The sequence below is a fragment of the Tyto alba genome, unplaced genomic scaffold (assembly GCF_018691265.1).
Source record: "Tyto alba isolate M040663 unplaced genomic scaffold, T.alba_DEE_v4.0 Super-Scaffold_26, whole genome shotgun sequence".
NCBI classification, from domain to species: Eukaryota; Metazoa; Chordata; class Aves; order Strigiformes; family Tytonidae; genus Tyto; species Tyto alba.
The window spans coordinates 12396665-12640988 of NW_024881300.1; the positions used below are offsets into that span (position 1 = coordinate 12396665).

Below are 244324 nucleotides of genomic sequence, written 5' to 3' on the forward strand. Positions count from 1 at the left end.
TTTTTTTATTTTGTTTTGTTTTCATTTGCAGAAGATGTGGTAACTTTTTTGCTACTGCTACTGTTGACAGCAACAACTTTTTTAGTCCCGGCTGGCATCATATGACAGCCAGCTATAAAGAATTCTGATTCAGAAGATGACATGGGTTCTTACAGAGTTCTAGAACTGGGGAGATGCCCAGCAAAGTGCAGGCTTCGCCCTGGGATGCTGTCAAGTTGTAGCAGGCAGCCCACTCTCCTCCAGCCCCAGTTACCTTCTCAATGACAACAGGGGTATATACTGAATATCAGGAGGTATAAAGCAGGTATAAACCAGAACAATCCCAGTGACACAGCACTGCTCCTTTAGGACCTAACTTGGTGTGTTGCTTTACTTCCTACTAATTGCATGTTTTAACTGTGCAGCACCCCTTTTGTGACACCACCCTTCCCCTTTTGTGTTGTACAAAGTAGGGGCAGAAAAGCAATACCATTTGCTGCTTTCCCAAGACTGAAAAGAGGTAATTTTCACTTGTTTACAAAGATATAAACAACAGAGAAGAAGAATCCTCTCCAGGCTCAGGTTTCCTTCTGAAATCACATCTTAGGACATTCTGATAGCATCCACCAGCTCATCAGCGGTTCGGGGCTGCGCACAGCTCCATCACTGTATGAGGTTTTCCCAGTTTCACTTTTCTGTGCTAAGTATGGGAAAGCAAATCTCTGAGTCACGCCACAAAGCGGGCCCGATGACAGGCTGACTAATGGTGCTTTGACAACATCCAATAGATTTTACAGAGATTAAGGTCTCATCAGAAATTTGTCAGCAGCAGTTTAGGAAATACTTACTGAAGATTTGCAGAGTTAACAACTCTGTGGGTGTTTGCTGTTTGGCTATCTACATAAAAAAACAGCTGGCACAGCTGGAATAAAATCATCAAAATTGTTGCTAATTTAGATTCTTTGGGCATGTCTCTGCTTCAGGCACAGAAATAACTGCGCTGGAGCACACTGGTACCCCAGCTATTTTTAAACCACCTAGCTTGGTACTGGAGGAAGCCAGCAGCCCAGAGCTCATCATGGATTCAGTTACCCAGCTTTTTGGCTCAAATACTAGTGCCAACAGGATTAGCTAAACCCTTTAAAAATCAGAAAAAGGAGATACAAAGGACTTGAGTCAGCAACAGCCTGATTCAAAGAGAAAACTCACAGTTGCTCACACTAGGAGCTGTGACAGGCTACACAGATGAAGACAAGAAGCTTAAATTTGCTGTAGTGGACAGCAGGGAGGCAGGGAGCCAGTAAACGCAGTGGCTGCTGTGGGGAAGGGTCTGGCCTTCACTGTGAATGCTTTATGTCATTGCAAATGTAAAATGTCACACGGAAAAGAAGAAGACTCCTATTACTAAAGAGTCACTGGGGTAATGTGCAGCAGAAGAGGAGGAGGGATTGTGTCTGGACTTGTTTATCTGCAAAGAGCTTTATGTGCTGCAAGAGCTCTGACTTACTGCTTCTGGAAGACTTTTCTAACCTCAGTGTCAAAGTTCAGGGACCTTTCCCACATCCCCAGCACTAGTTGGCAGAATTACCTCTTTGTTTGTAGCAATTTCTTATCAACAGTGACTTGTTTTATGCATGTCACTCTTGCTCGTTAGAGGCTGGTCAGACAAGCAGGGCAGGCAATTGCCCAAGGCAGTTGAACGCTCACTTCTGGCTAAGAGGAAGGGCATAGTCCCACTTACCTAGTAACCTACTAACCTATCCCTAATCTTAGAATTATTCTTCTCAGTAGCTTGAGAGTCAGTAAGATTAAAAAGTGCAATAAACAAAAATGTAAAATATAAAATTAAAACATCCTGTAAACTTCAAACCTCCACCACAACCCACACTGCTGAGATCGCAATTTGTCAGAACAGGACTTGCTGAGAAAAGCAGTTTCTTGCAAAAGGCTGCCTTCTTGTTCAGAATATTTAGGGCCATGGCTAAGGCATGGATTGGGGCTAGGTCTTCAGAAAACTAAAATGAAGACTAAAGAGCTGTACATTAAGAAGACTCCTAAAGCTATGCCAGCTGAGCCCAAAGGAGACGACAGTAGAAAATGTATCCAACTATTAACTGGAGAGAAGCACAGTCCCTACAGTGCACTGAAGAAAGAGTGAGGAATGTCAATGCTATGGCACTGTGCAAGCTTGCCAGACTCTAATGAGACAGGCTGACTAACAGGGGAAGGATATGGGAGATGTTCAGCAGGAGCAGGCCTTGACCTTGGAACCGAGCCCAAATTCTGTAGCGGAGAGTAATAATGAGAAAGGCAAGATCAAAGGAGACAGTTCTAACAAAGAGGCGAAAGAAATAGGTAAAGACATGCAAGCACTTACCAAGTACTTGGCTTCTCAGTCCTTTTCCTTGGGCTTGACCTTGTGTTCTCCCAACTCTCTCTCTCCCATCATCTTTGTAAGCCTGAGCCCGGTGAGCGGGGACATCCCGTAGCTGAGCTGGTGTGGCACACTGTATACAGTACGCCTGCTTGATACATTCACAGCCATTATGCATGGGTAATTTTTATTACCCAGGGGCATTTCTCTTTTACATATCCCTAGCTACAATTTTACTGAAATCATTTTCTTTTTTATTGGCCTCTTACATTGTTAGAGTGCCCGTGATTTCCCCAAGGTTAGATGATGAATGAGAACACATCATACAAAGACAAAATACAGGCATTTGCCAACTATAAAATGGATTTTTTTTCATTTGATATGTTTCCTTTTCTTGTGCAACAATGGTAAGCAACCTTGATGGGATGAACAGTACAAATAAAAGTTTTACAAGCTCTCTTCTGAATCCAGGATCACACAAAAGATAGATTCAGTAAAGGCAGTAGGTTTATACTAACATGGTGCACCTTCAGAAAATTAATTAACCATTTGTTGTGGTTTAACCCCAACTGGCAACCAAGCACCAGTCAGACACTCACTCCCGCTCCAAAGGGATAGGGGAGAGAATCGGAAGGGTAAAAGTGAGAAAACTCGTGTGTTGAGATAAAGACAGTTGCATAGGGAAAGCAAAAGCCGCGCACACAAGCAAAGCAGCCCAAGGAATTCAATCACCCCTTCCCATGGGCAGGCGGGTGCTCAGCCGTCCCCAGGACAGCCGGGCTCCGTCACGGGTAACGGTCACTTGGGAAGGGAAACGCCATCGCTCCAACATCCCCCCCTTCCTCCTCCTCCCCCAGCTGTACTCGCTGAGCACGACGTCCTGGGGGCTGGGGGATCCCTGGGGTCAGTTGGGGTCGGCTGTCCCGGCTGTGGCCCCTCACAGCTTCTTGTGCACCCCCAGCCCACTCGCCGGTGGGGTGAGGACCAGAAAAGGCCTCGACTCTGTGTAAGTGCTGCTCAGCAATAATGGAAACATCTCTGTATTATCCACAGTTTCCAGCACAAATCTGAAACACAGCCCCATGCTAGCTACCGCGAAGAGAATTAACTCTACCCCAGCCAAAAACAGCACACCATTTTAAAGACAATTTCAAATATAATCAGCTGGATTCAATCCTGCAATTAGTCGTGCCTGGGCAGCCAGCTGTGTCCTTGAGAGGTTCCAGTGACTTCAGCAGAATCAGTGGGAATGTAGAGAGACATAATCTTTAATCTCTACACTATCAAATGCAGGCTCAACTCCTCAGAAGCTCAGGGGTCTCCTTGCCCCCCTTCCTTTTCCCCAGACCTCTCTCGCAGACCCAGCAGCACAGACACCCTGCCAGTCACCCACAAGCAGGCAGCATGCCTCTTTCCCTCCCACCCTCTCCTCCCCTTGTGAGCATTTGATAGCAGCAATAGCTCCCAGCCAACCCCATGCACGAGGCAGCTTTTGTACAGACAGTATTTTCTGTTCAAACAGGCATTCCCAGCTGCTCCTGGGGAACAGAACATGAATATCATCGCTTTTCTGGCTGAAGCTATGTGATCTTAGCCAAGCTTCAATCTGACCAATAGGTCTTTCCTTAAAAAGCCAGGGAAGTAGTAGCAAGCACCGTGTGGGTGTCCACAGGCAGGTACCTGGTGTAACACTGCTGATGTACCTGCCAATGAAAGGGGCTCAGGGACGTTCCACGGAAAGACAGTATTAATCCAAACATTTGAACAGACATCTCCTCTCAAACACATGCAGATTGTATGGGCAGTAGCGATTCAGTCTTAAAAAAAGGAGCTTGAATTCAGACTAGAAAAATACAGCAAAAGAGAGACAACTGACACCATTTTAATATGTTAAATACTTCAGAAAAATCCAATTATCAAAATCTCCAAGTGAATATTGTTATGCCTACTGGCCTGAGGGTGAATATTTTGGTGGCAGAATGGTGGGATATAGGAATATCAAGTGCCTCAAACACTACAGAAATACTTAAATCAAATCCTATACATCTACCTATCCATACTTATAAATCTACCTATCCAGACAACGCCGGAGGGAGGGCAGGTGACCAATTTTATCTTACTTTCTTCAGTCCTGGCTTGTGCCCGGACAGGCATGCCAAGGGTGACGAGCTGCCAACTCAGTTACTTCTATCCCACTTTTTCAAGACTTGATCCAAAATTCAGTGAAGTTCACTGAAAGACTCCAACTGACCCAAGGCTTTTATTGACCCTTGTACCCTGATTTCTTCTATTAGCATGATGGAAAAAAAAGAGATTCCATTGTTAAAAAAAAATCATCAGAAGAGAAAACCCCAGCAGAATATAATTTCAAAGCAACAAAAAGAACTAACGGGGTTTTAAAGAAAAGGACTAAGCAGAAAGCATAAATAACATGTAACCCAAAAAAAGCTTAGAAACAAGTTACGTGCCTGAACTTTTGAACTCAATCTTTCCACTGTACTATCATATATAGAAATGACATGACTGATGGACTTGAAAGCTACATTTCAAATTTTGCAGATGAGATTAAATTAGAGAAAACATCCGAACCATTTCTAATACAATGGAGGTGTTAGATTGATTATACTCTTGGATTAACAGATGGTAATTGCAGATACACAAAGACTTTTAAGTCTTCAAGCAAAGAACCTGCGGAAGAAATAGCTATTATGTGGAAAGGCACTGGAGCAATCTACCTCATAAAATAGATAAAACTTACAGTGTAATATTGTTAAGGTTTTCAGCCAATGTACATATGAAATGAAAAATAGAGAATCAGATTGCTTAAGGAATAATGGAGAGATAAAGGGACCGGCAGCTTTATTGTGTGAGGCATTGGCTAGATGTCACAGAGACTTCAATCACTGAAATGAAAAAATATTTTCACTACACCAGTAGCAAGCAGAGAAAGAGTAATGTAATTAAGGGTGTACTCAGACATGCAGTGTCAAACCTCAGCTATCACTTGGAAGAGCCAACACTAAATCAGGCTACTCCACACAGGGAGCCAAGGCAAAGGTGTACAACTCCCCACGTACAGCCAGCTCACAGAGCACACGCAACCAGCCAGCACAACTCACTCACCGAGGAGTGGTAACGCCAGTGTTTGCAAATGCAGGATTCATGACTATGTGTCTTACCGTATTCGTGCTCTTCATGATGACCATGTGTGGTATCAGGTTAGCACAAAATGCATAGCAAAGTACACAAATACTGTGTAACTCCTTTGCTAAGTTTTTTTAGATAGGTTACAAAAGGGAAACCCCAGCATTTCAGCATTAGGTGGCAAGTGAAAAGTATCCAAATGGAGTAGCTATAAAATCTCATGATTGATCTAATGTTTCTGTGCTTGAAGTGAGCTTTTATATCCAAAGTTCTGCCAATCATATATAATTTACTGACAAAACTATGAAAATCAAAACTAAGGGTTTAAAAATGCAGTTTTTCTTGAGCAACCATAATATTGATAATGGACTGTGTGATACAAATGAACAAGCCTTCCCATACCAGGTGCAAGATTTCTGTTCTCACCTACACGTACATAACCATGGTTGACACTGTCACCCGTGTTCCTTTGATTAAAACTATTTATTTGGGATTTTCTAAAGTCTTCATAAAAACAGTGTATATGCTATGGAGAAGTGAAATGATCAAAGTATTTGCAACAGCTACTACCTTATGTAGTCCTGGAACAATCAATATTGGTCATAGTATGATCCAGTGTTACTGTGACATCCCTATGCTGTGAAAGCTTAAAGAAAAGCAATGTTGGATTGGTTCTCAGAGCCAACAAAAACCAGATGTCACTCACTAGAAGTTTTTAATCCACAAAATAGTGTCCTTTTATTCACATATAGCAATGATTAAGAAGTATTAAATCTTACTTTGTCACAAAAATGCTATGATTTCCAAACCCCTCCCTACTCCTGGCATTTGCAAAAAAGGGAAGTTTCCTGCTATTCAACAGCTTCCACTTAAACTGGGAATCCTCCCGAGAAACTGGTGGCACAGGGGTGCAGAAGCACACACCAAGGGTTCATATAGAAATAAGAGCAGCTTCTCTCCCATATGCAAGCTTTGGGAGTTTGAATTGGAGCATGGCATTTATTTGTTCACATGTGGACAAACCTGGAACCTGATGAGAGAAAACTAACTGGAAAATACCAACCTAAATTAAGATCCTAATCTTACATGCTTCAGACAAACCTCTTGAATGTGGGAGATGTGAATTCAAACCCTTTTTTGGGGTGAAGAAATCCCTTGCCTCCTGACCAACACCACTCCATGAGGAAAAAATTCAAGTGGGCAGTGTTTTCCTGTGGTAGGAGCGGAGAGTCATGCAGACCTCACCTCCTGCCTTGCACTTTGCCTATCCTTACAGTAAGAAACCAGGACCTGTGTTGAAACAATCTGCCTAAATGCCCATGTCTCCTAAAATCACTCCAATCTGCTAAAAATATTTTAGCAGTATCTCAGTTGAAAGTGATTTCTCGTGTAGTTTTCTAAGCACCAAGATGGTACACCTGAGTTAAGGACTCAGGCTGTAGATATTAATCAGGAAAACCTCCTGCCACTGTAACTGTGTCAAGACTTAACACCATGAAGTTCTTCACACTAGCTAACAGAGTGCACACATGTACATGTAGCATTGCTTTATTTATTTCCAGGGTCCAGCAGTTGTACCCTTATGGAACAGTGAGCAGAAGAGAGACCTCCAGATCACTCCTGCAAAGGTCAGAGTGCTGTTGGCCACTGGGTACACACAGCCAGCACGGCAGCAGCCTCCTGGGGAACTCCTGATCCGCCCAGTGCTGGGCGTTCCGCTCAGAACTATGAAAAGAGCAACCAGAAGAACGCCTCCTTCAAATGAACCATCTCAATTCACTCCAGGGCCTAAAACCACTTTGGAGATAGAGTTGAAAAAACAAAGCTTGCTTTAAAAAAAAATGCAAGTTTTTAGTCCTAGCAGATATGCCACCAAGTCTTATAATGAAAACAAACAAACAAAACCAACAACAAAAAATCTTAGATGATTAAAACTGTTGCTTATTTTCAGTGTTGTTTTCCTGCCGAGTTTCTGTTCAAATGTAAGCTTAATACAATCTTCCCTCACAAAACAAACTCAGTCTGTAAAATAGGGAACCTCCTCATCCTGCTTTATTGCTTAGACCCGACCTTCGGGAGACAGTTCTTTCTCTGCAAGAAAAACCATGTTAACAGTGACAAATAAGACTGAGATCAATGTTTTATTAAGGACTGACTCCTGTTACAACCTGCACAGATTATTTTAAATCATGCCTTTGTGTCTAAATTACAATTTTAATTTGAATAGTATTTTTGGATAGAAAAAGAGATTTGTTCTCAGTGTCTGGAATCCCTGTCGGAGTACCAAAAATATAGCAGGAGCTGTTGAGGAAGTATGCATTCTTATATTAAAGCTGTTATTCTGACCAGTGTGTATGCAGCACAGTACATACACCTGTAGGTATCTTTATTTCCATTTAGATATGTTCTATAGCAAAAGCAGCTTTGTCTTTCTAGCCACTGCAGTAGCATTAAAGAACTTTTAAACCAGGAGCAGACATAAAGGATTTAATTATTTCTACCTTGGCTTCACATTCGCACGTTTTTCTCTTGAGAAGACAAAAATTCTGCATACACAGTTGTTTGCAAACTAATGCTTTAGGTACATTTCTGAGTAGAAGTTAATTTGCTTGCACATTTACAGTAAATGTATAGCCAAAACTAAGTTTGGATGTCTCTGAACAAAGAAGCACGTTTGAGACATCTGTATCTGAAACAATACCAAATATTAGGTTATGTGCACTTGTGCCATATCTGAGGGTAAGTTGTGATGGCAGTCTGCTCAGTAGGAAGCCATTTAAGATAACATTGTACTGAAAAGCTGCATAGATTTCAGAGTGTAAAACCAATAGGTATTTACATTTTGATTTATTTATAAAATGCATCTAGATCGAAAATATTAAGCATGGCTAACTGCTCATACAATTGCTAACATCAAGCCTGTGGTCTCCTGCCACAACTGTGTGACGTGCCTGAATGGGATGGCTGAAGGAGACCTGTCTGCAGATCAGCTCATGGTTTATTTTGGAAGATGGACAAAAAACTGGGCTCTGCAAAAAATTCATCATCCTTGGGGACAGACAGTTGACATTGTGTTGTACTGCTGCACAGATACCTAAACAATGGAAAAGGCACAAATACGGGAGACAAAAGGACCTGTGGGGCCTGGAGATGACCGCTTTGAAGTGAAACTGGGGCGGTTGCATGGGGGTGTGTAGGGTCATGAATCCTTCCTCAGCTACAGAAGGACGGCGTTGGAGTTGATGACCAACCTGGAGCATCTCCTGGGCTGAACTCCTCCTTCCACCAGTGATACAAGATTACTTCTGTTCCAAACATGCACAAAATGCTGGGGAGCAAGGCTTTAGGAGGCTGTTTTATCTGTGCATGGATGATATAGCCACATTGTCCTGCTAAATAGCTCAGTGCATGCACAAAAGTTGACTTCAACTTAGAAGTGCCAAAATATCACTTCAGATTTTTTTGACTATAATTTTAAAAACCTGGTTGAGAATTCTATCAGAATATGGAAATTACTTGCATAAACTTAGTTTCTCTGCAGAAGTGACACATGCTCCAAAAGCCTCCTATTGACATGTTTTCTGTGCTGAATTCTCTCTTGAACTTGGAAAAAGTAGAGCTCCCAACTACAAGTCTGACTTCCATTCTGCTATACATACTATATTTGTACAGATTATCATAAAAGAAAATTAACATTTGCATAAAGCAGAAAGATTTTATTAAGGTCATGCAATGGGTATTTACAGTTTTATTACTCTTTAGTCCCTTGTAAATAACTATGGTATAACACCACCAAAAATAATCACATAATGTGACATTCCACACTCCTACTAGTTACAGTGTGGAAAGTGAATAACAACATGGTTAAAAATTTCTCTGTGGAAGCTCTGAAGAGATGCCAGAAGAAGGACAGAGGAGGACGATGAAACATAGATCTGAAAGCACAGCACATCCTGCTGCCTCCCTGCGTGAAGATTAGTGGCCCACCATGCCTCAGTGGAATTGCTTCACAGTTTTGCACTGCACTAGGAGGAAGAGAGCAAAGAACATTAGGAAAGAAAGTGCCATTTGGATTTGTATAGTAGCAAATAATACATCTCAAAAAGTTCATTAATTCAGGCTATAATTCTGCCTTAGATTATGATCATGTGAATAAATAGTTCCTTCTGGTCTCTCATGGATTTAAGATACCTCCAGCCAGACTCTGAGGAATGAGATGCTCGCTGTGGGCAGTGAGGGGGTGTTTCCAGCTCTGCTAGTTATATTCTTCATGAGCTGCTTCTCCTTCCACAGCACCCCCCGCCCCCCATTTTCTGTCCTTCTTTGCATATACACATACAAGACAACAAACTTTTTTCATTCTCCCTCCATGATACCACATTGTTTTGCTACTTATGTGGAAATATGGAGCCAAGAGGCCAAAAGCTTAGCTTCATTCCACAGCACAGAGATGGAGGAAAATGATAAATTTATGGCAAATCACGAAGCGTTATCCTGCAAACTGAAGAAGGTGCAAAGCTGAGCCATCTGGCAGTCTCTCCTTCCTCCCTCTGAAGCGCTGTCACATTTCAAGATGAGCCCGTGTTTTCCATCAAAAATTGGGAACCCATAGGCCACAGGCTGGGAAATATCTATAGAGTAGGTGGAATGGGGGGGAGCAGGAAGCTTGAATCCTTATTTGATACTTTATTTTGTGTTGATTTACTTCCAATTTCCTGCTTCTACTTCTCCTAGGAAAGGGGGAATAGCTGGCAGCCAGTGGGTAGGCAGTCAGTTGGTCCTTTGGCCACAACCATAAGCGCTAGAGTATTCAGGAAGCAGGACTGAACCCTGATATTTCCTGGGGGTCCTTAATTTCTCCAAGATCATGAGACCAATGCACTCAGTCTACTGCAGGAGACCCCTCCTCTGACAATAAAGCATCTTTCCCTGCCCCTCCCACTCAAAAGCTGCAGCTATGTTGACATTTGGCTCCATATTACTGCATTTGAACAAACAAGGTTCTGCAGAGACAAAGAGGAACAGAAGCAAAAATTAAGTCCTTTTGATGAAAAGAGAATTTTTCTCTGTGTAGGTAATGTGATTGTTTTGGTTCTATTTGAACAGAGTTCAGGGATAAGCACAGGTACCCATGACAACGCAGTGTGCACAGGCCTGGATGTGCTGCGTGGGGATAGATGGGTTAGGACATCCACAACGAGGAGCATCTTCCACAGGAGGGATGACAGCAAATCACTTACATCTGTGATGTCAATGAAAACCTTGCCATTTCTTTCTACATACTTGATCTCCTCTAAGTACCTTCCCATTTGTCCTATAAATAAGTAAGTTTCACTTTGAGTTCGCTGTTCTTGCAGGTAAGTAGAAAAGGCTTGTTCCCTTACCAAGCAGGAGAAACGTATTTGCTATAGGAATGACATGGCAACATTTGTCCAGCCCAGCAAACCATGGGAAAGAAAAGAAGATAGAGAGATGTTACTTAGAGTCTACTTAGTTTGCTGTACTTATTCTGTCTGCTCATTTCTGTTACCGAGCCAAAATTCTTGAATCTTTAGGAGTGAAATACTGGCTTAACTAGCAAAGCAAAACTACACTGTAATCACAGTCCTGACCCAATTATTTCACTCTGCTGGGCAATCATTCCCTTCCATAGGTGAGAACTGCAATGTAGAACAGTAGTCTGGAGTGAAAAAACTGCACAAGGACAGGATTATGCCTTTTTTTCCCCTCTCCCTATACATGCAACTGCCAGAAAAACTGTTGTGATACATCCTTTAGACAGGTCCTTGTGAGGATACGGTACATGGAGGCATGTACTTCCACGCATTTGCTTCCGAGTCACAGAGGACTTCCTTTATATCTTAGTTCCATCTCTCTTCCATAGAAGGATGGCTTTTTTTTTTTTTTTTTTTTTAAACACAAGCCCCAAATTCTTGATCCAGGTATTACGCTTAAGTGGGACTTGCTCTCGTGTCAGAGACTGCATAACAATGTAAGAAGACAGAATGTGTCCTTTAAATGCCATACAGATATTTCCCCTTAAAAAGGTGCACAGAATGCCACAGAATTCAGAATACACTTTTGTCTCTTTTACTCATACTGAGATCTTTGAATAGTTCTACTGAGTATTACCATTTATTTGATTGGGGCAGTATTTACTGCAACATATTCATGCTAATTTTCAGGCAACTGCCTCAGTCTGACTTATGATGCAAGTTCTTTCTTTTTCTAAGCTATTCATGCAAGCTTTTCATTAAAGTAGAAGAGGCTCTATAATGGATTCAATATGTAATGCAAAGATTAGCTTTGAAAATAGACTTATTTCTGCCTAAGTCATCAAATATTACATGTACATGAGTAAGTTCTGAGAAGGCCAAGTGAAATAAGAAGCTGCCTCTGAAGATGACACTGTGGGTGCTGGGTATTAGAGAGATTTTCCATTTGTTCAGAGTCTCCTTTCTACTTCTGCATTCAGATCTTCCTTCCAAAATCTGTATATCCTCCCTTTCCATACTCTGTAGCCTCTTTGCCACCTCTGCTCCCTGAGCCTCCATAACATCTCCTCCTTTTGGTGACCTTGTGTCCTCCATCATGCTTGTCTAAGGTGTGGGAGATATGATATATGGCCTTCTCATACTTTCGCAGCCTCAAAACTGGTAACTAGCCAACATCTTCCATCCTCATTCGGCAAAGCTTCCACTGAAGTTAACAGAGTCAATGAATGATTCTGCCTAATTTAGCCTTAAATGCTGTGCATATTAAAATGTAAAGGAAAGCAAGGAGATGCTGTCAGTTAGCATCCCAGTATTCAGGTATAAAATTAAGAATCAAAGTCTTTTCTCAAATTAGAGCAGACGTGAACTCTTAAGAATAGGGCAGAACCTACCAGCAAAACACACAATTGAGTTCTGAAAAGTTACTTATATTAATAATGAGCCATCAGTCCACCTGGACAAGATTTTTAAGTTTTCAGGGACATTTACAGGCTAATAATTAAATTAAATTGGGTAACAAGGAGATGAAGGAACAGAAATCTTCAAGGTATCAGCTGCAGTAAATGGAAGCAAATGGGAAGATATTCACAGAAATGACCTTTCAGCAAATGGTTTGCTATAAAGGATCTGCCCAGGGCCTAAAGTAAAACCAAACACTTCAGGAGTAAGCCCAACAATGACAAACATCTATTTGTATGTCTAGCAACACATAGCCAAAATGAGCAAACAAATTCATGAAGAATCTGAGCAGTTTAATAATTTAGCTTACAGAATTTCAAGGCCAAGACAACATGCACTGGTGAGCCAAGGTAATGCTAATTACGTGTAGTTCTCTGACATACTACTACAGAGAACCAAAAAATTGCTCAATTCCTACTTGACAAATAATTGATCTGACAACTTTTTTGATTTACTTGGAATAAGGTGCATAATGATTCACCTTCCTCTTTCCCATCTTTATTTTCAGCTTAGATCTACATAAATGACTAGTGAATATATTCATCAAATTTTATTGGCTCAATTTTTCAAAAATGCTTACAGACATCAAATGGTTTTTTTTCCTTTTCATTTTCTTGGTCATGTCATGTCATTACACTGAAAGTTACAGATGGCCAGGAGCACAGGAATCAGAGCCTCAGGGAGCCCTCAGCCTTCTTGGTTACAAACAACAGCAGCAAACACCTCTTCGTTAGCAGCTAGGAGAAGACTTACAACACACCGGTGGCAACCCTGATTCCATCCATCAGGACCATTCCCCTTTTACCCTAGGAATACCCAAACCACTGCAATAGGCTTGTGAACAAGGGGAAGTATATTTATATACTGCCAGAGCCTGATATATTCTAGTGACTGAAATTAAGATGCTTAACACTTTGCATATATTTTTAATGTTACGCTGTAAAATCAGAACCGTTAAAAGTCCTTCTGTAAAGATATTTCAGTAAAAGCTTTGCTGGTAAGATGAGAAGATGCCTGTTTAATCCCCCACATCTTTTGCTGTATTTTTCCTGCTGTTCTTGTTGCATTCAGTTCCTTCGCTACTGGCTCAGTAAAGCAGAGCATGATGCTACTAGTTGTTTAAGTACATTTGGGGGGAAACGGCAAACCCCCTACAAAACCCTAGCTAACAGGATTGCTGTAAGCCCCAAGGAGCTGCAGCATTGTCTCCGTGTGTAGGTGGCCTGAGCACATGGCAGACACAGCAAAGCACCAGAAACCTAAATACTACTGCAGAGTTGAGGATCAAACTCAGTTCAAGTGTAAGCAAGCATAACTACATCCAAATCAGTAGCTGCGCCTGCTTTCCCAGGATGGTTTTCTGCCAAATGTGTGTACCAACAGTGCGTCCCCGCAGCCAAGGCTGGCTAGCCTTCCAGAAGGCCCTGCTGGCCAACAAGGAGGGACTGTGCTGGAAAGCTCAGTTAGCCAAAAACTGCCGTTTTACAAACATTGGTGTTTAGCAGTACTGTTATTGCTTCTGTTCGTTGTGGGCTAGAAGATCTGTACTGCTTGGGAAAGGCTCAAAATTATGAATTCCTACACAAGTGACATGTCTGCATGACATGCTTGTGTGTCACCTTTTCTCTGCAGGGAGCAAGGTGAGGACCAGATCAGAAACTGGAACTTCAGCAACAGGCAAGGTCCCCTGAGATTCCCTTCTGAAGCCCTAGCACAGCAGGTACTACATGTAAAAGCTTGCAGGATGCAGAAAATCAAACAGCAGTGCAAACCTCATCAAAGCCCATCTCAAAATCGGTGAGGATTGTGCCATGCTCTTTTTAAAGCCTTCTGTTCTTCATGGTGGACGTTACAGTGACGTTGGGTCAAATCCTGAAGTGGATCAAAGCTCACACTGACTACTCTCATACATAGATCCTACTTCAAATAGAGAAATCAGAGAAGGGGAACAAGTGATAAAACATACTCCAAGTGCCAAAAGTCATCCCCCAGCTACTGCTGAGACAGATGCACAGATTAACTTGCCATGACACGCAGGGAGCAACAGCATCACTAGAACAAGCAATCCAACTTTAGTATTTGATATTGCTTAATCATAATGACAGATGTTTGGCCTGTCTACCATGTGTCCCCCAATCAGAGATTCGTCACACTTTTACAGCAGGCCTACTCATCTTTCTTCCTAAAACAAATAATCTCTCAGTCTCATTGTAAACCACCAGTGATATTTAGCATTCTGATCACTCTGTGCAAGTCCACCTAGTATATAGTGTTTTAAATCCAAGCGCTGTTATGGCTATGCATTTTCACTAGCTTCATGGTACAACACAATAGCTCTATTCAGTAAGAAGTAAATCTAAATTCCAATCCTTGACTGATGAGGTTTATATAGGTTTTCGGGTTTTTTTTAGACTTTTATGCATCTTGAAGCCACATCTGTCAAAACATGTTAACTAAACAATGGGATATTTAAACATTCACTGCAATATCAAAAAGCTTTTTCTTCCTCCTGTTTCATTGGTTACAAACCTTTTTGATCTTAAATAGTGACAAAGGATCATTGAAAAAGTCCCCACTGTCTGGTAATGTCTGGAAAACACTATTTATCCTAGACAGTTTATCAATGTGTCATTTAGCTCAAGAAGATTATAAAAAGGGATGAAACACAGCAGCTCCGGAGGGACTTTCAGAAATCCTGACAACACTCCCACTTGGCTCCTGGCTTGCCAGCCCCCAAATCCCTGCAAAAAAGGATCCTACCAAGATTTTTACTCTGCTGCCCTGTGTATAGAGCTGTGCAACACACCCTTTTGCTTGGCAGTGGATGAAATCCCTGACCCCACTTCCTGGAGCATGAGGTGTGATCCCAGACCAAGAGGGATCAAGAAGCACATGGCACTTCAACAAAGGAAGCAAAATATGGGGTCTGCTCCAAGGACCACTAACATCACCTGGGGTTTCTGCAGGGATCCCGAGTCCCCTGTGAACATTCTTTAAGCTGAAGTAATTGATAAAAGGGGAAGGATAGATGTGGGCCTAGGTCTGCCTAAACTGCCAGGTCTAAATGGCGTATTGATAAAACAATAATAATTTCCTGTAATCCTGGAGGCTGTCCTTACACCTAACTTCTCTCATTTACCATTGTCCTGCTCTCCTGGTTGTAGGTAGTGCTCATACTTCCCCATTAGCCTCTCTAGCAAAGAGCAAACTTTTGTGTCACATAACTCCTTGGTGTGATTTATAAAGCTATCTAACTTGTTTTCTTCCTAGCGTATCTCATGTAACCTATTTGTCTTTTTATCACATCATCTTATCTGCCCTTTATTTGCTGTAGCTATTTATCAAAGAGTTACAATAATATCTATTCCTCGAACATTACTGATGCAGATGCCTCCACAGTCAAAACCTAGGCTTTGTCACAGGCTGGCCACGCTGCTGCGACGCCGACAGCGCATGGGCTGGGGAGCAGCGGCACCCCTGACCAACACGCCCGCGGGGTAACTTCACACACCTCCCACCTCTGCCTTATCAGACTGTATGCATACGGCTCGGGTGAAGCGTCCCCAGTTGGCTCTGTGTCCCACCAAGCACAGGGAGATGCCCCACCGTGCCTGTGTGCCTGGAGGCTGGCAAGCCAACAAGCGTACACTCACCATCAGCTGCTTCCCACAGCTGCTGAGAGCTCGCTTTGACTCACACTCTCTACCTCAGCTTGTCTATTGTAAATGAGTTATACTGGTATTTTGCTGCATGACAGAAGATTTACAAGGCTTAGATCATTCAGTACGTAGAGCCCTCTAGAGATGTGCTTAGTTTTATTACTCTATTGCCAATGCTATTGCTGCGATAGTTGTGGTTATTTCCAGTCAAATACCATGCTGTTCTGCATCAGCCAGCGACAGCTTTTTGTGGTTGGTTTTGGGTCCAATTTGCAAGTTATCATCAGCTTTAAAGAGGTAATAAAAGCAAAATAGTGACAAAAATATTGATGTTTAATAGTCAAAAAAGGTAATAGAAGAAAGTGCTTGTTAGGGTGCACGTATATTTATATACGTGTGCACACATCTGGAAGCAGAGAGGTATTTCAAGGTATGCGGTCAGTAAAGCATCTTCCAGGTATTGGCTCTCCCAAACAGAAGAGCAGTGTGGTGTGCACTGGGAATACAAAGCACAAACTCCTTCAGAGCCTTATTCTGTACATTTAATACTGAAAGTTGTATAAAACTAAAATCCATCTAGCTGAGTACTCTCATTAAGAGTTCTCTTGAAGCTTCTCTGAAATACAGAGATGCCAGTTTTACCATCCTGAAAAAAGCCAGCAGGCACATGCAACCAGGCTGCCTTAAAATGCCCTAAGGCCTTCACCAGCCAGGAGATGCAGGGAGAGTAGCGGGCCCGGGGGCACTGCCTGCTACCACACACTGCCCAGCTATGTATTTCAGAACAAAACTGTCTCCTCTCAGTAGCTGCTTCATGGTCTGAAGCCAAGTGGTTCATTTCTAAATAGACATACACACATTTATTTATATGTATACCTTAGGCATGCGTCTTCCAAATTTGTTCTATTAATTAAATCTTCTGTAATGGTATGAATTCTCATTAGTCATATAAAAGCCTCACTCCTTTTCCTATGAACATCACTATATGTTGATACCCAAAAGTAGTGAGTTCCATGCACTTATGTATTACATTAAAAAAATTACTAGTTTTTTACATTGTCTTTCAATGCAATTTAGTATTTCCATGCCCTTTTTTAAAACAGCAAATAGGAAGAAATTTGACTTCAAATTCTGATTTACACATTAACTCCTACTAGTTTTCTTCAGAACTAGCTAGTCTTGACCTTCTAACATTGTCTTCACACAGAAATTTATCTAATTAATAGCAACCTAATTCTCATTATACCAGCTCTATCAGGTGCAGAAAAATCTTCAAAATGGGCAAGTGACAAGCATGAGAGGAATAATAAGAAAGAAAATGAGGTGGAGGGCTTATGAGTAAAGAAAGATACAACAGAGGTACAGGAGAAAAGCACAGGGTGAGAGTAGCAGTACTTTATTAGTTGTAAAGGTTTTATTAGTTTTTTTCTGGCTCAGGCATCAAGTAGCAGAAAGGAGGCAGTGAAAATAAAATAAAAATCAAGATTTGAGAATGGATCCTGGTCAGAAGAGCTGGGAAGTTCAGAGGAGGAAGAAAACAGTATTTCCTAAAGAGAAGAGATTATATTGTACCCCAGGGAAGACTCCTGTCCAGCTGCAAGGCAGACTAAGGTCCTACCAAGGATACAGCCACTCCAGGCAAGTGCTCCCTGAGAACACTTCCCTTGGCAAGGAAAACAGTCAAACCATCTCCTCTCTCTTCAGCTGACACATCAAGAGTCACTTGTGGCCTAGTGTTGAACCCTGGGTTATCCCATAAAGAGAAGGGCTCCTATAGGATGAATATCACTGGACTTCTATAGGGAATGCATATTGACTAAATGCCTAATGCAGGCAACAAATGCAGGCAGAGCAATTCCAGAGCATTTGACAAGGCCCAGGGACTTTTTGATATATGTAAGAAAAGTAGCACAAATAAAAATCTGAAAATCTCCCCATTACTTCCCACTACATGCCTATAACCCCTCAAGGACCAAAGGATCATTGCAATCTTGGAATACAGAAGGACCAACTCCTGTGGGAATTTGCTGCAGTGCTGAGGATGGCTCAAACACCCTCCAAGCTGAATTTCCCTCAGCATCGTCAGCCAGCTAGGGAAGCTGGGGACTGGGTTGTCGTTAGCACACGTGCCCTCTAGGGAATGCAGTTTCCCCAAGCAGAGGGCAAGAGGGCTCTCACAGCAGATTTGCTGGGAGAAAGATGAATCAGACTGAACTGGGACACTGGAGGAAGGATCCTGCTGCAGCTGTGAGAGGCCAAGGGCTGAAACGAGAAGAGGGGGATGTCAGGACCTGTGAGATTGTCTACTTTAAATCCTTCACAAAGGCTTCTTCATGCACTGGCTGAGCCCACAAAAATTGAGACGTCAGAGAGATGCAGATGGCAGGGTAAGAGGAGAGGTCAGGCCTGAACAAGGGGAAACAAAAGGCACTATTTTATCTGCAGCAGAAAAGCAGTGGGATGCTTCAGGTACTGAGTGACCTGACCGGAGAATACAATAAGCATTATGAAGTCTGCAGTAAGGAAGGAGAATAATTTCTTCTTTTCAAAATTGAATTCAAGTAGAAGCAGCCTTAGCAAAAGCCACTTTATATAAATTAACACAATTCTTCCATATATCACAATGACTGGTTAGGCCAGAGGACTTTCATTGTCTGCAATTTCCTCCCAGCTGCGGTCCTTTGGCTCCGCCATACACAGCCGCGTGCGACAAACGCAATAGAGCGGCTCGGCATGAAGACAAGGGCTGTCTGTGATATTTACCAGTTGCCTTCTGCCTCCTAAATGGTAAAATGAGGGCCAGATCATCTAATTAGTCTACACTGACTTAGCATAGACCCAGGACAAGGGATGGAAGTGACTTTAGGACATGCTTATTTCTGTGTGATTGCTCAGCAACTCTGGGCGAGCAGCAGGGAAGTCGGCAGCAAACCCCTGGTGCGCCCCAACACAGGGTCTACCCTCTGTGCTCCCCACCGGTCTGTGCAACATGGCTTTACAAAGTGCCTGACCCTACCAGGGCAGGCATTAACAAATTGCAAAGTAGGCTGGAACAAGGTCAGTGAAATCACAAAACATGCTATAGTGAAGAAATTCAGTAAGTAACTGAATAGTCAGAGGTTAACCATGAGTGTCATGTTGCTGCTCAGCAGAGGTGAATGCTGATGACTTTGAGGCTTTCTTTTGAGCAATAATCTCCATCAGAAGACCAACACCATGTAGATGGTTAACAATTAAGACCTATAACAGAAGTAGCTATCACCATCTACGTTAAGGGGGAAAAAAACCCAAAAAACAAACAAACAAAAAAAACCCAAAACAAAACAAAAAACAACCCAGACCCAAGGGTGCTTGATTAAGTTAAACCCTTTCAATTGCTTCAGCCAACTAGCTCCTGCAGTAAATAGCCTGTAGATCGTTATGTGGAACCAGTCAGGGACATCATTAGGAGCTCACCTTCAAGACGTCATGGAGGAGGCACAGAACAACTGGAAAATGACAGTGCCGGAGCTGAACATGGGGGAGGATGGCAGAGTGAGGAATGAAAGGGCAGTCAAGAGTGCTAGAACAAATAAACAAGTGATTTGTAAGGCCATGGAAGACATGAAGGAGATGAACAGCACTGTGCATGAATCTGTCATGTAAAAAATAACGTCAAAACAGTATCATTTAATTTTGCAACAAGGTAGCAGACCTTGTGGTGAAGGGAGAAGGGTAAATATCATACTTCACCTAGTAAGTCTCTGACATGGTTTCCCATTATATTTTTATATAAGCTATGGATACACAATGTAGATTAAACTACCACAGGTGGATGCAAGAAAGACAGGGTGGCTTAAGCCAGGGAGGAGTTATTGATTGTTTACTGTCAAAACAGAAAGATGAACAAAACAAAGGTATTCCTTGAGGATTTGTCCTGAGCCAGCTCTGTTCAATGCCATATTATAGTGACCTGGAAGGTAGGATATAGAGTATTCTCAGTACATTTGCAAATGACCCCCAGCCAGAAGGGACTGCAAATGTGTGGGAGGATAGGATCAGAATTGCAAATGGTCCCAACAAGCTGGGGAACTAGCACAAACAATAGGATGCATTTCAATTAGAGCATGCAAAAATACTCCACTGCAGAAATACAGGATGGAGGAGAATTGATTATTTGGAAGTTCTTTAGAAAAGGATCTAGCAATTATAGTAAATTACACTGAGTGGGAATCAAGAATGCCACAATTTTGAAAGAGACAAACATGCATGCATAAATAAGGGGATAGTCTGAAAATTGTGCAGAGTAACAAGGCTTTTATTGGACAAGTTCAGCCAGTGTGAGGCATTGCCCCTCAGGAGAGACCTGGACCACTTGATACGAGTCTGAAGAACAGCAGTGGGAAAGGTCAAAGCCCAGGAAGTGGGCCTACATGGAAACTGAATGAGTATTTTTGTTTAGCCTAATGTTCTAGTGCAAAGACACAAGGAATCAAATGCTTTCTTTGTCCACAGCTGACAGAATAGGAAGCAGTAAGAACCCAGCATCCCCAGCCCCACACAAAGAGAAAAAGCAGCAGAGCTGGTTAACACAAACACTGTGGAGGGGGCCTTTTCTTAGAAGAAAAAAAAAAAAAAACCCAAACCACTCAGATAATCTGAAACCAGTTTAGCAGGTGCTCACACAACTACTTCAGACTTCAAATAATCAATCCTACAATGAGAAAGGCATAGCCAAGATCAGCATACAATGATCAGGGAGTGTTAACCACCGAGTAGTTGAGTTCAAGGTATGCCAGTCAATCAAGGGGAAAAAAAATAATGAAAAACATATCCTACTTCAAGGATAAGAAAAGCCGTGATTTGTATGTTCAGGTGATTGCAATGTTATCAGAGGGTCATCACATTGACTATTCATAGATTGCCGTAGGCAGAGACTTAAAGTGGTCAGAGAAGTCTCTGACTGCCCAGCAATATAATTTTATTTGTTCTTAATCAAATTTTAGGATCAGACAAGCTCATGTAATTGCACTTAAAATGCTCCCTTGCTGGACATCTAGCCCATTCAACCTCACCTCTTACTGTCTGGCCTTGGTTCCTGGGGATTCCTTTTGGTTAGCTGCACAGAGCCTACTCCAAAGCCTATTAGAAGATAGCTTCTTAAAATGAAAGCAGTGGCAAGGAGCCCTTCATCATCATCATCCCAAACCCCTCAAGCCATCAAAATATCAAGCACTTTAAGAGCAGCCACTGGACCTACCTCTAGATCCAGCCAAGTACAGTGTCCTTGGCCACAGCAGCCTGCACAGGTATCGCTGGTCTGGAGCTGCACTGAACCATCTAGACACAACCATAATGAGTCAAACTTGTTTCTAGGAAAAAAAAACCCACAAAGCCTGATTCACAATGACCTTGCTTTTTGCTGCTTATAGCCATAATGATAATATTCACCCTGAGAAATTCCTACATCTTACTCTGACAGTAATACACAGTACTGTAATATTAATGAATTAGCAGTAGGAAAAAGCTACTCATTTGGAAGAAGGCTTTTAGAGCTATATAAAGCTGCAGGAAACCTGCCTGATTTGTCTTTTGGCAGGTTCTGCTACTAGCTTTAAATTAACACTGCAAGTGTTATCAGCTGATTCTCTACAGGAACTATGAGTGAACCTGAGCACACCTGTAATTGCATGTTAAAGCTACATAGACCTCCTTTTTTTTCTCCTAGAACATATTAGGTTTATTTTTAGGTTTTTGTCTCCACCTAAATACACAGCTCCTGCCACAGCACTGTAATGTTAAACCCACAAAGACCAAAATCAGAAGAAAATCATTACGGCAGCTCTTATAAAGTGAAACATGGACTTTACAGAGCTCTGTTGTAATGTTTTCTTCTGCTTCTGTATTCTTTCACACTTCTCTGTGCGAAGAGACTATTTTGACATGGGCATTGTATTCTGTGAGTGCTGGCTAGGAACAACTTCTCCAGCTTACACAAGCTTTTTAGTGTGATCTTCATCCCTCCCATGTCAATTTAGCAGGAAAAGGGAAAGGCTAAGAGGGCTCCTTGGCTTTTCCTTACATCTTCAGTCTAATAATGGGGAACTATTTGTTTTCCAGATTAGGGTGGTTTAAGAAATATTGCAAGTGTTAAGGAAATTTAAAAGTTATTACAGCTTTTGTATTTTTAGTAATATATGGTAAACAGGAAGAAACAAAAATGTGGTAAAAGCTTATGGAAAGCTGAGAACTCTTAAAACTAAAATTAATAACTCGTCCAACACGCCTACTACTGTTGCCAAGAGCAATCTGCAAGTCAGTTAACAAAACTCTCACCCCACATTAACCATGTCTCAGTCACTGTCAAAACCTCTAAAGTATATCAGATCTTCCAGTCAGCTCTAATTAGGAGTATTTTGGAGACACAGATAGAATTTAATTCCTCCTAATCGTAGTAGCACAGAACCTGCGTTTTCTCTCAGCTTTTCATTATGTGTCAAACTTGCTATTTCACCTACCAGCTTTGTGGTCCCCATTCCCAGGCCTTGCTGTCCTTTGTGGTACTCTTCTGGAGACAGGCATTCACCAGAAACATTCAGAGCAACCTTCAGACTGTTTTGACTCCCACTAAGAGACCTACCCAGTACTAAAGAAGCAGAAAATCGGGCAGCCATGTAGCTGGTTTCAGCAGTGTCTCCATTAGTAAGTAATTTGGTTCACCTGGAGTGGGTTCAGGAGACCAAAGCAGCAGGTACTGAGATCCTTCACATCTCCAGCATGTATTGATCTTGGGTTTAATTTGGATTAGATTTAGCTTGATCACCTAGAACAAATCTTCCTCTTGCTCAGGGAAAGTTTTCTGAAGAGAAAAAGTGCCAGTCATGCTCTAAAATAATCTTATAGTCCACGGCACAGTTCAGATCCCAATGTTCTGTTAAACACCATCAGCTGGCTCACCTCAAAGCACGCTGCTGCTCCTACCTAAACCACCATGTTAAAGTCCTCTCTTCCTCACTTCTCCTCTGTCTCAAATTGTTGTAAAGTTTATTAAGGTAACTGGGTTCAACTTGGGAGGAATGTTGCAGATGCCTTGAAAATGCAAATCTATCATGCTAATCTAACAATCTCAGTTATAAAGCTCCTTAATTATGCACCACTGCTTTGTATTACATAGGTCTAATTCACATTTGAAATGCATTCAGCTTCCAGCACAAACATTAGATTCAATTATCATATGATTTTTAAGAAATGGTAACATTGCCAACTAGCAGAAGTCTACCTGAACTATTTCAGCTGGTTTTGATTAAAGCAATAGTGCACGTTTCCCTCTCTATGCATTACAAACTTCATCTGATTTCTCTCAGTTACAGAGTTAAGAACTAAAAAGGCAAACCCCCTGAAGTTTACATAGAAAACCACCTTGACTTATAATTTCAATATATAAGAAGTAAATTTCCCATGTAGTGAGTTACCCACCCAGCTGCAGTTGTTATGTGTTAAAATTCCCTGTGCACCAAGCAGAAAATTTGCCCCTAAGCATTTTTTAAATTATTTTTTTTTCCCATTCTGCAAACTGCCAGAATACTAAACAGATTTTTAGGAAATTGCTCTTAGTAAAAATTCACCATCTGATCTCCAAACAGAATTATAAGCCTGAAACATGGAGGCCAGATACAGCCCTCTGATTAGGAGTAGGTGGAAATTCTCTGGCAAAAGAAGTTTTATCAGAAAATGTCAATTAATCAACTTCCCCCTGCCTCCCCCCAGAAAAATAAGAATTTATGTATTTCATTGAAACATTCCCTGAGAAGAACCTGGGTGCCAGTATGAACAAAGCAGGATCCTTTCCTGCCCAACTCCCAGAAAAAATTGGACCTGAAGGTACCCGGGCACCAGGCTGGGACCATCCTGGCCAGGAGCCCTCTCATTTTTCCATGTGTGCTATTTACTGAATAATTAGCCATTTAGTGACCCCAAGATCCCACAGGGGCAACCCAGCAGTTCTGCCACTCTTGGAGAAGCAGCAAATTAGGTTGTCTCCTCTCCTACCCTAATTATAAACCACTGGGACTGGGTGCTTCATACTGGTGCGCTGGTACGCGGCTCAGTGCCACGGTTCTCAGTGTGAATCACTCAGTGAAATTACTGTAAGTCACCATGAGCACTGGCTAAGTACCGAGGGTAGCTTTGGACTATGGCAAGTTATTTAAGGACAGTAAATAATACGGATTCGTCACTCCTTCTGCAAAATGTGAGAAAGGCTATCTGCCAATCTCTCCCCTGCTCACAGCGCTATCAATATCCCACTCTCTTGACTAGGCTTTGGACAATAGATCACAAACTGATGCTTGCGGTTGAAATTCATTAAGAGATATGTCTGAGTTGCTTCTTCTGCAGGAATGAGATTTTCTTCTGCAAACTGAGAGCTGATAAAAATTCCCTTTGTAAATGCCAAGGTTGCTTGAAATTTTTCTTTTATGAATGCATTGGGGAATTTTTGTGGGGGATGTCCAAGGTGGGGGGTTACAAAACAGGAAATGGCAGATTTTTTTTTTTTTTTTTCCTCCTGAAGATGTCTGCTTTTTATGGGAAAGCTGAAAACATTTTAATTTTCTCCAGTTCTGAACTAAAAATATTTCTTTTTGCAGCTTCTTAAGGCTTCTACAAGAAATCAACATTTTTCTTCCCAAAATAATCATTTTACCAAAGCAGGCCAGTGTCTCCCAAAGGAATGAATAACAGCCTGTTACTCACAGCTGTGCCTCTCAGCCCTGCTCAGCACATTCTGCACATCAGAAAGAGAGAAAGATGTGAATAACTATTGATCACCATTGCTTAAATGCACTAAAATTCTGAATTTAACAAAAGCACAGGCCCGACACTGGAAACTTATGTATGTTCCCAAGGCAAACACATTATAAGCACAGGTTGTGGAGGCTTGCTCACGGTGCCCCAAGTTTAGTTATTTTCCCCAGAAACAAATCTGCCTTGATCCTGTTGCAGGTTATAATCAAGGCCACCCAAACAGGCTGTCAACTAATGTTCAGCTTGGAATATTTTTATCATGTCCATAAAGAATTAGATTGTGGTCACTGCACTAGCATGCTGAATCAAATGAGAATGTTACACAGTCAGAGCAAGCCTGAAATAATGCCTTGCTAGTAACCTAGCCATATTTTTTAAATCCCATAAGAGAAAATCTAAATAAATGAATCATAATTATAAATGTTGTTTATGTAATTGGTAAATGATGCAGAGATAAGTGAACGCTGCTTATTCCTACATGAACACAAATTAAATATGGACACTGCACCAAAGATGTGCCCTCTAGTACTCCTAATTTACCAAGGTTCAAAGGTGAAAATCACATCCCGCTCCTATGATTTGCGTCTCTTTCTGTCATACCAATCCTTCCCATCTAAGCACCCCCATAAACCAAGGGTCCCAAACTGGAATTATGGATCAGGTGTTTTCAAGAAAACATAAGAAGAACATTTTTCACATTCTAAATAAAAACCAGAAAGGGCAAGATAATCCGTCACCAAACTGCCCCCTTATTGGGATCATAGGCAGTCCCATTACTGCTGTGACAACTAGCTCAGCTGCAAGCCAAATGCCTGGAAAAGGCCAGCCAAAAATCCATCAGTAAAAGCTCATTTATCACTGCTGAAGGAAAAACCAGCGCTGCCATCCGAGGCCGGCATCTGCAGAGCCAGCCAACCCCTCTCCACAAAGGCCAGGCTCCAGAGCACGGGTCCGCACCGTGGAGCAAGCCTGCGGGGCTCATCAAGGAGCTGCTCCTGACTGGAAACAGCCAAGCTGCTATTCAAAATATATCAAAACAGAAATAATTAGCACAGGGCATAGCAATTTGCAAAGCTCAGAGGTTAGCGTGCTGTCACTGAGTCACTCTGAGCCTGCTACACAGTGAAGACCTGCAATGAATTGATTTTAATATTTTACCAAACGAACTCCAGAAATTCAGAAGATGGATTATTTGGTGGAGCAAGGAAGCCTATAAATAGTAGCAAGCAAGTAGGGGGTTTGAGCACGTTCTAGCTTTTTTTTTTTCAACTCTGTACTCCAAGAAAGCACAATGCATCCGTACCTTTCTTTAAAAACATCTTTTTTAGGGACTTCAGTGCTGGTGGAGGTGCTGGATTGACAGCTCCGGAGATTAATTCTGCTGTTTACCCACTGAACAGGCATAATGCAGGCAGCACAAACTTCACTGAGCCTGCCCTACCAATGTGCCTTTGTCACTTATTAAAAAATTTAACACCCTCAAATACATTGTATGCATTGCAAAGGAAAGCAGGCTAGAGCACCCAGTGTCTCAGCTGGCAGCCGCGACCCACTTTATGGCAGTGCTAATCACGCACAGACTGACATCGTATGGGCCTCCAACCCCCTGGTGTTTTCACGTGAGCTCAGGGGCAGTGGGAGAGCTGCAGATACACTATTACTCAGTATTGTTAGTGTGTTAGTGTTAATGCACCACCTAGCCCCAAGGAAGGTTTTGCAGTGGTTAGTCGTTTGCATCAGACCAAGAGCACTGCAAGATCCTGTCCACAGACAAGGCTGTGGTGATATTCCTGTCCTGAGGAGAGGCAACAGTATTCCTTCCCCATTTGCTCAGACACCAAGCACCAAAGATGCAGAGGAGAAGCGGTGGGATGTGGCCTCCCAGGGCCAGGGCCATGTCCCTGCCCCTTGTCCCCTTCAGAAGCGCACTGCTGCCCAGACCGCTGTCCTCCTCCCTCGTCACACTGCTCTGCTGTGCTGGGGTTGTGTGTGGCGGGGTTTTGGTAGCAGGGGAGGGGGCTACAGCACTGGCCCCTGTGAGAAGCTTCTTGAAGCTCCCCCAGCTCTAAGTCAGACCCACCTCTGGCCAAGGCCGAGACAATTAGCGGCAGTGGCTGTGCCTCTGAGATAACGTATTTAAGAAGGGGAACCTGGAAGCAGGAGGAGACACCTCTGCAAACACGAACATCAATGGAACAAAGGAGTTGGAGGAGGGGGAAGTGGGCCAGAGCAGAGACTCCCCTGCAGCCCATGGTGAGAGGGCAGGCTGCCCCCCTGCAGCCCATGGAGGTCCATAGTAGAGCAGATGCCCACCCGCAGCCCATAGAGGACCCCATGCTGGATCAGGTGACTGCAGCTGAAGGAGGCTGGGACTCTGAGGGAAGCCCTGGCTGGAGCAGTCTGGTTTTGGGAGGATTGTAACGTGCGGGAGGGACCCACGTTGGAGCACTTTGTGAAGAGCTGCAGCCTGGGGGAAGGACTCATAACAGAGGAAGTTCATGGAGGACTGTCTCCTGTGAGAGGGACCCCACACTGGAACAGGGGAAGAGTGTGAAGAGTCCTCCGCATGAGGAGAAAGGAGCAGTAAAAACAACGTGTGATGAACTGACCGCAGCCCCCATCCCCTGCCCCCTTGTGCCACTGGGCAGGAGGAGGTAGAGAAATCAGGAGAAAAACTGAGCCCAGAAAGAAGGGAGGGATAAGGGGAAGGTGTTTTTAAGATGTATTTCTCACTGTCCTACTATGTTTGATGGTAAATTAGTTGTGGTGGTCAAATTAAACTGACGTTCTTTTTCCTACACATTCGAGTCTGTCTCTTGCCTGTGACCATACATAATTGACGAGTCATCCCTCCCTGTCCTTGTCTTGACTCCTGAGCCTTTTGTTTTATTTTCTCCTCCTCATGCCTGAGAGGGAAGGAGTGAGCAAGTGGCTGCGTGGTCCTCAGTTGCCCTCTGGACTTAAACCGTGACACCAGGCCACTTCCAGGGCTCATTGCAGGGCTGAGCAGGACAGAAGGGAGCAAAAGCCACACAAATTCAGAAGTCTTCATTTTCAGCAAGAACCCACATCTAGCCTCTTAAAACTGGTGCCAAACAATTTGCCTGAGGGACCTCATACACAGCAAATTCTCAAATTCACCATTTCTTATTTCAGCAGAAGACTGGCAGTTATTACAAAAGCAAGACAGTGATGTAGGAGTCAGCAGACAAGACCAGGAGATGGAAGTCTGCTGTTTAAATATCTTCTGTACACGACGTAAGCAGATACAAGCTCAGCTTCCTCAAATTGCTTTACTAACCGCATTAACCTCTGGGACTCCCCTTTGTTTCCTGGGGTGAGTGAGTAATAACTCAGGGATACAACAGTAATGGCTGAGCTCACTTTCCAGTGAGTATCGTATGAGACGACTGATACAGCATGCCCTACATCTGAAGCTCTGGTTTTCAGAAATGATGTATTATTAGCGTTGCATCCGAAATAACCCAGTAATTGCTTAATGTTTTATATTTACATGGGCTGTACATTATGTTTGCTCTGAGAGAGGGAAAGAGAACTAAGCAGGAAAGGAGTTTGCAATAAACCTACAGTAAGCAATAAAGAGCTATAAACGGTAATCTGTCAATAGCATCAGCTTTGCTAAGGGTTTGACTCAGGGAAAGAGGAGCATCCTCAGCTCCCAACAGGTCTAAACCAGCCCAGATTGGATGTGGTACCTAGCAGGATTGAGCCCTTCCTGACGGATGAGCTATTAAATTTAAACATACATAAAATCTTATTTGAAAGATCATATTCATTATTAATAAGATGAAAGATGATCTTTCAGATAAGGCACTGCTGCACTGGGACTCTGCAGTGAGCTCCAGCTCTGCCACAGACTCCTTGCTTCATCTTGAGTGACTTCCTCAAGGTCCCTGTTACTCACATTTTTACCCTCACAATGGGGATAATTCCTCTCCTCCCTCCCCATGGGCTGTGTTGTCTTTCTATGAGCGTGTACAGCTTGCAAGTAAAAGTAGGCTCTCCAGTTCAGCTGTAAAGTAAATAATGATTGGTAGTAATAATTTTTGAGTACTTTTTCTTTCTTCCCATCTCAGTAATTGCTTTCTACAATATCATACATCACAGTAATATTCTGTCACGGTGGATTGGATTTATGCAGTGGGAGAAAGGGGCAAGGACCCATTTTATTTCATTTGTGTAGTAAATGAATAACTCTGCAGAGTTCACCATATTCCCTAAGAAACTGAGACTAAACCAGCTACTTGCTAGGTCATCATTTTGATCACAAAGATGTTTGGTCTCTTCTGAGTTTGCTGGCTACATTTAAACTTCTGTCACTGAGAAAAGGAGAACAAAGGCACGTACACCAACTTGCGGGTGCTCCTCTGTTTCTAAAAACAAAAACTTCTGCAGATTTTAATAACAAAACTTGTCTTTCATGACAAATAAACAACCAAACCCTAGTGAGTAAGAAAGCAAGCACATGTACATGTGTGTGCAGCACAGTGTGAATACAAACTCAAAGCGTCAGTGGGTAACCGAAGTGTGCAATCTACTTGTTTTCCAGGTCTCCAGTCTTCCATTTATGTTGCATTGAATGCAAAATGAAATGTCTCTTAGCTGTATAGACTGAAGAATGCCTCTGAAGTCAGATATAATAGCCAAAAGCTATTAGGTCAGGAATTTTTAAGGCATGTGCAATGTGGAAAAAACCTACCAGAGAGAATACTTTGCGTGAACCAGCAGCTGTGGGGTGGAGGGTGGAAAGGTAGGAAAGATAAGAAGCACAACCCAACCTCCTACCAACTACACACTGACATATGGTATATGGTACCGCATAGAGAAACTGGCAGGTATAAGGATATAGGAAAACTGGGAGCTATAAAAACTGTGAGGATATTATAAAAGGATTAGCATGTTATATATATTGCAGTCTACTGTGGGCAAAAAGAAAAAAAGAGAAAAAAAAAAAGAGAAAGAAAAAAAAATTCCCAACCAAAGCTAATTCCCTCAATTTACATACAGTTGTGTCTTGCAAGTAAAATACAATACTCAGCCACTCCTGGCTTCTTATGATTCCAAGAGAAAAGCGAATTGAGTGGTAAAAAGGTCATGCAGGGGTGAGCAGCAACCAGAGCAGAAGGAGAAGCCTTGATAAAAAGAAGAATCTGGGGTTGGAGGGAGCGAAGGGCACAGATCCAAGTTTATAAAACCCAGGCAGGTTTTGCATTAACATGACAATTGCCTCCTCAAGGGCCTGCTGCCTGTACAGACTGGCTGGGCTCAGTCCCCAGTGCCACTCAGTGCTGGGACGAGAGGGGTCTGTAGCTCACAGCTTCCACGCACCCCTGGGGCTGCTGTGGGCAGCACCCAAAATCCACAAGTGATGAACATGGTGCCAGCAAGCAGCTGAGTAGCCCAAGACAGATTCCTCAGCACTGGCTCACCTACTCAGGGATTATCTCAAGGTACAAGCGTCCATGAAAAATAAATTATAAACTAAAATCACTTTGGTCCTGGTCTTTGCAGGGAATCTTCTCCTGATGTGCTCTCCCTTCCTCTCTGCACCTTGCACCCACCAGAGCTGGCGACCAGGATGGGTGGCAGGAATCTCACACTGCCTCGGTGGTGCCCAAGGCTCCCCATGGGGACAAGCTGACAGTGACACCAGCACACTGGACCACTGCCAGCCCGTCCCTTGTGCACTCAGACAGTCTCTGGGTTGAAATCCAACATGAGATACGCAGAACTTTGGTAGTACAACATAGGAGTCATGGCCCTGACTTCCCTGACATCAGAGATCAAGATAGGGGTGATAGCCTAACTGTGAAGCAGAGCTCTCCCTTCCCAGTGCCATCTCTTCTCTATACCTTTTTAATAATTCACACATACAATGATGTCTACAGAGTAGCCTGGGGAGGTGACAGGACCCCCTTCTATGTGATTATGTGAAAGACTTCCACAGCGACAGCTCTGTACACAGCAGAAGGTAAGAAACCCTGTAGGAGATGCCACCATACCTGGGTACTGAGGGAGCTTTATCAAAATTATGGGAAGAAAGAACTAATTAGCAGTGAGTGGTAGGAGCAGATGAACTCTTTAAAAGGGAAGACCTTACTTTTATGCCCATGGCACCTCAGTAACAAGCAGAGGGGCAAAGAAATATAGAAAGTACGTGAGACTGATGAGAAATTATTTGAAAATTCATAGAGCAGGACTGGGCATTTAGTTACAACTACTGAACAAGAAATGTTTTAGCTGCCTCATCTTAGGAATAGCTGCACAGAGAGAAGCCTCTCGGGCTTCAGCATGGCTTTGCTGGGCCAGGGATTTTCTGCAGGTTTGTAGAAAAGAAAAGGGTCGTTTCAAGGTGTAGCACCCCAGAGAAGGGTGCCTGTGCCTCTCCTTACCAAGTTGACAGTAGCTGCAAATACCATCCAATGCTCAGGAAATGAAAGAGAGATTGTACTCCCCTGACCAATTGATCAAAATTGATCTGAGTCCTAATAAAATGTATCCTGTTATGGACCAACCCAACCCACAGCGAACACAAAGCAAACCTCACTGATGTCAGTGGGAAACAGGCGAGTCCCAGACGGCATCTGCCACAAGCAAATGGAGGCATATTTTCTCTAAACACCTATTAGTGGGACAGTCAACAGGAGCCTGCACACACAACTGAAGGGGAAGCAAATTGGGTCCTTCATGGTGAGACAGAAATGGTGATACTGAAAAGCTGCCTTCCCAGTGGGCTTCGGACCCCTTCACAAGGCTTTCTGACAGTGGTTTGTCCATGGATGGCACTACAAAGATGGAAGAATCTGGCTTAACAAAGAGAAAAATATTTTTCCGAAAAAAATTCAAGACCACCCCACACATAAAAGCTGTGCAACAAGATACTATTAAAATAGCTTGCGGGAAAACATTCCAATTGGTCAGACCAACCTATGGATCTGAGTAGCTTGAAAAGTCTGAATATATTTAATTTATTATTTTCACCATGGAAATGCTCAGCAAAACTGACCTTTTCAGTTTCAATAAAACTGGATTTTCCTGTAGGTCCCCTGTCAGCCGCTGCAATAATAAGTGGAAGTGCTAAAACCTGGAGTTATTAAAAACCGAAAAAGAGTAAAATGGCATCCCAGCCCTGCCGCTCCTGGGCTGGATCCAACCGCACTCGGTCTGCTGGAGATGTGTACTCTCCTTCAGACATTTCAGAAACCCAATTCCATCCGTGATTTTGCTGATACAAATCTGGAGCATCTGCTAACTTCCACAAAGTTAATCCTGGCTTGCTGCATCCCACTCAGAGCAGGATACAGTCATTACATCTCTGCTGACATGCCACAGTTTCTTTCATCTAAGGCATGCAATTTATTGGGTATCTTTGGTACTGCTGACCATTCTGTTGTTGTTATCCCTCCCCATCAGGCTCTTCATTTACCTGTTCCTCTGCAGAGCACTAATGCACAGTTTGCACGCACCAAGAAAGATGGGTCTGTCTTTGCTCTCCGAGATTCTCCTTCCCCCTGGCCGGCCAGGGCAATGATGGGTAAGGGTGCAGGTGGGAGAATGGAGCAGGATGGGGGAGGTGGAGAGGGGCATGGGCAGACATTCATAGAATTATTTCAAACCCCAAAGTTCCTTATATTTTTTACCAAGGAATTTTGGCATGCCCATCCTTCAGACTGTGACCAGTCTCGAGAACAACAGCTATAAAATATGGCTAGAAAAATATTGAAGGTGTTTCTTTAGCACGTGCTTTGTTAAGTATCTGTCATTTGGCAGCAGTTGAACAAAGATATTATTTCTCCCATGTGTTTAGCTTCCTCCAGTGGCTGGCCAGCCTCTCTTTGTTCAGGAAGGTATCTTCAAGCCTGATGAAACTCGGGTGTTCACATCTAAGGCAATGCTCCTGGAACCGAGTAGTTTTTAAGTATCCTAATCTACATTTCACGTGTCACATTTTTAGTGAAATATAGATACGGATAGACAAAACGTAAAACACAGCAGCTTTTAATAACCCTCTCAGATCCCAGGCAAACTGCACTGTTAACAGCAGCTACAACCATCTTCCAGCGTGTCACTCTCCTCCCCCCACTGCACACCGTATTAGCTCAAAAGGCTGTATTTTCTCTCGAGACTCAAAATGAGTTGTTAACATGCCAGGTGTACTTGATTCAGTTATTTCACATGTCAGATACACAACAACATCTGATTCCAAACAGGAGCCACCACACAGGAGCCCGTGAGTGGGGTGTGGCCGTGGGTGGCACGGGGAGCCCCGGGGACACGGCCCTGCTCCGGCTGGTCACGGGCACCACACTGCTGCTCTCCGTGCCTCCCTTCCCCGTCCGTAACACACGTGAGGCTGCATTACATCAGGACTGCGTTTTGCTATGCTTTCAGTAAAATCCTGCCTGGCTATGAATGCAGTACGTTACAGGGACAAGATACGGCAATTACCGAGTATTAGTGATGACATTTCCATTTGAAGTGTACTTTGAAGCAGACTTTCATGCACGTTGCCTGCTTGCCTAGAAGAAAGATGTGGGACTGGACCAAACCTTTTTTCTCAGCAGTTTTACCATCCCTTTGGACTTTCCAAAATACTAGATCATGCAAATATCTGATCTCACATCACTTTCCTTCCTTTTGCTTTTATGACAAAAGTTTTGGCTATCCCCATTCCAGCAGTGGCACTGAATCCTGGTGGTCCAGCCTCAGCTGAACCTTATTCCATATTTATTGGCTGGGGCAGCAAAAGAAGGACATGCTGCTCATTAGCAAGGCCACAGCTTTCGATGGTGCTACCCTGCTCTCCCTTATACAGAGGCATGAAGGGAGAAATACCTTTTGCTCCCAGGTTCCATGGGCTAGCCACTAATGAAGTGCTGCTTTTTTCCAGATTCCTCTTGTCTCTTCCTGCTGCCTCCTGAAGTCCAGGTGTCTCAGCTCTCTTCTGGCTGGGCACCCCAAACTCCTGAACAAAACCTGACTGCAGCAGGGAGACAGTGGAAGTAAGAGCTGCGGCAGGCGCTTGCACATGGGGAACCACACTTTCAGCTCCTGTTCCACCTGAGATGTCTTGAGATTGGCTTCTGCCTCAACAGAATAATTTTTTCCTTGACAGCTTGAGTAGAAATGACTTCTGTTGTTCTGAAGACTATCAAAAGTAAAACCCAACAAAAATACAACCCCTTTTCCTATCTCCCGCTGTCACTTTTGGAAGACATTTACAGCAAAATGGCTAAGGTGGTTAGCATGGGAGTAGCTTTCAGTGATACTATTGCCTGAACGTCATTATCATGCCACTTACTGCAGTTATGTAGTGCACATGCTGCAACAGCTCCTAGAGCCACATGTAGGGCTGGGGCCACTGGACAGGACACGTCACAGCTCCGTGTTATGAGATGGTCCATGCCCTGGAGAACTTACAGTGCAATGCTGTAATGGCACCCTTGGGGCAGCTGGGACATCTTCAGGAGGTTTGCGTTCAGAGAGGCCCGAATAAAAGTAACTTTGAGAGAATTTACTCAGAGTCCACCAGAACGAGCAGCTCTACATTCCGAGCCAAGAGCCCCATCTCTGCCAGCCTTGTCTGTGCTGGAGAGCTGGCAGTGCCTTCAGTGGGGAACTTCTCAGGCTTTGTAATACCGGGCAAATTACAGAGGTAAGGATTTTAATTATTTATTTCATACCCCCCTAAATGTAAAGAATGTTGCTGAAGACCCACAGCAAAGCCAGCTGAAGAAAGAAGGAAATAAAGGGAGCAAGCAAAAAGCTAATGCTGAACCTGGGACAAGGATGAGCCTATCCACGAGCTCCGAGTTGAGAACATTTTACTTCAGACCTTTTATCTGTTGTTTTGCTCTATTTACTGGAGCTTTAGACCTTTGATCCTACAACTGAATTTGCTAAAGGCAGTACGGATGATTGCACCCAACACGTTTCCTCTACCGGTGACATTCAGACGCCTCTCGGCTGTATGACCAGCGCAGCTGCAGAGCAGGATGCTGGATGGGAAGTGCATTAGGAGATTGCTCATCCTCTCGGAATGTCCACCTGGGACATCTGTGTGTTGCTAAAACCCTCATCAGATGGAGAGACCAGGGCATTTTGCACAAATCAGGAATTTGGTTTAACTGTCACAATTCACAGCTTGGGCAGGCAACCCAATGTATGAGGCTGGTGGTTCACACTCTGACAAGAAACATAAGAAAACAACCCGGAGGTTTTTAAAATAGGCATGACACTGCAGGTAAAGTCCATGGCAGAGGGAGGAAATATCCCAGAGCATTTACATCCTAGCCCTGTGCAAGGCTGCACATGCTCCAAGGAAGGTTTTTTTGAACAGCGCTGGCCTCTCTCCCCGGCAGAGACGTTAGCTCTGAACTACCCACCAGCAATCGGGCAAGTGGGTCAGAGCTAATTTTAAGCCAACTGCTTGTGAGATGGGGGTGGGGGAGAGGGGAAACCTCTATGCAGTTTATTCTGCAGAAATGAAAGGTCTGATGCAGTTCTTCATTTCAGCCCCACTTGGTAAACACAGCATCTTCAGGAAGAGGTTTCTTCACATACAGGGCCAAAGGCAGTGCTGGTGCCACACCACTGCCCCTGTGGTACGCAGAAGTGGACTTGGCCCCTCTCCCCCTTAGGAAGTGTGATAACTATTGGCCTCCCAAGATGACTTTATACAAAGCTGGGCTCAGAGGAACTGTGCAAAATCAGACTGCCCAGGGGAAATTAAGCAAGCCCCTTTCTGCACATCATTAAAGCCCAAATTTTAAAGAAATAACCTTGTGCACTTCAGACAGTTTGTTTCGCACTGCTAGTTCTTCAAATGACTTTAAATTACACATGCTCAAATAAAGAAGGATGGCAGTAAATAAGATGCTGTAACTAACCATTGCTCCTTAACAGGTAGCAGATGAGATGCCAGCCATACCATACAACAGCATAACATCTGAACAGATTTCCTAGTATTTCTCCTTCACTTTGATCCAAGAAAAAGAGGGCTCCTATTTGCAATGTGTCATGGAGAGCTCAGAACACTGCTGGGATTTTCCTTTGGGTTCCTTATTATCTATCTAATTTTCTAAGCACATTTCTCAAGAATAATCCATGGACATTTCTAAGTTTTCATATTTTTCTGTTTTTTCTCAGTCCCATTATACCCATAGGAATTAAAGCAACTGAACACATAATCTCACCCTTGTTGATCTGTTCTGTTTTCAGAGAGACACAGCTCTTTGTGCAGATAAAGACGAAGACTCCAGACATTTGCTCTACACCGCAACCCATCCTTCTCACTCCTCTATGTAGTCATTAGCTCTGCTCATCCATTATCTACTCCCTGGGTAAGTTTACCATGCTGCATGGCAGTGCAGATACAAAGAGAGAAAGCGAGGGTTTATGTGATAACACACATTGTTAGCGTAGACAGGGCAGCCTGGTTCACTTGGGCTAAGAGGGGCCCTAGGTGAGGAAGTCCGAGTCCTTGATAAATCAAATTACAGGCACTAACACCTGCTGGTGAAAAGGCCCACACTGGGAGGCCCACCATGAGTATTATACCATATTACATGCTAGTATAACGCCACCTTGCTTGTGCAGGGGCCACGGGAAGAATCTTCCCCAAACCCATCGCCGCCAGGAGAACTGCTAGCAGTGTTTTGGCATCTCAGTGCCAGCTGCTGTCGGGAGCCTGAGCAGCCCCTGCTGCAAGCATGAGCCTTGAAATAGAGATTTCAAAGGCGCCCCAAAATAAATGCTAGTAGCTACTGGGTCTAACTATTTGCTGGCCCAGTGGCCACTGCTACCCTGTGCTGGACACATGAGGCTGTCTTCTGCTGCCTTCTCTGCTTTAGCTCAACTCCTTCATTAAGCATGCTGAGGAAAAGATGTTTCCTTTTATAAATTAGGCTATTAGCTCAGATTCACTTTCTCTCTTCACTTAATGAAAAGCAAGTTTCTACAGCATGTCAAATAAACAGCCCATAAGTACAATATAGTCAAGTTCTTTTAACTTATTTCTTGGAAAACAGGGACTTGTCATGGTAGGTCCAGCCTCACATTTGTATCTGTCACAACCCTCAGCAAAAGCACGACCAGCATCTTTGTACCCTGGTAGAAAGCAGCACCACCTCCCTCTTGTTACCAGGTGCACCTACTTTCAAAAGCACTCTCTTTTTTCCCTTCTATTTCTTTTTAGGCTCTCCTCACTCCTGCCATTGCTCAGCCCATGAGGCAATGCTCTAGCACCATGCTTTGTTTTGGTTCCTGGAGAGTCTCATTCTTTGGAAGGATGAGGTTTCCCAGCATCCTCAAGCCACTTCATGTTTTCCCTTCCTTTTTCTAACACATGCCCTATCCCTTCATTCTTGCTTGCCACTCTTATCCCCTTTACTATTTTTTCCCATTTTTGTATTGATCCATTTTTCTCTTCTCCCTTTTCCCTTCAACCTTCTCTTTTTTCTCCCTGCCCCATCCCACCGAACCATTCTGGCTAGATGTATTACCTGCTGCAGTGAGGGGAAGCAGTACATCTGAATTCAAGTTGCACTATACAAAAAAAGCAATACTATATATACCTACATAAACAGCAATACATAATCTCAGTGTTCTTCCCTCCCCGTGCTAAATTCCCAAATCCAGAAGCCTCCTGTTATTAAAATAAATAAATAAATAAAGCTAAGGAGAGAATTAAATAGAAAATAAATTGGGCATTTAATGTCTGATTCCAGAGCACTCGGCTCCTCTCACTTCAATAGCTGTACCACACACCTTTCATCAGGCTTCGGCGCTGCAGAGGTGTCTCTATGCGCTTGCATGTTCCTCATTCTTCCAAAGATGATACGGACACCCTGTATTGCCAGATAAGCAATATATGTCACTCTTCCTTGCCTAAGACTAAAATGAATATGTTAATTTATTTTCTATTACAGGCTGCAGCACAAATGAGAGAGGGAGAGGGAGCTGGTTCTGCTCTTGGCTTTCTGCTCAGAACCATGCGTCGCCCCACAGACAGACTCTGCCTTCCTGCACACACTCAGCCGACCAGTCCCTCCCATTCATGGCAAACCCTTAGATACTTCTGTGTAAAGTGGGTGTCAGTAAATAACTACTACTCTGAGATTACGTGATTTTGTGCTTTTTACACTTAAAGCAAGTGAATCCTAACCTACCTTCTACCCACACCCTTTTAGGACAGACCCTCCCAGCTGGAGCAGGGGCAGAGCGCATCAGTGACACGCATTCCCCTCATAATCAATACAATATCCATCTGTGAAGTAAAAGTGCTTTAATTGAAAGCTGTGTCAGAAAAATCAGAGTGATGCCAAGAGGTCATTTTTTCAGCTTGACTTTAGATCAGAATAAAAATGTAGAAAGTAGTTGTTCAGAGGGTGGAGGAGCACTAGCTAGAAGGAGATAACACTACAAGTTTATACATTCTGTGTATTTCTTTCCATTTTATAGAGAATCATTTCTAAACTGGCTGTCACCCGTGTGTGAATTATTACATCAGGCTTGGGAGGTTGTAGATACAGAGAGACTAAACACACATATACCGCACCCATACGCTGACACTAACTCTTTCTTGCACTGCTAAATGGATGTAGAGGAAGTAACAAACGTGTGTCTCAAATTAAAAGTCAGAAAAGAAAAGTCTTCTTGTCAATGAAAAACTACAGAATATTTATATATGTGTTCACATACATGCATACACATAGATACACGTATACCTGTACACACAATGTGGGAAGGAAGGCAGGAGAACGAGACACGGCAAAAACCATTAAGATCTTCCTCTTGCCACCAAACCGCCGTAGTCCTGTTAACAGGAAAAGATCCGATCCTTGTATACAAGCAAATCTCCCAGGATGCAGTCTAACGTGCATCTCTTGCTTTCTATTTAGATAGACTCTCAGACTACCGAACTACAGATTTACAATATGCAGAATGAGTGTAGGAAACTGTGGGGAAAAGCACAAATAGGTTCCTCCTGAAGACTCAGTTGAATTACTCCGAAAATATTAATTAAAGTTGAATTCTCTTTTGACACAAAATCTCCTGTTTGCTAGTTCTTGGTACGTCTATTACCTAGTTTCCATTAGCAGATAATATACTCTGTAATGAAATAAACTTTAAGGACCCCGTGGGATCAAACAAAAAGTTTACTGTATTCTGACAGCAGCAGTGAGGTTACAATGCAAGCTGGCACGCTTAATGAAAAAGGATTGACATATTATCACTGAATTCCTATCAGCAATCCCTATCCTTGCTTTTTAAGGTACAGAAGGGCAAATAATTGAGTGTTCTGTTGATTAGAAAATGGCTTGATTTGCAAAGTGACAACCTAGAGTCAGGTCTTCATTCGGTCTCCAAAAATCTGGGGAGAGAGGAGGGGAAGGAGATTTTCTTCAACCCCAAGAACAGCTTCATAACTAGAAGAGGGATTATTTAAAAAGAAAGGCCACCAGCATCTCCAGCATACGGCTGGTTTTGCCCTCAGTATGTGGGGAAGCCATCCAGGGGATCAACCTGTATTAGGGATCAGTGCAAATTAATTAGATACAAGAGCGAGAGCATCTACATTGCAATTGGTGCTTCAGGTCTGCCCGCTATAAAATATTGCTTCATGCTTTACCATATCACACTTGGAGCCTAACGAAATATTTGACATACTAAGAAAACATCCAAATGAACATGAGGGCAGAGTCTGACCCTAGATGATATAAAGGAGAATTTCAATGCAGCATTGAATTAACAATAGCACAAAGAGTCACTGACCACTTTCACTGTACAAGGAAAATCAGTTTGAGAGCACCAGAGCAAACATTATTTCTGTCTTTTATTTCTGCATATTCTCCTTTTCTGGCACTTCCAAAGACAAAATGAAATCCCCAGTGCCATAAGCCTTTGCCCCAGAAGCTGGCACTCACATCAAAAGGGTAAGTGTTTGCGTGTTGGCTGTTTGGGGCACTGTAACAGGGCCCACAGAACAGGTACTCACCACATCCTAAATCTGTGCTTCCAGCTACACAGCCAGCAGCCTTGTAATGGAAAGTTAAAATGTAAACACAAGCTGCTATTTTAGTGCAATCACACAATTGCAGCAGCTTGTGTTCTCTCTTCCTTTATTTCCAGAACGGACAGAATGCTTGAAACAAGCTACAGATACTCCTTTTTATTTTTCCTCCTTTTTTTCTTCTCCCTAAGTGCCTGGTCAATTAAACCTTGCTTACACAAGTAATTCTTACTCGCCTTATTCCTACAATGACAGTTGACAGTGTTCAGACGAAATGATGCCAAAACCTGTTTTTCCCTAGACAGTAAAAATACAAACAGAAATCAAAACCAAGCAGACTAATAAAGGATTATAAGAGCTGACAATCCTTTGTAAATTTTAAAGGTTACAATACTTGGTTCAAAATAAAACTGAAATCCCAGTTCCACCCTGAGCTTTTGCCTCCCCTTTTCACAACAGTTTAAAGGCATTTTTCCCTTTGTCATATGGGTAGTCGTTCACAAAGGAGTTCACTGATATCACCTTGCTCATCTAGTCCAGATGGCCCAAAGTGATGAAAATCCAAAGGTATTCCAGGGAGTGACCTTGGAGATGCTTTTGTGATTCAAAATTCAGGGAAGACTGGAAGCCTGATTCTGGAAGCATCACTGCTTTAACTCTGAAGAAAACCAGCGCACCTAGGCAGCAGCTGATTTTTAAAGGACAACAGCAGGCTTTCCCCAGTTGACAAAACATCTGCTACAGTATTCCACAATCCCCAATTTACAAAGGAAACAAGAGCTAGTTTGCATCACATATGTCAGTAGCCAGGATTTTTGCCTTCTTACCCTTCAGATTCTATTACCTCTAATGAGATGAGATGACGATGCCTGTTCAGAAATAAAAACTGAGAGGGAAGAATCAGGAAAAGATCTACAGGCCAAAGATACTTTACTTATTTTTTTTCTAAACTGATCTGCTAGCTTTCCTCAGAGAAGTTAGCCAAACTAAAAACCACAGGTCTGTGCTGCCCTCACTCTCTGTATGTTAAGATATATAGTACCTCTGCCCAAACCACGCCCGGCTTTGCAAAATAAAAATTAAATCAACAGGGTTTTGCAACACAAAAGCCACCCTCTTACTTTTGCTGAGTACTATTTGAAATAAAGATGGATCATAATGTGAGTCATTTATCTCTCCTCTCTGATGCATTCACACACACGCCTACCACTGCAGGGGGATTGAGAGAAGTGACCTGAATCTCAAGCACCCTTGGGTTTGCAAACAAAACCCAACCAATGAGGTTATGCAAAGCCAGACCTAAATCTACGGCTTCCCCTTTACCCCCTGTTTTTCTCCTCTCAGTATTTCAGCCAGTGAAAGTACAGGAGAAACAAGCAACCGTATCAAATAATGAAACTGTGTATCATATAGCGGTTCCAGAGTAAGACATTCCCATTTCACAGGAGGGATATTCAAGCAAGCAGACTAGGTGAAATCCCAGTTGACTGCAATACTTGTACTTGTTTTAATGGTTTATTGAAAACAGCATGACAGATGCAAAAGAATGATAGAAGGAAGAACAAGAAATATTGGCTTTGTTCACAGGCTCAGCCCCCCTCCTTATGAACCACGCGCAAAATCAATTCTTCACATTATATGGTAAAAAAAAACAAAACCAAACAGTAGAGCTGGTAATAGTAACATGGGAGGGAAGAGACAGCAGCAGCAAAGGAAAAGAGGTGTACGGGAGATTTGGGCAAAGGTGGTTTTGTTTCCACAGTAGGTGTGTGGGACAGACGGTGCAGACATGCTCCCCGGGGTAAAGGAGCAGAAGGCAAGAGAAGCTGAAGAGACAGAAGGTCCCTGACAAGAGAGCAGGAGTCAGGGCTAACCCGGGGCTAGGAAGAGCGTTTTTTGTTACGGTTCTTCTTCAGAAGCTTACTTGCCTGCACTGTGCTCCCTCTCTGCTGAGTCATACCATCAACTTACAAAACACATAAAATCAAGAAAAATGAACGCAAGTGTCAGGAGATCTGCCCCTGTTCCTGGCAGCCTAAAAAGGAACTTGTTTATGTCACCTATGAAAGAGCTGTGACACTTTTCTTCAGTGATGGAGTGATCCCACTAGGATCACTTTTGCGGGCCAATATTATGCATATTTTTTTTCCAATTCATCTTTCCAGTATGATTCATTCCACTCATCCACTTGGAAGAACATGCTCAGGGTCATCCCAGCCACGGCACAGTGAAGTCTGATAGATCAGGGTTCCACTTCTTGCCCAAAGACAGACAATAAGGAGCTGCATATGAGGTGCATACAAATTCTGTCTCTGAACTTTACTGTCTCTGGAAATGACAAAGCAAATCCATCCAGGACAGCCACGTCATTTCTAAAGAGCCCCAAATGCCAGAACTGGATGGGATTTGAATACATCTAGTGAAGGCCCAAAGTTAGAACAGCACATCGTTTCACTCACAACAAATTATGTCATTAAAAACAACATTACCCTACAGAATCAAGCCATTCAGGTTCAGTTCTTCAAAGGGCCATTGGCAATTACTCCATCTCAACCACCTTTCTTTCAGGATGGACAAAACAGGAGCAGTAAAATACTCCAAATCTCTGCACCGTTATGTTATTGTAGGGAATATCTCAACATACATCTTTGTACATCCTGCTGAAAGAATCCCTTCCGGCACCTACCCAGGGTAATGAGGACAAAAGCTACAGCTCCCAGTTACTCCAGGTTATCGATGGAGTTTCCAAAGAGTAGTTCTGAGGGTAATTTTTGGATTCTGAGTCTGGTAGGTCTACTGTTCTCACTTAGACTAAATCAAATGCTTCTCAAGCCTTCCTGTCTAAACCATATTGTTCTTTCTGGGCCTTCTGGCTATATTTTATGAAATAACTGATGTCCTCTGTCTCTAGGGGACGATTTGCTGCTGCTACCAAAGGATAAACCATATGATCTAATACATTTCTTCCAACTCTGTCTTTGGAGGTTTCTATAATTTTTCCGGAGATTTTTATTTTGTTCCTAAAGAACAGTTTGTGTACCCAACAATTTGTCCCATTGATATTTCTCAGTCTCATAAAGATACTGTCTCTCCATACAGATCTTGCCACTCCTACCTTCTAGATACTATCCATGTAGAAGTATTGCTCCAGAGTACACGGACTTATTTAATATTTTCTTACTTTTGGTTAGCTCCCAGAAAATTAACTTTTGTTCTGCTTTCTTCTAGCCCTAGAATTAGCTACCACTGCGCTTTTCCCTCCTCCATGACGCTAGCTGACACTGTTCTGTTCCCCAACCTGCCAAGTTCACCCTCACTAGCTGTCTGCAGTGTAAGCAGTTTTTAGGAAATTAACTTTAGTGGAAAGCCCAGTTTCCACAGTCAGGCATGGCTACTCTAAAGCAGCATCAATAAAATAATATCGGATCCCGGGACTGGTCATAGAAGAAATGTTACTGTAGTCCAAGTGTCTACATAGTTTCAGGCAGTTGTTTGAGCCATAGTTTTACCAAACATCCTGTATGCACCTATTTCAGCTGGGCATCAAAATGAAAGGAGCTTGCAAATGAACTTGCTCCCCCTATGCAGTTTATGTATTCCAGGTGCATTAGCATCCTGTTATGAGCTGCTTTTCAAGGGAAGGATCCAAAGGGAGTGAAGGATTAGAGATCTGGAGACAATCTGGCCTAGATTTGCTTTAGACTTTCCTAAAAGGCTCTTAATTTGCTGCTTTGTTGCACTATTCTGGGTGTACCACTCCAGAAGCTTTATCACAGGGTCTACCTTTGGGTCTTGTGGTATTTCAACCAACACTGGGGGAAGGGGAGGAAGGTAGAAAGAAAAAACGAGTGCTTTGGTTTTCCTGGGCTGAGGGTTTGCCTGATCGCAGGACATTTACCAGGTTGCAGATAAATACACACACACACACACATAAAAAATTTTTTCCCCCATAAACCTCAACTGCTTTTGCTGCTTCTATAGGAGGTTGATTTTGAAATATCCCCTCCAAAGCTGGGACGGATGTTTCCAGTGTTGGGGTTTATTAAGTTCCTATGGCAGGTATTTCCAAGGCTGTTTTGTCATATATTTCTTTGCAAGAGACTTTCAGAATGGCAGAGAGGTTTTGCAGATAAGGATTTGAATTGCAACCTTTACACTAGAAGTGTAATAGGAACATCGGGGAATTAAATAAAATTATATTTTTCCTAGATGTCTGCTTAAAAAGGAAATTCAGGATTTTATGGATGCCCCAGAGACAAACTATTACATTACATTCCTCACAGTTCTTATTTGAGTACTGTCTGTTTGAGCAGCTCAAATAGCACAGAATCATTCATAAAGAATGGGCAAGAGAGACTGTGTCCCATCAATATTTCAAGCTTGGTTATCAAATCAAGAGAAATTCATGAGTTCTGCTCCAGCTCAACATTTGCAGGTTTGATATTATTGTTTGACAGTTTAGGGGTTTTCCCCTCTGCATTCTCATTGGCTTTAATATTTTATATAATCTTCCAGTTGATGCTATTGTAATATTTATTAATTTTTTTTTAACTTGGCTGCACTAACCAGTTTTCTCTTTTCTCTTTCAGCAGGGAGAAATTCACACTCATTTGCTATTTGTGGGGTGATGACATAGTGTGAAGAAGCAGTAATGATGACTGACTGATAGAAGACACCATATGTTCTCTTCATTTTTCTCTGTGCTATTTTCTGAGAGATGAGTAAAGATTCAATATAAGATGAAGTTTCCTATATATATAATAATTTAAAAAATTACTTTTTTTTTTCCTCACATAATTGGCAGGATCAGAGAAATAATCTTTTTTCTACAGCATTCAGATAGTATTGCTATAAATATCAAGCTCCAAATCATTAATATAAATAATTTCTAGTCTTTTCCACCAGAAATATTTAACCTGTGTCTGAGCAACAAAAACTTTACAATTAATTTCACCCTCCCCAAAATATCTTCTAAGCCTTCCATAGCAAACATCCTGAAAATATAAGTTGCATTTGATTATGACTGAACAAAGGTAAACAATTCCTTACAATTTTAAAGGAAGTGAGATTATAGATAGGATTCTAAGTGACAATTTGTTATGTATGATAACCAGCAATCCCGATTATTAGCACAGTACTAGTATCACTAGATCACAACAATTCTAGATTATATGGTGCGATGTTTCTTTACACCCTGAGTGTATGAGTCTATACAACTAATAATACAAAAGAGTCCCTTCAGTAAATAGCGCATTTGTTTTAACATGCTTTAATCTCAAAATAATTAGAAATCTCATTTAATATAAATCTCATTTAATATAAATATGTGAATGAAAATACAGCCTACACATTTACCAAGTATATTATTTTCTCATATAGATATTTTAATTTTTTTTTCCATTCTGTCCTGTTATTTCATTCTACCCTCTCAAAACCAAGGCTTTTTGATTGCTGTTCTTCCTCCTAACTTTGTAATAGCCACTAACTAGCACCAGACTACAGCCAGAGCCATATGCATATCTGTTTATGTTATTAAGCAGTCAGGAGCAGAAACAAAGAAGTAAACAAAAGGGATTCACGTTGCCTTCTGTTCCACTGGAGACAGAGAGGGTAAAAAAATAAAAAACAATCCTCCCAAATACAAAAATAAACTGCAGAAATCACTGTTTTGAGATACCTTATTTTTCAAATTTCCAAGAATGTTTTGCAACTAATGGAGACAGAATTGAAGAAAAACATAATTGTGAGTCCTACAGGGAGGAGGGCAGAGAACTCACTGTAACTAGACCTAGTGCCAGCACTCCTACTTGGGCTTTGTTTTCAAGGTCATTCATTTAAAGCATTTTTCATAACACAACCTGAATAAAGAACACAGAGCCACATTCTGCTGAGCCTCCTCGCAAAAATGGCCAGCATGGATATAGCAGGACAGTTCCCTTGTGCCATGCGAACGGGAGTTGGCCCTCGGAGGACAGTATTCTCCCTGGTCACCTGCCATAGCAGCAGACACTGAGGAATGTTTTACATTTATAGTATGTAACTCAATGCACTTTCCCCAGTTAGACATTTATTTTTGCTGTTAAAGCCTATGCACTCTGCGTCACAAAGAATATGACAGAAGGCGCTCAAGTAAAGCGATGATTGCCGTTTTCATGCAAGGAGCATGTGTTATTCTTCCTTTGAACTCCAAGTGGCATGAATGCATCTCCCTCTGGAAAGCTGTATCATGTGCACTTTTTTTCCTATGACAATAGAATTACATGAAGTCTGATCTCAAAACTCTCAATCAAATATTCCGTTCATCAGCAAAGAGCTGGCTTGCTTAAGGACTACAGGATCGGGTCCCTAATCAATACTTTAATAAATAACACCTACTTAGTCGGAACAATTGATTGTTAGGGAGGAGACTAAGTATAATGTATTTCTGCTAATCTAATCAAAGGATAAATGTCATAGTTTATTTATGAGACACACCTGGAACTATTCAGAGGGTTGTAGATCGGATCCATCTTGACCCGCATTAAACACTACGCGCACAATGTCCTGTTAGGGATGGATGGCGGGTACGTCAACAGAACACGGCTGCCTTTGTTCGTGGGGGAGCCCCGCTGCTGTGGCTGCTCCCTCCGGGCTGCCCAAGCCGAGCTCCCCAGGGCGGGCTCCCCAGCTCCCCGGCTCCAGGGCAGACAGGGTCGCTCTGGGCACCCCGCTGCTCCGGAGGCCGAGGGGTGGGTGCAGAGCGCAGCGTACCGCCCTGACCCGCGGGCTCTCAGGGCACTGTTCCGTCCAGCTCTGGTGTTTCTTGATTTCATCCAGTGGCCACTTCATTACACCTAGCAATAGCCAGGCGTGCCACAGAGGCCATTCTTGGGGATTATAGCTATACCCTGCTTTTGCTCTTATTAGACTGTTTATTCTGCTGCACAGTTGTGCGGGAAAAGCCTCTTGGTATTTTAGGCTGGGAAACAGCCAGCAGAGAGTGCAAGAGGCACCTTGTGCGCAGTTACTCCACAGTTCACATCCCAGGCTCTAGCTAAGGCACCTTGGTCCCCACCATGCCCTGGCTCCGGTGCATTGTTCGAGAGCACCATCACTTCAATTCTCTCCCAATTACTTCTAGTGTTTCTCCCCTTGCGGTCTGTGTTCACAACCGCCTTATTTTGGGAGTAAGCGTGGGCCACCACTCTTCCCAACTAGTCTCAAAATACATACATTTTCCATAACGCTGTTAAATTGCAGACCGGAGGAGGACATGCCCGGCAGCTTGCTTGCATCCACACCGAGGACATGAAAAGAGCCTCCCTGCCCCGCTCCTCCCTACGGACAGCCGGCAGCAGGGAGGCAGAGGCTCCCCCAGCGCCCTGCCTGGGACCTTTCCTCCCTCCCCCGCAACTTCCCATTCGGGGGCTGCAACATTTCGGTCAGAGACGCCCAGGCACCAGCTCCCGATGCAGCTTCCCAGCAGGAGCCGCGTGCGCGCCTGTGCATACACACACAGACACACACACACCACGCACACAGACACACCACACACACACTTCTCTCGGCAGCCCCTCGTTCCGCACGGCGGTAATTTGCCCTTCAGACAATGCATAATTCAGCAGCCTTGAAGGCGGCCGGGGGGGCGGCCGGCGCCGCGGAAACGTGTCAAACTTGAGAAGCGAACGGCACCCCCGGCAAGGCGGCGGCGGCGGCGGCGGCGGCACCGCCCGCGCTCTCCCGGTGCCGCGGCGAGGGATGATGCGCCGAGGGCGCGGCAGGGCCGGGCTGCGCTCCCCGCGGAGGCCGCCGCACCTGCTCCCGGAGGTGCGCAGCGGGGCGCGGCGGGGCGGGGGCCGCGCTGCCGCCGAGCCGGGCGGAGCGGGGCCGGGGCCGGGGCCGGGGCGCGGCGGCGGACGGGGGGGGGGGGGGGGGGGGGGGGGGCGGGAGGCGGGGAGGGGGGCGGCGGCCTCCCGGCTCCGGGCGGGTTGTCCCGCTTCGCTCTCTCCTCCCCGCCGAGGGTCGCCGGCGCGGAGCCGCGGCTGCGGCGCGCAGAGCGGCGGGAGCGGCGCGGAGGATGCGCTGAGCGCGGGGAGGCGGCGCGGCCGCGGCGCAGGTCAGTGGCGAGTTCCCCCTCCCCGGGCTCGGGCCGGGCTGCGCCCCCCCGGCACCCCAACAACCGCCCGGCCGCTCCCTAACTTTTCCCCGCACCACTTCGGGAAAGTGCCCAAACTTGCGGCGGGGCCGCGCTGGGGCCCCTCGTCCCGTGTCGTGTGTGTGTGTGTCCACCCCCCTCCCCCTCACGCCGGCAGCGCGACCCCCTTTCCCCCCCCACCCGGGGCTGCCCTCCCGGCCCGCGGCGGCGGCGCGGAGGGCGGGGCCGTCATTAGCGGCGCCGCTAATTGGGGGGGGGGGGGGCGGAGGGGCAGGTGCAGCGCTCGGGGCCGCGGCGCGTGTGTCCGTGTCCCCCCCGCGGCCAGGCGGGGCCGGCCCAGCCCCGCTCGGGCACGGGGCTTCGCGGGGCGCCGGCACCGGGAACCCAACTTCAGGGGAGGGATGGAGCCGGTGGCTCAGCCGCCTGCCTGCTCGCGGGTGCGGGTCTGGCTTGGGCTTCTGTAGCGAAAATACCGGGATCCAAAGCAAACTAGTTGACAAATGCCAGCATCTCCCGTGACTGGAAATCCAGTTCAGCCGGAGTTCAGCCTGTGCGCAGGCAGAAACGGGTGTGAAGGCACTTTCTCATTTCTGGAGTTGATCTGGGGGGGGAACAGGGGTTTGCTTTGGGCGCTGTTCTGCCCTCGGTGCGTGTCTCGGCAAGTCCCGCATGCCGCGGGCAGCTCGGACCCTGCAATGCCACCGTGCAGCTCACCCAGCGCTTAACGGACATGTTCAAACCGTGGCAAACGTACAGCAAAGAACAATTTTGTGCAAGCATGTTAGCACCTCGCTGCCCTCCGGGACCCCGGCGGTGGCTGGGGAAGTACCAGGAACAGTACGATACCGGGTCGTAGCTCTGTGGTTATTTTTTTAAGCTTTTTGAGAAGTTAGGAAAGCCCCTTATAATTGTATTATAATATCGCTTTCTGGCTGTAGCTGACTTGTTGTGTGTGCAAATTAACATGCTTTTTAAAAAAAAAAAAAAAAACAGAAACAAAAACAAAAAAACAGAGATGCTCATTTTTTTTTACGTTAGACGCTTACCCTGAAATGCTTTTATTTTATTGCAAGATTTAAAAGTTGCAGCTCTTCAGAGAATAGGCTGTATATACAGAACCAGTGAGGGAGGATGAACGGTAAACCCAAATGGTCTCAGAAGTGAAAATCAGAAATGCAGTTGCTAAATCCATTTTGCTTATTAATGATGCTCACCATTTGATGAGAAAGCTATCCCCAGTTTATCCCGAGAAGATTTCATTTTGTCAGACGCCTGGCGTCTCATCAATTCCTTTCATGTCCCTGGGATTTTCTCTTTTCCAGGAGCAGGCCATAGCAGCTTTCTGTGTTGGGGATAACTGTTAAGCTCTCCTTTTGAATTCATGAGCTTCCAAATTAAACTTTTGCTGACACCTGCTACCTAGCCTGGTTGAGCAGAATGACAGCGTCACTCAGGCTACTGGAGCTCTGCCACTGAGCAAAGTAAATCACAAACAGAAATAGGTGTAAAATGCCCAGGCTTGGTTACACCGTGATTTGTGGGAGGCTCTGAGAAACTGTGGCTACTAGAAATCTCATCAAAGTCTGCTTCTAATGAGCAAACTTTCGAACAGCAATCACAGGCAGGAATTAAATCCACAGAGTAGACAGCAACGGAGATTAATAATCATCATCATCAATTAGCTGATGGTATCAAACAGAAAAAAATGAGGGTAAGCAAAAACTTGGCTCCCCCTCCCCCTCAAATCTAGTCCCACCTTTATTTATCTGGTGCCAAGGATCTCTCCTGAGCACTGGTTTCAAGTGCCAAGAAATTTAGCAGGTGTCATAACATAAGGTCAAGACTTAATTATTTATATGGAGACATCAATCATTGTGTGGGAATGACTTATTTATAAATCACCAGAGCTATAAAATGAGACAGTGAATTCTGATTTTCTCCTGCTTGTTCCTGAAGGGGACCAGGAATGTCCGAGCTGTGGCCGAATGACCCTTGGAGCCTGCAGAAGTTTCTGCCTGGCCCCGCGTGGAGGAGGGTTTTTCTACGCCTTTTAAGTCGTGTAACCAAAATGTCACCAGGGAAATCTCATGCATATTTGCTACATCTCAGTAATGAACATTTACCGATTATGGATTATCTGGAGAATTTAGCTTTTTAAACATTATTCAAATTTTTATGTTTATGTAAGCTAATAAGACTGAGGAGATTCAGTAACTACTCTTTGCCTTATGGTATTTGAAAAGTATGTCCGTTGGGCTTAGCTCAGCATCTTCCAGAATCACTTTTAAAATACTAAAATAGAATATTTCTGTCTGAAAAAAAATACCCTATCTGTACTCAATATAATGCTCTTTGCTCACAATTAATGCCAAAAATCAATTTGCTAACATGCTTTTTATGTTTCTGCTGATCACAAACAGGATGGCACAGTAAAAGCTTTTACTGCCATCTGATTAGTCCACAGTGGTGGTAAGTAAATAGCTTGGGCTAGTACAGCTGCAAGACTCCCGTGCTGAATGCGGTAGATAGCAAGAAGAGCACGGAGTGCTGAGCACCAGGCATAATTCTGCTCTCAGAGTCATTCAAATAAATTTTATCAACTGTAGGAGCAGTAGCAGGATCAGGCCCATAGGTTTTCTGACAGCTGGACATAGTAACACACACGTACATGGGATGTTCCTGAACCTCCTCCTCCTCCAGGTTTCTGATCAAGGGTTAATTACAGCCAGGGATTCTCAGATTTGTCCATTTATTTATCTGTTAATAGAAATAGTGCTGCTGATCTTATTTACATGACTGTTTCAGACAGGGAGATGATTAACTTAGGCTGAGTGAAAACTGGTAAGAAAAAAGGCAGAATACAGGGCGAGAGAGATGAAAGTTATGGTGAAAACGAATAGAGCTAGGAGGGAAGATTTCTTTTGCTCTCCTGTCATTATCTCATAAAACTCTGTGTAGCACAAACCCATAAGCTTTACTATTAAAAAGGACCATTTGAAGCATGGGGAGTATCCAGGGCAGCTCACGATCCCTCTGAACTTCATGGCAGGACTCCATTTTGGCAAGAGCAAGTCAATAAGCTCTCCTGCACATCCATTAAACTGTTCCCACTGATCTTAAAAGATGACCATTTATCAATGTATTTCAGTGACAGAAATATTAAAATAGTACTTCACTGGGTTTGTAAAAGGGTATAAATTATGGGTAAAAGGATGGGTGAGCTGGCAATGTCTTCAAAGAACAATTAAGACATTAAGAGTGTGGGAAAACATTTTTAGACTTTAATCAGTGAGAAAATCGGAATTTAGGACCTGATTCAGTTGTGAGATGTTCCTCGAGCACCCTCTGGATCTTGCCCAGAGCATGTGAAAAATGAAAGACTAATAGTATTTCTTGTAGGCAAGACCAGTCAGCTGCTTGTGTATTTTTATGGTATACTGGGTACATTTATAGCATTTAGTAATGCCAGCAATGTTCAATATGAAAAGTAACAGATGAATGTATCGTGGAACAAGGCACTGGCAAGGCAGGTGGGAAACAATTTCCAAAACACTGCAGCAACCAGGCTGGGAGAAATGTAGTAAGATGGTAAATATCATATAATAGACCTAAGCAGCTTTAACCAAAGCCAGGGTTAAAGCCTCAGGCCGAGTCCCGCCGATGCAAGACTGAGCCCTACCCACAGGTCACATGGAAAAAAGCCAGGGCTCACCCCGTGCAAACCCAGCTTCCACGCCACTCCATCCCTGTCACATCAAAAGGCAAAAGTGACGATGAAATCACAGTTGAGTGCAAAGAGGAGAAAGGAGGGGAATGGAACTGTATTGGCTCAACTGCAAGAAACAAATCACAGATTTCCCTAATCGGACAGATGATGCCTAACTAGGGCACAAAGGAAACCACAAAGGAAGGTGGCAGATTTCACAAATTAGTCACGGCAAAAATGGTGAATTTCACAGCTTGAAGCGAATTCATGTTATAGGATGAAACAGCACAAAGTGATTAAGAGCTCTAACTGATAGAAGTAATAAGCATGTGCGCCTTAGTCACCGCACAGCAGCCAACATTTTTCCCTGGCTTCAGCTGAGCCACAGGAGCAACACCTTCAGCCTCCTCCTGTTTCTGATGCTGAGTGGGAGCTGGTGGGGACGAACACAAACGAGATCCCACAGATGTTTCTGGGGGTTTTCTGCCTCCAAGAGGCACAACCACAGCAGCCCAACAGCAGCTGGAGCAGCCGCTCCGCAGGGAGATGTTCTGCAGGCAGAGTCTCTGCTCCCAACGCCACCTCTGAAACCTGGAGCCGTGGCTTCAGCGGTGGGGCACGTGCTGTGAGAAGAGCAAGTCAGGGCATGGCAGGGCCCTGTCTCCGCAGCACGACCCCACCAGTGAGGAACACAGCGGGAGGGTGGCTGAGAAAGGTTGGAACAGGGCAGGGCACGCTCTTGCAGCACACTCCCTGCCATGCTGCGGCCAACTTTCCAGGTCTGGCAATGCCACTTTTGGAGCCATTAGGTGCTGGCACATGCCACCTCATGGTAAGCATGCCACAGCATGCATCCCTAATAGTAAGCAACCATCAAACAGCCCATTCAATGGCTTTCTTCCAAAAGCCACCCAATTTCCCTTCTTTCAGGGGATAAAAACAAACGTCACAAGCCTCTTTCACAGGTGGCGTTACATGGATTTTGCTGGCAAAACATTTCAATAGCTGTTACAGTGCATTTCCAAGGAAAGCTCTGTGATTAGACACTGGAACCCTACCCTACCATTTGTATCCCTGCTTAGACAAAAATAAAAATTCTGGAGAAAAACGTCACCATTATATCTTAATACTTTTGTTTCAACATATGCTCTTCTATCATAGTTATTGAAAATCCATAGACCAAAATGCAAGCAAAGGGAGCTAATACCAACCAGGAAAAGCCTCTTTCAGCAGTGTAAGCCTCCTTCAAACTCTTCCCCCTCACGGCAGACTGTTGGCCAGCCCCTGGCAGTCCCCCAGCAGCGTGCCCCAGAGCAGAGTGGCTTTGCAGGCTTCCAGGAAGGTTAACAAACCCCAGCACTGGCAGACAGAGCTGAAACTACAGCGGAGTCATGAACCCTTCAGAGAGCAGAGCATGCCAGCTTTCCTGTTTATTGAGGGTGTTCCAGCATAGTCGGGTCCACTGAGCGCAGCTGTATTAATATCATGCAGGGAGAGGGGAATCTGTTGAGGTTGCCAGGACCGAAGCCATAGAGGAATGTGATGGGGCAGTGCCAGTTCCTTCAAATCCCACCTGGAAGTTATTAGCCATCCGCTGGAAGCAGCAGAGCACCTGCATCCCCAAATATCAAACATGCATCGTCTGCACAGAGCCCAGCTGAACCTGGGCTGGGCACCGCACGGTCACTTCTCTGCTCCTCCTGACACAGAGCAAGCAGGAGAGGATTTTAAATTGTACATTGAAGTAATACCCTAGAGGAACTGGTCACTCTTAAATGAGGATGGGAAAACAAAGTTTGAAAAGAATTAACAATTCTAAAGCATTTCTGAAGGAATGCCCTTGGACTCAATGGTAAGGAACTAGAAAGGACTTTGAAAAAAGGTGGGGTGGGGAGAAAAGCCCTCTTCTCCTGAATTGATTTCAAAACTTGGCAGATTTAAGAAACCTTTCAGTAACATTTTGCGGATCGATGCTAATTTGATGCATTGGAGCTTAGCACCGTGCCAATTCACTGTCAAACTGTTATTAACTAGGCACTTTTTGAGCATGTTTATAGCTCAAGGTCCATTAAATATGCAGACCTGGCAATTATTGCACCTCCCTTAAAATACTTAATTTGAAACGTGTGTCACAGCATCCATAAACGGTCTTTCACTCTTCATCAGAAAGAAGCCTCGCTCACTCAGAGATGCGAGTCCTTGCAACAAGAGAGGGGGCTGGAGGTTGTGCCTGGGATGAAGACAGAAGGCACGCAGGAGGGCTGATTTCTGTCTTCAGTGCTGCCAAAGAGCAGCACAACCACAATAAAATCTCCTAGGACCTGATCTTCCAACCCCCATTCATACAGTAACCAACCTCCCGAAAGTCAGTTTATGTAAGTAAATGACACTCATTGAGGGAGCAGTAATTACTCAAGTTGGGAAAGGTGGCAGGATCAGTTATATAAACTTTCTGCGTGGTTTTTGAACTTGAATGCCTGCAATCCAACATCCACTTATAGCTAGGAGCTAAATAAAAGTTGCTTTATTTTTAAACTATTTTTGCTAATTTGAGCCAAAGATGCATGAGATCCTGGGTTTTAAACTTGTGTCCCTTTAATACCTGCACAGAAATAGTTTGAGAAATGTTGGTTTCTCATTCTATTTAGTGTGACCCTCAAATGCAAAAACGATCCCCCTTCTGAGTTGGGAGAATCAAAGCAATAGTTAGCTGGTGACATATAAATTTAGATGACAAACTTTAGGCACCTCTCTTTGAATATTTGATTTAACATTCCTTCATTTTTATATTCTGAAACGGGGATACTGCTAAGCTCAAAGAAGATAAATTATTTTTTCTGTTGCTTTTAAGTTCTTTAATGGAAGATGTTACATAAGTAATTATTTAATAAACTTTATCAGCGTTTTTTTGTGTAAGCTGTATGATCTGCTTAAATCATATGAATCAGTATGAGCTGAATTAGTAAAATTAATTCAGAAATCCAAAGAGTGCATCAAAAGTTAGACTAGTGCATAAGGAGAAATAAAAACCACATTGCTCTTTCATTTGGCAAAACCCCCCAAAGGGTGTTGTTCTGTAAAACTTTGGACATCTCATTTCTTAAGGATCACAAAATCCATTTGTGAAAAGATCTATGAAATAAAGGAAGAAATTGTAAAAGTACCATCCCGGTCAATAAGACATATAAATCTGCAGGCACATACACAGAAGGATGCTGTGAATCTCTTCTTTGTGTTGCAGTTCAGAAGAGCAGTTATTTTCTCTATTTTAGCAGATGCCAAAGCTGGGAGAAAGGAATACTTACAGAACGCTGCCCTTCCTTTCTTGCGGCAGAAATCTATTTGCCTGGTTTCTCAAGTAGGAGAAGAGATAATCCTGTCCTAATCTGCAGTGACCAAATCCTGTTCATCTAGAGGTTATCAGAGCACTGGGACATAAGACAGAGCACAACCAAGTATTATTTCATCCTTTCATCTCCCACCCCAGAACTTAAGTCTGTCCAACACAGATTTAACACATCTGTCAGTTCTAGGGAAAGTTCCTTCCCTGCCATCTCTACGATGTTTTATCAATACTTAGATTATTTTTTTTCCAGCTTTCCCCAAAAGTATACCCACATGCAAAAAAACAACTCTCCAACTACAAAAGCTAATTTATTACTTTTCTGGCTTTTCTTCACAACTATTCAGATCAGCCACGCCACGTTGTTAGTGTTTCATGCTAACAGTACCTTCCCTGGTCGCAAAGCCATGTGACACTTTTAAAGAATCACTTACAGGTTTCTAGCAAAATGGTTCTCATCTACTTACTAGTTACGGCTGTACAATCCATCTGAGGAAGCTGCTGTCCAATAAATTACTACTCTCCTCTGCCTTTACGCAGCCCTCCCTGAAGTCTCTAGCATCTCTTCACTGCTTTCCATCACCTAACTTGGTGCCAAGATGGAAGGATGGCAGCTGTCTCAGCACTTAATGCCAGTATTCTTCCTTTGCAGACATGGGGGAAGGGATTTGCTTTCAAGCTGCCCCTTTTCCCACAGAGACCGACAATAATATTATTTCACATCTTTAAATATGGGTCTCGGAGTTTAATGGTGCGACAGTGAGATGGCAGAGGCAGAGGTTTTGCATTTATGATACATAAAATTTACATGGATTGTTTCATTTTTGTATTTTTTCAACATTTAAAACCCAAAGTAACTTTTGCATCCTTAAAATAATTAATTAATCCTTCTCTCATAAAAACTTTAATTTTTTAAAATGCTTTGGAATAGCAATGCTCATATTGTTTTGTGTATGCTGCAACTTCTGGAGGACTCATGTCCCCACAGCATTAGATATTGTGTATTCACACAACACATGGGAGCCACTGCCCAAGGAGGCTATAGCTCACGTAAAGTTGTTCTAATTCTACAACTTACACAGAAGGCTGACAGCACTGATTGCAAGTCTGTAATAGTATCTACAAGCAATAAATCATCGCATTTACCTGCATTTAACTACATTGCTATTAGTCTCCATTGCAGCATTTTTACTTCAAAATACTAGAATCAGCTTGTTCTTTGACCTTTGGTTTACATTGGGAGAAATCTGATCTTAGGTTAATGTCAGGAGTTTATTTGAGGTCTCTTATAATATCAGCATGTCAGTATCACAGAAATTCATCTGGCTTTCATAAATATTTGATAGGGCCCTACCATCATCCTCATCATTATTTTAGGCTGGTTCGAAGGGGATCCCCCCATGCCTGTAACCCGTTTTCAAACTGTCATGAAAAGTCAGTTGGTGATATTTCAATCTTACAACAAATTCCATTCAAATTCTGTCTAAAAAGGAGTTAAGGTTTCATCCTGCTGCTTAGAGAATGATATGCTAAATGCAGCTTCCCATGGGTTTGGCTGCTGTCCAGTGCTTTGTAATTTATAGTTCTCCTTCCTGATTCTGGCTGCGACCTTGGGACCTAACTCTGAAGTTCCCCCTGCCGCCTGTGCTCTTTGTAAGAATGCTGTCCCAGAGTCCTCGACACCTTCCCACCCAGCGTGTCACAGCAGCGGGGCAGCTCTTGGTACATCAAGGGCAGCAGATCACCGGCGCTCCAGCACGCGGGCAGGTGGGGAGCGGGGAGCCAAGGGGAGTGCTCATTTTCTCACTTTGGCTAATAGGAGTGAATCACGGAACATTGTTCTTAAATGACAGAAATTATTAGCTAACTTCAAAGCATGAAATGCATTTACAGAAGAGGTTTAAATTATATTAGCCAAAGGCATTTTCCATAGAGACAGACACAAAACAGCTCTAATTGGAGATCTCCAAACAGCTGTTGTGTCCTATGTATTTATATTGTAAAAATAACTTGAAATATTATGTTAACATGTGATTAAAAATCCCCTATTCTAACATTATTACTGATCTTATTGATAGCATACTGGGAGTGCCGAACATACGTTACTGAGAAATGTGTGTGTCCATGGCCAGAGGAGCTGACAACCCAGATAGTAACATATGCCCTTTTTAACAGAAAAATTGTGTAATTGAGAGAAGTTATTGCCCCTTGAAGATTACATTCATTATAGATTGTAACAGATGTGTCTTTAGAATGACTGTAGTTCCCTTCGGTTAAATAGCTATTCAGAAATACAATCTTTTGAGCTTACGTATGTAACTATGGATTGTTTTAACAAAGTTATTGAAGGAAAGCAATTTTGAGGAAGGTGCAGCACACCTACCAGGTCTTTTGTTCCTTTATTCTTTCCAGATTTTTCAAGGACATACCTCCTGGAAATACTTGTTTGCATATGCCTATCTGGATTCCTTAGAATGGCAAAAACTTTTAAAATAAAAAAAAGTGACTGTTAAAGTAATGATTTTTAAATTCTTTTAGAGTTGTTATTTCACCGGTTATTGTCAGGGATTTTCAGCACAGCAAATGATAGATTTAGCTTTAAAATCAAAGAAGAAAAACTTGTTGTTGCTTTTGGTCTTCAAAGTATTGCATCTGATGGGTTTTGTGATTGGCGTTTACCATAAACAAACCTTCCCCGTAACCCAGTCATACCCCCAGCTTTGTGTAGCACTCTTCTGAAATGCTGCTTCTATTATCTGTTGTGAAGACATCTGAGAATTATTACGTTAAGTAGCTCTTTGTAAACAAGAAACCAGCAAAACCAAGAAAATCCCTCTGCAAGATGCTCATCACTAAGATACCGCTGGCAAAACATTCATCAACTGCATTGGTCTAAAAAGTGGTGACTCTCAGCTGGAGAACTTCAGCATAGATTCTTTAGGCTTTTCTGCTTCAGGAATAACACAACTAAAATGAAACTATTAAAATGGTACGAAATTGTTTCATATACAATGTTGCTACTCCAATGCTGCTTCTGCCCTAGCATTAAAGACCCAGCAGGCTCACATTTAGTATCTCCTCCTTGCTTTAGCCCAATGTGCTGCAGCTCTTGTTCTCCCCCCAGTCCCGCAAACACCGGTGGCAGCTGCCGAGCAGTCATGCAGTGATGCTCTGTAGATACCTCGTTGTAAAGAAAGCACTGAGAGGGGGGTGTCACGCAAAAAAAGGTCTCTTCCCTGGCAAGTGAGGAGCGATGCCCACAAGCGAGCTTTGTGGAAAGGCCCTTAGACAGCAGCAGTGCAGGGTGTGCTGATACCTTTGCCATAGTTCCCCCAGGGAAAGGGCAACAGGCATATTTATGGAAGGTTTCTATACAAGAGGGTTCTGTGCTGTACACCGAGTATTTATTCTGGCAGTAGCTTTGTAATTGTTCTGTAAACCACCCTGGGTACTGGTTGCTGAGTACCCAGGAGTTTGACTAGATGCCAACCAACAGCAAGCTCTGTGATAACTGTGTATCATTTTGCAGTGGGAGACCCGTGCCCGTGGGTAGCAACAGCCTGCCTGCTTCCTCCCACGTTCCTCCGAGCAGCCGAACCCCACCTCCAGGGTATCTTCTGGACAGTGAACTTGCTGTCATTTATTATTAGCACACCTCATGAAGTGTGCTAGGCACGTGTTAGAAACACCTTTCTCTCACATTAGAGAATTATTATCAGCCTGTCTCAGACCCGGCTGACCCATTCCCTTGCATTTCCAGGGCAAAGAGAAGTAGCAGGGAGAGTTTGCACAGTGGGGACCCACCACCAGAGCTCATAGCGTCCTAGTCACTCGTTGCCACCAGGAAAAGCTTTCTCTTCAAAAAGACCTGCTCAGCCCTGGAAATTTTATTCTTTCAATGGAGACCAATCAGACTTGGCTTTTAAGGTGATCTGAGCAGAGGCAGTGGTTTCTTCCAACTTTTCAGTGTTGCAGATAGGGGTTTTTTTATGTGATTATTGGTATTATTCATGCAAACCTCCCGCTCCTCATCCTTAAGTGACTTTGAGATTTCCTTCTATAATCTGTCATATCAGCAGCCCTCTTGGCTGGACTTGCCTTAGTAGCAACTGCTCCTTTTTCCTGCAGTTCTCCTGACACCTCTGTCAGGGGGACAGAAAGCCCCACTCGGTAAGAGGGGATGACAAAGAATTCATCCACGTTTGGGTAGGAAGGAAGGGGTTCATGATGGATAAAGGAAATACGTAAGAGGACACAACAGAAGAAGCAGCTGGGCTAGTTCAAAGAAACAGCTCTGCCTTGTAGTTCCATGTAGCACTACATGACGTTACCCAGAGCATAGCCTGTGAGACCAAGAAGTACTCTTTCAGTCTGATCTGGCTCTTGTGTGTCTGATTAAAGCCTCCCTCATTTTTTTTTTCTAGCGATATGCCGTCTCACTGGTTGCATAAACCTGGCAGTTATGCTACACTGGGCAGTTTCCCTGGTCAGCTATTAAAATGCACCGTTGCTTTCTTTTGTCAGGGCTTCCTTTTCCCCCTAATATCTCACCTAAACTTTTTCTTTCTTAGCCTCAGGCCATTGCTCCCTGGCCTACAATTTTCTGAGACTGTGAATAATTCCCTCCCTTCATTTCTATTGTTACCTTGAAGGTATTTATAGACTGTGATCATGTTCCCCCTGAGCCGTCTCTTTCACTGGACTCTATGAATTTAGCTTTCTCAGCCTCTTCACATGTTATGTTATCTAATCCACCTATCATTGCCCTCCTTTGTTTTCATCATCTTCTTTTGAAGGTTAGTTACTAGAAATAGACAGCATCATGGTTTTACATGGCTGTTATCTATATTGATTTACACACACTTCCCCCAGTTAGCTGTACTTTCTTACCCAGTGGGGCTATTTTTGTTTATATTTGTTTACTTTATGAACTTATCTCTTTTCTCTCTAAATTTAATTTTGCAAATGAAAACATACCAAATAACTCTCCATTTTGCTGCCAAGGTATCAACAGAAGGGAGTAAGGCTAATGAAGGCAACCAATCGTAATGACTCCTAAGGTCAGTTTTTGTTTGCTGCAAAATCCTTGCCTGAGTTGGATACAGCCTTGTGCACAGGGCAGCTGCTCGCGCAGGAGGAAAGATTGTCCTCAGGATTATGCGGGTGCTCTGTGTAAGGACCTCTTGGTCTGCCATTTTGGAAAGTAAAATCATCTATCTGCCCCCAGCCATTCAGTTTCTCCATTCAGCATTGTCTCCTCCACTTTATCACTGAAATATGAATTTCTGTCTTACGGAAAATTCTAATTTTGGTTTCTTTTAAGATTAAAAATCTCAGTTTTAAAATCTGTCATGAAATACTAAACTCTTGGGAAGCATATTCAATTTTGGAAAAGTAGATATGCTCCATCTAGATAGTTTTTATCTAACCTGAGCACTGTGATTTGGCTGATATATCTCCCCATGTAACCTCTCAGCTCAGTGCCCCACAGGAGCTGCAGGTCCCAGTCCACCCTGCTCCAATCTGTCCCCAGCAAACTCCACAGCTCAGCCGGGTGTGCTGGGCTCCACCACACAGCACTGCCTCTTTTCAGCTTGCTACTTTTTCTAAAGTTCATAACGAATCTACAAATGACAAATGTAAAAAGGAAAAAGCCTCAGGAAAAGGTGGTATCACATCATGGAAAAGACGACCATGCCTGGGAGTGAGATCTTTGTAAGGGAAGAGAATTACAGCTCCCTCAGAGCAACAGGAACACCAAGATGAAGTTTGAACCTAAATTTGCAAAATTAGGCCATATTAATATTTCTAACGAAGTCAAAGTACTGGAAGATGGAAAAAACTTCCTACACTGTAGCATGTATGGCTCTGCAGATATGGCCCACGATTAGATTTCTGCACATCTCCCATTCACTCTGATGCCTGTGTAGAACCTGACACTAATGATGTCCCTTGTAAGACAGAATAATCTATCAAACTAACCAGTGCTTCTCCAGCCTCTTCCTTGTACTTCCCCATCACTCTGTACCAGTCCTTTGGTTTCACTTAGTTCTTTATTGTTTGAAACAACTGTCTCTTTTTGTCCTGGGCTTGAACTGGATTTGCAATTAGGATCTCAGTTCTAAAAAGTTATGAGGAGAAAAAATACTTGTAATAATAATAGTGTGTTTAAAATAACTAATTCTTAGTTCTACATTTTTTATTTAAAAACCCCCTCCAATAACAGCAATATGTATGAGGACGGCTGTCATAAAGGACATGACAAACTTACTAAAAGATCTCCTATCTTCATACTGTGCAAGTATTTATTCTTGACAATACTGCCGATTTTACTAGTGCTTCACCTCACTGTTTCAGCAGAGCCATGACAGGCTTCATACAACAATACGAAGTGGACAACTAAAATCTTCAGGGCTTATTCCTGCGAGAAGAACTGAACACTCTGAATAATTTTTCTGTTCAGTGGTTGAACCAAAATTAGTGGGGGGAAGAACTGCTTCAGGTATGTCCAAAAGACAAGTGTTTAATTTTTATCACTGAAAGAGAAATCTTCAAAATTAAAAATTATTTTCAATACAAAGTTGGGGTTTTTTTGCTTACAAGTATCAAAATAAAATACTTGGGATTTTTAAGTTTAGAGTCATTTGTAATGTGTTTAGTCAGCTGCTACTCTCACTTTTAAAAAACATAACAGTTCAATTTACAAACACTTTGTAAATGAAAGATCCCAGAAAGCTTTCACAAAAATTACAAGAAGTTATAATCTCCTGCCTTTCAGAGAACCAGTATTTTTAATGGCTCCCAAAATGCACTCTGGAAATAGGCTGCTGCTTCTGTCTTTTAGTTAATTATTAAATTCAAAGTGTTTGAAATATGCATTGTCAGATGACTTTTAATTTTCCCAGCAGAAACATTGACAGCTCCTGGATGATGCCGCACCGATCTGTCCTCTTTAATGACATTTTCTTTTTAATAATCATTGATCCACACAAATTTGTCAGTTCCTAAATAGGAGCTCATCACTCACATTGCTTGTGAGAGCTCTGTCAAGGGCTGAGCATGGTGCAGAGGATCTCTGGCTATGGAAGTTTGCCGTGTAATCACATGATAAGTTGGATATGATTTGGATTCTAATATTTTGTGGCTGTTCTAAATACAACAGTGTACCAAAACACAATGTCTTGTCCCTGTGCACTGACAGCATTCAGAGAGGAAAGGTAAAATCCTGTGATGAAATATAAGCAAAGCAATCTAATTTGGACTTCAGTATTTCCTGTCTGTCCCCAAGAATAAGAACCTCTTCTCTCCATCTCTACCCTGTTTGGGCCAAAATATGACCTTTTTCTTAATTTCTTGTTTAAAAGATTGGCCAGCCCAGTTTTTCATGCAATAGGAACACAAAGGTCTTTGTCATCCTTCAGCAGGTGACAGGGATGGCTTAGCCTGGGCAAGCCAGAGCAGAAGCACAGACTGGGCCCCCAGTGTGAAACCCGGGGACCAGGCTGTGCTCTTTGCTTGTTGAGCAGAAGGGACAGGAGGGTGAAAGAGGGCAGGGAGAGTCTGAGGAGCATGTGGTCCATAGTAAGACACCGATCCATTAATTGGTTTTGCTTTTCCCGACCTCCCGTCACTGGACATTGCTCTTTGTGTAGTTGGTCCTGTATCCCCTCCCACACACCATGCTGACTGCAAAACATACAAAATAAAACCAGGCAAAGACAACACAACATGCAACTGCTAAAGGCAAGAAAAGAGCTGGGCTGTCCAGAGGCTCTGATGAGGCAATGGGGGAAAAAGCATGCAAGAGAAAGGTGTTAATTTGAAAGCAAGAGCTGAGACTCGAATGTAGGAGTGAGAAGGAGCCAGACAAGCTGAAAGGAGACATGCCATCCATAGCCCAAGGGATTTGTGGAGATCAGGAGGCTGCCTGGCCATGAAAGTCTCCTTTCAAAGAGACCAGGGAGGACCAGGGAACAGTTTGCAGCAATTCCTGGTGGCAGGGACAGGCTATTTGATGAGTCTCCCACAGCCCGGACCTTGGACCAGTCAAAGCATGGCAAAACCTTGCTTTTCCCTCTCACTGCCCTAGGTCTTGTCCTAGAGTCACCTTGAATGTTATGAAAGCAAACACCTGCTGGAAATTAAATCATAACCTGTGGTGTATAAATACACATGAAGGCCAGGAAAACCATTGCTGACATTACAAAATCATGTCTTAGAGGGTCTGGTACTAAGGAGCAACTGTAGCTTCCAGCTGTTGTACAGAGGCTTGTGGGGCATAATCGTCTTTACAACTTTATGAAGAAAAGAGATCAACACTGTAGTGTGACTTCTTTCCCAAGTCCTATAGGGAAAAGAAGTGGGGGGGAAAAAAAGAGGACTCCCAGTCCTTTCCCAGAGAATCCCCTGGATTAGGGGAGGATTGTCCTTTAGAACCCACCTAGAGACCACTAGTGTATTTATTCCTTTTCCAGTGATTCCTGACAATCTTCACAGGTTACCACCCCCTTAGGTCAGTGCTGTTTGCAGACACATAATACTTTGCTTCATCCTGTTCCTTCCCTCAGCATTTCCCCTGAGCTTGTATCCCTGGGCAGGAAGAAGGTTTACAGTTCTTCCTCCCTTTTCATCTTGTAAGCTGTACCCTGATCTCATTCTCTGCTGCTACACAAACAATAAGCCAGGCACCTGAGCATGGTTTATCTTAGTAATATTCCATTTCTCTGTCAGACTTTAGGTCAGGTGGTAATTTTGGGTGAAGTATTGTCTGCAAAAAAAACAAATGCAAAAAACAATCTTTCTCCCAGCCAACGATAAACTAGATAACCCAAGTGATTTTCTCTGTCACTACTATCTATGTTTCTATTATGGAATAAACCACTGGACAAGGAGAAGGATTTAACACTTTGACTGTAGTGATGGATACTACCAAAAAGCTCAACTTAGTTCATCTCCTCACTGCCTTATAAGGGGCAGTATGTGTGCAGAAAAACAGTGGTATTTTTCTTCTGTGCAGAGAAGATCTGTAGAGCATAGCGTATTCCCCCTGAAGGGTATCATGGATTGTAAAAATGCTTGGCTTGGATGACTCAGATGTTGAATATCTGGTTGAACTTAAGAGGCAAATTTTGCCTTTTGTTCCTCATCTTCAGTCTTTGAGACTTATTTCAATCTGGAATGAATTCTTAGGACCTGTGTACTGTCCATACAGCTCTAGAAATGCTAAAGCAGGGCAAGGATATTTCAGGGGAAATGCCTGGGTTACAGTATTTCCCTTCCCTGGAAGCTGGCGGACTATCTTGAGCCTGAAGCACATTCATTGGCTGCCCTTTACCCATCTCAGGACAGGAAGAAGGCTGAACTCCTGATGCCAGCAGAAAACTCCACCAAACAGTCTGTTATTAAGACCCCATTCATTATACGGTAAAGGTCTTACAGGTCAGCCTGTTGTTTTACTTTTCAAATGAGAATACCATCATCCAACTCTTACCAACATCAAGCTACCAGTCCTCAGCCTTGTATATTTGCTTTTCTAGGCAACTGATGAAAAAAAAAAAAAACCTTTCTGAGCAAGTTTAACAAAGGGAACCAAATATAATTACATTTATAGTTTATAAACGTGAAGGTGACTTGCATATGTTTATACTGCCCAGGCTGAGAAACATTGTTTAAAGGGAACAAGAAGTCTCAATCCTACAGCATCCTATTTTTTTCTGTGAAGTAATACTCCATAGTACCAGAGGGTGAGGAGATTTTTCTGCTGTTAGCCCCTCGGTTCTATTAAGAAGTTATTGAATATGAATTTCCCTGCCTATTTCCTCTTTTGTTGTTGTTGGTTTTTTGTTTTGGTTTGGGTTTTTGTTTACCAGATAGAAAAATGCTTCACTTAAAACTCCACTGCAGTCAGTGAGTATCTCTAGCTGATGCTGGATAACACTGTCATTATGATTTAGGGTTTCACTGATCGTGCTTTATTATTTTTGTATTTTGTAGAAGGTTTTAACTCTCGTTTTACGTGTTCATCAAATTGTTTAAAGTGAAGGGGCTCTCAGTCTCCATTGCCATACTAAAAGAAAACAGAGGAGAGCTTGCAGTTATTACCATGCAAGCTAGACAGTCTGAACAGTGTCTTTTAGCCAGATGTAAAGCCACAATTATAAATCACCATGGGAAGGGAAGTGGCAATCACTGCATTTTGATTTATTGCCACAATACTTTTCATATAAACATACTGACCAGAATAAGGAATTTATGTGTATTTTCTTTGTCTTTATTCAGTAAACATATCTCTTCAAAGCACCATTTGTGCTAGAAGTCAAAAGAATCTCTGAATAAGAACTACTCACAGAAGAATAGTGCCAGGCTTATGCGCAGCACAGGGATAAAAAAAAATCTGCTGCATGGTAGAATTGTGTAGGGATATATGATTTCTACAGATTGGGATGGACAGCATGTGTAGTTGTGTTCACATAATGCATAAATAGTTCCCCCTGCTTTAAAGAGAAGGGCTGTCCTGGGAGCTATGGGACAATCAGAGTTTTAGTTCCTACTTTTCCATAGACTTCTGTGGTATTTTCTGCAAGTCATTTCTTTTCATTGCGCCTAAGTTTCTCCATCTGTAAAATAAAGCCTTCAAATACAATTGGATCAGTTTCATACAGCAAATTACATCTGATGCTGAATCATGTTTTTTATCTATCTGTCTGCTTATTTTTATTGTGAGCTCCTCAGGGCAAAGACTATCACTTGAAGTCTCATATAATAAAAGTGTCTTTAGCACCACAGATCCCATTCTCAGGGACTGGAAGCTTACTGTAATAAAAATAAACAAATGTGATCAGCCTCCAGAATTAAAATAAAGCATCCAAACCAAAGAAAATCTATACTTATGACCCTCTCACATGAATATACTGGCCCCCAAAACAGATGAACTGTTTAGGTGCATCCCTGGACAGATGTAAAGCACTGGCTACACTTCAGCCTTTGACCAATTCAAAGCGTTAAGAAAAGCTTTCTTGCCACAGGAAAGCCATTTAGGAATAAAATAACAAAGACCGCGGGCTAGGAAACAGGGTAGTTAGTAGTTCAGTGACCTTAACAAGAGACTGGAAAGGAACATTAATATTCCTGAACCCCTGTTTTCAATTGTAGGAACAGGTCAGCTAGTCTAAATATACCTGAGCTCAAGAAAAATCTAAAAAGGGATTTTTCTGGTGATACAGACACATGAGGTAGTATCTTGAAAAGAGAGATGAAAACACAAACAGGTCTACCAGTTTCTAGAGCCAGGGCTACCAGCCAGGTTTCGTGGCATGCCCACGTGGCATGGGAAGACTCTTTAGAAGAGTGCTTTCTTATAAGACCAAAGCTAAAATCTTGTTCTTACTGAAAATGTCATCACCTGATACAGATGGAGAATAGAGATACAACCTGAACAGAAATATGACAGGGCTTTGGTCTGCTGAGCAGTTTCAGAGCACATTTACCATACCTGACCTGGTCATAAAACTTAAGAATGGCAAAGATGGAAATATTTTTTTTTTAATGCCCATATTTGATAGCTCTGCGCATTAATTACCAATAAATACACAGGAGATGATAGGCTCATTGGGCTATAAAAACACTCTTGAAAATTGCAGGAGAAGGTTCTGGATCATTGAGGTCAGTCCCTTCTGTTTAACCACGAGTTTTCTGTTCAGACAGAACTTGGTGTCTCTCACCAGAGTTCAGCTGAAAGTCTGGAGCCCAGAGTTGTGCCCTAATGATAGGTTCACAATACATTGCTCATTATTTTTCATACATATTAAACTAATTTCGTTCACAGAAGTCTCTGGGGTCAGCAAACGCCTCATGATGCTCATTCCCTTTAATGGCATTAACACCTTACGTGGCAGTCATTTCTGCATTTTTGCTTGCTGTGCGTACACTTTAAAGAACATTATTTTCTTCCAGAAAAACATTTCAGTTCTTGCAATCAGTGCTCATTTTTGTAAATTAAGTAATGAATTGTGCCAAATTGCTCTCCTCTTTTCCTCTCTTCTATGGTTATTTGCAACGTAGCTTATGCTACTATCTGTATATCTACTGTGTGCTTTACAGGAAAATGAAATCATTACACACAACAAAAACTACTAGACCTCTTTCATAATCACACACTCTTAATTGGCACGTAAGCACTAAGATCACCTGTAATACATGCAGTAAAATGTCTCTGACTCATTTTTTTCTCCCAGGTTTAAAGGTCAACAAGAATATTTTTCTTTAATTTGACAGGCACACAAGAAATAATGCAAGACTCATTTATGGTCAGGTAATGCACAAAGAAATCTATAAATCAACCTAAGGGGAATATTAGATCATGCTCATATCTGAACCCATCTGGCTTAGTTCACGAAAGAATCAATATGAGGCAGAGAGCTCAGTATTACTCGTGATTTATGCTCTTGCATCTAAGGGGAGAAACATTTGCAATTTTTAAGTCACTTTGTCTGAAATAAAAGGATATGAAAAAGAAACTACAGTTGGCTATTACAACATATGCATTAGGTACGTAATCTGATGACGGATTATAGCTGCTGTAAGAAGGGATGGTTCTAGGGATTCGTTCCACTTAATGACTCAGCACATTGTTTTAGTATTTTGATCTTCCTCCCCCCAAGGTGTATTAGTATGGAGCTGTTAAGGAACAAAATTAACCAGATTTCCATGTGTTTGATTTTTATAGATGAATTGCAATCGATGGTTCTTAGACATAGTACTATTTGAAAACACAGCATATTGTAACATACAAAACATACCGCTTTTCTTCACTGTCTTCTTTCAAATACTACATTCAGCAATAAACCCCACACCTAAAACATATCGTGGCGAAATATTAATCCTACCCCATAGCATATTACACACATAAGCTTTTGATCCTTTTGTGAACATCCAGGATTTAAGTTAAAGTGTTCTGCCTATACAGTACATCTCTCAACTAAATAAAATCTTCAGTTAGCCTTAAGTTCAGCCTCCCCAAGAGGCAGTATGAAAAGTGTCAGACTGCGTTGCAGTATGCTGTGAGAATGCACAGGGGTGGGAGGCAGAGGAGGAGCGAGAGATTTCACAAAGCAATTAGAGTATGAAAAACAGATATTGAAGAGATGGGTGCCGTAAAAGTATCAGGGGAACTGGGGCAAGTAAAACATGCATTTCAGCTACAGTGATTTGTTTTACATACAGCACTAATATCCTTCATACAAATACCAAAAATGCAGCTTAATTTAAATCTAGAAAGGCATTTAGACTAAAGGGAGAGCCTGACATATTTTTCTCCCAGCTAATGTGTACTAGTAGAATCAATAATTTTCCCAGTATATGTTGATAAATTATTACATCAGACATTATTGATCCAGCCAAAGAAGAAGGAGGTCAAAATAATGGAAATCAGATGGTTGTGATTAGAAATGCTTGGGATATTCATTTGGAAAAAGCTGATAACTAAAATGGTCTACGGGCTTTACACTTATTGATTTAATAAATAGAATAAGCCTTGCTGATCCCAAACAAGGTTACTTGTATAGTTATTTTAGGGGGTTGTGCTACTGAAAGCCAGTCTGTATGTCTTCTGTATGTGTCTGAATTATATTTTAGTTCAGCACACTGAAAGCATTAATTTTAAACATCTGTTCCTTTCAGCCACAATTTTCTACTGCATTTTGCTGCTAAGAACCCTTAGACTTCATTCTGGTAGTAGGCTCAGTACTCTTTCAAGTATTTATTTGAAAGGTTTTCATATGTTTGTGTCATTATTAATAATGAATACATTCATTAATTTACACATGCTTTACTAACACTGGGCAGGATCCAAGAGTATCCCATGTGAGGAGTGGTGTGTTGGGGCTATGCTATTGATTCTTGCTCAGGTATATGCTTTCAGCAGAGAATAATACATCAGTGTTGCACCTTTCAACCCAAAAGATTCCAACGTGTTTTCCAAACCAAAGAGGGCAGTGTGCCTGCCAGCGGAGATCACATCATCCATCCCAGGAAGGCACAACATTTGAGGCATTGTATGGCAATAGCCTGGCAATGCAGAACACTCAAGAGCTGCACAGGCAGGAAGCAAAGACTGCCATATTGCTCACTACACACAATGGAGAGGAAAAAAAGAGGTAGAATGTGATTTACCTGAGTGGGACACAGTCAGGATACAAAATCCACAGCTTTCTCTCCCCTTATCTTCATACCACTGGTGTCTCTTCTGTTATGGGAGTCACACTTGTCGCTTTGTTTCTTCCCTCCCTAGTTTTACTATCCAGGCACTATTCCCCACCCTGGGCTCAGTTTCCCTTTTGCAATCTCAGCCTTCCACTTCCACACTTTTGCTGCTAACACAGTCTCCAGCTGCCTCTTCTCTGTAACTCCTGCATCATACACCCTCTGGCCAGCAGCCCCCCACTTGCACTTCCCACCTCCTCAGTGATGAGCTGGCCCTTTTGCAGTGCCACCCACCATCACCAGGCATGCCCCTTTCCTGCTCTCCACACTGCGGTCCCCACTTATGGCCTCAGCAAGAGAGGCTAGCAACAGAAAGGCTACAGCAAAGACAAGGAAGGAGCTTCACCCTATTCCTTACAAGGGCTTTGAATATGTTTGACAAGAGCAATACCTACCAGCTGGGGCTTGTAAGGACAGAGTGGACCAGAGTCTGTTTCACCTGTTCTCACACAAGCAATGTTTTTCCTGGTACCCATAGGAGCAGGCTGGAGCATTGCCTCTGGGAAGGGTAATGTAACGGAGCATATAATGCAAATATTATTACCACAGCCCTGAATTACAAAAAAGAAGCAGAGCTCCACTACATCTCTGGAAAAGGGTGGAGGTTAGTCACATCTCATCAGTTTCCAAAGTCCTTCTAAAATATTGTGACACAGGAAATGTGTATGTGCAGATATGGCTCATTGAAAGTCAAAAAATTCTTATCCCATTTTCTTTCCACGCTTGGGATTTTTCCAAAGTTTCTCTTGAGCATGAGAAACCAAATATGCTTTCCTTAAGGTCTTTAGAAATTTCTTGCTCTGGTTCTGGTGTAATGAATACCAACCGACTGTTGAGTTGACAGTAGTTACAAAGCCTGGGCCACATGGGACAGCAGTATAGTGTGAAAAATGAAAACATCCATATGTACTTCTCATTTGCTGTGAGTAGAAGGTGATCCTGAAAATGAATTCTATATTTCTTCCCAATCATACTTCACCATGGCCAATGCCTTAAAAGCTGTGTTTTTTCCCTTGCCAGCAGCACATCTAGCAGTCAAACAGTTGCATAGGAGTTATATATTGCAAGGGTGACAAAAGTCATCTTCCAGACAGGTAGAAAATGATACGAGCTTCATAGCACATGACTGGATCTATCATACCTGCTCTGCATTATTTAAAGGTACAACAGCAGAGCATAACAAGTTATATTGGCTAACTCAGTATAGCAGTATCATAACCTCCATACCGGGTCATAGGTATGAATCTCCTTTGGACAGTACAATGAAACCATTTCTTCTGGATGAGATCTATTATATTTTTTACCTGCTCTGCAAGAAGACACCTGGACCATCATTATCTCACACCAATTTTATAGGTTCTTTTGCCTGACCAGATTCTTGCATCTTAAAACTCACCAAAAAGAGCAGCATTAGAATGAGACAGGCTGGGCTGGGGTGAAACAGGAGAGAAACACCAGTTCTCCGTTCCTGTACACGCTGCAAGATGAAGCAGGCTCTTTTGAGTTATAGCAGTGGGATACAGCAAAGCTTTCTGGCCCTTTCTAAACAGCCCAGATTTCACTGATGAGAGACTGGGCTATAAAGTATAAGACATAGGATGCTAAAATGGCCAACGCTAAATATTTCCTTCATTTTCCATGCACTAAATTCAGCTTTAGACATTTACATGCGATAGTAGTTTAGGATTAGATTAAGAAGTACTTCATGCCTGGGATTACACCCAAATTCAGGGAAGTCATTTCAAATCTCTGAGGAGCAGTCATAGCCTAAAGCTAATGCAGTTGTGCATGGTGAGGTGCCGAGCACTGAGCACTTACAAGGCAACAGAGAGTAATTTGGTGTCCCTCAACTGAAATGAGATATGATTTCCCCAGCAGGGAGTCTGGTATTTGTACTATGTTCAGGTGATAGTGTTTACATATCTCTGTTAAAATGGCATATTATTCCCAATGCTGGGATCTTTCCAGCCACAGAGGCTAAACTATTATTTCTTGTTCATATCTTCCCCCCCCCTCGCCCCCCCCCCCCCCCCCCCCCCCCCCCCCCCCCCCCCCGCAAAGCTTCACTTCTTTAATGCTTGTTATTTAGACACTGTGTGTTATGTAAATAAAAGCAGTGACCTTTGCCTTTCCAGGGGCTGGAGCTAAGTTAATGTAGAACAGTGCCAGGAGAGAGTAGGAGCAAACAGGGTTGGAGCACATTTTAAAATGCCATTTTCTTGCTTGTAATTTATTCTTCCTGCCTCTAGCGTTCCTCTGCAGAGATATTTATAAAAATAGGTGTTCCATGCACTGTATATCACAGGTTTATTTAGGACTGTTGTTGAAGATTTACACTGCTCAAAAGAGCAGTCATAGCAGATAATTCCATTTGCAAGCTTCAACAAAATGTTCCAGGGAAAGTGTTGTTATCACTGTGGAGAATTTTAATGATGGCAGAGTTTACAGACAACTTACTTGGCAAACAAGGCTGCAGCAACAGACACCTCAGCAAGTTCTTCTGCCAGTGGTGGTTTTCTGATTGTTGCTGCTGCCTGTTAAACACACTTTACATCTACCTCACAGTGTGCTCCAGAAACTTCCGAACGGCATTTATCCTGCAGTGCTAACCTTGCCTCTCATAAAACACCTATTGGGAACTCATCTAAAAAAGTTGCTGAGCCCCTCACAGACCTGACTGGGGAACTCCGTCACTGCTTGTTCTGTTATAAAACTTCTTGTTATGTAAATTTAAGTTTTGGCTTTGCCATTACAATAAGGAAAATTAATAATAACTTTACTAATAATGTCATACAATGCACGGTGACCACGGGAGAAGCTGGGTTAAGATACTTCCTACTTTCTGGGAGATGCCTCATTAAGTCACATCTTGCTAACCACAGGATTCACTACTGCAATAAATTAATATGGTGCTTTAGTAATCTGTTACCAGCTGTTGGAGGGAGTGAGGAAACTAGGAGCTTGCAAGCTGGTAGCTCCCTTCACCTTACAGTCCTCACTGAACAGAGTGCACATTTAGACCTGCAGGGACACTCCAGAGGGACAGCAGTGATATCCTTGCTATACATTGCACACAATATATAATTATTATGTGCCATATATTGCACATAATATGTGATAAGAATATGTATTGTGCTGATCCAGCTTAGATACCCTTCCCTACAGGCAAACTGCTTTTCTGTGCCACAGCCTTGGCAGCACCTAAGAACCTGCTCACTTGCCCACCTCTCGGGCAGCAGCTGCCTGTGCAGCAGGCTGCACCACTGCTGAAAGACAGGTTACATGCACATGGCCTTCCCTTCACAACTGTTCACTGGTGCCTGGGAAAGGGAATTTGAGCTACTCCTCATATCGTTCCTTTTCAGCAAATACATCAGGTGTTGGTGTTGCCATTCTGACACCCCTTCATTAGCACTAGAAAAGCCCATCAGTGTAATCCTGTATATATTGCACTGGAAACCTTGCAAGACGCCACACTACTCCCCAGTGATTTCTTTCCTTTCTCTCATTGCTTTTATGTTGTCAGCTAGAACAAAAGGAGTTTCAGTTAATTATCCATGTATTTGCTGAAACCACTAACCTACATCCTAGATAGTGCGAAACAGTTGCTTAACTGAAGTCCTTGGCAGATTTACATACCTTCTGGTTGTAAGTTTAAAAAAATCCATTCCTGTTTTCAGATTTGCATATTCAATTTCCTCTTATATAAAAGATAAACATTTTACCTTTTTTCATTATTCTTCAGCAACTAAGGAAAAGGAGGAAGATTCAGTAGCTGGAATATTAACCTGAATTGTGGAAGGTCCAAACTCAGCATCTTCTTGTCCACAGAGCTCCCACTTCTCTAGGCAAGTTGTTCAGGTTTCTCTGCCTCTGCTTCTCATTTGTAAAATGTGAGCAACAACGTTGTTTTCACAACTATAGATTGTGAAAAATCTCAGCTATTAAAGCGACAGGCATGGTGCAGCTGACTAAATACATAAACTGTACTGCAAGAACAGAACATGGAAGGGTTTAATCTGATTTAGTGCTTTGAAAATATATTTATCTCCACAATTATGACTTTCTTTCGGTGCCATTCTTTTTTGATTGACTGTTTCTCAGCTGAATCAGTTTCTTCAGTTCACTTCACTACCCAGCTCAAAGACATTATGCCAATGTAATGCAGCAGGCAGGATGAGATGGCTAGAAGTATTAACTGCTTGAGTTGTACCGCCAACAAACAGCAAATCATGGCCTTTGAGTTTCATGAATCATTTTTTTTGCACAGTAGCACATGACATAGCAGGAACTCAATTAATGTTTCCACTGATTTTGCACAGAGCTGTGACCTTGCATACAATATACAAACAGATCACATGCAAAGTCACAGCCATCTCACTGAAAGATATAAACTGAATGTCACCATCTAGGCACCCACCATGTTGTCCTCACCCTTGATGGTAATTAAATGTGATTTTCCTCCTCCTGGGCAAAAATTAAACATCTGCAAAATGTGGAGATTTTATCATGGGTGTGGAGGGAGAGGGTTCAGATGTCTCTCTTCTTGCAGATAATTACTTAGTTTAATGAGGAAGTTTTGCAGAATTTTTAACCATTGCTTCTGTGCCTTGTTTAATTATTTGCATATGGCATCAAGTTAAAAAGAGTGTGCATATACAGCACTTCTTCTCATTCCTGTATTAGATGTTAATGAAAGGAAGCACGAGGATAAGTTTCTCGCTAATGATGATGGAAAATTAGTTTCAAAACCCCAGAGGTGTCTTGAAAGCTACACCAATGATATATAAAGGTCCAAGGAGAGAAATTCAGCACAAAATATTGCCTAGGACCTTTTGGGCTGTTTCTTTAAGAGATCCTGTTCCCATTTAGTTTTGTAGTTTTGGGGAAAGGCTGGCAAAGAGTAAATACAGAAGCATCTAAGAGACTGCAATACTCCCAGCAAGTAAGGCTGATAAACACAGTGCAGACTAGACAACGAATGCCAGCATGGCATATACAGTAAAGGTTACATGCCTGGAGACCTACAGCTAAAGACAGATTCATGGCTTTTTTTTAAGTCTCAAGCTACTGAAAAGTTGAGTGTCTAGAGAGGAGCAATGCTTTATGCATTAGTCATAACATTTTGAAGGGCAGCAAATCCACAGACAGGAACACAAGGTAGGAGGAAAACAGTTGCTAATTCTCTTCCTCTCTCATTCTGCAAGATGCAGTCTCCAGTTATGCTCAGGCATCTCTGCCAAGCAACAAGAAGCCAGTTCAGACAGGATCATGCTCTACTTACACTCTGTGCTACCGTATGCTTCAGCATCTCATTTGCAATCTTGTGTGATTCTTCTCTGACGAGATTGTTTGAGTTTTATAGTGGTTTTCAGTGTGAAGGGAAGAGATAGTGTTGATTAGGACTTACTGTTTTGGTCAGCGGTAAGCAGTTGGCCATGTTTAACAGTAACGGATCTGTTTGCCCAACTTCACCCTTTCCTGCAGCTACATTGGGAAAAGCTGGAGGAGTGAGGTTCAGGTGATGTTGCTGGCATAGTTCAACCATTTCACCACCTCAGACAGTCTTCAGTTAGAGGGTTTGTATATTTTTCTGATTGATAGACTCATAATTTTTTTCTTAAGAGTGCCTGAATCCCTCTACAGATTAGTAAGTCTATGACATTAAGGCTGTTTATTTAGATACTTTTTAGAACAGTTTAGAAATAGCCCATGTATACTCATCTTGAAAATTCCTCCACAACACAGTTGCTGCTTTCTGCCTACAGTTGCTTTTGTCTGTGTTGTCTCCCAAGTCCCCTGGGTTGTCAGTTTAGTATCTTTGATGTTAAAACTAGGAAGTTACTCATTATACATAGGCAGAATAGGGAAAAAAGGGTGAGGCAAGAAGGAGAAAAAGATAAATGGAGGCGGCACTAATGGTTCAAGCCAAAATAGCTTTTTTTATGTTTGAGCAGGTCTCTAAAACACAAATACATTACAACCATTAGCTATGAGATGCACAGTTTACTTATGTTAGTCTTGATGCTCTCAATTAATTCTGTTATACTGATCCCTAATAATATTTTGAACACAATTATGGTATTGCAGTTACAGTATACTTATGTGGGAAAAAAGCTCTTTAGTGCTTTATTCACATAGTGGGTGCTGGAAGCATGTTTAAACCGGAGCTAATGGTATGAAGAGGTCTTGGATCCTCTCTGTATTGCAATACAACATTTAATAATAGAGTCATGATGCTACTGAAAAGGGACGCAAAATTAATCTGTAAAAACAAATAATAAAAAATATTAACATTTTTTTTAAAAAGTAATGGAGTGGGCTGGCTAGATGCTGGCAAAGTCCAGAATGAAGTCTGAAATGGTGCACTTAACCCCTCTGTTATACCAGGGTGTTTTGGAGATCTAACACTGTGGTCCAGCCACATAGCAAGTTAGTATATGGGCAAAGCTGTAATTTTCACTGTGGTGAATGTACATAAACTCCAGTCATTGTTAGCCCTGACGAGGGCTGCAGAGCTGAAACATTGCTATCTGGAGCCACAGGAATTCCTCTAATGGCTTCTCTAGTTTTTTAGATTAAACTTTTACAGCAACCATGTGACACTCAGAGCAGCACAGCCAAATTTCAGTTCTAAGCACAGCTTATTGCTAGTGATCAGCCCACACACTGCTAATTGCAAGTGGGACAGAAATAATGTGCAGCCTGATTTGACTTATAAAAAATATATTTTCCTCAAATCCTACGCTGTTTTTCCTCTATTGGAGTCACACAACCATGAGCTGTCATCCGATGAGGCAGCAGAACATACAGTAATTACTAAAAGGTAGATTTCAGGCTCTGGGTATTTCCATCTTGCTAGGATGAGTAGAGGCATCAGTCTGGAAGGAAAGGTGCTAAGGAGACAGAAGTTGCTTTCAGTGAACTAGAGTGAGAATTTTGATACCAGCTTAGGGTGTCAGGAAACATCCCCTGGGAGACACCAAGAATGCTAAAATTCATTACCTAGAACCTGGACGATGAAAGGAATTCCTTGAGAAATACAACACAGTAAAGCTAGGATATATTGTTATCAGCAGTACATCCTTCTAGTGTAACAGAGCCCCACCGCCTGTGAGCTTACGTGCTCTCTCCTGTTTAAACAGATGCCCAGTGGGGAATCGCCAGTAGCCGTTAGATTGCGCCTGTTTGCAGGCAACACAGAATTAGCTCTGTCAGCCACAGTTGTTGCGATTGAAAGCCACAAAATCGGTTGTGTATCCAAAATTAATCTAGCTAAAGAGCATGTAGCGACTGGGCAGTATCTAGATCAACCTGAAGAAAAAATAACAGGAAGAACATCCTTCCATCTTAAAAACTGGACTTTTCCGCATTGAGAAGTATTATGACTTGCATTTGCTGTGTTAAACTGATACAGCTCCAGTTTTTTTCCTGGAGGCTGGAGTCCTTAAGAGTATACTCAATATGTAGTCAATATACTACATATCATGCAACATATATGTTTTCTAAAATTATAGTAATATTCACAGTATTAGTTTGGGTAATGCAGGACACAGAACTTAACTTTGTCAAGGAAAGCACCTCATAGATCACGAAATTATGACCAAAGAATACATTTTCTGAAAGGTATTGTTTTGTTAAAAAGCCATTTTGGCAAAGAAAATTGACTTGCTCTAATCAAAACCACAATGCTGTTACAATGTGAAATAACAGAGCGGTGACTATACTTTTATGGGCATCTGAGCATAAAATAGTGAAACAAGATTACATGTGAAATGAAGGAACACAAGGGCACTTGCTGTTTCCTACCTATTACTCTACCCATAGAAGGGAGAAGTCACACTAGAGAGCACCTGTGTCAGGTAAAGAAAAATCATGCGTCATTTCGTTCACGGTTTTACTGATTTCAAGTGTTCAAAATTCTTGAATGACGCTCTCCAAAATAATGAGGTTTAAAAATAGTGAATGTCATAAACGCTTTCTGGATTTTATTTCATAATCAAAATAATTACAACACTATTCAAGGTTAAGTGCCTTAATATTATTAATCATTCATTACATATGATTGAATTAAGGGACAGCAGCATTCAAACCAGTCCTGCAGAAGCCTGCTAGCTGGCTACTACCCCTTTCCTAATATAAGTAGCACAACTCGGCCGTCTCCAGGGACTCTAGCAAAACATTAGCTTTTGTAACATGACTGGAAAGTCACCAAGTTTGGGTTATTTTCAGTTTATGTGGGAGTAAGTTCCAGAAAAAGAGCTGGTTGGGGAATTCTCCAGCAAAAGGATTTTCAGGAAGAAAATGCCCTTTTCACAGAACCAAAGTTTTCTATGTGGAAAAAGAAAGTTTGGAAAAATAACATTTTTCCCTGGGAGAATCAAAATGAAGGCTTGCCCGGCTGCTGCCTGCTATGTGCTCCTCAATTCCACTTCCAGCAAAAAGAGAGTTTAACAGCTGCTTTCCAGGCAGGCTGCTGGAGGTTAACAGTGCTCAGCTCTCTGCCCTCCTGGCATGCTGATGGCTGCGAAGGGAGAGGAAGAGGAAGAAGTGAGGAGGATTTGAGCCCTCTGCGTGCCTAGAAAACCCTTGGCAGTTCACAAGTTTTCTGCACAGCTGTCGAATTGGTTAGCCGCCAAACACAATGAAAATGACACTTAAGGGCCCAATAAATTAAATTTTTCTGAAAATCCATTTCTACAAAAATCTCACTTTGACATTTTGTCCTGATTCAATACACCTCTTTTCCCCAGGGGAAAGGGTATCTGTTTTCTAGACAATTCTGCCCACCTATCACACAGCTCTCGGGAGAGCCCCTTGCCACCCGCTCCCGGGTGTTGTAATGAGGGCACTCCACTGGTGCGACCTTGCTGGCCACGGCCATGGCCGCATCGCCCGGGAAAGGGCCGTCCCTGAGATGAGGCCTCTAGGGAGATGCTGGGGAATCTGAGTAAGCAATTAGCAAACGGGCCTTGAGATTACAGTTGAGATCAGAAGAAAAGCTCAAAATCCTCTACCAACATAGCTATGGAATGTTTGTCCCAGCCACAGCACAGAAACATGGGTTTAACGGCACTTAAATAAATTGGTATCTTACAGCGTTCTAGGACATGAATATATTTGTCTCTTTGCTTAGTCGCAGGAAATTGCAGTGATGGATTGACATCATTTTATAATTGCATGCAATGCACAACCAAAACAGAGGGATCAGGCGGTGAGCTGCATTCTAACTAAATTCTCAGTATTTGTTAATAACAAAAGTTCAGCTAGCATGATAGAAGAACTGCACGTATAGGATGAAATATTAATTTACTATGCTTCAGTTGAGGTTTTTAAGGTAGTCTTATTTTCCTTGAATGCATGAGTTTATCATTATCATCCTGAACACAACTAGCACTCTTCAAGGTTTCTTGCTAAAATGAAATTGAGCGTGCAAATACTCTTTCATCATAATCACACTGGCTGTGCTGGGTAATTCATAAAAGAGCCAGAAATATATTGAAATTCAATATTGTTTTAGTCCAAATCAATATTAATAATTGTTTGCATTTTTAAAGTGCAATTTACAATTGAAAAATGTACAGAGATCAACTCATAGTTGCTAACACATCAAATTTTCCTATTAAACTTAAAGGCACAGTAATTTTATTTAAAAATGTTTCTTATAAAGCAGAAGAAGGCATTGATCTGTGAAAACAGCTATCTATTATTTATATGCACAACATTAGAATGGGTTTTAATTATAAATGAGCTAAAAGGTCAGTAACTATTTTATTTTTAAGGTCTTGATTTTAAATTTGGATAGCTTAATACAAATATTTACGCACTGTAGGCTTAGCAATTTCTTTCAGTGGTGGGACGGCTGACAGCGGAAACTGCACAGAGGGATTAGGCAAAGTTAATTCTCAGGAACTGGAGCAAAGGAGAGCCTCGGAGCTGCAAATGTAAATGTTCCCATCTGCTTCACTGGAGAATACTGTATCTGTGAAATGCTTCCTGAAAGGGTATGAAGTGAAACTGTGAAGCACTAGTGGATAACGCAGGAAATGCAAATAATCAGAATTAAGCTTCAGAGGATTTCGCCAGCACCAGAATTGGGGCTAAGGGGGCATAATCAGTTTTTAAATGGACAGGCCTGTGGTTTTGTAGGAAATTTCTGTGAAAGAAAAAGATTTAGGAAGCTGTCAATCACCAGACCGGGTCTAAGGTGGTTTTCTGGACGTGTGAACATTGATATAAAAACTGAATTGGATGGAATCAGGAGTTAAAACTTTGCCTGTACTGTCCTGGTTTGAATGAAACCATTGTCATCTGCGTGTGGATGGAAAACTAGAGGCCTGCTTGACTCTACGTACTCTTCAGGAGTCCTGGCTCAGGCACACCCAGTTTCTTTATTGTGGAAATAATTACAGAGTGATAAAAGCAAAAAGTAGTATAAAAATTATCTTGTCTTTATAAAGTTATAGAAGGCTGTGGTATATCTGTGCCTGGCTATTTCTGTGTGTAGGTTAGTGAAGCATCTTTTAGCACTGGTTTAAGTACAGTTGATGTAGTTTATCCTGGGGATAGCTTACACTGTGGGCAAACCAGAAAAGCTCAGCCACTCTGGCACTGTTTTCCATGACCTCTTTGTAACTGTTAGCTGCTGCCACCTAAGCTTAATGAAAACTTAAGGAAACCCTAGATCTAAAAGTGTGGATATTTAATTTTCTCCTATCAAACTGTGCATGTAGGATAATAAACTCACCCAGCCGCGGGAGCTCTGGCACCAGAGCTGCAGGACTGCACCTTGTTTGGTTTCTCTAGGCAATCCCAGTGAAGTCATGGAGTACAAACTGGTATGACTGAGCAAGAAAACCATTTAGCAATGTGCTATCATTGGAAAATTAAAGTCCAAAAGGGATATTACAGTGATGTGGCCAAAAAAATCCAAAGCTATGCAGTCAGACTAACTTGAACCATCTCTCTGCCAAACACTGCACAGAAAGGAGAAGAATTAGACGTCCCTTAATTGCTACGAGAGCTGCAGTGCTCTGTGGGTTACAGGTGTAGAACAAGACCTAGAGCATATGGCAATACCTCTGGTCCTTGACTCTAGCCTTGACTTTTTGTCGGTCACCTTTTGCATTACAACAGTATTTGCTTTTTTTCAAACAAGGTTCTTCAAGCTCTATGGAATTGAAAGTATACTAATAGTGACGCTACCTTAGTAATATTTCTAGTAGGAAATACACCCCACACCCCCAGATACACATTTTCCTCCGTATGGGTTTTGTATTCAAAAGACAAATACTTGACCAAGACTTTGGGAAAAAAAGTGTGTAAAAATAGTAGTTTAATTTCATCTATCACTAATGAATTCATGATTAGTCTTTATCTGTGACGAGAGAAAACCAGCATCAGCTATTGCTTTAATAAGAAATATTTCAAATAACTTCATGCAAATCACATAACTCCTCCCTTGTGCAACAGTTCATCTATATGTTAAAAACAAATACGAAATCAATGCAAATATTTCTTTCCTTCAGACAGGTGTTGCAAGGGGAAACACCAAAGATTGTGTGGCACGAATGATTACATTGATGTAAACTACAAAACCAAATAAACAAAAACCCAAGATAAAGTGGTGTTTATTATCAGTGCCAGGACAAATACTGATGCTTCTGTGCAGAATGTGTATGAAATTTGTCTTACAAAGTCTTAGTCAGGCAAGTCATCTTTGCACCTATTAAGTCTTGGCCTTCCTTTACTGCTTGTGTCACACAACATAATATCTACAGCCAAAACCCCATTCTTTTGATACCTTTTACAGAACCATTAAATGCGAGTGACTTCAGAAAACTAACAATAATTCCTCCAAGATTCAGTCAGGTTCTCTGAATGCGAATGCCTCAATTTCAGTAATGAATGCAAATACTTGTGTTTGCAGTAACATCCCCTGAGCCCTCAGCCAGAACTTGGTTGGTGACGACCCACAGGAGAGATGGCGCAGGCACAGGGACGAGATGGTAACACCAGCACCGAGAGCCATGCCCTGGTGTCTGAATAACCCAGCATGGTATAGGGCTCAACACATGAAACAGGAAAAGATCCCTGCTTGATATTATCTTTGCTGTTCAGGTATCCAAGCCTAATTCACCAGTCCCAACATGCCGGTATGTGTCTCAAAAGTAGAGCCACAGGATTGGTGCTGCGGAGAGGAATACTAGAATACCCTTTTTCTTCCCCAGGAGGATTCCTCTGAGTCACAAATACTTGGACAATTGTTCCATCTCCTAAGCAGGCATCATTATGCCTGTCCACGTTACAGCAAAAAGAGGAAGGAAAGGACAGGAGTTTTGAGGCTCTGTCTACCCTCCCCTCATTGAATACAGAAGGGATGGTGTTACAAACTGAGTCTGATGTCAAATGCATCGAGTCAGTAGAGTATATCCATTCCTTCAGAGTATCAATGTAACAACAGAACAGCACACAAGTATGCCTAGCAGCTAGCTGCCGTATCTGTTCTTATTACAAATCTGACAAAAGGTGCTTAAAAATAAGTGAGTAACAGTAAACCAAACAGTTATACTCTCCCACTATACCAGCATTACAAAACTGATTTTAAAGAGAGTTCACGCCTATTCAGGATTCTCATTACAGCTCAATATTGAAAATCGCCTTCTGTTTAAAAGGCTGACTAGTTGCTCTGAAATTCACGTTTCCTCTGACTGCTCTGAAGTTTGGAGTGTCTGAAATTCTGGTGCATAGTAGCATACAGATAAGGAAGGACTGGAAGTCCATCACAAGTAGGTGTCACTGTTCCTTATACAGTGACCATCATACTGGTGTCTCTGCTCCCTTATGTAAGTGGGGACCTATGATCCTTTGCCAGACAACCTTGCACCTCCTTTCACACCGTCTTACAGTTACTGCAACCACCACTGAATGAAACGGCCACATTTCCGAACACAGACTATGTCTGTCTCTTCTGTGGCTCTGTTGGCAGCTATGCACTCCTGTCTTTCAAAGTACAACTGTGCTGAAGCTGCAGGTGATGTTGCACCCCTTCCCCAAAGCTGACTTTGCCAAAATGCAAAACTTGTGGAAGCCAACGAATGCAAGGGTAGGGCAAACGCTCACCACCTCTGTAAGGTATGCTCCAGTATAATACTGATAAACCTACCCTCACTCTCCCTTTAAACAGTCACCATCTACCCCAAACGCTTGGCTTGCTTCCCCAGAAAACTCCTGACCACGTCGCAGCTCTGCCTCTCTGCAACTCCACCAGCTTCCACATGTACTTTGCCTCACTCACCATTACACAGAACCATTTCACTCCTCTTTAAGTGATGGCAAAGCCCCCAGGTATTTCTCCTCCCCAATACACACCTAAGAGACCTCTCAGCTTGCAGATCTTCTTCCCTTTGGTCCCACACAGCATGTGAGCTGGAGGGGCTCCGTCCCTGCTTCAGTCCTGCCAGCCCATCCAGACGGTGGCATGTCACAGCTATGCCTCTGCACAGCAGCCAATTGATCCTTCAGCACCCAGTGCAGCTTCCCTCTATGCGCTGCAGTAACATGATAATTGAATTAAAAATAAAAATTCTATTTCCTTTTGTTTAGAAATTACACTTCAAAATAAAATGCAAATATTTGTTGCAGTTTGCTTTGTAATATATCCTGGGGAAAAATTTTCATCTAGAAAGAAAATGTAAAAAGCATTTTAGAGAAGAAAAAAAAAAAAAGTTTTCCAACTAGATCTACTTCTAGAATATCTCCTTTCAATTAGCTGCTGTGTTTCAACTGCCCAAATCAAGAACAAGAGGAAATAACTTAGCTCTGACATACAGAAATAGTCTAAGTGAGAAGGTACCTTGACTAAGCAGATGGTCATCTTTCACTAGGGAGAAAGCATTTGTAAAATTTCAATAAGAAACAAATTAGTCATCATGGCTAGAAGGATTAAGAGCCAGTATTAGGTGAAAATAGTCAGATGTACACTGTTACAAAAATTGCTCCAGTCGATAAAGGAACCCTCTCCAGTGCCACAGCAAAATGTTCCATTTCAAGGTTACAAGGGCTATTTTCCTCTTTCTGAAGTAACCATAGTAGCATCACAATGAACTAGACACAGTGTGAGCCAGGAGTTTGCTTTCCTTCTGCTATTGCAGAAATTTTGCTGTTTTGTTTCCTCAAGTGCATAATTAAAATCACCCTCACTTCTGAAAAAGGTTTTAATTCCTAGCCTACAGGAACCATTTCACAGTTTTCCTGGTTTTCTTGCTTGCTTACAACTTCCAAAGCATCTCCACTTCAGATACTTTTATCTTTTAGGAAAAAGAAGTAACATTGAGGAATCATGAATCTCCACATCATATTACATGAACTGTATTACATATGGCACAAAATTAGGCCATAATGTTGGAGGACAGGGCCCCACACATATATATACATAAAGCCACTCAAAATTGTTGTTATAAAAACTGTTTAAAATTTCATGATGTCAAGAGATTTGGCATGTGAATAAAACTTTTACCCAATGGCTAGGAACTTACTGTTTAAGTTTATATATATATTTATATATATTTTTATATATATATATATATATATATATGTATGTATGTATGTATGTATGTATAAAAGCAGCTCATAAAATCTTTGTGTTCTGTCATCTTTTGCTCCTTACCACAACACATCTGCACAGAAAAATGAATTTATAAAAGCAAACTCCCATGTACATTTGCTTCATACTGACATAAAGGAGGGAGTATGTCTGGAGTAAGTAGTTATTTGGTAATTCTGGAAGTCCAGCTTACTGCAGGTACCTCGTATCTTCTGAAAGAATGTGTTTTTATTCAGCATAGCCAGGAAACCTATGGAAGAGATGAAGCACCTTCAGGACAACTGAAAAGTATCTCAGGGATGTGCAACCACCACTGTCAAACAGTGGTGCAATCATCTATAAAACCCTTTGAAAATGGGCTACTTTAAATAGAAGAGATATTGAGGCAAGTGGAGGGAGAGGGAAGCATTTCAAACTGGGCTCTAACTAGAATCAAGTGGGCACATGAAGAACTAGGAACCTTTCTGCCATATTTTACAAGAGTTCATTGCTTTCAGCACAGTTTTCTGCATGAAATATTGTAGGTGGAGCAATATCCTTATAAATCCTGCTGCCAGGCAGATCCTGGGAGAGCTGGGCTGCCTATGTGTGAGATCTGCTGTGCAAATTGTGTGCTTCCCACTCTGGTGTGGAAGAAAGCTGGACAAGTTCATTAATGACACTATTTACACTGTCACCGTACAGCTTCTATGAGATGTTAATTTGAAACAAAATAAAGAAAACTTTTTTTCATTTCAAATGCAAACTGCTTTAGAGATTATATTTTAGTTTAGGAATAGTATCATAACCCCTCAAGGATCTTGGAGAGGTGTGTGTATTAACTTGCTAAGGACCCGTTGCAGTACTGAGAAGATTAGTAACACATGACTCCTGCTACAATTTGCACCCAGAAAGATAGGAAAGAAATCTTCTCGACTTTGAAAGGATTATTTTGGTTGTTTACTGAGTGCTGTCCCTTTTGGTCTTAAATTGTAGATGAAAGTGGAAACTAGCAGTGCCTGCTTCCTATTGCAACATGTGATGGAAATGAGAGGAGCAGCTTTAGCAGCTTTGCCATGTGGGTTGGGATGGGAAAAAGTTGTCATATGTTATCACTCTGACTTCAGCCACATAACAATATCATAGCTTTTTGCAGCTATGCCAAAATTCCGGTTTTGGCATGTTATATGGGTTAATATACCTTCAAGCCGTATGCAGGTCCAAAGGACAAAACTGGTATACTAACTAACTGGACTAAACAGAGTAGAACTGGACCTACTGATACCCGACAAAACAAGTTTCCACCAGAGTAAGAGAAAGCCTCTAAACTCCCTTTTCCCCACTCTGCAGTACATGTATTCGTGTATACATGAGCAAAAGAGTATCCTGTAATTTTCAGGATTCTCTTCATGTTGAGAAATCCCCACTTTGCATAATGAGAGGAGATGCTGAAAGCCAAGATGCATAATGGCATCAATGACTAGAGAACAGAGCTGTTAAAAGGCAATAAATTCTGCCTAATTTCCTACAACACTGATGGTGTGCTCTGGGTAGCATGTGACATAGGTGGTCAGCTCAGCATGTTCATTCAGGATTGCTGGGACACAGAAGAGACTAATTAAGCTGCAGGGAAGAAGAGGTGTCAGCTCATGGGGCAGGTCAGTAGGTCAGATTCACCTGAGCATCAATTCCTGCCTCTGCAAGTGGTTCTTAGGAAAACTGGAAGCTCAAATGAGTGTTGCATAAAACCAGACTAGGCAGGTATGCCTCCTTTTCTTGAATTCAAACTGCCAAACTGGCTTGTGCATCTGCCAGTGCTGACAGGCGGCTCAGGAAATACCCTTTGGAGCTACCTGGGGGCAAGGGTTCACCAACATCCTTCTGACATCAGCTGGTGTTACAGAGAGGTGGGAAGGCTGAGCCACCTCTATTTGCTCAAGTATTTCACTTCTGATTTCCAAGCATCTGTCAGAGGAACCTTTAACTTTACTTGTGATTTCATCGAAATAGCTTTAATTCCTCTCCCCATATGAAGGAAAAACATTAATCCAGGTCTTTTCAGGAAAGAATTTTGGGGAGATTTCAGGGGCAGGGCATTTTGAACAAATTCAACTTAAAATATCTTATTTCACCTTCTTCAGAATACTTAAATTTTGTTATTACAAAAAGAAGGACATAATTACGTATGAAGTTGAAGTAAGCCAGACAAAATGTTTTGATGTCCAGTATCATCTGGAAACAATTTTGTCCTTTCCAAATCTCAGTGAAAGCCTAAGTTTTTGTTCTATTGATACATGAGCAAGAATATACTGACAGCACCCAAAGATGAACATTTGGCAAATGGAAGCAACCACAGGATTAATCGTTTCCTACTTCTTTCTATGCTAAAGAAGCTAGAGGATTTGAGGCATAATACTTAGGATTCATTTGCATTTCCTATTTCCAAGAAGTGCTGACAGCTACAGAATAATATGACTTTTAATATCTCTACCTCTAGTAGAGTGCCTGCATTTATAAAACTGCTATAAAAGTTAGTTTTACTGGTGAATATGAATAATGTTTATAAATCCTTTTTTTTCTGTAAATGTCATGACAAGCCTGATCTAGAAGTCAGAGGTAAAGCAGAGAGTGGACACTTGAGTGATGGGAAAACTTAGTGCCCTGTGTTTGAAGGCCTTTTGTCTCTGTAAGTGCTTTGAACCAAGGAAATGCATGCTTGGCTCAGCTTCAGACAAGCAGCCGTTGTTCACATAACTCATAGAAATACAGCTAATGTATCTAGAAGTGATCATTTCAGTAATAATAGCAAGTCTTATATTCTTGAAGTAATAGTTTTCCCGTTTTTTTTCTATTCAGCTAATTGCCCACTGTCACTATTCCAGTCTCTATCTATATTACACAATCTAAGTAAAATTATCTTGATAACACATGAAGTAAGTGCTCCATTACGGCACCCTTTCAGAACACACAAAACCCAGTAGAAGACAAAACCCCATCACAACTCCCTACTGCCAACAACACACAGTTTAACTTCCCCAGATCAGTTACAGGAGTGCTGAAATTTAACATGCAGTCTTTATTTCTATCAGCTAAAGACTGACTTATAAAAATATTTCTGCGTTTATAAACATCTCTTTCTGAACTGGCAATGCTACCGGTCCGTGCGTGTTGTTAACTGGGGACAGTTTATCAAAGGTCAAAGACCACACTGAGGCTGTGCCCGTGCAGTGCTATGTTTCTCTGTACAGAGAGCCCGGACAGCGCGGCACGGACCTGTACCTTCATGGGGAGCTTCAGAGCACCATGGAGGCACCCCAGTTTGCCTCCCAAGAGTGCTGTAACCACAGCAGCCAGAGCCCATGCCCAAGCTAATCTCTGCTGCTTAGTACCTGGTTATTCAACAGCACACAAAGCGCCTGGCGGAAGCACATCAATCCCTGCTTTCAAAAGGCAAAGATACCTGCATACTGCTGCCCTCCTTTGAATAAACGGTGGGCTTTGACTCCGCTCTGAACTGGCAGCCTGCTATCAACTACAGGAGTATCAGCTGAAGCTCACACAGCATGAGAAATTAAATTTACTGTGTACATGTGAACTAGGCATTTACATTCATTCATAGGTGATCTGTAATTGTACAATTTAGCAATCAGTAGATGTTTGCAAAGAACTTGGGTGTTTTGTTGACTTGCTGATGTATATGGTAATGTAAATCTGACGCTAGCATTGGTTTGCATTCCTTGATTCACTGAGAGCTGCATTGGCACCTTGCAGGGAAGACCTGGGAAGGGAGAATATAAAGGTGCCCTGCAGTGGGCAGGAGCCTTACGGGGTCTCTGGCCCACCTTGGTCCTTCCCTCCCCCTGATACCACACTGGAAAAGAGCCCCTTCTGTTCTCATTTTGGCACAGTTCCTTTCATCTTCAGGCTAATTTAGCTGGGCGGGTCACCAACTATTCAGGGGAGTGAAAGCACACAGGCACCCAGCTGCACAGAGCGCCGGGTAGCTTGGGTTCTGCAGGGTCTCTGTGAGCAGCCAACAGAGAGAAATGAGGGGCTGTAGCTGTCTTGTGCCCCCTGTCCCCCCTGTTCTCTGCGAGTGACCAAGCTCTTGGAAAGCAGTTGTTGGTAGTGCTGTGAAAGATGCATACCCTGACATTGTGTTTTCCTAAGACAGCCAGTCTCAGATACGCTACCTACATAAAAAGAAGGTGACCTCAACTAAAGATTGACAGACCTTTTCCTGGAGGCAAGTTATCCTGACGCTTTGTTCTGCAAGGTTTTTTTTTTTACTTTCCTTTGAAGCATCAACATGGCTACTATTAAGGAAAGATCCAGTTCTAAATGGACCAGAGGCAATCCCCTGAGTTTCTACCTAAGAATTACATCCTGCTCTTAGATTATTATCTTATCAATGTCATTCTTCACATAGATTTGTTAGCAGACAAGGGAGAGAATATCACATCTGCAAAACTCATGAATGAACAAAGAGCCACGTGCTATCAGACACAAACCCAAGTGCAGCTTGGCTGACCCATCTCAGATGAGGAATCAAACAACAGAGACATTGGTAGAAAACTGTCCCTTTGTCTTTCTTTGGCTGATCCATTATCATAATGTTAAATTGCTCACGGTAAAAATGTTCAGCCATTAGGCTTCCAGGTGGTGACTGCAAAAAAAGCAGACATACAGAGCACTACTTTCAGTGCCACTCTTATCAAAAGATTTAAATAAATGCTTCCCATCATATTGGTTTGCAGTGTCTTTCAGTACTGCTTGGGAGCAGGGGGGAATCAGTCCTGTTTCTGTGTTCGTAAAAGATTTGGTGCCTGAAAATTTTGCCATAATATCTGAGTATTTTCCACAAACATATTTGGATGTTTTTTACCTAAAACTGCACACGTTTTTTCCTTAAAAGGCTTGCTTTAATGATGCAACATCTATTCTCTTACCCGAAGCTAATACCTCCTCACCTCACAATTCATAGGAGTACTATGGTGATTAATGAATGTCCTTGAACTGGAAAGTGCTATCTGAGTGCTAATTATTATCCACGTATACACATACTTCTGCTGCTTTCAAGGGCAGAGCATTTACATACCATGGTAATGGGAAAGCTTAAAAAACCATATATTGATACCTAGGAGTTTTATCCACCACAGAAATGTATAAAGGAAGAATAAATTAAAAGTTAGATGTTTCAATTCATTATTGGAGGTTCTAGTGAACTGCTCTCCATCTGTTTAATAAGTTCAGGGCAGCTGAAAATGGAGTTTAGATTGGAAGCTGCTTGGAACCTTATCTACTTGCACTCTCAGTAATACTAATAAGAATTATAAAAATATGTTATTGCCCATTGTGAGGAGCACAGTTAAAGTATGTGACTGCAAATCCAAAGTGTAAGTTGAAGACTATGGGATTCATCCAAATCCTGCCTCCCAGATGCTGGAGCTCTGCACGGATCAATCCAAACCTCCCCCACACAACATCCCTCTCCCTCACGTGCCCAAGGAAGTATTGCCTGAAGAAACTGTTAGCTAATGCTCCAGCAGGGTTTTTTGTAGGTTTTTAATCTCATCCATCTTTAAAATGACATGATTTGAGTGTAAACAGTATTTTTAAATGTTTCCTTAATGAGGATACTTCGTTCACATTTATCAGTCAGTGCTAACTGCTTTCAGAGTTCCTCTGCTCCTGTAACTCAAAGACCAGCCTGGGAGGGCTCAGGAAGCACATGCTCAGCATGAATAAAAGAGCCGTTCCCATTCACCAGCTTTGCTCTCCTAGGACATGTTAATTAAAGCCAACTGATTGAAAAAAATAATTACAGGAGAATAGGGAGGAGAAAAGCCTAGACCCATAATTTAAAGATCTCTGAAGTTTGTGTTTTGTTGAGAGGTTATAATTTTGTTGAGAGGAAAGAGGTTCTCTTTTCCCTTCCTGGACTCCCTCTATATTCACTGCTTGCAAAGGCATGTAATGGCAACAGGCAATAAGAAGCAACCTTTCTTTACAGTTAGGCAAGTACTTGTGCCTTTTCTTCTTTCAATATATGCTTTCATCTGACTTCGGTTACTGTTGGTATCCTGAGGTGTCCTGAAGACACTGTAATGCCTGACCTAAAAGGTTACGTGATCCTGAACACAGTTGTCCTATAGGATGTGGAACAATGTAAACATTCTAACTGTTAAAAACTGCTATTATAGCATTTCTTGCACTAATTAAAAACTGGCTACGGATCTTCTTTCTTGATGCTGCCTCTACTTCAAACAAAAACATTTCAACAAATCAAACCCAGGGAAAACAGTTTAGCACTTTAAGCTAATAATAATTGTTTTAGAAATCTGTATTTGCTCAAGGGTATAATTCATTCAAAAAATAACCTTAAAACTCAGTGTTAAGCAAATATAAACACCCTGTTATTTGGGAGTGGATGTTTTTAAGCTGCTCTCTCTCAAATTAACATCTTGTGTTTGTTGCCAGCCCTGTGCCCCACCAGCTGCCAGGGCATTCCCAGCAGAGAAGGGCAGCGCTGCTGCCGCCAGCCCAGGGACTGGGAGACCCTTCAACTCTCTGCTGCATCACAGCCCTTCTGTGTCATCTTGGGCAAGGCACTTGCCTCACGCCTGTCCTGTCAAACTGGGGTAGCAGCATCCTCCTCCCCATGGGCATGAAGAGAGCACAAACAGATTACAGGAAGGGAAATGTTTACATGAGGTAATCAAATACAATTCTTAGAAAGCTGTGACTGGATGGTTTTACAAAATGATGGTGTGATTTTGGTGTTGTACCAGCCTTGCCATAGGTGGATTTGGTTCGAAATATCCGTTTATCCAAATCACTGACTGTGTAGCACAAACAAATTCTGTAGTGAACCAGAGAGAGGGTGGTTCATGTTCCCTAATTATTTGCGTATAACAGCAGTGTTTGGAACTGTAACACAGTTCCTTTGAAGGCTAATCATTCTTCCCTAATCTGACTCCCCTGGGGCTTCAGAGTTATTATTTGACCCTTAAATATATAAATATATATAAATATATGTGCAAAAAGTCCATCCATACTACATACACATGCACACAACAGGCACAGAGGGACCTGCAGAAGTACCCACAAGGATATGGCTTTGCTAGTGCTGAAAAACTGTGACATTTTCTTTTAGTTTTATTTTTAAAGGGGTGAGAAAGGTTTAAGGTGAAAAAATAATAAAAATACACAGTTAATGTCTGCCATAATTTTAACAGGAAATAAGGCTGATTTTGCCTATGTATAGAGAGAACTTAGCGTTCTGCATTCATTTAAGACACAAACATCCACAAATGCTCCTGGCCTGGAGCTCCGGCTGCTTTACACACTGAATAAACATAGTTGCCATTAAATAACCTTATCAATCAGAGTCACAGAAATTAGTTCATCAGGACAGCACAACTAGTGTTCTTCCTCGGTGCATTTTAGAAATTTTGAGTATCAGTACACTGCAGAAAATTAAAAACCTGCTATGGAAACCATGAAAAGCAAACAAGTTGTCCTGACACCAAATATTCCAGGCACATTGAGAACAAATCTCAAAAGATTTTTCCTGGTATAACTACTTTGAATCATCATTTTTCCGCAACCCATCCTCCCTACAAACTAATGTTACAGTCTTTCTGTACTTAAAACCTCTTTTGTAAACAAACACCACCTTCAAAATCCTTCCTCTAGATTAGGTCACATTTACAATTAGAAATATGAGAAAAGCAAAGTGACCACCACCCCTGTGACCTATTGCTGATCTCCAGCCTGAGCTCTTGTGTTCAGTAATTTGCTGATGTGAAATCCAGTTACGTTTTTGGGAATCAGTTCCATTGCTTGTGCTCTAATGCACCTTCCTTTGTTACGGAAAAAAAGCAGGACCAGCATAGTTGTGTGGCAAAAGCATTTGTTTTAATTAATAAAGCCACATGGCACTCCTAATCGTTTTTCTCTCTGGTTCCCATTCTTTCATTTTTTCACTTCTTAGTATCTTACCAGAATGGACACTGGTTCCAGTGGCTTAAAGTGAGGTATTTGCCTTAGGGTTGTGCTCAGCGAGGGGTTTAGAATGACACACAACGTGCCATTTGGGACTAGGACTGCACATAACGACAAGTGTTAGAGCGAGCAGCGAGAATTCACAGAACCGAGCCCAGAAACTGGCTGGGAGCTCCCAGGGGAGGAGAGGCAGCCGTGCCCGTCGCTCCTGCAGACAGCCCACCTGCTGACCACGCTCTCGTTTCTCAAGTTTTCTTCAAGCCAGTAAAAGGAGGTCCAAGCACTGTGACCAGTATTTTCCTCAGAAATCAATACGCCTGCAGAGCTTTTTCAACAGGCAGCATGGTGACCTGCGGTGCACCATTTTAGTTTGACTGCTTTTATAAAGGATGAAGCAGACAGCTGCCAGTTGCTCATCCTTTTCCCCACGTCTAACATGCAAGGTGAAGCTCTTGTGATCGTTTCCCCCGCATTATCTCACTTTATGGTTTTCATATAGCTTAACTCGTGAAAAATAAAAAGAGACACACGCTTCACTTGAAGCAATGAAACTATTAAGTGGGTTTTCTGTGCAAACTGCAGCCATGGCATGACCGTTTTTCCCAAACTACTCTTTTTAACAATATTCTACACTGTCTTTCAACATGTCAAAACCAGTGACATATAATTAAAGACAAACTGATGGGGCAGAAATTGACTGGATGACTGCAATTAACTGTACTGAAGAAATACAAGATAAATCAGTTATTTGGTCTAAACAATGACTTAAATCTACTAATCTGTATTGAAAAAATAAATGCTCTATATGTTAAGTTTTAGGGGTTTGGTTTTTTTACCTCTTGTAGATGTATCACACCAGACTTCCAGATGAGAGGACGAGACTATGAGTGAAGAGTGTTCTGGAGATTGCATGAAGTTCTTTTCCTGGGTCAGAACCAGATTGATCTGAGAACAGTAATTATGAGGCTGACATGTATGTTCTCCTTCATCTTGCTGTTCGGAGCAGCTGGGCTCGTTGTCTTCATTCACCTGCAGGATCCAGAAGAAATAGTTCATCAGCAGACACCAGGTTAGCATTTCTGTTTCTATTTGACTCACTCACTCTTTCATGCTCAACATTTTCTACTTATACCCTGAACACGTTTTACATATTTCACAGAGGTTGCCTCAACAAAGGTATGTAATTTTTTTAATGAAGGCTATTTTGAAATGAATTAACAATTTCTTTAGCAACAACAACAAAAACCAGTTCCAAGACCAATGAACTGATTATGCAGGGATCTTTGCCAAGGTGCACAGGGTCCAGCTGGATGGAGTTAATTTTCTGCTGAAGTTGAGACCAACTTCTTCTGCCAGCTATACCACTATAAGTATGAAAATGAGAAATTTATCCAGAAGTTCAATTCCTACAAATACATGCCTCTGAATCTACCTTTGCCTATATATGGTATTCAATATGTCATGGAGATGCAAAATAAGAGATGTATAAATGACTCATGCAAGAAACTTAAAATACTTTCATATGCTTCATTAAACATTTCATAACTTCATGCATACTCACGCCATCTTCCTGTGCTACTAACTTTAAACTGCAAAGAGCCACAAAGACCATATCAATGTGAGAACTAGAAAACTGTGGGCTGAAATAGTGGTTTCTTTTCAAAGGAGGGTCATACAAGAGGTATGAAAAAGCATGAGATCTCTTCATTTATGCTTTCTCTTTGACTAAGGCTGTAATGAAGGCTGGTTTAGAGCCTAGACAAATGCCAGTGCCATTACTCCTGCTCATAATAATGCCCCTGTGCGCCAAGGTTTGGTGACTATGTTTGCTCCTATATGCACTGAAATTCTCCTTTGACTAAATATGTGCTTCCTAAAAGGTCTATTTGATTGACATCTTCATTGTACAATGAACAAGACTGTGTATATTTTAAAGGATTACTAACATTTTTAAAAGAGCTGAACCCTAACACAGAGAACTCTTAAATAATTACATTAAGTGCTAATTTCTGTGTCCAGGTTTATTAAGTGCTTATTTCCATGTCACTAAACAATCTGTACTTTAATATGTTTATTATTTAGTCCAACTGCACACCAATTTTGAAAGCAGCCACTCAGCTGAAACTACAGAAATAATGAATCATCAGTGTTGTGCAAAGCAGAGAATTAACCAGTCCCTTCAGTGCTTTTGCAATTTATTTTAGTATACTTAGATGCAAAGGAGTTTAGAGATTAAAACTGGCAGTACCAGCCACATTTAACTGAAATTGGCCAGTAGATTGGGGGTGAGAGGAAAGACATATGGACAGCAAATGCAGGCAGTACTCCAACGCATCTGAAAACATGTGACTTTACATTGAAAAGTTCATTCTTTGCTCCTGGAAGAGAAGGTGGTGTCTCAAAACCAGTGCAATTTCTTCTCCATTTTTTCATTACTGGTCTCTCATCTTGACCTGTTGCACCTCTGTTCCCCCTGCCACAAACCTCTTGAAAGCCAACTGCTGATTGTAGTATAGTGTGAAGTGATTTTTGAGAGCGATCTAACTGTAGAAGGGAACACCCAAGCACATTTAAATAAAAGCAAGTTTGAACAGAGCTCCTACACCCAGCAGGGAAACTCACTTCATAACATACTCAACTGCTGTGGGTAGGGTTCTGCATAGCTAAAACATGAACATCCCAATGATGCTGTTACAGCCAAAGATGTGTAATCAATTGCTCGATTCTCACATTCAATTACTATTTATGTTAACAGGAACTAGACTGTACCCTTGAGTAAAAGGTGTTCAATACAATTACTCTTATTTCTGTTTGGCTGATTTTCATGTGTGTTAAGTGCTTTCAGCTCCCAGTGGACTCAGAAACTCCTCATATCCACTGCTTCTTAAAATGATACCAGTTATAACTAAAATATATTAGGTGGCTTAAAGGACATAGGAAAAAACATCCATTCATTTCATTAAAAAGAGAGGTAGGCATATTTCATCTCCAGGCAGACTCCTGAGAAAATCTGTCAACCACAAGTGACATTTTTGGCGTGCTGAGAAGGATCCTTCCCTTCCCCTGTTCAGAGTGTTTCTCCTTAAAAGGGCCTGTTTCTAATGGAGATCAGATATTGTTATAATTTGCTTGTCTGATTGCTCCTTCAATAGAACTGAACAAATGTATGTGTCATTAAGCTACTTAGGACAACAGATTATGCATGGCAAAGTTTTACTGGATTTGCCTTTGCTTTTGTATTTCCCATGTAGTTACTACATAGGAAAACATTATTTGCCAGACTCTGGAATCTCATCGGGAAGGCTCGAGAAAAGTTGGTAATGTTTATTTTCCACTGAAAAGCAGCGCAGGAGAATTTTGCATTGTCCAAAAGGACATTTTTCATTGTTAGTACGTTCAGTCATCTTTAATTTAAGATAGTGCAACTTATGAAACAAGATTAATAAAAATACTTTGGTACTTTAGTTTTATCTGTCTGTTCCGGAAATTGTTCTTGATTGGTTTAGTCCTAGCAAGCACGATGGTGAGACCTTGATGTACTACTTAAACCAGTATAAAATCCACAGTCATAAAACTTTAAGTAATGCTTACATTACTTTCACTGAGCAAAGTACTCCTGACAGTAGCTGTTTGTGTTGATTTGTTACTATTCATTTATTCTTTCCCTGTGCTTCACATTGCTACCTAATTGTGATGCTGTACTGAGAAAGCAATATCAAAGTAATTTTCCACAACATTAGTTACAATTTTCTTCTGATCTTTCGAGTGAAACAATCCCATCCTGTTGGCTTCTGTGAGCATATAAACCTTGATTACATTTATCTGTTGGAAACCAATGCTTACAAAGTATATGTGCCCGGGATAGTGGGTGTAGAGCCTTTTTTGCTGATTGACAAACATGTTGTCTGTGTAGTTTTATTTATATAATGCATATCACTCTGAGCAGATATATTTAAGACAGACAACCATTTAGGGTAGGCAAAACAGATTTCCCAAGCCAATATATTAAATTCAGTAGATATTCCTGTGGTCATTAAAGAGACAATAACTTCACTTATAGTAGTCATTTTCTCAGCATCTATGAAGATTGCTATTACTATGGAGAACGCAGGATAAAGCAGGGATGTGGGTTGAGAAGTGGTATGAATGACAGTCATAGACCATACAGAAACGCAGTGCTCTTCTAATAATTCTTCTTGTATAATTATATAAAACTAGGCTTCTGCAGTAGACATGACATTATTCTTAGACACAGTAAAGGATCTGTTTTGGGGAAGTCAAGCACATTTGCACATGGTGCACAAGAAAAATTTAATACATATATCCCCATCCTAATGCTAATGACTCTTGAATGTCTAAATCTCCTGTCTGTGATAAGATATTAAACATGCAAAAACTTTACAGTAACTAAATGTGCAGTCACTCCACCACTGTGTTTGTCCTGGAACCAGACAAGCAACGGGGAAGGGGCCTGTCCAGCTCTGTGGTTAGCAGGAGGCTTCTTCAGTGTAATGATGTGTGACCTCTCTCTTGGGGTTTACCGTGGAAGAGTTGACAGGGTTAACGAGCACCTTTACAGCCTTGGCCAGGGCCACTGCAGTTTATGAGATTGCTGACAGCACAGAGAACTTGGATTTGTGAGAGCTGCATTTGGGTTGTACAAGAGAGTGCAACTTGGACAAAAAATGTCAGCCAGTGAGAGAAGAGTCTCGAGGATGCGATCCATCCTGACAGCTCTCAGGTGGATTTCAAACACCAGCACAAACTTTTGAGCTGCAGACCAGCCAGCCCATGGACTGGAGACAGGACTGTGGTCATGAATAGTGAGTGGGTGGTGAGGTGAGGTCATGAATACCAGGACCACTGCTTCCGAGTTGCACCAGGGACACAGTATCTATAGCTGTACTTAAGACTATGTGCTTTATGGACGTTAGTCAGAAGGGAAGGGATATGCTAAAATGGTATCTACTTTTCTAATAGGAGAAGTATTAATATTCCTCTACACCTATATTCATGTAGCAAATTTCTCTCTATATGGTGAATAAGTGTGTGGGAAAAAATTACCGGGTTTTTGCCATAAGGCTACTGAATTCACATAACTGTAAAGGTTTTCAGTTAGAACTTTTAAGATGAATATATATGGACATACACTCCTCTGGGAGCTGGTAAAAGGTGGAAAATACATCTCAAAGGATGCATGTTGTGAAAGCTCCAAAAGGGTGAGAACAGGGAGTAGAATGGAAATGGCTTTGCACCCTGACTATATCAGAATTTGAAAGTCAAGTACAAATATAACCAAGCCTGAAACTCATCTGACTCAGATTCTGCAGTGATTGCTGTCCTTACCTCATCTACCAGTTTCTAACATAATACTGTTATCTTCTTTATTTTCTGCTTTACTAAGGATGTGATAGGAAGGAGAGGGAGGAAGGACAAGAAGACAGTCTGAAGGGCTGGCATGCGAATGCTATTGCAAACCTGACGGCACAAGGGAGCCACAGTGCAGAAATCTTACTGTATATTGCAGTAGCCTTAGAGCAAATACCAGTATTACAGCTATACTGAAATTTTCTTAAGTACTTATTCAGAGCACACACACCTTGTTATTCACAAATTACAGTCCTATGCACATCTCCATGTTTGCTGTACATTTCCATAATACTATCCTAGGTGCACAATGTACCACTTGTTTGTCATACTGGAAACTTTTTATAAATACAATTGAGAATGAACTAGCATTGATATATAATTTCAGAAGTAATTTTCCTACAATTTGCAACTTACTTCTCTTTATAAACTGGAAGCTATTTAATGCTTCTTTATGCTGCTTCTCAACAGCATCAGCAGAAATCATGAACAAAAGAATCTGGTGACTATAGCTGAGGTGAATGGGCTCACCAATACTCTTTGCAAGCAGAAGTGGCATGCTGTCGTGTGTTAGGGTAGCTTCCACCAACTCAAAAGTGGATGAACCTTCTGCAGTCGCATCCTCTGAGTTTTCTTTAGCTGAATTTCACCCAGCAAAGAACTTCCCTGTGTGTAGGCTAGTTCCCAGTGGTCTGCAGTTATTGGGACAAAAATAAAAAGATCTGTTTCCTTGTCTGCTGAGGCAAGGCACTTCTAGAGGAAATGTGGTCTTATGAGTATAATATTCCCTTTTCTGTTGATTGAAATGATTGTGGTTTAGACCGACTCTGAATGTGAACCTGGTTATTTTTTACATTGGAAATAACTTAATCAGTCTACTGCTATAGGGGGATCAAATGCTGTCCAGATGGTTACAAAGGAAACCCTACACCACACTGCCAGTGCAAACCTCCTGTTCAAATGAAATGCAGTCTAGTGGTGAAAGTAATCCTGTATAAGCTGTTTTATCACAAGCAACATATAGACATTGTCTCCTACAACGCTTTTCCCTCTGCTTTCATGACTATACCATACCCTTGGCAGTCTTGTGAAAAATGCAGCATTTAATTGTGACATGATACTGAAAGAGTGCCACTTCTTTTTTTCTTTTCTGTTTTTTTACAGTTTCTGTTAACATGCTTTAGCCTAGAGTCCACTAAAGCAAATATCGTTCTTAAATTGTAGCATCACAGGCCAGCATTTATAGGACCAATATTTCCTGTCAACCATCAGCAAGTGTTTCACAGGAGTCAGAACACTTCAGTGTTAGACTGTGGAATTGGGATCCAAAGCTACTGTGGTTTGCTCCTGCCTTACTGCTCATAGATTGTGCTATATTGTGTCAAATCAGGAAATTCACCTGTTAAATGTTTCCATTTCCTATTATAAAGGGGGTTCTCTGCAGAGGATTCAAGGTACCTAAGGACTGTGAGATCCTATAACAAAAATGCAAGACCAAACCTCATTAACTGTGACATTATCACAAAATCCAGTGGATTACTAGCAGCAGTTATAATCCCACCGCAGTGGTGCGCACACACATCAGACTGAACCAGATCCACTGCCCATTTATTTGATGGCATAAAGTCCATGTCACCTAATCCCAAGTGTATTTATTAGCATAAAACCAGGGTGATGTAGTACTAAATCACTCACATAGTGCAGCTTCCACTTCCACAAACTTCCCTATCCTCTCTTCCTCTGTGAGCATTTCTTCTAATATACTGACTGGTTAAAAAAAAAAAAAAAAAAAGGTTTGATATTTCTTTTAAAGCCTACTTTTAAAAACTGTCAGGGGTTGACACTTCTTTGTTGTGTCTGGCAAAATAAAAAGTGACCTGCCATCTTAGAGCTGCATTCATTTATGGTGCTTGGCAACATATCACAGGCAAAACTCAGCCACACTGTGATATGTCAGAAGACTCTCAGAGTGGCAGCTTTATGAAAGTATATTCCTAGGGAACAAGCCTGGATGTTTCTCAGCTTCCCCTGGAAATTTACAGAGACATTACAGAAATATGCAAAAGTTGATCAACAGACTTTCATTTCACCTCAAAATATTTATTCTAAATATAAGGCTATATTGATTTTTTCACAGAAAATGTGTCAGTACTAGAAAGCCTCCTTCCATATGTCAGCTATCGTTCACTTTGCTTGATTTTTAAAACAATACCACATTGAGGAGCTTAGGTAAGTTTAAAATAATTTCTAGATTTCCTAAAGTTTGTACCATTTTAAACATGTTTTATAATATATGTTTCCATTTCTCAAAAGTTATTAACATTCCCCTAAAAGCTTAACCAAAACTTCCTCTCTCCAGCAATATCCTTTTTAATTTAGTAAACATTAATTTTCCTTTCATGATTCTAGTGGAGCTTGAAATTAAAGGTGGCTTTTTTCTCTATTATGGCTTGCTTTCTGTATCAGCATCAAAACTGCCAGTTAACTACTGCTTTAGCACCAGTCAAGAGAGCATAAAAAGCCAAATAATTGATCTTGTATAGGCCCAACACAAGAGCAACTTCTTGTGGGCATCTTTATCATTTCTCCAAATTAATAATCTATTTTTGAAAGTAAGTGACTGGTTTGGATCTGTTACCACTTGATATATGCAAGGCGATTAACTGATTTTAATCTTAGTCTGTACAGGCCCTATCCTACAAGATGCTAGCTCATAGCATCAGTGCAGAAAAAAGCACTTCAGCATCAACTAAGTGGCTTGACTGTTAGCTCTGCTCCGATGCCTTAAGTGCTCTGCTGCCTGAGGGTCAGAATATCCTGCATCTTGTAAAATTAAGTCCCATCTTTGTCCCTTTTTGGTCTCAGCCACTTCAGGAGATCTATGTGGTGACCAAGAGGAAAAAAGCTCCAGTCAGTTCCTTCCTCCACTGCCATGTCTGCAAATCAGGGCCATTCAGACATGCGCTCTCCCTCTTTTTTCAGAATCACTATCTGCGGGCTGTTCATACATACAGAAATGGAGTCTTCCAGGGTTCTGTTCCTGCTCTTTAGTTGGAAACCACACATTTTCTCATAAAACTCTTTGCAGGGATTGGATGTCTGATATTCTGCTCTTTGTAGAGCATTAGCTGAGAGATCCGTGGTTACAGACTTGGGATATCACTAAACGATGAAAGCAAAACATGCTGTGCCACCGAGTATGTATGTGCATACACGAGGAGAGCTACATGGGCTGGGAGGAAATCAGGGGACATGAAGTCCCTTTGTGGAGCAGTGGGAACTGAACAGCCTCAGGAGGGAGTAAAAAACAGGTTGTGAATTAAATTCTTCATCCTTCAAGAAGGCACCAGTGCTCCAGTCCCCTGTTCCTTCTCTATTCTAATTCATTTACTTTTCTCCTTCCATTTGGCATAATGATTGGCAGTGCTGAGCTTTCTGTAATGATGGCACAGATAATGCCTGGGACAAACAAAGATATATTTGGCTTTCAAATTATTTTAGGCTTGAATTCACAGGAGTCTTCAGATGGCCTGCACCTGCCGCAGTCACAGCGGCTGACGTGGAAGCAGAGGAGACACACAAATACTTATTCTTGTGGCCAGGAGGACGGAAAGCACAACCCTAAACAGAGGGAACTGGTCATTTGTCCAGTGGCTATTTGAGAGGGGTGGGAGGGGAGACTCCTTTTCTAAAGCTGTAGGAAGTACACAACAGCCAAGATCCTACCTACCACTTTCTAGCTTGTTGCATTTTTTTTCTTGACTTGACTTTATTTGTTAATAAAGTTCTGCACAGCTTAATGCCCGTAAGTCAAACCACAGGAGAAATTACAGGCAGCAATCACTGCCGCTCTGTGTAAACTGAATGAAGCTTTAATTGGGTCCTCCTAATTGTGCATGCAGCTGCTAGGAAAAACATGATGATGCTTATCTCGTGTAAGAAAACAAATTCCTCTCACTACTCCATTGTAAACAAATGAAAAGGTGTGTATTCAAATAGTCACAAAATGTATACACCTGCAGGTAGATACCATTAATTTGAATGCCAGAGCAAGGCCATTCTGTACTTACTGAGACTTTAACATAGCTCACTGTAATTGTGTAAAACTCATCCTAAAGACTTTTGGTGAGAACTTAAGCACAGCTGGGATACCATTCACATGCCCAAAACAAACACTGGCACCTCAGCCATCGAGTTCACTCAGATGCTGTGAACATACAAGATTAATAGTGAAAACCAATCAGCTGGGTTTTTTATAAGATGTTAAATTGAAACCTGCCCTTCCATTCATTTAACTTAAGAGATGTTACTACCTTGTAAACAGAAGGCATCCTTAAGCCACTACCTAATTAAAATTCCAATTATTCTGTACTTACGAGCTACTCATTCTCATGCTGTTGAAGGGAATTAAGTTACTCAAGAATGTACAAAGTCAGGTATTGTTCAACACGTATGTATTGATGATGTGTTCAGTGCTGCATGCTAAACCAGCCATGTCACTGCCTGTTCCAGTAGCATATTGCACCGATACCTGCAGAATGCTTCTTGACATGATTTATATTGTGTAGGAGAAAAAAAAATGAACAGACCTTAGCAAACCATTATAACAACAGTGTTAGGAAAGAAAAGCCTGTAAATGGGAGACAAACAGAAAAAAAAGATGCGTGCAGCACACGAAGACGACTTGTAGGAAAAGAGGTCTAAGAAACAAAAGTTGAGATAAGTTCCTTTTCTGTTCTTCACATTTGAAATTATTTAATGAAGGAAGCTTTGTGGATTTTTTGTAGAAAGACATCCAGAAAGACTTGTTCTGCTAGATACTTTAAACATTTTTTTAAAGGAAAATTTTAAATTATTATTTAAAAAAAAGTGTTTAATTAAATTAGAATGTAACAGAAAATTTACTGAAGTTTTATCATTCATGATAACAGACAATGGGCCCAGAATCAGTATGACTTAAATTCCCAGGGGTGTTAAAATGAAGGCAAGGGAAGTAGTAAGGAAAATGAGTATTTACTACAGTAAATTTAAGGTAGCTAATGAACTTAGAAAGTACACCTTAAATTTTTAAAAGCACTAAATATTCCTAATGAACAATAACAATCTAATTATATTATATTTCCATATACAGATCTTTGAGACATAGCATGTTCTTCACATCCACACACCATATTTTTCCTCTTTCTTGTTTCCAGAGATCAAATTACATATTCAGTATATTCTGATTGTTCTCTTCCTTTTCCTCTAAAGGCACTGGCTTCACTTCTTAATTGAGACCCAGTGGAGATAAGTTCACCACAACATAATTTAATGAACTATGGAAGAGTTACCTTTTACTGCATGAAGTATCAAGCTGCATGACAGAGAAAGAGTATCTCCTAGGTGATGTTTCAGTAGATAATAATTAACTAAGACATCTCCTAAAATAATACCACCCACACGCAAGTGCAGCCCTCTCCCCTCTGAAATTGGACAACACATAAAGCAAGTTAATAAGCCAAGGACACGGTTCCTAAAAGGAGTTCAGTGACACAATTTCTTTCCTCTACAAAATCACAGATTAGAAATTGGAGACCTACAGTACAGACAAGTGAATTTTACTCTTTTTCCCCTTCAACTTCAAAGGCTGAATTGTACTTGATTTATCCTTCACATTAGTCTTGGATGTGCCATCACCACAGTCCCTTCCAAGTGTGAAGATTGTCCTTTCTGCTCTGAGTGATTTTGAGCAGATCAGCTGTGGTACTCTCACTGCACACAGCTGTTATCTCAGTGCCTCCTGACCCCTTTACTTCGGGGCTTTGGCAAGAAACTTCTGCAGCATCGGCCTCACTATATTTTTCAGTTATTTACTTATATTTTTGGGTAGGGGAAAAAACTCCAACTTTTAAACGTCTCACATGACTCAGCCTGGGGAGCAGGACTAAGCTGCCTGCAGCCTCCCTCTCAGGGACACGGCAGACAACACGCTGCCATCCTCCTTCACCTCCCTCATCCAAGCATGCTGCTTTCAGCCCTGTCCCCACCTTGAGTAGCAAAGGCATCCTTCTGTCCCTTGATCTTTGTCTATTTCTGTGGCAATTTAATGTTAATTAGATTTCAGATTCCTCAAATTAGGGAGTGTGAGTCAAATGCTGGCTCCTACTGAGTTCAGACGGGTGTGTGTATTTATAGGCAGTTTTACAGCATCCAGCCACTTTGATCACAGTCCTCCACACCACCACAAACAGATAGTAATTTGATTATAGTGAAAGATGTTTCACAAAGAACTGCTAAGACAGCATTTCAATAATTCTGAATATTTTAATATTCATTATTTAAATGCTTCTGAGTGTCTGTCCTGTTAGCAACCAACCACTGATGCTGTAAAAACATTCAAGTGAAGGGCAAATTGTTAATATTCCATGAGAAACCCTATTTGCTGTGAACACAGCTCTAATTAGCAAGACAAACCATCTTCTTGTCGTCATTTAGAGGAATCAGAAGCAAGCACAGCAACATTGGTCTTGATAGCAGCAAAATATTCACTATCTCCTGTCTCAATGGAAAAGGTGCCCAGAGTCAGAAGCTTACCTTGGGAAAAGGTAATTCTGTTTCCTGGCTTTGACTTTGTTGCCTAAACAAAGCACTCAGTAGATCTGTTGCATGTAATGACTGCAATTTCTTAGTCTAGTTGCACGAATCAGTCTCTATAGCAAGCTGAAACGTTCTTTGGCAGGAATTTCACAAAACAAAGATCTCTTGAATGCACAGCTGTGTTTGAGTTGCTGCGTCCATCTTCTCCACAGCTATGGCTCAGCTGCAGGGCACGTGCAGAAATGGGAATGGGAACCCAGGTGCGGGTGGCCAGGTGGGTTTTTTAGGCACAGAATGGGACCATCCACAGTTCATTTCTCTGATACAAGGAGGAGAAAATTGGTATAGACTAATAAATACAGACTTCACAGCCAAAGCAAACTCACTGCTAAGCTGCAGACTGCAGTCGTGGGGTAGAAATGACCGTTGACTCCTGTTAGGGCTGCTGCTGCAGACAAAAACAGCATCCCACAGTGAGCTGAAAAGCAATGTGGTCTGTCTGACAGTATCATGGGCAAAAAGTACCATAGCATCCAGTTACTGTAATACAGCATTCAGCACTGCGTTCACACTGCCGTGACGTAAGGCCAGCGAAAGCCTGTCCGGCCGAAGCCAGACCGAACGGCTCGGAGCCAGTGGGGGGATGTGACCACGTCAGGCAGAAAATGGGTGTGCAAAATGTACGGGAACAGGTCTACACTGCATTTTCAAGCTTTGTTATCTCTCCATGATATTTTAAATTATGGAGCTAAAATGTCCCCTCTCCCTTACCAGCAGGCCTAGGTAGTGCCTAATGAGTTCACTGAAGAGAGCTGATTGATTTAGCTGGTTCCTTTTCTCTGCAACAGGTTTAATAATTGCACAATTCTCTGGGCAACATCAGGTCCCAAAGCTGATAGGGGTTTTATCCCTCAGCGTAGAAGTAGTAATAAAAGCAGACGGGAAGTGTCTCCGTCCTCACAGTGGGCCACTGTGGTGTCAGTGTCAAATATAACTTGACAAGACAGCCGATACCAGCAGGATTCTCAGAGGCAGTGGAGGTAATACAAGATGTTTCTTCAAATCAAATCTATCTTCTAAGTTATTTATACTAAGAGAAAAAAAACTTTTCTAGTTTTATTCTTTGCATTTCCTGGACTTAATACATTGCAGGTTTGGTTTGTTTTTTTTTGTTTTTGTTTTTTTTTTTTAATGAATGCTCAAAAGCTATTGAAACGTTTTGCAGTTAGCATGTTACCCAGCAAAGTTGTACCATGACTGCTGTATGTAAATGCCAAACAGCTCATGTCACTGGCTGGCCCTGATAATTAAAAATTTAAAACAAATACCACTCAAGCTTATCTACCGATACTACTGCTTATATTCAATCAAACCCCAGGGCAGTGCCATCTGATGATGTTCTTCATAGTCCAGGGAAAGCTTTGTCACTGTTCCCACCAGCCAGCCAGCGAATGCTTTCTATTCTTCAAATAGGTAATTTGAAAAGTGTGGTTTCAAACAAAAATTATCTTTCTAAGCAAATATATTTGAAATGTAAATTTTGCAAAATTTTATTTCTTGGGGAAAAAAAGTAATAAAGATTAAAATACACTCCAAACCAGAATGAAACATTCTGGATTAAATAAAATGATCCACACTGAAAGGTAAGCAACATTGAAGCATAAAAAAAAAAAAAACAACCAACCAACCAACCCAAAATCCAAACCCCAAAACTTCAATTTATTCTTTTCCCAACTTTTTTTAGTTTAGCTACCAATTCAGAATGTTGACATAGCCTGCTTAAGTGGCATTTCAAAGGAAATCTAATATTTATAAAGTAAACCATCACTCTCCTCTAGACATGTAATTAAATACAACTTGCTCTCCTGCTGTGTTGAGCTCTTGTCTCTGCTTTCCATGATGCACCAGCAATGAATGCCTCTTTTGAAGACCTACCTGATATGAAGTGGTAGATGTAAAAAATGTGACTTATTTTTACTTACAGAATTTTATTAAAGACATACTCCCTTCTTCAAGCATTCTAGTCCTAAACATAATAATTACTGCCAAAGAATGTCTTTTTTTCATAAAGCGTATATACCAAAAACCCCACCCCCAAGCCCAACAACCATAAACTATGTTGCAGGATAACCTACCAACCACTGCACCACTGCTGAGGAAGCACCTTCCCATTAGTGCCTGCGTTCAAAAGCTGAAAGCAAATTGCTGCGTATACACATCTACGAAAACTAATGAACTCCAACATACAACTTCAAAATGTTTATCCAAAGCTTTACAGAGAAACTAGTAGTTTTTTAAGTGCCACACAAATTTACTGAACTGAAAAGAGTATTAACATGATATACTAATGAAATCTGCATTTAGTAAGATATATATCCACTCGAATTCTCTGTACCTTTCTGTTGACACAGCATATTGCAAAAATGAACCATCAAGACCACAGTTTAATCTGATATAAAATCAAATGATCCATGTTAACAAGACAATTAAATAACTGTTGGAAAATAAAGACAAAATTATCAGAAGTTCACCAGATATAAACTGGTTTTGAATAATGTGAAAGAACAATCACACAGTATGCAAACTGAAAGTTGTTACTGTGATTAGAATAATATGGGTAGTAAATTAGATATCAAATTTATTATTAAAAAAAGTCTAGCTCAGGTGCTTCAAAAAAGAAAGAAAAAGTGCAAATTACATGCTGTTTACGGTGGCTGATTTAAAATTACTGGAGAATGCATTAGAAGGAAATTAGCATTTGGAAAGGTTATTTGAAGGCAGTAACATGAAAAATTATGACAGCTGCTTTTCTGATGGACACAGCAAACAAAATGATGCACCATACATGTTCATAGAGGTTTGGTAGATACTATTTCCCACAACAAAGCATTACCATGCAATGGGTACAAGCCACGGGAGTTAAACCTTATGTTTAAAATTCAACAGCTTCTGGCTAGTAATGTTGTATACCTACAGTCTGAAGATGCAATATAGGGATTTCTCCCCAGCCAAATTTTATTCCAGAGGCAATGCATAAACAGCCTTTAACAGGTCCTTCATAGGCACCTTTATCAACTTTACTTTTGCAAAAACAGCCCAGAAGTTGGATGCTTGGAAACACTGCGGAGCTGATCTGTGAGCACAGCTCTGGCATCCCTGTTTCTGCCTCTCCACAATCACTTTAGTGCAGTAGCTGTCAATAAGTCAGTGTGGTCTGTGGAACCCTGGAAGCATGAATTACTTTTAAGGTAACTAAAAGGCCCAAGAAAGAAAAGTAAGAAAAGTAAGCTTACACCTAGAACACCACAATATGAAGAGGTCTATATGTCCTTAGAATAATTTTAAAGGCTCACAGACTTAATGAAGGTTGAAACTACCGCTTTAAGGGTAGAATTACCAGAAATTCACCTAAATCTATGCATTTGGTTTGAACACAAAACAGAAATCATCTCTCCAAAAGAAACTGAATTAAAACACAGTCCTTCCTGGGTGTGTAATATTAGGAGTGCTCCACAGCAGATACAAATAACCCAACAGCTGAAAAGTTGCATTGTCTCACTGGGCCAGCAGTAAATGTGCCTGTGCTTAATGGCCCTTTTTGCAGCCTCACTCAGCATCAAGGGGGGGAAAAAAATCCAGCACCACATTTCTTCAGAGGCCACACAATATTTCTTTTGTCTTTATTCAGGGAACTTTTGAGGATAACTCTTCATGTAGCTCTTCTCTTCCCCTTCCCGTGGTTACCCATACTGCTTATCCAGGGGTGAGCAGTGCTGTGTACAGTTCCATGGCAGCCTGACACAGAGAAGCAGCACATTAGATACACTCCAGCTGCTTATGGCAACCACATATAACCTTCCTTGCAAACGTAAATATTTCATATCTCTTCTTCTAACATTTCTTTGTATATCTGTAACAATAGAAAGGGAAGGATATATCTGGGGAAATAACCAAAGCTTCAGAATCGCATTTGGTTTAAAATTCAACTTCCCCAGAAAAATGATACAGAAGTAACACACATAGCCTCTGCTACAGCTGATGGCAACCTCATCCTTTAAGCTGCAGTTCAGTTCAGCTGCTGCCGCTCTGCCCAGGCAACAGTGCAAGCCCTTATGGAGGGGAGAGTGAGTGGACAGGGACAGCATCTAGCAAGCCAACAGGCAAGTTAGAGCCTTCCCACTTCAACATCCAAAAGCACCAGTGGTGCTCAGCAGGTTCCAACAACACCTCTGATTTCAGCCTTTTGGTGTGTTGGGCACACAGATCTTTCTAGGACTGCTTTATCCACTCATACACATAAACAGCTAATTTGCTCAACAATTATGTTAGCTCCTAATGCAGGTGAAGTTTCATGTACATAAGCGCTTTAAAAATAGCTTTAGAAAACCTGATTCAAAGAGCACTGAAGTCACTAGGAACTTTTTTATTGACTTGCTTTGGATTGTGTCCCAAGTACTTATCAGTTCCTTCAGCCCCTGTGCTTCAATAGTTGAACTCAGCTCACTAAAGATGATACTCTGCTTTTTTCTTATTACTGGTTAAAATTCATATTCACAGCGCAGCACTTTGAATCAGAGCTTTTCCCCAGATGCTTCTGATGCTTATCCTCCTTTGTTAAAGAGAATGCTACTTCATAACAGAGCTGGTAGCCTCTATTCAAAATCTACCATGCTGCAAAGAATGATGTTGTCAGACAAACTGATCTTTCTCCAATAGCTTTTGCAGCACTTTTGTTATAAAGATGTTAAAGATAACATGGAAGAGAAAAGGAACAAATTTAGAGTCTTGGGATAACAAAATACAAAGCCTGAGAAAGAATAATAATACCTATACTTGTAATTGAAAAAAACTACTGAGAAAGCATATCCTGTGCTTTGGGGAAGAATAAGGGAAACAAGAGTAATATAGGCTGCTAAAAAAATAAATAGACTTTTGTGAAAAAAGGATAACAATAATTTTTAAAGGATTGCTAGTTGTTTTGTTTCATTGTTGCAATTGAGACTTAAATGTGGTAACTGGAAAGAGCATTAGCCCAAGGCAGCACACCTTCAGGAGTCCGAGCCCCCAACTCACAATTAAGTTAATCCAGGGAACTATTAAGTACAATAAAAGACCAGGAATAGCATGTGTATCATGGGAACAGGGATTCACGGTAGTTATTTAAGCTCTTTGAAATAGAAATTATAATGAACAGAATTTAAAATGCATTGATAATGAGAGTCCTTAGTAACATTACACTGGTTTAACTTTACAGTGCAGCCTTGAAGGCCAAATTCTGCTTGCACGGTCAAGGATTTTATATAGAGTGTTAGGTGGCACCTACCAAAGCAACAACAGAAAAAAAGATCTCAGTCTCCCACCATTAAATTCTAACTTTTAACTCCGTGTGTAGCAGATTTATGCTAGTGCTAAATACTTTGCAAAACTTCAAATACTGAAGAGTAGGTCACATAAAAGGGAGCTAGTAAAATATACAGAGGACAAAGTACAAGATTTATTGTGCAAACTACACATGTCCAAAGACAGCTTATGCAAGAGTGGAAGGGATTCTTCTAATACATATCATCATCCTTCGTGAAAATTGTTCTATGCTCTGACTAAACAGAAAGTACAGCTTATTTTGGCTCATCTTATTTTGGTTAGATTTCATATTACTTGGAGTTAGCACTTTTCCTATTAGAACAAAAGAAAGGCAAAAAACAACCAAAGAAGCTCCAAGACAGTACCTACTGTTAAATAAAATCTGGATTTTCTCATCGATGAGTGATTGCCACACTCTTCAGCGTGCACCAAGCTGCAGTACCCAGGGAAGAGTTCTTGGAGCCCAGTGATGGGCTCTTAGATGGCTGAATGTTACAGTGTGCAACCAGGCTCTCTTGCATTCACTCCTGCAATGTTTCTCTCTGCTACACCTAATGAACAAGTTTAAGAGGATCAAACCACCGAGTGGATAATGTACCTGGTGGTCTCTCTCCAAGTATCTTTTTTTTTGCTTTCTACCTTTGTACACAAGTTAAAAATGTAGCAGAGAGGAAAATTGCTAGTGACACTTCAGACCTTGCTGCCTTTCCTACATTACCACAAGTTGTAAAAAGCCACTCTGAACAGCACAGAAAAGTCGCTATGCAAATTAAAAGGGTTGGAGTAATAATTTGGAAGTAACAGATGTCTAACTTGTCATTTTTAAGTGAAGTCTTCTAACACAATTTCTGTATTTTCTAGATTTTTTGCACGAAGTATTGTAGCCTGCAGAAGCCTTATAATTAAACACCTATCATAGTGAATAGCATGTACCAGGGTTGAGGATTAGGCGATCTTATTCCTGTAATAGGATTTGCCTGCTAATTGTCGCTGAAATGACAGCAGCTTCTGTTAATAGGAGCATAGGAATTGCCATGGTGGCTCAAACCAGCAACCCATCTATCCATTAAAATATCCTGTGTTTAGCAATGGACAGCATGATACGATTTAGAGGAAAATGCAGGGTAGTCTGCCATGGAATAAACTACTATCAGCTAAAGTTTCTTCAATATTCTCCTTAGTAAAAGATAAGTTATGCCCTAACCCAGGAGCACTCATATTTCTTACAAAGCTCTTCCTATTTTAGCAAAGAAGCCAAATCTTCATAATTTATTTTCATAAAAATCTCTTTCTATGACTCTCAAACAACCTCATAATTCAGAAGACATACAGCATGATGCCTCTCCTTGTTCTTCATTTGAACTTATTTTTCTTTATAATTTTGCAGCATCATGGTGATGCCCAGAGCAGCTCATGGTGGCTGCAGTTAGAATTTCAGGGAAAACAAAGACCAGAAATTGATGGATTCAAACAGAACAGAAAAGTGTGACAAGGTGGTGCAAAGTGAGTTGCGTAGAAAAGATTCTTTCCTGCAGCATGTTGCTGAAATCATCAAGCTTTGGGATCAGCTCAGGAAATCTTGGAATTCACAAGGCAACAGCAATGGTAGTGGAAATTGCAACTGAATTCGGCAGTAACTCCTACTGACTTTAGGAGAACAAGCTCCCATGTTTAGTCAGGGCTGTCAAGAAAGATGTGAGCTACAGCAGCTTCCCTGGGCAGCTGTCCTGTCACCTATAGATAGAATGTGCCAGGAAAGAGGATACTGAGGAGGGAGAGGAATGGAGGTGAGTGATGAAAGAAGAGCAGTATTTGTCTCTGAGTGTTTGTCTCATCAAGGCTCAAAATAATGTCTGCCCATGGGCTAGGTCACAGATCAGTCAGGTTCTGACTTCACTTATTAGCGGCAATCATTTAATGGTTTGGAATTCTTGTTTCTTTATACTCACAAAACCAAGTGATTGTTCAGAAAACTTATACCGTGACTTTTGTATTATTGTTTATACCGCAAGAATAAGACTAAAACAAGCTCTGAAAGCAGTATGCTGCAGTATCAGGTAATTATATCACAATACACTCGAGCTCTTTCTAATAATTAGTTAGTCAAACATCTGCTACAAATTAATATTGGGCCAAACTTGTCTCTTGGGTAATTCAATGGACTTCAGTACCATTAGGCAAGGGATGATCTGTTCCAACACATTTACTGCCTGTGGATAATTTGGTTTAGAGCTTCTTCCTTGCATTGCTCTAGCTTGAAATCCTCTTGCAGTGCAGTTGCTATTTGCTAACTTGTGCTGATGCATCCACTTTTTCTGGCTTAACTCAAGAAAATTCAAAATGCATACACTGCCAAGGAAATGAATTTATTCAATAAGCCCTGCAATGTCAACTCTTACTAATTCTGTAATGCTGGAATAAACAAAGTCAGAAATCATGCTTGGCTTTCTAGCCATCAATAAAACCTTATAAATCTGTAAGGACTCATAAATTTCACTGTACAAAACCTGATATTAAGGCAACACTTAACTTGGAAAATTCAAATTGCATTTTAACCAAACAAATGAAGCTAATATGTATTGACTGCATTAACAATTCATAAATGCACAGAAAAGAAATCAACAGGCTTTATAGTGTTGCCATGTCTTTGAGGCATTGATTAAACTCTGTAGATGCTGGTCTGTCACTCTAGCAGCTATTCAATAAGTCCAGTGTCTGTCCATCAATGTCTTCTGTCATTGGTCTGACTGTCCTGCTCAGGTTGGCAGCTATTTCAAAAAATGAACTGTCACTATGCGATAATCAATTAATCAAGCATGAATTGCTTTACCGAGTCTTCTAATGAATGTTAACATGTAAACACTTGTCAGACGCTTTGCAGACCAGAGGGTTTGTGTGGTTGTATTTGTGTCTGGGAAGCTGGCTGGCAGCAAAGCCTGTAAAATCAGACCTATCTCACTGTGTTACCAATGCACACGGCTTACAAGGATTTCTTTAAAATAGATTAGCTACAACCACAATGATTTTATTGATTTGACGATCTTTTCCCCTTCTATGGAAACTGAGGTGAATCTCTGTAGGAAGAAGTTGGTACCCCACAGGAGTGAGGCGAATATACATTGTCTAGCCCTGATGTGAAAGGTTAATGCATTTTCACGAGCCATTACCTCCTCTCACACACAAGAGCAATTTATATCCAAACCCTATAATTACAGTACTGTTTAGCAACACCCCAAATACTCTATTGCTATTTCAGTGATAAGCCTCATTCTTCAGGCTTGCATTTGTCAAATTAATATTAAAACTATGCAACAGTTCTCTGTGAAGATGCACATTTTATCTATTTTATATAAATACAGTGGCTTAAATCACTGTGGCTGTTATTAGCAGAAGAGCGGAGGGTAACTATTTCCGTAAGCAGTATAAATTGTCTGCTAAGCTACACAGGATCTTAAGGCAGGCTAAAGTATCAATTTTGTTCCCTAAACTTATTCTTGAACCTTTAAATAAATCATTTTATTATCTAAACTGGAGAACAGCACAGGATAAAGACTTTTTTAGACAAACAAAAGCATTTTATTCCTAAGGTAACTGGATTTCAACAACCAAACACTAGATTTTGTTGCTCAGAACTTTTTTTTTTCCACTGAAACTTCCAACAAAACCCATGAAAGAAAACATTCATTACATTATTCTTCTATATACAAACACAATAGTTTCACATATAAATACATGTCTTTTTTGAGCACTTCCCCTCCTGAACAATCGCCACTGAACAAAACAGCACTTTTTAAAACCAGAACACTTATTTAGATGAAGGATTATGGATTTAGGAGTCCAAATTTAGTCAGGCTGGTTGTAAATTCAGAGCCTCTAGTCATGTATTTATAATTATGAGCTTCGCTGTGCCAGTTAGTAAGCAGAACTCCCCTCCAGTTAACATGGGGAGGTGTGCTGGAGACTGGCTGGATGACACAGCCAAGGAGCAGTAAGACTTTGCATACAGAAAAGATTTTACAATATGTCCTTTGTTAAATTCAAAATCACAATTTATGGACAGGAACTATCTTTTATGTTGTTTTAAAATACTGACTCTGCTCTGAGCACATTTTTGAAAATGTATGAAGCTAATTTAAACATGCAAAAATGTCATTCTGTACCTCTGTGCCACATGTCAGTGTGTGCATGCCTGCAGGAAAGGGCATCCATTAGGTATAGGAACACACAGGATGGATTCTCTTCTGGTACTGGCACACACAAGTTAAGCATATGGGAATGTGTGCGACCCACAGTATGCACATTAATTTGAAAGATCTGACATTTATGAACTTGGATTAAACTGCTTCTCATGATTACAGATTCATGTTTCTGGATGACTTTACCAGGAATGTCTTGGATGGAATCCTATGGGACTGTTTCATGAAGCACCAGAAGGGTAGCAGCGTGCCTAGTACGGTTACCCTCAAATTTCTTTGAATCTGAGTAAATGACACACAGCAATTGTTCTAGGAAAATGCCATTTTAATTATAATAATTATTATTTAGCAAATTCCATTTATGAGAATGGCATACAGTACTGTGGAATCATGTGCATAGGGCTCTTTCAGGTACTAAGGACTCAAGTAATTCCGCATAGGGATAAAAGCAAGGTTGCTTATAGATATGGACATTCACAACCTGATTTAATAACTTGCAAGAACTCTAACTATAGAAATGGCCATAGAGGCAAGTTTATGTATCCACATGTTTGATGAATCGGAGGGGATATGTACATGTAGCCTACTACAATTTAAAAAACAAGAAAAAAAATTAAAAATCTTTGTTTCTACCTATTAATCCTACAATTGCTTGTTGGTCACCAAATATTTTGAATGTATCTTTGTGAAAACAAAGTATTTTGCAAGAATAGATCTGAGGCCAACACTGGAGTTCAGTTTAAGAAGCTAATCCCAAGGAGATCCATGCTTCTGTCTCTCTACCAGAGATCACTGTTGCCATATTTTGGCTGGCCAAAAAAATTTCATGAATTTTCATTTTCAGTCCAAAGTCAGACAGTTGTTTACAGAATTGTTATGACTGAAAAATAACTTTTTTCCCTTGGCTTATAACAAGTCCAACTCAGCTGCTTCACCCTCCTACATATATAATTTTTTTCACCAAGGTTAGCTACTTGAACCAGGCCAGTTCCTGGCTGCAAAAGAAACATGCAACAAAACTAAGGCAATGGCAGTCTGGACTCAGCCCAACCATGCCTGGGGGTTAGTTTAAATTTGTCCTAATTTAAGCCACCAATAAAGGTGCTTTAAGCCAAGATTACTGATTTAACATGGAAAGGCCTGATGCAATCAAATAAAAACAAATGGATAAAGGGTAGCAGCATCTTAAAATGTCACAGTCTCTACTGCTTATTATCTGGTAACTCACTTTCCAGAGGTTTTAGAGATAAAACACTGCAGTGAGTACATGGATTATTCTGTTCTGAAATTAAGCTGTATGTTCTTTCATGCCTCCCAAATCACACAGTGTTATTAATTTAATACAAAAAGCATCAAAGAATGAAAATGGCACCTGAGACAGTACTTATCACACTTATATACATGCTTTTAAAAGCATAAGTTTAGCACTGAAAATATGTTTCCTGTTGTTTTAATGCTAGTTACCCTATATACTTCTCTTTTTGCTACATTATTGTAATAGAAGATTTACTTGCATTATTTCATTCATTGTGAACACCTGAAATCAGTTTCCAGAAAGGGATTAAACTTATGAACCTTGGACTTTATCAAATTTCAGGTTTTCAAAGTTTGAAGTTATATCAGCCAATGTACAGCTATTTTGTTTTAATCAAAATTGATTTTTCAATATTATTGCCACTTCTCTTGATTTTCTGGAAACATGTCAGTGATAGGGCAGAGCAGCATTTCATTCATTCCTTAGATTACAGTTTGTAATGTAAGTGCTTCTTCTGAATATCCATGAAATTAAAATGTATGTAAAGTAGTAGTTATTTTCTCAAGAAAGATAAATTACTTTGGAGGAGAGGCAAGCAAGAAAAACCCACCCAGGTAGCATAAAATGCTCTCTACCTGTGCCCTCTTGAGTGTGTTCTTCAGAATAAAATGAAAAAGAGAAAGGAGGCGTTCCAGCATAACAAAAATATATCAGTTAACACAGCTATCAAATTTAGTTTGCTTAACGTCATGGAGTCTGATTCTCCTTGCTGCTTTTCCACTATAATTTATACCCTGGGAAAGTCCCTGTAAATTGCTAGGAAGTATAGAAGGGTGTTAACATAACCAAAAATAAGGGTCAAATAATGTCTTTTTTTTTTATTCATAGAATAGCTTGGAATCTTCAGACATTACTTACAGGTTTTATTGAAGGAACAGAGGCTTTTGCTACTTTCCTGAATTCAACAAAGTCAATAGAAGGCATACATAAATGTAAAGGACTGAACACCCATTCCCTAAATTTATAAAGCCTGTGATGTCCCCACCTGGGATTCCCAATCCTTTAGAATTCCATGAAGGCATTTCTGGGTTGATAATAACTATTCTACAATATTGTTCAGGTCTTGTTCTCAAGCCCATTTAAATTTGCAGTATCCGTATAGCTGCAAAAGAAATTCAAACAGGCAGATTGTAGCAAATACATTAAATCTGTGACTTCAGTGGAACCACGTTTCTGTACATTAGCACATAATTTAGTCCACTGCCTCCCTCAGATGCACTAACCAGCAGGCATCACCACACATGATTTCCTGTCCCATCAAGGATTTACTCATTTCTAAGTGGCCCACAGCCTGAACAGATGTATTCAGCAAACCTAGTTTAGCACTAGGTTTTAGTGAAAGATGGCTGGATTAAATGTGCATGAAAACTACGTTGCACTGATACCTGAGAGAACCATCTATTTTCAGCGGCACTCACTTTCATTTATGGAAGAGCACTGAAGTTTCTGACACATGCTCTGCTGCCATCATAACATTTTTCCGTAATCTTTTGCCAAAAACACCTGGGGCTGGGAGCTCCCCACTACCAACCGCTGACAAGTGTGTTGCATATACTCTAGATGAGCAATTCCAACATCACCCTTAAACCATCAACCCACAAGGAGCTGCCTGGGAGGTTACTGCCTGTCAACTACCTGCATTTTCTTATCCAAAAATGACATGACTTTGGGGAGTCTGTGAGGTGTATTTCATATGGCTTCAAATTCATTTCCATACCTTCTGAAGTGCTTTATCCACAGCACATCTATGATCGCTGGGATCTTTTCGGAAAGACTTTGCCTGAAGCAATGATTTTGCAAATGCAGTCCCACATGCTAAACCTTAATCATGTGCGTGCTCCCATGGAAATCAGTGACACAATGTGAATATTTGCTTTATACTTAATACACTATGGAGTGATATAACAAGGACAGAAAAGCATCTCTGTGTAAACAGGCTAAGGACTGTGAGAAACTGAAGCAAAGAAACAATACCTATACTTCTCTCTTCCTCATTGCAAAAGCTTTTTCCCTCTTTTGTGCTATTGGTGTATATTTCAGCTTATACTTTTCTAAAGATCTTTTTAACCCAGTATTTTCATTTTAAAATGCTGGCTGAAGATATAAAGAACCTATAGCATCAACATTTTGAAGGCTATTGGAACTCACGGTATCAATTTACAAGATTTTTTAATTCTTCTGTATTCATTGTTTAATCTTAACATATTAGAGGGCTTTTTCCTATAGTCATCTCTAATATTTTTCTGCTAATATGAGGGCAGAACACTTATTTCATGAAAAATAAAATGAGAACTACTCACATAATCACCTGATTGCATCAGCAAGGGATTTGGAAGAAAACTCGTGCTTTTAAACAAACTTTAAAAATCATGTTTAAAATACGAGAACTAGAACTACTACTACTACTGCTACTGTTATTATCATTATCATCATCATCGTCTTTATTACCACCATCTTCCTCTGAGGCCAGCTTGAGCTCTGTCGTGGAGCACAGTCCACTCGGGCCTCGAGCACAGAGAAAAGTTCCAGGTGCTTCACAGTGCAGTGAGCAGACACACAGGAATGTCAGAATTAGTGGATGCACCAGGGGAAGGGGAAGCACAGATGCAGGAAAGGTGCGCAGATTGGACCCATCCTTACAGATCTGAGATTCCTCTGCTGCTGCCTAAAACACTTGGCTTGTCATGGAGCAAGGACTGGACTTCAAGGGAAAGTGGGAGCCCAGCCTGTGAGGCAGGCCGACTACAACGACGCCAGTAGCGACTGCGGTAAAATACTGTGCCTCCAGCTACAGCCCGGGGGCTCACAATGACTTAAGCAGGCAGCAATATTCTCAGACTCCAGTAGCATGCCAGACTTTAATGTCAACTTTCTACTACTACTGAGATAAATACAGCATGCTCCTTAATCCTACCAGTGGCTTAGCTGTGCTGTTTCGCTACCTACAGCTTACAGGATCAAGCCCAGAGTTGTTAAACAATCCAAGAGAAATACATTTCAGGATTTTCCCAGCTTTGCAAAAAGGCCATCGGTGAAAAAGACAATGAATAATCATATTTGTGCTGCTATTAAATGGGCAAATAATAATAAAAAAGAAAACATTATCTGAAGCAGATCAATTCAAAATGTCTATGCTGCTACTGAATGCCATCTAAATATAGCTGGGTAGAGTTGGAAGGTGGAATTCACCTCAATTTGAGTTGGAAGTACAGGCTGCATACAGTATGCACATGGTTAATCGATAGAACCCAGCAAAATACACAGGCAGAAGGAGAGTCTGAAACCCCTCAGCAGCATAGTAGCATGGACCCAGGTCTGAAGTTGCACTGCTGATGCTCATCTCTAACAGGAATTATTAACCTCTTACTGAGAAGATGTGTCACAGGAAGCAATGGATTGAATTCAATTTTCGTTAAGAAATGCAAGATTCCTGCCCAGCTGGTGAGGCACACAGCACTGCAACTATGCTTTCCTCATTGAAGTTCATCCCCACTCTTATTCAGCTGCACACCCTGTTAGCCCGTTGCCTTTTTCATATAGTTGTTTACACAAGAACATATTTCAGGCTGCTGTTTAGTGGTGTAGGCATTCCTGTTTGAGCATACATCGGAAGATTTAGTTTAAAATTTACCTGACATATTACAGATAATAGGATCAGATCTTCAGTTACTTTAAATCTGTCAAAGTCCTTGCCAGAAGCTAAGAAGCTAGTTACCTGCTTGATTCCTTTGGCTAATTAAGTTTTCTACACAGAGTATTGTTTTGCAGAAAGCATTGCATGCATGCTGAAAGAGTAATAAACTAGTAGAGCTGTTCGCGTTAAGCATTTGTACTGCTTGTACTTTGTTAAAGAAAGTGTAAATCTATTTAGAAGAGGAATCATTGCTATCATACAGAAAATTAACTGAAATATAGCTTATTTGTCAACTAAATATATGCCTGTATCTCTCTCTCCACATATAGATATAAAAGGATGAAAATAATCCTCTTTGTGGGTTTTATTTCTTCTTGCTCTAAGCTAACAACTCTGTGCCTGTCTCAAAGGAATGCTCGGCACAGTTCATGAGCTGGTTTGAGCTGGTACCATGAACCTCAAGGATGCTGTAGCTTTTTCATTGCACAAGTGCAATCCTTGCAACCCAGACCTCTCAATGAGCAATACCAAATGTAACATGGATTATAATATCAACTTATTTCTTTTGCTTGTTCAGTTTCAGCAGTTAAATCCCTGCACAAATGCAATCTGAAGACCAGACAAGCTCAACTTTTTCCTGGTCTGTGTGCTCCAGGCCAAAGGAAGAACTCCCTCACATTTTTTATATATCACCGTAATGTCACTCTGACTTAAAACATTGGATAATTAGGAGACCTTCTAAAAACCTAAATTATTTTAACTAGGGACCCTAATTTTCATAAATGTCACAAGTAGTATAAAAGAAAGACATTCTGCTATATTTAACAGCACATGTAGGCATGCTGCTAGCCTTCACATGGTCCAAGGGACACCGTAAATTCTCACAGCTTCAGTGTTTTCTTCATGGCCCCTTTGAAAAAAACAGTGGCTAACTACATTGATGGAAGTCTTGCCTGAGGTCCCTGAACAGTCATTGAACTCTTAGCCTTCTGTTCAATATAAAATGACATGCTCATTCTGCATTTCTTTCACTGAGCTGCTATGGAGGAGCCATGATTCAATTGATATGCCTGGCTCTAGCCCAAAAATGATTGCATTGCACTTTCCTGTAGCAGGTTGTCAGTTCACATTCATAAAGTCATACAGGATGCAATTGTCTGGTCACCAAAAATAGCACTGGTGCATACTTAAGCCATTTCAATGTGGCAATATGAAAATTAATTATCTCTTCTCCTTCTGGAAATTTATCATTTGCATGGCAATCATCGCATCCCACAACATATTAATATTTTACTTTGTTATCTCTTAAGTTATTTTTAGCAGCCAACTGTCCTTGTGTGAAGCTCAACACTGCAGCAAGATGCTTAGGCATGTTCTGTGCATGGTCAAGGACATACCGTCATACATCTGCTCAGCAGGCTGCAGCCTTGTCTATTATTAAAGTAATCTCTGAATTGCTGCTGTAACACATGTAATCATCAGACGCAGGATGTCTTTTCCCACCTGTTCTCTATTTATTACCCTGTTATCCTGCAAGTTTTAACAGTAACTTGCATTTCAGCTGATAACACCCAGAACTGAGACTCACTATAACAGAGTACTTTGTGATTTTTTTTTTTTTTTTTTTTTTTTAGCCACTAGAGCATGTTCTCAGTTTTTCAGTATGCATTTCTGGTTTTAGCATTAGTTGAAGGACAGAGAAATTTATAACAATCAAACATAATTAAATACCAATAATCTGGATTTACAGGCAAGAATCACTTTTAATAAACCAAGGGGTAACAGATTCTATTGCTTTGTCCTACTTTTTGAAAATGCACAGGATTTCTATAGGAATTATAATATTAGAATATCAGTTTGGAATTGGATATATGTCAAATTTTAAATGCTCAAAAGATCAGTGGTTGCCAGTTGAAGCCTTCACTGTTTTTTCTTGACATAGTAAAGGCCTCACAAGATCTATAATGCATTAGCTGCATATACTCCCCTGCCAACATATTAACTATCTAATTTTTCTACTCTTTGAGAGCAGAACTTTCGCATTTTGGCAAATTTAGCACAGTACATGTATGTATTAAGGTATAAATTAATTTTATTTTTTCCCCCCTTCCTGTGCAAAACAGAGAGTGAAAATATGAGTAGCTGAAACCATCAGCAAGCATTAATGTTACAGCTTTTCAATTTACTAAACATTCTCTCAGAAAACAAGGGAAACAACAGTGTCACTGGAGGTACCTTGCAGGCTCTCAACCTTTCAGGCTTCACCTTCAGCAACCGACCTTTCTGAAATTATGGCTTGATTCATTTAGCTAGTTTCCCCAACTAACTGCATTACACTTGCCATTCTCTGCAAAAAAAAAAAAAAAAAAAAAAAAAAAAGGATTCCCACTTCTGAGAGTACAGAAGGCAAATTCTCCTATTCACCTTCAGAACTGAAACATAAGAATGGTGAAGAGCTGTTTCATGATTTTGCTAACATATAATTTCTGACCAGTCCTACTGTTCTGTAGTTCCCATCATCAAGAAGAGGAAATTTTCCAGAAAGTGCAAATACCAAACCGGAGCAAACCCCTCCTGTTCGACAGCAGCCCTTGTGCAGAACACCCGCTCCTTGCTTGTTCCCTGTACCCAAGCATCCAGACTGCATGTCCCTGCCCGCGAGCAGAGCTGCGGGGACACTGCCTCAGCTCCCCACCTTACCTTCCCTCCCGCTGTTTCATCCCACTGCTACAGCCTCTGTCATCAAAACATCCAATCCTGATAAACCAGCCAAAAGCAATATGGCTGGAATTTTCATATCTAGGCAGAGGTCAGGGCCAGCTGATAGCCCTCCCCAGTGACAACTGCCTGCTAGAGTAGTGCAGTGAGAAATATTTGCACCAGTTACTCTCTGCTTCATACAGAGCAGATTTGCATCACCACTAAATCAGAGACTACAGCACATATTTCAACTGATTGTGTTTAAACAGTACTAGAGGACAAAGGATTCGGAAAACAAATAATTTCTAATTCATATATTTCATAAAACAGCTTTATTTCACTGCAGGGAAACTAAAGTGGTGGATCCTACAGGTGTTAGATGTTGTAGAGATTGTTATATATAGTAGAGGTTAGGTAAGTATTTTACATAAATGCTAATGAAGTATTGCTCATTCAGCTTTTACAATTTGTTTCTAGCCAATTTCAGTTGTTTTTTATTTTTCTTTCTTCAGTCCCTGCTTACAGATACATACTCACGTTCCTCATCTCACATGATATATGAAGCCTAAAATTTTTAAATTAATATATTTTAGCAGAAAAAACAGATGTCTTGTGTCTGTAGTCATTATGTGATAGAACAAATACTACAAAAGAGGTAAAAAAGGAGTTCAAAATCTTAATTCATACTATGCAAATCAAATAATATGAAAGCTCTTCCTGAGCAAATCACATTCTCAAGGAAAGAGGCACAGATCTGTACTATTTCCTAATAATAATTCTATAATAGATTACAAAAATTCAGAGGCTCAGTATCAAACTATCTATTCAGAATATAAGAAACATATGACAAAGTATTTATATAACTGACTTAGCAACGTAGTTTTCAGGGAGGATATGAAAAATGTCATTAATTGGTTCATAATTTATTAATAAAAAAGTAAGGAGTTGGAAGGGGTGGCTTTATTTAAAACACCTAGACTTTACTGTAACCACATGTTAAAATCTCAGCAGGACTGCTTTTAAGAGGAAATGGGATAAAATCACATAATTAATTAACTCATAATTTATTAATGAAAAAGGAGATGGAAGAGACAGCCTTGTTTAACTCATCTAGAGTCCATTGCTACCAAATATTACAGTCTCAGTAAGACAATGAGGTCATTCATTCTACCCAACATGTAAACCAAGGACTATGCACATAGCTAGGGGGGTGTCTGTATGTATAGGCTCTTTACACAGAAGAACTTAAAACCAACAGTCTTGCCTGCATTTAAATGACAAAATAGCACTCCCTGGAAAATGAAGAACGTGCTGTGGTACAAGTACAGCCAGACAGTACCCTTCCTCTGCTGAAATTTCCAAGTTGTGAAAAACTTGTTACAGATACTTGGTCAGTAAAGGTATCAACATATAATCTGGCCCAGGAGCCTTTGGGCTGAAAAAAATGGGATCTAAACCTAGATAAAAAAGCATAGCATTTGGTAATTAAAGTTGATAATGGCTGACTGCAGATCTGAATCTAGCAAAGCACTTCCATGCATGCTAAGATTGAAGTAATCAGTTTTGCTTACATGCTTGAAAAAAAAGTTGGCTGAATGACTTCTGTAAGTAGAAGCTGATCTGGAAAACTAAGCTGAGGCTTACTTTGAAAAGAGAGCTCTCTAAAAGCAACTAACAATTTTGTTTCCTGCCCCTTATGTATCCCTCGTATTTCAATCTCATTGTTAGGTCTTATACAGCAGATAGAAAGATAATATGACACTACATCCAAATACATCCATTCACTGTGTAAAGTCACCACGTGTCCTAAACAATCTAATAAATGAGAGATTTCAGGTGCTCAGCAACACTTTCCAGGGTAAGGCTTGTAATGAGAAGCAACTACTTGTACAGCGTGCTTGGTCAGTAACGAACTGTAAAACATGAGGACTCTTGCTTATACTCATCTACAGTAAAAATACTCCTGGGTTGCAGCCTCAGCTAATTGCAAACATCAGGTTCCATCAGGAACAGGTAAGAAAGCATCAGAGCCCCATCTGCGAGAAAAGCTCTTTGTCATTTCTTTCCTCTCTTTTCTTCTAACAGCAGTGGAAGTATAACATAGCTGAGTACTGTATCAAACACCTAGAGTAATTCAATCAGTTTGAGCTCTTCTGTCTGAGTATGTTTTGGGGAGTAGCTGTACAAGACACAGAAAATGTCCTGTGAAAAAAGGGCAGTATTTAACATTGCTTCAGTGGCTCATGAGCAATGGATTCATGACTGATGAGCATAATTTCAAACAAGGGTCATCTGTGCCTCCCTAAAAGCATATGCATATACCATATATTGTCCAGAGAAGTGTTTAATAAATGTTTAGTAGACTTGTTCTTAAACACATGCTAATGGAAACGGCACTTGCTAACAAGGGCAGTCCAGTCCGTGGCTTTTAGTGGTAATACTCAATGAGTAAAGTGATTCTGTACTTTTCTATGCTAAACAGATGGATCTCATTGCTGCACTGCAAAGCCTGTACTAACATTCATGTTGGTACAAGAAGTACATTGAGGCTTGTTTTCGTATCTGGCTGTGAAGGCAAAATGCCATAGTTAACACGTCTCAGCACAGGAAAATCCAAAAGAGCCAACAAAATCTCTTGAGTATGATCTCCAAAGAGCTTTTCTAAACTTCAGTGTCACAGCCTTAACAGAGTATCTATAATTAATGAAATAATTAAATTAGATTTATATTGAGGCAATCCAAGACACCAGTCCCAGATAAATGGGTGATTAATTTAAAATGACTAATCATAACCATAGTGAAATTATTGTAGACCAAACCAGTTACCTCACCACACCAGTGCCCGACCACAAGGGCCCCACAACCTCTGAGTAAGGGCACAGCACCTCTCAAAAGGCTTGGAAAAAAAGATATGCAAGAACACTGGCTGGGCTAACTGGAAGGAACTGCCCTAGTTTCATTCACACACTGCAGTTATTTTACATTTTGTCTTCAGTGTCATCCGAACCAAACTCCACAGCCCTAACTAAACACTCACTGGAATGTGGCATCCTTCTAGCGTAATTGGTGAGGCGTATATATATGTGATGCAGCAGTTTTATACCAAGTTTGCCTTTCTCATGGAGATTCATTTCCACAGTCTTTTATTTCCCATTGACTATAACAATTCACAGGAACAGCATCTCATGGTAACGTATGATAAACTTGCAGACTTTTGCAGCAGGAGCTAAATGAAACAGTGTCACCAATGTGTGTTAGTGCAGTGCAATCAGTACCACTCGTACTAAAAAAACGGGTATTAAACTTCCTCTCATCTAAATAACTGTGAGACAAACTCTTCTACTGCATATATCACATTGGTATCAAGGGGTCAACATGCAGACAGATGCTGTATTAGGAATTAAATCTCAAAACAGCCAAGTTAAAACCACTATAATAGGAGAACCTTATTGTTTAGAAAACACAACCACCTGGCAATAGTATCTGCTAAAATATGGTTTTTTCAAAACTAGCAAGCAGAAAAGTCGGAGGAAATATAGTTTTAAAAACATTTAAATGTTTGCATATTTGCCGATTTAAAGGAAAAGCTGCCCAACAAAGAATTCCAGGTTGCATGAGAAATGGAGCATTCAGGAGAGTAATGTAAACCTTTTCCCTTGCTATGTGCTGCTTGCAGTAACAGGGGAATTAGGCCCCTGCATTTAATTTCCCCAGATGGCTGTGGAGATCCAAACAAGGTCAGAGACACTGCTTTGAGGGGTGCTACACAGAACACGCTGGATAGTTTGCTCAACTAAATCCCTCCACTGTTTTCCACAGCAACCCAATGCTTCCCTTTGATTTTCTATTAAAACATAGCCCAGGTACAGTGAGCCAAGAAAGGGTTAAAAAGAAAATCTGGTCTTCATACTTTTTTGATTTTGTGAGCATGAATCTCTTTCACGGAACAGCTGTCAAGTCAGCCAACGAAACAGGTCTGCTTAGGTCTCCTGATAATACCAACTGCTGTTGTTCATGTATCCTCAGTGACAGCAGCAAGATGAAAATCGAAATGAATCGCTCTACAAATGAGACACTTTTCTGCTTTGACTTTCCAAATGTGACAGTGTTGTTTGTTTTCTCAGTCAGCAACATTTAGAGATTTTGGAAGGCACTGGTGTCAGAAAGTTGCTCAGGGGGCAGTTTCAAAGGGAAAAAAAAAAGGGGGGAGAAATCTGCATAACAGTACCTTGTACAATTATGTTTGAATTTCTGTCCATTAGTACTACTTCCACCAAATTGAACTGCAAAATATTCCCAGCAATACAAACTACTGCAGACTTTGAGTGGCAACTATTAACATTTCATATTTCTCTACAAAGTATTTATTCAAAATCCTTCCTGTGCTACAGATGCAAAATGTTGGTTCTCACCATACCAGCCTCAGCTCCTACTGATGGGCTGCAATAGCACAGACACATTACCTTCCATCCATCTGCTTAGGAGAAAAGTGTTTTTCAACAGATCACAAATTACAAAGAAAAAATATTTTTTAAAGTGTTCTGTCTTCAATATGAGTTTGAAATATGAATATTTGCCCTTCTATCCAAAGACCTGAAAACACCCTCCAAATATGAATGAATTAAGCTTCTGCAGTATATGTGAAATAAATATTTCTCCCCGGCTTGCACAGGAAGAACCTAAGGCACTGGGTACCCGCTGGAACTCATCAATTACTCTCTTGTTTACTGCAATATGTAGACAGAAACAAAAACTAAAGTTGTAAAAGACTGATTTTTTTTTTTTAACAACTGCATTAAAACTCATGAGCCATACTGAAACACTGAAACATATTCTCATACATCCAAATGAAACCTTTCTTCTAAAATACATCACTACTGAATAATTTTCCCCTTATCTAACACCAATACAATACCTAATACAAGAAGCACAATCCAATGTTCAGATTTCCCCACATTTCTGAGAGTAGAAAAACCTTAACATTTATCCATTAAAAAAATTCTAAAAAAAAAAAAAGGAAAAGGCTTTTAAAAAAATCTGTTATGTATTTAAGTTCACTTGGCTTCAAAGGAACACAGACCTTACAGATTTATATACATGATGGTTACAGACATGACTTAGAATTAATCAGCTTAGGGCAGTACTGCACTAACACAAAGGAAAATGCCTCTCACATTAGTGCAGTTTTGGAATATACTGAGGGATTTCCCAGATCTCTAGAATCTTTTGGAAGTTTTACTGTACGTCCACTGAGCCAAAATCTGTTCTCAGTACATAAACATAACTCTGAAGCCCACCCTTGCCAAATCATCAACTTTAAAACTTCCTGTTCTGTCAAGCAAGCTTTATTTGAGGGGCTAGACATTCAAAATCTCTGGGTGTGCAGGTGCCAGCTGTGAGACATCCACAGAGCCCAATAATAATTTAATAATTAATATCAGTACGATGTGCTAACAGCACTTTCAATCTGAGAGTCTCAAAGTGCTTTGCAAATATGAATTAAGCCTCCAAACATGCTGTGAGTGTCCCCATGTTACCAATGAAGGAAGTAATACTCAGTCATTCGGTCACTTTACACAGAAGATCTGTGGGAAAGCGAAAATACTGTGAAGAATCCAATAATTCCAGTTTTATACTGCTAGCACAAAGACATCTTTTCTTTAATTTTTTCTTTAAAGGTTTTTTCGAACTATTTTCTGATTATTCAGAGACAAATTTTTCTTGAACCATATGGGTAGATAAAGCAACTAAATCTAAAAATTCTCCATCTTGAACCACTTATTTATGATAATTTCTTTGCATTTCTAAGTTGAAGACCTGAGGGTCAGTCCAAGCTTACGACACTGAAAAACTCCGATCAGACAACTAACAGGATAGTCAATTATATAAATATCGTTAATTATATAAAACCCCTATCAAATGACTGATACTGCTGATAGCATGTTTTCTCTTCTTGATTTTAGTCCTAATGCTTGTGCATCACAAACCTCCCTCAGTCCATCTGTGGAGGATGCCAGAGCACAAATATTAAGTATTTTGTTTAGGCACTTTGGATTCATGTATAAATAAGCGTGAAGTAGCTCAGTTAACAGGACTGCGCTCACAAAAACGTGAGATACAGAACAAAGTACCGAGTGAACCTGAAGCGTACGCAAATGCTTTCAGTGCTGATCAATCATTTCAGATCCCTTCCCAAAGAAAACAGAGCTGGTGCCACCTGGTACAGCGCTGGCACTCCCAACCGTTACCAAAATAATGAGCTCACCTGTAGATTGCCCAGCCAAGCTGCTGCAGGGAGAGCTGGCAGCACAGCACAGGCGCTGCCTGGGGCCAGCCTGCCAAGGGAGGCTCAGGCAGTGCCAGGCTCACCATGAGCACGGTCACCCTCCCGGCGACTTCGGTAAGTTATTCTACAGGCAGCATATGAAATTTAAACAAGAAACATGGTGACTCTCCTGGTGACTTCAGCAAGTTATTCTACAGGCAGCATATGAAATTTAAAAAAGAAGCCTGCTGATAGCTAGTGCAAAAGAGTTTAATTCTGGGAGTTTTGGCATCACTAAGCTAAAAAAAAAAAAAAAAAAAAAGAAAAAAAGAAGTAGGAGTTTCCTTGGCTGGTAGCAACAGAATGCTGCTTTCCTCCACAGCAAGCCCTGCCAGAGAGACACACAACAAATGAGCATGTAAGCCACTAAAGATTTCAACCTACTGATATCAGGACATTGCTTCCCCGCTTCAGATAATTTCCATATGCCTTCCTTTCCTTCCTAGATCCCCCATTGCAATAGTCTCTTTTTTTTTTTTTTTTTTTTTTTTTTTTTTTTTATGGTCCCAATATTCCCCCTACTGCATCGGCTCCCTTTCCATCTGACCTCCCCACCTGAAAAGCAATCCCAGCCTTGGGATATCTCTGCATTCCCCCCACCAGCTTGGGCAGCAGGATCAGCAATTGCAAATTACTCTAGTGTGCCCCAAAACTGGCAGCCCAGGCTGCCTGCTGATGCACTGGTCTACAGAGAATACTCCCATCCTGGTCCTCCATACGCCAGTCTGGAGCTGAGGTGAAAGAGCAAGCCTGGCCAAAGCCAGTCCTTTACTAGGCTCAGTGTGAGCATGCCAAAGGGATTGCCCCAAGGACAGCGGGCTTGCCAGCCTGCCCTATTCCAAGATATCAGTGTTTTTTTCATAGCATTTAAAATGTATAAATAAGTTGCTTCTGCAGAACTGAGTTGGGTTTGGGGCTGCAAAAATGAGAAAATTTTCACATCTGTCAGGTTAATTTAAATAAGGTTGGTTAGTCAGAGCAGTTCAGTGGTTTGGAAAGTCAAAATAAGTCCTTAAGAGATGAGTGGGGCCTCAGGGAAATTGATGATAAACATACTTATCAGTGGGCTATGCAATTTACTGTAACATATACATGAGTGTGAAAGCCATGTGTATGTCTGCAATTTGCATGTGCACAGACACACACACACACACCAAACTTTAAAGAAAGAGTGAGGGGTCTTTTGTCCCTTACTGTATTAAAGCTGAATGAATTTCATCAGCAGGTTGATAAATGATACACCTGCTTAATTTGCTCAATTGCCCTGGCATAGATTTTGCGCAGTGCATTGCAGTACCTCTGGACAATGGATGAATGGCAGACCCACAGCCATGGGAATGGCATGCCTGGTCCTATCTACAAGCAACTACCAGGCATGCACTGGTATTTGCTACCATGAATTTCCTGCTGTGTGGTCCTTTGTTCACTGCAGGATGCCTCCTTGCTGCAGTGTAGCCTCTAAATTAGTCCTGCCTTAGCAGTTTTCACACCATTTTCATGTCTTGAACTAGGCATATGTTTGAAGAATCTGTATCATAATCTTATCTTTTATGTTGTATTTAGATATTTGAGCCTCAACAGAAAGATGTAACATTGACTTTTTCCCAGAATCTTACCTTATGCTTCAGAAGCCCAGGTACCCAGGATGATCTCCTTTTCTTTCTACCTGAGCATTTCTTTTTCAACCCAAGTGCTAGTTTGACTGGCTTTTCTGTATGTAAAATTATAAAGAAGCAAGTATTTCCAGGATTATAGAGCAGGTACATCTCAGGATTTAAGCATCAGCTATTGATCTTTGCTCTTATACTTTGTTGTAGTATTACTACAGCCCCTAAATAACACATGACTGAATTGCTAGACTATGAACACACCATTTGTACAGATTCTCTGCGACAAAAATAGTAGGACCCAAATTACTGGGTAATTGAGCTTCTCCTAATACTGCATAGCATAGATCAAGCCACCAGATTGTGAACTCCTTTAAACCAGCATAAATAACTAGATATAAACTGTTGTAACAAAGATCAGAATCTGATCCACTGAGTACACACAGCTATCCTTGTTCATTTTCTCTGCACTTAAGGGTAATGCAAGATCCTTTGAAGCAGTGTGCACTGCTGGGTAGGGAAATGTGCTACACAGGTTCTCATCCTAGCCACCAGCCTGGCTGTAAGACAACTCCTAATGGGCCTTTTTTCAGATTATCAGAGAGTTTCTGACAAGGGATAAAATTGTCCACAAATAATTCAGTTTGAAAGACTTAGGGAATGTGGTTTAAAATTTTGTACATTACAGAAAATCAAACAACATATAGAATAGATGAATCCTGTATGACTTGGAAGTAAAATGCACAAGAAGGCGAGACTGGACAGCACATGGTGACAGCCACATTCTCTTAAGGCATCAGTACACTCTCATGTATCCTGTGCAATCGCCACCTCTGTGCTTCATGCAGGTAGAACCTCGCTTCACAGGAAAGAAAATCTTACTACTTTTGTTAAAGATACAGGAAAGAACTTATTAAGTTCAAGTAACTTCTTCCAGATATTTTGGTCGTGTGATATATTTTAGGTATGATGTCATTTAAAAAATTGAGACATTAATTGTATAGACAGTATCTATAGTGCAAAATAAGTTTCTGGCAGTGTAAGCAGCAGCGATTTGAGTATACAGAAGATGAGGAGTCATTACTGTTATTGTTACTCTCCTGATTTTGTTTTGCTATTGTCTTTTATCTTGCTTTTGACATATACCATGTAAACTGAGTTGTAGTAAAAAGTTGTAAGCTAAGCTACTGCCTCTGAAACATGCTAGAATGCATTGTGCTTACAGTTCCTACCTCCCTCACAAAGGAGTTTTTGTGGGAAGCTTTGTTTCTCCTGCTTGCTGCTTCACTAGTCTGTTGTTGCTGCAAAGTAGATGTTTTGGAAGTTGGTTGTTCTTCTGACAGGAAGCTGACTTTTGTCAGTACACTGCACGCAACATTTTTCGTACAATAAATTTAAGAGAAAGTAACCTCATTATGCAATCAGTCTTGTGAACATTAGGAAAGCTATTAAAATTTTATGTGATCATTTATCACAAGCATAGTTATTACAAATACTAATACAACAGATGTGATTAGAGTTTACAAATCAGTGCTACAACAGAGGATGAGATGTTGGCAATTGCTGTTTGTCACACTTGGCTTAGAATTAATTCCTATTAAATAATATTTTAAATGCATCATTTTGTTTTTTCTAGTGTGCTCCCAGATGGATGTTTGTCTTCTAATAGCTCACTGCTTAAGTTCCATAAATAATTGTAACTTCTAATGTCAAAATGGGTAAATTACCAAATAATGCCAAATATTACTGCTCCACTTGTCAAACACAGTTTGATACAAAGAATTGGTTGTGTGTTTTTTCAGAGTGCAGAGCACATTGTACAAGTTAACCAGCTTTACAAGCAAATGCTTCTTCTGGCTTGATACTAGAAAATATATCTTCTGAAAGGGTTTGGTTTATTTATTTATATATTTTTATCAAAAAAACCCCAATCCTACCACATGATTTAATTTCAGATATACAATGTCAGTCAGGCTTGCTCTGTTAACCAAGAACATTTGCTGTCCTATGGCATCTATACAAGCCTTTGTGTTATGTGTTTACATTTTGGATAGCTTCTTTTAGACATATGTATTCGCTAATATCAAAATGCTAAATAAAGCAGTAATACATCAGACTTTGTGCGAAAAGTAACATAAGACTGTATGTCCAATCACATGACTGACAGTTAACTATTTCCTACCTACTGATCTATCGATAAGCTCATTTTTGCTTTCATCTCAATACCAGAGTATACATAGATAGCATCAGAAATACCTCTTCTATGTTGTCATTTACAGTGACTCTTGCACTCAACTGATCCAACAGCTTCATTCATCAGATACTATCAAAACTATGCAGCTGAATAAGAGTACTTCATAAACAACCAGAACAAGTATCTAAGGCCCTAATTGTTACCTTTAATTAACTACAGGAGCAGAAACACGATCACTGACAAATATAGGTAAATCCATAAAATTTGGCTTTTTTAAATCCTTGGTGGTACCCATAATTCGAGTGGTTTCCTATCGTACATGTTCTACCTGGTTTCCAAAAACTGTTGCAACGTGCGAAATGTAGAGGTTCTTGAATGATGTCCTTAAAACCGTGAGAATGAGTCCCAATACCAGGCAGGTGGAAAATTAAGTTTAAGGTTGCATGAAAATACCCCAATCTTTGAGTTGCCAGGATAAAACAAAACAGATACCTCTCAGTACGGGGCTCTCTTTGAGAGCAGCTGAATTCATTGCAATCTCACTGCTTAATCCAAAAAGAAGAGAAACAGAGCTATTTATCGGAAGTGTAAAAATGTATTTTCATCCTGCTGCTCTTCACTTACACAGAAAAAAACATGAGTCGTTTAGAGGAACCACTGGCAGGACTACACTCAAGATTTCCAGGGACAGGAACAAGACTGTACTGCTGGCTCCACACGTGCACCACCCGCTGCCCCCACAGCACCAGAGCTCCCACCACCCAGGTCCAAGTCAGAGGCTCCCTGCAGTGCCAGCTCCCACTGGTGTTCGCACTCACGGCTACCTTCATATAATCCAGAATTTATAAACTCTGCACAAAAATATAAGCATGCTTAAATCTGTAATTTATGAAGCAAATGAAGACATAAAGGTAGGCCTCCTTATAGTTTTCAGTGAGGATAAATCAATTATAAGGCTTTATACCTTAAATCAATTTTTAAGGTTTTAGCCAAGTTTTCTTCTAATCTCTGTGACCACAGGAGTTAGAATTAGAGTAGATAAACTGCTGCTTTCACTTCTGACAAACAAACATGGGAAAAGCCACTTTTTTTGTCCTGCCCCAAACAACAACTTTAGGAGAAGAGAGGGCCGAGAAGACTCTATAGCTTGACAGGTGTGGCATTTACTTTGGATACAGACAGCCTAAGCTCCTGTCCTTGCACCAAATTAAATACGTGAGGTTCAGTCTGAATTTTGCACATCCCTGTCAGCCACATGCTTTCTGACTCAACAGGTATTTAATTCTTTCCGCAAAAGGGAAAACAGATATAGTAGATGAGTTTGAGAGCAGGAGCCTGCACTCAATGGACCTTGGAAAGCAAGTTAGGCCTGAATATTCACATCATTAAAAACCAGACAGGAATAAACTTGAGAAGCTGACCTTCTGACTGACCAATCTCTTCTTATCAAGGTGTCATCCTTTACCACAGACATTAAAATATGTTTTATCAGCTGTCTAGGGCAGAATATACAGCACACTTCCCTAGAAAAAGCCACAAATACTATACACAAAATTGCACTAATTTCCAAATCTGCCTACTCTGCAGCCAGTCGCTCATTCATGCATGCAACTCAAGGAGACCATTTTGACCATTGCCCCCATCTACGCACTCCAGCATCTCACCTGCTCTCCCTTCCTTCTCTCAGTTGCCACCAGCTTCTGCACTATCCCCAGAGCGGCTCCACAGGGCCCCAGGCAGCAGGGCTGGGCCTGTTTGTCCTCACTGAACACGCTTCCCTTGGCCTCAGGTGACTGCTGAGCCAAATCTCTCTTTCATCTGCCTTTGGTATGGCTACTAACATCTGTTTGCTTTGAAATGCATGGGTTTGGAAGCAGCATGAAGGGCATGCTTCAGTTTTATGGAAATGTTATTAAAAGCCTTTTCAAAAGTTGTTTCTGTGGTTAAAAAAAAAAAAAAAAAGAGAGGCAAGTTTTGTTAACAAAACAAAACCCCTTGAGACATATTTAATTTGCCAAGCAATGTACACAACAACCTGATTAACTTAAAGATACATTCATAGATTTTAAAGTCTTAAATTATTAATTTCCATTTTAAAAATATATCTAAGCACAGTTGCTTCAGTAATAAATTTTTAAGACGGTGGGATGTTTTACATCATACTGTTCCCCAGAGACTTTTCTTTGCATCTTGGGTTGTTCATTAAGCCAGGAATAGTGCAGTAGGACTGGACTGGACAATACTGAGCAAAACATTTCTGGATCTGGACTCACTGGGCACAAACGCTGGAAGCGGTTGAAGAGGAAAGAGGGAATTGGAGGCCCCATGCACTGTTGAGCTGGCACACACTTCAAGAAAGAGGGCCAGTGTTGTTAAATGCTATACCACAGAGACGCCCACAGCATGTTTACTACTACAGGGAGCTGCTGCAGCCACTGTCTATGTAGAGTGCAGTAGCTCAACCCATTGGCAAAAGCAGAGAATTCAAATTCTTCTTCAGCTCTGTTGCTGTGACCCTTGAGCGAGCCTTCCAATCCCAGGCCTCAAGCGTGCTCTCCTCCCTGCCAGTCTGTGGGCTGAGATGATGTCCCCACTACTGCTTCCCTAAGAAATGGTTTATGCTATACTGACACTGAAAAGAACTTCCCTGCTTAAGCTAAGAGGCACATTGTAGATAAAGATTTCCTACCATTTTTGTAGACAAATCAAGTCTCCCTTTCACAGGACTTCATCCCTTGCCATTCTAAAATTGTCCAGAGCAAGTATTATAATAGACCAGTAAGCTATAAATCTGCACAGAATTTTTAATATAATGATGCACAGACTGCTTTACTTTTCAAGCTGCAAATCCAGTGAAGTTTTACACACAGATGATATACAGAAAAGTCTTCATAGGCTGAGAATTAAGTCAAAAAGTTATTGCAATTTGTTTTCAGAGACTGAGGACAATAAAAAACATCTAATCTGTCTCTTCCCAACTGCACAGAGTGAGCAGAATGCACAGTGAAGCACCACCTGAATTGGTACTTGACATGGAGTACGGCTACCAAAGCTGAAGCTTTTGAGCTTTTGACAATTAGAGCTGTACCCTGCCATCCTTATTCAGTGAAGCTGATGGGAGTTTTGCCTGAAATTGGTTCTGTGAAGCCAGCAACGTGAGACTGCCATGAATATTTTAAAGTAAAGGAGTTGGAATACTCTAATGATCTTATGTAAATCTAGTCTAAGAATTTCATTGGAAATTTTTTTGAATGGGTCATTAAGCAGGGGAGAAAAGGTTGGAAAGCAGCCTGAAAAGAAGAACATTTTCAAAAGCCAAAATACTCCCCACATTCTTCAGAGCCATCCAATTAGCCTAGCTTGGGGAAGTCAAAGAAGAACAGAGTGACAGAGCATCAAGTATATGAGAAATGATAGGCAGATCCTCCAGTTTGTCAGGAGATGGCAAAAAGTCAGTAATACATAGTTAGCATGCTTAAATGCTAAATTTAGACCTTATATGCATTTTAAAAATACCTAAAGATTTAGCATTTGTCTCCTTACCATTAGTGCTAAAATCAAAAGTCCTGCAAAAATTCAGTATTAAGCAAGAGTAAGAAGAGTGGTGGTAATACCACTGCTAAGAATGCCAGTGACTCATGGTTCCCTTCAGGCCATGGCACGTGGTTCACCCAGAACATTCACTAATGCAAAGGCTGGTGCAGGATACTCGTTTGAGTAGCTGTTCAACTAATTCCTTTTTTTTTTTTTTTTTTCTAATGAAGCAGCACAAGTATTTCTTAAGGAATTGCTTTAAGAAAACCAGACCTGTCCTTGGCAGCTGAAGGACTTTCCATGTCTGATTTCCTTAGTTTTTATGTGAATGCATACTATTATTTGCAATGTGGGAAGAGCGTATTTATGAATATTTTTGGTGAAGATGTGATTAGGATAAAGCTATACATGCACAGTAGGCAAACAGTTTTACAGTATGTGTCTGGCACAGCTCACTCATTAAATCTCATCAGCTTTCTGTTGACTTTTCTCTTGAAGATTTATTCCAGAAGCAGCACTATGTCAGCAGCATCTATGCTGCATTAGCAATTACTTATATGTATTTGGAATGTTGCAATAAATAAATATGTATTCGGCACATGCCTGGGTAAAGGACTTTTCTTCCATTACTCAAAATCATAAATGCTGTCCAGCCCTATTCCTCTCCTGCACAGGGGCTATAGTAGGTTTTCTCTCAGGCTCATGAGTTTCAAGGTAAGGAGTTATGGCACCTTGTGCCCATTTTTAATTCTGATTACCATCATTGCTTGTCTGGGGAGACAGAAGGCATCGGTAACTGGGATATATTTAGGACATCTTCCCATGTACAGATACAAGAGAATATTTTTCTCTAATTTCTGCTAAAAAAGTTCTCTTCCATTCTGGCCCTCATCACCATCGCACAGTGACTGAGTTCCTCACAATCTCCAAGATGCCACCTTTACCTCCATGAGGTACAAAAGAGCTGTTATACTCAATTGATAGTGGGGAACTGAAGTTTTGCAAGGTTAACAGTCCCCACCAAGGCCAGAGTGTCAGCAGACGGTGTGCGACATTGCACGTCCAGTCCACATTTGGCTGGTCAAGCAGTAGTCACATAACCATTGTAAAAGAGACCTCAGAACAGTAGCGGTGCACAAATTTAGGAGCCTTCCCTCTGTATTTCTAGGGATCAGCAAATATTTCAGTGAAACAGTAATCTGAAAAATTTGAATCATTAAAATGGATCAGCTATTACACATGCTGAATTAGCTGAACACCTGAATTAGCTTCAAAGTGGTAGATGTCTTTGAAGCAATGATGCTAGTATAAATACCAAATGATTTTTTTACGAGGAAAAAAAAATAAAGTTTTCATGGTTTTACCTACAGGTAGTGCTGATGCCAGCAATTCTGGGAAAAGACAAGTTTGGGTTTATATGACAAGCAAATCTTCACAAATTACACAGGCTGCTTTGTCAGAAAATGATGACCTGCTGAAATTATTCATGCAATATACAGATAAGATCTGGGACCATTCCAGTGATTTAATAAGACAAGGACAATGCCAAGTACAAACAGAAGTGAAGTTTGGAAAAAAACATAGCAGTCGAGCCTCCTGCAAATAGCTAATCCAGATGATTAAACTAGAAATCCATCAAGACAGGTATCATCCCTGGTAACATACTTAGAGACTTAACAAAGAAGTCAAAATACATGGAATATAGCATTTATGTGTTCTAGAGAGGGAATTAATATTCATCAATGTGCTCATGATAGACAATAGTATTTAGACTGTTTTCAGTGAGAATTAAGGGATCTGGACCACTAGGTGACAATCAGAAGGATCAGTAAAAAAGCAATTTCAGTGACATGCTATGAAGAATAACTAAATGGGTCAGAGAAAGTTGACCTAAACCACCAGTTACGGATGATACTTGGGAATGTCATTCTCTACGCTTCTGATCTAGGAACCCGAATTCCTCTCTGGTTCTTTTCCTGATAGCAAGTGTCTGCTTTGGCCTTTAACAGCATACTCTCCTAAATGAGGCTCATATAGCAAAATAACACTTCCCAGCCATACATCAAAAGGTAAATGTGTAATGGGTGATGGCAATAGAATACAAAATGACTTAGTGTAAACACATATAATATGTTTTCTACACAAATACAATGGTTGAAAATACTACACTGATGAGGAAGTAGAGTTTTGCACGCCGTTAAGCATCAGAAACTTTTCTTTAATTCTTGTTAGGAATTAGGGAGTAGAAAATAATTCTCTATACTATTGATATGGATAGAAACTGTTGCCTGTATTTAGACATTACAATAATCTCCTTTTCACAATCCTTTAAACAGGTCAGCATGTGTATTGGATATTTATAAACTGGTTCATTAGTTGATTACTTCTTCCTTCCCTCCCATATCAAGTTATATAAAGAATGAACAAGGGCAGAAAGACTCACCTAGGGCCAAGGTATTATTGATCATAATCATAACATTATAATATCAACTCCTTACATTTACTACTGTGCTAAATATTAATAATAGATAACTCTTAAGTTATTGGCATTATTTCAAGAAGAAATTGGATAACGTATTTCTGTGTAAATTCCACCTTTTCATCCTGCAAATATCAGTACAGGTTAAATATTTGAATTTTCACTGCATTAAAGGTTCTAAAGTTCAATGGTAATTAGTGCAATCAGGTGCCAAATGATTCAGTTCCCAGGAGAGTAGTACTACAGAGTGAACTATGGCAATATTCCAGGGACTGAATCTATAGTATAATTAGTATAAAACTCACATTTTTAGCATAATGTAATAATTACAAAATTTGTTCTATGGACTTTGCAAAGCACTACCTATAAAATAAATTTCAAAGAACCTTAATTTGACAAAAATAAGAGTTAAATTATCTTATAATGCTGATGTTAATTTTTGAGGTAGAATGCAAATTAGCTTAGAAAGAAAAAGCCTAGTTAATTGGGTAGATGTTACTGCAGCACAGTTCAGAAATCAAAATTACGTAACTGTAAGTGCTATCTAATTTTCCGTAATATTTACTCTAACTCTCATGTTCCTCCTACCAGACTCATTTTGGTTTCACATGTTTGATAATGAACAGGCTATCAGCAAGAGGTAGTACTTCAGAAACAAGAGCATACCTATCTATTAACCAAAGGAAAATAACTAAACTGTAGGTAACAATTAGCAGCCATCAATTCAAAATCTAATTTTAGATTCTTGATTCTGGAAAGCCTGACAAATAGTTATGATCTCACTTACATTAACAGCACTAAGGGATTATTAAAACAACATAGTTAAGACCTTGCACATTGGGAATTATATCTTTCTGGACCTTATTTGATTCCAAAGTTCCCTAGTGCTTATCTCTTATACAAAAAAAAAAAAAAAAAAATCTCCAAAGATAATATTTTAATCAAAGCAATATCATTTCCTTGAATACGCAACGCAATAGGTGCTTCTATCACAGTCTCTCAGTACTGGTTCATTCAGATTGACCTTAGATAGCAGCAGTTGTATAAAGAGTAGTTTTGTGAACACCAGGATTAATGAAACTGGTTTCCTACAGATTTGTGTCATGGCTGACTGAAGAACTGAGCTGCTCAAGCTGAAGCTTTTCTAATAGCTAGGGCATTTATTACATCTTTCCACCTTGCAAATTCTTGCTACCTAGTGTGAGAGCTCACACTGCCACCTTCTCTTAGTGCAGGCATTCACAGGGCTTTTTTACTCAGTTGCCCATTTCCATGAAGGTGGTAAGAGTGTAATTATTGCTCAGACCCCCTTCTGCTCCTTTTACTTGATACTAGCTCATGGGTTCGACAGTTGCTAGAGGTAGGAAAACACACATAAACACACTGTCCGCTTGTGTAAGTCTTTTCTCCACATTAAAATTATGTTTTTAAAACAAACACTGTGTGGACCATGCATGTAGTGACACCGTCAGGGAAAGACTGCATAGGGTACTCTATCTAGTTTGGTGTGTATAAATGTTGTGCAGCTGCTTTCTGTCAGTATTATGACTACAAACACATAATGAACGGCTCCCTTCTACCCTATTCCCATCTTTATTCAGTGTCCTTCAACCTTGTTAGGGTTGTCCGCAGTGGGAATCGATGTGGCACCCTTGAATCCTACTCACTCCAAAGCACATTAAAGTTCAGCCATTCCTCCCAAGTAGCCTCAGAGGGGAACTATCATTACAACTTATGATAAATGATGCACTGCTAAAGGTTGTCTTCATCGTTTTATACAGCTAGAACCCACTTTTCTAATCTTTCTCAGAAGTTTACATCATGTTACATCAAGTTAAATGATCACCTAATCTAAATGAAACCACAACGTGCACGTACTCAGTGTATCACTTAGTTGTTTTCCCCATCTAAGAAAATTGATGGGGTGTGCACTGTGCAAGGCTGATTAGCACTTAAAACAAACTAACCTGAACATATTAGCTCTGTCAAGAGCTGCATTTTTTATGAGCAAGTTTCACAAAACATTCATAAAATATAGTATCTAAGCTGCAGTTTGTTTGATTGATAATTTAGTATCTTTTAGGATTTTTTTTCCCCCTCCTGAAAAAGGCTCACTACTTCTAATGAAGTATGCTGTACTTTTAATCAAATCTCAGGTTTGAACATCTCAGCTGAAGTCCTTTGGTGAAATACATTTGGCCATTCAAATTCAGGGCATGTCAAATTGAATGGAGCCCTAACAGTCTAGTAGAGGAAGAGAGCTCCCAAATATGTTCTCCTGCTTCAAGGTTATCTCTTAGATTGCAGATTAGATGTTCGCTTGTCTTGGCTTCTGTCAGGGAGTGCTGTCCTAGACTTTGAGAAGGACTTCTGTTCCCTCAAAGTGCAGACTGTGCTCTACCTAAGTCTGAAATCTTGAACAAAACTAGATAACTTGGGGGAGAAAGGTATAAACTAGCCAGTGTTTCCTCCTCACGTTCAGATACTTTCCTACCAGCACAATACTTCAACAAACAACAGTAAATATCTCTCATCCTCCTCTCAGAGAAGGTTTATGTAAATCTTAATTACCGCATCACAGTTTCAATATTTACTGACACGCTCTAAATTCATTGTGTACAAAGCACACTAGGATCCAATAATACAGAGGCATTGTTTAATTATATGTTTATTAGAGCAGTAAAACTAATAATCCCCAGTAAAATCTTCAAAAATTATCCAATCATAATAGAGTAATCACTCTCCTTTCAGTGCAGGATAAAAGCACAGCAAACAGATATTGCTGTATCACAAAGCTGTGTCAGGCACAGTTACATAGCCCCCAAGTCCAATTCCTACTCTCAGCCTCACACAATCAATGTATTTAAAACCAGGCATTAGAAAAACAATTGAATAATTCAAGTTTTGGTGCCTATATCAATTATTTAATTTCAATGAGTCTCACTCACAGGGAATGGATTCTAGAAGCTCATTTTATACACACAGCTCTGATCCAAAGCCAGTAACAGTTAGGGGAGTCTTTCCTTAGTATCAGCTGTCTATGGATGAGGTCAATCCTGACAAGCACTCTCTGTGGCGATTCATCACGCTTCTGGCAAGATTTTTTCATATGCACAGAATATGTCCCTGTTCAGACACATAACATAAGGGCATTTTGCTTTTTTGCAGGCTTACTGGGCGCATGTCCTCTTGGTTACAGTGCCCCATAGCGCATGAAAGAATGCAAGCTGCTCATGTAAAAGAGAAAATGTATATTTATCACAGGCTTTCCCTGTAAATTCTTTCTAATGGGGAGAACACTTAATACAGCGTGCATGTATTTTTCTATGTGGAGACAAAGCATCAATGTCTCTTTATCTGCTTGTAAGTTACAAAGCTGTTCTTTAGCTTGTGGGATGTGGCTGTTGCTAAGACAACTGCAGTGCAGCCACTTACAATGTCCGTGATCATGCACCACAAGCTGTAATCTACCCACAGGTTCCTCATTTATTAGAGCAGAGAAACAGCAGGACAGCTGCTGCACTGTGTCCCACATGATGCAGCATGGTATCGGTGGCTGTCACTACCTGCTCTGGGTCTAAACTGATGCTGCATTTCAAAGGAAACCGAATATTGCAGTAAATGCTTCATGAAAGCAAAGTGTAACCTCTGAACCTGAAGGGAAATGAAGGAAAGCCCGACCACTTTGCAATGGCCTCAAATAAAATACAACTTTCCACATTACAGACTTTGGAAGGACTTATTAGATTTTGGTGCATGCCTGTAATGAGATCCAAATATAAGTTCTTCAGATCCCGGGGAAACAAGCAAAGAACAGCACAGTCTGGAGCTTTACATCTGGTCACTCCGTTGCATGGCAAGGAATAGGGTAGTAATTAGGATTCTTATGCAGAGTAAACAGTACCTCATGTAGTGTGTTTTATCACTTGGGAAGATGAGGTAACAACAAAACTTCTTCGCTCTGTGGATGGTCTGCACTGTGCTATTCGCTTCCTGAGAAGACTTTCTGGATCAGTTACCAATGTCACAGTGTCCAAACTCATCACAGGTAGCACCTCAACAGTAAATCCCTACCTACTGCTAGTAGGTTTCTACAATGCACAGAATTAATTTGGCCAGTGTAGTTTTACATTCTTGAGCTGGCTAGGATATAAAATAATTTCGGTGGCGTTTCTACAGCCTCTGTGTTATAGTCCTATGTCCATGCAAAAGCAAACAGTAAGTCACTATGACTAAATGTTCATAAGGTCCAAGGATCAGGAAAGATGTATGCGTTATCTATGGGTTGGGCTGAGCAATCACCTACTTTCACGAAGGCATGACTAGAAGAAAAGCTTGGCCTGAGGCTAGAGAAAAAGGCAATGCAAGAGGCTAACCAGACAAGAGAAATAGAAGAGCATGTGAGCACACACAGATTACTGCCCATTGGAGGAACTATTAGGGCAGCAGCACCTGCCATCTGAATTCAGTAAAGCACTTCGATAGATCTGAATTTCAGTTTTACCATTTCACAGCATTTGCAGTGCACAATGGTGTCATATCATCACTGCAGTGACACTGAGACATGCAGAAAAAGCTGCTTCTTGTCTTGTTTTGTATATTCAGTCTTAATAGACATGCACCTTGTGTTCAGTAGCATGTCAGCTCTGAGCAGTCATGTCTGCATTACTACTGATAACAAGCATCAGTGAGGAAAGAATTGAAAGACAACTATAGAAGATAACTATGAAATGCACGTCAAATATTAATTTTCTTGTAATCCAGTACTTCCTTTTCTCTCGGTCCCACACATCATCAAGACATTTGTAAGTACAGGTTCCTACTCAGATTTTCATGTGGAGAACAACTAAGCCAGTCATGTTACCTGAACAATAGTTCACACTATACAGTATATAGGTCTTTAAGATTATTCTTCTGCCTCCTTGTTCTGTCATGTAATTATTCTGTGCATAACTATTTCAGTTTACTGCAATAAAATTGATTCTCCTTAAGGCACATTCTCTAATGAACAAATAAAAAAAAATGTTATTTTGTTTGGAATGTGTTATGAACAGTTTAGTATCAATTTTAAAGAAGTGTGACTAGCTTCTTAATGGCTTCTTATTTCAGTTATTTCTAGATGCAACTAAGCCAGAAAAATGCTTTGAAATCATTCTTATTAAAGCATTTTGAGAGGTTTTTAGCAATGCTTAGATGTGCCATCAGTGTAACATTTTAAATAACACACCTAAAAATAGAACTGTTTCTAGAGATCATACAGGAAACATGCCGTAAGGGTTGTTATGATATGCTTATGATAAAAGAGCATATACATATTCTTAGCTTCATAAAGCCATTTAAGAATCCCAATTTAGACATAGGAAAGTTATGTACCTTAATTCTTATTTATGTTGCTTTAAAACTGAACTGATCTTCTAAACTGCTCACATTTGAATGCTCCAGTTAAGTCCATGGATGTCACTAAAGGTTCAGCACTTTGGGAAATTCCTCTCCCGAAGGGTGTAATTTCAGATTTAGTTTTTGAATATTGTTTTCCATACTTGGAGTCACAGTGGAATCCAGTATATCTGAACTCAAGTAACTAACCCAAATTTTCCTGCAGTGATTCACATCTCCTAGGCTTCAACATATACTTTGATAAATCTTTACATTCCCTGATTTCAGCTTCATAATGTGGTTGCCCAAACTCCACTAACTCTGTGGGACTGGTAAGCATGAAAGAAATACCAGAGCAGCAGGTGACGTGCAAACGTATGTCTCACTGAAAGTCTACTTCCTGATGCTTCTTCCTGCATTGCTTGCTTTTTTTCCCAAGAAACATCCAGTAGCGTAAACAGATATCTGTTAGAACAATACATTATTTAGAACTGAATTAATCTTATTTTGACAGAGCCTGTTTCAAATATACTTCAGTTACAATCAGCTCTTACAATGATACAAATACGCAAATACAAGGACTGTTTCCTATTGTTTTCTATTTTCTTTTCAAATAGGTCAAGCATACAGTTACTAATTTACCCACTTTCACATTTTCCTATCATCACTATAGCTGAGCGACTTCTACAGAAAACAGACAGGCAAGTCTGTTGGGCTCCACAGATTATCTGGTTCTTATTTTTCATAGTATGACAGAACCCAGTTCAAGAGAGTGAAAAACTTTATTTTTCAGTAGAGGAGAGTGGGTGTTTGACACTGCTTGAACTGTTCTGGTCTACCCAACTGGAAATGCCTATTAGTAAATGAAGACCCTAGCATAAACCCAGGATTTCTGTTCCTTACATTCCCCCAACAGCTTGTGAAATCACACATCATGATGTCTGTTTATACCAAATATTGTGAGAAGACTTTGAAACACAACTTTTACGATAGAATTTGCAACTGGTCAAGAGCATGGTCAAGCTTTCCTTGAAGTACAGTGAAAGAAAGACCATATTGAGCACAAGTAGTAGGCCCTTCATTTTCCTCATAACAGTACCAACAAATAAGCAAGTCAGCTTAAGATCTGTCATAAAAAAAAAAATATATATATATTTGCAACCAGTATAAAAGGAACTAGAGAATGTCTTATGTGTCCCCTAACTGTAGGAGCTGTTCTTAGAAAGAATGACTTCTTCTACCTGGCTGGACAGCTGACGAAGATGAATTTTGGCATAGATGATATTAATAATAGTCTATTTCTGTAAAAAGACAAAAGCTGGATCCTGTCTGTACCTATCTTTTGAAATTACAGTACAGATTGCTGTCTTTTTCCTGAAGGAAGAACAAAAAAAATACCATTAAATTCACTTAGATGTGTGTATTCACCTTTCTATGCATTACTCTTTATTTTTTTTTTTTAATTTTAAGCACAGTATGTCATTTCTATTTATCAACAACTTGACTTCCCTTCTAAGATATTACATTTAAAAATGCATTCAAAAGTATGATACGTAATTCAGTTTGACAAAACATGATGCATTAAGCTATTTCATTAAATCCTTACAAGCACCTCATCTGTCAGTAAAAAAGTACTGAGCATTATGCTGATGCATCCTGACTTCCCATCTTCTTCTACTCAGTCAGAAAGGAAAGAGTTAATTCCAGTACAGAAGAGCAAGGTCCACTAATTCCATTGCTTTCTTATTGACTCATTCTTTGGTTTAAATCAGTTTAAAGAGTGGGTGCTTTGTTTCAGGAATTGAATCACAGTTTCTCTTTGGAAAGGCAACCACTGTCAACCTTATATATATGAAAGGGATCATGAAAATTCATATCTGCTTGGATCTCTATAGGGTGGTATTTATCTCTGTCGGGTCAACTGCAAAAGTACTCAATACAAAAATAAAAGGATGTTACAAATGTCAGCAAAGGCTGGACCAGAAGTAGTCAGAAATAAAATAAGATTAAATGGAGTAGACAGCCCTGAAAAGTGCAAGATTTCTTTTTAGAATTATACAGATGAAAATTGTGAAATTGTGTATATACAAATTTGTATTTGAATGGATGTATGTATAAGTAGTAAGTCAGTAATTCAAGGAGGGGAGAGGTAGCAGTGAATACCTCAGAAGACCACAGACAGCAGAAACTGAAAGATCTGTTGAGCTGCATTTTTGACATTTGCATTGACATTTGTTGGGGGGTGGGGGGGAGGGGGACAGGAGAACAGATTGCATAAAGAGAATTGAGTTTTTAAACTCGCCCAAACCAACAAAGGATTTTCACTTCTCTGGAGAGTAAAGCTCGATGTTATAAAAAGCAGTATTATTATTAGGTGGGGTTGAGAGTCTCTGTTCCCTCACACTTATGTGTTGCCCTCCAGGCAGGCTCCGTTCCTTCCTCATGGCAGCTTAGAGTGGAGCCTCTCTGACAAAGCACGACCCTGACAACAACAACAGGAGAAGGAAAAGAGAAATAGAAGAGTTTAGAGAAAAGAGAAATTTGACATACACATTACCCAACAAAAAAGTTTTGTGGTGGTTTGGTTTTGGGTGTGGGGGGTTTCTTGTAATATCAAATAAAATAACATTCAGTTATCATAGTGGTATAACATGGCCACTAGCAGAAACAGGTCAAAAGAACATGATAGGGAGGAGTTGATAAAAGGGAGTTCAGGCAACTAACACCCACCAAGGAAAATTCATCTCCCAAAACTAAAGCTTGAACTTCCAAATGCATGAAAATTTCCAAAATTAAGCATCTATATTTGTTTCAGTCTCCTGTGAAAATACAAAACCTATTTACTGACAGAAAGGATTCTTTACATCTAGCTGTTATGGTCAGTTAATTATTCATGGCACGTAAAAGCAAGACAACAATATTCAGGGTTCCTCCATCGGTAACATTGGTGCACCTTGGTGGAAAAAAGGAAAGAATGAATCATTATGAAGATCTTTTTCCATCTATGGTGAAATTCTATGACTAACAAAATCCAGATCATCAAAGAGCTTGCTATGAGTCTGAAACGTCCCAAATAGAAACAGATTACTTAAATTGCAAATCCCTGAATGCAGTTAAGGGTCTTCATAGTTCAGTAAATTACTCCAGTAATGGATGAAATATAACAAAACTGGCCTAAATAACTTTTCAGTAACTGTCACCAGTGAACTTTCAAAAGGAACTAATTTTTAAAATGTCTTAATTAAAAACCAAACATAAAGTATTCCTATAGTGCAATTCTAGGATTCTTTATGTCTGACATGCCTTTGCTAATGAGGAAAGATAATGGAGTTAATTTTTATGAAAGTTCTTGTCATCTAATATTATTAAATTGGTCTGGCTTTCAAGGGGGTCATAAGCAATTTATTGAAACTGAATTAAAAGGTTCGAGTAGTATAAAATTTTGGAACACAAGCACAGAGAATATTTCTGGCTCCCGTTACTATTTACTGTGCAAAATATGTACACTGTGTTATTCATTTTTATATTACCAAGTTATACTTGAAAGAATATTGATTCCCATTCTAATAAATGAAATGGCAGCAAAAACAGAAGAAGAATTGAAGAAATCTGGTTTGTATTCATACACATACACATTAGGAGGACATACACATTACAGTCTGATGCTTGAGGAACACTTACAAGTCTATGCTTATACAAAAAAGGGTACTTTTTCTATTTAGCAAACCACAAAATACTATGCATCTGTTCAAACAAAGAACAATATTTTTAATAGTTGTATTTTTTAAATTACTTTTTTTTAATAGTTATCATCCGTAGTATGGAAACTTGCTAGTATGCTGAAATAAAAGACACATTCCTGGATTTTGTTATGAGATACTGATAAAATAAACAAATTAAATGCAAATAGATTAGATGTTCTCAGTGCAGACTGCATAGTAATGAATTAGACTTATAAAGAAGTGGTCACACGGGATGAGAACCGTTTCTGAAATGCTTATTCTCTATTTCTGAAGTTTACATGTAACTGATGAAAGGTTTAACTTCCTTTTTTGGTGAGGTGTCCTTTTGTTATCTCAGCAACTGGGTAAGCATTTTAACAGTAGCATATTTGATATGCTTTTGATACAGTTCCCCACAGCCTCCTCCTAGAGAAACTGATGCGTCACAGTCTAGACAAGGGCTTTGTGGGGCGGGTGGGGAGCTGGCTGCCAGGCCGCACCCGGAGGGTGGTGGGAAACAGCTCTTTTTCAACCGGCAAACTGTCACACGTGGGGGCCCCCAGGGATCGATATTGGGCCCAACACTCTTTAGTATCTTCGTAAGTGATCTGGATGATGGGATCAAGTGTATCCTGATGAAGTTTGCTGATGATAGCAAACTGAGTGCAGAAGTGGACACTTGGGAAGGGAGAGCCACCCTACAGGAAGACCTGGGTAGGCTGGAAGTGTGGGCTAACAAGAATCTTATGGAGTTCAGCAATGAGAAGTGTAAGGTCTTGCACCTGGGAAAACATAATCCACTTGGCTGGAGAGCAGCTCTGTGGAGAGGGACCTGGTGGTCCTGGTGGACAAGCAGCTCTGTGTGAGTGACCAGTGGGCTGCAGTGGCAAATGCAATGGCGTGCTGGGCTGCATCAACAAGGGCATCACCAGCAGAGATAAAGAAGTCATTATCCTGCTTTACTCAGCACTTGCCAGGCCACAGCTGGAATACTGTGTCTAGTTTTGGTCCCCACTATATAAAAAAACATGTGGACGGGCTGGAGAGGGCCCAGAGGAGTGTCACAAAGATGATCAAAGAACTGAGAAGCCTACTATATGAGGAAAGACTGAAAGAATTGGGTTTGTTCAGCCTTGAGAAAAGAAGACTTAGGGGAGAGCTTATCACCGTGTGCCAGTATGTAAAGGGTGGCCACAATTAAGATGGAGACACCTTGTTTACAAGAAGTCACATGGAAAAGCTGAGGGGTAACAGGTACAAGCTACTCCCGAGGAGATTATGATTAGACACAAGAGAAAAAAATTTCACAAGAAGAACAATCAGCCATTGGAATAATCTCCCCAGGGAAATGGTAGCTTCCCCAGCATTGGAAACTTTTAAGATTTGGCTGGACAGAGTGTGGGGCCATCTTGACTAGACTGTGTTTTTGCCAAGAAGGTTTGGACCAGATGATCCTCAAGGTCCCTTCCAACCTGATATTCTGTGATTCTATGATACTGCCATTTCTTTCAGGGGAAATAACATTAGAAGATACAAGGAGCTGACATATTACACATGATCATTGTTCATTAGCATAGAGAAGAGGAAAACCCAGCAGTAGAGCTGCAATTTTGTTTATTACAGATTCAACAGACTTCTGTTTTACTCACAAGGATTCAGTGATAGGTCTTTGTATTAGTCAAATTTTCCCCTCTCCTGCCACAAAAAGTAGCTGATGCCAACAGAATTGCCATGATTCATCCATCTCCAAAACTGTCTAACTTTTTTACCATGATCTGGCCCTCAAAGACTTTACATTTCATCCAGTTTGGGAATACTGTAAAGAGCTATAATCAGGGCAGTTTTGTACAAAATTGGGTTTTGCTATTAAAGCTTTGTGGAGCTGTAAGGGCATAAAGACATCACAATGTACATATAGCTTTATAATTTAAGCTGTTTTAAAAACATCTATTTTTCCTCAGCTGTGTATTGTCATGTTATCCTGATCTCATCTTGCATATATTTTGTTGACTTTTTTGTGATGAATTCTGTGCCCTTGATAAATATTCTCCTTTTTTTCCCCCTCTTACTCCTTTTCTCTCCCCAAAAAAGTGTGTCCAGTTTAATTTATTCAAAGCAGAAAAAAAAATAACTGAATGGAATCCTATGAGGTTTGCAATTTTCTGTTTTGTTGTTTGTTTTTGTTTTTTTTTTCCAAGAGGGTCAGATGTTAATCTTTACTAGCCTTGACATTGTCACCAACTTAAAACCTATAGCAAAGTGGTTGCCTTGCAAACAGCACACATGGGCCATTTTGAACAAAAATCAACACGGTCAGCAAACACATCCAACCAAAATGAAAACAGTCTCTGAAAGGCACTAGTTATGGAAAGAGAGCAATTTCAGACAGCAGGAGCCAGAAGAAAGAATGCTGTGAAGGTACCTGTAAAAAGGGGGGATCTATAGTACGTTCATTTAGTAAAGCCCAGTACTCCACTGCTCCTGGAGCGAAAAATTTAGACACTAACGTAGAGGCCTGGCATACAAGCCATTTCAGAAGTGAAAACAGTGGTTTTCAAATAAAACTATTAAAAAGCAAAGCTAGCTTTTAGCATTAAACAGTTTGATTTGATCTTAAAGGTCTTACACTCCACTACAAAGCAGCCAAACAGCAACACTGCCCAGTATCCAAACTACAGCACTGTATATACAAACATCTGAGGGTACCTGTTTTGTAAAGATCTTGGGGAGGACAGCTATAATCAGTGATTAAACCATTTCTAATGACTTAGTAAGCAATAAAAGTGGTGCAGGACAGACACTGAGAACTGATTAAGCAAAAAGGTATCAGATGCAGCACTGATGCACTTCTCCCACATATGGGAGAAGAAGGAATTTAAGCATTCAGCTATGCACTTTAACTCTCTCCCCACACACACTTCTCTATCAAAACAAAGTCTGCAGCATGACTCCCCACAATTTAGCCTCCAGATCAACCCGAGAGCAAATTGGCTCACTGTGCTCTTAAAAAAAAAAAAAGGAAATTACTTTCTTCCCTACATTGGAAGTGATAAAATTTACCCATAATATGAATCATTTGACTGATTCCAAATCTCCTAGTCAGACACTTTTACTGATAGGATAAGGATAAATGTTTCTATTTAAGGAATGATTTCATGACCTATTATCAAAATTATGATTTATTTTTTTTACAAGCAAAGAAACAGCACTCTGAAAAAGAGAGATATTTTGTACCCGTCTGTCAAACACTCTGCTTCATTAATGTAGGAGAAACCAAGCAGCAAGAGTGCTGGGAAGGTGAACTGAATAGCATCAGGTACCTAGGAGTGACAGCCAGGCGCAACTGAGTGATGCTCTTTGGGAGAAGTTCCTGTGCTTCCACTGCTCCTCCTCCTGCTGCCTTACAGCCCTGACGAACCAGCACCTGAGTGGGCACAACTGCAGAACTATGGAAAGGTGGTGGGGAAAGCTGCTTTGATACCACAGAAAATGCAAGGAACTACACCCCAGATAGAAACCTTTTTGGCCATCTCTAGCCCTGCTTTGCTCCAATTTTACTGCAAGCTGACCCTCAGCTGGAATCAATATGGTAAAATAAGCATAAACCCAAGAGTGACAATCCGTATAGCCACTGGGTTCACCTGAAAACAAATCCCCATTCGTATGATCTGTTTACCAAGTCAGATGTGATTTAGAGTCCAAGCATATGTGGGTTTCCAAAATAATACTTTCAGGATGTCTCATTCTGTGTCTTACAAGAGGAAGAGAACAAAGATAGCAGAGTCCCGGGCGCTGTAGGCTGCTGTCCATTTCTGCTGGCTGTTGCAGAGACACAGAGCACATGAGAATTTACAGTCTAATCCAACAAGGCAGTGTGTCCAAGGAGCTGAATTTGCCTTCATTTGATATAGGGGAACTGGGCCACAGGAAAATGCATTGAGTTGTTGTTCTTCAACCAAGGAGCATGCTCAGAACTGTGAAAAATAAAATCTACTGAATCCTTCCACTTCAGACTTTACCTGCAGAGGTTTCCTTCCAAATCCCTTGAATAGTGCAGGTATTTTTCCCTACATTACTTCGTTTTCTCTGCACTAGAGAATTTTCAAACAATTAAAGTGTCTCAACTGAACCTAAAGTTTTCATCTGAAACTATTTTGTTAATTAGTAAGTTAAATATTTTCTAGGGCATTATGCAAAACCCTACCACAGAGCACCTATGGCTCACACCCAGGGCACTCCGAACAACCACTCTCTGGCCACAGACACTTCATAGTGCGGGAAAACTCTGGAGAGCCACAAGAAAGATGGAAACAGGTAGCCTTTGGAAAGGATTTTGGAAGCTAGAAAAACAGTGCAAAAGTTGCTACTGTTCTAAACACAAGATCGCTCTGAATTGTGCCCAAATGCCTGGCCCTACTGAACCAGGCTCAAATGCCAACATCTGCTCTACTTACAGTTGCACAGCACAAGGAAGTGGAAGAATTAGATCACAAGTATAGCTCCTGATGCTTGACACAAAATAAAAGGGAGAGTGAAAACAAAAAAAAAAAATGTGTTTTCCATACTGACAATGCCAGTTTACATGTGTTTAATCTGAAGGTACACAACATGCTTCCAAAAAGGAATTGGGGGAGAGGGATTAAAGGGCCATAGATGTGAGTCTTTTCCACTACACTATCAAAAAGCTGAGCTGATTTGCAAGCAGTCCACATATACTTTCTGTAGTATTTCTACAATCTTTTTCTTTCTTTCCCAAGAAGCTGCATGGTCACATACAGGCCAGGTTTTGAAAATTACTCTGAAAAATGCTTGAATCTGCACTAGTTATGTTTAGAAAGAAGAATTTTAAAACTGCCAAGATCTATAACACTGTAAGATGGGAAACTCCTGGGTATTTTAAAAAATAAAATAAGTGGCTGTGTACTTGACACCCTAAAAAAATTCAACTTCTACTGCAAAGCAAATTGAAGTCACAGGAAAGACTTCTGTTAGCTTTTGTGGGTTTTAAAACCAGCTTTTGTACATCTGCAGCATTTGGTGCCAAGTTATAGATGAGATCGAAATCATTAGCCAGTGTTACATCATTTTATTGGTTATATTTCATGCTATACTTTAATTTTAACACAATCTCTGGCATGATATTTCCCATTTAAGAGCAATGTATTTTTACCTTTCCTCCACAGTTCATTACAAAGAACATTCAATAATTTGTTTTTGTATTACTGGCAGTGATTCTACCAATTCAGACTGCTTTTATGAAAGGCTCGATTTTAATTTCAAGTAGAATGCAAATTAGGATAGCTATTAGTCTACAGCAAGGACAAAAGCTTCCATGACAATGGTCATGAAAGGTGCCAGTTTGATAAAACTGGGAACTCATATTCTGTATTTATCTGCATGAAAGATGCAGCTGAGAAAACAAACTTCGACATCTTCCTATGCCATAAACCATGCCTTACCTGCCATTCAAACCAGCTGCTCCTGAGGCAAGGGAAGGTGAGCAGCTCAAGTCTATTCTACTGTGTCAAGACTGCATCCCGCTTGCACTGCCTATGCTTTGTAAACAAAACTTACTAGCACTCAGAAGTTGAAATAAAAATCAAAATATTAAATTTAGACTTCTATCTTCTAGAATTATTTTAAATTGGTGCCCATTCAGAAATATTTTGAGAAACAGTGAAAAAGCAGCTGGGATACACATCTTTCGGAAGTATTTGCATAATTAAAGGACCTTCATTTAAGCATATGCAGTCAATTTTTGATGCCATGTGATCTCTTTTTACTATGGTATTGACACAAATTACATCAGAGGCATTACAGATTTGATTTGGGAAGCAATTAATTTACACCTTTTGAAGCAATTTATATTGCTCAATTTTTATCCAAGTGAAAACTACAGAAACACATTCTCAAAATACAGATGAGGAAACCTGATCTCTCTTACATAACCAAACCCATGTACTGCTAAGAGGGCATTTCAGACTACAGCAGGTACCCTTAGCAGATGGTAAGTTACTGACAGCTTTAGATGTTCTAAATTAAATGAATCAAGATACCACTTGTTCCAAGTGAGTGGGTGGTTAATCACATTCACCCTTTGCATTGTTGACAGATAATGTTGATTTTGGTAATAAAAAAACCTGAGAATTTTGCAGAAGATGGAAATGTGTTTTAAATTCAGAACAAAAGGTCAATTTTCCACTCATAATCAACTCTGCCATTCTCCTAACAAAGCACATTTGAAATTTAAATAATAGCATTTTATAAGGCAGAAGAATCTGGGGTTTTCTACAGTGAAGGTCAGGACATAAGTTACTAAAAGGTTGTGTGCAACTGATTCTTTCTGTTACTCAGAACTACAGCACAGATCATCATCTTTGATTTCAAACCTTTAGGCATGCCAATCCATGTGTCAAAATTCACAAGAAAATGTAAATCATTTCCATGTTCAATTACCATATGAAACATCATGGTGCTCATTCGTACACATCTATTTCATTACTCATATTAATTATAGATATTGGGTCATCCTTCGTATTTTAGCTTGCATTATAGGTCTTCATATGTAGAATATGAACCCAAAGTCTGAATGAGCAGTTACAATATTTCAATAACTCCAAACTTTAAAAAATCATTATTTCATTTTTCGTATGTGTTCACACACATGAAAAATGAAGCTATCTTCGTAGAAGTCTTTGGCCTGATTTAGGTGTCCCAAATAAGAGAATTCACATGTACTAAGTTTATGCTTTCTAATTAAGGCTCAATTATGGTTCTAGGAGGCTGGCCTTGTCTCAGGTCAAACAGTAAAGAATTTGAACCACCAAGGCTGGAGACATTCAGCCTTCTAGGTCATAAGCAGCCTTAATATCTCCCTGACATGTACTTGCCAGAAGCAGTTATGCTGCAGGTAGGGCAGATGTAGTACAGATGTACAGCATGTTCTCCTGAGACAGTCCTAAGCCGCCTGCCAAACTTACTCACATCGTCTTCACTCACTATTAAGACTGAACCCAGCTCCAGCAACTCCTGGGCACCTGAAGTAAAAGCAGAACTCTCAACCCTTTGAGATGGGGTCTGGAGGGAGGTGCAATAACCTCTTACACAGGCCAAGCACTTGGGGGGACACAAAAGCTCACACTTTCCCAGTGATATTATTCTAGCAACTAACCATTTTTGTGGTAAGAGACCACAAACAAATGCAATCTACTCTGGAAAAAGAGAAAACCCAAGCAATCTGTTTGCTGTCACTTCAATATAGCGGTCTTAACACTTTGTACGTTGCTGAAGGACTGCCCAAAAGAATACATCTGCTTTGTGTTAAGAATAGTAACAGGTATTTATTATACATCTATATTGGAGACAAGGACAGACACTGAAGTAAACCTTCCAAGGACTTCACTGGTTTGGAAATGTGTCCCAGGGCACCAGATAACCGAAGCTGACAATGACCTTGGCAGCAACAGAAGACTAATGTTTTCACAAGGATGAACTAACTGTTCCTGAACAAACTCTCCAATATATTAAGGCACAAATAGGCACTGATTCAAAATCAGCCACGTATGTCTTCAGTTCCAAACTGGTTTCCCCAAGTGGACAGATTTATGGTGGTCAATACAGAATGTCAGTGACCACCTACCTTTGCGTTCTCCTTGTTCTTCCAGCAGCACTGAATATTACTGCTAGAGGACATATGCACATATATATTGAGTGTATATAGATACACAGACACACACACACATGCATCTGTCACATGTGGTGTTACTGAGCCACAGAACCGAGCATCCACATTCACAGGTCTGTTCACATTTCCAGCACCAGTGAATGCATTTTCTCATCTATGCGATGCTAAGGAGAGCCCTCAGAGATGACAGCACGTATTTCCCCAGCACTCTCCACATTCACAGCTCTCCATGTGCTGCTGCAACTGTCACGAGAGTCGTCACTACTGAATGTCTGACTGGCCTCCTGTTCCCACAAAACTCATTACCTCCTCCAGACAATCTCAGCAAAGAGCAGAAAATACTACAGGACTAGGAAAAGAAAAATGAGAGTTGGTAGGATTACAAAGATCAGATGGGTTTGTTAGACTGGGAACAAAATCAGGTTTCCTCTTAGGAAAGAGAGAATGAAGAGGCACGTTTCCAACCTTAATTTTAGCCCCTTCTGGGAAGGCTGTAATGGGTTTGGAGGAAAATGCCTTTCTCAACGAGTTTTCTACTGCAACAGCTGAAATTCCACCAGGTAGTCTGGAAGTATGCTAGAGAGACCTGACGCATTAATTTTTATTTTATGTTATAAATAAATAATATTATGAAAGAGAGAAAAAATGCAAACTGAAATATCTGTGTTTACAGTGCACGTCTAAGAATTCGTGGGCAGAAATGGAGAAGCTGTCAAAGCATGGCAACACAGATACACTTCTCTTGCTGTGACACCTTAATTTTTCAACTGTGATAACAGGGAAGGAAAAGCAGCACAGGGAGAGAAAACACACTGGTTATTACAGCTACGGTTCCAATAAAAATTAAATACAATAAAAATGTAAGCATCCAAGAACAGTAAATCTCTTTTGTCTCCACATTGGTGTAACATTATAATGAGCACAAACTGTACCATCATGTAACTATAAACCCTGTATCTACTGCAACAGATTCAAACGGTAGCTTACCTTCTAAGACTCTCACTGCTCAGGAATGTTTTTGTTAAGTCCTGACTTTAAGCCTCTGCTTGAAAAAAAAAAAAAAAAAAAACCACAGAGCTTTGTAAATCAACTACTAAAAGATGGCCCATGACTCTACAGTTTTTCTCTGTGCTTTGTTTTGCTGTGAATCCAACGGAATGTATTCATACCTTCTAACATGTCCCCTCTTTCTTCCTTGAAGACATGGAAAACTTAGTTTCCTAATGAAAATACCTAAATTGGCTGCCTATGGAGAGACAAAATGAGTCCTCATTATAAATAAATAAATAAATAATTCCACAACTCAAAGGTCTGTTGGTAGCTTATGTCTTTGTGAGTAGTACAACAAGAACGTAAATATCCAAAGGCAAGGAAGCAATATGACTCTTGTCTATAAAGAACCAATATAGATTTTTCCCCAAAAAAATTCCATGCCTGTGCTGAAACTTTTGCAGTCTAGATATTAAGTATTTCATTTAAGTTTTTAAACCTGATGGAACAGAACTATCTGTGGTCCCCCACGGGACTGCTAAAGGCCCTTCTGGAGCAACCTAACACCCGCTGTGGCCAAGAGGCACAGGATCACCCCCCTCGCATCCACTGGATGTACTGACAGTTTGTGAGTCACACAACAAAGAAGAAACTTCAGTGGCTGGGCAAGAAGTGACAGGGAGAGCACAGAAGCCAGGATTTCGTGAAAGAAGATCTAGCTGAAGGTTAGGATGTAATTTGGTGAGGGCAGTCTGTAACTGCAGCTCATGCTTGCCTTTGCTGCAGAAGAATTTACATGTTACAAAATCAGTGACTGTGGACTGGATTCTCAAAAACGTCTTACTGACTTTCAGGTCAATGGTTACTTGCGGTCTTAAACTACTTTAAGTGCTTTCAAAAATCCATCACAAGCCTGTAAATCAGATTTGTTCTGTCCACTTTGCCCAAGAGGCAGCACGCACTTTCAAGTTTTCTTTCAAGTCTCAGAATCAGCATGCACCACAGACAGTTTCTCTATTCTTAAATACTCACAGATGACATACAGAAAATAAAACCCATCTGAATCAAGAAACCTGTAATACTCAAAACTTCTGAAACTTATGCTTTGTGTATGACATATGACTACTTTAAATGTTCTTACTAAAAATAAAAATTAGAAACAATTATTTATGAAATAGAGAAACAATTAAATTGATAAGTTTAAGATCAAATTATTTGCCTTTTGTTGCTAGAAGGAAAACTGGGAGAAAGAGTAATATTCTCATCTCATCCTTTCTATGAATTGGAATTTCAGTTATAATCTGCTGCTGTTTCAGAGTGCACCTGCTTGCTTGAGCAAATAGTTCAGAAAAGATGTTGTTGGACCATGGACGGTCTGGTTTAGTTCAAACTTTAACCCTGTATGTCCACGTAATTTATAAAATCTGATCTGGCCTTTCCGCTGTTCCAACGAGTTACCTGTGCCAAACTCCAGCAAAAGTAGAGCCACACAGGGAAACTGCTCTGCTCGAGCCGTGACTGCATTGCTGGGGGTAGCGGTGCCTGCGCTGGCAGAGCAGAGGTGATGTACGACGAGAGCTGCCAGAAGGGCGGTGGGAGCACGGCAATGCTCCCTTCCCGTCCCTCCCCAGTGCCGTACCACCCCAGCGACCAGCATGCAGTACTCCCCCCCATATCCAGCATGGCTTTAGCAATACGAGGCATGATTCAAATGATATGAAACATTAATTCATCCTGACGTGGTATCACCCTTTTTACTTCAGAAGAATTCTTATATAAAAGCCGTGCATGTGCAGCTGGGTGCATCATTCCAAAAGCTTGGTTGCACATTACCCTGTATAGAAATAACTGAATATTTTTATTTTCTATTACTCTTGTTTCATTCAATATGCTTGCACTTACACCATCATATTTTTCCTAATCTGGGCCAAAATGCTTCCTTTTGTGCATTTCTAAAATGGCAATATCATCAAACAGTGGATGATCCAGCTTTCAGAGCTCTTACTTTCATTAGCACCTCTCTTTATTTGGCTTTTCTAGTAATATTTATACATTTACTGCTATTTTTTCATACTGGAAACATATTTTCTGAGTTCAGGTTGCTTCTGACCTCAGGACTTAACTTTCTCAGATGTTTCACCATTTACTTTCTCTAGAGAATTTTTCACAGCATATAATGACCACTGTGCCAAGGACATCATGATATAGGCAACCTACATGCAGGCAGTCCCCACCTGCTGAAAAAGCCCTGTTGGTCTCCAGACACTTGAAGCAAAACTGCTCTTACTCATCTCAGAGGTCAGGTATCTGCCTGAGCTGTGCCAGAAGCACATCGAATTTCAATCTGTTGTTAAAATAATGCAACATTTTCCATTAACTTCAAATGAAGACAAAAGTACAGTCAGAACTCATTCAAAGCCTTGCACTTTTATAATGTCAAAAGTAACGGAAAAGTAAAGCAAAGAATTTGAATTCTTACCAGTTTTGTCAGTCAGAAATACTGGACATGAAATGCAATTAGCAGGTTGAGAGAATTTCAGACAAATTCAGAGATTGACAAGAACGACACCTAAATAAATGCCTACTGCAGCACTGTCTTACCCTCTGTTCCCAGAGAGCTTACTGAGAATGCCATCCCTCTTGCGCACAACTCTTACCAAAGCATGCTTGGTTAAATCATGCGCAGCTATTTGAAAACATAGGTGCAAAAATCCATTATAAGAATCAGGCTTCAAAATGCCCTTTTAAAATTGGGCCAAAATATATCAGATAAGTCTTTAATCAGAATTCCTACTGCTCTTATCAAGCAAAACAGGAATTACATTCACTAGGTGAATTACTGGTATAAATGGAAACTGATAACTGCAATTACATATGGCAGAAAACAAGCTTGCAAATGCATAGGTATATTATATGAGGCTTTCTTTGTATTTCCTTCCCTCCTTTTCCTTGTAATGAAGAAGCTGTTACTGGCAGATGGAATTAAGCATGAGCTGCTTTGAATGCTTTTAGTCTGTCACTTGGTTTTACGCTCAAGAACTGACACTGAAAGCAACTCCCTTCTAATAACTCTGCAACATATTTCCTGAGTACTCCACTGTCTAATCAAAAACTGTGGGCAGTTTCCTAATGAAGTCTGACAGACCTTATCATTGCACTGGCACTTTAAATACCAACTGAACAAAGCCTGTCTATTGCATGTGAACTTTGGGGAGGCATAAACTTCTGTTTTCTTCAGTCACAATTTGTGAATGTCTAAAATCACATCCCAAATGGTGGGGTAACTGCTAGCGTCTTGCATTTGTGCATTGAAATAGTTTCTATCCATGGAATTCAAAGCACTTGGAAAATGCTGATGGGGTAGGAGCCCAACTGCTTGTCTGCCTGCATTGGTCCCCAACAGCAACCTGTCAGGAGCAACCTCTGAATGCCCTTGAAAGCATCTACTGCTTTCTGTTAACTGCATACAGAACCTTGGCATGGACTTGGAGGACTGCTGCACTGGCTGCCTAAAATTCATGAATCTGTTAGGTAATACCTATGCTAAAGCAGGCAACACTTCTGCAGTATTGTATCTCATCTTTTCAGGAAGGTTAACTAAAGTGAATACTGTTAAATGCATCACCCAGGAAATTCCTGGAAGAGGTAGGAATTGATCCTGGCAGTTCTGACTCTTGAAACCAACCAAGCTGTCCTCCTTTTATGTTACCCATATTCAATTCCCATTTGATCATTTAACATGGTATAAACTAACTAAACCACACTGTGTTGAGAGTTATCCGGTTATTAAGGGCATAAGATGTTCTTGTGGTAGACTTAGATTCCTGCATGACAACTTCCACATACAACCTTGAATCTGCAGTGTCAGTCTCTGTTACTGTACCAAGCCCACTTCCAGATAAACTGATGAGCCAGGCAAGATCCAGGTGGCACACAGTCCTAAGGCTGACATTGCAATTTTCAGCAGCTGTCATTGGTACCGACCTTTTTTCCCTTTGTTATGAGACTGCTACTTTAAAATGTGTTACAATTTGTATCTGAGATAAGTCAACAGTGCAATTGGGAATTTTTCCACTAGAGGAACAGACTGCCATGTATGCCTGCCTGTGGGTGTCATCAAAATATCATGGCTCATGTGATGGCATTCCCTCCTACACTGACTGCTCTACACAGAGCTTTCATGCTCTGGTGGAAAATTGACACAAAACACGTTTATCATAAATCCTCAAACACTAGCTTATTAGTATTATGCTAGGGAAATGTTCTCACTTACTGAAGTTATCTGAGGATGGATACTGTGTAGAATCTTTCTGACAGCAACCAATAAAAATGTTCACAGCTATGGCTGCAGAAATAAATATCCACAATAGGTACGGCAGCCGCTAAATGAGAAGCATCCTGTACTGGCCACAAACTGCTTGAAAAAAAGGAGGCTAGCAAGGATAAGCCAGTTAAGGATACAGCAGTGACAGAACCATAACTGCATAGAAACTAGTTCTAAACCATAACTTTGCTTGCCATAACCCCGCTGGGCCCCCTTCCCTTGCATATCTGACAAGCTCCCTTTCCGAGCACATATAAGGAAATACCTTATCAATTATATTTATCCTTAAAACAATATTAGAAAATACCATGTGCCAAGTGTGCTGCAAAGAGATGAGATCACCTGAAAATTCCTCAATAGAAAATGACATTTCTGGAGGTAACAGCGCAGTGTCCACATGTTTCAAGAATTATGGTACAGATTATAAAAAGTCAGACAGTATGGTAACTGACTAAGATTGGAAAGAGTTTTAGCCCTTTAGAGATCTGTGAATCCTATGTTTTTAGACAGAATGTATTCAGGAAATACATTCACATTACATTCTGTCCTTTAAAATAAAACCAAAAAATAATTAACAAGTAGTTTCCCAAGCAGCAAAACTAATTTAAGGTGTGGAGTGTCTGGTGGCTAATAGGGTGCAAATGCTAACTGAAGGTTTTCTTGTGGCTTGTGATGTTCGTAACATCCTAATTAGAGCACTTGTGGTCCAGAACAGCTGTAAAAACCCGTTGCTCCAAGATTGGCAGCAGTGGTGGATGTGCAATCCCTAGAAATAAAATTTATAACACCGTATAGCAACTGGAGCTACCCAAATCCAAAATATAATGAAACTTCCCATTGTTACCTCTTTAGGAATGGTCCATTTCTTTTGGTGGGCTTTACCAAAGCAAACACCTTGAGAACTCTGTCTGGACAGATGCCATGCTACACTAGTCTTCAAAGACCTTCACTTATGACACAAACAGAAGTTTCCCAGAGATAATCTTGCAACAACAGAATTCCTCACTTCTCTTTTCTTCCTTTGTATCCTCCTAGCTGTGGTATAGACAGCAATGCCCTTAGTGCACCAGCTACCACGCTATGGGCAATTCCATTAAATCTAGTTGGAGTGTTCAGCAAGTAGAATGTTGTTCTGAAGTGAGGGCACCAGATCCTCATTACTCACGAAGAAGCCAAACTGAGCTCAGAAGAAATTAACTGCATTTTTTTAGTTTCTTCCACAGATGTAAGACTTCAGAATACTATGCTCCCCCTGCCAATTTTAGCAAAAAGCCATTATTTTTGTTGGAAAGAATATACCATATATGGGTATAAAAGTCTTATTTGAGAAAGGCATCAACAATGTATCTCATTTCATCAGATCTATTTTTCTGCCTGTGTATTTGAACACATCAATAAAATATGTGCAACAGACACTGTCAAACTCAACAGCATTCAGGGAAATAAATAAAATTCACCGTTGTATTTCATTTCATTTTGACTATTTCACACACCTTTCACCTTGTATATTCATCAACCTTTCAACAGCTGCAGGGATCTACAGGCTCTGGAAGTAGTTCAGTTGGTACCAAAGATGCAGTTTACACTGCAGTGTTTTAACACTCTGACCTCTACTTGTAGAAATTTATGTGCATCCACAGCGACTTAAATATTGGAGGTGTCATGGTGAACATGAAGCTGAAAGAGAATGATTTGTTTTCACTTATAACTCTTTTTTTTTTTCCGTCCGAAGTTTCACATTCACAATCTAGAGACCCTCCTGTTAATAATTCAGTTTTTGAAAAATTTTATTGCAGAACAATCTAGAGATTTTCAGGCGTTAACAGACTGCATCTGAGCAGATGAAGCCTGACACGCAGCATAAACCTGGACTGCTGGCTGTAAGAGTGGGTTTTCTTTTGCCGGCCAGAAGCTGATTTGGTGACCAGTAATATAAATGCAACATCTATCACACCAGTTAATGAAATTTCACATCAAAGATGTCTTGAAATTCAAGAAAGAAAAGACCTGTAAGGTTATCTAAGCCATCATCCTCAAAGTAGTAGGCTGTTCTTGGCAGCATTTTTTTTAAAAGCAAGTTTTAAAAGCAAAGCAATGATTTTTTTCAGCACTTTCCTTCCAGCAGTCACACTAGTCTGTATCATCCCTGGCAAAGGGCACAGAAATGGCCAAGGTCCTTCACACTGCCTAGATCCAGAGAGCAGATACAGCCCTGTCAGCAGCACTCACATCAGGGATGTCCTTGAAATACAGTGGCAGAGGATGGCACAAGCTGACACCACAGGAACCTAATCAATATTTTTCATAGCATCAGTTAAATTTTAGTCAATGTAAATCCAATCATGATGTATTAATTTCCGTTTCATTAAGGTTTTTAATAGCTTCTGCGTGGAAAACAAGGAGAGAAGAGGAAAATATTCATATAATGGGAAATTAACTCCAGAAAATCTTACAATATGGTAATTGCTAACCATGTGACTACGTACTACCTACTTTCTAAGATAATTTTTTTCAGTCACATGCAAAGCAAACAAGAATGCCACAGTTTTTAGTGACTTTCTGGTGTACCATAGGTACCCTAAGGTAACAGTGTAAAATTAATTGATTAGCTTTTTCAGCCACCTAAGTCTCTCCTGAAAGGAAAAAGAAAGAATTACAGATGCAGGTGCATTTTAGACTACAGTGCCGAATTCCATCATTTTAGCACCTTTCAAATCAAGCCTTTACTTTTTTCTTAAGGTGTGGTAGGTGGCCACTTTGATCACTACCCGCTTGTCACATTCCTTTGTGCATTCACAGTATTGTTCTCTAATACAAATACAGAGGAAATTGTAGCTTAAAAATAAATGAACATTGTACAGCATGGGGAGCTGATGTCAAAGTAGACTGAATAGGTTTTTATCTAATACTGAAGTCTGTGCTTCCTAAAGCTCCTAGCTCAAGGCATAGTAATTCAATGGCAAATTAACATAAAGTAGACTCATACCACTCTTTGAAAATGAGCATTATATGCCTTCCACCACACAGACAAAAGAAATATCTTGCTGTCATATGTGAGATTTTCCATCTCTGATACCCTGGTGAGAAATAAAAAAATCCTCACATACACACCCACCAAGAAGTATCATAGCTTAGCCACAGCACACCTGAGCATAAGCATGAAAGAAACAAACACCTTTGGCAGGGGGTGAGCTTTAGAAGAAAAAAGAAGATTGTCACAGAGTTGAAAAATGTGGAGCACTGTTTCAACAAGTAGGAAATGTACTGGTAATTCAGCAATGTAAATCCACAAAGAGGAGTGTGGCACGAGTACAGCCACCTGATCAAGGTATCCAGGCTCGGGAAAGTGTTCAATGGATGACCTGGTTGAGAACACAGAGATCTGTGGAGCTCAAAACACTTAAACAACTAACTTAGCAGGATAAAGAGCAAAATTACCAGCCAAAGGAAAAACAGTGTCCTCCACCTCTGTGGAAGATCAACAGGAGTTCTGCAGTATGGTATCAATATAATTTACACTACTACAAACAAACTGTAATCTGGTCTTTCAAACCCCCATTGTGTATATCTGCCCACAGAATCTAAGGACTCTTACCAAGCCCTTGGTTTCTGATCTTGAAGAAAACTCCTGGTCTGAAATACAGCCTTTTCCATAGCTCCCTCCTGAAACTAATTTTTGCCGTCTACCATGACTACCCCCTTTTGGAAATCAGGCCGGTTCGCCCAGGCTCGTGTTTCTTTGCTGCTGTCAGGCAGCTCGCAGCCGGCAGGGTCAGAGCCAGGCCTGCCCGCCTCACACGCGGCCTGCTGGTACCGCCAGCCATTCTCCAGCCCACCAGATGTTTTCCTTCTCCACTTCCAAAAGCTTTATGCTCATAGCATAAAGTTATGTTTGACCCTTAAAAGAAAATAGAAACTTTGTGCTATTAATTTTGTATGTCATTTTGTAGTCTCCAGTGTTTGCAGCACCTCACTCCACTCATGCCATACACAGGTTTCAGTACACGTCTACTTCTTCCGCAAACATCATTAATCGATACAGTGAGCAGGCTTAAGCCAAGAGTGATCTCTGAAGAACATCATTAGTAAATGCCATCTGATAATATCCCTTTTAATAGGATCTGTTGCAATCTTCTCTTTAGTTAGTTCCCCACACACATAACAATCCTTGCATTGATTGTTTTGTGTCTTCAAAAAGGAGAAACTGCAAGTGTAGGTATCACACTATCAGCAAATAGCTGCTTATCTCTCATTCCAGTTTTATTTATAAACTGACTGGCAGGCTGGTTAGCTGCCCATAAAATTACAGGAGATATATTTAAAAAAATAATCCTACTCTTTATTTGTTTGCAAAATCTGCAAAACCATTTTGTTGCCCGGAATGTTGAAGATGGCTGCTGCTAACAGTGTTTCTACCAACCTGGCCAACTTCACTTCTAATTTACAGTTACTCTGGAATCTCTAATCCCGTATTTGAAATTCCTAATACTGGGGGCTCTAATCACAATTGGCTTGGCAAGAAACACGTCTACACAGCTCCACTCTGTTAGTGCCAACCTAGTCACACACTCCATCAAAAATAACTACCTTCAGGTCAGGAGCTACCTTTACACACACACAGATGTGCACTCAGCCATAGTCAAACAATTATTAGTTACAGTGTCCCTTGAACCAGTAGCTTTTTTCTGCCAACATTACACAACCAGGATTTCTTGGGAGTTACAAGACATTAATGGGAAAGTCAAAAAAGTTAAACCATTATTTTCTTGTTCTTTCTTCTTTTTCACCTGGACAGAATCTCTTTACAGATTCTTTTTGATGAGTAAAAGCTAAAATAAATAGGAGAGCTCTAATATGCCATATGAATCAAGCACTTTTAACTTCATCTTTTTAAGAAGAAACACCACTATGTAACTGCATTTGATGTGATTTAGCCATTAAAAGTATCTCCTGTAGGTATCTCACTTTTTTCTTTTCTTCACACACTCAGAGCTTCCATTCAGGCTGTTCATTCATTCACTACCTCCCCCTCTCCAGTATCACAGTCTCAGCCGAATATAAAAAATATTACATCTTTTCCAAACTGCTCCATGCATTTCATTTTTAAAACTGTTGATTAATCTCAACTCTTATGCTGGAAATAATTGAAAACATCCTTCCTGAACAAGATGACAAATATCTAAGTTACAACAAACTAATTCATCTCTAATTTCATGCTTGCCCTTTCCATGAAGCTCATTAAGCTACCATACAGCACCTCAGCTTTTCTTGAATTTACTGATCACATCCACACTACTCCAAGTAAAGGTCATTTTACAGGTTTGTGTCAGTCTTTGTTTAAAGGAGCTTTTGCTCACAGCTGCTCCACTCTGCTCTTAAAATCCAAAATGCACACCCTGGATGTTGCTTCTTTGTCCTGTTTCTCTTTCCCTCTTTGGCATAATTTTCAAAGCATTTCACTACAGAACTTCATGTGAGAACCACTTTTAGCATCTGTAGGGGCTCTGAAGGGGGCAGCAGTAGGGCCAAGTCTTTTAATCCTAACATTAATATCCTCCCCATCAGACATCTAAATATATAAAATATTCATGCGTGTAGATAGCACCATTAAAGTGTTTACTGCAGATGTTATGTCTATCTCAAGCATGCCCTCTTCTCCAATGACATAGGTGATCGATAGCTGGCTTAATAATGAGCTAAAAACTGTATTCCAGTCTACTGGTATGATGAAGATTCCTTTCTGCCAGGACGTTCAGCCCAGCAGGTACCTGTACAGCATACACTGAAAATTCTTCAGCCTGTGTCAATTTAACAAACGCTTTAAAGCAAAATCTTGGGAATATCCTGTCCTTTAACAAACACATGACCTGCCTGACAAACACTATCTTGATTTAAAAAGGCTCTCTATGAAGAACTAAATATTTACTCTTGGTGCTACACACTGATCCGTGTAATGTAATGGAGTCATTTTTGTCCTTAAGAATGAGAATCAATAATTTTAGTATCTCATTTTATTCACCTGACATAGTTAAAAGAAAATGTAACATGATCAAAATGGAAAACAGTGAACTTAACATTTTCATCCGTTCACATGGATATTACAATGCACATGCTTCTGCACCTATGTGAAGGACTTTTACTGAATTGCTGAAAGTTTGGGGGAGTGCGGGGGGTAGGAACAAAAATAAAAAACCAAACACCTTAGTTCAACACAAGCATACAGTGAACAGTTAGAGAAGGATGCAAAGAAGAGTATGTACCTGAAGAGAATGTGAACTGACTCCCTTGATTTCAAGCTTCAAATGAAGCTTTTTTTTGGTCAAGTATACTTTCACATAATAGATCTACTATATTATGTACTTAGAGTCTTCATAATACAGCATACTAGCTATATATTATTATTATAACCATGCTGAAGTACCTAACTCTGTGCATAAAAAAAGGAAAAGAAAGATGCTAGGGAATTTGTTTTCCTGTTTAAACAAAACATTTGCTTATACCAAAAGAGAGATATTTCATATGACAAACATACATAAGCAATTCATTTGCTAAGAAGATTTATACTTAACGTATAAATGTATTACTAGAGGGGGATCAGAGAAGAAAGGTCATCATTCATTAGGTAAAATGAGGGAGGGAGAATTCATCTGATTAAAACATTAGCATATAAATATGATAGGAATCCTGAACCTCAGAACAACCACAAGTTCTTAGGTGTACAAGTCATCCCTGGCAGACATAATATAGCAGCAATCAAAATGGCATAAACTCACCAGTAGGAAGGAAATAACATCAACTTCAAGGAAAAGGATAGCTTTAACATAAGTCTTTTCCAAAACTTTCTGATACACCACTGGAATGCATCATAAATTCCAGAGTCTGCTAAATATATTGCATGGGAAAAGAAGTGTACAAATACACAACTAAAGTAGGATTGGATTACAAAAGTTTTGTAAGTTACTGCTTTTCATCTCAGTCACTGAAACTGACAGTGCAGGCTTTTTAGCCTGCTCTGGTGCACTGTAAACCTCAATAAGGATTCTTTCAGCAAATAAATTTCAATTCATCATTGCCATGACATGGAGTGTGTCCAAAGGCAGCAAGAGCAGCTCATCTGAAAACAGGAACATGGGAAAACACCATAATCTGGTCACATGCAACTACAAGACCACTTCCTGAAGGGGATATGATATGAAGCATATCATAGAAGCAATCATGAAGAAATCATAGAAGCACTTAGACAGAACTTCATAAAGGAAAATATCTCCCCTTACCCAAACCCATCTTCTACTTTATACCTAGTTGGTGTCAACAGGCTTAGCTAAAAACACAGTATGTACTTGGTATATACAAATCTCTGATAAGAAAATTTTGGTATTATATTATCTCAACTTTCCATTGTTTTACAACTGTAAATTTACTGTTGCTAAAAGAGGCTAGATGTGAACCATAATATCTTCAACAGAAAGTTCAGAAACAAATTCAGTCTCAACCCTTATTATCTTACACCTCTGCAATGAGCAAACTCATCCATAGACTTCTGAATCCTGCTTCCTAATAACTAAAGATGAGGCATCCTAACATGAATCCTCACATGAAGCAAGAAATTGTTTTAATTTCTTTATCCACAGTTCTCCAGGTTCCAGAATCACCCAACAAAACAAATAAACAAAAACTTATACCTAACTAAACCTAAACATAAATCTACCCCCACAATTAACCTAATTTAAAGATAAAGAAATAACTGCATTGCACTTTGTGATCACAGATCCAGAGATTAAAACTAATTTAATGAATAAACAAGCTGTGGTTTGCTACACACTGCAAGTCAGATTCCTCTTCTGCTTAAGGTATTGCCATGGATATTGTCTATCATAAACTGAAGATACATTAATAGGAAAGGGGAAGTAATCAATCTTACAATTTAAATTTACAGAAGAAACCAGTAACAGAAACATGCTGCCTTGGCTGTCACTGGTTAAGGACACTGCCAAAATAAAGCAAATTAGAGAAACTGAGCTGATGCTATTGCAAATAAAGCAGAATTGCTAGGAGGGCAACGGGCAAGAACAGTGAGTCACAAAGTCAGTGTAACTACTCAGACGGCAACCCTAAAGCTCAAAATTAAAACCAGGTAGCTGAAATTTTAATGCAGTACTCATTTCATTTTGTTATTGTTAAAATAGAGCTCTATTCTCTTAGTTCCAGATCCCAACTCAGTGCTCATTCTGTTCCTGCAAAGAGCCCTCAGATGAGCAAGGCCAAGGGAAACACTATTGCACAGCTATGCGTGAGGCTGTGGAACAGAAAGGCCATGCAGGAATCCTCGACACGCACCGCAAAAATCAAGGTTTGTTTGAAGGGGATATAACAAAACTCCTAATTTCCTGGATTCACTGAGAACAAAAAGGTGAGAGTAATCCAATGACAGCTGTACATCCAGCCTAAAAATTCAACAATAGGGTTTTGACACTGACACAGCCTTATACAAGACACTGTCTTTTCTGTTTGTAATTTTCACATGGATAGGAAACTTGAGAAAATAGCAAGATCACCACTGCAGAAAGCAGGATCTTTCCTGCTTTTCCTTTCAGTGTGCCCAAAGGGACAGAAACCTTTACTGCAGAATAGTACTTAGCACTTTGTCCGTATCAGAAGGCTGTGCCTGGAACTAAGCTCAACTTTAACCCCACTCAGTTATGCATTATTTCAAAGCAGCTCTTTCAAATAAAATTATTGCAGAATATCACAGTAAGTTTCCTTCCTGCATAAAAAAATAAGTCATATTTAATTTTCCTCTCCTTTACATAACTGGTAACATTTTTCTTCAGCAATTAAATTCATATTTAAATTAATTTCTTCAGAAATTAGAAGCTGGACAGCCTCTGCAAGCTAGAGATTTTTATTTAAAATATTTGATAGAACCGGGACAAAGCCAGAAAACACATTTCATCTAACTTTCAGGGCGTGACGTCAAAGGTCTTCAAAAGCATCTCTATTTTTTTCATTATTGTCCTTTATGAAACATATTTAAAAACCGGAGTCATGCAGACATTTCAAGTTTCTGAAAATTACACTTCCAGCATAACGCTACAACTACAAACACAGAGCCAAATTCTGCCTTTAGTTTGGGAAGGATATCAGTTCTCATCAGCATCATTCTAGAAAGCAGTAATCTCAAGTGACCTCATTACCATACTGAATTTCCACCTTATTTGGTGGGATTTTACAACTACAACAGTCTGCCTCATGACATAATGTGATTCTCTAAGTAAATCATTATCTCCGTAATTTACAAATTATGTCAGAGCACAAAGAATAGTTCCATCACTTGGGAATTACAGCAAGCCATCATCTCTAAAGATGATTAATATCCTAAATGCAAAAAATTGAATGTTCTTTACACCGCTCCAGTGTTAACAGAAGATTGTCAGTCAAAATGTGGGTCAAAACAATTAAAAAAAAAGGTTTTAGATATTTATTGAAATATATAACTATTTAGTGGGATACAAGAGCAGAGAAGGAACCTGCTATCATTGTTGAAAATGTAATCATTTAATAACTGCCAGCTTCATTAATTATTGATCATGTAGAACATCTACAGTATGTAGAGCCTACCACTGGCACTTGAATGTTACAGAGAGCAGAAAAGAACAGTGATAGAAAACAAGAATGTTTTCTAAATGACCCTGCATAAAAATTAACTTTTGGGGAACTTCTTTTGTTCCTCAAAACTACTCCTGTACTCAAGTTTATTTAATTTGGTGTCTCTGAACATCTTGGAAAACAGAGAGGGAACCAACTTTTTTTTTTTTTGTGTAAAAATAAAGTAAAATAAAATAAAATCACAATAAGGTATTGTTGTAAAGACCAGTTATACAAGTGAAGATCATCCTAATTCAGGAATTTTTATGTTTAGCTAAGGAAATGTTCAACAGTGGCTATAAGGGGATCATATGCTCACAGATCTGACCAAACACACAAGACACAAGAGTCTTGTTTTAGTCACTGATTGGTAGGACCAGGCATCCTAAAGATCTGGAGTCTGAATAGAAGTTAATCTTTTTGGCTTCTAGGCACACACACCCTGTCAGAGCAAGCAGATCAGAACAGGGAGTTTGAAAGACGTTAGTAAGATTGCTAAAAGCTTTGGCAAAAACAGAGGAAAATTCAAAGATTCGCCTTTTTTTTTTTTTTTTTTTTTTTTTCCCCATGTATAAGAGAAAGGATTGGAAGAGGACGAGACGAATTGCTTTAATGTAAAAGGCTCTTACTAAGAGGGTGTTTGATGAATTATTCTCTGTGTCTGCTGGGGAGAGGACAAGACATAATTGGCTTAATTTTCAGTGAAAAGGACTTAGATTGGGAAAAACTCTATACATCAAAAGGTAATTATAATGGAGCAGGCAGCTAACATAGGTTATGGAAACCCTATCATTCTTTACAGACAGGCTAGGTAGACATCTGTCAGGCATCACGGAGGTATACCTCATCCTCTGAAGAGATGCTGTTCCAAACTTTTTAAGCCTAGAAGAACTTTTTATACATACTAAATTTCGGCTTGCCTCTAGGCCTGCCATGTAACCCTTTATAAATCGTCTTGAAATTAAGACTGTATCAAAGAGGGATGACCTCATGGATCTCCTCCCTGGGCCTTGCAGGCCCCTTCTTGCAATCTGCATGTATGGGGGGGGGGGGGGGGGGGGGAATTAAGATCATGCAGCTTTTAAAATAGTGACTGATTAATTCTACTGATGTCTTTGGCTTCCTCCTCTTTCATCCACAGTCTAGGGGGGTTGTGCCTGTATCTGTGGGCAGATCACAGCCTCTTCCAGTTCTGCCAGGCTCTCTGGAGCTATGGCTAGGGAAGGGCTCCAGGCTCTCTAGTCTTACTCTGCACATTTCCAGAAGAGGAAATGTAACATGTAAGAACCTATATTTTGTTCAGGTCATGAAAGGCCTCAGGTTCTTTGATCATCCTACTAATATGCCACTAACTACTTTAAAATACACCTCCACTTTCCTGACCTGTTTCACTGAATTCCCTTTCAACAGGCGGGAGCGCTCCCCTCAGCGACACCCAACACTTGTGCAACTTCTCTCTTTCTGTCCTGCTCACCTGCATTAAGATAAGGTTCTTAGCTCTGTCCGGAAAAAGAAATGCCATGGAAAAAAGGAATCCACAGTATTTCCTCATGCCTTTAATGAATGGATGAGCGCTTAATGTTTCTAAGTCAATTTTAACTGGCTGATTGTTCTTTAAAACCTTAATTCCTAACATTCCTTCTTAACGGAATACCTCAATAAATAATGATGAATGAAGCTGTAACTCCATCACATCCACTGGGTGTCCCAACAACACAGGGACAATGATGAATCACAGCACAACAGGAATTTGTATTGCCTGCATATAACTGGTGGAATTTTAAAAATAGCTTCAGAGACTGGATTGAGTACATGTGATATATGGTACTAAACAACCTGGTGATGTACAGAAGGAGGCTTGCCAGTTACACCAGTCAGTCCAAACTGACAGAAAAGGAGAGATTTAATTTCTTTGGCATCCATAGATTTAAAAAGCAAAACAAAATAAAAACAAAGCACAAAAACCCAAATGAAAAATAGACCACACCCTGAAGCTCCCATCCAACTAGGAATTCAAAGTCAAATGTACAAGCAACAATATATCTTGATATTTGAGGGGAGGTATTAGAAAAACAGTTAAATAACAGCCCAGTGAGTAATAATAAACATGGGACTGTGAAGTGATGATATGCAGTGAAAGTAAAATAAAAAAATAAAGTCTATCTTTTAATTTAGTTGCTGTAATCCACATATACTGGTAAAACTGTATAAAAAAGGAATGTAGTTTTTCATCCTTAGATAAAAATGACGAAAATCTACTTTACTGATTATCCACTGTCTGAAGGAGGCCATGTTTATGATGCACAGATAAGCAAGCTCATTTAGAGCTATTTTTAAGAACTGGGATTTGCACTTGTGTCTTTGGTAATAATTATGGCCACACACTTACCATGCCACATGTAATCTATCATCTGATTATTACTGTCCACCCACTGAATTGTAGTGATGCCAAATGCATCCCATTACCAAGGACACTGGAACTGGAAGGCGCTGTAAAAGCATAAGACAGCTCTATCCTTAGTATCAACACCAGTAGGTTATTTGATAGGTCTTGCTCCCAACCCCAGTATCTCTTAGGAACTGGCTTAAGTAACTCAGAAACTTCAAGTCAAATTAGACTTTCTGACAGAGCAGCTTTGGTACATCAGTGCTACAGCACCTGGAGAGTAAGCCAGAGGAGAAAGGGAAGAAACGCTCTCTAGACACCTATCAGTCACTCACTGCACTGAAGATCCATGTAACATCAAAACTTTTTTCTCCTCTTCTCCATGAAGAGCCTTGCAAATCAGCCCTGGCCCCAGACTGTTCCTACTCTCCTGCCTTCTTTTCACTGAACTGTCAAGCATGCAGGAAGCAGAACTTCACACAAATCACCTGTACTGCAATCACTAAGGAAAGAGCAGTTTTACATCTGCTAAAGAGTAAATGTTTTGCCTGTATTCAACTAAAGGAACTACTTAGAAACAGCAATATAAGGATTTATGTTTTCACAAATCTGAGCAAGCCACCGAGAATCAGACTGCTTTGTGTCAGTAACTGCTGCTTTCTGTCTCTTCTCAATGTGCCATGAGGTTTGGCCACCAGCATCTGAACAATGGCTGAGGTCTTTAGCCTAAAAGCAGTCTCTAAGACCCAGCTCTCCTGACAGTAGACAGCTAAGGTCCCTGAAAGACCTTCTGCAGAATTAACTGGCTGCCAGGGAGCTGTCACAAATATACTGTGTAGCACACCAGTCAGTCTGGATCAAGGCTTCCGAGACCCATAACCACCACCAGGTTTCTACATGTTCTTCACTTAGAAGATAAAGCAGAAGTAATCTATTAGAAACCAATTAGAAAACACAAACTAGGGCCATACTGAATTCTGGTGGCTTTATCATACTTCTCCCTGACCTTGGACTAGTTAATGTGGTTTCCCTCTAGTCCCCTGGCTTTACAACCTCCATCCCTCTTCATTATGAATTCTCCCGATCTGACCAACAGGCAATCACAGATCCCTAATTCTTTCCCTGATTCTAAACTCTCTTTCCTTGTTAAACCAAGGCACAGTCTTACATACTGAAGTACTCCAAGTGAACCAGCCTTTAACGCTGCTGGATCTTTAAGATACCAGTACAGAACAGGGGTGAAAAAAGAACAGAGTAAGAGAAAACAAAGATACTGCTTATTCAATATAGAGCGCACAGACTAAGAGATGCACAAAAACTACCTTAGTACTGAACAGTATCCATGAGCTGTGCATTTCCTAAAGCACTACAAGAATCCTCTTAAGAAAACTGAGGGATAAAAGGGAAAAATTAACAAATATACTGAGAACAGTTCTTGTAAAACAAAATTCTGGTAAGATGAGTCTATTTTAAGTGTCTTTAACATTGCTATAACAAATAGCACACACAGGTGCATAACTGAAATTATGTTATCCTTATTCACAAGAATTATTTTTACACATGTAATCAGTTACAGTTGAATACAACACAGAACAGGAATATGAACCCAACACTTGTAGAAGATGGCCTTTACAGGGGTTCTCCTTGTACCTCAGCAACACGACAGAAACCCCCTACATTCTCCTCTAAAATTAGAGATTCTATAAAAAAAAATATGTAGCTCAGACACCCTTTTCCAATACAGACACTGAAGGAAGATGACAGTTCTTACTTACCCAGTTTTACTAAATGCTAATTAGCATTAACTGTGCTGCTTAGGCTATTTTTTTTTTAGTTCAGCAGGAGTGAGGAGAAGCCAACACCTACCGAGTGGCAGTAAGGGTCAAATGCATGGAACAGAATTGCCAAAGGAATTGTATCTGCACATTTCCCTATCATTTATTAAAACTCCTTTTTGTTACTATTTTAAACATACCCACAAGTGCCAATCTAGGGAAATAACTGATGGTCTAGGGATGTTTCATTCCATTTTCTTCTAAATGTCTAGAAAAATGTGAGGGATAGGAAAAGAAATCTGTTGGTGTTTTCCTCCTGTAGGCGACTGCCTTCACCTCTTGGACATCCGAATCTGTATTTTCCTGAACCAGAAATCTGTTGCTGGATTAATCTTAGCTTTATCTGGGTTGCTTCTTAGTAAAATCACTATTTCTACCTCTGATTTACCAAATCTGATGGAATAATTTATTTCTCGTCTGTACCAGAGGTGTTATGTTGCTTGTGTCAAACCTTCAGGTTATGGTTCAGTATTTAACTCACTCCTAGAGAATTCTCTACTGTCGTCTTCAGTGACAAGCGGGTGCAGTTTTCATAATCACAAGCAGAAACTGTAGCTGAGAAAATAGACATGTGACTTCAAACCTACAGAAGGAACATCTTGACATTTAAATCCAATTACCCTTTCTCCTTCCTGATGAAAATATGATGCCAACTTGTGGGAAATTCTACTAGACAAAATATATCATATTCTTCAGCTCCTATGAACTTTTCAGCACCACTTTTGGTTTTACACCTTGCATTCTTTGTCAGTCATTTTTACAAAATAAAGGGTTACAAGTGTGTAGTAATTGATAGGTGATGAGAAGAAGTCTATAAAAATTTTGTTTGGAAAGTCTTCCTAGAATGACGCTCTTCTTCCCAGTTGAAATAATTAACTGCAAAACTGGAATGAACTCCAAGGTAGAACAGACTACTGCTCTTTGTAATAAATGAAACTGTCAATCACTCAAAGCACTCTTAATATCATACTATTTCCCCAAGCTCTTAAATTACAGGCTGAATTTCATTTATCAGCCTGCTGTATGTGAAAAAGGATTAATTAAATTCATTCTAGTATTACAGTAAGGCTCTATTTCTCTTAGTACTAAAGAATAATTGACTCCAAATGAATTGGAAAGTGGGTAAGTAATTGTAGTTATTATTCTGATGTAAATATTATTTCTCTTTTGACATTTCAAAAGATTTAGTAGAGGCACTTTAGTGATAAGACAGATCATTACCCTGACTAGGAGGAAGAAGAGATAGCATAGGGAAAGTGAAATTACAATAATTAGTTCATATACCTAAAAATACTACCATCTTTGGTCTGGTTTTGGTTTTTTTTTTGGTTTTGTTTTGTTTTGGTTTGGTTTTTTGTTGTTGTTGTTGTTTTTTGTTTGTTTTTTTTTTCATATAGTTACATACCTTACAGTTCATTTTCATTAACTTACTCCTGATTTATTGCATTAAGTATACTGCAGTAAAGTCAATGCATTATATCCTGCTACTTTGGAAAGAATTCAGAGGTACTATGAGTTCTCATACTAGAAGAGAAATTAGTGGGAAGTTTGTCTCGGAGACAGTCATGACACTGTCAGTGCTATAAAATTCAAATCAACTGACTGGCATTGTTAATGACTAATTGTGATGAAAAAAATTATACCAACAGACACACTGAACAGCAAGAAATTACCTTTTAATTGGACAATCAGACTAGCTCAGACAAACTACAGCACTTTCAGAATAAACAAAAGATTTGAGTGTTAAGAATTGTGGGTAACATGAGATCACCAATGCCAGTTTCTAAATATAGCATCTCAGAACATCTGTCTAGAGATCAGGACCATACATTCAAAATTAGAAGCCCAAAATTTAGCTTCTAAGTCTGCATTTTGATTTTGGGATAGATAGACTGGTTTCAGCAATTCTTTGAGCACTGAAGACTATTTTTTAAAACATTCTTGTAAAGCATAACCTGAAAAAAATACCTGAATCAAAGTCTCTGAATCTATTATTTTCAGGCTTTGCTTCTTTTCTCTTTTTTCTTTTTAACATCTGCAGTTTTGATTCTCAACCTCTCAACTGAAGATCACAAGACAACTTCAAAGCAGTTTTAGCAATCCATCCTCTCGAGCAGTGATTGAAATCTAGCATTTCGTTTCCCAAGATGACCTAGGACCTGGCTGTTTTGACTGAATTGTCAGTACAAGTTCTGCACTTTTCAGATTATTAGCATGAAGCAGCAGTTTAGACAGACTTTGCTCATTACTGTCTATTCCCTGCTATTCTTTTTTCAGGCTAAAATGGGCTGTTTATCTCACAGAACTTTAAATAAATGTTTGTTCCCCAAGTGCACAATATACAAACCTGACAATGAATGCAAAGTGTTACAGACAGTATTTAATTTCTCAGACACTGCATCTGTGCTTTAAAGATATCCTCTTTTCTTCCTTTTTTTTCTCCATTAGTTGAAGAAAACTCTTCAGCAGTTTGGACTAACAATTTTACACATCTTTGAAAGCAGAGTGTCGTAAAACAGACACAGTTGAATATTTGGTACTGTCAGGCTTTCTAGTAGATTGTGTACAATAGGAACAGGTAGATAAATGCAGGTAGATAAAAACAGGTAGATAACTGAATTATAATAAGGATACCCGAGGGTAAGTGGAACCAGAAAACCATTTAAATCAGTTAATTCAGATAGTCAACTAGCAGATAAAGACTGCAAAAGAAGGATCTTGTGCAATCAATGGTAACTGAACTTCAGTAGCAAGAACATTCTTCTTCACCAAAATTTAAATATAAATGCAATGTTTATCAATATCTCAAAATAGTCAAGGGATTATTGAGAATAAATATAGTAATAACAGTTATTATACTGAAGTGGATAATTAATTTATTTCCAGATATACTTTAAAGACCATTAATATCAGAGAGTTTTGCGTTTCCTCCTTACAGGTTTGTTAGGAAGTACTGAATTTTCTAGATACTAAAATATTCTGCAACTAGATAATTAAGTTTGTTCATATTTTGATGTACATTAAGGTAGCAGATCAATGTGGCCATTGAAGCAAAGTGATTCTTTAAATTAAAAACAAACGTGCCTGTAATTTAGGTTTTGCCACTACCCTCCCTGTCTGACTTGTCATCAATTAATTGTTTCAAACAGGCACTCAGATATAGTGGTCATGAGACAATTTAAAAACCTGGCTGGAGGCAATTAAAATAACTCTATCATCATTACTTTAGTTAATTTCCCCAAAATACGGGAGGAGGCATAAGGAGAAATAAAAATAGATTACAAAGAAAAAGTGATCAGGTTATTGACAAAACTGCTGTAAGACAAATAAGCCATAACATTAAGAAGTGATCATTTACACTCCATGGAAAGTTCAATACTTTAAGTAAACCTTTCAGAGGGTCATTTAAGACCCTATAAAACACCTTTTATTTGGCAAAGGGTAAGTATCTACTTGAAAGTACAAACCAGAGGATCAGATTAATGCCACTAACTTGTACATAGGATCATGAGTTTTATATAAATCTGTAGCACTCTGATGAAACTTAGGCATAATTCTTATTATGAAGAACAAGGGGAGTTAAAAAAAAGTAAATGCATAGCAATCACAGTACCTAAGATGGACTGAAAAATAACATTAGCCAAATAAAGTTGCACTCATCATGTAGACATACAAAGATTAATGTGAAGGTCAACACTTCAGATAAATCAGTCATCACTTAATCAAAATCTCTGTGAAAGATGAAAGATATTTTCAAAAGTAGTTTAATTTCTAGGTGCCAAAATTTGGCTGATAAAGTAAAAATAACGAGTTTCAATATTTTGCCTGAATAATATCTACTGGCAGATGGGATAGCAGGAAACATGGGGCTAACTCTTTGATCAGTTTGCCTCAAAGATCGTTGGTTTTGCAGAAGGAAAGCCTCTGCATCACAACCTCTGCATAACATTCACAGCCTCATGTCTTTTTCTGACACTTTAGTTGGTAATATCATGCAGCTCCACGAAGTCATAACACCCTGCTACAGAAAGCATACAAAATAAAAACTGCAGTCTTTAACCAAATCCAGAGATACATTTCTAGTGAAATAATTCAATCCAGTAAGAACTGGCAGATTTCATAGAGTGTACAAGACTTAAGACCCAAGTTTCTCAAACATCTGAGGAATATTGGATAAAAAAATGGAATTATGGCAACAAAATGGTAAAATAAGATTGTAATAAGATTGCCAAGGAGGTATATCACAGAAGTGGCAGACACGACTGTCAGGTTCTGCCCCTGGCTAAGCATAATTGCAAATCAGTGATTTCAGGTAAAATCTGTATCTTTATGCCTCAGTTTTCCAACTATACAGTTTGGGGAAAATCCCCCTCTTTAAGACACTGAAATTTCTCAGATGGTGATGTGTAACACAAGAGTGCATTAGCATCTTCCCAGGGTTTATTGTATTGTTAGCACCGGGTAGAAACACAATTAAGTGGATTTCATATGAAGCAAGAGTTAAGAACTGTGGAAAAACACAGTTGAGGAAATTCTTTGAGGCATTCTATGTGTAATAACTTCAGGCAAATATTCAGAATGAAATAAAGTAGGTCAGATTCTTGCTGACCCAGAATGTCTCAGGCATTTATTTGGATCAGGTATAAGAGCATTCTGATTATTTAAATAACTTATCATAAAATTAAAGCAATACTTCCATCCAATGCTGATTCCAGTTGAATCAGTAGAAAAGCACTTATTAACTTCAGTATAATTAATATATGGCCCACTTGATTAAACTCTATGGATAGCTACAGTCTTGACTATGCATAACATGGTAGTACTATTAATGCTTAAATTATACATAAAGTTTAAATTGCGAACTATTCAAAACCTTTAAATTTTAATGATCTTAAATTTTAGCCTAACAGGTAACAACTAGAATCTGTATTATTCACTCCTATTCCTTTATGTGTTTTAAGTTTCGAATGCTTCTCTAGCAGGACTCTCTTGTGCCCATGTGTGTGTGCAGGTGCTACCCAGTTGATTAATGTGCATCTTTTTGCCAACTATTACACACACTAATCAATTACAACTACCAGATAAACATAGAGGGTGCAGATGAGATTGCACAGCATGTTTCAAATCCAGTGCTACATTAATGACATAGTTAAGGTTAATCACATTGTTTAAAATTTTCATTGCATAAAGGATTCAGGAGAATCTTCAGACTGCAGTCAAAAGCAAAGGTTTAACAATGCCTGGCAGGCTTCTTTCTTTTGTAGTTACATTTTGTGATCTTCACTCTAGTGACACCTCATTACCCAAATAGGCAGTACTGCCAACTTTAAATTTCATCAAGCTCATGCTTATCATGGTCTTTGATCTAATTGTTGTGTAGGTGCACAGGAGAGGGGAGAGTTCTTTTGCATTCAGCTTTCAGTTTTTCCTCTTATCCCTCTTCTTGTGCCACAGTTGACTGATACACTCTTGCCTCTGCCTCCAAAGTAGCCCATCACACCCTTCTCATTTAATATTACACCCTTCTCCTACTATCTTTAATAACATACCAATATTATATATTGTATTTAGTCCAAACCAAAAAGAAAGCACCCTTCCTCCTTTCGCCTTCAAAAAGATGCAAGTCAAACAAATTACTAGGACAATGACTTGTTTAGATACTGACTTCAAAGTACAATTTTGTATGTGCCTTTTAAAAATTGAATGCCAGGATCCTGCCAAGAACTGAAGGGCATCATTCCCTAGGGTTCAGGAAGGCCAATCTGCCTTCACAAAAATCATTTCATTATTCCTTAGCACATATCTGAACCGGTCAGTCGGGATTTCAAATTAGTTTCTAGCTCTGCATGCACTGCTCGCTTCGGAAGAGACCTGCTTTCAGGAAGTGTACAGGCAAAGGCATGTAATCACAGTTTAGCTATCTATAGGGTCACAAGCACTACGAAAAACATTTGCAGCACAAAACAGTCTGCCTAGTTGTATGCTAAAATATATTTCTCGGTAAATTAAGAAAGGCCATATCAAGGTCATTCAAATCATGTTGCCTTTTTTCTTTAAGTTTCCTAACATTTTATTGTTGCTTCGTATTCAAAGAAAGCCTGATATTGTCTCAAGCAGATGGAAAAATATGTAAACACTGCCTGTGAACTGTTTTGCTATTCCACCAATAAACAAGGAGTATTTTACTGAGTGTTCTCTTCACCTATGGTCCTATACATCCTAGGATATTTCTTCCCACGTTTCCAATTGTTTAGCAGTCTAAATATGAACTAATAGTCTTTAATTATGGTCCTATTGCTGGATACTACATTAAATTATGATCACATTAAAATCCTGCTGTGTTGCCTACTCTGACACACAAAATCAAATTTATTTTCTCAGAACTTCAAGCATCACAGTGCACGCAAGCCATTTACACACACACAAAAGATGCCTTGATTGAACTGCTTTCTAGTTGTTCTTAGAAAAAACTTTAAATTAAAATGGTGTATGCCTAATTGCTATTAAAAAAATTCCTTCAAGAACTGCCAGAAGGCAACGTCAAGTTTTTGTATGTGATCAAGAATCGACTTGGAAACAGGAAGTAAACAAAGATTAATTTAATCTTAAAATTGTATTTCACAGGCTCATGCTTAAAAGATCTGGAATTCTGCTACAGATGAAACTGGGCTCCAAAACTTCTTATCTGAAAAATTCCTGCAGTAGTTAGAATTAAAAGTTCTAATGAGAATAGAACGTCACATCAGTCGAGTAACTGCAGTCTCTGAGCAGTCCTTAGGAAGTACACGTTTTAAGGCTTGGGGTGTTGTGCCTGTACCTGGCCCACAGGCCCTCTGGAGCAACAGGTTTGAATCCCAGCAAGGTTAGCACATTGTTCAAATGTCATATCATGGAACTGATTTTTTAAACTTAGCCTACATTTGCTGAGTAGCAATTCTGAAGAAAGGATATCAAATACAGGTACAAAACTCACCTATACACCTAATTATTTAGAAGCATGAACAAATCTGCTAGTAAGGCATCTAAATCTCCTTCACAGTATATGATACACAAGAACCAGACATTCAGCAACTGTTCATACAAAATCAGACCCTACAAATCCACTGGCATTTTTAGAAAGTAAAAAACTAAATCCTTGGAAACCAATGGGAGTTTTGTCATTGAGTTTAATTTGCCCCATTACTATTGGCCAAGTACTTCCTCCTCCCAGCATGGCTGAGAGATACCTACCTAGTGAGTTCTTGGGACTCTGCAGACTGAAGAGAAAAAGCTGTGCAGTTCCTTTTCAGATTTTCAGAGATGAGGGCATATGTTTCACAATGTTGTGTCAGTACTTTTAAAAATTTAATTCAACATTTTGACTGCTAATATACATACATGAAATCCGATAATCCAGATGGCAGAGTATCTTAATATACAGGATCAAAAGGGGGGTGTGTGTGTGTGTGTTTTGGTTTTTTAACTCCACATGAAAAGAAAATACAACTTTTTTCATGGGTTTAACATTAATTAAAAATACATAGTTCTCTGTACTGACTGCAGTATGCTACATGGTAATTTCTTTTCAGTATGTAACTCCCTAATTTCCTTTGAGTCCATTTAGAAGTCTATTACATTGAGGGAGGGAAATGTATCACACTGGTAATTATTCTGTTTACACTCACATTAAACCACACAGCCTTAACCACAAGATGGATAAAAATTATTTCCCACTTGAAAAAGGGTTACATTCATGGCACACAGACACCTGCAGTATGACAAAGTTACAAAATGCCTTCAGATCAATTCTGTGTGAATGTCTGCTGCTATAAATCAGGAATTACATTATGCAACACACACCAAAATAACACTGATTAATGTCACTTGTAACATTCACATATGATGTCTGCCTTCCTAAAGTCAGTGTCATCCATTGCTGGTTTTGATGAGGCCCATGAGAAAAATTGGGTCCTATGACTTATTCTGACTTTTAATGAACCTTCTTAAAAATCAACATCAGAAACAGGGCTTTTGTACTTGTCTACACAATTTGTTTTTTAAACTGTTAGAGCAATGCAAATAGTGAAGATACTAATCTCAGTTTTAACTAATCATCTTTCCATTAAGGAACAAATTCACTTCAGATTCAAAAAGAGGATTTAGCTGTATAGGACAGTAAAATACCACTGGGGATCTCTCTTCAGGATCTTTCTGTTTTATGATCTCTTTGTGGTAAATTACAGGAGAACTTGTCTGTCCTCTCCAGGCTGACATGAAAAATTACATTAGGTGTTGGAAGACTGTCAGCACTAAAACATTAACCTATCAGCACTAACCTGAATCCTCATAAATGGCCACAATAGTAATTAACCAAGTTGTAGTATCTTCAGATTTGGGGAATTCAAGCTAAAAGCTCTATCAGAGTGAGCTTACAAGATTTTCTTCCATGACTGTGACTCTGATTAGGGATAAAAACACAGTTATGGCTTCACCTTACAAGAATTATATGATTCTCTCACAGAAATCCTCCTGGATTACTATTTTTAAATAGTCTCTTATGCTATTTCTAAAGTATTTCTAAAGTTCTAAGAAGATAAACAAGAGAATCCAAAATGAAAGACTCTTAACTTTATTAGAGAGATAATCACATTGCAGGGTTCAGACCCATATTCTGAACTTTCCAAAACTGGTGGGAAGGCAAAAGGCTATAGGAAATTCCAGGTTATCCATCAGAGAAAGGAGATCCTCACCAGAGGATTCCAGTCTCGATACAGTTGGTTACAACATTCAGGCACAGACCATGCTTACAGACATGATTGTTGTTTGCACACTGTACAGCACTGTTTGACTGCTTATCAGTGCTGCAGAAAAGACTAACAAGGCTTCTTTGTTAAAATTCTGCCAACTTGCATGTAAACTTGAAGTTACTTCATTTTTCTTTCATGTAGCCAAATCCCTCATATATTAAGTATTCCACAAGTAAAGCAAAGGCTTTTTTAAGGAAAATTCTTATCAAAATATTGTTAGTTGCATGGTCCGGTTTCTTAATATTATAACTGCTTTGAAGATTTCCCTCATGAGGCCGTCGGTGGTGTTTAAGGAAATGCTAGCAGGTACACTATTCATTTCTCATCTCTACCCATGCTGGCAACAGATAACACGGTTCATTATTACCCCAAAGAGCTTGTTTGAAACTGGCACGAAACAGCACCACTGTACCTTATCCAGGGCTAATGTCTGTATTGCTGCTGCCAGTTAAGTTATGCCACTGACTTCTGACGGTGATCGGGCCTATACACTGCTACAGACTTAGCACCAGAAAAGGGAATTCTATTATGTGAACCATTTCATCAGTGAAGCTTCTTCAAATGGCAGAGGAAAGGGAACAAAGTTAATTGGATAGAAGAGAATCTGGACAGAAATATGCATAGCACAGAGAGATGAAAGAAGACAGAAAGATACAAAAATTAAATTGTGAACAAAATAGAGGAGGCATGCTGATAAAGGGGTCAGGAACTGTGTGAAGAAGGGCATGAAGACCGGAGGGTAAAAAGCTGATTAGCTGTTAATATACAAGTAGATCTGCAATGATGAGGTAATTGTTTTAAGAAGCAAGACAGACTTAAAGACACACAGTAATGATACCAAATACAGAAAATCCTTTGCTTTTTTTTTTTTTTTTCTTAAAAAAGAGAGAGCTTTATACAATAAAAGGAACTAAAAGAAGAATGAGGCTGTGATGGGAAAAAGAACTGAGAAATTGCAAAAGGCATCTGAGCAAAGGGAAAGCTACAGGAAAAGACCCAAACGTGCAGTGCATTTAACATCAGCTGCCCAGCATCTGCAATGTCACAGCATTGATGTTTGGTATCCTGGAGCTTTCCCTTTAAACTGAAGGGGAAATCAACTGAACCTCAAATAGCAAAATTTTGGCTCTGCAGAACATGGCTTTAGGCACCACTTTTAGGCAAAATTCTTGCAGAAAAGAAACAGCAGACAGGTAATGTAAATCATGATCACACTGAAATGAGTAAGGAAGCACAGCTTCAGAGCAATCACCTCTTAAGTATTAGGATTCAACTTACATTTTTCTTTAGAATACTCTCCTATATTCACCTGTTCCTACCAACTCCCACTAACTCCCTTAGCCCAGCCATGTCTTGTAGCTCTGCTCAAAAATACTGCTGGATGCAATTCATAAAACATCTTTCGGATTCTTCTGGGAATCACTGAAGGTGCAATAGAGAGCTTAATGTTTCCAAAGGAAGGTAAAGTGTTTTTTACTGTGGAGCTGTGAAAGGTAGCATTAAGCAGTACAAACAAAATACAGACTTAGTAGAAATGTGATGATGACCTGTTAAACTCCAAGGTTGTCACAGAATCACAGAAAAACTCAGGTTTTAGAGTACCTCTGGAGGTCTCCAATGCAACCTCCTGCTCAAAGCAAAGTAGGCTTCAAAGTTAAAGCAGGTTGCCCTGGCCTGTCATACCTTTGTGAGAGATTACCACAAAGATTAAAGATCAACAGGTATTTCTAGCACCCAGTTTTCTTCCATTGTCTTTCAAATCAGAAATAACCATCTCTGAATTCTGCAAAGCAGTCTCACACATCAGAGAAAAATCAGACTTCACTGTTAGTGGGGCAAATGCATTCACTCTGAGTAGATGATACTTCACATGGATAAAGCAACAGCCTCAATCTGGTCAATGGCATATGTCCCCTGGATGAAAAACAGTGTGGGTTGCAACAACAGTGAACGGAGACTGTTATAGCACTTCCTGCTATGAACTCATTCAAAGCTATGCACCAGACCAAGAGAACTGAAAATTCCATTGTATTAACATTTCTGTTTGGAAGAAAAAAGTGAAGTGCTTCTGGCCCCAGTAGTTAAGTTTTGTAGAAACTGGTTCTCTTACAGATAATGGATTCATTTCTGTTGCATAAAGCAATGTCCTCATAACTAATGGGATTGCAGGGGAAGAACAGAGGGGAAGAAAAGGAAGCTTCAGCCCCAGTACCATCAAAATCCCAGTGATGTTAATAAGCTCCTTAAACCACAACTAACATTGACCTCGGTATCTGAATGTACTAGTGAACTGCACAGGCACACAGTGAACCAACATTTCAGCCCAGCACCAGACTCCCAGAGACACAGAAATAGCATAAACTGCTATTAATGTACCTGAAGGGTGGAAGGTTGGGGAGGGAAAGAGGATGGTGGCTTTGGTAAACACTCCAGATCCCCACACTAAACAGAGTCACTGTGCTACAGTGAAAACAAACAAGCAAACAAACAAAAAAGTATAACTTTTGCAATAGTCACTAGCTCCTTGGAAAAGATGTTAAAAATAAATCTTATTGAACACAGTAAAAGCTGTAAGAGAGCTCTTTTGCCTCCAGTTTTACCGAGACTTCCATTAAATGATGCTTTCATGCAATTATTGTACTGTTAAATACCAGGCTACTGCTGTGCTTTGTCTAAAGGCCACTAATGCATATACTGGCAAACAGGAACTGGATCATTTTCAATGCTGAGGAAGGCAAAGATAGAACTACAATCTTAGTCAAAACCGTATTAAACTTCTTATACAATTGTTTTCATAAACAGTAAAAGTCAGAAATGGAAGTACAGTGGCTTCTACCTTGTAGTCAGAATATTTGGCAATCCAAAGTGTTGTTTTATGAGTAAGTCTGAAGAACCAGAGTTTGAGGGTTGCCAAGACAAACCTGAACATTTCTCTGAATTTGCTTCACATCAAGTGGCACCATTTAACAGAGAAGTACAAATTACAAATCGTTCTCAACGCAAGAACATTTTTACACAGATTGGTCCCTTTGCCACCAGAGTTCATTGTTCTAGTCTCAGTCCTCTGATCTGTGTCTTGGTGCCTTAACCCAAGGAGTTAACACAGCCTCTCTGCAGTATCTATCAAGGACAGCACAACTGAGCTGCGCAATTACCTTAGTTTGTGATAAGAAGCAATTCCTCACTTCCACCACCTGGGATCAGGTTAATCAGGCTTCCACAGTAAACTCTGGCTTAGGAAAGAAGCTGACAGCTAGGGTCAGATACACAGTTGTTGAACATGCAGGCTGTGACAACCTCACAAGTGGTTCCCATCATCACTGAAAGACCCTTATGAAAAACTGGTGAAGGAAAAATGCGAAAGGAGCCTGAAGGAAGAGAACAGCTAAAGGAAGAGGGTTTAGAGACATGAGTCCATGGCAATCAAAGAGAGCAGAGCTGGTCTGTCAGAGGCCCTGCTAGGAGATCCACATAACTCCTAATTGCAGTTGTTCATCAGGAAGTACATATCTCAGTGTCTGCCACACATAGCTCATCCTGCAGGTACCATCATCCATCCTGCGGCCTGTGATGGAGCAGACACCAACGAGCAGCCACTAGGCGAGACTCCTGCACTGAAGGGGGAGAGACTAAACAAGCTGTCTTTTCTTCCCAGGCTACCATGCTGTATTAGTTCTCTCAAATTTAAAATGTTTTTGATCAGATAAAGCTACAAGGAACTGCTTCTCACTCATCAATGCCTCTGAAAGACGACTTCACAAATGACTACAATTTAGGCTGTCAGAACTGTCGCTTTCCTATGTGTTTTATTTAATGCAGATTTATTAATCCACATTAACAGTGAAAACCTTTTGTTATAGTGAGGAAAAGAAAAGGGATACAGGAAACCTTTCAAGCTCTTATGTAGGTTACTAAACATAGGACAATATTATGAAAACAGTTATTTCACAATCCCTAAAAAGAATTAAGCTATTTCTAATGTGAAACACATTAAACTCTTTCATTATTTAAAATTCAACGTGAAAGAAATATCTGCCCAAGGCAAAATTTTATAAACAGAGACACTTAAAAATATTTGAACATGAATCCATGGCTCTCTTTACAGAATCATTTGCATAATGGACCCATCGTTGTTCCCTGCACAGAGTTCAAGGAAGCTGGCTGTGGGGTGAGATGCTCTCCCAGGCTGTGGAGCGGGACAGCAGAGTCCCTCTGCTGATGGTCAGCATCTGCCACCTCCCCACTTGGCTCCCGTATTTCCATTTTACAGCTCTGTAAGAGACTGACCAGCAGCAGAGCACAAAATGGCTGCCTGTATCCCACCTTTCCTTCAGAAACATCACAAATACACACAAACCCTTTAGAGCAGCAAAGGTCTGATGCTGGGCTCTTTAGCACCCGTGGTTTGCAGACCTCCTGGGTGCACAATGCTGTGTCCTGCTTCCACACTCACCGTGTCAAAACTGCACCAATCTGACTGTCTGCAGGGTGCAATTTGTCCTTACCAAGTTTCATTGTCAAAGCGTCGTTCTTGACTTAGATTTAAGACTTGGACTACTTTAACTTGGGCAAAATGACCCTGATAAGTTACACAGTGTAACAGAAAAGCATGAATTGGTTTGTTAGGCTCACAAACACTGACAAACACTATTCACTCAAGTCTATCATGATCCCTAAGAGCCATTGAAATCTTCCCAAACACATCACCACCTTCAATCACACCCATACAATAAGACACTCCAGCTTTTCTATATCTCTCCTATTGACTGACAGAGCTTTTCATACATTGAATTGATTCCATGTGCTGTTGGAGCTACAGAACAAACCTCTCAAAGCAGCCAAATGTTGTGAGAACCCGACCCTCCTCATCTTCCTCATAAGCATACACTTTTAATTTGCTGAACTGCAGCAGATAATATGCTGGAAAATCACAGTGCTGCACGTAACAAGGGTAGCCTCACTGTTCCGTATTTTAATTGAAAGGCAAATAGATACGGGAAGTGAGGGTGTCTACTGTCCTGCACTTTAGGACTCCTTTATGTTTATGCACAGTAGATAAAAAAACCACCGCCCCATTGCTCTGAGAGCATCACGTGTCTCTGCACAGGCATCACTGTCATGCAAAGCCGTAAGAACAGTGAATCAAGCCCAGAAAACTGCAGCTCAAATTGTCATTTGACATGAGACTTGGCAAATGCCAAGTGCTCTTTTTGGAGCAAACCAAGACCTTTAACTGTTCAGAAGATATGGAAGGTTGAAAGCCTACTATGTGAGCTGTTGAAGCTTTAGCTTTGCTTTGCCCTTCTTTTCCTGATCTCAGTGCAGTCTATGAACCTATGTTACCAAACAAGTGAGCAAAGGGAAATACCATCAGGTTGTCCAAAGTTAAGTCAAGAATCCTTTAGCACAGACAGGAATAAAAACCCAGTGATGGATGTGTGTCCTGGCTTAACCTCACACTTGGAAGTCAAAGGCATGACGTTCTTTTGAACCTCAGTCCTATGAACTCCAACCCATTGTACTTTTTGTGATCTGCCTTTGTAGCTTCAAAGAAAACTGAGGTTTTGAGTCCTTTTTTCCAATAAAGTACAGACAATAAAATATATTGCAAGTCTACATTTATTAACCTTCTTGAAACGACACACAAATCAAAATAATTCAGTTACAAGAACTGGGTTTACTTCTGTCTTCAGCAGTTGCAAGATGTAGCTATATTGTAAAATATATTGTTTAATTTGGTTTTAGAGTTTAATCGTGATCTATCATTTCCCATTTCAGTGGCATTTGGATACTACTGTGTTTCTGTAATATTAATAACATCATAATCTTCATTAGTATGCAAATCTATACCATCTGAGAAGCTCCTGTTTTCTTCCATGAGCTCCTTTGTTGTTGCGGCCTCATGAATTTCATTATGAGACTAGATTATTATCAAACAGTGGGAAGGGGGGTGATGGGGAATAGAGAGAATGACATGGAAATTATAATCTCTTGTTTTAATAATGAAACCAGTTTCACATTCCAGTTCATTTTTGCACCAGATGCTTTCAAGAGAAAAGGGAGCAGAAGGGAGGAAATTCTTACAAAACTGCTTCTGCATGGTAACCTTTCCAGGAGATGCCACTGGAGGGGTGGAGTGGAGGGAGACGTTCCCCAGCCTTGTGTCTCATTTACAGTTCAGATAACAGCCATTATTCTATCCATATGTTTTTCCTATTCATAGCTTTATGGACAGCAAAAGAAAAGAAAACAAAATCATTCCTGCCATTCAAAAACTGGTGGCCATTTCCTCTCCAACTAAACTGATATCAAACAATCATCAGTCTTGGTACACAATCACAATAATTATTTAAAAACTGTAATTTTACAATTGGAGCAGTCTGTGGCTGTAAAAATAAGTACAATTTGACAGAATATCAGAGAACTTATAGGAGTGCAAACACTCCTTCCTCTCTGAGAACACCAGGGCCCCATGTCCAGGGCAGGGACTGATTTCTGAATTCATTACCGCAGAGCAGCCGCCCAAGCAGCTGAGCTTGCACCGCCACCAGTTCCTCTCACTGCCCTGTCATTCCTGGCTCCACCTTGGCCACCTTCTTTGTCTCACCCAACAGCTGTGTACTTTTAGGCTACAGGGAATTTAGGGCAAAGCTACAACAGGAATAGCGGTATTAAGATGGAAAAGTTGGTTGCACTTCCCAGGGGTTACCCTGTTCCCCTTCCTGGCTGGCTGCAGACACGGGCAGACGCTCCTGCAATGGCTCAAGCCCAGGACACCCATCGGCACTCAGCAACCAGCTCTGGCAGTGGTGCAACCCACCCCTCAAAGGCACAGGAGACACTGCAGCAGGGTAACTATGCCACTATTATCACACCAGAAAGGTATCTAGAATTTTCTTAGTAGCGTAAGGATTCACTCCTTTTAGGTCTTACAGAACCCAGCAATTTCTGAAAACAAGTATGATTCCTTAGAAAATAAATGGGACTCACTAAAGTTGCTTTGAGCTACAATATTAAAAACAGATTTCTATCCCTCCTGTAAAATTACGTATTTTACCTGAATTATCGCATAGATGTTATTAATACCAAAGCCATCTCTTTTATTAAAACCTACAATGCTCTCTACAAAGGACCACGCGAAGAATACATTTTTGAGATTTAGTCAATTGTAGAAAATCTGATCAGTATCAGGTAGGAGATTATCTCCTCCTTTCCTATCAAGTATGATTACACATCAGTTACCTTGATCAAATGCATTTCAGTAACACTAACTGATGCTGTTTATTAAACAATTTGTTAGAGGTTGTCCCTTCTCAAAGCAAAGATTTGAGTCCTAGAACAAGACTTATCTCCAAAAACTCCATGAATTGTGTAATTATTCTAAGCTATTTGTCATCCACAAAACTCACAGAAAGTTTAGTAAACTCAACAAGAATGGCCAATTTTAAAAGATATTTTGTATTATTTATCAAAATGAAGTGTGAATTAATACATTATGTGACTTACCGCATAAGATTTCTTCAGCTTTTTTTCTATTTAAAACATATATTCAATTGCTAATATAAGAAAATGTTTGTATTTTTAAATTTAAAGTTACACATTAATTAAACCACTTGCAGCTTTCCTCTTTTCCTAGTGGGAGCTGTCAAAAATCAGAACTTTCGTCATACTGAAGTCACACCGACATGCTCAGAGTTGTTCCCTTTGTTCTCCTCCTCATTAAGGAAAAACCTGTCATTAACAGAATCTATTTAAAGCAAGCAGGGAAATGTGTTTGGACTTTGATTATGGCAATTAAAAAAACCCTGCTATTCAAAGATGGTGCTTTTTTTATTATTTAAATAACATTTCACATTCTTCTAAGACATTTTACTAAGAAGATTGTTAAATTAGGTGATAAAAGGTTACTTTGACTTAGAAGCTGAAATATGTAACTATTATTTCTTATCTGTCTAGAATTAGAAAAGCTTCAATATCATATATTTTAAAGGACTCATTATCAAAATTCACCAGGCTTCATAAAACAAACAAATGCTTCACTTCCTGCCCTTGTTTAATCCCAGTTAGACAATTTCTTCTGCTTTTTGAAAGGAAGATTTCTTTCAACATTTGACAGAGCAGTATCTTTATATTTTCAAATTGCACAGACTGTGGTTGGGAAGCCATAACCACCTTCTTTTCAAAGCATAAGAAATGGGACAGTTGTCAGGGATATATTTTAAGAGGAAGGCTCAGACAGAATAGGGTAGGTAAAGAAAAACAATGTTCTTATCTTTTTTTTTTAAAGCCAGAACAAGACTAACATGCAACTGAAAGTGGCCAAGTAGGTCAGATCACAATGCAGAATAAGTATGATGACACAAAAATCTTAAATTCTCTTTACCTCCTACAGATTTGAATGTTGGCAAATTATTCATGTCACACATAAAATTTCTACTGGCAATATATACAGAGCTGAAAAATCTGCTGATTAAGTACATTTTAATCTACTTTCAAAGTTTTCACAACTAATCCATCCCGCTGAAATTATATCATTTCAGATCTCTGAGCAGACTTGCAAAGTACTGTCAGTTTTAGACAATCCAACATTACTATTTCCAACACTGACCTTCAAATCTATATTTCCCACTAAAATCCAAATGATGTTGGTCTAATGATGTCAGGATGCTGCCTATTCAGTCCTGGACAGATAAATAGATGAAGTTATTTATAACGCAGTTTTGATCAGAAGTAAAAGCACAAAATCCATGCCCAACATATAACAAAAGACGAAAAAGGAACAGCGTGAAGGATAAAGAATATAAATGTACATCAAATATATGTATGTTTTAGTTTTCCAAATAAATGTGGAAACAGTTGCACAAAAGAAATTTACATCAGCTGTCTCATCACTGCTGAACTTCAGCTCCTGAATTTGTCACCCACTGTTCATGTGAAAGAAAAAGGTTCTCTACTGTGAAGTAATAAAAATGTTATAAAAAAATATATTGGATTTCCTTCACTGCCTTACAGCCATCATTGAAATGCTTGCCGGTTTCCTGTCAGTGCCAAGGAAGTGATAGTTTCAAGAAGGAACATGTCTGTATTTGACACTGCCCAAGTTCACATGAACCTAGAGAACTGGCAGCAATATCCTTAACAGAAAATACTTCTGGAGATCTGAGTTCTGCTTCTGCCCTGCATCCAAGGGCCCTTCTTGCACACCCTCAGAGCTGGTCCCCACTCTCCTGCCCGGCAGGGCCATGGAAGCACAGGGCAGGCACCGCTGCTGGTGAGCACTGCCACGTCCCCTGCCTGGCACCACCGGCTCCAGCTACCACAGGTCAGCACTACAAAGGAAATGCCCTGGACCAGGCTGGGCTCGCTCCTGCATCCCCCAGGAAGGACTAACAAGGCCCTAGGCAGGGGACAGCTGCCATGTGGTGTTGCTGGCAGCTGAGATGACACGCTACCTTCGATTTACAGCTCTTTAGTACCCCCACTAATACCCAGCATATGCAACTACCAATTCCAACAGCATCACACCAGTCAAAACTACTCAGCTGACAATTAAGCCCTTACCCAGCAGGCTTAATTTAAAAAATAATGTTATTGACTCTTTTTGCTCTGCCTTTTACATTTCCAAGATGATCCATTGTCTTCTTCCAGACTTAACCATCCCCAATCACATTCACTGATAAGCCAGCCCAGCACTCAGTTCTGTCTGTTCTGTTTTAGCATCTAAGAAGTCTGAAGATTCAGTCATGCAATCATATTAATCAGGAGATATAAATGTAAAACAGAAAAGCCTCCAAATCCAACTGCTAGCCTGTCTTCTGTTTTAATGGACTCTGAAGCTCATGTGACCCATAGCACATTACAATTCCTAACATTTCTGCAAGATTAACTACAGGGACAAGGGCCCGAGTGTCAGAAAAACAAGAATAGGAACACAGTCTGCAGAGAGATACTCAAAAGTTTAAATTGATATGATATTCTGACACTTGCTTCACAAGTCATATTTTCAACCTCCTAAGGCTTACCCAGTTATAGCTTTACTAATAAAAAAGAGAATAAGCTAAACTATTTTTCAATGATAGTGCATATTAATGAGGAACTGCAAAATACATTAAACCATTCTACCTTTCAAACTATACACATTTAAAAAGCATAAATGGTTTGGCACTGCACTTCAGAAACACAGCCCTTTTTAATAGGCTCTCTTCTGTGACCTTGAGTTAAATAGGATTCTTTTCATTCCTTGTTGACTCTAAAACTGGAACATGTCAACCTATTATGAATATTTTTCTAAATAGTAGCAAACTATTTTTTCCCTCTGCACTTTAATTAAAGGACATCTACTCTTGTAATAGATTTAATAGCAGGCAAATTTTTTTTGAGATCTAATACACTAAAGTTGTCTTGCAGTGACTACGTGTTAGTAGACATTAAAGATTGCAAAGCCCTGGTAAATACAGTATTTATAAATTAATATCAAAAGAACTATGGAAAATTCCTTAAAGGAATAACTTAGAGTGAGCAAAAATACTGTTTTACAGTTATCAAAAGTAAAAAATTTTTAAAGTTAAAACAGTGTGTCTTAAAACAGTTAAAAAACTGTCTCAACACACAAAACCTGAGACTGGGTATTCACAACGATGAGAACTATGCATGGCATTTGCACGGTGTCCTAGCTGTTCTTTACTTTTGACCACTTACAACTTTTATGCAGCCCAGTGTGCTTGTTGGTAGATGGTACTGACACAGCCCTAAATAGTTCAGAAACTTACAAAAGACAAGAAAATAGTAGAAGAGGAGCGTCAATGGGAAGCTAACAACTTAAATGTCTTGATGAATCTGCAGTTGGGTTTTATACAGTGAATTTGCCTGGGTAGAGTCCTATCTAATAGGGGGTTAGATACTATCTCTGACCTAAAGTTCTTACCCACTTCGATGGAAGACATCAACTGAAGTTCATATCTAAGTTGCTCCACCTAAAAATCTAACAAAAGTCAGAGCAGGTAAGCAGCAGCCAGCCTATGAGCATGATCCTGTGCAGTTACACCATATACTATGGGCAAGGAAAGGTTCTAAAAGATAAATCTGGTACAAAGATATTTTGCACTGTGAACAGTAGTTAGAAGCACATACACACGTCCGCTACAAGGTTAAGAAAACCTTTTATTTGCTCTGAAATCTCTAGAATACACTCTAAATTTGTAGGTAAAACATACAGTGTTATGAAAAGTAGTGCACAATTTAGCATTTAGTAATCATAAATATTACCATAACTCATGTAATTCAGACTTTGGCGATTCAACAAAATACAAAGACTTGAACACTGCAGGTCAGCAATGGTAAATACTGACAGCCTGTGAGACCCTTCACTGAGCTGAGGTCATAATGCTCTATAATGGAATTGAGCAGTTAATGATCACACTTTAATTTATTGTGGCGTGAGACACTGAGGCATATATTGTATTTTAATTCTTAAAAAAAAATATTAGAAACAAAATCACTTTGCCTCTCTCAGTTTAATTAAGCATGAATGTGGTGCCTATAGCACAACATCATTTGCAACCAGCAGAAGCAGGGGAAGGAAGTTTAATGATATTTTATCAATTATTCAGACACAATTACCACCACTACTACACAGTCTGCCCACACAAACTTTTTCTAGAACTTCTCACCCTACCTATTTCAACATGAAATATTTACTAAAGCATTGGAAAAATAATACTGAGTGAAATGCTTTATAAAATTGTGCCTACTTTGCCAGAAAAATTTCAGACAAGCTCAGCTGACATCAAAATGTCGTTCTCAGTCTGAAACAAAATGTTTTAATTTCAAAAGTCTGTAACAATGAATTGTGCAAAAATTTGAAAGAAAATAAACATTTTGGAGTCATAAAAATATCTTGATTATACCAAAACAATATTTACATAATTTTGTAATAAGGACAGACCCTCTAAGAAGAAAGCCCTAATTATTTCAAACATGCAAAAGCATCCACATTTGGCACTTGAATTTTGTGACTTTGCAATCCTTGTTCTTGTAATTGTTCCTAAACCAGGGAAATACAGTATTTGTTTAAAAGAAAGATAAAGCATATCAGTAATCATACTTTATTCAGTAAAACCAACTGTTATCAGTTGAATTATTAAAAAGAACGCCATCTAATCTCTGAGAACATCTTGTGTTAAATTGGATTAATTAAAACAAATATAATTACTTTTACAAAAGGCAGTTTATCCCATTTTACATCCTGCATATTTCGCATTTTTCAATTAATAATTAGAACAGATGCAATGAATGTATCAAATCAAAACTATTTAATACTTATACCTGAAAAATGTTTATTTTCTCCTATTAATACATGGACCCAATAAGTACATAGATAGTCTATGACCTATGATCAGACATCCACAGATAATTATGGTATTTTAATTCTCAAAACCAGAAGCATTTTAGTCACATCACCTCTGCTTTCTGAGAATGTATTTTGCAATTTTGACAGCTGCAGGATGTGTTATACTTCAAAGGAAACAGGAAACCAGCTTGGGATGTCTTTTTTGATTCCACCCCATTATGACCTCCTGCTATACAGATAGCTATCCATGAAACTGGACTGACACCATATTTGCAAGCTGACTGCTCCTATTTCACAGAATCTTTCTGGAGATGTTACGGTAGAAGACAATGAAAAATATAAGCCTTAAATAGAATAGCTCAAATTTAGAAACACTATCAAGCTTTATCGTGAATTAATTTATCTTTTAGTTTGGGAACAAAATGTAATACAGTGAATGTTTTCCAGCCTTTCATCGTTTCTATCGTCTCCAATGGAAACTCCTTAGATAGTAAAGTCTGTAGGGAATGGCCCCATCTTTTGATTGTGTGTGGAAGTTCTAATACTTCAGAAATAATATCAATAGCTAACAGTGTTTAAAGAAGTTATTTATGTTAAAACAAGTATAAAAGTTCTGTGCAAAAGCTTGCCTCTTCAAAGCCAGAAATAATTAAGTGCATCTGGAGCTATATCCAATAGGTCTTTAAAATGGCCACCTAAAGAACTACCAAGAACTTTGAGAATGAAAGGACTCAGTATCAAACTCCAGAAAATGTGATGGGAGATCCTTATACCTGCTGAAGGATGAACATCAGCATGTCTCAAAGACAGAACCAGCTAGTTTTGGAGACTATATTCTTTCTAGTCAAAACAGGAAGTTTACTTTGGGAATTTAAAATGTGGCTTTGGATTTTTGAGTAAAGATTCATACATTCCTAATTAAAAAAAAAAAAAAAAAAGTCTTCCAGTGGTATTTAAATGTATTTCAATAAATTAAATCTTAAGATACTTGTTTTCAAGCATTTCTTCAATTCAAATGAGAACTCTGTTTGATAAGCAAGACATCAGTGAAATAGAAAACAAATCGTATTTCAAATCCAAAGCGATGCATACTTTAAAGGCAAAAATTACTTCCTTATACATGCTTATAATCAGCTCAACACCATTATCCAATAGCCCTCCTTTAAGCATTAATCATACTACAGTGCTTCTTTGCTTTCAGATTTTTGTCTCATGTTCACTTTGTTCCCTTTTTCCTGTTACTTCCAGAAAATACAACACAGAGACTCATAACTACAAATCAATAAAGTAATTCTACATTACAGGTAACTGGCTAATTACACTCATACAAAATTTTCAGGTACCTTTTCCTTCTGTTTAAGGTAGATGTAAATCTATCCTTTTTTTAAGCAACAGTCCATTTTCTCAAGAGAATGCGAAATTTGGAGAAAAATGTAGTTAGCAGAAATCATTTCAAGATGCACAAAATGCCAACTTAACAATTCAAAGATATTGCTGCTTCTTATTTCATCACATGTGACAGCAAATGAAAATGGTTTTAATTGTGTAATATTGACTCTTCCTCTAAATAGACTTTAGAAAGCTTTTACGTCCATTTATTTTTCCATGTTTCTTGGGAAGGCAGAATTTTTCTGAGTCATTACTACTTCGGGCACAGTTATTATGACCATCTGTAAAACTAATAAATAAGGTATATGTGAAAAAACATACACAAGAAGATACATTTTCCAAAGTGTGTTACTATTCATCTCTCTTAGGTGGTAGCACTTTAGGAGCTTCCTCTTTTAGTTCACTGTAACACTGTAGATTTCTCATTATATTTGTGTCCTTCAGGAAAAAAAATCTGGCAATTAGCATTGGCTAATGGATACTTCAGAACAAATACTTCAGCAAAGCTGAATACATGTCCTCCACACTACTGTCCCACTGATGTATTTTGTAAAATTATGTACCTTTAAAATTTCATTATTATTGATTGCTACCCACTTTCTGCACAGGGCATCCTGCTGCCTCACAATCCTTCCTATTCTGAGTTGGGAAAATTACTTTTTAATATCTTTCTTTGTCCTCATCTCAATTTCTAGACAATGGAAAAAAAATACAGGGGAAAAAAAAAGGATGAAAACAAGAAAGATTTTTTTTGTCAAGCTGAACTCCTGAGACTTCCCTTATACAATCTAAAAATCCGAAATGCATGTTACTCTTGCTGTTTTTTGTATCTATAATTCATTTCATCAGACTTTCTTTCATGTATCCATAAAGTGATTCAAACAACGGAAATGGTCTGAGTAAATACAGAGTTGGTTTTCGTTTTATTCCTGGAACAACTAGGCTTGCAGATATGAAATTTCAGTTATTACATTTAACATAGAGAACTATAGCCTTTCCCACGTATGGAGTTATATTAATCTCCAACAAATGTGACTTTGGCTCTCACTCACGGTAAATCATTATGCAGTGCTACTTCCATAATAGCTTTAATTAAATCTGTTCTCTTTTTGGTTGGGTTGGAGACCACAGAAGGGCACAGTTGGCTGCCTGAGCCTTTTGGCTATGACAGTACTAATGGTCAAAGCATTGCACAAGCCAGTATCAGTTTTTAATACACTTTGATAAGGTCATTTCTATCCACAGTACAGTAGCAAGAGGCAAAAAGAAACATAACCAAGGGTAGCGCAAGTATTTGTTGCTGGCCAAGTGAAAAGTGCATTTTGTTGATGCACCACAGGAGAAAAAGCAGCACTGGATTGCTCTGCTAAGTGTGAAAAACATCTTTGGTCTTAAAATGTGGCTAACGGAGCTACCGCTGATCACAGCTGGTATATAGCAGTTCTTCCAATGGGGGCTATTCTTTGTAGACATTTCTATATACTCAGATACTCAAAATGGATCTTTCTCTACTCAGAAATGAGTCAAATTCCATCGGCTCAGACGCAGTTATGGCTCAGACAGAAACAATAAAAATGGTGACAATGAACTGGATTTGGTTCAGCTCCATGATAGTCCTCCCCAACTGGAATCCAGTTCAGGACTCTGTGTAGTAAGTATGGGTTAAACAGCTAAAAAAAAAGAAAAAAAATCTTTGGTCCAAAGATTTTTCACCTGAGGGAGAAAAAGAGCCAAACACCAAAAGAATCATTATTCCCATTTGCAGGAAGGAACAACTTGCACAACATCCCACAGGGGATCTGAAGTAGAACTAAAACTCAAAGCCGATAAACTCAGCTTGCTCCATCATCTGCCGGCAAAAGATGGTGCAGACATGATACTACTGTTTAAGACTCTCTAAAATTAAAAGGATTTTGACCCCACATGGAGTCATAAGTATTCAGTATCCATGAAAAATAAAAACTACATGAGAAGGACTAAGCAACATAGAAAGAAAATGCATATGCTTTTTATGGAGGTTGCTGAAATAGATTTTCCTTTTTTAACTATGCTGTGGAGCTCAGTAGGAAAGCTGATTTATCCTGTGAGTGCACAGCAGTTGCTCCCTGTTAGAGCTGCTGTTTAAGTTTAATTGGAATACACAGCACTTCTATAACATTTATATCACAGAGAACATTTAAGAAAAGCATGAAGACCCTTTCGGTTTGACACACTTATTTCTGTTGTGATCCTGATCACTGAACCCAAGTGGAAGTATGAGTCACAGAATGATTTCTTTGCTGCCTGTTTCAGTCAGTAACTCCAAAGGTAGAAGCAGCTGCTTGCAAAGAAGAAAAACAGGACAAGACTGGCTAACTCAGGGGACTGGCAGTGGGATATGGAGCCTTTCATCTACAGGTCACTGCTCTGAATCCAGCACAGGGCTGTAGCAACCAAAAAGTTATTACCATCAAATGGAGGTTCAGTGGCCTAAGAGAAATCATTTAAATAGCTTCAGCTTTATACAGACATTCACAGCAGAAAAAGTATTGTTACAATTAGCAGAAGTGCATAGTCATCAGTGATGTGGAAGCTTTTGGCATTTTTTCTACATTCCCAGAAACAGAATAGTATCACTGAAAAAAAACCTGTAATGCTTTTTTTGACCAAGAAAATTTATCATAAACCTGAAGGCTTGATTGGGTTTGGGGGTTTTTTGTTTGTTTTTGTTTTGTTTTGTTTTTTATTTTTATCATTATTTTAGTTTTAGTTAGCCTTCTCTCTGGTAGTTTTCTTCGCCCTTCCCCATGATGTAGATCAGAAGATGAAAGTCTTCTAAAAATTACTTTTCTTAAAAAGTAATTTACATGAATATTGCAAGGTGAAAAACTGCAACATCTTCAAAGGCCAGGGAAGGAGAAAATTCTTCTGAGGAAAACTGCAACAACTTTGCAGGGAAACAAAATTATAAACCAAGTGTATCTAGATGAAACTAAAATTCCCAGTTGGAAGTACAGCTGTGGTGCCTGACCAGAGCCAAACCTTAGACATCTCACACTCCTCCCGCCACAATTCCACAGGAGCTCAGATTGCAGCTGCCATCCCGGTGTCTCCAGCCATGGCGGTGTGTCTAGGTGAGAAACCTGGCTTATAAGAATGAAGAGTGTGACATATCCAAACCAGAGCCTTCCACTGTTAATATACTTGCATTTGGCTCAAACATTAAACACATGGTATTTTTAACTGAAAATTTAAATTTTTTCAGATATCTGGGTTGTGTGGAATCCATAAAATTTCAAGAGAAATTTTAGTAAATGCTACTACAGACCAACCTTGATATCAGAGCATAAGGACCACTAGCAATTAGTTTTGTATCTACGATATATCTGAAAGAGACTTTCTACATACCTGCCTGCCTTTATTCAACAATCAGGAATTATGATAATTGGGTGGGTCTTCAGAATATATGTGACTTGCTGCAGTGTTCACATTGCCTGTCTCAGGCTTAGATGATTTTGTTTTTCATAGAATCATAGGAATAGCTTGGGTTGGAAGGGATCTTTAAAGGTCATCTAGTCCAAACCCCCTGCAGTGAGCAGGGACATCCTCAACACGATGAGATTGCTCAAAGCCCTGTCCAACCTGGCCTTGAATGTTCCCAGGGAGGGGGCATCTACCACCTCTCTGGGCAACCTGTTCCAGTGTTTCATCAACCTCATCATAAAAGATTTATTTCTTATATCTAGTCTAAATCTACCCTCTTTTAGTTTAAAAACAATACCCCTTGTCCTATAGCAACAGGCCCTATTAAAAAGTCTGTCCTCATCTTTCTTATAAACCCTCTTTAAGTATTGAAAGACCACAATAAGCCTTGCTATGTTGCTGGAGCCTTCTCCAGGCTGAACAACCGCAACTCTCTCAGCCTTTCCTCACAGGAGAGATGTTCCATCCCACAGATTATTTTTGTGGTCTCCTCTGGACCCACTCCAACAGGCCCATGTGTTTCCTGTGCTGAGGTCTCACCAGAGCAGAGTAGAGGGGCAGAATCACCTCCCCTGTTTATTGAAACAGTAACCGTCTTTGCTTATGGGTATAGAATTGCTTCATGCTTATAGATAACCCACTGAAGCTTAATGCACTGCTTATCCATCCTCTAAGCAGCACAACACTGCCTGTCCCTCTGCTTCCATTCATATATCCAAAAAATGGTTAAAAGCCTCCCTGATATTATAACAAAAAAGTGCCAGAAACAGGTGGGGGTTTTTATTTTCACCATTTTGAACAAATCATCACAGAAAGGATTATTTGGCTGTAGCTGTTTGGTAAGATTTTTGTCAACTCTTTCTATGTAATGGTATCACCTTTTATGACTAACACTGAGCCCAGTGAATTAACTCTACTGTGGCTTATACATGAGAGAGCAGCCTCCTCCAAAAATCCCCATACAGCATTAACATACCCTTCTTAACATAGAAGCAACTAACCACATCGTGCCACCAAAGCATGCAGAAAAGCTAAAGCCAAGACTAGATACGGGCAGAGACATCCCTGTTGTATTTGGTATTCCAGTTAATATTCCTGATTTTATCAATCACTTTATGTAGGTGCAAAAGTTACAGCAGAGGCCACACAGTTATTCAGAGTTTAATAGTTAAAGAGATGCTTGTGCTAAATAAATTTGTGCAGTTCCATTGTGAAAATTCTGAGTTCAATAGGTCTCATCAAATCCTGTTGCTGGGTATGCCTGGATTGGTTTAATAGCATGTTCAGCTGCAGAACAAAGCATGCAAGGTCAACAGTTCAAGAGTCTTGATCAGTCCTTTTCTACTCTGCAGGTACATGTAATGTTTCTGCAGTTAGAAAACTCATATATATATACACACACACATGCTCACTGGGTTTCCTTATTGACGAAAAAAGTGTTTCTGCATATTTATGATAACAGCTCTGCAAAGTACTCTGAGCATTAGGCAATTTAAAGCCTTATGAGTACCAAATTTAATATTTTTTTAAACAAAAATTGTTGCAAATTGTTGAAAAGCTAGCAGTATATGACAATAAAAATGTAATATTCACTGGGAAACTTCACATGCTTCACAATACAAAGTGTTGCACAAGACCACTAAAGAGATGTTACACAGATAGTTAGAATTTAATTCAGAGATGCAACAGATACCCGAGTCTGTAACAGTCACTCCAGGAAGCATCCATTTAGGTGCATCCACAAAAGCAAATAATGCCTTTCCTATTTAAGAATAAGATAGAGATTACAAAAGAGCCAACCTCTAGTGAAGTATATAAATGGAAATCCCAAGGTTTCTTTCTAGAAGATACAGAACTATTAAAGCAAGCTGGGATTTTGTAAAGGTTAGACTTCACAACTCTGCCTTTTGATTATCTTGCAATAAATGGTCCATTTATTTAAACTTTTTGCTTTCTTTTTGACGTATTAGTTAGGTGCACAATGTAGTTTGACCTATAATTCTCAGCTCAGCAGCCAAGCATATCTCATATAGTCAGTCTTCTTCACATTCAGGTATGTCTGTAGAACAATAGCCAGTTCTATTATATGAGCCAGTTTTAAGCACTGTGGATAAAAGTCTGATCTGAATGAAGCGAGCATCATGGCTTCACCAAAACAGATATTATACCATATATTATGTAATTATATTCCTGTAGTGACAAAGAAATGAGACATATCTCAATGAAGTATAAAAGCAATTAAGTTAATTGCTATCCTATAATGTTTTAAGGGAATGCTATCCTTTCCCAAACCCTCTTGTAGGTTTCCACAGCAATGATTCTTTTTTTGTGCTCAGCTTTGTAGATTTACTGTAAAAATCTACAGGAAATCACTGACTTGGGTACAGAAGAGAAACTGAGGACCGTGACTGAAGTAGAGACTTTTCTTTATTAAATTAACATCTGCACTGATTTATGCAACTATCCAACATATCCCATTAGTTGTGCTTTTTACTTTCCAGATGTGAGGGGCTACCATAGAGAAAGGGTGGGAAAAGATCAACTTCAGCAATGAGAACTGAAAAAAGCCACAGCAACCCATCACATCATACTTCCCATGAGTCCTAATAGTTGAAATGAAAAGCATCTCGGCTCAATAACCCCTTGCCCTACAAGACAAAGGCACTGGGTTAGATGGTGTTTGACCATCCAGTATCAGGGAAGCAGAACCTAAACTCCCTCTGCTAACCTGAAGTCTCCTACAGACACCTGCCATGCTGTGGAAAAAAAACAGCCCAACTCCAGAGAGAAGCCACAGAGTGGTAACTGAGAAGTCCCACCATTGCCAATGTCACCCCAGGGTAGGAGCCAAACCTGTGGTGCAAATCAGCTGAGCCTGAAGTGTGCTGCTCCCAGAAGTATATAGGCAGGGATGTCAGGATAGTGATGGAACAATGGTAGGGTTTGGGGTTTTTTTAATGGAACTTAAATAAACTAGGAGACAAAGGACATTTTCAGTAAAGCAAAATATGGTTAAAGGGGAGTGACTGCTTTTTCATGTTTCTAACAATAACATCAATGAAGCAGTACAGGACAAGCAGGCGAAGGTAATCTCTGGGTATAGGTATGGGTGGCCAATCCCTGCACACATTTCTGCTCACAAAATCAGATCTAGCCAAAAATTTGCCAGTCACCACAACTGTAAAATGCCCTGAAGCTCCTCCTGCCTCAGACAACCTGATCAGAGAATTTCCACTTGTGCCACGTTCTCCATGTCTGTATTCCTATATGCCCATATTCCTCATTCTTGTGCCAGAAGACACATCTCAGCTTGTCCAGTTGCAAGGTCCCCCAGGCATCTACAGGCAGCTGACAGTCATTGCAACTTCATCTCTCAGGGAAACCATCTGCGCTTCTTGCTTGAAAAATGACTCCTCACTGGCTCAAGAACAGTCCTACCTCCTGCTACTGCAGGGCTTTCAGAAACCTGCACAGAGGCTTCAGTAATTCAGAATTCAATTGATAGACTTGGCAGGAAGAAAAGGGAGTGCAGTGATCCATTCTCCAACATGTATCTTGCATTTGTCTGTAACAGTGGTACACCATAAGCTTTTGAAAAAAGATGATGTTAAAGCCTTTCTCCTATGAGAAATTACGTTAAAGATTTTCTCTGACTCTTGCCTTGCCAAGCTCACTACCTCCTGATTTTTTTAATCACAAGAAGAAATCCAGTTACCTCATACACAACCTTTTCTATTTCTCTCCTATTCCATCCAGTCTGCAGTGTTTGTACTTGGAATCCTTTTGGTCATGTTTCTCTGTGTACATTATTCACTAAATATTATTCTTCTGGATATCTGTGATAACTAGTGAATTAAGTCATTTACATTAGGATGAATACCCAGTATGTTTAATATAACAAGCACTCCTTAGACCAATATACAGTGGACAACTGGCACACTTTCAATACATCGCAAGGTAATGATCTTGTGGGCAGTGACTCTAGAGTAGGTTGCCTATTAGCTCACATATATGTGTACTTCTATTAAGTATGTTAGCATAGCCAAATGATAACATGATCACTAGATTCCTCACTCATGTTACCACAAGGCATGCAGCTGATGCATGATGATGTACCCATGTGGGTACAAAATTATTTATAACATGGTAAATTTTGCAGGGGTAAGAGAAATGGAACTTAAAATCCTTAATCAGTGTTTAAACAAAAGAAAGGAACAGTACTAAGGGATGAGATAATCACCAAAGTTATATGGAATTAACAATACATGAAACTGCATCTTTTTGTTCTCTGAACAATCCTTCAAAATCAGGGGTATCAAACAAAGGTCAGGAAAGTAACACTTGGAAAGCTACAAAAAGAGAGCAGTTAGGGGGAAAAAAAAAAATCATAAAAATATCACTATCCTATCTTTGTTAAAAGCCCACAGCTAAGTATCTAATCACAAGTGTAACATCTGAGTGCCAGTCTCCTTTGATCTATAGTTTGCTGTCTGGTGCTGAGCAAGCTATAACTTTACTTAAGTTCTTTTCTTGTCAATGGGTAAAATAGCTTGAAAGCAAGACAGCTGTGTGTATTGATTAGAAATTCCTCAGGTGTTTTAGTATTTCCCACTTTGTACCCACCAGGCACACACTTCACATGCAGCAAAAGTGTCAAAACAATGTATCTAGATCCAAAAAATTCTTCATATATTTCACCCCCTGGGAAAACCAAGACCGTTTTTTGAGATATGGAAGCCTAATTTTATAGAGCAAAAGGCTTATTAATGCAGTCCGTGTATGTGGTCTAATCCTGGCACTCCATGACTGCATGCAACAAGCACGGTCCTGAATTACAGGACTTCCCTGACCGACCCAATGGAATACTTGGCAGTCTGATAGTGTCAGACAAATTCCTGAAATAGTTAAGAATTTACTATACATAATCTCTCTCGTCATGTCAGAATAATTTTAATTTTTCCCTCAGGTTGCATAAGAATACTTGTGAGAAAGAAAAATATTTGACACTGTAGTTGCCTCAGCACTGTTGATCAGCTCTGTGGACTGCAAAGCAAAGTGTGAGCTAGAAGCACAACATATGGCTATACAGCATGTAAGAGTTGAACAGATATTACAGTTAGGATTTTATCAGTAGCCTTACTACCTTGTTCACTGTGAAATTCTACTGGGTAAAACTGAGAAAGGAGGAGGGGAAAAAAAAAAAAAAAAGAGAGAAAAAAAAAAAAAACACAGGAAGAAAAAGAGCAAGATGCTGCTCCAAGTGAATTCATTATTTCCATTTTCAGGTACGCATCTTACTGCATTCTCCAGGGCACCAGAGAGCAAAAAAAACAATAGCTAATGACAAATTCCTCATAAAAGTACCATCAATAATTGAGTTATAACTGTGGTATGGTTCGTATGCTGTTTGAGTTTCAAACTTCGTAATTACTTTGGATCACCCATCAACTATTGTCAGTTGTTCACCATTTGCAACTTTTCTTATACTGTCAGGACAGCAGGATCCCTCCTCTTGAAAAAACAGGCTTTTCTAAAAAACACTGATCAGCCTTACATTAATGTATGCCTTAATTTTATCCTATAGTAATAGGAAGAAAAATAATTGAGCTATAGGTCAGATGAAGTACAGTCAGGCAACCCGAATTTTCCCTTAAATGCTTAATATAAGAAATAGTAGATATACAGCAGCTGTACCTAGAGTCACTTGCTAATAATTAAGTATTTATGATTTCATCTCCTTGCCAATTTTATACTGCATACTGAAGGAGGTAAACTGTATTAATCTGATACAAAGAACTATTGTTTGGAAAAATAAAATCTCTCTTTATGAGATCTTCATAGCCATCTGAAGTACTGTTTATTTACCTCTTCAGTTCTGTTTAATATGTATTTGGGACTATAATGTACCATTTAAATGCTATCTCTCAAGTGTAATACTCTTCTCCCTGTTAATTGTGGAAATGATAGATTTTTGCACAGTATCAGAAAATGAAAGAAGGTCACAACATTCTAGTGGGTTTTTCTATGGTTTATGAAACCTTCATTAAACTTTTAGAAGACATGGCCTTGAGTGGCTTAGGAGAAAGCAAAAACCTCAGAGCGCTTCTGGGGAACATCACCTGTAATTTATTCGCTTTGAATGCTTTTATGGTGCAGCTCAAGACAGATGCATGACATGATTCCAACATCCACAAACCCGAGGCATGAAGTAATTGAATCCATAACCAGAAGCTGGTAAATGGGTAGTCTTATGAGTTATTCTGTAAGTGCTACATGGAGAACAGCTTGCTTCACAATCATTATTTTGCTGTAGTGCAAAAATCACATAATGAGGACTTCATGCTGTTAGGATCCTAACCCTTGATTGTTAGAACATTTCAGTCATATTAAAAAAATGATATATTGCAAGCAGATAGGGAGAAAAATAGTAATTGGAAGCTCAGCAGTGGGTTAAAGCCACAATTTATTTACCATTTCCTTCACATTAGATGAAGCATTAATAGGATTATTAATAAGGATTCTGTATTGGGTTTGTCACATAGCAGAAACGTATCAAACTATTCTGATGCCAAAAGCATGTTAGTATACTTTTCTTAAGGCTACAGAGAAATCTTATCTATTCTAAAATGATTGGAAAATGTTAATTTTTATAGTTGCTTGAATTAGGATGTGACCTTTAAAGTAGAGAGGCAAAAACAATACATCCATCCAATGATACTGATTTCTCAGTTACACAAGGTGAATGCATTAAGGAAACTGAATTACAAATTAAAATTCAGCACTGATTTATTAAAAATAAGGTGCTGATGAAAAGTGATTCTTTTTACAAGATGCTATTCTAATTTACATTGCAATTGCTATCACCACTGTAGTCATTAGATCCCAGAAAAGCTGGTTCTATTTTTGGTCATAGAGTTATAATTCAGAATTGTTTCAGGGTTTTTTGGTGTTACTTTCCTATTTAATTTAGCTTGATTCTTTGGACTATAACACTTAAACAAAACAACACAAAAAAACAACAAAACAACGAAACAAAATCACCCTCCTTCACCAGTTGCTCAGATGCCCAGAGCAATTTCAGAAATGGAAAGGGGGAAAGGATATAGCGTGGTAGCCTTCGACCTCTGCAAATGTGAGCATATTTTCTTGTGGTAACATAATACCTCTTAACTGTTCACTTATGCATTGTTTGTCACTTGGACTTTAAAGAAAATTCAACATTTCAGGATAAAAAACAAAAAAAATGTTTCTCTTAAAAGTATCTCGAGTGAAATCAGTCAAATTGATTCAGGCTTCCGCTGTGGCAATTTCAAGATAGATACTGCATGACTTGTATTTTTAAATTCCCAAGATGAAATCATTATAGAAAGTATTCATTTTAATAGTTCTTACATTAACTGAAAGACAGGTTCATAAAAATGATTTGTGTATATGACATCATTAAGTATAAAAAAAAAAATCCCCTAAAATTTTTAGCTATTCCCAGTTTATTTACTCGAAGGAGAAATGTACTTTGGAAAACATTTTTAATTCTTTACTTTTTTATATTTTTTTAAAATACATCTCTATATATTTAAATATATATATACACACACACACTTTATTTTTTTTTCTTAATAATATACCTTAGGTCAGTCTCAGAACACTAACTTTTAAACATGAACCCAGCTGCTGCAGATAATGATTAGATGAAAAGTCACAAAACAATAAACAGGAAGACTTCTGATCTCAGGTTAAAGATAAGAAGGAAGCAGCTTGCTTTGAAATAATTATTTTACTGCAGAGCAGAAATGGCATAATGAGAACTTCACGCTGCCAGAAGCTGTAACCCTTGATTGCTGGAATACAGCTGTCACATTAAAAATGACACATCGCCAGTAGATTGGCATAGCTGCAGTAATCATAGACCTCACATCTGTGCTACACTTGCCCAATTAAGGAGATTCTTAGTGCAAGTCTAGGACAAGGTTAATGACATTATTTAATATGCTTTATTGCATCAGTGTTGTGCAAATAAATAAATGGAAAAGTATGTTAAAACTTATTATTCTGATTGAGAACAGAAAAAAATTGAAAAGCCAGAACCTGCTGCTCTAACAAACCATCTTTAAGAAACTACCCCACAGAACAACAAGTAGTTTAAACAAATTGCTCAGTTATAGCTATATACTTTAAAGATAAATGCTTAAACCAAACCACAGATAAGAGTTTTCATCATGACACCGATAACGGAAAATAAGGTTAAACACATCTTCAATGCAGATCACATTTTTACATGAAATTCTTCATTTCTATATGAAATCCTAATATCATAATCATGAGCATGAGCCAGGTGGCCTTCATTGTATCTCAGTTCTTCATTACACCCCTCCAAACGTAATGAACATGATACTTGCAAGCCTGAAACTGCAAACAGGATTGTAGCAGCCAACAGGAAGAACAACTGGTCTAACACTGAGCTATACTGGTTCAAAACAAAAGTGAGCCGCTTTATTGCTGATACCCTCTACTCAACAAAATACCACCTTATGTAGAAACTTGCTTGTAAACTTCCACATTTCAAATAAGAGGGGAATATAAGACAGAAGTTTCACAGACCAGTGTTTCCTTACTGTGAATATCTTATCATGATGGTAACAGTTTTAAGTATTTGGACATGATTCTCTATCTTGAGGGTGGGACAATCTTTAGATCTGGCAATAAATACATGACAGTTAACACCCAGTCAGAGAAACTATTTGTAAAGTCCTTCCTTGTCACTGAAGACTTTAGGAAGTCCAAAAATCTCATTATACAGTTCACAATTATCTCAGAAGTGTTCTGATACTGCAGATATTACAGAAAATCCTAGAGCAAGTCAGATTACATTGGATTAAACACAGAATCTGTGTAGCATCTCAGCTGGGTAGAGAGTATCTTCTAAGTCAGTCAGGTTTGGTTTGGTGGGGGGTTTCTTAAGGGGGTGGCAGGGGTATCCCCTCTTTCTCAAGGAAAGAAGAAACTTCACTGCCACGGTTTACACCCAGCCAGTTAACTAAGCACCACCCAGCCACTCGCTCACTCCCTCCCTCTCTGGTGGGACAGAGGAGAGAATCGGAAGGGTAAAAGTGAGAAAACTCGTGTGTTGAGATAAAGACAGTTGCATAGGGAAAGCAAAAGCCTCACACACAAGCAAAGCAGCCCAAGGAATTCAATCACCCCTTCCCATGGGCAGGCGGGTGCTCAGCCGTCCCCAGGACAGCCGGGCTCCGTCACGGGTAACGGTCACTTGGGAAGGGAAACGCCATCGCTCCAACATCCCCCCCTTCCTCCTCCTCCCCCAGCTGTACTCGCTGAGCACGACGTCCTGGGGGCTGGGGGATCCCTGGGGTCAGTTGGGGTCGGCTGTCCCGGCTGTGGCCCCTCACAGCTTCTTGTGCACCCCCAGCCCACTCGCCGGTGGGGTGAGGAGCAGAAAAGGCCTCGACTCTGTGTAAGTGCTGCTCAGCAATAATGGAAACATCTCTGTATTATCCACAGTTTCCAGCACAAATCCGAAACACAGCCCCATGCTAGCTACCGCGAAGAGAATTAACTCTACCCCAGCCAAAACCAGCACATTCACTAATTAAAATTTGGTGACAGAAGAAAGATTAGAGTTATTGGCAACCTTCTGGCTGAGTTCAGCAGAGGTGAGGTTAAAAGTAAACAGCAATAAGAGCAGAAAGAATAAGGAGTGTCACAGGTCAAAGAGAGTTCCATGTTATTATGGACTCATGGTTTTGTGACTGGACAGAAAAACTAGCTGGGCGCTCCAGCAGGCAGTATGTTACCAGAGCTATGAGTTTCCTGTTCCTTTTTTTTGTGTTTTTTGGTTGGTTTTTTTTTGGGGGGTGGGGGGGTGGGGGTGTTGTTTGGTTTTTTTTGGTTTCGAGTTTTTTTGTTGCTTGTTTTGGGGGGCTTTTTTTAAAACAACAACAACAACAACAACAACAAAACAACAACAAAAAAAAAAAAAAGAAAAAACAAAAAACAACCAACCAACCAAAAAAACACAAACCAAACAATCAAACCAAAAACTTTGAAATAAATTATACAAACAGATGAGGAAGACATGGTAGCCTTCTGAGGGTGAGCATTTTGGTTTTACCATGAGCCCTGACTAGAGGCAACATATGACTGTAGTGCACCAGCAGACTCAAGCCTGCTAGATTTGATGTCAAGGAGGGATGAAGAGGGGGAAAAAATAAAGAAAAAGAGAAATGCCATGTGTCTCATAATGACAATCTTGAGCAATCAAAAATCATGAATCAGGCCCAAATATACCATAATTTTATCTTAATTTTGAGACTTAAAAAATCTGATTAATTTGACTTTGCTACATGTTTTGAGAGGGTGTTTAGGTCTTGTTTTCCTGGCAACTCACTTCATTACCTACAATGACAGTAGCAGAAGAAAAGACAGAGGAAAATCACCTCACAAAAACATGAAATATTGCCCTTCCCAGCAACCAGCAATATTTTGTGTTCCCCTACTCAAGAACACATCAGATTATGACCTGGCCCTACAATGTTATTAAATCCCTCTGAGAAGCACTGTTTGGCATGAAATGTTTTACAAGGAAGTTACAAGAACAGCAGCATCAGAAGTCTAAATTATAAAAACCCTACAGATACCCTTCATTTGCAGCACTGCTTCCATGCTTCCCACACCCCAAGACAGACTGCGCTTACCTCTGGTACCAATTTTCCTCGTCTCCTGCTTGCAAGAAAAAAGTACCAGGTTTCACAGAAGTAAAAAGAGAAATTTAATTGACCTTGCAGTTAAATAACTAAATGTCTTGCAAGAGGAGTAGGAAGAGCTAATATTGCAAATATCAAATACCTTTGTGAGGCAAAAGATCATCTACTAAATGTCCTGCTGCGAGATGCAACAGGAGAATCTGAATGGGTCTCTGATTACAAACCTTGAAGTCCATAGGAGTTTACTGGATTCACTGAGCAGTAGGTTGGACCTGTGCACCTGGGGGAACATGGTTCAGAAACAGATGCCATAGAATTGCCTGAAGGAATGCAGATTTATTTTCTGCCCTATGGCATTTGTTTGCCCTGATTAAGCCGTTAATTGATCAAACAGCTAATATCTTGGTAGGTACAACCAGATATAGAAGATAGTTTTTTCGCTCAAAAATTATCTTTTGAATGGTAGCAGGCAACAGAAAGTTTATTAGTCTACTGTTTGGAAAAAACTCACATTTACACTGAATTCTTCAAATTATCTAGCCAAATATTTTACTTTCTGTTTATATACTTATCTAGAGCAAGTTAGTACTATGTTAAAAGCATTTCATGCCCCCTCATGATCATTTCTCTGACTGTCTCACTACAATTTGGTAATAGCTGAGATAGCTGAATAAATTAAACTCCAATAACACCAATCAAGATGAATGAAGAATTTATGTAGTACTTTTACTGTTTTATCATGAGCATACTAACAAGCAGTGAATTAAAAAAAAATAATCATCTGCAGGACAACTGGGTGTAACTACATTAGTTTTCAAATAATTTGGGCTTGAACCATTAGTTAGTACCAAAAAAAACTTCATTAAGTAAGGAAATTTACCACAACTGTGAATCCAGTCATCATGATTTTAATGGATATGAAGCCATTCCTACCAGTACAGACTTAGCTCACTGAGCAGTTTCATATTTGCACACTCTATTAAATACATACACTTGCAATTTCCAATTGCAGAGAAAACTGAAATATTTGTAATATTTCCTTTTTTAATTAGCTCAACCTACAGCAAATTGTGTCATGCATTGCCAAATAAAAACAGTGTTATCGGTCTTTATTTGACATGCTGGTATGAACAGAGCAGTGCCAAGCACAGAGAGCAAAGACGCTGGCACCTCACTGCTGAGATGCCTGCAGCTATTTATGGAGCAGGTTGTCAGTCATGAGAATTTGCTAAAAAATTCTTTAAAATGTGACCAGGAGGATCAATGTTAACCTCCATGTAAGAGATGTTGCTGTCTACAATTTATGTTCCTATTACTTTATTTTTCCTTTGTTAAGGGTAGAGAAGGCTATCAGGGCAACACAGACTAATGAAGAGAGAGCAAAAAAATAAAGATGCATTTCCAGTGTTTTGTTATTAAGCATTACCAAAGAATTTAATGAGTTGAATTTTCCTATTAATGCAATTGAAAATTTAATGAGCTTCTTAATTCATGACTTCAATAGGCTTGAATTATAAAACAATAACACAAGCTGCACTCTAATTGCCTAAGTGTGTCTGAAGATGATAGCATGTTTAGGCTTTCACTTTAGCATCTAATCTAAATATATTAACAAATAGCACAAAAATCATTGCAGTTGTTCAAAGAGACAGGACAGAATTATTTATTTTATGTGAGAAACAAAACCATGCTATTAAAGTATTATCTTTACTTATATTCCCCATTGTGGTGGGGAATCTCCAACCTCTTTGCTTAATATTAATAAAGTTTTGTGGCACCCTTGAGAGCTTGTTAAGAAAAATGATTCCCACTTAATCAATAACCGGAAACAAGATCAAGCTGGTAGTATCATGAAAATTTAGGGCCTGAGCCAGATCTCTGGAAGTACTGAATGTACTCTTTTAAATGCACCTGGAGCTGTAGATGGCTATCTCTTCAGAAGACCAAGCCTGTTCTTTGCCCTGTTCTGTGATACTACAGCCTTTTTCATGAGATTCTCATCAATTTCAAAACTTCCCGGGGCTGCTATACAGTTACCTAAAAGGTCACTGTGCTGGTCTACTACGGGTCAGCAAAAGCATTACAGCTGGGAGTCCCTGTAGTCTAACACAGAGCAGTTTCACGCAGTGTCTGAAGCTCCTACCTGACCCACACAGCACAGCAAACAAGTGCACAGCGCAACAGCTGGGCTCAGCCTGCTCAGGCCAGATCTTATCAGTACAGATCCTCAGTACAGCAAGCTGGTCACAAAGGATGTTTTCCACATGAAACTCAGGTTTTGAAATGTATCTCTCCCATTATCCCAAACAAAAGTTTTCCTATCAGATAAAAATTTAAAAAGAAAAAATTGAGAATATCTAACAGTTTTATGTTGTTTTTTGACAGTTTGACAGTGTTAGCTACAAAATTGTTACATTACATAGGAGTTGAGGTGTCCTGTTAACTTTAATTTTTTAAATTACCATCTGTACTATTTTCTTCAAAACAGAAAATACACAAAATTAAAACACCTCTTATTGTATTAGTTGATTGGAGAAAGGGGGAACTGATTGGTTTGGGTTTTTAAAACACATTATGCATTGATACTTCTGATAGTCATAAAAGGTAAGTTCCAGGAAATACTATTATAAGAGAAACTGAATATTTCCAAAATTGAAGTTTCCTAAATTAATCTGGTGTCTTCGTTTCACTAAAAGCTACATTCTAGCCTTACATCAAAATCCTGTTTTCACCTGGATCTTAACTGGAAAAAGCAGTCCAGTAAGTCTAGTTTGTCCTTGGGTAGTCAGGGTTCTTGCTTTATTACATCTACCTCTGCACTTTGACACCTGGGCTAACAGTACTCATAAATCTGAGTTATTGTACCTGTTTTCCAGTCTTCCCATCAGGTGGTGGTAAAGGTGGGGCAGACCCAAAAGTTTCAGAGTTCAGGTTTATTCCAGTTCAACACCAATCAGCTATTTACGTGACACAGGTTAACTCTCACTTGTTATATGACAATAGTTCTCTCTCCAATAATACAATGGCAACTTATTTGCCACTTAGGTCTAGAAATTTTGAAAAGGAGTAGATCTTTGGACTTTTTGGTTGCTGTAAGGTGGTGTGTATCATATTTCCAACCATACTGCATATGTTATCAGACAATTTATTGCAAGAATACAATAAACTCATCTCAAGCGATCTCAATGGCATAAGATAGTTCTTACTTCAGGAGACAACCTACCTACTTCAGATGTTTATGTGCGCCATAGTTGGAAGTAATCTGAAAGGCTGCAGATCTCTGATCATCTGACATTGCTTAATTTATTACCAATATAAGTAAATGGCTTGTATCAGTCAACTTATTTTCTTTTTTTTTTTTTTTTTAAGAAGGCAACTTCTAGTTTTTGCAAACAGGCTCAGATTTTGAGGAAGGGAAGGCAAAAGGATGCCACTTATGGCCATTAGTATTCAAACTGCCTCCCCTAGTCTGTCCTTTTCCCCTCCTCCTCCCTCAAAAGAAAAGGCATAAGGGAAGAACGTGAACAGAAGTAGTTGCAGGGTCTAACAGTGCCATTTGTCACTGCCAAGATTCATCAGTGATACAGGATTACAAGTGGGAACAACTGAAAGGTTAAGGATTTATCTAGAACATCTGAAACGGATATTAAACTGAGATTTATAGCAAAGTGCTTAATGAAAATTAATGTTTACTGTCCTAGCTATTGTAATACTGGAAACCAAAAGAAACTCATTCCTTTCCCAGGAGCCACCAGTGACCTCTTCCACTGGCTAGCAACACCTCAGAGCAAGTACACGTGTTTAACATTTTGTATTTTGACTTTATTGGGCAGAAACTTAGCAGAGGAAAGAAATATGTTCACAAGGGTGGAACACTAAGTGCAGGGGTGAAGGCTTATGGAGATGCCTGTGAGAAACAGGTTTATAGTGCCTAAATGTGGTTCGCTGCCTGCCGAGACTAAGACCCTATGAGCAATAAAGAATTTTATAAAAGCCAATAAAGGCAGCTTTACTGGTTTTGTAGAGCCATCATCAGCATTTTCCTTTCAATATCTATCTAATGACATACTTTTTAAAAGAGTTGTAGGCTTGTAAAGACCAATGAAAAAATAACAGACCATGAGCAGAAGTATTACAAGCCTGACATCTTCATGTCCACACTGTTATGCAGGTTCACCTTAATCTCATGAGAGATGGTGGTACTACTGTGTAAGCTTACTTTTAGGAAGTGAGCCACATAAAACAGATGGGTTTTTAGCTTTCACTATATAACCCAGTCATGAATTGCATAAAGTTCTATAAGAATACTTTTTTTAATATGAAATTGCAAAACCAAAGGCTTTCACGTACATTAAAAATAGCAGCTTCAGCTATAAAGAAAAAAATCATTACAGATTTTCATGTTGTGCTTTTTGCAGTAAGTGTAGCTTATCTATTTTTTCTCCGAATTTGGATGATGAAAATCAACTAAAATATTTTCTGCTCTTATTAAATTATGTTTCACAAGATTGAGGTTCTTACTGATGTAACTTACTGTCTAAAACTCTACATGGATTTTTATTTAATTTAAAATAACTTTTACTTGGAATTAAATCAGCACTATTATAAAAACATAGGGTAAGATGTGTTCATTACTACCTCCCTCAATTTCAGTAGAAGTGATACATAGAAGAAAGGAATTTTTATTCAATAGCTTTGAACTAGCAGCAGCATTTTACATGTCATGAATATCTGGACCTTTATTTGTGTTAAAGGAAACATTAAATAAAGATAAATATAATTAAATCCAGTTGAAACAAATGGGATTCTTCACTTGAGACAGGGTTTCTGCATTAATTTAATCTAGTATTCAATAATTCTAATTCAGTAACAAGTGAATTTGGGTTCCTTAGTCCCTGTGTAGTTTTAAGGAAAGCGAAAACCCTATCTGGATTTCCAATTATTTGCAAGTTTATTGCTTAAACAAAGCCACATGTAGATAAGGGAAGGAGGAAAAATGTTCTAAACATTAGAAATCCTAATAGGCACTTCTTCTGTCTTAATATGTTTGCGTATATTCATTTTGGTTATTGTGATGCCTTCAGGGTGTTGAAAGAGAAGAAAGAGAACCCCCCGAACAAGGAAGCAGCACAGTTCTATGGGGAAAACTGGTACACAGCAATACAGTGACTAATTCCTTTTGGAGGACTCACAGAGGAGTACGGTTTAAGCAAAGATACTACAGCTAGTTTTAGATCTCTATAGTCTTAATATAGCAGAGAAGAATTTCTTTGCATTATTTTACTGACAAAGGTGAAATCATCACTAAAAATTACTGGAACAGGCTTATTTTAAACAGTGTTAGTTATACAGATTTTAAGAATATGACCAGAAAGTAGCATTTCAAAAAAAACGTTAAAACCTCTTTATTTAATAGCCACATATACTATCCACATCCGAATTAGTTTGAAACACTCTACAGAACCAAATAAAGCTTACAAGCTCCCACACTAAAAATCATAGTAGTAGTTCATATATACACAAAACTAACTTTTACCAGAAATATTTCTATTTTCTACATTGGTTAGTCCACTGTGACACTTTAGGTGAGATAGGATGTGAGGCCAAACAACTAGATAATGATATTTGAAAAACTATCCTATCAAAAGAACACGCACAGTAAGAGCACTGGGAAAATGTCTGTGTCAACAGTATGTCCCTCAACATTAACATATAAACACAGACAGAGCTTGGAAGAAATTCCAAGACAAAGAAGGTAGCACAAAATATCTCAGGAAAACCTTTTGGACAAAAGTTAGGAAAAAAAAAAATAGTCATTCTTTGTTCAAAAGCACTGCTTCTGATCAGCAATATCAATTGCTCAATTAAGTAGACCACTACTATAATGTCTGCAGAACATCAACCACTTATGTTCTTGGTCAGTTAACTTCCACTGCACTCCTCTGAGGAAGGCACATTCTTCCTATTTTATAGCTGTGGAGAAAGAGGCACAGATATTTACGTCTGTAGGCTTGGGTTCATCACAAGTCAAGCATGCTAAGCTCATAATTTTATGTCACATAGGCTTTAAAAACTACCACCTTGCAAACTGTTGAAAATTAAGCCTATTTAAAACATAATGGTGTTGCCTACCATCAAGTAACTGCTGTGGTTTGCACCCAGCCAGTTAACTAAGCACCACCCAGCCACTCGCTCACTCCCTCCCTCTCTGGTGGGACAGAGAGAATCGGAAGGGTAAAAGTGAGAAAACTCGTGTGTTGAGATAAAGACAGTTGCATAGGGAAAGCAAAAGCCGCGCACACAAGCAAAGCAGCCCAAGGAATTCAATCACCCCTTCCCATGGGCAGGCGGGTGCTCAGCCGTCCCCAGGACAGCCGGGCTCCGTCACGGGTAACGGTCACTTGGGAAGGGAAACGCCATCGCTCCAACATCCCCCCCTTCCTCCTCCTCCCCCAGCTGTACTCGCTGAGCACGACGTCCTGGGGGCTGGGGGATCCCTGGGGTCAGTTGGGGTCGGCTGTCCCGGCTGTGGCCCCTCACAGCTTCTTGTGCACCCCCAGCCCACTCGCCGGTGGGGTGAGGAGCAGAAAAGGCCTCGACTCTGTGTAAGTGCTGCTCAGCAATAATGGAAACATCTCTGTATTATCCACAGTTTCCAGCACAAATCTGAAACACAGCCCCATGCTAGCTACCGCGAAGAGAATTAACTCTACCCCAGCCAAAAACAGCACAGTAACAAACCCTGAAATTGCCCAACCCATACCTAGCCATTTACTAACAGCAGATTACTTAATTTTTTTTCTGTTAATTCACTCCAAAACAGTATCTGCTGTCTTGTGATCTGACATAATGCATTTTTAAAGAAACACACCATTATGAAATACAAAATTAGTCCCTACAGAAACGATCTCTTGAGGACCCAGTGTTGCAAAAATATGTTCAGATTTTATACCAGAGGTTCTGAATGTAAACTTTAAGGATATTATTGCTTCTCTGTAAAAATAAAGAATGCAATGCATCATTTAGTCTTTCAGTGAGTTCCCCAAGCTAATACACCAATACAAAGCTGAAATGGCTGGTAGCTAATTTCAATATATAAGCAAGAAGCAAGCTCGCTAAAGACCACATTGCCTATATTTCCCAGAGTGTATTTCTGTTATTACGAATGTAGTTTGAAAGCCTAGTCTGAAGAGTTTGACAGTCACCACGGAAATCACTCACACACTGCTGCTTCCAGCACTTGCTGTCAACAGCTTGGCAATTACCACCTTCCGTAATGGGGAAAAAAAAAGGAAAATTATGTCAATTGATAGTCTGGAGTCTCATTTGTTTACAAGCAAAACAGAGCTATGGATTCAAATTTAAGAAGTAGTAAACTGAGACCAGATCAAACTTCCTATAATTTTAATGATTTGATTTTATTCATGTAAAATATATTCTTCTTTTACAAGATTATCAGCTCTGCACCACATACAAACCATACAAGTGAAAATCCAGGTTTCTCAAGTTCCTCTGTGTAATTGGCATGAGAGATTCTCCAAGGAAAATTCTCTAAACAATTTCACTGTTGTGCAAACAAACCAAATGCACAAGCAGCTATGGGAAGGGGTTCAAGGTCATACTACTATGTATTTTCTCAAAATAAATGGAACCTTTGTCTTGTATAGCAGAAGATATAGAAAAGCTATCTAAAATTGCATATGGTGTGCCTTTGCAATTTTCAGTTCAATTAAGCTCCACCAAAGAAAGTTTAGAGCGTCTGTGAAAACAGAATCTGAAATTGCATGTAAAGCATAGAACCAATTCCTTCCAGAAGCCTTAGTCCCTTTAAGATGACAAAGAAAATCTAAAAGCAGGAAAAGAGAGCAACGCTAGATTTGCATCAGGAAATGCATATAGACATTTAAATTAATTCTAAACAATGATGCAAAAATGTTTTATTTCTGACTTAACCCTTATGTTATCGTTTTTGACATCTTTTTAGGTAATTAAAGCTTCTCCTGCAGGGCATGATGACAGTTTTAAAAATGTCCATTTTTATGCAAGGAAAAAAGGTTGGAAAACAGTGAGAGTGTGTGAAATAGTGATGTTCTTTTCCATACATCTTCCTGATGGTTTTAATTTTTGTTGAGGCAGAGACAAAGAAATGAAAAATGTGACCAAAACTTTATTCTGAGTATTTTTTAACACATATTTATTTTCCTATATTCCTATGGTTCTTGCAGGAACAAAAAAAAGTCACTGACAGTTTTATCCATTATTTTTTCTTTAATAAAATTTAACAGGAAGAAACTTGCTTCTTGCAAGCCCACTGTAGTTTTCCAAAACACATGGTTTCAGTGGAGCAGCACTAACTTCCCAGTCCTTTTTGGAAAAAGTACAGTGAGAAGGCACAGCATGAGTAAAAAGATTAGGAAAGCAGTTTACTAGCACTTGTAAAAATCAATAATACATTACTACTCACTCACTGAGGAACTGATCCTGTACCCACTGAAGTAAATTCAAAATTCTTCATAGTTGAAGAGACAGTGCTATAGAGTCATAAATAACTATTGCTTAAACAGGAGCTGTTATAATACTGTAACAAAGGTTTTTTTAAAACCCATGTTTCCAATTCTAAGGGTAGCAAATCTTCAGACAGTAGAGTTCAGAGGTTTTAAATATTCCATTTCTGAACAACAAGAAATAAGGCTGTAGGGAACTCAACCACTGGAGTAAAAATGTAAATTCTTTTATTTTTCCCCCAATAGATCAACTATAAGACCATGAGAAGACCATCAAATCAGATTTTCAAATAGTAAAACGTTTGTTTCTGATCAACACTTTTCATTTTAAATGTAATAGTCACACAATGAACTCACAACTTTGAATGTAAGTCATTAATATATCACCAAAAGTAGAAATAGAGATTGAAATTGACTTGTCAAAGGTAAAATATTTATTAATAATTGAGATAAGCACAAAAGATTGAGACTTAGAGGCTACCTAGTATTTCATATACTACACTAAGATTTAAAAATAGGTCTTGTCTAGTGCTCATACATAAGAGTGCAGCCTATATGCATTTCCAACAAAAACTCAACACATTATTAACTAGCTCAGTAGAAAGTCCACATCTGAAGTGAAAGAGCTGCATTTCAGATGAAACAAATAGACAGGTAAAGTCCTGTATGTGCGCAGTTTTCTGCTACAATTCTGGGGTTTAATCAGCACTTGAGCAGAGGCATCAAGAAAAGAGTTACAATATTGAATTACACTGTGTAAACCACACACCCAGACAGTGGCAAGCTTCATTGTCAGGAAATAGTTCCATCTGTAAGACAATTGTCTCAGAAGACTGAATTAAGAGTGGCAGATTACTTCAGAGATCCTTTAGCCAATGCATAATGGAGAGAATGAATTGTATATAATTGTATGAAATGGACTGAGTGAACCACAAATATACTGAAATGCTCTGAACAACTATCATCATAGAAAACTTTTCAATGAAATAAGGCACATTCACACACTTTCATCAGCTAAATAAAAGTTACATTCCTAGCTAACCATATTCAGCAGCCAATTGGCTACTCATTGTTTATATGCACTGACTTACAAAATCATACGGTTCAATTGTCATAGCAACTGTATCCAAAATTTGGGTTGTCAAGGTAGGTGCAAACAATTCAGTTTCTCAGTTCATATGGCCCCTTCTTGGGCTGATGCACCATTCTACATTGGGATACCAGAAAATTTAGAAAATGCTATTATGTGTGAATGAAAAAGACAGCTGTGTTCATAAAATGGCAGTGGCAGAGGGGTTCTCACTTCAGGCATCAGTGATGGTTCAGAGTGCCAGAGGCACAAATATACTAGAGTCCTTCAGGTTCCTGCAGCCCAGACAGTGGGCTGCACAGGAAGAAATGGCACCTGTAGGAAACAAGGAAGAGCAACCAAATGGAGAATACGTGACTTTTCTCTCTGCCATAGCAGATGTGACCCTTTTAGAGGGTCAATGCAGCTCATCCAAGTGTGGAGATGAAGAGAACAACCACTGGTCCCCACAGAAGGCTGTTTTTCTCTCACCCACGTATCTGAGCTATACTGTCACACCACTGCTGCAGCTTTTCTTTTACTTCTCTGTCAGCTCCCATGTTTAAGTTGTGCAGGGGAAAGGAAGGAAAATATAGTGACCTGGCAGTAGCAGTGACTAGTAAAGTGAAGAAGAGACACCTGTGGATAGGGAAAAGCTCCCTTTACATCCTATCCAATGTATCTGCAGTCAACTGTAGATAGAAAAATAATGCTAGAATGGAAATGTATAGGAAGTGCGCAGGGAGAGAGGCACCAAAGGGCTCCCCTCCAATGCCAACACCAACACCAAACTGTAAACAGATCACACTCTGACATACCCAGTTCCTAATGGTCATGTTTGTAAGTAGTGGTTAACAAAGCAAATGTCCTCCAAATCCCACTCCTGCCGAACTGTCTTATAATGTCCACATGATACAATGCTTTATTAAGCTCAAATCATGTTCTTTAAGCACCTGAACCTGCAAGACACACGTGTGAAGCATTAAGTACCCTCATCAACACAAGTCTATTTTAGCATACAAAATTGTTTAGACCTATTGAGAACCACCAGTCTTCATCTGATACCTAAGTGTGTTTGTGTGGAGTTCTTCCCATTTCCATCCTGAACTGGTTTCTCTATTTGTTTAAAATCTTCCTGGAAGAAGTCTAACACTTTTCAGTCTCTTCCAGTTTAGTACTCTTTTCTCAAGTTACTATGAATTTCTTCTCATGTTGCCTAGGGTTAGAGTCAGAGATTTCTCAGGCAGCAAGAAATACTACTCTACCTTAGTGAAGCTTCTTCATCCCATTCACCAGAACAAAAGAACTTCTCCCTCATTTTGAAAAACCCTGCTGTCCTTAAGCACTGTCCCTTACACTAAAGAAAAGAGACATTGGACAACTTGTGCAGACATGAAGTCCTGCTTTTCAGGTGTCCTACTACCAATTTTCATTGACATTTACACAGCCAAGGAGAAAACACGGACACCAAACTGCCACTCTACTGATGGAGAAGTGCCTCCTGGTATGCCTGGTGGCCTCCATGGACAATAACAGTATCTGACTACCTCTGACCTGCTGGCATTATCTTGTCAGGCACAGGCACTACTCTCTGAATCTGATTTTTGATGAAGTTTCATGTCATGTGCCACTATAGCCTTGAAGTCCTTTGACACATCAGCACATAGTTTGCTTCTATTAATTGGACTGGAGAACAATCCACTTAAATTGTACTTTGGCTTGGTTATCCTTAATTTCTTGAAACAACTTTACAGCATCTGGAGACTCTACAGTATTAAAACTAGAGACCTCTGGGTGGAATAAGCCTGTTCCACTCCTCTCTGGTTTAAGTACATTTCTCACAGCATGTCTCCAATTTATTGGAGAAAGCACTGTTACTATTTTCAAGCATGTATAGGTGAGTGGCTGCCGTGTAACATACTTTTGGTAAAATACGCTGCTAAAGACATATCCCTCAACATGGTGTCCAAAGTAGAAAAATACTATCATAGCCTTGGTGGAGGGTGATTACAACTCCTCCTTCAGGCGGAAAGGAAATGTACCATTTTGGAACACTCACTTCACACAAGCCATGCAAAGGATGCCATGAGTACAGCAGAACTCCCACACCAGATACCACTGAAGTCTGTCTTCCCCTCACTTTTGATTGCAAGTCCATCCCTAAAAGATCTGTATCCCCACTGAATGCAGCAACTGGAAAGAACAAAGACAAAGATTGTTACTCACGTCACTATTCACTTGTGTAAGACCTTGTAAAGACAGACAAAGGTCTGGATCACTAAGTAAGGTAACAAGGCATAATTCCTTTGGAGTGGAGAGATCTGTACCATTCCCAAGTCATTTCAGGGGATACATATCTATCTATATGTATCTATCTCTTCTTTGACACTTTCAACTTCATGGCTTTTTCTTGAATTATCAGTGATTACTGAATAGTTTATCTTCCTCACTAGCATCTTCGGTTGAATATATTTAGTCAAGGAGAAAGACAGTTCTTCAGAGAGTGTTATAAAGTTTAAAATTAAACAATGGCCACTTTCTAGCTTTACCTGGATTTTTCTAGCTTTACACAAAAACAGTTAAATTGGGAGTACCAAAATTTTCAGAACATCTTAAAATGGCCTGTGCTTACCCTTAAAAAGTTTCAAGCTCACTACAACTCAAGACTAGCGCCTTGACTATTCCTACCTGGGTTCCTAGGTATCACATAATGTCACCTGGATACTAGAAGTAGTCAGCACTCAGGTTTTGACAGAATCATTTCCCCCCTCATTCTTATTGGTATGAAAGTTAATCCAAGACACTATTCTTATGGAAGCAAATTGTTCTACCAATCAGCCACTAAAATCTAGTTAGAGAAGGAGTGCAAGTAAGCTCCTTAACAAGAAACAGGAAATCCTCCACAAAAGGAGGACAGTAGAGCTGTTAAGAAATGACTAACAGAAAATCATCACTGTCCTTCAGCTGTTCATTAGTCAAGAACAAAAGGTCTGGCACAGAGCTCGACCCTTCATACCCAGCTTTCCCAGAACTGTTATCTCCTGCTTGTTTCTCACAGGTCATGAATCAAAGTCTGTCCAATTATCACCCTTTTTGATCTCTTATACTAGGAAGACTTATCAGTGATTAACTATGAGAACAGGAGAAAGGGAAACCATATCAGTTCCAGCTAATTGATTGTAACATAAAAACATAGAGCATTTGGATGTACATCTGTGGTATCTGATTCACAGTCAATCTACCAAATCAGTGAACTTCACTCAGAGGCATATCTGTGTAGATCTATCTTTTAATTTTTGCCTGCAGCCTTCTCTCTTTCCACTTGTGCTCTCTCTCCCAAAGAAATGTCTCTACAGTCCAAAATTCTAGCTGTATTACTTTGTTTTCCCTCCAACAGAAAGACCACTGAAGCTTTAGTGTTCTACTTGCACAATTTCTTGAAACATTTCTGGGGTTCTACGTGAGCTATTCTGGCTAGCTAACACCTGCTCCACTACAGTCACAAAATATATGAAATACTCGTTTGATATTCACTGAAACTCCTCTGGTTACCTGAATAGTTCTTACAGGCTACTAAATATAAATGCAGTGCTATATTTTAAACCTTAGCTTTTACTTTTTAATAAACCTGAATAAAGTGTAATGTCCTTGTCAAAGTCACGCTATAAAGGCAATATGCAAATATTAAATATGAGAATGGAGAATAACTGAAAGGTATTAAGGATAAATTGCAAGTAACTGCTGACAGTGCCTGAAAGCTAATGATGCTAATTAACTATATTCCCAGGGATAGGTCCACAGAAATAATGGGGAATGCAATAGCACAGGCTTGACTTTTCCGCTTTCTTCATAGAAATTTTATCGAATATAAATTAAGTCAGAAAATGGCACTCTAATTAGGATGGCTAAATAGCAAAGAGAAGACAAAGTAAACAAGTAGTGGTTTCTTTCTCACAATAAATTCAAACAGTCTCTTGTATACATTCAATTAAGCTTATGCATTTCCCTTTCCTTTATCAAGGAAACAGACCAAGTGTAAGTTAAATGATTATTTAGTCAAGGAGATTGATTCAGTAGTATGTGTCCTTCTTTAAGGGTCCATATACCTGTTCTATTAACATGTTGCAGTTGAAGTATCAGGGTTTTCAAATTCCAAGACAAGAATCTTTTATTCAAAGAACTTACAATCTCACTGATGGAGTAAAGGACAGATGAAAGAAAGCCTCATGACAAAGTCTGAATGTAAATTAATAACCTTCTGGACAAGACTAAACACCAGTTTCAAACAATACTCAGCTAATAAAGTCACTGCAGATGTGTAGGCGGTGGGACTCACCGGGCAGTCACAGAAACACTTCAACTGGGTTTTGATTCAAAGGGAATTTATTCCTCTAAAACACTACCATATCTGTTTCTGCTTCTCTCTTGCTTTGACCCTGATGAATCAAAAAATATGAAAGGCAAACCATATCAAAACGATCATTTCTCATATGAAGTCGTGTCTAAAATAGTGAAAAAAATAAACAGAAGTTTCAGGAGATGGTATTTCTTATTAGCATACTTAACACAAATACGTACAGCAAAACAGACATGAGGCAAGTTGTTATGAGGGGGAAACAACAGGAGGAGGATAAGCCTGGGTCTTTTCTCTGAGAAACATTGTTTAGACATAAACACTGTACTCAGATGACACCCACATTTAGGAACAGTGGGTACCAGCTCCATACTGTGATCTTTTACTCCAAGAATACCTTACTGAAAAAAAGTGGAAAAAAAAAAAAAATGGAGAAAGCTGTGTACAAAGGATGGCCTAAGTTGACATGTCAAGTGGGACATTATGTCAAGAGTATTGGCTACAAGGGAGTTAATCAAGGAATCAAGAGGGAAGCAATGATGACATGGCAGCAGCCACAACTCTGAGTGCTGTGCTTCAAAATGATGACTTTGTGCAGTTTTGCGCAATTCAGACATACAAGACTGGCTACTGGTACTACAAACAAACTGTCAAACCAAGTTCTTTGACAGTATTAAAGTCCTCAAGTGGCAAACATCAAAAGTCACTTAACAGGTGTACTGATCTCTACTTTGGTTCCCCGATTTGTAATTTTCTCTTGTTCAAACTGATGGATGAAACTAACGCTTTTAATTATTTCCTGGATATGCCCTTCAGAATTGCATTGCTTTCCCCAAATACAGTACTTCTGTCCAGAGACTCCCTTACTTCATTAAGATGGAAACTCATTTCAGTCACAAAAAGCCAGAGTAATCGTGTTTTAATCAAGTGAAGTGCACAAAAGCTGCTACCATCATAAGCACCCGTGACACAAATGCAGCACAATACTGCGTTGCCTGCTGCCTGTGGGATAGAGAAACTGCGGATTTGCTGGGTTTAGAAATATGAACCTAATAGTTTCACTTAGATTCAGTGCCTACCTCTCTGAAGCTGACTCAGACTGAAAAGCACAAGATCAATATGAAGTAATTCCGTTTGTGCACAATACTACCACAAGAGAGGGGAAAACAAGGGTCTTTTGGGGAAGTATTCTACTTCACCACAACAACTGATTAAGCCACAAGTGAGAGTCCAAAGATCCTCAAATAGATTGCATTTAAACTATTAATAACTGCATGCTTGGCAGTGGTAGGATTGAAACAAAAAGCTAAAGAACTCGGGAAGAATGGAGTTACCTGATTTACAAAGGAACTCACATATGAAAGAAGGCCCTTGAAGAGATTTAAAAAAACCCTAACCCTCCATATCTTGACAAACTTCTTATGCCTTCCCAAAATAGGGGAAAAGCAGCAGCTCTTCACTCAGAGTGTAATGCTTAACTACTTAGAGCTCCAAATGACTATTTCGGAGACTGGAAAATAGGTACAGAAACATTCTATCCCTCCACTTCTGTGCAAAGGAAATAACCATCAAACCTGTCTGTTATGTCTTCAGCTCCTTTAAATCATCAAGATGGACTTAACCATGTTATTTGCCACAAAGTGTAGTGGGAGATCAGTGTTGCATACCAGAACCATGGAGGCTTAAGAATGTAAAGAAGGTTTAACATTTGCATAGCAGACAAATAAACATTGTTTTATTTAATTGCACTCAAAAAAGAAACACTTTTTTTTTTCTATAAATCTTACTTTAAATGCAGTAGGTTTTTATTAGAATAAAGATGCTATCCTGTCAGATGTTGCTGTTAATGAACAGCCCTCTGAAAAGTATGAAATATCTCACCTAGATTTTCCCTATAAGGGTTCTGGGGTTTTTTAGCATCAACATTTCTGGCAAGGACAATGGCAAACTGATAGAACACAATTAATTGAGAAGAATCAATTAATACTGAGTTAATCAAATGCAGACATTCTTGTTTCTGGAAGTATTATGAGCTTAACTTTTATTACACTCTCAAAAGTGCTGGATCACAGAGTCAGCACAGAGACTGGAAATTCTTTATACAGGGAAAGAAAGCTGAAGGACGGAAATTATTGGAAAGAATAGAAACATGAATATTAAGAGCAGTAAAAGTACAAACAAAACAAAATAGGTGGGGCTCTGTATGGATTAGCCAAAAACAGAGATTATAAAAAGCACTGAAGAGGAGCCAATAATTACATCTGGAGAAACAGTAGCATCACACCATGGAAGTAAAAAGCACTACTCTCAAGTTAACAGTTGTTCTCCACCATGGCTATAAAAATCAGGACCCCCCTGGAACACACAACACCTACCAGGGACAAAAAAAAAATCTATGATTCTCACAGTGAGGTTCTTCAACAAGTTGCAGCTTTATATTACATTCAGCCTATCTGCCCTACAATGAAGTTTACTGAAGGATCCTTCTCTCAGCAGCTCAGTCCCCAACCCTACTGCACCAGCTTCACCCAGGCTGGAAGCATAAGAGTCCAATACATCCAGAGATGTGCAGCAGAATCTGGGCCTCAGAACCTTAGTCTTCAGTGGATAAACTACATCTCACTACTTGAGCAACGTGCAGTGTCGTGAACTGAGCATCGTAAGTCAGATACCTGCATTCTACTCTAGACATTACTAAAGATTCACTGTATGAGTCTGGTTTTAAATTTTCCAGAGTAAAATCTGACCAGTTACATAAGGGTTTCAGACAACCAGTATCTGAGTTTGTAATTCAAAATGTGATAACATAAAAATCAGATCAGTTTGGCAAATGCAGCTACTAGCCTCTGCTTCTCACATGTGAAAAGCTGGAATAATAAAATAACTTACTATGCTTTCCAATGTAAAGCAAAAAAAAAAAATCCCCACAAACAAGAAAACAGAAACCCACTACACAGTACATACTGTAGCAATGGATATCTGAATAAAGTATTTACAGTAATATCTATTTTTTTTTTCCAGAAAAATTACATTACAAATGAGCTCCCCAATAATTCATTCTTACAATTCATACATAAATAATTCTTGTCATATATATAATTATTTTACCACCAAATACAAAAAGGTGCCATAAAAAGAAAAGGTGCTATGGAGACTGTGTTTGACTGCTTTCATCTCAAGAGTGACAGACAGGTTCTTTGGTCAAACTGCAGGAGACTGAAAGTTCTCCTGCATGCAATCTGACATTCATAAAGAATACAGTAAAATGTGTTTGTGTTGTCTTTACCATTGCAACAATTAGTGTTAAACAGTCATGAAAATAGACACACTGTTGTAGAAATACACAACTTCACAAGTCTCTGTGAAACATGATGATGCATGTCATGTCACGAAGTATTTAGCTTTGACAAGGGCTCAGCAGTGTATCAGTTAACGAAAGCATTCACTACAAAAGTTTACTCATCTGTGGGAAATGACACTGCATGCCTGCAGCTTCACTGGGGATGCAAAGAGGTTAGATTATATAGATTCACTGTATAGGTTTGCCTGTTTCTTGATGCACAATTTAAAATGTGCTACAGCTTTGCTAAGCCTTCTTCACTTTGACTCATTTATTTTATCTGTGTTAAAATGAGGTATATGTAGCTTAGATAGAGACTTTTGAGAGGGTTTTCCCTATTCAAATAAACTATGTTTTAGATATAAAAGGATATTTACATAGCATACAATTAAAAACAGATAAACAAAGTTTGTTCTATTAATTAGGCCTCAATTTCAAAATAAATTATTTTTCTAGCAAGAGGTTTATATATTTTAGAAGTACTCCAAATATGTACACTCCATATATTTATAAATATGTAAAAACAAATAGTTCACAATGGTAGCAATCTTTAAAATAAATAAATTTCTTTAATAATTTAATTCAAATATGTAAACAATTAGACACCAGAGTAAGTTAGGAGCAGAAGTGAGTAGTTCTTTCATACTGTACAAACTGAGTTCATTTTAAATGACCAAAAAAAAAAAAAAAAAAATGGAGAGAGATGATCTGGCCAGTATTTTGGGAAAAACCCTTTTCAAAATAAAAATTTTTCATGCTAATCAGAATTCTGAGTACTAGTCTATTATTCGTTCTGTGATTAAGTACATGTTGTTGTCTTTCAGTAAAGACCTAAGACTGAGGCACATGTGGACAGGACACTTGACGCAGATGTTCATGCAATGATAGTAACAGCCCTTCCAGAGTATATTTCACAAATCAGTTAGGATAAAGCAAGAAAGCATACACTGCTCACAGAAGCCCATTAAGGGATGGAGTCACAGATGCAGACTTGAAGTTATCATTTTTATTAAAAAATATTTCAGCCATCGTGTAGTCTCAGAACAGAGGAAAACACCAGAGGCAAACCAAAATTAGGTCTTGAAGCAGCGATAGAGGAAAAGGCAGAGAGGCAAAGCTATATAATATTACACAGGGAAGATGAAGGCCATTTTATTGTGTTGCTAGTAGCATTGTAAAAATAAAAATAAAAAAAAACACAAAGAAAAAAAGAAAAACTTACAATGGGTTTGACTAGATGAAGCATAAGGCTCATATTTCATGAAAGACAACAAAAGCAGACATAAAACACAGGCCAAGCTCAGGTCTGAAAAATCATGGTTGCACAAGAGAAAGGGAAAAGAACACCAAGAAAACTGACATAAACGATGTAAAATTGATAGAATGATTCTCTCTGCTATTCTCTCTCTGAGCACTAGTGAGATGTTGGCCATCGTCATGTCTGGCACCAAACATTTAATGATCACTAATTTCACCTGGGTGCAGCAGACATCAGTGGTTTATTTATGGAAAAAAAAAATACTATTTTGGCAATAATATCTGAGAGCTTGTAGGTAACATGCATCGGAAAGATGTAGCATATCATTAAATTTAGATTTTGATTAGTATAGTAGATCTGTGTAATATAACTTCCTTAAGTTCCTTGCACTTCAGAGGGTTTTTTCCATGTAGCTTTAAATCTGAAGTGACAGACTGTATCATGAGAAAGATAGCTAAAAGAAGCCAACTTTAGAAGTCACAAATTCAGAAAACATTGAAAAGATTGGCAAGTACTTCACCAAACATTTACATTAAACATGAATTGTTGTTTTGATTGCATCCTAAAGCCAGTAAATGAAGAATAATTTTTTTAAACAGTTACTCATCTTTGACTAGCATTTATTTTTAATTTTTTTAAAGCACAGCATATCAGTGCTACGTATTAATCTCTCAAATTACCTTTATGAAACACTACTGCAAAAGCATAATTAGTCACAATTAACCACAGAAAAGATTGGTCTCATACCTGGTTCTTTGCACTTGAGTGTTTGGATTATTATTTTTTTTTAATAATTATTATTCACAGCAGATACATACCAACTTTAACAGGTAATTACACAAACTGTGTGGTTTTGCTACAAGCTATCACTGCTTTCATTGAAGTACAGACAAATGACCACAGCTAAATAAACAGGGGGGAAAAAAAAAAAAAACAACCCTAACATTTACATTACAATTTGGCCACAGAAAATGTTCTGGTATTAGCATCCAATTCCTGTCCAAAATACTTGCTCAGTTTTCTGATAGGAGATCAAGTCTTTTCCCACCTATTTATGTTTTCAATCATGAAAAGCTCAAAATGCTTTCAGAAAGGTAATGGATTTGTAGACATTATACTATCTGATCTTTTAGGGAGGGTTACACAACCATTCTCCTATCTTACACTGGTAGGCATAACTAGTGCACAGTCAGAGAATTATTTAAATATGTAGATTCTCACCTATGCACACTGACAGTATTGACAGCCAAAGTAAATCTCCAAGATCCATGACAGAGGACAAGGCATGACTTAACACTACTCAATCCAGTTTAAAGAAAGACTAAAAATTAAACATTTGAGAGGAATAAACTGATACTGAACATAATGATGATTATTGTCTGCAGTAACATTATTAACAGAGTTACTAAGTGCATTATATTACCTATACACAAGAAACCAAAAGATACCCATAGAAAGTGAGCAGAATTGACTAGCCTACACCACCAAGCTCAACTTCTTAACTGTGTTAACTTTTCAAAACTGTACCTGACATATATGATTTCTGCCTATAAGAGATGGCACAATAATATTCTGAATTTATAAGGAAAGTAATATTTACTGTCACGCTCTGCTACAATAAAGCCTAAAGTAAGAGTTAAGCAACTACTTCAGCTAACTACACTAATGATGCCTTAGAGTGGAGTCCAAGCAGCCAAATCAAACCTAGCTCAAGTAGCTTCAAGTTATGCCTTTAGGGTTAGCAATAAAGAAGAGGTCACATCTGCTGACAAACAGAACAGTTTCATGGTTTAAACAAATCACCCATGCTCTAGTATCAATTCTTTCAAAGTGCTGGTACTCAGTTTTTGCTATTCTTTTCGGACAGCAGTTTCCACACCTTCATTGCTCTAACATACTACACAGCAGTATAAAAATGATCTGATAATAAATACTGATCACATCAAGAACTGGATAACAGCTCAATAACACCTCCTAAAGCCTGGTGCAGCAGAATCAGTTTTAATCCTCCAGAACCCACTAAAGGATATTATAGATTAGCTCTGTTTCTCTTTAGAATATACCTTCTGACCTTATTTTGCAGCTAAACATTTTTGAGAAGCAGCTAGGAAAAGGCTTAAGACTCCTTCTAGAAGATGTCTGGAACGTAGTTCTGATGAAGTCAAAATAATATGCCCTTTGTTTTTAATAGGCACAGAATCACAATATCCCCATTCACCTTAACTTGAGTTTATTGCTAACAAATTGCTGCAGTGGAATTAAAGCTCAAACATGATCCAAAAGAATAATGAGCACTGCTAGATGAGCTCTAACAACATAGAAATAACTACAGCAATTTTACTCAGACTCTACTATAAACATCATTTTGTAGATCTGATTAAAAAAAAAAGCCACGATTGATCACATAAATTGGACTTGCTACTTTAACTGCAGTAAGGTACAATGTGAACTATGCATGCATGGTGTTTGAGAGCTTTCACAGTACCATGAAAATTAACCTTATGGGACTGAGTTATCCCAGTGATGCTTTAATTTCTAATGCTTTGCAATACATTTACCTGTAATTGTCCTTGTCAAAAAGGCTGTGGATTCATAATGCAGACTTATTAAACTGAAGTCTTCAAGCAACTGAAGTTCTCAAGCAACAGTGACAGTGATGATAGCAGTTTTGTACATTGAAAAGCCCCAAACTAATTTAATTATTAAGAAGTGTCTTCCTTTATAGATTCCTGTATTATTAGCTTATACTTAACACAGGTTAGGAACGGTAAAGAGGTTCTACACGTCTGCTAAAGCTGCCTTCTAGGATTTTCTCATCTTCATTATAATATTTTCAAGTATACATGACTTGAAGCCAGAAGATTTAGTGAAACAATTTCTGTATTGTTTTGTCTCTCCAAAACTCTACAAACATTACCTCACCTACACATAAGTCCACTGTGGTTTGCTGTGGTTTTACAGCAAAGGATAGTACTCAGTGCAAGCTATTACTATGATTAAATACCAAACTATCCAAAGTTGGGGAGGGTAGAGAAACCACACAACCTTAGGTAAGTACACAAAGAACAACCTTTTTTTAGACCTCTAACCTGGGATCACAAATTTCAGCTGCTTCTCATTCTGCTACTGGCCTTTTAGCTGAGGTTAAGCAATCAGTCTTCTCCATCTCAGTTTCCCCATCTGTAAAAAGGGAGGTAGAGACATTCACTCCATTTCACAATTGTTATGGTATCTACAAATAAAGAGGCCTTTCAACGAGTATTGTTAGTACAGAATATACATTAGTTATGATTCATCATTGGTCTAGTTATCATTGCATTAATAGAACTTGTTTCTCTTTTCCTCATAGTTACTGGAAGGACACACTGTTATCAGTCCAGCCAAAATGAAACTGATGTTTTTATTTTTGCTAAATAATGACTTCAATTTCTTTCTTTGTTTAGGGATAAAATATAACATGGGATTCCAGCAACCAAAAAAAGTAAGTTTTTGAAAGTACATAAGGAAAATTGTACCTATATTCTGAGTAGGGAGTACGGATAGAGATGGCTCAGATAAGGCCACTAGACTAGAGAGGAAGCACTGAAAAGGAAAGATGCATCAAAGCTTTGCCGTGAAGTCGAAATTTTCCTTTTATAATATGAATTCCATAAGCTATGCAACTTTAGTTTTATGAATTTTTTCCTAGACTGGATATTGCTAAAAGATATTGTAAACTTTGCGTATATTAATAATCTGTATTAAATCATACTGATCAAATGGATGTTGTGAGATGTACTTAAAAACAGGCTAGAAAAACACTGGTGAAATTCCTCCATCTAGTGGCTGTTGGCACACTCACAGCAGCAGTGGATGGCTGCGGTGGGTTGTCACTATTTCATAGTTAAAGGACAAGTGCAAAATACGCAAAGGAACAACTATGCAGCTGCCAGCTGTTACCCAAATGCCACTGATGAAATCAGCGTGATGTGATTGACATCACTTCACCTCTACAGCTCCAGCTTGACCTTTTGGATGAAGAGTTACACTGACAGAAGACATTCAAATCATGGCATTTGAGTTTCCCAAAAACTGTAGGTTCATCATCATTGTCGTCATTACAGGTCCAAATATCTAGGAAGTCTGAATTTTATAATCTTGAAATATCAGCCACATAATGGGTAAAAAAGATAGAATTTCAATCACTCTGTAAAGGGTAATATTTAGAAATACATCGACAAGAACTTTAATACACCTTTGACTACCGGAAACAACCTCTGAAAGTAAGAGCAGAGTACAACAATCACTCCCAACAACTGAATACACAGTGAATACACAGCTGACAAATTAGCAGTTGGTTTCCCAGTCTGCACATAACATACCACCTCCAACACTAGAATAGCCTGCAAAACATTTTAGAAGCCTAAGTTCTGCAACAATTTGCATAGTACTCTAAACATTGTATTTCATACTGATCTGTTCTGTTCAAGATTTGTGTAATGTTACCAATTTAAGCAAGTCACCTAAAAAATAATACAATTTGATTATCTTTCTTCTTTTGTCACCAATGCTTTTTGTAATGAATACTAAGTCTCTTTTTTGAGACTTTTTTTAATCTCTCACCCTTAAACAAGGATGTGGCAAGAGATAACCTCCACAACAGCACAAGTTTAAGTTACTTATAGTATCGCTTTTTTCCAGCCAAAGACTTCTAAAATCACTATTACAATTAAGATTTAATCTGCCACCTTGAAAGAGCATGACCCTACTAATCCCCATACTGTACACCTTAAAATTCATCCAGTATCTTATTTTTGAAGCCATTTTTAGATACTATTATGGAAGAAATCATGAATGAAAGTCAGAAATGTACAATTTATAAAACCTCTAAACATTAAATATTTTGGGTAAGCAATAAACATTCAACAGAGGAAGTCGATGTAGTTGCAGAAGTGCTCCCTAGTGGTTCATATGCCACTCGGCTCCCAGGTGAGTTCTCAAAACACAGATGACGTAGTTAAAGAGCATCCAGAACCTAATTTTAATCTTAGAGGCACAGACACATAGACAGGCATTTAATTCAGCTGATTTGAGAAGCAGGAAGTAATGGAGCACATCTGGGCTGCATGCCAAAAGTATTAACCAGTGAGATCCACCTAATAAAAGACAGCAGGTCCCAGGCACCCCTTATCCACAGATCTGCTTTGCTTACTCTGTTTTCACTTGCCCAGTCCCAGCCAGAGCTTCATCCCCACCCCTTCCTGCTTCTCATCAAGTCTCAGCTGCTTTGGTCCCAGGCTCACCTCACTCAGGCCTCCCTTTGGGGCCCCTATTCAAGCTGCTCTCACCAAACCTGCTTCTCTGCAAAGCCTCCATGTTCTCACTGCAGCGCCCTTTGTGCTTTCCTCTTCCCACTCTTGTTCCCTCTACATCTTCACTCCACCTTACAAACACTATAACTCTTCCTTCCCTGTCAGGCTTCACTCTGTGCACAACTGCTCTCACTGCAAACACAAGATACTGAAAGAGGGGTGCGGAAAAAACAGATTTGTGTCACAACAGGCAGTCTGGAATAATTAAGTCCTCAAAATACTCAGATACCTTTTGTGGAAATTTCAAAAGATACCATATCTAATCTAAGACAAAAGTATCTATCAAATTCTGGGTACAGGCACTACCTAAAATACAGTCAAATCCAAATCTGAAGTGGAATTTACCAAACTCAGGCTCATCTCAGTCTTTGAATTTCATATAAGAACAGAACATGACAGCAAGAGAAGAGTCCATACCACGACATAGGCACAGCACTGAGGACTGGCAGCAATGCATTTTGTTGTACAGTTCTGCTTAACTCTGAGTATATAAAAGATCCACAGTAAGTTGTACAAGCTATTAACAGTGACAAACACTCTCTCATTTACTAACATCTTTAATCTATTTTTCCCATCAGGACTGTGTTTCCAGCAATAACCAGGATAGAAGAAAAAATACTGCAGATGGAGTAGCAACGGTAAAGCAGAGTGATTCATTACACCTATCTGAAAATGCACCCACTAAGCTTCAAAGCACAGACAGAAGGCAAAGCAGCATAATATTTGCAATGAAAGATCAACAGAAAGGTGAAGAAATTAATTCCATCAGGCTCCATAAGCGGAGGAGAAGATTTATAATTAAGAAGAGCCCAATTCTAATTTCCGTGAACAGCTCCATTCTCAACCTGCCCACGCTTAAATCTGAGGATAGAAACAACAAGTGGAAGAGTCTCTATAAGGTCCAAAGAGAAAGAAAGCAAATTATGAGGGAAACTTGTTCTAAATACAAAAGTAATAACAGAAGAATAATCACTCCTTATCATGTTTCTAGAATATTTGTAGAAGATAAATACAGAGTTTTATACTGTGAAGTACCAAAGGCTGGCTGCTCTAACTGGAAACGGGTGCTCATGGTTCTTAACGGGCTGGCTTCTTCCACAAAAGATATACAGCACAACACAGTGCACTATGGCAACTATTTAAAAAGACTGGATGGGTTTGATCACAAAGGAATTTATCATAGGCTCAACACTTACACAAAGATGCTTTTCATTCGTGAGCCTTTTGAAAAGCTGGTATCTGCATTTCGGGACAAGTTTGAACATCCAAACAATTACTACCACCCGGTTTTTGGAAAAGCCATCATTTCCAGATACCGGGTCAATGCCACCAAAGAAGCATTAAGGACAGGCTCTGGAGTCAAATTTAAAGAATTCATTCAATATCTCCTGGACGTACACAGGCCAGTGGGTATGGATATCCACTGGGATCATGTCAATAGGCTTTGCAGCCCATGTTTAATAGATTATGACTTTGTTGGGAAATTTGAAAGTATGGAAGAAGATGCAAACTTTTTCTTGCACTTAATTGGTGCTCCACAAAATTTAACTTTCCCCACATTTAAAGATAGGCACTCCAATGAAGAAAGAACTACCACTAAAATTACACAACAGTATTTTGCACAGCTTTCTCCTTCTCAACGACAACGAAGCTATGACTTCTACTACATGGATTACTTGATGTTTAACTACTCAAAACCTTTTGAAGATTTATATTGATTTGAGAGCTGGGACATTTCCACAGTCATATCAGTTGAACTGCATAACAATTCCAGGTGGCTTCTGTTTATATATACTTGTCTGGTAGTAAACAATTGAAGAGCAGGAAAAAACCCAAAACAGAACATAAATGGTTAGTGATGTTTACACCTTCACCTTAATTGCCTCCTTTTTCAAATCATATTTTTTCTATAATTTCTCCATATGAAATGTACATACATATACGTATAGTATGTCAGGGCTCCGAAATAAAGCACATAATTTTCTATGCTAGTGTGGCCTGTGTTTGGACAGAGAATGGTCTGAAACTGGGGAAACACAGCTGACAACTCTACAGTTGAGTATTTCAAGCTCTTTACTGTTTAGAAAGTAAGTCTGAAAGTGACAGTGTAGGAAAAAAACCCCTTCCCCTGAGTAATATTTACAGTCCTTAGAAATATGCAACACATGAAGCCATACACTAACCAGACACTACGTAGGTATTTGAAGTTGGTCATAGATTGCTACTTCCTGATATTCAGAAGTTAGTTAGGGAGAAAGTCTATCACACTTATAGTGTTAAAAAACACACTGGTGAAAACAACTAATACTTAATGACCATGTGAGTGCAGTATTAAACCAGATGTTGCAACTCAGAGTGAGAATCTGTTCTTCCCCTTCAATATTTCCCTTATGGCATGTTCATCTGCAAAAAGATAAAATACTAGGCGAACATTTGCATCTTTATAAATTTTATTAAGATTCTTTTAATCCTTAGCATTAACATAAATCTCTGGTTTAATCTTCATAGTCACCAGGAATATCAAATCTTTCCTTCACAATAACAAGCAAGAATAAATGCAACTTCCTGCCCAAGAGGGTAGTTCTTTTCAGTGCTGCAAACAATTTGCACTTGTTTACTTCAGTAACAATTATTAGATCTGGCAAAAAATATTCCAGGTGTTTCAGTTCAGTTGTTAATTTTCTATACTTAAGAGAAGGCTTGCTTTCATCTCTAGCAGAAATCTCATGAGAATCAAATACTCAACCTTCCACTGGTTTTATAAATCTTCACGCTAATTCTGTATACAGTATCATTGTTTACATGTCATTTAACCACTTGAAATTATGACATTTAAATTGGCTATATTAGAACAAGTCTCAAACTCTACCACAATGCTAAACTTGAACTCCCCGGTAATTTCTACAGTTTCTATTTCACAACCAAGAATTCCTCCACAGCTGGCACTGTACAAATGTACAAACACCTAAGAAGAAACACCTTTTTTTCAAGCAGTTTCACATTTACAGGTTCAGATCCTCATATAGATAGTTTCAAGTACTACAATTACTGGCATCACAGATTGTTTCAAGTACTACCAGTATTGGCATGACAGTTTCCCCAGAAATATCCGATGTATTTTTTGGTTTGTTGGTTTTGTTCTTTCATTTTAATAGGGAAAAAGTTCTTTTAAAATACTTTGTATTGAAAGGTTTACTGACAAATACTTCACACAAGATGTGCAACATCAGACTTTTGGTTTTTGTTCAGAGAAAAATTGTTTGCGTTAGAAAGGTAATGTGGAACTTAGTGTTCCCTGAAACTAGTTAACATTCCTCATCTGACCAAGCTCCTCATCACTGCCTTGCTGCTACACCTAACCACCCACCCCACCTTTTCATGCCCTCGGCTACTTGCTGATCTGCTCACATGACTAGGGAACAGCCTTTTAACTTGAAGTAATTTTTCCACTAGGCCGGTTCGTATCAGCAGTAACAGGCTGGGGGCTGTTCCCCTGGGCTGCTCTGCCAACAGGTAAGCATGGCAGATAACCTCACGCAACTGGTCACACTCAGGAGTATCCAGGGGAAAACAAGGTACTTTAATCACTTCCTAGTGCTGATAGCAGAGAACATTGATTGTTATAGTGGTAGGATTTAGGGAGGGGGGGGACAGTGAGGAGGCACAGTCAAGACCACCACTAGGAATGTGAGTTAATATTAAATGCTAAGAATGGCGTAAAAGTACTCTAAGAGGTGACAGTACTCTAACAGATGTAATTCATTTGCCTGTAGTTACAGAGATCACAAAGTCACCAGCACAAGGAAAGGATATAATAAACACTGGAGCCCTCAAAGCTGCTTTTTCAGGGTCTGATCTTGCATGCAGGACAGTGTACCAGAGCACAGTGTGTTATCACTATTCCTGCAGACTAGTGCTGAACTCATTCAAGTCAGGAGGTGAACATCCACAGCGAAAATAATCTCAATTCACCTTGTGGCACCACCATTACAGCATAAGAGAATACGCAGACTCGTACGTTAGTTCTGTGATAGGGCCAGAGTAAAGCCGGGTATCATTTGTATTCGGACCTCTGCAAATTTTAGAGCTCTAGATTGAAGAACTTAATCCTACAACTAGATTCACATCAAAGACCTCACTTTCTCCTTCCTCCTCCCTCAGTTCCTTTTCAGCTTAATCTGCACATAAACATAAATTGATAGAGCTACAAGGTCACATTTATATCTGAAAAACTTTGTTGGTACAGTTACACATCAGTAAAGGGTTCATCGTATGAGTGGAAAAAAAAAAAAACAGCAAAAAGCACTTCTGATTGTATCAAACTGGTGCTTTTCCTACCCCCAAAACCTATTTTAATTAAAAACCTTTACTACTCTGATAAATGTCAACAATAGGATGAACATTTTTAACGACAAATGAAGATGAAGGCTTTAGCAGGGTTTTATTTTGTCTGAGGCAACAAACATTCTTTCAAAGACTGCTAAATAAATGATTGGCAAGTTTATGTCAAGCTGTATATGGCACAGTAGCATCTGTTTTACAGTATCTCAAGGAAGACAGAAGTATCCTTCTAAATACCTGAATGTACTTAATACTGGCTAGTTGCACTGATTTGGTTTTGTTACTTTCATCACACCCTACTGACTAGCAGAAACAAGGCAAGAAATGGTTTAAAAAAGAAAAAGAAATATCAGATTTGTAGAGGTGTATCTTAAAGCCAGAAGAGATGCATGATCTTAAAATAAGCTAAGGCAATAGACAAGTAAACTACTATTTTCATATCAATCAAAACATTTAAATAAAAAGCAACAATTTTAACTAGATGGTGTTAAGTTTTCAGGCTCCTCATTTCCCTTTGGATTAGCTTGGCTTTTTTTCACCCCACATATAAAATGTTGAAATTTTATGTTTTTTGATAATGCAATTGAGCTTTTTTCACAGTTGTTAATTCTGGGAGGTTTTTTTCCCCATATTTTATCCTTCTCTTCATATGGAAATGTATATTGAATTTCACGTGGAAGTTCAAGACTTTCTACAAAATACCTCCTATTTTCAGACAAACAGCATAACGCAGAGGTCAGCTGAGGTAAACATCTTGCACTGCTATAATTAGCCAAAATAATTGTCAGTCCAATTGGGTTTTTTAATTCTTCTTGACATATCTTAGGTAAGAGGTGAATTTTGTTACTACTGGACTGTTTACAGAACTGTACTCCTAGGTCTCACCTTAAATTTTTTCAGTATTTCTACTCCCAATGCTTTTCTGCCCTACCTCTCTACTCACAGTTCCTATTATCTTAAAATTTTGTCCATCCTAATCACTACAAATAGCTCAAGCACTGACAACAGTCAAACTGCCCCAGCATCTTCCCTTTCCACACAGGTTAAACAGACCTGCCCCCCAGCTTTATAAATCCATTCTTAGGTTGCTTCCAGTCCTGAAGTTACTTCACTGGATTCTAGTTGGGGCAGCTCTCCATTAGTCTTGATATAGTGACAACTTCTAAAATGCAGATTTCCCATTTTAGAATTTCAATGGCCAGCATATTAGGAGTAAAACGTTCACAGTAACAATTGAGGGATAAGGACCCAGCTAAAGCAATCACAGAAGTTGAGGCATGAAGGCACTGAAACACCAACAGACCAGAATCTTAGACATCATGCCTCAAAGCAGTCTAAAGCCTATAGTAGAAGAAGAAAAAGGGATTAACTCAGATACAAAAATAAATTGTGTTAACTAAGTAGGTGTTCCCTGTATAAATCAGTAAGAGAGCATTCTGAAGCGGCGAGACTATAATCTGAACGAAGCCTGATTTGTTAGCCAGCTTTTGCTGTCCTGGTGCTCCAAGCTGCAGCTGCAGCTCTGCCACTCCATAGGTGGTTGAGCACGAGAACTGCACTAACCAGTCACTGTGCCCGGAACACAGCCAAGGGAAGCTTACTGCACAGTGCGATACACAGTTTATTATCTGGCTTTGCAAAGCCTGAACCTGAAAACAGCAATCATTTTTTAATTAAGGGAGAATTTAAGAACTTGACATTGGGATGCCCTGACCATAAAGTTCATGAGGATCTGACCAAAGTCACCTCCTTTGAGACATTTGTGTACTTAAAAAATTATCCTTGTAATGTGCACAAATGAAGTATTGGTGATTTGCAGGTTTTTGTATTATAAAAGCCACACACACTACAACAGACAGCTACTATGGTTGACCTCATACCAGTACTGTCAGTTTATGAGGGTTTATTCCTCTAAAACCAGAAAAGAATCAAGAGATTGAACAGTTTTCTGAACTCCTTATATCCATAACTTTTCAGAATTTGCATGATGGAGTTCCAACATTTCTTCCATAAGAATTACCAATATTTGAGCACATCAGACTGCACAATATCAAAGTGAAGATGGATTAAAGATAGGAGATCACCTTCTTTGCGACTTTTGGTTTCTTGGTTTACAGCTTTTCTTCACAATGATTGAATAAAGTTTTTAAATTTTTAAATTGTAGGTACTGAGTTCTGGCTGTCCCATTCTCCCTCCCCCCCAGTTTCATTTGAGCAACTTACTGAGAAAGCCCACTCTTTGGATGATCAAATTGTCTTTTTGGGGGATCCACAGAGTAAGAGATTCACATGCATAGACTGCATGTACTACACAACACATAAATTTAATCCTTAGTTTCTCTGCGTTGCTTCTCCCATTTAGGTAACACCACTGCTAACAGTGGAAGCATGAACACGCGTATCACAAATCCATGTATAATTATCATCTACTACACATAATGTACATAGAAAAAAATCCGTTCAAATAGAGTTAAAAATCCTAAGGTATCTATCGACAGAAAGATTTTAATATAAGAACTCACAAACGCATGGGGGGGATATAATCCCACAAAGATGAATTGTAAAATTAATGCAAGGAATATCAATATATACATTGGTTTTTAAACAGTTGCTCTTGTTTTCTTTGTACAATAATACAAATGTATTAGGTCAACTCAAACAGCACCACATTTTCTGGAATTACCAGATAAAAACTGAAAGGGGGTTTTTCTTTTCTGTTGTTTTGCTCAATTCTTATTGCTTTATTATCAAAACAAGTTGCTTTAAATCACTGAGTTAACAAACATTCTTTTTCTAACCACAACAAGAAATCACACAGGTAGTTGGGCATAGTCCAGCAAGAGAAACGTAACCATACAAGTCTCAGCCTCATCTGTTCATTTTTATTTCAGTGATACCAGAACAACTGCATCTGCATGTAGCATGGTTTTTTTTTCCAGAGCACAACATGAGAGACAAGGCAGAGCACAGCCTGTTTGAACTGATACTGCTTCAAGGGATTATTTTCAGGTTGGCATTGTTATTTGTGGTGACTTCAAAGCCTCACCATGCACCTACGCACTCTTGAACAATTACTTGGTTAGTGTCCTAAACTCCATGTGGCAAGACACACATAACCAAGTTTAATCCCAAAACAAGAGCTACTGGTTAAGAAGGACCAGCAATTCTCTTAGCTTTCATCAACAGAACTTAGCACACAAGCCTGTAAACAAGTATCTCTAATGGCTACCAGTACAACAGCACTGTAAAAATGTACTGAAGTGCAAGAGTGAGATTTTACATTACCTATACCAGTGACAACTGACGCTTACCACTGGTAAGTCATTTTTGCCAAGATTTCCCTGAACTATCCATTCAGATAGAGGTGTCCAGTATTAAAAACACACAGCTAGACTCACAGTAGATTAATGTTTTAAGAATGATAGGCACTTACCTGTTCCAAACTGCAATTTAAACCTGAAATATGCGAAAACATTATACATAATGCATCACTTGAGCAGTAAGGGCAAGACAGTATACAACATACTGACACAGCATGGAGAAGACAGTCATGATAAAGCCTTGCTTGTTGCCACCAAGCTGTTTGGTTAACATATTATGAAGCAATTGGTAACAGTTAGTTGTGACTCATGCTAGAGAATAATACTGTTTGCTTTATGACTAGTCTAACAGAAATGTTTAGTCTTGTAAAACTTTTTTCTGGTCTGGTTTAATGAAGAACTCCAAATATTTGGTTTAAAAATAACACTTCGAGAAGTCCTATGCATACACACTACTCAGCAGACAATTAACTTGCATGTAGCAAGGAACGTACATACGTAACACCTTCCACGTGCAAATCTGTTATTTTACAGGCAGTTTGTGTTACAGTGATTTTTGCCCAGTTGCATGATTAAACTCTTTCAAATTCTGCCATCTATTGCCATTTTTTCCACCAACTTTTTTTTTTTTTTTTTTTTAACTAAAAGACACTCATTTAACAGAATTGCAGCAGAGGTCAATTTTTCTATTATGTACCTACCTTGTATGAGACCTGAACCCTTCTGTTTCAATTCAGCTGTTACAGTAGTGCTGGCCCTATGTGTCACATTCAGCTTTATAGGACTCTGATCTTTTCTAGCAGTGTCATTGTTTTTTTGTGGAGCTTAAAATTATGCTGTCAAGTTATAAAAATGAAAGAGGCTTTCACAATCCAACTCTTCCAGTTATTTTCCCAATCCGGGATTCCCACCTAGATTTATTTTCACTTAATACAGGAAATTTCCTCTCAACATATCCAAATATAAGTAATGTCACCAGCTGAAAAAGGTGTTAAGATTATGTTCAAACAGAGGGAGCAGCAGGATGGGAAGCAATGGCCTAAGGCAACTGCACTAAGAGCTTGTCCCAATCCATTAAACACTAGTGGAGGTGGCTTCTTTCCTAAGAAATGAAAGCTCCAGGCTACTGTTCACCTTCAAATTCATAGATACAGACTAATGTACATTATGATAACAAGAAAAAGTTATTTTATCTTTGTTTCAAGGTGCATCCAGTCAGTATAACCCTTTCTAGGTACCATGATGTAGCCACAGAGAAGTTACATGAAGGTTGATGCCAGCCTACATACAGATACATACACTGAAGACCATAGGGCACAAGTTTTATCAGTCAGTTTGTATAAAATGTCAAATATCTGACCTGTTTCTACAGCATTCATTCACAACACTCCTATACCTAGTAGTAGTCAGGCATACTAATGCTTAGGCAAGTAACTGGGAGATGTGGCCTACTATTTATCAGTTATCTGACTGGTTTGGGTCTGATCTCCCAGAATTGCTCTGCTTATCTTTCCCCACCTCTGGTGTGGAACAAAATTCAAGAATGATATGATCTTCAGTGTATTTCATTTACTGATCTCAAATTAATTTAATTCACCTATATCATTATATAATGGAAAGGGGTTTAGCCTGACTTTTTTTTTTTTCCCCCCCACACCAACATGTCCTTTATCAGGAATTTTTCTTTTTTTAAAATCCACAAAAAGCCACAGGTAATCTGACCAATAAAACAACATGATACAGCAAGAGCCTACAATATTTATTAAGTCTCACATTATATTTCTCCAGTGAAATCCATACAGACATGAATCCTGCTCAAGTGACACACTGTGTACTCTTCAAGGTGATATTGTCTTTCTAAATCAGACATACAGTGACCATTTCAAGCAGTGTAGAAAATGTGGTAGACATAATACGAGATGGGTTATGAATCTGACAATTTATCCATGTTTGGCTGTGCAAAAAAAGGAGTTTATTTTTTATTACCTAAAATAAATCCAAGAACTTCATTAGAGAATCCCAACAAAATCGAACGTCAAGTTAATGTTACAGGCTAAGAAGCACACAGCAGCTGATAATGATCAAAAATATTTTACCTTGGAGCTCTTTCATAGGGAGTTTCAAAATTAGCCATTCAAAATAAAAAGCTAAGCCTGCCATATTCGACCAAACTATACCGCTTAAACACTCAAGAATGAACATGGGCAGAAGTAAAATCAATTTTAGAAAAATTCAGAAGAGATGGTATATGCATCCTGAAACTCTAGAGATTATATATACATGATTACAGAAAGGGGAAAGAAAGGCAAATAAATGTGAGAACACTGAAATTCCATTAAACTGTATTAAAACACAACCACTATATATTTTCATTTCAATCCTGCACCACTGGTTCTAAGACAGCATCATAACACCCACCCAAATATTTTGCCCAATCCTAACTGGAACACCACTACCCAGTTGCTCTGAAGTTGCAGCTGAGCACAAAAGCAGCTTGCTAAAGCTGTATCTGAGCAAGACAATGGCAAAGATAGTAAGAAACAAAGTACTCTGATCAGTGCCAGAATGACAACAAATTGAGTCTACTTATTACAGTTAAGCTAAATAGGTTGCAGATAGCCCTGCACAGGACAGACTGCACAGGACAGGACAGCCCAGCAGAGTCACTAATAAAAATCACATTCTCATCTTTGATTGGCAAGACAACACCAGAGACAAATTTGACTCATGCCAGAGCCAATACATACTTGAAAGTGGTAACCCTCTGATGAAACTTTTTTCCACATCAATTGGTTTTCATTGGTATCTGGACACTGATTAAGTTAGAGCTTTGTGTTTAGTTGAATCCTTGCACCCTCCCACAGAAGGTG

General features: G+C 39.6%; 1 protein-coding gene across 5 annotated transcripts; it reads left to right on the forward strand.

Moving 5' to 3' along the window:
* Nucleotides 1-47422: 47422 nt before the first annotated feature.
* CHST8 (carbohydrate sulfotransferase 8) lies at nt 47423-235784 on the forward strand. 5 transcript variants are annotated; one of them, XM_042797727.1, is made up of 4 exons: nt 47423-47733; nt 92806-93029; nt 231886-231923; nt 234372-235784. In XM_042797727.1, exons 2-4 carry the CDS (start codon nt 92921-92923, stop codon nt 235509-235511), a joined length of 1287 nt encoding a protein of 428 aa, XP_042653661.1. In that variant the 5' UTR covers nt 47423-47733; nt 92806-92920; the 3' UTR covers nt 235512-235784. The 5 variants fall into 5 exon arrangements, with proteins under 5 accessions (XP_042653661.1, XP_042653662.1, XP_042653660.1 ...); XM_042797726.1 differs by lacking the exon at nt 47423-47733 and adding an exon at nt 47917-48022; XM_032987171.1 differs by lacking the exon at nt 47423-47733 and adding an exon at nt 90608-90667.
* The last annotated feature ends 8540 nt before the right edge of the window (nt 235785-244324 follow it).

What these genes read in the sequence shown, in the direction of transcription:
- CHST8 (XM_042797727.1), top strand. Translation starts at nt 92,921, where the DNA reads ATGAGGCTGACATGTATGTTCTCCTTCATCTTGCTGTTCGGAGCAGCT. An exon ending in AGTTCATCAGCAGACACCAG is followed by an intron (nt 93,030 to 231,885) that starts GTTAGCATTTCT and finishes TTCTTTGTTTAG; the next exon opens with GGATAAAATATAACATGGGA. An exon ending in GATTCCAGCAACCAAAAAAA is followed by an intron (nt 231,924 to 234,371) that starts GTAAGTTTTTGA and finishes TTTTCCCATCAG; the next exon opens with GACTGTGTTTCCAGCAATAA.